The sequence below is a fragment of the Oncorhynchus gorbuscha genome, linkage group LG13 (assembly GCF_021184085.1).
Source record: "Oncorhynchus gorbuscha isolate QuinsamMale2020 ecotype Even-year linkage group LG13, OgorEven_v1.0, whole genome shotgun sequence".
Classification (NCBI taxonomy): domain Eukaryota; kingdom Metazoa; phylum Chordata; class Actinopteri; order Salmoniformes; family Salmonidae; genus Oncorhynchus; species Oncorhynchus gorbuscha.
In genome coordinates this window covers 74,631,068-74,874,860 of record NC_060185.1, presented here as the reverse complement: position 1 = coordinate 74,874,860, position 243,793 = coordinate 74,631,068, and the positions used below count along the sequence as shown (strand labels likewise).

Genomic DNA, 243,793 nt, shown 5'->3' with positions numbered 1-243,793 from the left:
TCCATGGAAAATAATTGCCCAGGCCTGTGCTTGCAACTTTGTGGCAACAGTTGGGGAAGGCCCTTCCCTGACACAGAATGGCAATGCCCCCGTGCACAAAGCGAGGTCCATACAGAAATGGTTTGATGAAATCGGTGTGGAAGAACTTGACTGGCCTACACAGAGCCCTGACATCAGCCCCATAGAACACCTTTAGAATGAATTGGAACGCCGACTGCGAGCCAGGCCTAATCGCCCAACATCAGTGCCGACCTCACTAATGCTCTCGTGGCTGAATGTAAGCAAGTCCCAGCAGCAATGTTCCAACATTTAGTGGAAAGCCTTACCATAAAAGTAGAAGCTGTTACAGCAGCAAAGGGGGGACCAACTCCATATTAATGCCCATGATTTTGAAAGGAGATGTTAGATGAGCAGGTGTCCACATAACTTTGGTCATATAGTGTTTATTTAACCCACTAAACTCAATTGTACACACACTCCTATTTCTGCACAGGGCCTGTTCTCAGGTCATAACTGACCTCTCATTTGTTATATCACTTCTTAGAACTATTATGAAACTATATCCACAGCATTTGAGGAATTCGATGCAAATGCATTTAAAGTTCAAATGGGCCATGCATGATATATGAAAGGACATGATCTGGCCTGTGAATGAACCCATTCAAACCACACATGCTAGACCATTTCTGTATGTGGTCTTTTAAGTGAACAGTATTCAATAGAGACAACATTATTTAAGGATTGCTATGATATTTTTGACTGACAAATACCTACAACTCATAAATGCTATTTTGTTTTTCCCTTCCGAGGGAGATCTACTCGTTCAGAGAAAAGCTGCAGGTGCCTCACAATTGAGTTTCCTTTAAATCCTTTAAATTCCTTTAAAGTACGGAAGATGATTCAATCGGTTGTGTTGTCCTGAAGATCTGACCAATTGTCTGATATACACCACATTGTTATCTACTGTATATAAACGTGAATCAAACTATTTTACTCTCCCGTCAGTACTCGATTACATCCAACAGTCTCATGAATCATTTGCATGTTCTATTTCACTGAAATTGTTTAGGATCACTGCAAGTAAGCTACTCTACCACACCTACACTGGTGTATTTTACATTCAGTTATACAGCAACATTGACAGTAAATTAGCAATCCTTAAAATTCTCAAACAAGGATTTGATTAGAAGGATGAAAACATCCCCAAGTTTTGTCTGAAGAGTTACATTTGACATTTTAGTCATATAGCAGACACTCTTATCCAGGGTGACTTACAATTAAGAGTTAAAGTATAGTTTATGTAAACCCGCTTAAGTAAATCATTCATATTTGGTTAAACCCATTGGCTCCACTATAAAATCTCCAAAGTTTTGACCAACTATTTGGAGATAACTTATCTAAAAGTACTCAAATATTGATAGCTGTACATGGGGAAATAAGAGAATAAAAAAGTTAATTCACCAAGGATGACACAGACACCAGTATTGGATACCACAGGTCTGGGATCCAGGTATTTCCTATCTTATGACATAGATTCAAACTTTTGATAACAAGTGTGAAGAAGATAATCCATCCCCTGAGCAAAAGCCATTACAATCCCCAAAGTCTAGCTCAGATAGCTGTGCTGCTAACTGAAATAGATTGGGAGAGGAGCCTTTCTCGCACTAGAGAATTCCAATGTGTTGTTAGCTCAACATCAATTTGGTGGTAATCTTGCCTCCAGTTAATGGCTGACCCTTTCTAATACCTTACGAAAATCATGATTTTATCTATTATAGTATAGTATTTTCAATCAATATGGCCAACATATTCACATGCACACCTCTGAGACATTCTGGTAGGTTATAGCAGTGGTTGAATGGGATTGGGCAAAAGGTTCACTACTTTAGGATTGGGGACACTGGGAATATAAAATATTTTAGTTAAACATAAACATTTTGGAAAAGCTATAGTTACTTTTTTGGGGTAGTTTCCCGTCTTCAAAATTCACACAGGTCCTTGTAGTTGCACATCCAACTCAGTAGACGGCAGTGGTCCATGTTTTGCAACGTTTGAATCAACGCATCGAATTTAGAGGAAGTAAAATCTCCGAGATTGAAGCTCGCAGTCAACCAGGAGTACTGTGAAAGTAGATAACATTTAGAATTGTGTAATTTTTTAGAAATGTCTAACGCAACACCAGTGACCAAGCCTTCAAACAAAGAAAACCCCCGTGTCTTCCTTGATGTAGACATCGGTGGTGAAAGAGGTTAAGATAGTTTCAATAAATGCGTTTAGTCGATAGGCTAATGGCTAGCTAGCAGAACCGGGTGATATTAGTTTCTAGAAAAAGCACATTCATTCAAGCTAGCTAGCTACCGTTATCGTGTTCTTAAATTGTTAATGTTACGCCACAGAAAAACTGCAGCGACCAATGTAGCCATGTTAAATAACAAATCTGCCATGTGCATGCTGTTTTAAACAAATAGATGCTTGTCTTGTTCGCTCATTTTACTATGTGAATGTACGTTAGTTAGCCTAGTAACTTTGTTACCGTTCATTCTCAATTATAACTTACCAGTACAACCAGTACATTGCATTTTAAGCACGTGCTGTTATGTCTTGCATGAATAGTCAACACACCAGTATCTACCCGAGTATCCATTTCAGGACTAAACGGCTTATTTTGATGAGTTAGTTACAACTAAGTAGAAAATTGCATTTATCAAGGCCAGCTATCCACACAGTCGTGACTTATTTTGTTTGTTGTCACCAGTTGGCCGAATCGTGTTCGAACTGTTTGCTGATGTTGTCCCCAAAACTGCTGAAAACTTTCGAGCACTCTGTACTGGTGAGAAGGGAACTGGCAAAACTACAGGGAAACCACTCCATTTCAAAGGATGTCCTTTCCACAGGAGTAAGTAAATATGTCTTTCCACTGTTTGTGTGGAACTCTGCCCCAAACACCCACAGTTTCAAATTCATAAGCGGTTTATAGCTATGTAACAGATCTGCAGTAGCCATGTAGCTACATTTCCCTTCTCATTTTGTTCTAAATTACTACCTTGAAACCTCTTTTACCGATGCATAGCTATTATAGATCACATCTATAATTCAGTAGTAAATCAATTTTTTAGCAACTTCAGAAAGTTAATGACCTCTTACTTGTATTTTACACTGTCAATCAATTTTAGTCATCAAGCAATTCATGATCCAGGGAGGTGATTTCTCCAACCAGAATGGCACTGGAGGAGAGAGCATCTATGGGGAGAAGTTTGAAGATGAGAACTTCTATTACAAGGTAAGGATTTTCATAACGGCATAACATAGCTGGGGCTAGTATAAATACCTGGCCCTAATCATAACATATACTAGTTTTCTTCGTCATCTCTAAATTAACATGTGGGTGTCGGTCTCCTCTCCAGCACGACAAAGGGGGCTTGCTGAGTATGGCCAATTCTGGACCCGCCACCAATGGCTCCCAGTTTTTCATCACCACTGTGCCTACTGCTCATCTAGACGGCAAACATGTGGTCTTTGGACAAGTCTTGAAGGGGATGGGGCTGGTGAAAACACTGGAGGCCATAGAGACCAACGAGGACACGCCTGTCAAGGTAAATCAGTGAACGCAACTGCCACATTAAGTAGGAGCTTGGTGTAATGTGTGTGATGACATTACATTACATTGACATTTAAGTCATTTAGCAGACGCTCTTATCCAGAGCGACTTACAAATTGGTGCATTCACCTTATGACATCGAGTGGAACAGTCACTTTACAATAGTGCATCTAAATCTTAAAGGGGGGGGGTGAGAAGGATTACTTATCCTATCCTAGGTATTCCTTAAAGAGGTGGGTTTTCAGGTGTCTCCGGAAGGTGGTGATTGACTCCGCTGTCCTGGCGTCGTGAGGGAGTTTGTTCCACCATTGGGGGGCCAGAGCAGCGAACAGTTTTGACTGGGCTGAGCGGGAGCTGTACTTCCTCAGTGGTAGGGAGGCGAGCAGGCCAGAGGTGGATGAACGCAGTGCCCTTGTTTGGGTGTAGGGCCTGATCAGAGCCTGGAGGTACTGAGGTGCCGTTCCCCTCACAGCTCCGTAGGCAAGCACCATGGTCTTGTAGCGGATGCGAGCTTCAACTGGAAGCCAGTGGAGAGAACGGAGGAGCGGGGTGACGTGAGAGAACTTGGGAAGGTTGAACACCAGACGGGCTGCGGCGTTCTGGATGAGTTGAAGGGGTTTAATGGCACAGGCAGGGAGCCCAGCCAACAGCGAGTTGCAGTAATCCAGACGGGAGATGACAAGTGCCTGGATTAGGACCTGCACCGCTTCCTGTGTGAGGCAGGGTCGTACTCTGCGGATGTTGTAGAGCATGAACCTACAGGAACGGGCCACCGCCTTGATGTTGGTTGAGAATGACAGGGTGTTGTCCAGGATCACGCCAAGGTTCTTAGCGCTCTGGGAGGAGGACACAATGGAGTTGTCAACCGTGATGGCGAGATCATGGAACGGGCAGTCCTTCCCCGGGAGGAAGAGCAGCTCCGTCTTGCCGAGGTTCAGCTTGAGGTGGTGATCCGTCATCCACACTGATATGTCTGCCAGACATGCAGAGATGCGATTCGCCACCTGGTCATCAGAAGGGGGAAAGGAGAAGATTATTGTGTGTCGTCTGCATAGCAATGATAGGAGAGACCATGTGAGGTTATGACAGAGCCAAGTGACTTGGTGTATAGCGAGAATAGGAGAGGGCCTAGAACAGAGCCCTGGGGGACACCAGTGGTGAGAGCGCGTGGTGAGGAGACAGATTTTCGCCACGCCACCTGGTAGGAGCGACCTGTCAGGTAGGACGCAATCCAAGCGTGGGCCGCGCCGGAGATGCCCAACTCGGAGAGGGTGGAGAGGAGGATCTGATGGTTCACAGTATCGAAGGCAGCCGATAGATCTAGAAGGATGAGAGCAGAGGAGAGAGAGTTAGCTTTAGCAGTGCGGAGCGCCTCCGTGATACAGAGGAGAGCAGTCTCAGTTGAATGACTAGTCTTGAAACCTGACTGATTTGGATCAAGAAGGTCATTCAGAGAGAGATAGCGGGAGAGCTGGCCAAGGACGGCACGTTCAAGAGTTTTGGAGAGAAAAGAAAGAAGGGATACTGGTCTGTAATTGTTGACATCGGAGGGATCGAGTGTAGGTTTTTTCAGAAGGGGTGCAACTCTCGCTCTCTTGAAGACGGAAGGGACGTAGCCAGCGGTCAGGGATGAGCGAGGTGAGGTAAGGGAGAAGGTCTCCGGAAATGGTCTGGAGAAGAGAGGAGGGGATAGGGTCAAGCGGGCAGGTTGTTGGGCGGCCGGCCGTCACAAGACGTGAGATTTCATCTGGAGAGAGAGGGGAGAAAGAGGTCAGAGCACAGGGTAGGGCAGTGTGAGCAGAACCAGCGGTGTCGTTTGACTTAGCAAACGAGGATCGGATCAAATCAAATCAAATCAAATTTTATTTGTCACATACACATGGTTAGCAGATGTTAATGCGAGTGTAGCGAAATGCTTGTGCTTCTAGTTCCGACAATGCAGTGATAACCAACAAGTAATCTAACTAACAATTCCAAAACTACTGTCTTATACACAGTGTAAGGGGATAAGGAACATGTACATAAGGATATATGAATGAGTGATGGTACAGAGCAGCATACAGTAGATGGTATCGAGTACAGTATATACATATGAGATGAGTGTGTAGACAAAGTAAACAAAGTGGCATAGTTAAAGTGGCTAGTGATACATGTGTTACATAAGGATGCAGTCGATGTTGTAGAGTACAGTATATACATATGCATATGAGATGAATAATGTAGGGTAAGTAACATTATATAAGGTAGCATTGTTTAAAGTGGCTAGTGATATATTTACATCATTTCCCATCAATTCCCATTATTAAAATGGCTGGAGTTGGGTCAGTGTCAATGACAGTGTGTTGGCAGCAGCCACTCAATGTTAGTGGTGGCTATTTAACAGTCTGATGGCCTTGAGATAGAAGCTGTTTTTCAGTCTCTCGGTCCCAGCTTTGATGCACCTGTACTGACCTCGCCTTCTGGATGATAGCGGGGTGAACAGGCAGTGGTTCGGGTGGTTGATGTCCTTGATGATCTTTATGGCCTTTCGACCTTCTTTTAGGTCGTCGACCTTCTTTTAAAAATGGTTGACGAAGTCATCTGCAGAGAGGGAGGAGGGGGGGTTCAGGAGGGAGGAGAAGGTGGCAAAGAGCTTCCTAGGGTTAGAGGCAGATGCTTGGAATTTAGAGTGGTAGAAAGTGGCTTTAGCAGCAGAGACAGAGGAGGAAAATGTAGAGAGGAGGGAGTGAAAGGATGCCAGGTCCGCAGGGAGGCGAGTTTTCCTCCATTTCCGCTCGGCTGCCCGGAGCCCTGTTCTGTGAGCTCGCAATGAGTCATCGAGCCACGGAGCGGGAGGGGAGGACCGAGCCGGCCTGGAGGATAGGGGACATAGAGAGTCAAAGGATGCAGAGAGGGAGGAGAGGAGGGTTGAGGAGGCAGAATCAGGAGATAGGTTGGAGAAGGTTTGAGAAGAGATGATAGGATGGAAGAGGAGAGAGTAGCGGGGGAGAGAGAGCGAAGGTTGGGACGGCGCGATACCATCCGAGTAGGGGCAGTGTGGGAGGTGTTGGATGAGAGCGAGAGGGAAAAGGATACAAGGTAGTGGTCGGAGACTTGGAGGGGAGTTGCAATGAGGTTAGTGGAAGAACAGCATCTAGTAAAGATGAGGTCGAGCGTATTGCCTGCCTTGTGAGTAGGGGGGGAAGGTGAGAGGGTGAGGTCAAAAGAGGAGAGGAGTGGAAAGAAGGAGGCAGAGAGGAATGAGTCAAAGGTAGACGTGGGGAGGTTAAAGTCGCCCAGAACTGTGAGAGGTGAGCCGTCCTCAGGAAAGGAGCTTATCAAGGCATCAAGCTCATTGATGAACTCTCCGAGGGAACCTGGAGGGCGATAAATGATAAGGATGTTAAGCTTGAAAGGGCTGGTAACTGTGACAGCATGGAATTCAAAGGAGGCGATAGACAGATGGGTAAGGGGAGAAAGAGAGAATGACCACTTGGGAGAGATGAGGATCCCGGTGCCACCACCCCGCTGACCAGAAGCTCTCGGGGTGTGCGAGAACACGTGGGCGGACGAAGAGAGAGCAGTAGGAGTAGCAGTGTTGTCTGTGGTGATCCATGTTTCCGTCAGTGCCAAGAAGTCGAGGGACTGGAGGGAGGCATAGGCTGAGATGAACTCTGCCTTGTTGGCCGCAGATCGGCAGTTCCAGAGGCTACCGGAGACCTGGAACTCCACGTGGGTCGTGCGCGTTGGGACCACCAGATTAGGGTGGCCGCGGCCACGTGGTGTGGAGCGTTTGTATGGTCTGTGCAGAGAGGAGAGAACAGGGATAGACAGACACATATTTGAAAGGCTACAGAAGAGGCTACGCTAATGCAAAGGAGATTGGAATGACAAGTGGACTACACTTCACGAATGTTCAGAAAGTTAAGCTTACGTAGCAAGAATGTTATTGACTAAAATGATTAAAATGATACAGTACTGCTGAAGTAGGCTAGCTGGCAGTGGGGGTGTGTTGTTGACACTACACTAATCAAGTCGTTCCTGTCATCAGAGGTTGTTTGGGGCATATTAAAACTGCAGCAAGCTGTGTGTTTTGTAGCCAGCAGGTAGATTACCTAGTATTTTTCTGTAAGGTGCGTGACACTTGTGAAATGCTCATCATGTATTAACAGTTTTGCTCTGATGTTTCTTTCCACATAGCCATGTGTAATTGCTGAGTGTGGTGAGCATAAAGATGGCGACAACTGGGGAGTAGCACCGAATGATTGCTCAGGGGACACCCATCCAGACTACCCAGAGGACTCCGATGTCGACTTAAAAGATGTTAGTAGGCCTGCCTTTTTTTTCTCTGAATGCTTCTCTTAAAATATTCAGATAATATTAGTAGTTCTTACTACTAAGTATTAATAAGCAAAGAATATGGTCTTAACCCTTATTCACCCTCAATCAGCATATGTGTATTGATTTAGTCTGTCAAATTAAAAAAGTGTATCGTGATTGTGAAAATGGCATAAAAGTCTCACACTTGTCTTTTTGGTTAGGTTGACAAAATCCTGTCTGCTGCTGAAGATATTAAGAATATTGGGAACAACTTCTTCAAGAACCAAGACTGGCAGTCTGCAATCAAGAAGTACTCCAAAGCTCTCAGGTGAAACATGGTCCCAGGCCCACTCTTCTCTTGCTGTGATTTGTGTGTGTACTAGGCCTGTCTGCTATTTCATGACATGCTTTTGAATGTGCGATGACCATAGAAGTTGGCCAAATGGCACAAACAGATCTGGGACTAGGCTAGCAAAGTGTGGACTAAATGGTGAAATGTCTCTTGCCAGGTATCTGGCACTTGGTGGAGACGAGCAGGAGATTGAGAAGGCCCAAACGAAGCTGGAGCCCACAGTGTTGAGCTGCATTCTCAACACAGCTGCCTGTAAACTGAAGTTGCAGCTCTGGCAGGAAGCCATGGAGAGTTGTGACGAGGTAAGTATTTTAGGCCAACCAAAATCCTAGAAGCAAGCCCTATCACGCTACCATAACTAGGCTACAATACGATTGTTTATTAATGGCAACGATTCAAAGGCCATTCGTGGTCAGTACTGTAAGTCTCTATGGAACTGATTGAGTGCAGCTTAGGATATGTATATTTGTAGGTCAATTTGTAGATAAACATTTAAAAGAAACACTGAAGTGCAGTTACTATTTAGTCTGATTGTGTGTGTTTGTTTTCAGGCACTGGAGTTGAACCAGAAAAACACTAAGGCCCTGTTCAGGAGGGCCCAGGCCTGGCAAGGACTGAAGGAGTACAGTAAAGCCATGGTAAAGAAAAACTTATCATACCAGACATATTTCTGTCTTTAAAATGTGTAGCCTTGGTGCCAGCCTAACTACAATGTGCTCTTTCTGAACTGGAACCCCTGCCACAGAACAATTTATTTGCACTAAAGGATGCCGTCAAGAGTTGGGCCGACTCGTTTCATAAATCAGTGAAGTTGACTTGTCACGGTGTCTGTTGACTCACTGAAATGTTTTTAACTTGTTCCATTAGAGTGATCTGAAGAAAGCTCAAGAAATTGCACCGGAGGATAAAGGTTTTTACTGCTTTTTTATTGTGACAATCAATCCAGGGGATCATGTCCTCACGTGTTCCTTTCTATATCCCAAAGGCTAACTATAGAACACATGGTCAATAGTGAGAGCAGTATATTTATCAAATTAAACTTTAGAAACCCCCTTTGACAGATGTGCAACATTAGATTTTTCGTTTCATCGTGATCGGTTGTTTTCCTTGCCTGACCAAGTGAATTTACTTTTTGCATCCTTTAACAGCAATCGGAAACGAGATGAAGAGAGTCCAGATAAAAGTGAAGGAGGAAAAGGAGAAAGAGAAGCAAATCTATTCCAAAATGTTTGCGTGAAGGTATCAGACAATAATTTGATATAGGCCTATCCTTAAAGTCCACTTGCCAATAGTTATTTAGTTTAGGCAGCTAGCTACAATACAGGTGCAAATTGAAAACCAGGACCATGTAATCATATTGTCTGTTTAATGAGTGGCACACAAGGGTAGATGAAAACGAAGTATAGATATGTAACAAAATGTCAGCAATTTTTTTTGAGGAAGTGTAAACCTGTCAGCATTTTGTCAAAGAGTATTTCACATTCTTTCATGTTTACTCTGAATAACTACTGTAATATCCCTTTTTATTTTTCTGAATGTTTAATATAAGCCATAAAGATGAAATGTGGTTGGTTAGTTGACTCTATTTCTAGAAATGTCCATACTCCACCTGTATACAATGCAATTAAATACTACCTGTATGTTCAATGAGAGAAGTATGGAGTAAGACACCGAGGCATGATAAATATTTTATTCACCTGCATACATCCTACCCACAGTATCTCATAGATCATATGCTGTTATTGCTAATGGCACCTGCAACTAGCTAATGAAATAACCCTCAATTTTGGCACTGATTTGAAGATATTTCGATCCATGTCAATGCAAGCTTCTTCTGCTTATGGCATACAAATATATAAAATACTTTTTAGTTGCATTCTGAAAACCATACATGAACCAAAGTCACCGTTTAATGCCCGTACTTTACAATGTTGACATTCAGTTCCATATCTATTCACACAGTATAGTAGATTCTAAAAGCTGTCTTGGCAGCAAGCCCTGAATGTGTTTTTGCAGACACCACACTTGAGGTTTCTGACCTCACTGCTACAATTGGTGCCTCGTGATATGTCTGAATGAAAAGGGAAATCACATTCCATTGTAGGCTGGTCCTCCGCTGCCTTCGGGCACCACCCAGTTGATGTTCTGGCTGGGGTCCTTGATGTCGCACGTCTTGCAGTGCACGCAGTTCTGAGCGTTGATCTGCAACCTCATACCCTCTCCAGTTTCGAGTGGAACGTACTCATATACACCTAGTGAAAGGGGGAATGTAGGGAGTTAAGATAAATCTAACTAATACTGTAAGTCTACTCACGTGGTGACTCATATTTGATTGTTATCAGGAAACAGGTTTGCAGAGGCCACTACATAGGTTAATGACTGATGTGAGAAAAGATAGCTATGCGGCCAGAATTACCGCAGGTGTGTGCAGTCCTCCCAGACAGTCAATATGTTTGTCACTATTCATTATCCATTAGATAATGAAATTACATTCCAATGATGGTACTACTTACAATGAACAAAAATATAAACGTAACATGTAAAGTGTGTTGGTCCCATGTTTCATGACCTGAAATAAAATATCCCAGAAATGTTCAATTTTGTTCAGTGTAAATGCATGGTACTGCACAGAACAAAAATGCAACAATTTTACATAGTTACAGTTAATTGTAATAAAGGTTAAATAAAAATGAATTTAACTAGGCAAGTCAATTAAGAACAAATTCTTACTTTCATTGACGGCCTAACCCGGTTGCCGCTGGGCCAATTGTGCGCCGCTCTAATGGACTCCCAAACATGACCGATTGTGATACAGCCTGGAATCAAACCAGGGTATGTAGTGACACCTCTAGCACAGAAATGCTGTGCCTTAGACCCCGCTGCGCCACTCGGGAGGCCCTAAACTAAGGCTTTCACATGACTGGGAATACATATGCATCTATTGATCACAGATACCTTTTTTTTTTAGTAGGGCCATGGATCAAAACCAGTCATTATCTGGTGACCACCATTAGCCTCATGCAGCGCGACATCTTCGCATTGAGTTGATCAGGCTGTGGAATGTTGTCCCACTTCTCTTCAATGGCTGTGTGAAGTTGCTGAATATTGTGTGGGGGGGGGCTGGAATACACTGTCATTCTTATTGATCCAGAGCATCCCAAGTGTGATCAATGGGTGACATATCTGGTGAGTATGCAGGCTATGGAAGAACTGGGACATTTTCAGCTTACAGGAAATGTGTGCAGATTCTTGCGACGTGGGGCCGTGCATTATGTTGAAGCGTGAGGTGATGGCAGAGATGAATAGCACAACAATGGGCCTCAGGTTCTCATCACGATAACTCTTATGCCTGCCCATACCATAACCCCACCACCACTGGGCACTCTGTCGACAACATTGACATAGGCAAACTGCTTGCCCACACGTCTGCCATCTGCCCCATACTGGGGTTCATACATGAAGAGCACACTTCTCCAGTGTGCCAGTGGCCATCGAAGGTGAGCATTTTCCCAATAAAGTCTGTTACGACACCATATTGCAATCAGGTCATGATCCTGGTGAGGACAACGAGCAAGCAAATTAACTTCCCTGAGACAGTTTCTGACAGTTTGTGCAGAAATTCTTTGGTTATCCGCTGTCCGGGTAGCTGGTCTCAGACCATCCTGTAGGTGGAGAAACCGGATGTGTAGGTCCTGGGCTGGCGAAGTTACACGTGGTTTGCAGTTGTGAGGCCGGTTGTATGTACTGCCAAATTCTCTAAAACGACATGGGAGGCAGCTTATGGTGGGAGAAATGAACATTACATTTTCTGGAAACATCTCTGGTAGACTTTCCTGCAGTCAGCATGCCAATTGCACGCTCTCTCAAAACTTGAGACATCTCGGGCATTGTGTTGTGTGACCAAACTGCACATTTTAAGAGTAGCCTTTTATTGTTCCCAGCACAAAATGCACCTGTGTAATGATCTTGCTGTTTAATCACCTTGATATGCCACACCCGTCAGGTGGATGGATCATCTTGGCAAAGGAGAAATGCTCACTAACAGGGATGTAAACAAATTTGCGAGAAATAAGCTTTTTGTGCATATGACAATTTTTGGGGGTCTTTTATTTCAGATCATGAAACAAACACTTTACATGTTGCGTTTATATTTTTGTTCAGTGTATTTAATGGGTGGTACTAAAACGTTTTAATAGTTACTTTCTTTATGGATGGGAAACCATGAAAGAGATGCAGAAATATAAATCCCAGGTTCTGGGTCAGTAATTTTGGCCAGACATCTGAAGAAGACTGATTTCTAACAGTGTTGTCTGCATATCAAATCAATCATACTGTATTTATTACAGCTCTGCCTCTGTAGCAGTATTGGGTTTGATATTAATTTCACAGAGAATAAACCTGGCTGTGCCGAACAATATCAATGTCGAGTCATATTGGTTGTGCAGGCAATGACAGCACTTGGAAGCAGCAATGGTGTGCACTCTGCTTGGGTTTACTTTATTGATAGAGGGTCAGGTCTTTCAGTGGACAGTCATAACAGAGAGGAAGAGGCGATGCGAGAGGTTTTAAATCTGTCCAGAAAAATAAGCCCACCAAGTAGGGTTGCACATTTTGGGGAATATTCAAAAAAGTGGAAACTTTGTGGGAATTGATGGGAATATATGCAAATTAATATTAATACCATTTAAATGAAGATGTTTTTTGCATTGGATATATTTACCATATGGAGACAAACAAAACTTTTACCTGATCATAAGTAGACAATTGCAAATGATTAAATCATTCCAATAGAAAAATTTAACTTTAATTAAATGAGTTGACTCTTCATTATGGGATGATATCACTGAGCAACAAAACAAAGGGAATATTGAATGATCCACAATGATCCATCGCATCTCCCAAAAACGTTTTCAGCATACATCTGTAAAATAATAGTCTAGAAACTAAAGCTTTGGTTGTCTTCCTCTCAGGCTTCCAGGTCTTCTTCCTGGACCTCCTCAATGTCCACCTCTTGAACATCAGACTGAGGCCTCATCTTCACTGTCACTTTCCAACCTTGTCGAGGATGGCTCGTTGTCAGGCTCAAAAAGCCTCAAATTTGCCCGGATGGCCACCAACCCTCGTATTGGTCAGCTTGTTGCGTGCTTTGGTGTGCGTGTTCCCAAACAAGGACCAGTTGCTCTCTGAGGCGGCTGATGTTGGTGGGATTTGGAGGATGATGGAGGCAACTTGGGAAAGAGCCTCAGATCCACAAAGTCCCTTCCACCAGGTGGCTGATGATATATGTTGGCACGACTGTCATATTGCATCTCCATCCCAAAGCCCTTGCTTGGAAGTATACTTTGCCAGTCTGCCAAGAATCTTGCCCTCATCCAGGCCAAGGTGGCAATACACAGTAGTGATGACACCATAGGCCTTGTTGATCTCTGCACCAGACAGGATGCTCTTGCCAGCATACATGGGGTCCAGCATGTACGCTGCGGAGTGTATGGGCTTCAGGCAGAAGCAGCGTAGCAGGGCAGAAATTTGACAAACTAAACTTGTTAGTAAGGTGGCATCTACAACTGTCCCGCGTTGAAAGTCACTGAGCTCTTCAGTAAGGCCATTCTACGCCAATGTTTGTCTATGTAGATTGCATGGCGTGTGCTTGATTCTATACATCTGTCATATACACCTGTCAGCAACGGGTGTGACTGAAATATCCAAATCCACTCATTTGTATCTCAAAACACCTGGAGGCACCACAGTAATATTACACAGAAATCTTCAGAGATGTGAAGCACGACTGCAATAGAAGACAAAGACAACCTGGCAGAGGTGGATTACTAGAAAATTACTGAAGTAAAAGTGAAAGTCACCCAGTAAAATACTACTCGATTAAAAATCTGAAAGTATTTGGTTTTAAATATACTTAATTGCTTAAATATACGTACGTATTAAAAGTATAAATAATTTCAAATTCCTTATATTAAGCAAACCAGACGGCACCATTTTCTTGTTTTCAAAATGCATGGATAGCCAGGGTCACACTCCAACACTCAGACATTATTTACAAAATATGTATGTGTGTTTTTTGAGTCTGCCAGAACATAAGGCAGTAGGGATAACCACGTGTTCTCTTGATAAGTGCATGAATTTGACAATTTTCCTGTTCTGATAAGCATTCAAAATGTAGAGTTATTTTGGGTGTCAGAGAAAATGTATGGAGTAAAAAGTACAATATTTTATTTAGGAATGTAGTGAAGTAAAAGTTGCCAAAAATATAAATAGTAAAGTGCAGACACCCCAAAAAACACAAGTAGTACTTTGAAGTATTTTTTACACTACTGCAACCTGGAACACAACCTTTAACATATTTCTCATACCTATCCAACCCTTTAAGGTCTAAGTGATGTTCCTATGGTGTATGGGCGAAGGATGGATGTGTAATTGTGCATCAGTGGTACCTGCTGGACAGAAGCGCTGCTCAGGCCCATCGTAGATGGCCAGGTTGTTGGCCACGGGGACACTGTCGTCCTTCAGGGTAAGGTGGGGGGGCTGGTCCCCCTCGTGGTTGGTGCCACTTAGAGCCACCGAGGAGAGCAGGTCGAAGCTCAGCTTGCCGTCGGGCTTGGGGTACTCGATGGCCGTGCACTCCTTAGCCGGTCTCAGCTGGGCCGAGTCCAGGCCTAGGGTAAAAGAGTTGGAAGTTATCCAACCTTACAGGGCAGACCAGATAAGCCTGTGAGCATGATTTTGCTGTTGCCTTGTGCAAAGACAAATTGGCTTAAACAGAAAGACTAGCATCCAGGAGAGGGCTACTTTTTATTCTTACATTTAAATATCTCTTTGCTTCTCAATTTTTGGGGAAAATTTGTTCAAGACTGTACTATTGTCTTTCTCTTTTGTCAACTACTCACTACATTTTATGCACTGCAGTGCTAGCTAGCTGTAGCTTATGCTTTCAGTACTAGATTCATTATCTAGCATATCTTAGCTTCTGGGACTGAGTAGCAGGCAGTTTACTCTGGGCACCTTATTCATCCAAGCTACTCAATACTGCCCCCAGCCATAAGTTAAAGAGTTGCTATATCACCATCTGATGAACGTATCATACAAAACAACCTCAATATGTTGTACCTGCATGTTTCAGTGTCCATGGCTCCTTCCCTCTGAGTATCCAATAGAAGACACCGGTGTAGACCATGCCCCCGTACAGCCCAAAGTAGTTGTGGAATGAGGGCCTGATGTTCCTTACTGAGTACAGCTCTTTCCAGATCCAAGACTTCTTTAAATTGTCCTCATATTCAGGTACATGAAGTCCTAGAGGACATCAGATAAACTAATTGTAAAGCAGAAGATGTTAGAATATCACCCACAAATTAAACTGCTCATTTACTTTGTGTAAAAATTCCATTCATGTACATACAAAAATTAAACTGGAAAGAAGCAAATAACATCATTGTTCTCCTATTGGCATTAGTGATAATAGTCTCGTCAACAAATTACACTCTTTAATAGTGTATTATGTACATATTTTATTGTGTAGAAATGTGCCTTATGTTTCACCTCAAGTAACGAGAGGTGTGTGTGCATTTAATCAAAGGAAAGAGTTTTGGTCTGGCTTAATCCTTAAGAGTCCCTGTGCGTCAATCTAATTACCACAATAACAAAATCCCCATCAAAATCTGTCTGTTTAAACTAGATGTGTTTTTTGGTATGGGCTGCATCTTAATCCACCGCATCCGCTTATGTGGGCCTTCCGCATCTGAGGTGGAAGGTGGCTGAGCTACAGTGGTGTTTGTCAGACCAGGAGATATCCCGAAAATCGGTCTTCTCATGAAAAGGTTTGCGGAGTCCAATTGCTTTGGCCTACAAAATAATATGATCACCATGGAAATATGACTCTCACAATGGTGTCCCCCCCCACCCCCAGCAATTAGGCTACCTGCAGTTTCAGATGCTAGGTCCTTGGCTGTGACTTTGGGGAAGATGGCCTCTGCGGCCAGCATGCCACTCTTCATGGCCGTGTGGGTGCCTTTAATCTTTGGTACGTTCATGAAGCCTGGACTGCATCCGATAAGCATCCCCCCAGGGAATGTCACTTTAGGTAGGCACTGGATGGAAGAACAGACAGGTAAGATTATAATCTTTAATGAACCCTCAGAACCAGTGGAAAACCTGACATCAGATTGATGCATTTCCCATTTTTGCTGCCAAGACACACAGTAGCCAGGTTCCCATTGACCCAGGTTTATTAAACACAAGCTTTGTCGCTAAAATGTTTGTTTTTTTAAATCCATTTTTTTTTAAATCTGTTTGACAGGGACGGATTTTTATTTTGTGAAACTTTCTTTATAATGGAAACTGATGACTGATTAATAATTTCAAGGTACATGGGGCACATGATGTCATCACATAACTATAAAGCTCCACTCCACATTGAATAGTAAATGCTACTGCTTGCTAAAAAAAAAAATCAACTATAAAAAGTGTTTATTTGCAGGATAAGGATTGTCTTGACTTTAGAGAATGCCTGTATTGCTTCACCTTGCATTTCTGGTTGGCTGGCAAGTTTCACCATCCAATTATTTCAGATCTGAAGGAGTGCAAGGTAGCACATGAGAATGATTTGAATATGGATGATATTAGTTAATTCTTGCATTCTATCCATGCTGACTTTTGGGGGCTATACCTGAGACATATAGGTAAGAGGGCATACAGGCTGTCCCCGATTTATTAATGCACATCTAAATTAATAATGGAAACACTTCAAGCACTTTTATGCAACACAAGATTGTTTTTTTGTGACTTCATTAAAGTCTAGCTGTTTTTATTGACACAAGACAGTCCAATGGAAACGCACCGTAGCAGAAAATTGTCACATCTACTTTCTATGCAAACTCTCTAAAAAAAAACTAGAAAAGAAAATGGACAAGTTAATGGAAACAGCTATCGTCACTGAAGCATGCACAGTGCCACACACTCACACACCTTTGAGTAGTTCATGAATAATATACACATGACACACACACCTGATAGCCTCCCTCATTGAGCGCCCTGGCTCCGTAAGCGATTCTGTTCCCTCCCTCCAGGGTCTTGGCAATGAATGGGTGGTGCTTCCATCGCTGGAACTCTCTGAAAGGGCTGAGGTATGGGTTGGTGTAGTCAAGCCCAATCTGGGAGTGGGGTAATACACAAGATTAGTTTTTGACCTCAATGTATGATCTACATAAAAGTTAACTATACACATCTTAAGTAGGGCTGTGCATATAAAGTGGCTATGTTGAGCGTAACAGTGATAACTTTAAACAGGTCCTATACGCTAGATTTAGAGTTATTTAGCAACTCTAGTTGTGAATTATACAAACCTTAGAATGTCTTAGAAATCAAAACATATATGGGCTGCATGGTGCGACTATAGGCTATTGATGATTTGAGAAAATCGCAAAAAAGCTTGCCCCGTTCCTTGCCTCAGGTTGCACATGCTGTTCTCTCATCAAGTGATCATATTTTCACCCTCCAGACTATTCTCAATGTAATTTTGTCTTTACTTATATGTAAAATTAGTTTTGATTTAGAATTGCCCATTATCAAATGGATAGGAACAGGTGCAGGGGCCAAAATACATCCGTAAGCACCCGGATAGCGAATGGAGGCCACTTTCCCAAGGTTAGTTTTTTAATCATGCCAGGTAACCAAGTGAAACATCGATAGTAACACGTTTTCACAATGAAACACATTTCATTAAACTGTTGACAGCCCCTCTTTCTGCGCACTCGAGAAAGGAATGAAGGAGAGCGAGGAGAGATGGAGATATTCTGTAGCTACTGTGGGGCAAAAAAGTATTTAGTCAGCCACCAATTGTGCAAGTTCTCCCACTTAAAAAGACGAGAGAGGCCTGTAATTTTCATCATAGGTACACGTCAACCATGACAGACAAAAAAATCCAGAAAATCACATTGTAGGATTTTTAATGAATTTATTTGCAAATTATGGTGGAAAATAAGTATTTGGTCAATAACAAAGGTTTATCTCAATACTTTGTTATATACCCTTTGTTGGCAATGACAGAGGTCAAACGTTTTCTGTAAGTCTTCACAAGGTTTTCACACACTGTTGCTGGTATTTTGGCCCATTCCTCCTTGTAGATCTCCTCTAGAGCAGTGATGTTTTGGGGCTGTTGCTGGGCAACACGGACTTTCAACTCCCTCCAAAGATATTCTATGGGGTTGAGATCTGGAGACTGGCTTGGCCACTCCAGGACCTTGAAATGCTTCTTACGAAGCCACTCCTTCGTTGCCCGGGCGGTGTGTTTGGGATCATTGTCATGCTGAAAGACCCAGCCACGTTTCATCTTCAATGCCCTTGCTGATGGAAGGAGGTTTTCACTCAAAATCTCACGATACATGGCCCCATTCATTCTTTCCTTTACACGGATCAGTCGTCCTGGTCCCTTTGCAGAAAAACAGCCCCAAAGCATGATGTTTCCACCCCCATGCTTCACAGTAGGTATGGTGTTCTTTGGATGCAACTCCGCATTCTTTGTCCTCCAAACACAACAAGTTGAGTTTTTACCAAAAAGTTATATTTTGGTTTCATCTGACCATATGACATTCTCCCAATCTTCTTCTGGATCATCCAAATGCTCTCTAGCAAACTTCAGACGGGCCTGGACATGTACTGGCTTAAGCAGGGGGACACGTCTGGCACTGCAGGATTTGAGTCCCTGGCGGCGTAGTGTGTTACTGATGGTAGGCATTGTTACTTTGGTCCCAGCTCTCTGCAGGTCATTCACTAGGTCCCCCCGTGTGGTTTTGGGATTTTTGCTCACCGTTCTTGTGATCATTTTGACCCCACAGGTGAGATCGTGCGTGGAGCCCCAGATCGAGGGAGATTATCAGTGGTCTTGTAGGTCTTCCATTTCCTAATAATTGCTTCCACAGTTGATTTCTTCAAACCAAGCTGCTTACCTATTGCAGATTCAGTCTTCCCAGCCTGGTGCAGGTCTACAATTTTGTTTCTGGTGTCCTTTGACAGCTCTTTGGTCTTGGCCATAGTGGAGTTTGGAGTGTGACTGTTTGAGGTTGTGGACAGGTGTTTTTTATACTGATAAGTTCAAACAGGTGCCATTAATACAGGTAACGAGTGGAGGACAGATGAGCCTATTAAAGAAGAAGTTACAGGTCTGTGAGAGGAGGAAATCTTGCTTGTTTGTAGGTTTTACATTTTACATTTAAGTCATTTAGCAGACACTCTTATCCAGAGCGACTTACAAATTGGTGCATTCACCTTATGACGTCCAGTGGAACAGCCACTTTACAATAGTGCATCTAAATCTTTTAAGGGAGGGGGGGGTGAGAAGGATTACTTTATCCTATCCTAGGTATTCCTTAAAGAGGTGGGGTTTCAGGTGTCTCTGGAAGGTGGTGACCAAATACTTATTTTCCACCATAATTTGCAAATATATATTTGTTCTCATTTTGTTTGTCATAGGTGAAGTGTACCTATGAAGAAAATTACAGGCGTCTCATATTTTTAAGTGGGAGAACTTGCACAATTGGTGGCTGACTAAATACTTTTTTGCCCCACTGTAAATGTAAAATGTATCAGCCTATGAATTATGAAAATATATTATTACTTGGCTATTCAACATCAAATTATGCCATTCATTATTATTATGCCTCCATTCGCCATTCAAATTAGAATATTGTTAAGTGACTGTCCCACTGGATGTCATAAGGTGAATGCACCAATTTGTAAGTCGCTCTGGATAAGAGCGTCTGCTAAATGACTTAAATGTAAATGTAAATCAAATACAAATTCACTATCATTGTAGGCTAACTCTGTAAGCCGCCCTGCACAATAAATTAACCAACAGCATCTCCTAGACCTACAGTATATATTCTCTCCCAGACCGATGCACAGAACGTTTGGAGCGTAACATAAGATAACCAGTCCATCCAGAACGCATACCATTACAGTCCACACTCAAATGCGATTAATATTTTTTTTTTTTTTACAAATTCTAGTAATTGTATTAGGCTTCACCAATTATGTGCCAAAGACATCTTAAATCTGTTTATATTTTGTATGCTTTTGCATAACATGCGATAGGCTACTACGCTACCGTATAACAGCACAATCGCTATTTTAATTCAAGTTTTTTTTGACAGTGATTACCGCTGTGAGTTTTCCTGGGTAAGTCTAAGAGCTTTGCACACTTGGATTGTACAATATTTGCACATTATTATTTAAAAAATTCTTTAAGCTCTGTCAAGTTGGTTGTTGATTATTGATGGACAACCATTTTCAAGAATTGCCATAAGATTAGTCTTGATAAGCAACTCTAATGTACACTGTATTTGGCCTTGTATTTTAGGTTTAGGGCTGTCCCCCCCAAAAATTATAATCTTGGTCAACCAAGAATGTGGGAGATCTGTCGACGTGCCTTTGAGCAGGGCGTTGACCCTGGATGCTTCGTTGTGTCGATCTGAATGGGAGTCTGTTGGATGACTGGTGTGGTGTAGTTGTTAAGCGGGCTTCACTACAAGTATATTGTATGTTTTTGGATAAAAAATAAATAAATTAAATAGTAAAACTTTTTTTCTTTTTTTGAAATAGTTGGTCAAAAGAACAGACAATTGGCTGAAAATTTTTAACGTATTTTTCCATATATTAGATACATCCTGTGTGTTTTAAACAAATCAACTATACGCACTGAGCTTGTCTGATGCCTGAAGCGAACTGTTTGATTAAATAATTAAGACACATAAATGACTAGAGGGATTCCAACTGCAACTGATTTGATTGTGCCGGCCCTGGCTCAGACATGTAAAGGGTATAGTACATTGACATACACTGATCTCAGTGGTAAAAAGGTTACTTCATTTAGAGTTCAGACCGTTTGAAAGTGTTAGCATGTCTAGTAGTTTGACTGTTGCCATTAAATGGCATCAAGGAACCAAAATGGCCACCATAACAGGGACTCACCACAACGCCCAAGGCCACCAGTGGCTCACCCTCGTTCAGGTGGTAGAGGAAGGAGCCGCCGTACGTGTTCCTGTTCAGGGGCCAGCCCACCGAATGCTCCACTCTGCCCGGTCTCCACTTCTTCTCATCAATCAGCCACACCTGGTCAAACAGAAAAATAACACCATTCATGGAAGTCGTTCTGCATAAAAGCATCTGTTAAATGACTCCAATGTAAAATGTAATCAATATGCCATTCTAATTTGGATCCACTTAGAAATAATAGCTACTCCAAATTATAATAAATGAATGGGCCCTTTCCATCTGTAATGGATGACTGGTTGAAAACAGAAAACCAATTATAGAGTATTTGTTTAATTCTGCCCAAATAAAAAGACACTTTGAGAAAGACACTTTGGGATTTGAGGGGGCAGGGAGTTACCTCTTTTAGGCCAATGGCGTAGGTCTGTGGTTCACAGTTCTCCCTGAGGTTGAACTGCCTGTAGAGCTGCTTGGCCAAGTGGCCATGGCAGCCCTCTCCGAACAGTGTCACTTTAGCATGGAGTTCCATCCCCCTCTCAAACACATCCTGCATAGGCAATGTAGAGGAGCATGTTATTCTGATACACCAGGGATGAGGCTACTTGTCATAAATACTCTATTCACTGCTGATTCTCCCTTGTTTTTCATCAAACTTGCCATTTTCACAGCCCAACTCTAAACTTCTAAAGTCATACTGTATGCTTCACATTGGTGAATAAGTGACTGTACTTCAGAAGTTTACCTTTGGCGAACCATCCTTAGCGATGCCCACGTCATTGGTGGCAATTCCTTTCACACTTCCATCTTCATGAAACAAAACCTAAAAAACACAATCAGAAATTAAACACTTTTGAAAGTAGAATACAAGCGAACACGATCAATGAAAGCCAGTCATGTCCAGTCAACACATCGCAGTGAAATCAGTTATCGATCTCTGGCATGAAAACGCCTCAAAATATCACGGCCAATATTTGGACAACGGCATCCAATTATGTAAATGTTTACAGAGAAAAATCTGACGTTCGAGAAAAGATCAATGTAGCTTGTCAACAGTAATTGTCAAACTTAAACTAGTAAGATGGCTTGTGTTTTCTTAAAATGTGAGAGAGGTAGAGAGTGGGCAGGGCTCACTCACCTCAGCAGCAGCGTAGCCGGGGTATATCTCCACTCCTAGTTCCTCAGCCTGCTCTCCCAACCAACGCACAAAGTGGCCCAGCCGCACAATGTAGTTCCCATGGTTGTTCATGGGCAGACCTATAGAAAAATCAAACAATTGTACCATAAAAGACTGAACAGTCAAAGCTGATACCATCATTTCTGTATGTTTATAACAGAGCTTACATGTGACAAGCTAGAGGTGTCATTTCATGTAAACATGCATGTGACTTTACCTGGCAACATTGGGACAGGGATTCTGTATTTCTTGGTTAGAAGGCTAAACACATCCTCTGTTACTGGTGTGTTCAAGGGTGCCTAAGGGAAGAGTACAAAAATAACGTCAACACTTTATCTTTAGTCTGTGTTGCTTGAAGACATTCCAGTGGGAAGTATCACAGTGTTGTCTGGGACTGTGATGTACTTTCATAGTTCTCTAAGAATTAAAAAAAGACCAAGAAAATGCCAGGTCCATATCCTGTGTGTATCCGTCGAACACAAGATGTCTGTGAATTGAGCATATGCTGCATATCCCTCACAGTCGTTCTAATAAAGAGCAGAGATGTGGACAATTTCAATTTAATCTCTCTCAGTGGAAAGAAACTCCTGCAGAGTAAACTCAGTGAGAAGATGCTTCTTTCCTCTGAATGACGTTGAAATTTTGTAACATTTACAACAGACCGACTGAAGCAGCCTCCAATTTTATTTTTTACTTTAGTTTCTTTAGTAAATATTTTCTTAACTCCATTTCTTAAACTGCATTGTTGGTTAAGAGCTTGTAAGTAAGCATTTCACAGTAAGGTCTAACTAAACCTGTTGTATTCAGCGCATGTGACAAATAAAATTTGATTTGTGAGGGCATTTCAGTTTTTCCCCTAAAAGCATTTAGCAGCAGTGCTCCGTCTGGGAAGAACCCCCCCAGAACACATTGCCCCCAGCAACTCTGCCACCGCTGCTGAAAAGAATTCTAGGGGAAACCCTGCATTTCATTTATAAATATCATTCTCTCAGTGGAACTAGGAGCTTAATTCAAGTCATGAATGTGTATGGTGAACTGACACCAACTCTGCAATAACTAATAGACTAAAATAAGGAAAATCCAAATATTAGAAGTTTTTGCTCAAAAATTATAATTTACCCAGAGTAGATGTCACCAGTCAAATAAGCTTGCCAGTTAGACCTAATGAATGATATCGTTGCCTGTCTCCATTACCTGAAGTAAGGAATACACACGCACACACAAGAAAGAAAAGCGAGTGGAGTTAAGGACAAGAATGAAGATGAGAGGAGAAAGTTAGAGACAAATTGAAAGTTAGAGACCCATTTATATGTAACAGTTAAAGCTAGAGACAGATAGCATACAGGTCCTACACACACACATTTGACTCCAAACAGAGACAGATGAGATGACACAACCAGGGCTCAAAACTACTTCTAACTAGTTGCTAGGGCAGCAGCAAATTTTTTTTAGCTGGTCACGTCACTTTTTGGTTCACAATTTGCTTGTAAATCTATACATTTTTTCAAGATTTATTCAAACAGCAATGGATATGCAGACCAGGTACTCAAAAAGTTAGGTTCGAAGTCGTGGTTGAATCTTTGCGATGCCCAATTCAGTAATCAGGCACTGTTTGAATGGACATTTCTAAAGGCTTTCCCAAAACCTTCCCAATTAAATGTTGACTAAAAAGTAAGCCTACCTACCTATGATTTGTATCAATTGGGGGACATTTGTTTTGCAATCTCATGTAGCCTACACTGTACAGTACAAAAACACCGCTAGTCAAACAATGGTCTCTTGCAAGGTGTGAAATTTAATTAAAGGGTAACTACACCCTCTAACTAAGATTTTTTGATTGTTCCCAGACCTCAAAAGTGGTCTCCTGATGTGGTTTAAGCATTGTTGTGGACTTAGAACATCCATTTTCTTTTTTCTTTTTTTGAGAGTGATAACCTAAAAACAAAAATGTGTATATCTCCGAAACCGGGGAAAATAAAACAACTGTAGAGTGACTGTTCAAATTAAAATTGCTAACAATAACAGCCTTAATGACATTTGCGCAAACAATCAATGTAAATATGATATTCTCAAGTTAAAATTAAATTCTGTATGGAGGGTAAGTAATTATAGGCTACTTGGTCAGCTTGCAAATTAATAATAGGCTACTTGGTTAGCATGCAAATTACAGATAATATTTAAATGATGCGCATCATCCACTTTCCCAGGCCAGTAGCTTTCAGCTGGCACTGGCCCAGTGTGCCACTAACACATTTACCAAAATGTCAAGCCCTGCAAGGGCATGCTAATTTAAAGATGGCTAGTCATTATTAGCCTGGTTCTATGTGGAATGCAGGTACATTATGGGACACAGGTCATTATCTGGGACACTGTAAAGTCCATGGAGAATAAGAGCACCTCCTCCCAGCTGCCCACTGCACTGAGGCTATAAAAAACTGTCACAACTGATAAATCCACGATAATTGAGAATTTCAATAAGCATTTTCCTACGGCTGGACATGCTTTCCACCTGGCTACCCCTACCCCGGTCAACAGCCCTGCACCCCCACAGAAACTTTCCCAAGCCTCCCCATTCCTCCTTCACCCAAATCCAGATAGCAGATGTTCTGAAAGAGCTGCAAAATCTGGACCCCTACAAATCTGACGGGCTAGACAATCTGGACCCTCTCTTTCTGAAATGATCCACCGCAATTGTTGCAACCCCTATTACTAGCCTGTTCAACCTCTCTTTCGTATCGTCTGAGATCCCCAAAGATTGGAAAGCTGCCGCGGTCATCCCACCCTTCTAAGGGGGAGACACTCTAGACCCAAACTGTTACAGACCTATATCTATCCTACCCTGCCTTTCTAAGGTAAAATCTTCGAAAGCCAAGTTAACAAACAGATCACCGACCATTTCGAATCCCACCGTACCTTACCCGCTATGCAATCTGGTTCCCGAGCCGGTCATGGGTGCACCTCAGCCACGCTCAAGGTCCTAAACAATATCATAACCGCCATTGATAAGAGACCATACTGTATTCATCGACCTGGCCAAGGCTTTCGACTCTGTCAATCATCGCATTCTTATCGGAAGACTCAACAACCTTGGTTTCTCAAATGACTGCCTCACCTGGTTCACCAACTACTTCTCAGACAGAGTTCAGTGTGTCAAATTGGAGAGCCTGTTGTCCGAACCTCTGGCAGTCTCTATGGAGGTGCCACAGGGTTCAATTCTCAGGCCTACTCTTCTCTGTATATATCAATGATGTCGCTCTTGCTGCTGGTGATTCTCTGATCCACCTCCACGCAGACGACACCGTTCTGTATACTTCTGGCCCTTCTTTGGACACTGTGTTAACTAACCTCCAGACGAGCTTCAATGCCATACAACTCTCCTTCTGTGGCCTCCAACTGCTCTTAAATGCAAGTAAAACTAAATGCATGCTCTGCAACCGATCGCTGCCCGCACCTGCCCGCCCATCCAGCATCACTACTCTGGATGGTTCTGAATTTGAATATGTGGACAACTACAAATACCTAGGTGTCTGGTTAGACTGTAAATGCTCGTTTTTTTTCTTATATCCTTTGCACCACAGTGTCTCTACTTGCACATTCATCTTCTGTACATCTATCACTCCAGTGTTTAATTGCAAAATTGTAATTATTTCACCACTATGGCCTATTTATTGCCTTACCTTCCTTATCTTACCTCATTTGCACACACTGTATATAGACTTTTCTATTGTGTTATTGACTGTATGTTTGCTTATTCCATGTGTAACTCTGTGTTGTTGTTTGTGTCGCACTGCTTTGCTTTATCTTGGCCAGGTCGCAGTTGTAAGTGAGAACTTGTTCTCAACAAGCCTACCTGGTTAAATAAAATAAAAAAATATGTATATTGAGCATTTAATACCTGAAGACTTGGTGCAACCAAATCATGTGTTGGTGCCATCAACTTAAAAAAGTTGGTCGCAACAGTGTCACCAGTGGAAAAAGTCTTAAGCCCTGCACACTAACATACCCCTCTCTCCTTCCAGTCTGAGAAGAGCTCGTTGAGGGCGCTGGGCTCCAGGCAGGCCCCGGAGAGAGTGTGTGCACCAATCTGAGAGGCCTTCTCCACCAGGCAGACACGCAGCTCCTTCTCCTGCTCATTGGCCAGCTGTTTTAGCCGGATGGCTGCCGACAGCCCTGCGGGACCCCCGCCCACTATCACGACATCAGCCTCATCGGCAAACCGCTCCATCTCCACACCTGGACACCACACACAAATAGGTGTGTCACCAACTGGGTTTGGAAATGTGTTAGCTCACTGAGCTACAACGACAGTCATGAGCTTGGGAGAGTTCACACAAGTCTTCAGGTCTCGGGCAAGGTTACACAAGCCTCTGTAAGACAAACTGGAATGAATAGCAGTATGTAGTACTTTCTAATGTCAAAAGTGGAAATGTGTAGTGCTGACATCAGAGTTGCAATAACTTAACTTACAATAGTATACACTGAAGGACAAATGTTGGTTTTAGGAAGACATAAGCCTAATACATTCCCCAGTCACTCACATATGAGATTATTTAAAAGTTAACATGTGATTAGGTGAGAAAAACAAAGGTGTTTGGGTGTTGCATAATGCAATACATTCCATTTCAGACAGTGTGCCATAGATGAGGTGAACCATAGATGAGGAGGATTACCCCCATACAGGTCTTTGTCCCTGGGGCAGATTGTGTAATGTGATGTTATGTACCTTCACATTGTGGGTCTTTGTCCCTGGGCCAGATTGTGTAGTGTGATGTTATGTACCTTCCCATCGTGGGTCTTTGTCCCTGGGGCAGAATGTGCAGTGTGATGTTATGTACCTTCCCATCGTGGGTCTTTGTCCCTGGGGCAGATTGTGCAGTGTGATGTTATGTACCTTCCCATCGTGGGTCTTTGTTCCTGGGGCAGATTGTGTAGTGTGATGTTATGTACCTTCCCATCGTGGGTCTTTGTCCCTGGGGCAGATTGTGTAGTGTGATGTTATGCGAGGCGTTACTGCGGACGAGCATTTCCATCTCCATGTGTAGAGCTGTGGAGGTGCATGATCTGCTTTCACCGTTTTCAACGCTCTTATACACCTCTGGGCTGCAAAGAACAAGGCAGATCCTTTCAGTCTTATCTTATGCACTGTACTAACAATCACATAGTCAAAAGTACACTCATGGTGGCCTGGGCAACACATGTCACTGGTTATGATGGATCACACAACTGAAGGAGAAGTAACAAATTATCATGAAGTCATCATGTGAGTGTTTATTGGGCTATACAGCAGAACTGTATAATGCACCGCAATTGAATGGGTCACTATTCTTCTGCCAAGCAGCTTATGATATATTTGTATGGGCATGTGCATTTGTCAATAGGCACTCTCTTTTCTGAGACTGGTATCAGCCAGATAAGTTATCACATATAGTAGTAACAAATCACTACGAAAGAAGAAAAAAAAGACCTAGCCCTCTACATGATCCTCAACAGACTCTTCGTCAATCATCTCCCTGACCACCTTCCTCTGATCAAGCCATAAACTGTCCCTCTGAATCTTTGGAGGATCCATGCCCTCAAAGTCTTGGCCTCTATTGGTTACAATAACTGTAGCAAGCTACAAAGTTAGCTAGCTAGCCAGCCAAGTTACTTTCAAAAGTGCATATATTTATATTATTATGAGAGTGGTTTCAAAACACACAATGTAAGAGGAAACGTAGCTACCAATTTATTTTTGTTATACACGTACTAAAATAATATTCTGACCCATATTCTGACCCAACGACAGTCGTTCATGTGCACATCTGATTTCAACTTTGCCCTACATTTGGTTTAGCTAGGTAGCTACAGTGCCAGAGTGGATATAGCTAACGTTAACTAGCTAGCGTTAAAATATTTCAACGCTAATGTCACCCATCTTACTATGAAAATCTTAGTGCATGCCACTCTCAAATTATAGCTAGGTAGTTTCGATAACTATCATTGACAGGTTAGTGGGACCAATGTGTCATAAGGCAAGAGAGAGAACATGGAAATTGACACGACGTGTGCATAGCGAGCTAACTTACCTTGAATTGAATATCTGCTAGCTGGAAACATCGTATGAATTAACATTAGTCAGCTAGTACTAGCTAGCTCACCAGTTAGCAGCGGTAGTCTTTGGGTACAGACGAAGTGCTCTCGCAGCTCAGCCACCCCAATGGTCGTGCAAGTCTGACTGGACCACAAATCTCTTCCAGGGACACGTTATAAAATTCGTCTCATAACGCATACATAACATACCGTTGAAATGATCAGTAACTGCGCAGAAGCTGCAATGTTCTGGCACGTTCATGTGAGTGAAAAGAGGCGGTACCTGCGTAAATGTAGATCTCACACTGACTGACTGACTGCCATACCAGGCAGTGATGCAACCAGTCAGGATGCTCTCGCTGGTGCAGCTGTAGAACCTTTTGTGGATCTGAGGACCCTTGCCAAATCTTTTCAGTCTCCTGAGTAGGTTTTGTCGTGCATACATCAAGACTGTCATATTGTGCTTGGACCATGTTAGTTTGTTGGTGATCTTGAAGCTTGAAGCTCTCAACCTGCTCCATTGCAGCACTGTTTATGAGAATGGGGGCATGCTCGGTCCTCTTTTTCCTGTAGTCCTTAATCATCTCCTTTGTCTTGATCACTTTGAGGAAGAGGTTGTTGTCCTGGCACCACACAGACAGGTCTCTGACTTCCTCACTATAGGCTGTCTCGTCGTTGTCGGTGATCAGGCCTACCACTGTTGTGTCATCGGCAAATGTAATGCAAGTTTCTTTGTTTTTACTCTTCTAGAAGCCAAATAGGATAAAATAACAATACATCTGTAAAATATTAAAATGATCAAGTTACCTCTAGAAAGCAAACAAATCATGTATATATGTTTTTATTTCCAAGGTTGATGCTGTGCAAATCTTAAACACATCTTATGTAAACAACAGTGTCTTGAAACCACCACCAGGGTCAAATGCACGAGACACATAACTCTCCACTAAAAACACATTCAGTAGTAGTGACATAATGTAGGCTACAAAGCCAGCGCTCACATCCAAACTATAGATTACATTCTCCTTGTCCTTCCATTATTGAAGTCTGAGCACATATGGGTTTATCATATGAAAGCAAGTTTCAATTCAGCAGATAAGCCTTTGTAAATATTTTGGTCACCATGTCATTCAGTTCATGAAAAATAGCAAGAATCAAACAATATGTCCACAAAATAATATCCACAAAATCATTGAATATAAAATATTTTAAGACCAATCAAAACTTTTTGGCTCTTCATTTTATTAAATACGATTACAACAAATAAAATAACAAATGATAACACACATATTGTAATGTGTGGGAGTGACTGAGTGCAAATAATGTTATGATTACTTCCTTCCAACGGAATGGCACATTACCACTGTTATCAGCAACTGTAAATGGAGACCTTTTAACAAACATTCTATCATGCCTTTGAGAAAATGCCTCCTGCGGTCATCAAATCAAAATCAAATCAAATTGTATTTGTCATATACACATATTTAGCAGATGGGTGTAGCGAAATGCTTATGTTCCTAACTCCACAGCGCAGTAGTGTCTAACAATCCACAACAATACACACACATCTAAAAGTAAAAGAATGGATTTAAGAAATACACAAATATTAGGACGAGCAATGTCGGAGTAGCATCGACTAGAATACAATAGAATACAGTATATACATATGAAATGAGTCAAACGGTATGTAAACATTATTAAAGTGACTAGTGTTCCATTATTAAAGTGACCAGTGATTCCATGTCTACGTACATAGAGCAGCAGCCTCTAAGGTGCAGAGTTGAGTAACTGGGTGGTAGCCAGCTAATGATGGCTATTTAGCAGTCTGATGGCCTTGAGAGAGAAGCTATTTTTCAGTCTCTCGGTCCCAGCTTTGATGCACCTGTACTGTCCTCGCCTTCTGGATAATAGCTGGCCATCAAAGATGGACGCAAACCCAAGATTGACTGCTCTTGGAACATGACATACTGTATCTTTGTGTTGCAATAGGAAATGCCATGAACAAGTCACCTCTGCTGTCTGCATAGCCTACCTGTACATTCAATTAAATAAACAACATGAATCTGTCAGCAGTTCACTGCTCCTCTCAGAGATGACGTCATAATTATTTCAAAGACAAAATGAAAACCATTCAAACATACAGTACCAGTCAAAGGTTTGGACACACCTACTCACTTAAAATCAGATACCACCTGGTGCTTCTCCCCTGACAAATAGATGTCTGACTCAGTAGCAGCAGTTGCCCTCTTTGTGAAGAAGCAAACATGAGTCACTGAGCCACTTTGTATCATGGACCATTACAGTAGTGAGTTCTTGTGCAGCTTGTTGCTTGCTCTTTGCATGCACATAGAGTACCAGTCAAAGGTTTGGACACACCTACCCATTCACAGATCTTTCTTTATTTTTACTATTTTCTACTTTTTAGAATAATAGTGAAGATATCGGAACTATGAAATAACACATATGGAACCATGTAGTAACGAAAAAGGTGTTAAACAAATCTAAATATATTTTATATTATAGTAGCCACCCTTTGCCTTGATGACAGCTTTGCATACTCTAGGCATTCTCTCAACTAGCTTCACCTGGAATGATTTTCCAACAGTCTTGAAGGAGTTCCCACATATGCTGAGCACTTGTTGGCTGCTTTTCCTTCACTCTGCAGTCCAACTCATCCCAAACCATCTCAATTTGGTTGAGATCGGGGGGTTGTGGAGGCCAGGTCATCTGATGCCGCACTCCATCACTCTCCTTCTTGGTCAAATAGCCCTTATACAGCGAACAGGTCATTGTCCTGTTGAAAAACAAATGATAGTCTCACTAAGCGCAAACCAGATGGGATGGCATATGGCTGCAGAATGTTGTGGTAGCGATGCTGTTTAAGTGTTCCTTGAATTCTAAATAAATCACTGACAGTGTCACCAGCAAATCACCCCCACACCATCACACCTCCTCTATGCTTCATGGTGGGAACTACACATGTGGAGATTATCCTTTCACCTATGCTGCGTCTCAAAAAGACAGCGATTGGAACCAAAAATCTCAAATTTGGACTAAAGGACAGATTTCCACCAGTCGAATGTCCATTGCTCATGTTTCTTGGCCCAAGCAAGTGTCTTCTTATTGGTGTCCTTTAGTAGTGGTTTCTTTGCAGCAATTTGATCATGAAGGCCTGATTCATGCAGTATCCTCTGAATAGTTGATGTTGAGATGTCTGTTACTTGAACTCTGTGGATAATATATTTGGGATGTAATTTCTTTGGCTGGTAACTCTAATGAACTTATCCTCTGCAGCAGTAGTAACTCTGGGTCTTCATTTCCTGTGGCAGTCCTCATGAGAACCAGTTTCATCCTAGTGCTTGATGGTTTTTGTGACAGCACTTGAACTTTCAAAGTTTTCCAGATTGACTGACCTTCATGTCTTAAAGTAATGATGGACTGTCATTTCGCTTTGCTTATTTGAGCTATTCTTGCCATAATATGGACTTAGCCCTATCTGTTAAAAGACCATCTTCTGTTTACCACCCATGCCTTGTCACAACACAACTGATTGGCTCAAACACATTAAGAAAGAAATTCCACAAATTAACTTTTAACAAGGAACACCTGTTAATTGAAATGTTTTCCAGGTGACTACTTCATGAAGATGGTTCAGAGAATGCCAAGAGTGTGAAAAGCTTTCATCAAGGCAAAGGGTGGCTACTTTGAAGAATTTTAAATATATGTTGGTTTGTTTAACACTTTTTTTGGTTACTACATGATTCCAATTGTGTTATTTCATAGTTTTGATGTCGACACTATTATTCTACAATGTAGAAATAAAGAAAACCCCTGGAATGAGTAGGTGTGTCCAAACTTTTGACTGGCGCTGTACATGACAAAACATTGCATTCCAGAACAGAGAATGGCAGTGATTAATTTATTATATACAACACTCTGTACAGTCTAGTCTGTACATGAAGAGTAATGGACTTTACATAAATGGATGCTTATGGGAATGATTGATGTTTTTTTCTTATAACCAAATAATCATAGAAGTGTGTCAATAATCACATGGAACTGAAAGCATGAACAAAGTCAAGGTCTAATCTTCAACAGAATAGAACGGCACATAGTCCAAAGTGTACCAATGAGCTCCTTTGATGTCTGTATAAATCACAGAGGAAAATTTTGATATACTCTACAACAACAACATGCTGTGAACATACCATTGCACATGAAACGTCGGCATAAAAAAAAGACCTGCGTGGGATTCAAGCCGTTCCTCCCTCTCTGCTGGGCAAATTGTTGAACCTGCAGGGCATTATTTGGGGTTTGTACTTTCCACAGCCAGTGGCTGAGACGTGCCTGATGTGCACGATATTGTGCAGGACATTTCCAAGGGATGTATCAGGTTGTCGCCGGGCGAAGTCAGAGTCTGGCTGTTCTCTTGGAGTGGCCACATCTCCTGCAACGTCAATGAGGGGTGGTGGGCTGGGTGGCTGCTCATTAGTGGTCTCCTCTGCCTGTAGTTGGCCCACACCTGGAGGATGGTCTCTTTGAATGGCCGTGTGGTCAAGGTGTACAGGATGGGGTTGAGGGCACTGTTGATGGGCAGGATGAAGATCACCACCCAGGAGCTGATGGTTCCTATTTGGGAAGAACGGAAATGGATATTCTGCAATCACATTCTCCTCGGTAGACATGCACATAGAGCCTACATTCAGTCACGGATGGTAGAAAATGTGCCAAACTAAACTAGCCAGTCTGGCCAAATTTCACAAGAAAGTTACCCAGGCTAGTTGAAATTATGTTTTACAAGCCAGGCTGGCTTGTGCCCTAAATCCTTAAGTTCCATTCCTGTGTATAAAGTTCATGCATGGGAAGTAGGGTGAGGTGCGGTGGGTTGTTGGGGTGAAAGAGAAGAGAATGATGGTTCGAGGATGTTCTGTGATGCTGGTCCCATTTGTAAACATGCTTTTAGTACAACCACACATTTACATTTAGAGTACCCATCAGTGTGCTATTCAATTTACAACCAGAAAATAGGATTAATTATGGAACTAATCTGAATGATGTAATGTTACAAACTCCCTGCTGGAGACTCACAGCAAACCATCTCAGAGTCCTCTCAGAGACACAAACACTAACTTTCTAACCTTTGCAGTAGGCACCCCTCCCCACTGGAACCTAGCAGGCCAGGCTATGATTTATAATGTCACAAACTGTCCTTTCACACCTAGGGCCTTGGCCACTGATTGGTTGACAGGGCAGTTGCTAGGGCAGTTGCTAGGGGGCCACACATCTGCTCCTCTTTCTGACTCTCCAGGTCACACACTTTTCAGTCTCTTTCAAGCCATCACAGAGAAGGCAGCAAGTTTATCTCTGTCCTGCACAACAACTGGACTCATTCATTTCTCTGGACATGAGGCATACCTCTGGGCATGTGAGATTGCATGCGTGTTTAAAGTTGTGTATTTGTCTATATTACTGCTAGTTGTTCAGCACTATATCAGCTTATATTACAGTACTTTTATTACTGCTTTATACTTTAATATTCTGTATCTGTGCATTCTTGCCCTGGTGTGTTCATTCGGTATGTGTATATTCATTGCCTCTGTTTCTCTTATTACAGAACCACTACCATTCTACATGTCCATTTCATTCCTGTGTGTGTCAATAAAGTATCCGTGTGTGTGTAACTCTGAGGTTGACTTTTTCCACTCTGACCGGGGTAGGTGCTAGCAGGTCACAGATGGTCCCAAATGGAAAGTTGCTCTCTTTCATGCAAGTATAATATCTGTAAAAGAGACCGATTGAAATACTTATCTTTGATGTAAGATGGCACTGCACAGTAGCCTACATATTGTATGTTTTATAGCCTACACATTGACCTTGTCTGTTTGATACAATGTTAGGGTTTCCAAATAAAATGTTTGAAATGATAAAAGTAGTCACAGATTATGACAGTACTGAAACTCCTACCTGGAATCTCCACCTGCAACAGCGATAGAATCTTGAGGACAAAGATGGGTATCCAGCAAAGGGAGTCTGTGATGACGATGGAAAAGAACCTCTTGGCTATGGTCACTTCGTTCTTGATATGGTTACTATATTTAGTCGTCTGTGTCCCTGTCCTCTGGATGTTGTAGAACATACTCCCATAAGACAATACGATTATAAGGAATGCTACCAGGTTCAGGCCTGTAGAGGAAATAACATTCATTGTGAGCTCCTTGTACTCATACAAAGTACATTTTTTTAAATACTTCAACTTTCAGAACATATCAAACAATTATTACAGGTAGCAGATAGTTAAAAAATACAAACAATATTTACCTGGCTTAAAGAGAAGGAATATACTATATATTGTTTACAGGAAACTAATTCAACAATTTTAGAGGAAGTTGTGTGAAAAAAGGACTGGGTGGGGTTGAAATACTTCTCCCATCGGCAAAGAAAAACTGAAAAGGGTTGGTGATATTAATTAACAGTAATTTTGATCTGAATGTAGAAATTGTCCAAACAGATCTGCAAGGTAGATGGACGATTTTAGACATGTTATTGGACCAGAAACAGATATGGCTCATTAATCTTTACGGACCAAATAATGATCCACGTGTCTTTGAAAATATATATAATAAATTATCAACCCTACAAGCAATACACGACTATTAATATGTTGGGAGATTATAATACTGTTTTAAATACCTCTAAGGAAATCACACTACAATCATCTTCATGGAAATCCCAAATGTCATGGATATATTGGACGTAGTGGATATATGGAGGCTTAAATATCCTCACCTAGTGAGATATACATGGCCAAAGCTCAATCAAGCTAGTGGTCCTGACTACTTTTTTTTTATGTCATTCTTGTTGGCACCAACAATTTTAAAAGTGTTGATAGGGGACAGAATGCGGTTGGACCATCAGATAATTGGCATATACAGTGGGGCAAAAAAGTATTCAGTCAGCCACCAATTGTGCAAGTTCTCCCACTTAAAAAGATGAGAGAGGCCTGTAATTTTCATCATAGGTACACTTCAACTATGACAGACAAAATGAGAAAAAAAATCCAGAAAATCACATTTTTAATGACTTTATTTGCAAATTATGGTGGAAAATAAGTATTTGGTCAATAACAAAAGTTTCTCAATACTTTGTTATATACCCTTTGTTGGCAATGACAGAGGTCAAACGTTTTCTGTAAGTCTTCACAAGGTTTTCACACACTGTTGCTGGTATTTTGGTCCATTCCTCCATGCAGATCTCCTCTAGAGCAGTGAAGTTTTGGGGCTGTTGCTGGGCAACACAGACTTTCAACTCCCTCCAAAGATTTTCTATGGGGTTGAGATCTGGAGACTGGCTAGGCCACTTCAGGACCTTGAAATACTTCTCCTTCGTTGCCCGAGCGGTGTGTTTGGGATCATTGTCATGCTGAAAGGCCCAGCCATGTTTCATCTTCAATGCCCTTGCTGATGGAAGGAGGTTTTCACTCAAAATCTCACGATACATGGCCCCATTCATTCTTTCCTTTACACGGATCAGTCGTCCTGGTCCCTTTGCAGAAAAACAGCCCCAAAGCATGATGTTTCCACCCCCATGCTTCACAGTAGGTATGGTGTTCTTTGGATGCAACTCCGCATTCTTTGTCCTCCAAACACGACGAGTTGAGGGTTTACCAAAAAGTTATTTTTTGGTTTCATCTGACCATATGACATTCTCCCAATCTTCTTCTGGATCATCCAAATGCTCTCTAGCAAATTTCAGACGGGCCTGGACATGTACTGGCTTAAGCAGGGGGACACGTCTGGCACTGCAGGATTTGCGTCCCTGGCGGCATAGTGTATTACTGATGGTAGGCTTTGTTACTTCGGTCCCAGCTCTCTGCAGGTCATTCACTAGGTCCCCCCCATGTGGTTCTGGGATTTTTGCTCACCGTTCTTGTGATAATTTTGACCCCACGGGGTGAGATCTTGCGTGGAGCCCCAGATCGAGGGAGATTATCAGTGGTCTTGTAGGTCTTCCATTTCCTAATAATTGCTCCCACAGTTGATTTCTTCAAACCAAGCTGCTTACCTATTGCTGATTCAGTCTTCCCAGCCTGGTGAAGGTCTACAATTTTGTTTCTGGTGTCCTTTGACAGCTCTTTGGTCTTGGCCATAGTGGAGTTTGGAGTGTGACTGTTTGAGGTTGTGGACAGGTGTCTTTTATACTGATAACAAGTTCAAACAGGTGTCATTAATACAGGTAATAAGTGGATGACAGAGGAGCCTCTTAAAGAAGAAGTTACAGGTCTGCGAGAGCCAGAAATCTTGCTTGTTTGTAGGTGATCAAATACTTATTTTCCACCATAATTTGCAAATAAATTCATTAAAAATCCTACAATGTAATTTTCTGGATTTTTTTTCTCCCTAATATTTTTAAGTGGGAGAACTTGCACAATTGGTGGCTGACTAAATACTTTTTTGCCCCACTGTACATTACTCTTACTGAATTTTCACATGGGCGAGGATATTGGAAATTTAATCAAAGCCCATTGGATGATAACTTGTATTTAACTATGACAGAGGAATGTTAACTGAATTTCTGACATAACACAGGTACAGAAGATCCCATTATTGTTTGGGACACTTAAATGTGCCTTTAGAGGCCACGCAATTCAGTACTCAGCTCTAAAAGCAAAAGCAATTTAGGTAAAAAAGGAGTCAATTTTAACAAATGATGTAGAAGGTCTAACAGAACGGATACAGTCAAATAGCAATACAAACTACCATAAAGGCTCACAATAAGTCAGAGGAAAAACTCAAATAAATGGAGGAACTTATTCAAGGTGAAGTGTAATGTATTATAAAAATCAAGCACACTGGATGGAATATGGGGAAAAAGGCACCAACTTTTTAAAAGATTTTCAACATAGAAATTCTAACAAACATTATTTTCAGAAACTTGTTACAAATGATGGAGTCACCAAATTATATTTTGAAAGAGGAAACAAAGTCCTTTAGCATATGCTTTCATTTCAGTCTCCTCCATCTCCTCTAAACGAAGCAAATTGTATGGATTTTTAAAATTAACAGAAAACTCCAGGGCTGGATGGCATACCAGTTAAGGTATACCAAACTTTTTTTTATATATACTCAGAGGACTGTTATTGGCATGTTTTAACCACTCCTATGTGAATGGTAGATTATCAGACACTCAACAAGAAGATCTGATTTTATTATTACGGAACAGGATACAAGTGAATATAATCATGCTGTCCATTTAAAAATATTGGAGGCCCCTTACACTTTTGTGATGCAAAAAATATATAGCACAAGAATTAAGGTATTGTCAGATACTATTCATTCTAATCAGACAGGTTTTTTACATGGACGATACATTGGAGATAATATAAGTCAAGTACTGGACACAATAGAATAGTATGAAAAATCTGGGAAACCAGGCCTGCTATTCATAGCTGACTTTGAAAAGGCTGAAACGTATGACTGGAGTTTATATATAAATGCCTGGAACTTTTATTTATTTAATTTAATAAAGGTTAAATAAAAACAATTGAGAATTTCTTTTAAAATGGGTGAAAGTCATGTAGAGTAACCCTAGGTATAAAATAGTAAATATTGGCTCCTTCTTAGAAAGTTTTAAACTGTCAAGAAGAGTAAAACAAGGTTGTCCACTATCGGCATATCTATTTATTATGGCCATCGAAATGTTAGCTATTAAAATCAAGATCCAACAATAATATCAAGAGGTTAGAAATCCAGGGCTTAAAAACAAAGGTGTAGAGAGCTCCCAAGTGGCACAGTGATCTAACTAGCTGTGCCACAAGAGGTCCTGGTTTGAGTCCAGGCTCTGTTGCAGCTGGCCATGACTGGGAGACCCATGGGGCCGGCGCACAATTGGCACCGTGTCGTCCGGGTTAGGGGAGGGTTTGGCCAGCAGGGATGTCCTTGTCCTATCGAGCTCTAGCAACTCCTGTGGCGGGCCGGGTTCATGCATTCTGACAGTCGCCAGGTGTTTCCTCCGACACATTGGTGTGGCTAGCTTCCGGCTTAAGCAGGTATTTTGTCAAGAAACAGCGTGGCTTGGTTGGGTCGTGTTTCGGAGGATGCACGGCTCTCAACCGTCGACTCTCCCGAGTCCGTACGGGAGCTACAGCAATGAGACAAGACTAACTACCAATTGGATATGACAAAATCGGAGAGAAAAATAGGTGCTTTTTTATATAAAAAAATATTAATTAAACATAGGTGTCATTGTACACTGATGATTCATGTTCTTTTAAATACACAATTTGGATCCCTCCAGCCTCAGAGAATCTAAATACCTTTTCTAACCTCCCTGGAGGTTACAACCAAATTATGATAAATGTACTATATTACATTTTGGATCACTAAAAAATGCAACTTTTACATTACCGTGCAGTAGTCAGAAAGCGAGTGTAGCTGGTGCATGAAGTCAGGTGCAGGAGACGTACTTTACTCAAAAAATAACGGCACAAGGTAAACCAATACACTTGACCAATAACCAAGGGTAAATATTACGCACGGGTGAACACAGCACCCATCGAAAAACCAGCCATCATAAACCGAACTAAACATAAAAATAATCACGCACAACAAACATGGGGGAAACAGAGGGTTAAATACCTGAACATGTAATTGGATAATGAAAACCAGGTGTGTAGAAAATAAAGACAAAACCAAATTAAAATGAAACATGGATCAGCGATGGCTAGAAGACCGGTGACGTCGCCCGCCGAACGCCGCCCGAACAAGGAGAGGGACCAACCTCGGAGGAAGTCGTGACAGTAGTTTACCAATAAAATGGTCTGATGATGATGTGGACATACTCGGTATACATATCCCGAAAGAAGTAAATGATCTCACTCCAATAAATGTTTATAGAAAGTTAGCAAAAATAGACAAGATCTTGCTACCATGGAAAGGAAAATACCTGTCTATTTGTAGAAAAATTACCCCGAATAACTATTTAGTCATATCCCAGTTTACCTATTTGCTTATGGTCTTGCCTACACATAGCGAACAGTTATTTAAATTATACGAGACAAACAATATTCCATTTTATTAGGAACTGCAAGCCAGACAAAATTAAACGGGCCTATTTATGTAATCGAAACAAAGATGGATCACCAGCTCAGAACTTCTAAGGAGCCACACTGAGAGAACAGCGGCTCTAACCAGGCTGCGGAGAACCTAGGTTCTCCAGAATGTAACGGCAAGCGCAGACTGTGGAACGTGAGTCCCCCACCTGAGCGAGATGGTAACGGCTACGAATATGAATTCTTGGGGTCAGAAATGATTAAATATTAAAGCATTAGACGTCTCACTACAGGCTTCATTCATACAAAAGTTTAACTTAAATCCGAACTGGTTCTCATGCAAATTAATAATACAACAAATATTGTGGTTAAACTCAAATATACTAATAGTTATATAAACATAATTTTTGGATTCAATAAAAATGTATAATCTTCGTAAATGCATGGAGTTATGTCACACATGCAGCTAACAAAAAAATGAAATGTCTGCTCTACCCAAAATTACAACCAACTAATTACAGCAAAAAATGGAAGAGGAAAGTGGAAGGGGAAAAATAGGGAACTGGTCTGTCAGCCCTGCATTAAAGATAATAATTGGTTAAAGAAAATTATGATAAATAAAAAAGTATACCAGTTTCATTTAATCACCAAACATGGACAGCTGTGCCATATAGATTGCAAAATAGTTGGTAAGAGATTTGAGGTACGGATGCCATGGCACATGGTTTATGAACTGATACGCAAAACGACGCCAGATTCAAAACTTTAATTCTTACACAAAAATCTTGCAACCAATAAAATGCTATATATATACAGGTGATACAACCTTCCCAGCTCTGCAGATTTTGCTGCAAAGAGACAGAATCATTAGATCATTTGTTTTGGTACTGTCCATATGTAGCTTGTTTTTGGTCACAGGTCCAGGAATTGCAACATTTACCTGGAGGTAACTCTGCAGAGGGCACTACTGGATGATCTGAGAAGTCATAGTCAATCGATCAATAATATAATAAATACTTTCAGGAAAAAAGTGTATTTTTAATTTACAATCTGTAGAAATGATGAGAATAGAAAGGTTCAGTACTTTTGTGAAACATCACAGCACAAGAGATAAATGGGAGGGGTTGAATGAAGGATGGGAAAAATAACAACTAATAACAACAAGATAGCTAATGTAAAACATACTGTGTCCGTAAAACGGATATAGGTTCAGAAATGTTGTGAAATAAATAGATGGGGAGAGAGAGGTTGAGGTTAGAGGAAGGACAGGAGTAAAAATAAACAAAATAGAACAACTGTAAAATAGACTGTGCCCATAAAATGTATATAGTATATCAGTTGGAAGAAGAAGCCTAAGCGTTTTTGTTCACTAGTTTACTACATTTTCGGGAGGGGTGGTAGGGTTAGAAAGTAATAAAGAAAAATATATTTAAAAAAATGTGTATATATACAGTTGAAGTTGGAAGTTTACATATGCCTTAGCCAATTTAAACTCAGTTTTTACAATTCCTGACATTTAATCCTTGTAAAAAAATGTTTTAGGTCAGTTAGGATCACCACTTTATTTTAAGAATGTGAAATGTCAGAATAATAGTAGAGAGAATGATTTATTTCAGCTTTTTTCTTTTCCATCACATTCCCAGTGGGTCAGAAGTTTACATACACTCAAATAGTATTTGGTAGCATTGCCTTTAAATTGTTTAACTTGGGACAAACATTTTGGGTAGCCTTCCACAAGCTTCCCACAATAAGTTAGGTGAATTTTGGCCCATTCCTCCTGGCAGAGCTGGTGTAACTGAGTCAGGTTTCTAGGCCTCCTTGCTCGCACACACTTTTTCAGTTCTGCCCACACATTTTCTATAGGATTGAGGTCAGGGTTTTGTGATGGCCACTCCAATAGCTTGACTTTATTGTCCTTAAGCTATTTTGCCACAACTTTGGAAGTATGCTTGGGGTCATTGTCCATTTGGAAGACCTATATGTGACCAAGCTTTAATTTCCTGACTGATGTCTTGAGATGTTGCTTCAATATATCCACATAATTTTCCTCCCTCATGAAGCCATCTATTTTGTGTAGTGCACCAGTCCCTCCTGCGGCAAAGTACCCCCACAACACGATGCTGCCACCCCCGTGCTTCACGGTTGGGATGGTGTTCTTCGGCTTGCAAGCCTCCCCCTTTTTCCTCCAAACATAACGATGGTCATTACGGCCAAACAGTTCTATTTTTGTCTCATCAGACAAGAGAGTACTTTCCAAAAAGTGCGATCTTTGTTCCCATATGCAGTTGTAAACCGTAGTCTAGCTTGTTTTATGATGGTTTGGGGGCAGTGGCTTCTTCCTTGCTGAGAGCATTTTAGATTATGTCGATATAGGACTCGTTTTACTGTGGATATAGATACTTTTGTACCTGTTTCCTCCAGCATCTTCACAAGGTCCTTTGCTGTTGTTCTGGGATTGATTTGCACTTTTCACACCAAAGTACATTCATCTCTAGGAGACAGAACACGTCTCCTTCCTGAGTGGTATGACGGCTGCGTGGTCCCATGGTGTTTATATTTGCATACTATTGTTTGTACAGATGAACATGGTACCTTCAGGCATTTGGAAATAGCTCCCAAGGATGAACCAGACTTGTGGAGGTCTACAATTTGTTTTCTGAGGTCTTGGCTGATTCCTTTTTCTTTTTATGTCAAGCAAAGAGGCACTGAGTTTGAAGGTTGGCCTTGAAATGCATCGACAGGTACACCTCCAATTGACTCAAATTATGTCATTTAGCCTATCAGAAGCTTCTAAAGTCATGACATCATTTTCTGGAATTTTCAAAGCTGTTTAAAGGCACAGTCAACTTAGTGTATGTAAACTTCTGATCCACTGGAATTGTGATACAGAGTTATAAGTGAAATAATCTTTCTGTAAACGGTTGTTGGAAATGTATTTGTGTCATGCGCAAAGTAGATGTCCTAACCGACTTGCCAAAACCATAGTTTGTTGTGTGTGTGTGTGTGTGTGTGTGTGTGTGTGTGTGTGTGTGTGTGTGTGTGTGTGTGTGTGTGTGTGTGTGTGTGTGTGTGTGTGTGTGTGTGTGTGTGTGTGTGTGTGTGTGTATGTGTGTATGTATGTATGTATGTATGTATGTATGTATGTATGTATGTATGTATGTATGTATGTATGTATGTATGTATGTATGTATGTATGTATGTATGTATGTATGTATGTATGTATGTATGTATGTATGTATGTATGTATGTATGTATGTATGTATGTATGTATGTATGTGTATATATGTACAGTCGTGGCCAAAAGTTTTGAGAATGACACAAATAATAATTTTCACAAAGTCTGCTGCCTCAGTTTGTATGATGGGAATTTGAATATACTCCAGAATGTTATGAGTGATCAGATGAATTGCAATTAATTGCAAAGCCCCTCTTTGCCATGCAAATTAACTGAATCCCCCACAAAACATTTACACTGCATTTCAGCCCTGCCAGAAAAGTACCAGCTGACATCATGTCAGTGATTCTCTCTTTCACACAGGTGTGAGTGTTGACGAGGACAAGGCTGGAGATCACTCTGTCATGCTGATTGAGTTCGAATAACCGACTGGAAGCTTCAAAAGGAGGGTGGTGCTTGGAATCATTGTTCTTTTATCAAACATGGTTACCTGCAAGGAAACACGTGTTGTCATCATTGCTTTGCACAAAAGGGCTTCACAGGCAAGGATATTGCTGCCAGTAAGATTGCACCTAAATCAACCATTTATCGGGTCATCAAGAACTTCAAGGAGAGTGGTTCAATTGTTGTGAAGACGGCTTCACGGCGCTCAAGAAAGTCCAGCAAACGCCAGGACCGTCTCCTAAAGTTGATTCAGGATCGGGGCACCACCAGTACAGAGCTTGCTCAGGAATGGCAGCAGGCAGGTGTGAGTGCATCTGCACGCACAGTGAGTAGAAGACTTTTGGAGGATGGCCTGGTGTCAAGAAGGGCAGCAAAGAAGCCACTTATCTCCTGGAAAAACATCAGGGACAGACGGATATTCTGCAAAAGGTACAGGGATTGGACTGCTGAGGACTGGGGTAAAGTCATTTTCTCTGATGAATCCCCTGTTTGGGGCATCTGGAAAAAAGCTGTCATGCCAACAGTAAAGCATCCTGAGACCATTCATGTGTGGGGATGCTTCTCAGCCAAGGGAGTGGGCTCACTCACAATTGTGCCCAAGAACACAGCCATGAATAAAGAATGGTACCAACACATCCTCCGAGAGCAACTTCTCCCCACCATCCAGGAACAGTTTGGTGATGAACAATGCCTTTTCCAGCATGATGGAGCACCTTGCCATAAGGCAAACATGATAACTAAGTGGCTCTGGGAACAAAACATTGATATTTTGTGTCCATGGCCAGGAAACTCCCCAGACCTTAATCCCATTGAGAACTTGTGGTCAATCCTCAAGAGGCGGGCGGACAAACAAAAACCCACAAATTCTGACAAACTCCAAGCATTGATTATGCAAGAATGAGGCGGATTGCAGAGGTCTTGAAAAAGAAAGGTCAACCCTGCAAATATTGACTCTGCATCAACTTCATGTAATTGTCAATAAAAAGCCTTTGACACTTATGAAATACTTTTAATTATACTTCAGTATTACATAGTTACTGACAAAAATATCTAAAGACACTGAAACAGCACATTTTGTGGAAATTAATATTTGCGTCCAGTACCAGTCAAAAGTCAAAAGTTTGGACACACCTACTCATTCAAGAATTATTCTATATTTGTACTATTTTCTACATTGTAGAATATTAGCAAAGACATCAAAATGTTGAAATAACACATATGGAATCACGTAGTAACCAAAAAAGTGTTAAACAAATCAAAATATTATTTATATCTGATATTCCACCCTTTGTATCCACACCCTTTGCCCTGATAGTAATTCAAAATAGTAAAAATAAAGAAAAAGCCTTGAATGAGTAGGTGTGTCCAAACTTTTGACTCAGAATTGTCACCCCCTGACCTTAGAGATCCTTATTATTCTCTATGCTTGGTTGGGTCAGGGTGTGACTCGGGTGGGAAAGTCTATGTTTTCTATTTCTTTGTTTTTGGCCGAGTGTGGTTCCCAATCAGAGGCAGCTGTCTATCGTTGTCTCTGATTGGGGATCATATATAAGTTGTCATTTTCCTTTTGTGTTTTGTGGGATCTTGTTTTCTGTTTTGTGTCTGTGCCTGACAGAACTGTCAGCTTTCGTTTTCACTTTTGTTATTTTGTTTGAGGTTTAAAAAAAAAGAAAAATAATTCATAATTTCCACGCTGCGCATTGGTCCACTCCTTTCGACGAGAGCCGTTTCAGGAATGTTTATATTTGCAAAAAATATATATGGGGGATTGGAAGTGATGCAGAAAATTACATTGGTGGATGCTACAATCTATCTGACATATTAAAGCTGATCTACCCCCTACATTTAAAAAATAAATAAATAAAACAATTATTACAGTTCGACACACATGGGACAAAGGCCTGTGTGACAACTTTCATGAGACAAAATCAATTTGTTTTAGGGGCCCAATGTGGTACTGCCTTTGTAACAGTTAACGAGATACATTGTAGAAAAGCACATATATAGAAACCTTCAGTGATTATGGAAATATGTCTTCTGTTCTCAACCCCATGAGAGTATGTACCCCTCATTGAGAGGCTGAAAGCGCAACAGTACCACCCACAGTGTAGCAACCCTAGAGCAATTCGCTCAAGGGAACAATGGATGTAAACATGGTAGTTGGGATTCTTACAACAGCAATCTTCTTGTTGCCAGTTCATTTACCAGACTTGGGATTTGAACCAGGCAGCAACCCTCTGGCTACTAGCATGCCTCTTTAAGCTCTGGGCTAATAAGTGAGCCTCATGATTTTAAAATGGAAGCTACGATTAATAAGCAGCACTTGGAAATATATAGAAATAGGCCTTCTTCCTGTCAGTGACATTGGAACAATGCTCATGTCAGAGTGACATTGGAACAATTCTAATTTCAAACTGAAATTGGAAATAGACAATACTCATTTCAGAATGAGATTTACATTTTGACCTTGACAGTGACATTAAGCTAGATAAGACACCCACCCAGGAAAATGACGATGGAGTACACCTGCGCCCCTGTCGTCTCGGGCTGCTCAGAGTGTAACGGAAAACACACGCCGTTGGTACCATAGAAGTTCCGGAACAATCCTTTGAAGACCAGGGGGAGGAAGGCGATGACGAAGCCAATAAACCAGATGCTGAGGAGAATGGAGACGGTGCGCCGGCGGCCCGGGGTTAGATACCGGAAGGGGTAGACGATACAAATGTACTTCTCCAGGGTGAGGTAGGTGAGCAGCAGGACGGAGACCTCAGTAGAGAGCATGGCGAGGGAGCCAATCACCTGACACTGGACGCTGTCCATCCAGGCCTGGGCGTGGCGGTTGTACTCGCCGCGGAACTTGAGGTCATAGGCGCCGATCATGAAGAGGTAGACACCCATCAGGCCATCGGCACCTGGGTGGTGGAAGTGAGTTGCAACAGTAATTACTATGATCCAATTGAACTCAGTGTATGGATTGATACTGCTGGATTTTTACAGTGAAACAGATCTCTAACTTCATAGTTCGGTTACCTGTGCACTACCATTCAATCTAGCTCCTTGATTAAAAGGACATCTCACTCCATAGTCAATCAATTCTCCTGTCATTTGGGAGTCATAAAGTGCAGAAAAGAGTTACTGTAGAGTTACATCAATGCAAACTTCCGTAATTTAATGGGCCAAGCTTTCAGTCACGGTAGTATGCCTTCAGAGCATCTACAAGTGGAATATAGGCACAGTTCAACTTCAAGACACTTCTGAGGTATGAATTTGATGGACAAATTGATTTCAGAGTGAATCTGTTCAGGATTTAGCAGTGTCATGTACAAACTGATGTTATAATCAGCAATGACAAACTTTTCTGGTAATATATTAACTTTATCGTACACAAACTTTGAAGTCTATTTGACTCGACTGAGATGTCCCTTTTTTCAGTAAGCCATTCATTAACATAGAGATGAAATATTTGTGCAACAAAATCAAACTAAAATTTTAATCGAACTGAAATTTCAGACGTAAATTAAATACATCATTTTGGTCCAAGATGAATTTATCTGGCTGGTGTTTGACTTTGGCCACGGTGATGCCAAAACAGACAACACATTTACCGCTCACACTTCCCCTCAGTAAATGACACTAGGCTCTGTCTATTACAACATTTAGTGACTCATTGTATAACATAGCGCCAGACCATGTAATTGCACATCCTTTGATATGAAAAGGTAGCAAATGTGCATGTCAAAAAGCATTTTTCATCTGACCCATTACAGTGTGTAGCATGGCGGATTTACAAACCCATTCTGATCTTCACAGGGATAAGTACTAAACATATACTGTCTATCTAGTTAAATTGAACAGAAAGTGTTTCTTACAGTGCAGGGCACAGAGACAGGGGCAAGTCAGGTAATCTAGCTATCCCACTGACTTCCAAGGGACTAAGACATGAATATGTCTCTCATTCCCTGCATCACGGTATCTGTAACAAATCTAGTTCAATTGAGCAAAAATGTGGGCCTGACTTGTAGCAAAGGCATAAAGACATGAAATGTAGCTATGTAATGTTGACTCCCTCTGACTCCTAGGGTAGTACAACATTAACATACTATGTACTAATGGTTCAGTGGTGGTCACTGCGATTGTCTACTGTTCAATAAATAAATAAACCTGCATATTAAAGCTAAAGACCCCAATTCAATCATTTGCGGATCAAGGAAACCTGCACTGAGAGTTCACTAAGAATGCTCACTCTGTATCTGTGATGTTCACATTTTAATCGACACACCCCGGAAGTTGTCCCTCTCTTGGACATTGTCATTGGATATTGGAGCGAATCCTCACCTTCCCTTAGGATACAGAGTAAACATTCTAAATTAAATTGAAACCTCACCTTCCCTTAGGATACAGAGTAAACATTGTAAATTAAATTGAAACCTCACCTTCCCTTATGATACAGAGTAAACATTCTGAATGAAGCTCAAACCTTCCCTTACGATACAAAGTACACATTCTGAATGAAGCTGAAACCTCACCTTCCCTTATGATACAGAGTAAACATTCTGAATGAAGCTCAAATCTCACCTTCCCTTACGATACTGCAGCTTCATTCAGAATGTTTACTCTGTATCGTAAGGGAAGGTGAGATTTGAGCTTCATTCAGAATGTTTACTCTGTAAGGTTTTCCTTTATCTGAAATCAATTGAATGGAGGCCTGAGTTGAAAGATCTGAAAGCTGTTTCTTACAACACAAGGAGATTATACACATGGCATGGAGCTTATTCTCCGATCGGATGTAGGAGCGCATGCAGATGACAAAGATGTTGCCGAAGCACGTGGTGGCCGACACCACCCAGACGAAGACCCTCAGGACGATGTTGGCCAAGAGGTCCTCGAAGGAGGAGATACCGTCCGTGTTGGGCTTGCAGCTGCGCACATGAGGGGCGTACCCACAGTACTGGAACTTCTTAAAGTAACTAAACACAACAGGAGAAAAATCAATGAACAGGATGAAAGAGGGAGACTGTCCAAAAACAATCCCTACCCCCTAGCATCTAGCCCCTAGTCTCTTACCCTAGCCTATAGCCTCTAGGCCACTCTCTAGCACCTAGTCTTTAGCCTCAACCCCTAGCCTCTAGGCAGTTTTTATTTTAATTTTATTATTATTATTATTATTATTATTATATATTTTTTTTACCCCTTTTTCGTGGTATCCAATTGTTGTAGTAGCTACTATCTTGTCTCTACAGCGCGCATCCAACCCGGAAGCCAGCCGCACCAATGTGTCGGAGGGTACACCGTGCACCTGGCAACCTTGGTTAGCGCGCACTGCGCCCGGCCCGCCACAGGAGTCGCTGGTGTGCGATGAGACAAGGACATCCCTACCGACCAAGCCCTCCCTAGCCCGGACGACGCTAGGCCAATTGTGCGTCGCCCCACGGACCTCCCGGTCGCGGCCGGTTACGACAGAGCCTCGGCGCGAACCCATGGACTCTGATGGCACAGCTGGAGCTGCAGTACAGCGCCCTTAACCACTGCGCCACCCGGGAGGCCAGTTCATGATCTTTAATAAATTGACAGGTATAAGCAACATGGGAGTTATCTCTACTTTGAGCTTTAATATGCTAGGTGGCATTTCTGCCACATTACTGACAACCACACATGTAGAATCTTAATTTGAGACAGTTTGCTACAGCAGAAAAATTATCCTGCAGCAACAGGAAATGTGAATTATTATGTGGATTATTGGACATTTTTGAAGGGGTTGATACATTTTCCACAACGGAAAATCAAGACTGAAATGTCAAGGTGGAAATCATAAACTTCAGAAGCCTTGCACTACAAGTTTTACATTTCCTGCATTGCAGGTAAGTTCTCATTTGACAGAGTGATCAAATTAAGATTCTACATCTGTAGCATGTCCTTTGTGATCTACACATGTGTAGAGTGTAGCGATTAGGGATGGTTTCAGGGCCCCTATCAGGATAGGGGATAGTGCCCATCCAAAGGTTGCACAGAAGCTGTCCAAAAAAGTATTTGATACAAAGTTGTGCTGCATATGGCAGGAGTATTTGGTTTTCAGTGAATCTCAGAATGGACCTGTATTTTGTGTTTTGGGATGACCTTGGCCTACACATACAGAGACGGAGCACTCGGATGCTTTCTCCGGTGAGATACAATCAGCCTCTTGTGAAATGAAGGAAAATTATGAAACACAGAGAGACAAAATATACATCATTATTATTTTATGTTTTAAAAAATTGTACTTGGTAAATTTTTCCCTCTGCATCCACTGTTTGCCACATTATTTGCAGTATTACTTTAGTGCCTTGATGCAAACAGGTTGCATGCTTTGGAAATATTTTTAGTCTGTACAGGCTTCCTTCTTTTCACTCTGTCAATTAGGTTAGTAATTGTTGAGGAACTACAATGTTGTTGATCCATCCTCAGTTTTCTGCTATCACAGGCATTAAACTCTGTAACTTTTTAAAAGTTACCATTGGCCTCATGTTTCCCTCCTCTCCAGCAACTGAGTTAGGAAGGACACCTGTATCTTTGTTGTGACTGGGTTTATTAATACACCATTCAAAATGGAATTAATACATTTACCATGCTCATAGGAATATTTAATGTATGCTTTTTAAAAATCATTGGAAAACCGAGGCATTGGAAAACCTCCCTGGTCTTTGTGGTTGAATCTGTGTTTGAAATTCACTGCTCGACTGATGGACTTCACAGATAATTGTGTGTGTGGTGTACAGAGATGAGGTAGTCATGTCCTATTCTCGCTATACACCAAGTCACTTGGCTCTGTCATAACCTCACATGGTCTCTCCTATCATTGCTATGCAGACGACACACAACTAATCTTCTCCTTTCCCTTCTGATGACCAGGTGGCGAATCGCATCTCTGCATGTCTGGCAGACATATCAGTGTGGATGACGGATCACCACCTCAAGCTGAACCTCGGCAAGACGGAGCTGCTCTTCCTCCCGGGGAAGGACTGCCCGTTCCATGATCTCGCCATCACGGTTGACAACTTGTGTCCTCCTCCCAGAGCGCTAAGAACCTTGGCGTGATCCTGGACAACACCCTGTCGTTCTCAACCAACATCAAGGCGGTGGCCCGTTCCTGTAGGTTCATGCTCTACAACATCCGCAGAGTACGACCCTGCCTCACACAGGAAGCGGCGCAGGTCCTAATCCAGGCACTTGTCATCTCCCGTCTGGATTACTGCAACTCGCTGTTGGCTGGGCTCCCTGCCTGTGCCATTAAACCCCTTCAACTCATCCAGAACGCCGCAGCCCGTCTGGTGTTCAACCTTCCCAAGTTCTCTCACGTCACCCCGCTCCTCCGTTCTCTCCACTGGCTTCCAGTTGAAGCTCGCATCCGCTACAAGACCATGGTGCTTGCCTACGGAGCTGTGAGGGGAACGGCACCTCAGTACCTCCAGGCTCTGATCAGGCCCTACACCCAAACAAGGGCACTGCGTTCATCCACCTCTGGCCTGCTCGCCTCCCTACCACTGAGGAAGTACAGCTCCCGCTCAGCCCAGTCAAAACTGTTCGCTGCTCTGGCCCCCCAATGGTGGAACAAACTCCCTCACGACGCCAGGACAGCGGAGTCAATCACCACCTTCCGGAGACACCTGAAACCCCACCTCTTTAAGGAATACCTAGGATAGGATAAGTAATCCCTCTCACCCCCCTTTAAGATTTAGATGCACTATTGTAAAGTGACTGTTCCACTGGATGTCATAAGGTGAATGCACCAATTTGTAAGTCGCTCTGGATAAGAGCGTCTGCTAAATGACTTAAATGTAAATGTAAATGTAATGTTAAACACTATTATTGCACACAGAGTGAGTCCATGAATCTTATTATGTGACTTGTTAAGTACATTTTTACTTCTGAACTTATTTAGGCTTGACATACAGTAACTAAGGGGTTGAATACATTTCAGCTTTCATTACATTAAAAAAAATAATTTTAAATTCAGGCTTTATAAACAAAATCCTGAAAGTCAATGGGTGTGAATACTTTCTGAAAGCACTGTATGTGATGTAATGCACAGTTGGGATCATACAGTTGGGAGTGGACATTCAAGCTCAGATAAGGGGCCAGATTGACTAAGAAATGTTTGCAATAGAAAGTACGTATGGGAGAGTACAGTACCAGTCAAAAGTTTGGACACACCTACTCATTCAAGGGGTTTTCTTTCTTTAATGTCTACATTGTAGAATAATAGTGAAAACATCAAAACGATTAAATAACACATATGGAATCATGTAACAACCAAAAATGTGTTAAACAAATCCAAAAATATTTAATATTTGAGATTCTTCAAAGTAGCCACCCTTTGCCTTGATGACAACTTTGCACACTCTTGGCATTCTCCCAACCAGCATCACCTGGAATGTTTTTCCAACAGTCTTGCAGGAGTTCCCACATATACTGAGCACTTGTTTGCTGTTTTTCCTTCGCTCTGATGTCCAACTCATCCCAAACCATCTCAATTGGTTTGAGGTTAGGTGATTATGGCGCCCAGGTCATCTGATGCAGCACTCTTATCACTCTCCTTCCTGGTCAAATAGCCCTTACACAGCCTCGAGGTGGGTTGGGTCACTGTGCTGTTGAAAAATAGTCCCACTAAGCGCAAACCAGATCGCTCCAGAATGCTGTGGTAGCCATGCTGGTTAAGTGTGGCTTGAATTGTAAATAAGTCACTGACAGTGTCACCAGCAAAGCACTCCCAAAACATCACACCTGCTCCTCCATGCTTCACGGTGGGAACCACACACGTGGAGATCATCCGTTCACCTACTCTGCATCTCACAAAGAAACACCTGTTGGAACCTAAAAAAATGCAAATTTGGACTCATCAGACCAATGGACAGATTTCCAACAGTCTAACGTCCATTGCTCATGTTTCTTGGCCCAGTCAAGTCTTCTTCTTATTGATGTCCTTTAGTCGTGGTTTATTTTCAGCAATTCGACCATGAAGGCCTGATTCACACAGTCTCCTCTGAACAGTTAATGTTGAGATGTGTCTTTTAATTGGACTCTGTGAAGCATTTATTTGGGTTGCAATCTGAGTCTGGTAACTCTAATTAACTTATCTTCTGCAGCAGAGGTAACTCTGGGTCTTCCTTTCCCGTGGCGGTCCTCACGAGAGCCAGTTTTATCATAGTGCTTGATGGTTTTTGCGACTGCATGTGAAGAAACATTTTCCAGATTGACTGACCTTCATGTCTTAAAGTAATGGATGGACTGTCGTTTCTCTTTGCTTATTTGAGCTGTTCTTGCCATAATATGGACTTTTACCAAATAGAGCTATCTTCTGTATACCACCCCTACCCTGTCACAACACAACTGATTGGCTCAAACGCATTAAGAAGGAAAGAAATTCCTTTAAATTAACTTTTAACAAAGCACACCTGTTCATTGAAATGCATTCCAGGTGCCTACCTCATGAAGCTGGTTGAGAGAATGCTAAGAGTGTGCAAAGCTGTCATCAAGTCTAAGGGTGGCTACTTTGAAGAATCTAAAATCTAAAATAGATTTAGATTTGTTTAACACTTTTTTGGTTACTACATGCTTCCATATTATTTCATAGTTTTGATGTCTTCACTGTTATTCTACAATGTAGAAAATAGTCAAATTAAGAAAAAACCTTGAATGAGTAGGTGTCCAAACGTTTGATTTGTTTTGTATGCATTTTCTATTTATTCCAGAAATAATGCTTTTTAAACAACTTACCACAACATTCATCACAAATCTGTCATACAAAAGTGTCCAAAGTTTAATTTGGGATTGATCTTCAAATACACATCCCAAATCTTTACGATGAAACAAAATGAACGAATTACTCACATATGGGTCAAGTGTTTGAGTGGTTCAAACATCCTTCGCTGTATGTTCCCTATCTCAATTCCCTCTATGCTCCTAAAAAACACAAACAAAAGTTGTTCCCCTTAGGAGCTTACATAGAAAAACAAACTAAACCAAATATTTGAATTTCAGAGGCCCTCTTTGCAACGCTCTTTCCACAAAATTGTTGGTCTTCCACAAAGTGCTTTTGATGATAAGCTTTGATATATTACCTACAATGCTATTTGTTTTCTTTCTTGATACGTGTGAATGAGGGAATTCCTGATGTGTGGGCCAGTAAGTGCACTCTGTTCCAATACGATAATACATTGAACACATAATACACAAATGACATGTTAAGTGCCACATAATTCTCTTGTATGATAGGGTGCAAATTGAAAAAGTGCATCATCAGGGGCTATGATTATATAGTGTATGTAATTGAAATTAGTTAAATAGATGGATGGATTTTTAGTTAGTCTGAAAGAGCCACAGAAAGGGATGTAGAGGGAGGATGTGCTAACTGTACACACAAGTTCTTGTGGTTGGAAAAATGTTATAAAAAATATATATATTATGTAGATTTCATTTCAATGGCCTCTTGCATATTTACAAGAACTATATATTTTTTTCTACACCTGATATTACTATTAATGGATCCCCTCTCAAGTGTGACATTCATTCACAAAGTGAGCAGTGAAAAACATACAGGCTACTTACAATGATTTCAATTTATGCAAGTTATCAATTGCGTTTTCGCCCTGTCCTGTCGTGTTTTTGCCGTGATTGTGTATCACCCTGTTCTGTCGTGTTTGTGCCTTCATCAGACGCTGCGTGTGAGCAGGTGTCTCAGTCGACTACGGCCTGCGCCTACCCGAAGCGACCTGCAGTCTGTGCTTCTCCAGTTGTTTTCCCTCTACAAAGTATTCCGTTTTGAACATTATTAAACTCTGCTTCTGTTAAGTCGCTTTTGGGTCCTCTTTTACCAGCATGACATCCCCTCTCAAGTGTGACATTCATTCACAAAGTGAGCAGTGAAAAACATCAATTTGCAGATCCGCGATAGGGTTATAGGAGATGTTTCTGTAAGAGCATCAATCATTAGACATAATATCCAACAATAACTATCGCACCATAGCTGTATGTGTATGTCTTTCAACGTTAGTGCAAGAAAAACGTTTAAAATATTAAAATAACGTTTGTGCATAGATTAGAGTGTGGATCTGACTCACAGCTGTAGTAAATCTCCCAGATGAACAAAGAGATTGGGAGGGATTGCCAGGAGTCTGTTGCTGGACAGATCTCTGTGGAGACAAAGTTATTTACTGGAAACAACATGTGAAACGTACATAAGGTTTACATGGCTTACATGACCACCTAATCACACATGCATGCTGTGTTCCCATTCATGTTAATGATACATTCCTGGAATCCATTAGTCTACTTGATAAGCATTGTGTTAAGCTAGATGCACCACATATTTCACCATGACTAACATGGTTATGTGTATGCGTATATTGGAGACACTCCAAGACTCCCCACTGTTCTGCAAATCCGGATACCAGTGGAAAAGCATGTTAGGATAAATACTAGGATTAACCAAAACGCATAAAATATAAATCATAATGAACAACTTCTTGGCTTGGGAACATGTTGTTTTCCTATTCGGGCACATTTTGGGTTGCAATACATTTCAGCCCTGTACTGCACTGTATATTTATAGTACAGTCTTTACTAATAATATGGTAGTATCTAAATTCTTCAAAAAGTCAGTGGAATAGATGAAGATGTGCAGTACCACTGCGTGTCTGGGGATGATAAAGGAAGATGTCATGCAATTTCATGTCTGAGGCAAACAAAACATAATAACTTACAATTCCCCAAGTTTTTGCAGAAATGAAAAAGCCTGTTCATGTATGTGACTGATTCTGTTACTCTGTAGGACGCTAGAAAGAGTTGAAGAAAGACGGTCAAAACAAGAATTATAAAACAGAGAAAGCAATTTTCTTACTTTATTCCCCTCATCTTCTCTGTTGGTTCTAAAAGCAATTAAACAAGAGTGTTGCTTTTGGGTCTAATATTTAGAACCCCTTGTGGAAACAAATTGCTGTTGATATTTGGGATTGTAATGGGTTATCGCCTACTGAGAAAGCCAAGGACACAGATGGGGGGGAAAAACAGAATTTATTCTGAAGATTGAATTGTATTAAGTCAAACTTACAGCACAGTCATCATGTTGCATGACCAGAATGTTACGTTTCCGACACTTTCGATTTGATTCCCCTCCATGTCCCTGGAGACACACAAGTGCACAAAAACATATTTAAAATTAATATCATGCCGATAACAAAGCTCTTTGATTTGCTGACTTCCAAACTTACAGCCAGTTAAGTCTTGGCATTTCCAGGCAGATGTCATCCAGCATTGTCAGAGCGTTGTTCAACAAAACCCTGTGAACCAATACAACAAACAAGAGCGGTCTGATTTTTGTGCCGATCAAAGAAAACAACACTCCGCCAATATACGTAAGCATATCAAATAGGCCCTTAAAAATACTGGGGCACTTCAATGAAGTGCATATGAAATAACTTCTTAGAGGGTAAAAGCAAAACAAGACCAACTCAAGAAGGTAGAGGTAGAAATGAAACTCACAGGAGTACCAAGGAGCGCAAGCCTGAAAAGGTTGTGGGGGATATCTGATGGATACTGTTGTTTTCAAGGATCCTACAACCAGAGGGTAAAGTTTATTTTCAGCTCTTTTATTAAGTGAAGTATTTGGCTGAGCATTGGTTCAGAGGAAACTGCAGCGATACAAGCTTTTTTTTGCTGAAGGCTGTCTAAAAATGTGATGTCTTTGTTCCATTTATGTTAGCAGTATGTCTATATTGGCACACAGGATATACAGAATGTGCCAGTAAGGAAAACCTACAACCACTCCAGTTTGTGTAGATCTTGGAACACCCCAGGCATCAGGATGGATATCTTGTTGTAGCTTAAATATCTGAGGCAGAGAATACTGATTTTAAATACGCACGGTTCTCTGAAACAATTTATAGGAATTATTTACCCTTTATTTCAACAACATTCATTCAACTTAAATCAACAACATTCATTATGAAGGACTTAGTTGTTTGATCAAGAACAAAGTTCAACATAACACTGTCAATTGCACGGATGGATGAATATAATGAACTCACAGTCTTGTTAGATTGTACAGTCCTCTGAATGCATTAGGGCTCACAGCTCGGATTCTGTTATGTTGTAGATATCTGAAGTAGTATGTTAGAAGTATGTTACAAACATTCATAGAATTTGTGTGTTGAGCAGAACAACTGCCACAATGGCTAACACGTTACAACAAGTTACAACATGTTACAACACGTTACAAAGAGTTACAACAGGTAACAACAATGTTACAACAAGTTACAGCATGTTACCACAAGTTATAACATGTTACAACAAGTTACAACAAGTTACAGCATGTTACAAGTTACAGCATGCTCCAACAAGTTACAACAAGTTACAGCATGTTACAAGTTACAGCATGCTACAACAAGTTACAACAAGTTACAGCATGTTACAAGTTACAGCATGCTACAACAAGTTACAACAAGTTACAGCATGTTACAAGTTACAGCATGCTACAACAAGTTACAACAAGTTACAACATATTACAACAAGTTACAACAAGTACAGAAGCATCACATTTCTAACATGAACTGCACTTTAGACGAAGTTTAGATCACAGGTTGATCAACGCACTCAAAATTGTGTTTTCTGTCAGGTGTCGAATTTAGCCTTTCCAATTTAGCTTGCAATACTGCTAAATAGAACAGACAGGCAATGTTTACAGTGCTGAGGAATCTTTTTGGCAAGCTGTCAAGCGAGATGAGGATTTTGGCATGGTTGTGAAAGCAGCTGACAGAAGATTTCCTCCATTGAAGTGCTTTTCAATAGAACTTACAGTTGAACCATAGCATCAACTGTCCTGCTATTTTATACATAAAAACTAAATAAAAATGGCTCGCTGTAGATTAGAACAACAAAATAAAAATACCAATTGGTACATACTTTCATGATATTTGGTTTGATAACATTTTTTTTATAAGAAAAAGAAAATTGCAAGCAACGCTTGAATGAAAGATTACCCAAACAATAATAGAAAGCTGACTTTATTCGATAGATAGTTCTTGGCAGTCTATGAGGTATGTGTTCAGTCTCCTCATCGCTCCACTACTTCCATGATGCCAATATGTTTCAGGCACCACAAGGTAGACTGAATGATGTGGTGAACAATTGTGAAAGTCCACTTTCCTCACAACCATCATCCAAAGGTGAGTCTTGATAAAACATCCTTTGTAAGCTTGTTTTGGCCATCAAAAGCATCAAAAGGGGACAAACAATGCTTAGAATTATGTCCATGTCTGTTACAGTGGACTTGACAGGTTGGTCTATCCGTGTGTGTTTTTGAAGTGCTAACACAATTATTTCTGAACGACTGTGTCACGCCTTGGTCATTGTATTTTGTGTTTTTGTTATATGTTTGGGTAGGCCAGGGTGTGACATGGGTTTATATGTTGTTTTCGTATTGGGGTTTGTAGTATTTGGGATCGCGGCTAATTAGAGGTGTTGTATAGGCTTGGCTGCCTGAGGCGATTCTCAATCAGAGTCAGGTGATCCTCGTTGTCTCTGATTGGGATCCGTAATTAGGGAGCCATAGTTTCGCTTTGTATTTCGTGGGTGTTTGTTCCTGTCTCTGTGTTGTAGTCACCAGATAGGCTGTAATTAGTTTCACGTTCCGTTCTGTTGTTTTTGTATTTAGTTTCAGTTATTTCATGTACCGCGATTCTTTCATTAAAGTCATGAGTAACCTACACGCTGCATTTCGATCCGACTCTCTTCTTTCAACAGATGAACGCCGTTACAGACTGAATGCTTCACTAGCAGTCTACAACTCAACCAAGTGACTTCTCTTGCCTGAATACATTTTTTAAAATAAATGTAATGACAACTTACAATTTCTGAAGACTCTGGTACTTATAGAATATGTCACCATTCAATATCCGGAGTCGGTTCCTTTGCAGTGACCTGTGAGATGTGAATAGTTCATAAGGTCGACTAGGTAAAATAAAAAATGTCATAAACATAATATTGTGCCACCAAACAATACTGTGTCAATTAAAAAAGGCCAAAACCTTTGATCCATTTTTATTACTATGTTCTCGGTCCAGTGTCTGATACACTTTGAATTAGTGAAATAAGCATTTTAATTGAAAATGAACAATGTGAAGGACGCTGCAGTAGTCTACAGCACCTTGATGAAAGCTGAGCCAATTGGAGAAGGAATAGCCGGCGATGATAAGCAATTGACATAATTGAATTATTCTGCATGCAAATTGGGCCTTCGAGGTTTACCCATCAAGCAAACAAACAACACATTGTTTTGTTGATGAATAGTCAAGTGTAACTGGATGTCCCCAATATAGAAGGATGAGAAACATAGGGCCCAAATGGGCCATTATCTAAACAATGTAGGGCCATTATGATAGGGAGACATACTATTGTGAGACTGAGAAAGGGCGAGCTCTATGTGATAATGTATAGTAATTGTTGTTATTATTTTGCATAATGATTGAATTGAAATGATGATGTTTATTATACATCATCTTGTTATAAATACATTTTGCAATAATCATATCCTTACCTTCAGTTTGTCTCACATTCCAGTAGGTTTTAGTAGGCTTCAGTATAGATATTCCAGTAGGCTTTAGTGGGCTTCAACAAAGAGATTCCAGTAGGCTTCAGTAGGTTTCAGTAAAGAGATTCCAATAGGCTTCAGTAGGTTTCAGTAAAGATATTCCAGTAGGCTTTACTATGCTTCAGTGGGCTTAAATAAAGAGATTCCAGTAGGTTTCGGTAGGCTTCAGTATGCTTTAGTAAGCTTCAGTAAAGAGATTCCAATAGGCTTTATTAGTCTTCAGTAAAGAGATTCCAGTGGCCTTCATTCAGCTTCAGTAAAGAGATTCCAGTAGGCTTTATTAGGCTTCAGTAAAGAGATTCCAGTAGGCTTCAGTAAAGAGATTCCAATAGGCTTTATTAGTCTTCAGTAAAGAGATTCCAGTGGCCTTCATTCAGCTTCAGTAAAGAGATTCCAGTAGGCTTTATTAGGCTTCGGTAAAGAGATTCCAGTAGGCTTCAGTAAAGAGATTCCAATAGGCTTTATTAGTCTTCAGTAAAGAGATTCCAGTGGCCTTCATTCAGCTTCAGTAAAGAGATTCCAGTGGCCTTCATTCAGCTTCAGTAAAGAGATTCCAGTAGGCTTTATTAGGCTTCAGTAAAGAGATTCCAGTAGACTTCAGTAAAGATATTCGAGTAGGCTTCAGTGGGCTTTAGTAGTCTTCAGTAAAGAGATTCCAGTAGGCTTTAGTCGGCTTCAGTAAAGATATTCGAGTAGGCTTCAGTGGGCTTTAGTAGTCTTCAGTAAAGAGATTCCAGTAGGCTTTAGTCGGCTTCAGTAAAGATATTCGAGTAGGCTTCAGTGGGCTTTAGACGGCTTCAGTAAAGATATTCCAGTAGGCTTCAGTAGAGATATTCCAGTAGCCTTCAGTAAGCTTCAGCAGGCTTCAGTAAAGAGATTCAAGTCTCATTTCCCTCTGTCAAAAAAACTGTTCCAGTACAGCAGAGAACAGCCCTAGGACTTAAACCAACCTCCACAAACAAACTTCCATCAAGACACTCATTAGCTAACTGAGCGAGACACTTTGTTTAAATCCTTTTTCCTTTCCAATTCACAGGAGAAACAGAAGAAAGTATGCACACTTCCAGTCAGATGCAAATGTCTCAACGAAGAAGGCTATCAGGTGTGTGTGTATGTGAGTGAGTGTCATTATGTGCATATTATTTATGAACTCCTCAAAGGTGTGTGTGTGTGTGTCAACTCACATCATGGTGACGTTAATGGACACTGCTGGGACATGGTGAAACTGGGCGCCGTCACAGTCCAGCTCCAGGTCTCTGCACTGGCACGGCTCTGGAACAGCCCCCAGCACTGGAGGAGGAAGAGAGAAGACAGAGGAAGAATATGTTATTGTCTAACGCCAGAGGAGGTTGGTGGCACCTTAATTGGGGAGGACTGGCTCGTAGTAATGGCTGGACCCAAAATTGGTGGAATTGTATCAAATACATCCAACACATGGTTTCCATGTGTTTGATGACATTCCATTCACTCAGTTCCAGCCATTATTATGAGTTGTCCTCCCCTCAGCAGCCTTCTGTGTCTGATGCACATCCACGAGTCATACTGGACCAAAAAAAAGATAGCAATGAAAATAAATTACAACAAGGAATTTGGACAACATTGTTGTTATAGGACTAGCGTTAAAGGGAAAATCCACTCATAAAAAAGAAACTATCTTTCTGTATTTTCTTAATTAGTCCACCCACTGTTGATACAGTCTCAAAATGCATAGGCAAGACATTAGACTTTCAAGTTTTTGACTGCTGACATACAAAACATTTTGGGATTGTATCAACAGTGAACTAATAAAAAAAAAAGATCCGAGAGACATAGGAGAGCATCAGGGACCAGTCTTAATCACTGCCTATGTACGTTAGAGACAAGTGACTTGTGCTTGCTTTGCAGTTTTGCTTACAGGGGGTCACACTGTTCTTACAAAGGCTAAAATCAGAGACCTTCTGCATCGCAAACGCGTGACCCCCTGCCAGACAACGTATTTGCCCATTACTCCACCGAAAAGGTACAGATTTGATAGCACTAGCGAAGACATTTCAAGATGTGGAATGAGGTTACGGCACAATCTCAACACCGTTACAAACGGCCACAGAGAAACAATGCGAAGCTGTAATCGATTGAATTGGGGCCTCATGTCAGAGGCTGACTCGGAGGTTCCAGGAATAGAGAGGATGACTGTGATTATGTTAGTAGTTTAGGTATTATTTGCCAAAGACAAGAAGTCCACGTTCCGGCAGGACATTTTTAAATTGATAAGGGACCATGTTTGATATAGGATACAGTAAAGTGGATATCATCAGAAAAAAATCCTATATATTTGAGGGGAATTATAATCAGGCATAAAGGAATGGGAATATTAAAATATCAAGGGTATTCAAATCACGTCTTCAAGTTCTGTAGTGTTGATTTCCTTTTTCATTACTAGTAGTTTTTTTGATCAGTGTCATAGAGTACACTTATATTGTGTCATGACTAAATTATGGGAAGAATGAAAATCAGCAGTCTAATATTGATGTACTGTTGAGGACACATTTGAATCATGTTCTGATGTTCAAAGAAAGAAACATCTGTAGGAACAATGACATCTAATGCAATGCATATCTAATGACTAAAATGAAGAGGAGGTTTGCATTTGACCTGAAGTGTGAAATCTCATATTCCTCACTCATTTCAAAAGTATTTTTGAAAGATGGGAAATTTGCAATTTGAAAATGTTCTTATCAGTGACCTCTGTCCTACTAACAATAAAGTTACTAATGGATTGAAACCCTGTAACTCTGTAACAAAGACATTTCAGAGAACATTGGATATAATCAAAGGATTATATGCACAGTCTTGGAAGAAAACAAACCTGTTTATTCAATCAGGAAACGCTTATTGCTTGTTATCTGATAGCATGTCAGTCGTGGTTAAAATTAAATTGCATTATTCCGAAACTAAATAAGGACATTTTAGGAATGTTCTAGCGAGGAGATGTCTGACTAATCCTCATCTGTTTAAAGCACTGTCTTAATGCCTCAGGGAGGCAGCACAAATGGACCATTCGAAACCGCTAGACTTCCATCTGGCCTGTATTATTCAGTTCCAGAACCACAAACTTAAATAAATAAAGACATCTGAATGTTAGAATTGGATATTAGGGACAACAGGCGAATTGGAGTGAAGCAGTTGCTATATCAAAACTTTGCTTCAGTCGGTACGTTTTGGCTACATTCAAAGTTAGTATAGTTCAGTAAGTTTTCGTCAACATGTAAAATTAGTATAGTTGTTCTACCTTTGACCTTACAGTACACAACAGGGTTTCAAACAACTAACTCACACATGTGGGAGGAGCACAGGGTCAGTTGAAGGGTCAGCTGCAGTGCCGCGGCTCTGGAGACACTAAGAGCACGTACCTTGGATCTGAAACCCTGGCCATCTAATTGCCAGTTCAACCCCCTCATGTTTTACTGCCCTGCCATCTAATTGCCAGTTCAACCCCCTCATGTTTTACTGCCCTGCCATCTACTTGCCAGTTCAACACCCTCATGTTTTACTGCCCTGCCATCTCCTTGACAGTTCAACCCCCTCATGCTTTACTGCCCTGTCATCTACTTGCCAGTTCAACCCCTAATGTTTTACTGCCCTGCCATCTCATTGACAGTTCAACCCCCTCATGCTTTACTGCCCTGCCATCTACTTGCCAGTTCAACCCCCTCATGTTTTACTGCCCTGCCATCTACTTGCCAGTTCAACACCCTCATGTTTTACTGCCCTGCCATCTACATGCCAGTTCAACCCCCTCATGTTTTACTGCCCTGCCATCTACATGCCAGTTCAATCCCCTCATGTTTTACTTCCCTGCCATCTCCTTGACAGTTCAACCCCCTCATGTTTTACTGCCCTGCCATCTAAATGCCAGTTCAACCCCCTCATGTTTTACTTCCCTGCCATCTCCTTGACAGTTCAACCCCCTCATGTTTTACTGCCCTGCCATCTAAATGCCAGTTCAACCCCCTCATGTTTTACTGCCCTGTCATCTACTTGCCAGTTCAACCCCCTCATGTTTTACTGCCCTGCCATCCAGATGCCAGTTCAACAACCTCATGTTTTACTGGCTTACCCCAGCCATACAGAGTGATTTCATTGAATTAGCTAAATATAACCCGAAGGCATTGCTCACCCATGGCTGTTTAACCATTCGCTAAAATATGCTATGTCAAATACATCATAAAGTATAGTAATATTATAAGTAGCTCATCATTAATTAATGCGTATCATGGATGTATTATGAATACTTTTATAATGGCTGTGTAATAAATATTTTTATCATGGTTGTGTAATAAATACTTTTATCATGGCTGTGTAATAAATACTTTTATCATGGTTGTGTAATAAATACTTTTATCAGGTTGTGTAATAAATACTTTTATCATGGCTGGAATAAATACTTTTATCATGGTTGTAATAAATACTTTTATCATGGACTGTAATAAATACTTTTATCATGGTTGTGTAATAAATACTTTTATCATGGCTGTGTAATAAATACTTTTATCATGGTTGTGTAATAAATACTTTTATCATGGTTGTGTAATAAATACTTTTATCATGGTTGTGTAATAAATACTTTTATCATGGTTGTGTAATAAATACTTTTATCATGGTTGTGTAATAAATACTTTTATCATGGTTGTGTAATAAATACTTTTATCATGGTTGTGTAATAAATACTTTTATCATGGCTGTGTAATAAATACTTTTATCATGGTTGTGTAATAAATACTTTATATACTCATGGTTTATGTAAATGACTAAAGTATTCTCTTGGATGAATTTCTGATGTACAGTACCAGTCAAAAGTTTGGACACACCTACTCATTCAAGGATTTTCTTTATTTTTAAAAACTTTTTTTCTAATAAATTGTAGAATAACAATGAAGACATCAAAACTATGAAATAACACATATGGAATCATGTAGGAACTCAAAAAGTGTTAAACAAATCAAAATATATTTTATATTTGAGATTCTTCAAAGTAGCCACCCTTTGCCTTGATGACAGCTTTGCACACTCTGTAAATACCAATTGGATATTGGGGAGAAAAAGGAGTAAAAAGTACCCGCTCCCCAAGCAAAAATGGCTGTGCAGTGTTACCATTCCCCAAATGACCAAGTTTTCCACAAATTGTGTGTAATTTGTTAACCTGCATGATTAAAATCTGTGTTCATATGTGTTAGAAATGGAGAGTTCCTGCAAAAACTAAGTCTCCACCCTCCAAAAGGAAAATCTCAGCTAAAGCACCCCCCCCCCCTTCTGATCTGTGTGGGCAGATGCAAAGAACTCAAGGTGAATCCGTTTAGGCATCGCCTTCGCCCAACCCTGATACGTTCAAATAACCAGTGACGAAAACCCACAAACCAGAACTAATGCATCTCATTATCTCATGCATCCCATTCAGTGCCAGCAGATTCTTCGGTCTACACACATAATCTGCCCACGGGAGATTAGGCATTGCTAAACCATGTTTTGAATTCTGTCGCTGTACATTTCAAAAGTGCTGAACAAATAGTAATATTGACTATGTCCATCTTAGCTTGCTAATTAATGTCTTCATCGAAATTACGGATTGCCTCTTTTGCGCTCATCATTCCCTTATGCCATAGTTTGTACATGTCAATTGTTATAGGCCTATTGCTTATATCGGCCTATCTCATTAGTATCTTATTCATAATTTTAGGCAATGTTGGAAGGATTTCATTGTTTTGCTTACTTTGTGTATTATAATTAGCGCATGTGCTTTTCTTGACGAGGAGGAGATACTATATAACGTTGTTTGGTCTGTAACCATGTTGACCAGTGACAATCTCTTCACATTCAAATATTTGTTTTCAACAAAAAGTTCAGTAATAGACACATGTAATTCCAGTTGATATTGTGATGTTTGTTATGTTTGCGCAATGCGCTGTCTGTGCGTCAGTGTATTGTATATATATCTCGCTCTCATCCAACACTTTCCACACTGCCCCTACTCGGATGGTATCGCGCCGTCCCAACCTTCGCTCTCTCTCCCCCGTTACTCTCTCCTCTTCCATCCTATCATCTCTTCCCTCTGCTCAAACCTTCTCCAACCTATCTCCTGATTCTGCCTCCTCAACCCTCCTCTCCTCCCTTTCTGCATCCTTTGACTCTCTATGTCCCCTATCTTCCAGGCCGGCTCGGTCCTCCCCTCCCGCTCCGTGGTTTGACGACTCATTGCGAGCTCACAGAACAGGGCTCCGGGCAGCCGAGCGGAAATGGAGGAAAACTCGCCTCCCTGCGGACCTGGCATCCTTTCGCTCCCTCCTCTCTACATTTTCCTCCTCTGTCTCTGCTGCTAAAGCCACTTTCTACCACTCTAAATTCCAAGCATCTGCCTCTAGCCCTAGGAAGCTCTTTGCCACCTTCTCCTCCCTCCTGAATCCTCCTCCCCCTCCCCCCCCCTCCTCCCTCTCTGCAGATGACTTCGTCAACCATTTTGAAAAGAAGGTCGACGACATCCGATCCTCGTTTGCTAAGTCAAACGACACCGCTGGTTCTGCTCACACTGCCCTACCCTGTGCTCTGACCTCTTTCTCCTCTCTCTCTCCAGATGAAATCTCGCGTCTTGTGACGGCCGGCCGCCCAACAACCTGCCCGCTCGACCCTATCCCCTCCTCTCTTCTCCAGACCATTTCCGGAGACCTTCTCCCTTACCTCACCTCGCTCATCAACTTATCCCTGACCGCTGGCTACGTCCCTTCCGTCTTCAAGAGAGCGTGAGTTGCACCCCTTCTGAAAAAACCTACACTCGATCCCTCTGATGTTAACAACTACAGACCAGTATCCCTTCTTTCTTTTCTCTCCAAAACTCTTGAACGTGCCGTCCTTGGTCAGCTCTCCCGCTATCTCTCTCAGAATGACCTTCTTGATCCAAATCAGTCAGGTTTCAAGACTAGTCATTCAACTGAGACTGCTCTTCTCTGTATCACGGAGGCGCTCCGCACCGCTAAAGCTAACTCTCTCTCCTCTGCTCTCATCCTTCTAGACCTATCGGCTGCTTTCGATACTGTGAACCATCAGATCCTCCTCTCCACCCTCTCCGAGTTGGGCATCTCCGGCGCGGCCCACGCTTGGATTGCGTCCTACCTGACAGGTCGCTCCTACCAGGTGGCGTGGCGAGAATCTGTCTCCTCACCACGCGCTCTCACCACTGGTGTCCCCCAGGGCTCTGTTCTAGGCCCTCTCCTATTCTCGCTATACACCAAGTCACTTGGCTCTGTCATAACCTCACATGGTCTCTCCTATCATTGCTATGCAGACGACACACAATTAATCTTCTCCTTTCCCCCTTCTGATGACCAGGTGGCGAATCGCATCTCTGCATGTCTGGCAGACATATCAGTGTGGATGACGGATCACCACCTCAAGCTGAACCTTCGGCAAGACGGAGCTGCTCTTCCTCCCGGGGAAGGACTGCCCGTTCCATGATCTCGCCATCACGGTTGACAACTCCATTGTGTCCTCCTCCCAGAGCGCTAAGAACCTTGGCGTGATCCTGGACAACACCCTGTCATTCTCAACTAACATCAAGGCGGTGGCCCGTTCCTGTAGGTTCATGCTCTACAACATCCGCAGAGTACGACCCTGCCTCACACAGGAAGCGGCGCAGGTCCAATCCAGGCACTTGTCATCTCCCGTCTGGATTACTGCAACTCGCTGTTGGCTGGGCTCCCTGCCTGTGCCATTAAACCCCTACAACTCATCCAGAACGCCGCAGCCCGTCTAGTGTTCAACCTTCCCAAGTTCTCTCACGTCACCCCGCTCCTCCGCTCTCTCCACTGGCTTCCAGTTGAAGCTCGCATCCGCTACAAGACCATGGTGCTTGCCTACGGAGCTGTGAGGGGAACGGCACCTCAGTACCTCCAGGCTCTGATCAGGCCCTACACCCAAATAAGGGCACTGCGTTCATCCACCTCTGGCCTGCTCGCCTCCCTACCACTGAGGAAGTACAGTTCCCGCTCAGCCCAGTCAAAACTGTTCGCTGCTCTGGCTCCCCAATGGTGGAACAAACTCCCTCACGACGCCAGGACAGCGGAGTCAATCACCACCTTCCGGAGACACCTGAAACCCCACCTCTTTAAGGAATACTTAGGATAGGATAAAGTAATCCTTCTCACCCCCCCTTAAAATATTTAGATGCACTATTGTAAAGTGGCTGTTCCACTGGATGTCATAAGGTGAATGCACCAATTTGTAAGTCGCTCTGGATAAGAGCGTCTGCTAAATGACTTAAATGTAAATGTAATGTATATACAAGTGGATTCTCATGATTGTATTTTCCTTCCTTTTTAGACCACATAGGCCTACTAAAATAATTTAAATGGTAAGCTAGCCGAGTCTCTCTCTCTCTCTCTATCTGTGTGGTGTATTTATGTGGTGACTTAAAGAAGAGTAAAGTTGAGGCCTCAACATCTTGCTGAATTTATCTTAACTAACATCTCTTTAAATTGATTTATTTTGTAAAAAAATGTACTTTTTCTCCCCAGATTTGTGATATCCAATTGGTAGTTACAGTCTTGTCCCATCACTGCAACTCCCGTACGTACTCAGGAGAGGCGAACATTGAGAGCCATGCGTCCTCCGAAACACGACCCTGCCAAGCCGCACTGCTTCTTGACACACTGCTCGCTTAACCTGGAAGCCAGCCGCACCAATGTGTCGGAGGAAACACCATACAACTGGCTACCGAAGTCAGAGGGCATGCACCCGGCCCGCCACAGGGAGTCGCTAGACCGCAATGGAACAAGGACATCCAGGCCAGCCAAACCCTCCCCTAACCAGGAAGAGGGTGGGCCAAATGTGTGAGGCCTCTAGTCTGTCCTGTCCTGTCGCGGCTGGCTGGGACGCAGCCTGGGATCGAACCCGGGTCTGTAGTGACTTAGAACGCTGCACCACTCGGGAGGAATCTATTTGAATTTCTGTCTGTGTCCATTTTTAAAGTGCTGAACGAATAGGCCTACCTCGTTGTGGCTCTTTTGCTTGCATTTGCTTATACTTAGAGCTAATTGTTAATGATATAAGAATAAACATCATGAATTCAATTTAACATAAATGTAGTAATGTTTGTGTATGGTTCAAAAGTCAAAACTCATTTTGGCGTTTGTTATTATTGAAGGAGAATGCAGCTCTTATCGACTTACACAAATCCACAAGGATTTGTTTAAGTTCCCTCCATGGTGCTGAAGGAAAGCTCTGCTGTTGGGACAGCTTTATGTAGGTCCTAACAGTGTGTGGGCACCGTTTGTTCCCATTATAGTGCAACTATTATGTATTGTTTAGTTTTGTGTGTTGTATAGTTGCTTTGCTGGAATGCATAAAAAATATGTTGAATTTGCCACACCAAGATTTACATACTAAAATCACCACTGACAACAGATTCTGGAGAAAATTTGCCACACCAAGATTTACATACTAAAATCACCACTGACAACAGATTCTGGGGAAAATTTGCAGAAGGGAAAGTCTATCAGTGTAGGCAGATTGATAAAACTATATTAAAGAACATGCTTTTAAATAACAATGAAATGTGAATGAAATGGATGTGGAGAGAGCAAATGGACTAGGATTGTGTTTTTCTGTCAAATACTTTTGAAGAGCACTAATTGTAGATGAGCACACCCCATATCATACACCGACTGTTATATGGACATCTGATGAAAGGCCTCATAAATGTGATTCTCTTATCGTCTATTAATAACGAAAACTCATTTCCGATGCCGTGACATTTTGCATTGTGCACTGATTGGCAACAACTAAAGACATAATTATGTCCCTATAAATGCTTTCACGTTGAAACATCCAGATAAGTAATATCCATCTTCATATCCATGCCCAAAAGTAATGAACATGGTTAGTTTGAGAAAAATATTAGATTTTGCGACCTATTGAAGGTAAAACAACTGAAGGAGTCATATTGCTCCAGACAGTGGAGGACTCCTTTCATTATTCATTTCTATCATATTTTATGACCATTTTGCTCTAATGGTCATTGAAAAAAAGACATATTTGACCATATCACTTCAAGACAATAACAATGAATAAACCTGTGTGTGGCCTTTCAAACCTGAGTGTGTAATAACCTTCTGTTGAATCTTCTGTTGAATCTGACAATTCATCTTGATGGTTGTACAGTCGTCTCAATTAAAACTGAAGGACCACAGCGTTACTCTGGACCCTGATCTATCTTTTGATTAACATATCAAGACAGTTTCAGGGACAGGATTTTTCCATCTACGTAACATTGCAAAAATCAGAAACTTTCTGTCCAAATGAATCCATGCTTTTGTTACATCTAGGTTAGACTACGGCAATGCTCTACTTTCCGGATACCCAGATAAATCACTAAATAAACTTCAGTTACTGCTAAATACAGCTGCTGGAATCCTGACTAGAACCCCAAAATTTGATCATATTACTCCAGTGCTAGCCTCCCTACACTGGCTTCCTGTTAAGGCAAGGGCTGATTTCAATGTTTTACTGCTAACCTACAAAGCACTACATGGGTTTGCTCCTACCTATCTTTCCGATTTGGTCCTGCCGTACGGTGTCACGTCCGTCTTAAGGAGGAGACCACGGCGCGCGTGGTAAGCGTACATTCTTAATTTATTAAAAGAATGAACACTGAAACAAACTAACAAAATAACAAACAACCCAACAAACTGTGAAGCTATACACATGAGTGCTAACAGGCAACTACACATAGACAAGAACCCACAAAATACCCAAGAGAATATGGCTACCTAAACATGGTCCCCAATCAGAGACAACGATAAACAGCTGCTTCTGATTGGGAACCAATTCAGGTCACCATAAACATACAAATACCGAGACTTACAAAACCCTCTAGATATACAAAACCCCCTAGACAATACAAAAGCTAACATACCCACCCTAGTCACACTCTGACCTAACCAAAATAATAAAGAAAACAAAGATGACTAAGGTCAGGGTGTGACATACGGTCACAATACCCAGGCCTCCTAATTATCCCTGGAATTTCTAAGCAAAGAGCTGAAGGCAGGGCTTTCTCCAATAAAGCTACATTTTTATGGAATGGTCTGCCTACCCATGTGAGACGCAAACTCGGTCTCGACCTTTAAGGTCATCTCTTCAGTAGATCATATGATTGAGTGTAGTCTGGCCCATGAGTGTGAAGGTGAACGGAAAGGAGCAACGAACCGCCCTTGCTGTCTCTGCCTGACCGGTTCCCCTCTCTCCACTGGGATTCTCTGCCTCTAACCCTATTACAGGGGCCAAGCCACTGGCTTACTGGTGCTCTTCCATGCCTTCCCTAGGAGGGGTGCGTCACTTGAGTGGGTTGTTTCGCTGACGTGGTCTTCCTGTCTGGTTTGGCGCCCCCAGTTGTGTTGTGCCGTGGCGGAGATCTTTGTGAGCTTTACTCGGCCTTGTCTCAGGATGGTAAGTTGGTTGTTGAAGATATCCCTCTAGTGGTGTGAGGGCTGTGCTTTGGCAAAATGGGTGGGGTTATATCCTGCCTGTTTGGCCCTGTCCGGTGACATCATCGGATGGAGCCACAGTGTCTCCTGACCTCTCCTGTCTCAGCCTCCAGTATTTATGCTGTAGTTGTTTATGTAGGGGGGCTAGGGTCAGTCTGTTATATCTGGTGTATTTCTCCTGTCTTATCCGGTGTCCTGTGTGAATTAAAGTATGCTCTCTCTAATTATCTCTTTCTTTCTCTCGGAGGAGGACCTGAGCCCTAGGACCATGCCTCAGGACTACCTGGCATGATGACTACCTGGCTGTGCTGCTGCTCCAGTTTCAACTCTTCTGCCTGCGGCTATGGAACCCTGACCAGTTCACAGGAAGTGCTACCTGTCCCAGACCTGTTGTTTTCAACTCTCTAGAGACAGCAGGAGCGGTAGAGATACTCTCAATGATCGGCTATGAAAAGCCAACTGACATTTACTCCCAAGATGCTGACCTGTTGCTACTGTGATTATTATTATTTGACCATGCTGGTCATTTATGAACATTTGAACATCTTGGCCATGTTCTGTTATAATCTCCACCTGGTACAGCCAGAAGAGGACTGGTCACCCCACATATGCTCTCTCTAATTCTCTCTTTCTTTCTCTCTCTCAGAGGACCTGAGCCCTAGGACCATGCCCCAGGACTACCTGACATGATGACTCCTTGCTGTCCCCAGTCCAGCTGACCGTGCTGCTGCTCCAGTTTCAACTGTTCTGCCTTATTATTATTTGACCATGCTGGTCATTTATGAACATTTGAACATCTTGGTCATGTTCTGTTATAATCTCCACCTGGCACAGCCAGAAGAGGACTGGCCACCCCATATAGCCTGGTTCCTCTCTAGGTTTCTTCCTAGGTTTTGGCCTTTCGAGGGAGTTTTTCCTAGCCACCGTGCTTCTACACCTGCATTGCTTGCTGTTTGGGGTTTTAGGCTGGGTTTATGTACAGCACTTTGAGATATCAGCTGATGTACGAAGGGCTATATATAAATACATTTGATTTGATTTGATTTGATTTGGTTAGTGGGGTTGTCTAGAAAAGTCTATGGTTGCCTGGAGTGGTTCTCAATCAGAGGCAGGTGTTTATTGTTGTCTCTGATTGGGAACCATATTTAGGCAGCCATATTCTTTGAGTGTTTCATGAGTGATTGTTCCTGTCTCTGTGTATGTTTGCACCAGATAGGGCTGTTTCGTTTTTTTCACGTTACGTTTATTGTTTTGTATTGTATCGTCATTATCTTTATTAAAGATGTATGAAGATAACCACGCTGTATTTTGGTCCTCCTCTCCTTCATCGGAAGAAAGCCTTAACAATTTGCTTGGTAGTATTCCTCTCAGGAAGTCTTCAAGAAATGTTCCTCTAGACTGCTGAATTGTGAAGTTATAAAACTGCCACAAAAATATGGATGGATATTTGTTTTATTCAAAGCTACTGATCCAGTAGGTAGGTTGTGATTCTGCACTAATATACTTGCTCATTGGTTCTTGAATACATTTTACCCAACTTACCTGTCATGAGCATAATGGATATTGGAACAAGGCAAGGCAGAGTACACTGAATAGCCCTTTCCTGCAGTCAAATGACCTAGTGGCCTCATGGGTGGAATGTGATTAATATTTTCACAATTATTAATAAAAAAAATATTAACAACAAAAATCTGGTGTTTCTATGTCAAACGGTTTTGTTATATTTCAGTCTTCTGTGATTGTAACGAGTGCGCTGCACTGCGAGTTGGGAAGCAAGTACAGGGAGCGAATATTTAATAAATAAATGGAACATAATACAAAACAAGAAACACGAACAGCACACATGAAACTGAAACAATAACACCTGGGGAAGGAACCAAAGGGAGTGACAGTAATAGGGCAGGTAATCAAGGAGGTGATGGAGTCCATGTGAGTGTCATGAGGCACTGATGCGTGTGACGATGGTGACAGGTGTGCGCAATAATCAGCAGCCTGTTGACCTAGAGGCCGGAGAGGGAGCACATGTGACAGTACCCACTCCTTGATGCGCGGCTCCAGCCGCAGGACGCCAACCAAAATTACGATCTTGGGGATCAGGAGTGGACCGGTCAGCTCTGCTGAAGAGCGGAAACCTGTCGATCCGGCTGAGGCATGGGAGCATGGCGGCCTAGAGCGCCGTAGAGAGCATACGTGACAGTACCACCTCCCCGGGAAGAAGCTCCAGCTGCAGGATGCCAACCAAAGGGACGATCCCGGGGATCAGGAGTGGACCGGTCGCCTCCGCTGAGGGACAGAAACCTGGCAAACCGGTTGAGCCGTGAGAGCCTAACGAACCGGTTGAAAACTCCCCAGGTGCGTCGGCCGAGTCATGGGAACCTGTCGAGCCAGCTGAGGCATGGGAACCTGTCGAGCCAGCTGAGGCATGGGAACCTGTCGAGCCAGCTGAGGCATGGGAACCTGTCGAGCCAGCTGAGGCATGGGAACCTGTCGAGCCAGCTGAGGCATGGGAGCCTATCGAGCCAGCTGAGGCATGGGAGCCTATCGAGCCAGCTGAGGCATGGGAGCCTATCGAGCCAGCTGAGGTATGGAAAGCTGTCGAGCCAGCTGAGGCAGGGGAACCGGTCGAGGCTTGGGAACCCGTCAAGCCAGCTGAGGCGTGAGAGTCTGACGAACCGGCTGAGGCCGACCTAGTAGCTCCAGTACTGACACCCGGACCCGACATCACCCTCAACACAAAAACAAAACAAACACTCCCTGATGCTTCCCTTTGGTGAGGCATTATTCTGTAAGGAGTGCGCTGAGAGTCGGGAAGCAAGTACAGGGAGTGAATATCTAATAAATAAATGGAACATAACACAAAACAAGACACACGAACAGCACACAGACATGAAACAGAAACAAAAACAATAACGCCTGGGGAAGGAACCAAAGGGAATGACATAAATAGGGCAGGTAATCAAGGAGGAGATGGAGTCCAGATGACTGTCATGAGGCGCTGATGCACGTGACGATGGTGACAGGTGTACGTGACGATGGTGACAGGTGTTTGTGACGATGGTGACAGGTGTACGCAATAATCAGCAGCCTGGTGACCTAGAGGCCGGAGAGGGAGCACATGTGACAGTGATGCACAGTACATGTCATAAATTTGGACACACCTACTCATTCAAGGGTTTTTCTTTATTTTGACTATTTTCTTCATTGTAGAATAATAGTGAAGACATCAAAACTATTAAATAACACATATGGAAGCATGTAGTAACCAAAAAAGTGTTAAACAACTCAAAATATATGTAATATTCTTCAAAGTAGCCACCCTTTGCCTTGATGACAGCTTTGCATACCCTTGGCATTCTCTCAACCAGCTTCATGAGGTAGTCACCTGGGATGCATTTTAATGAACATATATGCCTTAATTTGTGTAATTTAATTCCTTTGTAATGCATTTGAACCAATCAGTTGTGTTCTGACAAGATAGGGGTTGTGTACAGATGATAGCCCTATTTGGTAAAATACCAAGTCCATATTATGGCAAGAACAGCTCAAATAAGCAAAGAGAAATGACAGTCCATCATGAATGTCAGTCAATGCGGAAAATGTAAAGAACTTTAAACGTTTCTTTAAGTGCAGTTGCAAAAACCATCAAGCGCTATGATGAAACTGGTCTCATGAGGACCGTCACAGGAAAGGAAGACCCAGAGTTACCTCTGTCACAGAGTTAGAGTTACCAGCCTCAGAAATTGCATCCCAAATAAATGCTTCACAGAGTTCAAGTAACAGACACATCATAACATCAACTGTTCAGAGGAGACTGTGAATCAGGCCTTCGTGGTTGAATTGCTGCAAAAGAAACCAATAATAATGGACACCAATAAGAAGAGACTTGCTTGGGCTAAGAAACACGAGCAATCGACATTAGACCGGTGGAAATCTGTCCTTTGGTCTGATGAGTCCAAATTTCAGATATTTGGTCCCAATCGCTGTGTCTTTGTGAAACGCAGAAAAGGTGAATGGATGATCTCAGCATTGTGTGGTTTCCACAATGAAGCATGGAGGAGGAGGCGTGATGGTGTGGGGGTGCTTTGCTGGTGACACTGTTAGTGATTAATTTAGAATTCAAGGCACCCTTAACCAGCATGTCTACCACAGCATTCTGCAGCGATACGCCATCTCATCTGTTTTGCGCTTGTGGGACTATCATTTGTTTTTCAACAGGAGAATGACCCAACACACCTCCAGGCTGTTTAAGGGCTATTTGACCAAGAAGGAGAGTGCTGCATCAGATGACCTCAACCCAGTTGAGATGGTTTGGGATTTGGATCGCAGAGTGAAAGAAAAGCAGCCAACACGTGCTCAGCATATGCGGGAACTCATTCAAGACTGTTGGAAAAGCATCCCTGGTGAAGCTGGTTGAGAGAATGCCAAGAGTGTGAAAAGCTGTCAAAGGGTGGCTACTTTGAAGCATATAAAATATACAATATTTTGATTTGTTTAACACTTTTTTGATTACTAATGATTCTGTGTTATTTCATAGTTGTGGTGTCTTCACTATTCTTCTACAATGTAGAAAATAGTAAAAATAAAGAAAAACCCTTGAATGAGTAGGTGTGTCCAAAATTTTGACTGGTACTGTATATTAAGTGTAATATTGGGATGCAAACTCTAATATCTTTATCTGACATGGTACAGGTGTCTTTTTTTAAATGAACAGTCTTATCATGTGTTCTGCCAGTATATCTTCAACTTCTATGTCTACCTGTTCTGGTCCCTAACTCTGGCCTTCTATTTGTGTATATTTTTATAACATTGTTGATTTTGTTAAAGACTACCAGGAAACACTCTGTGTGACCCTGATTTAGCCCCATGCAGTAAAAGGATAACTTTCATATACTTACAGCATTTATCGGACTTCGTCCCGATGTCGATGATGGGCATCCCAAAATACTTGTCAAAAAGATGGGGCCATCCGTTGTTATCTCCTAGGAAACAAAATATCAACACATTATTATACTGATCAGAAATAATACAAACCCTACAGCAAACATCAATGTTGTACCATACCTTTATTAATAATTTAGACGTGCAGGCCAAGGTGTCAATTAATGCCTTCTACAAGACAGCAGGAATAAACTACTTTCAGCCTGGCATCAACTTGATATCCATAACCCAGCCAGTAGGCTTCAAGTTTTGACACTGTAGATTCTCCCTCAATAAGTCTGGGGCTTAGCCTTGATGTCAATCTGTTTCTACTCTCTTGCCAACTCCTTATGGAGCTGCCATGTTTGGCTTGACAATGACAGCAATGAAGTTGGCAGGAACATTAACAGATCTGGGGCCAGGCTTTCCAGGGCTCATTCGTTGAACCATGAGAAGATAAATAGATTGCCTATTTCGATAGATCAATCTGGAATGAAGTTTAGGTTTGCCGATATAAATACGACAAGCTTTTAGGTCAATCCATCTCAATAGATCTGTTTAAAAAAATTAGACACAGAAAGAAGTAATTATGTTTACAAGGAAAGTGTGTCATTTCTAACAGCTTCCTCATTACCAGTGCAAATGGATGTGCTGTTTTAGCTGCCTTCCAACCTAATGCAGCATCATCAATCACAAGTGTCACAGATTTCAAAAGTTGATTTTCTGCTTCAGTGATAACATTCAAGTTAGGGCCTTAAAGCTATGGGCTTTCTTTGGCTATTTGCTATGGGGATCAGTATGGTCTTTTAGTGAGTAACAACCTCCTCTGTAGCCTGGCTTCACGCACCAGTTTCATGCCCAAATGGATGTGACATACTTTGATAATACAACTCTTACATCCTACTCATATTAATTAGACCAATAGAACCGTTCCATGTAGTTTCTGAGTGAAATACCTTCCTCAACCCATATCACGTCGCATGGCTGAACTGCTGAGCTCTTCGCATGATTCAAATGGTAGCTACCCAGTAGAGTTTGCACTACGGAATCCCAATAGTCGACCTTTAAAATATCATCATGACATGGAGGCTGAATCTCATCATGTGTCAGGTGAAAGTGTACTGTTCAACAACAGTCGAAATCAATCAGCAAATGCATTTTTTAAGCCATATGTCAATAATTTGCGACGTGAGCAACTTTTTCCCTGTTTTGTTGAGCTAAACTTATTTTAAGGCTTTTAATAAGATCCAGTGTTTGTGGGCTTGGCTGCTATACGTTCAGTAACATTTTTAAATCAAGGTATACCATTCAACAACACATTTCTAAAACACATATATTCAAGTTATTATTTCCAACATGTGGAACTATTTAATTTTCTTTGTTGAGGTAAACTTATTTTAAGGTTTATAAAGAGATGCAATCCCAGTGTATTTGCTATTAGGTTCAATAAATTCCCTGTGGAGAGCACGGTCACAAATACATTCTAAAATTATGAAAATATCATGCAAGGCCACTTATACTCAATACTAACATCTGATTGGGATTTGCATACTCATATGGTGTATAGAGACACATTCACACACACTGGCAGTGCTGAAACAACATTAAACTCTACTGCTATGGAAACCTGTGTCACCTTTTCAAATAGTGTCAGACATCCTTTCAAAACCAAGTAATATTAAAGTTATGAGTGACTGTCATCAGAATGTTATGTTTTTCCTCATCTAAAGAGTTAATAAACTCAGTCTTATTCATTCCAAACTTTTAATTCAATATAGTCACATCAGTGACTTCCTGGCCCATGGCATAATAACAGCAAATCAATGCACTGTAAGGGGCTAAAAATTAATTAAGGGTTGATTTTGCAAACACAGGCACTTTTGGATGTTAAATGTTTTGAAAATGAAACCTCTTGAAAATGCTCTTTATCTATCTGAATATTTTCTTCACTCTGTCTGGAAACAAGATCTAATGGTGGCAGAGACCATACTTAAGAATATACAGATTTTTATCAATTTTCCCAAATGCCCAAGCAGAAATAACATTACCACCACATCATAAAATGTGCGATTTTAGATGAAAAGGGAATTACATAAATCATGACTAAGGTATTTTATATAACACTTCACATGATCTGTTTTTACTATTTGGAAGTTTTAAATCAAATCAAATCACATTTTATTTGTCACATACACATGGTTAGCAGATGTTAATGCGAGTGTAGCGAAATGCTTGTGCTTCTAGTTCCGACAATGCAGTAATAACCAACGAGTAATCTAGCTAACAATTCCAAAACTACTACCTTATACACACAAGTGTAAAGGGATAAAGAATATGTACATAAAGATATATGAATGAGTGATGGTACAGAGCGGCATAGGCAAGATGCAGTAGATGGTATCGAGTACAGTATATACATATGAGATGAGTATGTAAACAAAGTGGCATAGTTAAAGTGGCTAGTGATACATGTATTACATAAAGATGCAGTAGATTATATAGAGTACAGTATATACGTATACATATGAGATAAATAATGTAGGGTATGTAAACATTATATTAAGTAGCATTGTTTAAAGTGGCTAGTGATATATTTTACATCAATTCCCATCAATTCCCATTATTAAAGTGGCTGGAGTTGAGTCAGTGTGTTGGCAGCAGCCACTCAATGTTAGTGGTGGCTGTTTAACAGTCTGATGGCCTTGAGATAGAAGCTGTTTTTCAGTTACTCGGTCCCAGCTTTGAACAGGCAGTGGCTCGGGGTGAACAGGCAGTGGCTCGGGTGGTTGTTGTCCTTGATGATCTTTATGGCCTTCCTGTGACATCGGGTGGTGTAGGTTGCCTGGAGGGCAGGTAGTTTGCCCCCGGTGATGCGTTGTGCAGACCTCACTACCCTCTGGAGAACCTTACGGTTGTGGGCGGAACAGTTGCCGTACCAGGCGGTGATACAGCCCGACAGGATGCTCTCGATTGTGCATCTGTAGAAGTTTGTGAGTGCTTTTGGTGACAAGCCAAATTTCTTCAGCCTCCTGAGGTTGAAGAGGCGCTGCTTGGGTGGACCAATTCAGTTTGTCTGTGATGTGTACGCCGAGGAACTTAAAACTTACTACCCCTTACTACCCTCTCCTGTTTGTATTCGGACATGTTTCCGGTCAACTTGCCCTGATTAAAAGCAGTGGTTCACGCTTTCAGTTTCACACGAATGCTGCCATCAATCCACGGTTTCGTATTCGTCAATGTTGTTGTCTGACGCAATACGAAACATATCCTAGTCCACGTGATGGAAGCAGTCTTGGAGCGTGGAATCAGATTGGTCGGACCAGCTTTGAACAGACCTCAGCGCGGGAGCTTCTTGTTTTAGCTTCTGTCTGTATGCAGGGAGCAACAAAATGGAGTCGTGGTCAGCTTTTCTGAAAGGAGAGCGGGGGAGGGCCTTATTATATGCATCGCGGATGTTAGAATAACAATGATCCAGGGTTTTACCAGCCCTGGTTGCGCAATCGATATGCTGATACAATTTAGGGAGTCTTGTTTTCAGATTAGCCTTGTTAAAATCCCCAGCTGCAATGAATGCAGCCTCAGGATATATGGATTCCAGTTTGCAAAGAGTCAAATACATTTCGTTCAGAGCCATCGATGTGTCTGCTTGGGGGGGGGGGAATATATACGGCTGTGATTATAATCGAAGAGAATTCCCTTGGTAGATAATGCGGTCAACATTTGATTGTGAGGAATTCTAAGGTGAACAGAAGGACTTGAGTTCCTGTATGTGGTTTTGACCACACCACGTCTCGTTAACCATAAAGCATACGCCCCCGCCCCTCTTCTTACCAGAAAGATGTTTGTTTCTGTCGGCACGATGCGTGGAGAAACCAGCTGTCTGCACCGACTCCGATAGCGTCTCTCGAGTGAGCCAGGTTTCCGAGAAGCAAAGAACGTTACAGTCTCTGATGTCCCTCTGGAATGCTACCCTTGCTCGGATTCATCATTGTCAAGTCTAAATGTCTATATATGCCTTGATGATACTCAGAAACATGTATTTACCAAATCAAAATGTTAATATTTTAATTCCTAAAATAATGTATCTTAATAACATGCATATAAGGTTCACATATGGGAAAAATCATCAATATCAATTGTAATTTAATACAGACTTTCCTTAAAAATATGTACCGTGATGGAAATAACTTAACATTGTGGTAATGACAGTCTGTTGGAAATTACATTTCATATAAAACAACTAATGAAAAATAAAAATGTCTCACAGTTATACATGTTTAATGTATGAACTAATACATTTGGGAATAACATTTTTACAGTGTTTGGTCATAAATAGCAGGGATTATAGCATGCTATCTCCAGTTGAAGAGCTAGCATACAATTTATCCTAAATACGCATAATTAAAACATAATTTCTAAAATCTTACATCATTTAATGAAATTATAGCCTAATTGGTAATGACGTACAATAAAATATTATCTTCTCAAGTCGTATTTACCTTTATTTTTCTATCCTTTCCCAGCATAAACATGTGAATCTCCTCCATGACATCCATGTGCTCCAGTCACTATTTACATTCATGGTAACCATGAACACAAACTTTTGAAAAAACGTTATTATCATGTAATCCGCTTGTCGTTGTGGTAATGACCCAAAACTTAGACACGACTGTATTGTATTAAAAAAATGAACAAGTGGCTTATACACATCTAATATGTATATAGATTTATTTGAATATTTTCTAAAACTTTTTTTAAACAGATGCATTAAATATTTTCTAATTTTAAAGACCTTTGTAAGTGTAATACTGTACATAGTAGAATGTCAAAAGTATGGGTGTGAGACAGGACAATTTTAGTCTCTACTTAATGGAAGTGAAATAAAAACATCTAAATTCACATTTTATCTGAAAAATCTAGCCCTGAGACACAAAAAAGTCCCGTATTTGCAAGATCACCCTAAAATGAAAACTCATTGAGAAATGAAAGTCTTGAGGGTGTTTAAGGTGGAATATTAAATCACCACCGTTCTCCTTATAACTAATTTTAATAGCAAACGTAAATCAATGAACAAAGGTTAACATCTCTGAGGTTGTTCCCACACAGACAGTTTGTAGACACTGATCTTAGAAACTGATGCTGTATCCTTCTGCAGCCCATGTTATTTTAGACATTCCCCAACGTTTTCACCAAACAAGACAATCCATAACTTCTTTCGTGACCCCTGGTGTCTGAACGTATTTTGCCGTCTTGCTGATCTCACTCTTTTCCCTCTTGCCTTTGGAGAGAGCGTCCACGAACTGAGAACTTTGGAGCGGAAAGAAACCTAGAAATATTGAACATTGATAACTTACTGGAAACAAAGTTGTAAAGTATATCTTTACTACTACAGCATAATCAAGTGCTTAGATAATCCGAGTGAGCTGAACCAGAGGGTAATTGGATATTTTCCTTTGACGCTTATGAACAGAGAATCCAGGAGAGTTAGCTTTATGCTAGGTCAATTATATGCTTGTCTTGACGAATAACAAAGGTGTACATGATATTTACGATCTAAAACCAATATTGACATACGCATGTATGACTTTGAGAGTGATGATCATTTTCGATTTTTAGAATGTTTAGCATTTAGCATTTGCTGTCACTACATGTGCATTTTGTAACCCCCTTTTGATTCGACAGCACCAGCGCCACACACCATCTTCTGCAAACTACTTGGCCATTTACAGAGGCTCATCATCTACAGATTCTACGATCATCATTGTTGCCTCATCTCTATAGAGGGACATTTGACTGGTACATTGTGGAATGAACTGAACCGAGATAATTGAGTGAACTCACATTTCACTTTTATTGGGTACCCCATTTTTTATTTTTTATTACTGTATTGGACAAAACTTAATTGCTGAAAATGAATGGTCGCTGTTGATAATCTGTTGTTATGATACTCTGTTGTTGTGATCTTTGAACATAAAAGAGAACAAAAACAAAAGTCCTTGCATATTCTTCCTTTTTCTTTGCTTAATTAGATTCCATTGCTTTAGATAACAGTCTCCTTATAAATTCATGATGACAAATATTGTATTCACAAACAAGAAATGCAAGATATACACTATATATGGGGCAGAAGGTGGTTAGAGCGCTTGACTAGAAACTGAAAGGTTGCAAGATCGAATCCCCGAGCTGACAATGAACAAGGCAGTTAACTCACTGTTCCTAGGCCGTCTTTGAAAATAAGAATTTGTTCTTAAGTGTCTTGCCTATCTAAATAAAGGTAAAATAAGAAAATAAATATATACAAAAGTATGTGGACACCTGTTCAAATTAGTGGAGTTTCGTTATTTCAACCACACCCGTTGCTGATAGGTGTATAAAATTGAGCACACCGCCATACAATCTCCATAGACAAACATTGGCAGTAGAATAGTCTTACTGAAGAGCTCAGTGACTTTCAACATGGCACTGGCATAGGATGACAAGTTAGTTAGTCAGATTCCTGTCCCGGTCAAGTGTAAATGCTGTTATTGTGAAGTGGAAACGTCTTGGAGCAACAACAGGTCAGCTGCAAAGTGATAGGCCACACAAGCTCACAGAACGGGACGGCCGAGTGCTGAAGCATGCAGTTGCAACACTCACTACTGAGTTCCAAACTGCCTCTGGAAGCAACGTCAGAACAAGAACTGTTCATTGGGCGCTTCATGAAATGGGTTTCCATAGCCGAGCAGTCGCACACAAGCCTAAGATCACCATGCGCCAAGCATCAGCTGGAGTGGTGTCAAGCTCGCCTCCACTGGACTCCATAGCAGTGGAAATGCATTCTCTAGAGTCTAGAGCGATGAATCACGCTTCACCATCTGGCAGTCTGACGGACTAATCTGGATTTGACGGAAGCCAGGAGAACGCTACTTGCCTGAATGCATAGTGTCAACTGTAAAGTTTGGTGGAGGAGGAATAATGGTCTGGGGCAGTTTTTCATGGTTCGGGCTAGGCCCCTTAGTTCCAGTGAAGGGAAATCTTAACTCTACAGCATATAATGACATTCTGGACAATTGTGCTTCCAACTTTATGGCAATAGTTTGGGGAACGCCCCTTCCTGTTTCAGCATGAAATTGCCACGTGCACAAAGTGAGGTCCATACAGAAATGGTTTGTTGATATTGGTGTGGAAGAACATGACTGGCCTGCACAGAACCCTGACCTCAGAACCCTGTGGCTGAATGGAAGCATTACCTGCAGCATTGTTCCAACATCTAGTGGAACGCCTTCCCAGAAGAGTGGAGGCTGTTATAGTAGCAAAGGGGGGATGTTGATGGAATTTATATGAATGACTAGAATAGTCCACCCTGAAGCCATATAATCGTATGAAATTGATTAGAATTATGTATACCATAGTCTGTACAATATGTCTATAATAGTATCTTAAAAACAGACCAGAACGTTCTGTCTGAGCAAGATTCAGTGCCGACCTTGGCTGGGGCCACTGAGAGTACTTCCCAGGGTCTCCCTATCTTAAGGGAGGAGGGGGAGTAAGTCTCACAGAATCCCCTAATCTTTGTCGGCTGGGTAGCAGGAAATGTGTGTGCGTATGTTAGTGTGAATGTGTGTGCGTATGTTAGTGTGAATGGGTGTGCGTGTGAAGTCAGTATAAAATGAATTGTCTTGCACAACAGAGCAGTGCGCTCTCGTAAATAAACTTACTATCGTAGCTGGGCCTCCGTCTGATTCATTTCAACCAGTTTCTGACAAATTCTGGGTTTCAGGCTGAGTAGTTAATTGAATTGGGTTTATGAACGTTGAGAACATAATTCTCGTGACAGGGGACCAACTCTGTATTGTTGCTCATGATTACGGAATAAGATGTTGGACAAGCAGGTGTCCACATACTTTTGGTCATGTAGTGTATATATGAGGGCATAACAAGGTCCCCAGAAGAGTTAAAGATTCACTTCTCTTTGTAATTTCAAAGTTTCATCTGCATTCTGTTTTGGGTGAAATATGAATATGACTCACATCTTGAATGCACAGATTCTCTCACACACACACACACACACACACACACACACACACACACACACACACACACACACACACACACACACACACACACACACACACACACACACACACACACACACACACACACACACACACACACACACACACACACACACTACATTAGCTGCAGACAGACACCGAGGCACCCAACCCGACCCTAAATGATTTGGTTTGGGGCAGTCTTTCATCTTGTCAAAACAGTAGTTGGGCTCATCTTGGCCACAGCAAAAAGACACTTCCAAACTGTTTTGCTTTGAAAAATGTTTCTTCAATATTAATGTTGACGGGAGAGTATCATGAAAAATGTTTCTTCAATATTACTGATGACAGGAGAGTATCATGAAAAATGTTTCTTCAATATTAATGTTGACAATAGATTATGATAAAAAATGTTTCTTTAATATTAATGTTGACAGGAGATAATGATGAAAAATGTTTCTTTAATATTAATGTTGACAGGAGAGTATGATGAAAAATGTTTCTTCAATATTAATGTTGACAAGAGAGTATGATGAAAAATGTTTCTTTAATATTAATATTGACAAGAGAGTATGATGAAAAATGTTTCTTCAATATTAATGTTGACAGGAGAGTATGATGAAAAATGTTTCTTTAATATTAATGTTGACAGGAGAGTATGATGAAAAATGTTTCTTTAATATTAATGTTGACAGGAGAGTATGATGAAAAATGTTTATTTAATATTAATGTTGACAGGATAGTATGATGAAAAATGTTTATTTAATATTAATGTTGACAGGAGAGTGTTAATGTTAACATGCAGGGTTAGTAATTAACAGTGTCTAAAGACAGTGTGAATTTTTACCCGCTGTAAGTCTGACAATAGTAAGGATAATCGAACACATTTTATTCCCCTGACATTGTCCTTTATGGCGCCAGGCAAAGGCATTTGCATATTAAAAATCCACTACAAAAACCGCAATGTCCAATCCTTTTGAAGACTTTACAATTCTTCACAAATTTGTGACCAAATGATCTATTATTAAGTAGATATTCGTAGTTGTTACCCCCTAGTTATGAATCCTTCGAATGATGGGAGTAGTATGTTCTTCTTTTTCACATTGCATAGCTGTCTGTCGTCATTAATGCTTGACTTCAGACCTAGCCATTAGAAACAGATGGTCATGGAAATTCATATCTCAATGGACTGCATCAGATGCACTAGTCATTGGGACAAGTACCAACGGACGTGGTATGCTAAATAATGTTTGTTGGAGAATAATCTGATTATGTTTATTGGATCTTTATTCAATTAAGTTGCGCTTGTCATTATCAGTTGTCAAAGGGAGAGCGCTGGAATAATTGTGCCGTTATCCTAATCAACTTTATATTGCATCAATGGTCTGCTCTCCGCACAAACAGTGACGGTGTGATGGTGTTTTATTAAGTGTGCAGTGAGACAGCTGTATCATCTCTGTGGGTTGCCTGGAGTCTAAGAGATATGGTGGTGGCCAAAGCCCAACATGATTAACTGTTTTGAGGTCAGTAAAAGCTCAAACAATGCTGTTACCCTCAATGTGTCAGTCTCTTGCAAACAAACAAACACAGCACGCATGCACACAAACACATGCATGTGCACACTTTATCATACACACTCACACACACACTTTCGTGAACACTTACTCTCATACACACACACACACACACACACACAACCAACCTCACAACGGGGATGACTCATCTAATTTTCCCAAAACAGTTTGGACCAAAACCATCTATCTGTGTGGCACACATGGCCATCTACTAAGCCTCATGGTCCTCTGCACAGACGAGACGTTTCCCAATCTATCAAACAATACCACCATGCATAAAGAGAAAAACACATTTGTTTGTATGGTAACTGCAAAGAATGAAGCACACACCCACCAGACATGAATCATAATTATTAGTAGTTAGCAGCCTATGTACACCACTATTTGACATCATCATGATTATATGCACTCCACCTCCTTGAGAGACTCTCTGAACCAATAGGTGGCTAAGATGAGTGTTTGCCGCACAGAAGAAAGGGGGGATGAAAACAACTTTAAAGAAAGAAGATGAAGTTCAAGGGAAAAGTGTGATTCGGCTTTACAATTATTCAGGAGTATGTTGAGGCAGATATAGAGGGATGGCTCCCCTGCCTTTCCATTCACCACTTCCAGGAAGCCACAGCAGGAAGCACAGTGAATTGATTGAGAGTGAAATATACATCGACAAGGTCAATGCCATCTACGTTATAGCTCATCCTCTCTCATAAACATGTTAAAATAAATTAAAAACAAAGCTTCATTGTCTTGGTGGAAGGAAGACAGTTGCCAAAGAGCAGTATACTCTCCTTCTCCCTCTCCCATCCCTTCCTTCACTCACTGGAGGGCTTAAGGCTTGTCTTAAGCAGGGCTCAGAGCAACATCCACTTGGTCAAACCCACTCTCACCAGATGGTTATAAGTGTGGCAGAGTGGCAATAGAAGCTGGATCAGCCCAGGTGGTCAGCTTCTGAAACAGACATGGTTTGTTGAGTTTACTTATTATATACACTGAACAAAAATATAAACGCAACATGTAAAGTGTTGGTTCCATGTTTCATGTGCTGAATTAAAAATCCCAGAAATGTTCCATATGCACAAAAATCTTATTTCTCTAAAATGTTGTGCACAAATTTGTTTACTGCCCTGTTCGTGAGCATTTCTCATTTGCCAAGATAATCCATCCACCTGAAAGGTGTGACATATCAATAATCTGATTAAACAGCAATGAAAGGTTACTCTAAAGTGTGCAGTTTTGTCACACAACACAATACCACAGATGTCTGAAGTTTTGATTGGCATGCTGATTGCAGGAATGTGCACCAAAGCTGTTGTCGGATAATCAAATGTTAATTTCTCTACCATAAGCCACCTCCAATGTCATTTTAGAGAATTTGGAAGAACGTCCAAACGACCTCACAACCGCAGACCACGTGTAACCACGCTAGCCCAGGACCTCCATATCCGGCTTGTTCACCTGCAGGATGGTCTGAGACCATCCACCCGGACAGCTGATGAAACTGTGGGTTTGGACAACCAAAGAATTTCTGCACAAACTGTCAGAAACCGTCTCAGGGAAACTCATCTGCGTGCTCGTCTTCCACACTAGGTTCTTGACTTCACTGCAGTTCCGTGTTGTAATAGACTTCAGTGGGCAAATGTTCACCTTCGATAGCCACTGGCATGCTGGAGAAGTGTGCTCTTCATGAATGAATTCCAGTTTCAACTGTACCGGGAAGATTGCAGACAGTGTGTATGGCGCCGTGTGGGCGAGTGGTTTGCTGATGCCAACATTGTGAACAGAGTGCTCCACGTTGGTGGTGGGGTTATGGTATGGGCAGGCATAAGCTATGGACAATGAACACAATTGCATCATATCGATGGCAATTTCAATGCACAGAGATATCGTGATGAGATCCTAAGGCCCATTGTCGTGGCCCTTCATCCGCCACAATCACCTCATGTTTCAGCATCTTAATGCACAGCCCCATTTTTAAAGGATCTGTACAGAATTCCTGGAAGCTGAAAATGTCCCAATTCTTCCACGGCCTGATACTCATCAGACATGTCACCAATTGAGCATGTTTGGGATGCTCTGGATCGACGTGTAGGACAGCATGTTCCAGCTCCCACCAGCCATTGAAGAGGAGTGGGACAACATTCCACAGGCCACAATCAACAGCCTGATCAACTTTGTGTGATGTCTCAAGCTCCATGAGGCAAATCGTGGTCACACCAGATACTGATTGGTTTTCTGATCCACGCCCCTACCTTTTTTTAAGGTATCTGTGACCAACAGATGCATATCTGTATTACCAGTCATGTGAAATCCGTAGATTAGGGCCTAATTTATTTATATAAATGGACTGATTTGCTTATATGAACTGTAACTCAGTAAAATCTTTGAAATTGTTGCATTTATATTTTTGTTCAGTATATACTGCATCTCCAGGTGTTACAAACAATTGAGCCACCGCTTCCACAGCCAATTGGGATTCTGTAGAGATGTAACAACGTTACTTCTCTATATCCAATTGAAGATAGTGGGGAGTGAGGGGGCTTAGAATATGAAGAGGGGAGTTATCGAGGTGGATTTGAGAGCAGGTGGGTATGGTGCAGTGACAGCTGATCTAGATAGCAGTTTGTCGTACAAACAAGCAAACATGATTGCACCTCTATTTTTGAGAAAATAACAAGTTTGTTTACCCATACAATGGAGTAAGACCTAAGTGTTCAAAATGGTGTTGCACGTAAACACACTTGTGTGCAGATAAAAATATACTTATTTTGCTGAAACTCAAAGCGCAATCATTCTTGCAAACACTCACCTAGATCATTGTCACCATACAATTCCCATTCGGTCTCAAATCCACCTTTCCTACTCCTCCTACTCCAAAAATATAAATGATCCATGCAACCATTTAAAAGATTTTACTTAGTTACAGTTAATATAAGGAAATCACTCAATTTAAATAAATTCATTAGGCCCTAATCTATGGACTTCGCATGACTGGGAATACAGATTGCATTTGTTAGTTACAGTTACCTTAAAAAAAAGCAGGACCATGGATCATAAAACCAGTCAGTATCTGGTGTGATGACCATTTGCCTCTGGACACATATTCTGTCGATTGTGGCCTGTGGAATGTTGGTGGAATGTGGCCTGCAAAGTTGGTGGATATTGGTGGGAACTGGAACACGCTGTTGTACACATCGATCCAGAGCATCCCAAACATGCTCAATGTCTTGGGAGTATGCAGGCCATGGAAGAACTGGGATATTTTCAGCTACCAGGAATTGTGTACAGATCCTTGCGACATGGGGCTGTGCCTTATCATGCTGAAACATGACGTGATGGTGGCGGATGAATGGCACGACAATGGGCCTCAGGATCTTGTCAGGTATCTCTGTGCATTCAAATTGCCATCGATAAAATTCAATTGTGTTTGTTGTCTGTAGCTTATGCCTTCCCATACCATAAACTCACCACCACCATGGGGTACTCTGTTCTCAACGTTGACTTCAGTAAACCGCTTGTCCACATGACGCCATACATGTGGTCTGCAGTTGTGAGGCCGGTTGGACATACTGCCAAATTCTCAAAAATGATGTTGGAGGCGGCGTATGGTAGAGAAATGAACATTCAATTATCTCGCAACAGCTCTGGTGGACATTCCTGCAGTCAGCATGCCAATTGCACACTCCCTTAAAACTTGAGACATCTGTGGCATTTTAGAGTGGCCTTTAATTGTCCCCAGCGCAAGGTTTTAGAGTGGCCTTTTATTGTCCCAAGCACAAGGTGCACCTGTGTAATGATCACACTGTTTAATCTTGGCAAAGGATAAATGCTCACCAACAGGGATGTAAACAAATTTGTGCAAAACATTTTAGAAAAATACGTTTTGTGAACATTTCTGGGATATTTTACTTAAGTTCATGAAACATATGGGACCAACACTTTACGTGTTGCATTTATAATTTTGTTCAGTGTAATGTTTTGATATTGATATTGAGCGTCTGATCTATACTTTCTCATACACCTTAATTGTAGGCGTATGTCAGAAAAGGTGTACTCAAGTCAGAACTACAATATTGTACTCCGACAGGGACAGCATGAATAGAAACTGAACCAGGTACTTTTCATTTGGGGCCAATTCACCACCTGAGTAAGTGGAAACTCAAAACATATTAGCAACATTGCCAGGAAGCTGAGACCTTACTCTCTTCAGCTAACAACATGATACTTGTTTTCCAGCGATTTTATTTTGAAATATTGCACAATCAGAATGTATTTTTCTCTATATACAGTACCATTCAAAAGTTTGGACACACCTACTGGTTTTTCTTTATTTTTACTATTTTCTACATTGTAGAATAATAGTGAAGAGATCAAAACTATGAAATAACACATATGGAATCATGTAGTAACTAAAAAAAGTGTTAAACAAATCAAAATATATTTGAGATTTTAGATTCTTCATAAAAGCCTTGATGACAGCTTTCCACACTCTTCTCTCAACCAGCTTCATGAGGTAGTCACCTGGAATGCATTTAAATTAACAGGTGAGCCTTTCCTTCTTAACCTCTCTAGGGTATGTGGGATGCTAGCGTCCCATCTGACCAACATCCAGTGAGATTGCAGAGTGCCAAATTCAAATACAGAAATACTCATTATAAAAACTCAGAAAACAAAACATATTTTTACATAGGTTTAAAGATGAACTTCTTGTGAATCTAATCACGGTGTGAGATTTAAAAAATGCTTTACGGCGAAAGCATACCTTTACAGTGAAAGCATACCCAACTGGGGTATGAGAACATAGCCTAGTTGACAAATGATTACAAACAGTAACCAGACAAGTAGAAGAGTTACAAAAGTCAGAAATAGAGATAAAATGAATCACTTACCTTTGATGATCTTCATATGTTTGCACTCATAAGACATTCATTTACTCAATAAATGTTCCTTTTGTTCGATAAAGTGTCTTTATATCCAAAAACCTCAGTTTTGTTTGTGCGTTTTCTTCAGTAATCCACAGGCAGACAAAAAAATCAAAATTGATAGAAACATGTCAAACTATGTTTATATTCAATCCTCAGGTTGTTTTTAGCCCAAATGATCTATAATATTTCAACCGGACAATAATGTTGTCAATATAAAAGGTACACAAGAAATGCACTCTCTCTGGATTGAGCATGAAAAAGCTCTGTGACACGTCAGGGTTCACTCAAACAGGGTCCACTGAAACAATTTCTAAAGACTGTTGACATCTAGTGGAAGGCATAGGAACTGCAAATTGAGTCCTAAGTTAATGGATACTGTAATGGCATTGAATAGAAAACTACAAAACAGAAAAAACTCCTGAATGGATTTTTCTCAGATTTACGCCTGCCAAATCAGTTCTGTTATACTCACAGACACTATTTTAACAGTTTTGGAAACTTTAGAGGGTTTCCTATCCAAATCTACCAGATCTACTATATGCATATCGTATCTTCTGGGCCCGAGTAGCAGCTGTTTAATTTGGGCATGCTTTTCATCCAAAGTTCCGAATGCTGCCCCCTACACTAGAGAAGTTAAAGCATTTGAGCCAATCAGTTGTATGTGACAAGGTAGGGGTGGTATACAGAAGATAGCCTGATTTGGTAAAAGGGGGTGGAAAAAGTCAAGGGGTCTGAATACTTTCCGGATGCACTGTATTATAAGTGCGGTTGGCTCAGCTTGTGAACTTTTGCACATTCCCCTATTTCTCTAATTATTGCATCACCAGCCCCAAGGGATAGCTGGCCTTTATCTTTTCAGATGCTTTATTAAAGACTAACAGATCAGTCTCCAGCTGTGTCACCTGCTGTTTGAAGTTAAACAAGTAAAACCTCTTGAACTCTTTGCCAAAGTCGATGAAGAGTTGTCAAGATCCTAAACCCGGTTTAGTCATTGTACTGATTCATGACACCTCACAACTGTGAGTTATGTCCTGGACTCTGTAAACCCTCATTCATTGGACAGTGCCTTTCAATCAGAGCCCTTATTCTTACCCCCAAGATGTTTACACAGGCAGCCCAATTGGCAGGGCAATTCTGATATTTTTTTCACTAATTTGTGTTTTGATAATTCAGCACTTTGTCAATCATTTGGCATAAGATAATACTTGGGCTGCATGTGTAAACGCAGCCAAAGTGATTCTTCTGAGATGTTGATTAAGAAGATTTGGCAGACAAAGTTCAGATGGCTTTACTGTTTCACACATGCCAACAATCTTCATGTGATCCACCCACGGGTATTTAGTTGAGGTTGTTCTGATTCATCAAATCTTCTTGGGGCAATATAAACTCAGCAAAAAAAGAAACATCCTCTCACTATCAACTACGTTTTATTTTCAGCAAATTTAACATGTGCAAATATTTGTATGAACATAGCAAGATTTAACAACTGAGACATAAACTGAACAAGTTCCACAGACATTTGACTAACAGATATGGAATAATGTGTCCCTGAACTAAGGGGGGGGGGGGGTCAAAATCAAAAGTATCAGTCAGTATCTGGTGTGGCTACCAGCTGCATTAAGTACTGCAGTGCATCTCCTCCTCATGGACTGCACCAGATTTGCCAGTTCTTGCTGTGAGATGTTACCCCACTCTTCCACCGAGGCACCTGCAAGTTCCCAGACATTTATGGAGGGAATGGCCCTAGCCCTCACCCTCCGATCCAACAGGTCCCAGTCGTGCTCAATGGGATTGAGATCCGGGCTCTTCGCTGGCCATGGCAGAACCCTGACATCCCTGTCTTGCAGGAAATCACGCACAGAACGAGCAGTATGACTCGTGGCATTGTCATGCTGGAGGGTCATTGTCAGGATGAACCTGCAGGAAGTGTATCACATGAGGGAGGAGGATGTCTTCCCTGTAAAGCACAGCGTTGAGATTGCCTGCAATGACAACAAGCTCAGTCCGATGATCCAAATCGATCCCGCTTCAGAGTACAGGCCTCGGTGTAACGCTCATTCCTTTGACGATAAACGCGAATCCGACCATCCCCCCTGGTGAGACAAAACCGTGACTTGCTAGTGAAGAGCCCTTTTTGCCAGTCCTGTCTGGTCCAGCGACGGTGGGGCTGTACCCATAGGTGACGTTGTTGCCGATGATGTCTGGTGAGGCCCTGACTTACAACAGGCCTACAAGCCCTCAGTCCAGCCTCTCTTAGCCTATTGCAGACCGTCTGAGCACTGATGGAGGGACTGTGCATTCCTGGTGTTTCTCAGGCAGTTGTTGTTTTCCATCCTGTACCTGTCCCGCAGGTGTGATGTTTGGATGTACCGATATTGTGCAGGTGTTGTTACATGTGGTCTGCCACTGCGATGATGATCAGCTGTCCGTGCTGTCTCCCTGTAGCACTGTCTTAGGCATCTCACAGTACGGACATTGCAATATATTGCCTTGGCCACATCTGCAGCCCTCATGTCCCCTTGCAGCATGCCTAAGGCACGTTCACACAGATGAGAAGGGATTGTGGAGCTTAGCAATTTTCCACTGAGGACAAGGTTGGAAAGGGTGTCTGGCATGTTAATTAAGGGAAATGTAATTAACAACAAAACTGCTGCGATGCTCTGTGGCCCTTCTGGGGGGATTCAAACCCTCACAACCGTGGGTTGTGTTCAATATGGCATATTTTAAGATGTTTTGCATTAGAAAGTATTTCTTATTGGTTCTTATGAGTCCAGGTAGTCTCTCCCTGTTTCAGCCTGCTCTTTTCAGATTGGTGCACAATGAACAAGACTCTGCTGCAAACAACTGTGCCATCTGAACGCCAGGACATTTCAATGTGGTATGTATAAATCCCTGTCATAATCAATCTAACAAACAAATGTGTTTGTGTGCATGTGCATTCATGTGTGTGTAAGGGTTTCCAATCGGAAAATGTGGTGCCGGACAACATGACCAGGAAGATTTTAATTTACCGGCCATTTGAGAAGCGCACCTGATGCGAGCGGATCCATATCTGACAGAGATGAAAATCTCTGTTAGAAACTTATAAAGAGGGGAAATGTAAACATGCAACAACTAGGAAGGGTTTCTAATATGATTAGGATTGTGCCTTTGGCTTCTGGACAATGAAAGAAAGTTGATATCAAAACCAATAGAACAGGAGAGAAATGGTTTAGCGTTGAGTCCAATACCGATGTAAATGGAAATACATTTGTAAAAATTAAATAGTTACTCCTGTCTATACAGAAATAAATAAAATCATTCAAAATACTTCCCAGAAAGCAAGACAGAGGAATTGAGGATATTAGCTTATTTAAAAAAAATAGTTGTGGATTGTTTCAAAATTAGGTTGATGCCAATTTGGGAAGCCCGCAATTTGGGCTGCACTTGTGGCAATAGGCCTAGCTGATTATTGAGTTGTGGCTGTCAGTGAAAAGCATCTCAAATATGTGTGAAGATAATGTGTCTTTAGTATAATTTAAAATGTTGAGACAAGAAGAAGGGTAGGTGTGGCAAAGATATAGGCGAGTCTCTCTCCAGAATGGCTCAGCTGTCTCCTGTCAATTCTTGGGCATTCATGGTTTCATTGTGTGAATTGTTTTCCCTTTGCTTTTTTTCTTTGATCAATTCCCCATTACATATGTCACCAGTAGTAAATGCATCGTTAATCACTGTCATTTGGTTACATTCATTTCTGTTAATGCATGTTTTAATTACAGCAATTTACACTTCTCATTCTCGGAGTGGAAATGTTGCTTGCAGAGTTCACACTTTTGGTTTATTTTATAGCCATCATTTTTTTCATTGTCCTTTTTTTTAGTTCTCCATGTGAGCAATGTTTTTTCTGTCCTGATAGAGAGCAAGCACCTGAGCACGCATATTTATATATATATTTTTTATTTCACCTTTATTTAACCAGGTAGGCTAGAACAAGTTCTCATTTACAACTGCGACCAGGCCAAGATAAAGCAAAGCAGTGCGACACAAACAACAACACAGAGTTGCACATGGAATAAACAAGCGTACAGTAAATACCACAATATAAAAAACAAAGTCTATATACAGTGTGTGCAAATGGTGTGAGGAGGTAAGGCAATAAATAGGCCATAGTAGCGAAATAATTACAATTTAGCAGATTAACACTGGAGTGATAAATGAGCAGATGATGATGTGCAAGTAGAGATACTGGTGTGCAAAAGAACAGAAAAGTAAATAAAAACAATATGGGGATGAGGTAGGTGGATTGGGGGGGCTATTTACAGATGGACTATGTACAGCTGCAGCGATCGGTTAGCTGCTCAGATAGCTGATGTTTAAAGTTAGTGAGTAAGTCTCCAGCTTCACCGATTTTTGCAATTCGTTTAAGACACTGGCAGCAGAGAACTGGAAGGAAAGGCGGCCAAAGGAGGTGTTGGCTTTGGGGATGACCAGTGAGATATACCTGCTGGAGCACATGCTACGGGTGGGTGTTGTTATCATGGCCAGTGAGCTGAGATAAGGCGGAGCTTGACCTAGCATTGACTTATAGATGACCTGGAGCCAGTGGGTCTGGCGACGAATATGTATCGAGGGCCAGCCGACTAGAGCATACAGGTCGCAGTGGTGGGTGGTATTAGGGTCTTTGGTAACAAAACGGATGGCACTGTGATAGACTGCATCCAGTTAGCTGAGTAGAATAGCTGAGTAGAATATCGGAAGTTATTTTGTAGTTTTACTAGGATAAGTTTGGTGGCGTGAGTGAAGGAGGCTTTGTTGCGAAATAGAAAACGTGTTCTAGATTTGATTTTGGATTAGCCAGACACCCAGGTATTTGTAGTTGTTCACATATTATAGGTCAGAACCGTTCGGGGTAGTGATGCTTGTCGGGCAGGTGGGTGCGGGCAGCGAACGGTTGAAAAGCATGCATTTGGTTTTACTAGCGTTTAAGAGCAGTTGGAGGCCACTGAAGGAGTGTTGTATGGCATTGAAGCTCGTTTGGAGGATAGAAAACACAGTGTCCAAAGAAGGGCCAGATGTATACAGAAGGGTGTCGTCTGCGTAGAGGTGGATCAGGGAATCACCCGCAGCAAGAGCGACATCATTGATATATACAGAGAAAAGAGTCGGTCTGAGAATTGAACCCTGTGGTACCCCCATAGAGACTGCCAGAGGTCCAGGCGAGGCAGTCATTTGAGAAACCAAGACTATTGAGTCTGCCGATAACAATACAGTGATTGACGGAGTCGAAAGCCTTGGCCAGGTTGATGAAGATGGCTGCACAGTACTGTTGGCGCAGTACTAGCAAGTGCAAGCTAGCTAGCTAAATTGACATAAATGTTTAATGCTTTTTGATCTGTCCCCAAATTAATGTAATTGGTTCAGAATTCGTTTTGCTATTTTAACTTGCGTGTCGTGATCTCGTTTGGTGTGGGGGGACAAAATACTTTCATGCACGATGGCACACGATGGCACACGATGGCACACGATGGCGCACGCATGCAGTCGGTTTGGCTTCCATGTTCTACTCATTTTAACTTCAATATGGTTGAGTAACCTTCAACTAATTCTGTACTTTCTGACATTTCCAATCAAAAGTATTTTATTTGTGATCTTTTCCAGGTGAGGGAAAAGGTAGTTTTTAGACTCCATTTGTCTTTTTGTGCCATCAAAAGATATTTGTCATGTTTTGTCTTATATTGTCTTGTCATTATGCTTTCCCTTCTGTTCGTTTCCCCCTGCTGGTCTTATTAGGTTCGTTCCCTTTTTCTATCCCTCTCTCTCTCCCTCCCTCTCTCTCCTCTCTCTATCGTTCCGTTCCTGCTCCCAGCTGTTCCTCATTCTCCTACTCACTCATTTAGTCTTTCCACACCTGTTCCCTATCTTGTCCTCTGATTAGAGTCCCTATTTCTCCCCTTGTTTTCCGTTTCTGTCCTGTCGGATCCTTGTATATTGTTCGCCGTGCTGTGTCTTTGTCTCGCCCTGTCGTGTCTTGTTTCCCTCAGATGCTGCGTGTGAGCAGGTGTCTGAGTCTGCTACGGTCGGTGCCTTCCCGAGGCAACCTACAGTTTATGGTCGAGTCTCCAGTCTGTCCTCGTCACTACGAGTGGAATTAGTTTTTTATGTTTTGTTTTCTGCTCCGATTTGTCTAGGAGTATTGCCTATTTCCTTTACTGGAATAAAGACTCTGTTTTCGCCAAGTCGCTTTTGGGTCCTCATTCACCTGCATAACAATATTTCCCTAGAATGTACGATTGTATTCTTGTCACCTGTCAAACTCTTGATTTATTGCGTGACTAGCCAACTAAGCCATTGTACATTCCACACAGATAGATCCCCTCTAACCAAAATCATCTTTATTTCTTTCTTTTTCTCTTTCTTTCTTATCTTGGTCTGAATCTTGGTCTGATTGTGATATGAATCTTTTTTTCAAAGGAGACCTGGCCAAGAGACAGAAGCATTCAATACACAAACAACAAAAAAGAAATACCATAAGTCCTAATGATCTGACAGCAGACACCAAAACTTAATCTGCTAAAACAAGTACATCTCAGTAGAAGGTATTTGCTAAACCATGACAGAGCACTCCAGTTCGCTGACAATTCAAATATCACAAATATAAAATTGGTAGCCATGCATATAAATTAATATTGGGATTGCGTTCATAACATTTAACATGAATGTTTCATGAATCTTTATGATTTGTTGCAGTTTCTTTCAAAACTAACTTGCTAGCACATTGATCCAGCACCAGGGTCATTTCTGAATGTCTGGAGAGAGGATATTAACATACAAATGCTGTTTATTGCAATATTAAAAGTGATTTGAATGTTAATATATTTTTAAAAATTCTATGATGCAATTGAAATTCTGAATGAAATTCAGTTGGACTGTTTTCTTGCATGTATGAATTTTATTAGATGTACTTGAATAACAAAAAAAGATAAATACAGAATTGGGTGTCCTTGAATAACAAGAGCTATGGAGAAACAGTAAATGAGTACGTACTTGTTTTTGTTTGATTGTTTGTTTTTACATGTAAAGATATAATTACAGTATGTCACAGCTTTTGTTCACTATGTCATTGTGTATGCAAACCCATTTTGAAAAACAGAATACCCCTTAATCATTTCAAATGTGGCTGTCAATTCAGTGTTAACATTGGTATTGGACACACAGTTAACAATCACATTTTCTCTGCTGGGCTGGGCCAGGGCCTGTGGATTTTGAGCATTAGCTTGAAAGTTTAATTACAAAGTCAAAAGGGGGCAGCATTATGCATTTCTGCATGATTCCTCTCAGCACGGCCCATGGATGTTCACCAGATCTCCTGCTATTGATCTCCGTATTACACACTACGAAGCTGTGTAGCTGTCAATCACAACACATTCGCAATACATCATAAACACTAAATTCACTCTGGGCCTTCAGTGTTAACAAGTTTGCATTGAATAGCCTTCATTTTTCAAAACAAGAAGAGTTTCAGAAGAAAGTTCTTTATTTCTGGCCATTTTGAGCCTGTAATCGAACCGACAAATGCTGATGCTCCAGATACTCAACTAGTCTGTTAAAGATAAGGCTGACTACTGCCCCCTTTGGAGGAATTGCGTGCCCATAGTAAACAGAAAAAAAATCTGTCCAAAATTGCTAATATATGCATATAATAATTATAGTTGAATAGAAAACACTCTAAAGCTTCTAAAACCGTTCAAATTATGTCTGTATGTAAAGCAGAACTCTCAGGGCAGCCATTCTCCCAAACTCTCTCTTGTCATTTTGAAAGTTGGGCCAACTTTGACGTCATCGCCCCCACCCTTCCCAACTAGCTACGGATCTGGGAACAATTTATATCTCTTCAGCGCGATGTCTCTTTTCAGTGGGGCCTGTCATTGTGAGAATCGCGAGATCCCTCCACTTTTGGCGGGCTGAAACCTTCGGGTCACACGAAAATACATGTACTTTCATGCGCGCGTCGGGTCCAGAGCTCTCTTTCTTCCAGTATTGACCAAACGATGTCGGTTTGTCTGTTCGAGCTAAGGATTGTTTTGCACGTTCAGAACATGCTAAAGCTTGATTCTGCACTTAGTTTGACCAGTTTCGTCGACATATAATATGTAATTTTGAAGTTTTGATGCGCATCCACTAGAATTTTGGCTGCATTTCAGACGGAATTTGTCGTGTTTGATAGCCGAAAGACACAGACTTGAAAACCAAACGCAGTTTTTGGTAAGTATGACTCCTTCCACGGCTTATGATCGAAGAACATCAAAGGTAAGGGAATATTTATGTGGTTATATTTGTGTTTCTGTGGAGTCCAACATAGAGGAGACATAATGCTAATGTATGAGCGCCGTCTCATATTATAGCCTAGTGAACGAATTCTGTAACGTTAAAATGAAATGTAACACAGCGGTTGCATTAAGAAGAAGTGTATCTTTCTATCTACAGTGCCTTGCGAAAGTATTCGGCCCCCTTGAACTTTGCGACCTTTTGCCACATTTCAGGCTTCAAACATAAAGATATAAAACTGTATTTTTTTGTGAAGAATCAACAACAAGTGGGACACAATCATGAAGTGGAACGACATTTATTGGATATTTCAAACTTTTTTAACAAATCAAAAACTGAAAAATTGGGCGTGCAAAATTATTCAGCCCCCTTAAGTTAATACTTTGTAGCGCCACCTTTTGCTGCGATTACAGATGTAAGTTGCTTGGGGTATGTCTCTATCAGTTTTGCACATCGAGAGACTGAAATTTTGTCGCAATCCTCCTTGCAAAACAGCTCGAGCTCAGTGAGGTTGGATGGAGAGCATTTGTGAACAGCAGTTTTTAGTTCTTTCCACAGATTCTTGATTGGATTCAGGTCTGGAGTTTGTCTTGGACATTCTAACACCTGGATATGTTTATTTTTGAACCATTCCATTGTAGATTTTGCTTTATGTTTTGGATCATTGTCTTGTTGGAAGACAAATCTCCATCCCAGTCTCAGGTCTTTTGCAGACTCAGGTTTTCTTCCAGAATGGTCCTGTATTTGGCTCCATCCATCTTCCCATCAATTTTAACCATCTTCCCTGTCCCTGCTGAAGAAAAGTAGGCCCAAACCATGATGCTGCCACCACCATGTTTGACAGTGGGGATGGTGTGTTCAGGGTGTTGCTTTTACGCCAAACATAACGTTTTGCATTGTTGCCAAAATTTCAATTTTGGTTTCATCTGACCAGAGCACCTTCTGCCACATGTTTGGTGTGTCTCCCAGGTGGCTTGTGGCAAACTTTAAACAACACTTTTTATGGATATCTTTAAGAAATGGCTTTCTTCTTGCCACTCTTCCATAAAGGCCAGATTTGTGCAATATACGACTGATTGTTGTCCTATGGACAGAGTCTCCCACCTCAGCTGTAGATCTCTGCAGTTCATCCAGAGTGATCATGGGCCTCTTGGCTGCATCTCTGATCAGTCTCCTCCTTGTATGGGCTGAAAGTTTAGAGGGATGGCCAGGTCTTGGTAGATTTGCAGTGGTCTGATACTCCTTCCATTTCAATATTATCGCTTGCACAGTGCTCCTTGTGATGTTTAAAGCTTGGGAAATCTTGTTGTATCCAAATCCGGCTTTAAACTTCTTCACAACAGTATCTCGGACCTGCCTGGTGTGTTCCTTGTTCTTCATGATGCTCTCTGCGCTTTTAACGGACCTCTGAGACTATTACAGTGCAGGTGCATTTATACGGAGACTTGATTACACACAGGTGGATTGTATTTATCATCATTAGTCATTTAGGTCAACATTGGATCATTCAGAGATCCTCACTGAACTTCTGGAGAGAGTTTGCTGCACTGAAAGTAAAGGGGCTGAATAATTTTGCACGCCCAATTTTTCAGTATTTGATTTGTTAAAAAAGTTTGAAATATCCAATAAATGTCGTTCCACTTCATGATTGTGTCCCCCTTTTTGTTGATTCTTCACAAAAAATACAGTTTTATATCTTTATGTTTGAAGCCTGAAATGTGGCAAAAGGTCGCAAAGTTCAAGGGGGCCGAATACTTTCGCAAGACACTGTATATGTAGAACATGTATATTTAGTCAAAGTTTATGATGTGTATTGCTTGTTATCTGTCGTTATCTGGTGGAGCTATCATCATTTCTCCGGACATTTGAGTAGCATTTTTTCAACATGGCCGTCATTGTAAACAGAGATTTATGGATATAAAATGCATATTATTGAAAAAAACATAAATGTACTGTGTAACATGTCCTATTACTGTCATCTGATGAAGATTTTCAAAAGGTTAGTGAATTATTTTTCTTTTAATCCTGCGTTTGTTGATTGCATTTTTTGGCTATTCAAATGAGCTGTGTCTTTGGTGGTGGTTTGACATAAATATGTGCTATGTTTTCACCGTAAAACATTTTAGAAATCTGACTGGCTGGCTGGATGAACAAGGTGTTTATCTTTCATTTGAGCTATTGGACTTGTTAATGTGTGGAGTTTAAATATTTCTAAGACTATTTTTGCATTTCATGCACCAGCTGAACGTGGGAGGGGTCGTTCCCAAAAGGGAACCCTACACCGTCAACAGGCTAAAGAAGGACAGTTTTATTGGTTCTTTAACCTGTTACTCCTAACCCCTACTTTTTCGAACATTCTATTAAAAATCGCGAAACATTTCAGCGCCCTGCTGCTCATGCCAGGAATATAGTATATACATATGATTAGTATGTGTGGATAGAAAACACTCAAACGTTTATAAAACTGGTTAAACGACGGCTGTGACTATAACAGAACGTGCGTTTCATCGAAAAGCGCAGGAAAATCTGATCACTGAAAATGGAAATATATATCCATCCGCCACTTCAACCCATTGATAAAGGCGAACCACAATAAATGGGGATGAGGTTGCAACAGCTTCCACACGATGTCAACAGTCTTGTCATTTGCCTAGGCTTTGTTTCTTGGTCAAACGAAGAAGAGACAAGCCATTTCTTCCGGTCTCCGACCGGATATTTTGGTTGAGATTTACCCGGACATTATTTCCAGACGCACAGCTCAAGAATATACATCGCCTCGTGATCAAATTGGTCACTTATTAACGTGTACTAATACCTAAAGTTGCATTACAAAAGTATTTTGAAGTGTTTTGTGAAAGTTTATCATCAACTTTTTTAATTTTAAAAAATGACGTTACAAGACGCTATTTTTTTCCGTTTATCACACAGTCTTCATAGATCGATATCTAGGCTATATATGGACTGATTTAATTGAAAAAAAGACCCAATAGTGATTATGGGACATCTAGGAGTGCCAACAAAGAAGATGGTCAAAGGTAATGAATGTTTTATATTTTATTTGTGCGGTTTGTGTAGCGACGACTATGCTAATTATTTTGTTTACGTCCCCTGCGAGTCTTTTGGGGTGTTACATGCTTTTAGATAATAGCTTCTCATGCTTTCGCCGAAAAGCATTTTAAAAATATGACTTGTTGCCTGGATTCACAACGAGTGTAGCTTTAATTCAATACCCTGCATGTGTATTTTAATGAACGTTTGAGTTTTAACTAGTACTATTAGCATTTAGCGTAGCGCATTTGCATTTCCAGATGTCTAGATGGGACGCCTGCGTGTCAGGTAGGAGCAAGAGGTTAATTATAACAACAGTTTTCAGCTGTGCTAACATAAATTCAAACGGGTTTTCTAATGATCAATTAGCCTTTTAAATGATAAACTTGGATTAGCTAACACAACGTGCCATTGGAACACAGGAGTGATGGTTGCTAATGGGCCTCTGTACGCCTATTTAGATATTCCATTTGAAATCAATCTGCCGTTTCCAGCTACAATAGTCATTTACAACATTAACAAATGTCTACACTGTATTTCTGATCAATTTGATGTTATTTTAATGCCAAAACATTTGCTTTTCTTTAAAAAGAAGGACATTTCTAAGTGACCCCAAACTTTTGCACGGTAGTATAGCTTTTACCTTAACATGCAATCACTGAAAAGTCCATCACACACACACATTGTTATGCAGGTGAATGAGGACCCAAAAGCGACTTGGCGAAAACAGAGTCTTTAATCCAGTAAAGTAACTTTACAATCAAAAGGCATAATTCTACTCGTAATGACGAGAACAGACTGGAGACTTGATCAAGAACTGCAGGTTGCCTCGGGAAGGCACTTGAACGTAGCAGACTCAGACACCTGCTCACCACGCAGCATCTGAGGGAAACACGACACGACAGGGCGATACATAGACACAGCACGGTGAACAATAGACAAGGATCCGACAGGGCAGGAACGGAAAACAAGGAGAGAAATAGGGACTCTAATCAGGGAAAAGGATCGGGAACAGGTGTGGGAAGACTAAATGATTGATTAGGGGAATAGGAACAGCTGGGAGCAGGAACGGAACGATAGAGAGAAGAGAGAGAGGAAGGGAGAGAGAAAAAGGGGAACGAACCTAAAAAGACCAGCAGGGGGAAAATGAACAGAGGGAAAAGCAAAATGACAAGACAATCTAAGACAAAACATGACACACATGCTAAATTTGTCACTCGCAACTTTGAACATTATCTTAATGTCGGATATAAGTCTGCAGGGTTCTTAAGACACTTGCTGACATGGGGACTTAGGCATGGCTTTCTTCAACTCAATAGCATTAGTAACTCATTATTAAATTGATCTAGATTGCTTTGTGACACTGAAAATGGGCATACTTAGTTCCAGCATTTGGATCATATTAATCTGCCTTGCCAGGACTCAAAAAGTTGTCCCAAGTCTCTAACCAGCTAGAAAAGTTGAACGAGGTCAAACACATCAGGATGGAGACACACTTAGAGATAAGGGAACAGGGGGGGTCGTTTGTCACCTCAGTCACCCTCCCAGCCCCAAACTCTTGGTCCAGCTCCAGAGAAGGAGTCCCATGTCACCACCAGCACCCTTATCAACCAAGCTGAGAAAGCAAAAGCACAGCCAGAAACAATAAAGACCAATTGACACCTACTGAAACATACCAGGCAACCATCAAATAAATAATAAATTAATTAAAAATCCTACAATGTGATGTTCTGGATTTTTTTCTTCTCATTTTGTCTGTCATAGTTGAAGTGCACCTATGATGAAAATTACAGGCCTCTCTCATCTTTTTAAGTGGGAGAACTTGCACAATTGGTGGCTGACTAAATACTTTTTTGCCCCACTGTAATTCACTCCAGGCATCAACAACTGTTTGAGAAGCATGCAGCCTCTCGCTGCGTGACGTGATATTCCACCCAAATGCTGTATGCCATAGGCCCTCCAACCCTGTTCCTGCAGCTACCCAGTGCTTAATTTGGGAAACCAAATGAAATCTGTTCGGGAACATCGATAGTAACATGTTTTCACAATTAAACATATTTCAGTAGACTGTTGACAGCCTCTCTGTCTGCGCTCTCGAGAAAGGAATGAAGGAGAGAAAGAGATGGAAATGCACGGATATTCTGTAGCTGAAGGTAATGCGTCAGCGTATTAATTATGAAAATATATCAAAAATGCCCTATTAGTAATTGTAGGCTAACTGTAAGCCACCCTGCACAATCAAGGAACAAACAGCATCGCCTAGGGCTGTATGTTATCTCCCAGACTCATGCTTTGAAAGTTTGGAGCGTAGCATAAGGTAACCAGTCCACCCTGCATGCATAATAATACAGTCCACACTCAACGGGGATTACTTTTTAATTTTGCAGTATAGGCTAGTCCAATGTATGTACCAAAGACATCTGTTTATTTTTTACATGAATTTTTTTATATGCGGTAGACTATTCGGCTATATATTGTATAACGGAACAATAATGATTTTAATTCTGAATTTTTGGGGGTCTTGGACTTATATATATAGGCAGGCCTATTCGTATGCTGAAGCTCTAATATGTGTATGGGCATTTTGAATTAATCATCACCGTAGAAAGCGCTGTCCATTTCGTTGTGTTTGAAACAACATCCACTCAGTCTCAACCTGTTGTTGAACTTGAGTGATCACAGTGAGGTGAGTTTTAAAAGCATGATACTGTTTTGATGATAAGTGTTTGAAGTGATTTTTGATTGCATTTCGCATTGATATTAGAGTGGTTAGAGTGGCAACAGAGTGGTTGAGTACTACCAGTGCATGTCCAGAGTGCATAAAAGGAGATTACCATGACTCATGACTGCAGGTCTGGCAGTAACACCGTCACCACAACAGCCCTATGCCCACACACGAAACAGGCTTAGAATAAGACTTAATCTCAGAAGAAGAGCTATTGTAGCCTGAACAGTGCACTTAATATGCTAACATTCAATGAAAGAATGAGAAGAGAATTAGAGTACAGCTTCTGCAACTCAAGCAAAGAGCCAACAGAGAAAAACAACAAGCATAAGCACACCAACTCAGGACCAAAGGAGCAACTTGAAGGAGGAACCCCAACTCAACCAGGAAGGACACACAGCCATCTTCTTCCTTTGTTCTCTTCTGTGCAGCCTGAACAATCAAGAAGCCACAACAGACAACAGGATCTCCATGTCTTCACTTCTCATCTTTCATTCTATTTCCTAACTCTCATTATGTTTGTAAATATTTTGATTAGTGTTATTAAATGTTGATTGTATGAAGAAACTGTGTTTGTCTTATTATTCTGGTAATGAACTATAATTGATTTTCAAATAATTAATACCTTCAGATAAGTCTATTACTACTTGTAGTCTTCTAGGGCAGGGTTTCCCAACAACACTAACATTAACGGGGGGGGGGGGGGACTGGTTTCGCGAAACCCTGTTATAGAGTTATTACTCAAATAAGTCAGGTCTTCTTACAATACTATTTTTTTCAGTAACTGAACTGGTGTCCCATTAATAATGTCATAGTGTACACACAACCTTACACTATTACATTACTATGTCTGTCCCTCTGTTTTATGTCATATGTAACGGATGTGAAACGGCTAGCTTAGTTAGCGGTGCACGCTAAATAGCATTTCAATCGGTGACGTCACTTGCTCTAAGACCTTGAAGTAGTGGTTCCCCTTGCTCTGCAAGGGCTGCGGCTTTTGTGGAGCGATGGGTAACGATGCTAAAGTTATACTGTTACACATAGGTGTTCCCGCCTTGAAAATCACTCATTACAAAGATAAACAAAGACTATGAGCCTTACCTCCTGTTTCACGCTGTTGGTATAAACAGCTAAAACAAAAAACATTTGGTTGGCTTTCAGTTATAGCTTTTACTCCACAGCAGCAGGAGGTGATTGAGCTTGATGCACAGGGGCAGCTTGTACATGACCCAAAGCCTGTCTGATCTCACGTGGTATGAGACTGTAATCCATCATCAGGAAGACAAAAGGCTATTGTAAAGGACTAAAAAAATCAACTCCAAAATCTCCCAAAATCAGAAATTGTGGACGGCTGGGCATGGGGCTAGCAACGCCATCCCATAAAACCCTTGTGCTACAGAAACAGCAAAAAGTGACAATTCTACAACTGGATGTGAAGATCTTCCAGAGTCCCAGTCTTGTCTGACCGCCATCAGTAAAAGCCTATGGGGGAACTGGTAACATTAAGATGGGAGCACTGAACACAAAAGAAAAACTGTTCGTTGGCTTATGGAATGTTCAAACAATGTTTGAGTCCAGAAAGCTGGTACAGGTTACCAGCAAAATGAGGAGATACGAGCTATAGATCCTGGAGGTGAATGAAGCCAGGTGGAATAGCCAGGAGGATAGACAACATAGTGAAGGTGTCACCATCATCCTACAGAATGGTGTACAGAAAACTCTGATGGAATGGAAACCAATCAGCAGCAGAATGACAAAAGCCAGACTCAATGGACAACATACCAAACTAACAATAATCCAATGTTATGCTCCCACAAACAATGCCAAAGATGAATAAAAATATCTGTTCTATAACACCCTCTAATCTGGAGTAGAGAAGACGCCTGATCAAGACCTGCTCCTCGTCATTGTAGACCTGAATGCAGAGGTTGGTACCAAGAACACCAACTACGAGAGAACAATGGGGAAGCATGTCTGTGAAGAGAGGTTTGACAACAGTGAGATACTGTTAACATTCTGCGTCACAAATAACCTGGTGATAGGTGGCAGCCTGTTTCCCCACAAGAATATCCACAAGCTAAAATGTGTACTCTCCTAATGGAAGAGACAAGAACCAGCTTGACTACCTGATGATCAACACCAAGTGTAGAAGCTCGCATGAAGGGGGGCAGATGTCGCTAGTGATGTCCTCTATGGAAGGCTGAGGCAGTTGGGAGACCTGAGCCAACTCCTTGTGCTTACCATGGGGAGAAGCGTGGTACTGGTCAGGCATCGTGTTATGTGGTGGAGAGCACGGTGTCTCCAGTGCGTGTTCACAGCCCGGTGTGCTACATCCCAGCTCCCCGCATCTGCTGGGCAAGGGTCAGCATCCAGCCAGGAAGGATGGTGCCGGCTCAGCGCGCCTGGTCTCCAGTGCGTCTCTTGGGCCCAGGATATCCGGCTCTGCGCACTGTGTCTCTGGTGTGTCTGCACAGCCCAGTGCATCCTGTGCCAGCGCCCTGCATTTGCAGGGCAAAGATTACTATCCAGCCAGGACAGGTTGTGCAGGCTCTACGCTCGAGACCTCCACTGTGCCTCCACAGCCCAGTGTATCCGGTGCCTCCGCCAAGAACCAAGCCTCCAGTATGTCTCTGATGACCATGGCAAGAAGCCTCCAGTGATGATCCAAGGCAAGAAGCCTCCAGTGATGATCCATGGCAAGAAGCCTCCAGTGATGATCCATGGCAAGAAGCCTCCAGTGATGATCCATGGCACGAAGCCTCCAGTGATGATCCATGGCACGAAGCCTCCAGTGATGATCCATGGCACGAAGCCTCCAGTGAGGAGTCATGGCACGAAGCCTCTAACGACGGCCTCCAGTCCGGAGCCTCCAGCGACGGTCTCCAGTCCAGGGCCAGTAACGAGGGTCCACAGTCCTGGGCCAGCAACAAAGGTCCTTAGTCCTGGGCCCGCAACGAAGGTCCCCAGTACGGGGTTGGCGACGAGGGTCCCCAGTCCGGGGCCTGCAATGAAGGTCCCCAGTATGGGGTCGGCAACGAGGGTCCCCGCACCAGAGGCGCCACCAAAGTGGGGTGAGCCAGAGGTGGAGCTGGGTCTACGTCCCGCACCAGAGCTGCCACTGCGGATAGATGCCCACCAGGACCCTCCCCTATAGGTTCAGGTTTTGCGGCCAGAGTCCGCACCTTTGGGGGGAATGTACTGTCACGCCCTGACCGTAGAGATACTTTTTATGTCTCTATTTGGTTTGGTCAGGGTGTGATTTGGGTGGGCATTCTATGTTTTGTTTTCTATGTTTTTGTATTTATATGTTTTGGCCGGGTATGGTTCTCAATCAGGGACAGCTGTCTATCGTTGTCTCTGATTGGGAATCATACTTAGGCATCCTTTTTCCCTTCTGTCATTGTGGGAAGTTGTCTTTGTTAGGGTCACTATAGCCTGTGTAAGCTTCACGGTTGTTTTTGTTATTTCTTGTTTTGTTGGCGACATTTTTACAAATAAAATAAAATGTATGCTCACCACGTGTCAAAACGCCTGGAGTGGTGTGTGCGGAGTCAAATGCAGAGAGCAGAGAATACTGGGGAAATCGACTTTATTAGGTTTTCAAAGCGAATGCCCAAAACAACAGGCAAAATACGACACAAAATTGTCCAACCTAACACAGGGCACAAACAGACAGGAACACAACGCGCACAATCTGACTAACAGAAAAACAAGCCCGCACAAAAACAGGCGGGCCTAACAGGCTTAAATAGACTGAATCAACAACTAAAATAAGAGACAGGTGCAACAATAAGACCAAACAAACAGAAAAGGAAAAGGGGATCGGTGGCAGTTAGTAGACCGGCGACGACGAGCGCCGAGCGCTGCCCGGTAAGGAAGGGACGCCACCTTCGGTGGGAGTCGTGACACCACGCTGCACCTTGGTCTTCCTTGAACGACGGCCGTGACACTTCTATTCATAAAGATTGAATGGTTAATGGTCTGAATAAATAACTGCTATAGCCATCACGTGTTCACTCTACTTTCAAACTACCCGTTCTATTGTTCTATTGACTGCTCTATTTAACATTCGGCAAAAAAAGAGCTTGAGTCCCTCTTCGAATAGTTTATTGGTATAAGAAACATTACAAAATTGATGTCTAGTCTAGCTTTTCCTGCATGGGTCTCCATGCATTTTTTAAGGAGAGGCCAGAGGAGCACAGGTGCGTGGGTATTGCGCAAGAGATATAGACTACAAGTTAGAAGCTTATTATTCACAACCCATCATTAATTAGCTAAATATACACTATTGTTCAAAAGTTTGGAGTCACTTAGAAATGTCCTTGTTTTCCATGAAAACATACATGAAATGAGTTGCAAAATGAATAGGAAATATAGTCAAGATGTTGACAAGGTAATAAATAATGATTTTTAATTTAAATAATAGTGTCCTTCAAACTTTGCATTCGTCAAAGAATCCTCCATTTGCAGCAATTACAGCCTTGCAGAACTGAAGAGATTTCACCCCATGCTTCCTGAAGCATCTCCCACAAGTAGGATTGGCTTGACGGTCAAGCTGCTCCCACAACAGCTCAATAGGGTTGAGTGTGGTGGCCACTCCTTTGTCCATTGTCTGTGTTCTTTTGCCCATCTTAATCTATTTTTTATTGGCCAGTCTGAGATATGTTTTTTTCTTTGCAACTGTGCCTAGAAGGCCAGCATCCCGGAGGCGCCTCTTCACTGTTGACGTTGAGACTGGTGTTTTGCGGGTACTATTTAATGAAGCTGCCAGTTGAGGACTTGTGAGGCGTCTGTTTCTCAAACTAGACACTAATATACTTGTCTTCTTGCTCAGAACAAGAATAGACTGATGAGTTTCTGAAATAAGTTCTTTGTTTCTGATCATTTTGCACCTGTAATTGAACCCACAAACGCTGATGCTCCAGATACTCAACTAGTCTAACGAAGGTCCGTTTTATTGCTTCTTTAATCAGAACAACAGTTTTCAGCTGTGCTAACATAATTGCAAATGGGTTTTCTAGTGATCAATTAGCCTTTTAAAATTATAAACTTGGATTAGCTAACACAATGTGGCATTGGAACACAGGAGTGATGGTTGCTGAAAATGGGCCTCTGTACGCCTATTGTCACGCTCTGATCTTAGAGATCCTTTTTATGTCTCTATTTTGGTTTGGTCAGGGCGTGAGTTTGGGTGGGGATTCTGTTTTCTATTTCTGTGTGTTTGGCCGGGTGTGGTTCTCAATCAGAGGCAGCTGTCTTTCGTTGTCTCTGATTGAGAACCATACTTAGGTAGCCTTTTCCCACCTGTGTTTTGTGGGTAGTTATTTTCTGTTTTGTGTGTCGGCACCAGACAGAACTGTTTCGTTTGTTCCGCTTTGTTATTTTTTGTTCTAGTGTTCAGTTTTATTAAAAATCATCAACATGTACCACGCTGCACCTTGGTCCTCTTCTTCAAACAGCCGTTACACCTATGCAGACATTCCATTAAAAATCTGCCTTTTCCAGCGACAAAAGTCATTTACAACATTAACAATATCTACACTGTATGTCTGATCAATTTGATGTTATTTTAATGTACTTTTTTCTTTCTTCAAAAACAAGGACATTTCTAAGAGAACCCAAACTTCTGAACAGCAGTGTAAGTCTAATACTACATTGAATGTCTTACCTGAAAGAGGTAGGCTAGGACATCTATATATCAATCTAGAACAGGATTATCTATTTTGATGGAGAGAGAAAGACTGCAATAGAATGCTCGCATGTGCACTGATTTAAAGCAACGATATTCGAGTGATAGACTGTTTCAAAACTCTGCAGCTGCAATAAAAAGTATACAGGTATATATACTTGCAATGAAAAAACAAGGTGACCTCCGAAAGCCAGATGGAGATGGGTAAATTAGATTTATATTACTGTAGCTTAAGCTATGCTGCAGCAAATATAGGCCTACCTGTCACAAGTAACTGGAAGGTTGCAAGTTCAAACCCCCGAGCTGACAAGGTACAAATCTGTCGTTCTGCCCCTGAACAGGCAGTTAACCCACTGTTCCTAGGCCGTCATTGAAAATAAGAATTTGTTCTTAACTGACTTGCCTAGTTAAATAAAGGAAAAAAAATATATGTATATTATTGTGAACTGCGCTCCATACTGAGATATGCTGTCTGTCCCCACCCTGAGCGTTGATTCATCATGCAGAAGCCATAGTCATTTAATTTAACAGTAATTTAACTGTTCCATTTCAGTCCATGCTGTCCATATGTCACGACTTCTGCCGAAGTCATTGCCTCTCCTTGTTTGGGCGGTGCTCGGCGTTCGACGTCACCGGTCTTCTTGATCATTGATCCATTTTTCATTGGTTTTGTGTTTTCTTCCTGCACTCCTGGTTTCATTCCCATTCATTCCCTGTTGTGTATTTAACCCTCACTTTCCCCTCATGTCTTTGTCAGAGATTGTTTTATTGTCATTGTTGTTTATTTGTTGTGTTGGTGCGCGACGGGTCCTCGTACCCATGTTTGTTCATGTCTGTACTTTTAGTGTTATGGAGCATGTTCCGTGGACATTTATTAAAATACTCCATTTACACTCCATTTTGACTCTCCTGCGCCTGACTTCCCTGCCACCTATACACACGGAGCTGACACCATATGAATAATTAATTATAACTTACCGGTTTCCTACAGTTATTTATCCGGAGAAAAGGGCGTGGTTTTAAAAGTCAACAGAACTGACCTTCTCTACACTGACGATATTAATGTTATTTGTTCAATGATTTATTCTGCCTATTGCTTGAACATATAATACTTTTTTTTAAAGAACTGACCGTCTCACAGTCCTACAAAACATTTATCCTGGTGGGGCATTCCCCTCGGACCACTCCCCTTACCACCGCTGCAAAAAAATGTATCTTAGGGAATCACTGACTTCAGTATATTACTTACCATATACTGACATAGAGCCAGGATACAAGCCATTCTAAACAATGGCCAAATTTATAGTTAGGCTATTCATATTTGCCTACCTAGTAACATTTGCTGACACATTTCTACTTTGCTTCCGATTGATTGTGACACTTAATTATGTCTTGCAGGCACAACTACTGGCTTTTTGCCATCCTCTCGCTCTTACATCTGGTGTTCATGCATTTGGAGGGCAGTAAAATCCATGTGTGTATCATGTTCACAGTTTTCTCCTCTGCATGTAACACAATCCGTTTGTCCTCTTGGACAGACAGAGGAGACTTCGGACTTGATGCTATGCTTATCACATGGATCACCAACTTTTTAACTAATATCTCTTAGCAGGTACAAGTTGGCAACACACTCTCTGAGGTGCGCACTACTTCAGTTGGAACCCCACAGGGAAGTGTTCTTTCACCAATACTATACATACTGTATACTACTGCCGGAGCCAGTTCCCAGGGCGCCACCTGATCAAATATGCTGACGATACTGCTTTGGTCATTCTTCCCGAAGTGGATGAGACGGAGCATGGACCAGCCCTAAAGGATTTTACTGTCTGATGTGAGTCATCCCATCTAATATTAAATACATCAAAAGCTAAGGACAAGGTGATTGACTTTCGAAGGAACATTACTATGCACACACCATCACTGATAAAATGTGAGCCCATTGAAATAGTGGAGGAATACAATGTCGTGTCTTTGGCATCATTAAACTGAAGACTTATTTGTCAAATAACTCTAATTAGTATTACGCGATCAAACTGACTAATCATGTAACTGTAATTAACTAGGAAGTCGGGGCACCAAGGAAAATATTCAGAATAGAAAGTTATAATTTTCCTGATATAACTTTTCAGATATTTTAATATCTGATCAAATTAGCCTTCTGATGAATGACTTATTCTTTATTTTCCCTAACGTTAGTCTCATTCCAAACGTCGTAAATTGTTGGGTATCTGCACGAAACCAGTCTTCACTATGAGTCATCCATACATCAATTGTCTTAAATCCTTTATTTACTAACTAAGTAATTCACAGAAATGCATAAACAAACAGTAGATAGTTACAAGGAAATGATAGCGGATATGCTTTAGTGGGCTAAACCGGCATCGCGGCTTGGTGTACAAAAAGGAAAGTGGGGGTCAACTGCGATGATACACCATGAGAAACATGGTCTGGTGAAAACCCGGGTGGGGGTTTTATTCAAAAGAGTAGAAAAGGGCCTGTCCCAGGATGCCCGACCATAACTGTGCTCATGTGCGGTCCTCTGATTTAGTTAAACTCCAAAGGGAATTGGAGTTTCCTTCATTAAACAGTCCAAAATCACATTTCACAATAACACAAACAGTATCATCCTCAATCATTAATCTTATACAACAATTAGATGTAAGCCTCATATATGAGTCTATTATATAAACAGCGTTATGGTAATGTGGCTGTATTGTCTCCCATGAGTTTCACAAAATTGTACCAAACGGACCAGTTCGTAGCTGGATTCTTCACCGATCTTCTATACCTTCTCCAGAACATAAATGTTGTTCGGTTCTCCAGTTTATGTGAGGTGGAAGAAATTCCTTTGTACTCTCTATGAAACTTTACTCTCTCTCTATACTGTGGCCATGAGGAGATAATCTCCTCCAGGAATTTACAACCTCTCTCTGACCACAGCAGTCTGGGTGTAGGAGACGGGGGGTAGGGGGATGGTGCATAGAAAAGGGTTGGTGCAGAGGGATTGGTGCTCGGTGTACCCAAAGAGGGCAACGTCATGACAACAAATACCATGGGCTAGTCATTGACAACAAGCTGTCCTGGGATCAGTGTACTGACGCTATTTTTAAGATAGGCCAACAGAGAATGTATTTCCTATGGAAACTGCACTTTTTTTAATGCTGATCTAACCATCATGGTTCTATTTTATAAATCTTTCATTGAGAGCATTCTGTCCTACTGCTTGACCTGCTGGTTTGAGAATTTCAAGGTTGCAGAGAAAAATAGGTTGGGCAAGTTGGTCAGGACTTGCAGACAAATCATGGGGCAGCAACAGCAAGAACTTTCGAATAAAGTCGAATAAAATAGCGGTTGACTCTTCCCATCTACTCCACCCTGAATTTCAGTATCTTCCTTCTGGCTACCTATGGTTAAAAACAATACTGCCATGTACTTTTATTCAACAAAATGTTGGACTAATTGCACTTAGCACTTGCACTATGAAACTGCACTTACCCTGCCTATTTGTTTGTAAATATCCTTTGCTATTTATTTTACATTTTTGATGTGATATGTTTTATGACTGCTGCAAGATCAACAAATTGGATGCAGTCTATTACAGTGCCATCCGTTTTGTCACCAAATCCCCATATACCCACCACTGCAACCACTGCAACCTGTATGCTCTCGTTGGCTGGCCCTCGCTTCATACTCGTCGCCAAACCCACTGGCTCCAGGTCATCTACAAGTCTTTGCGAGGTAAAGCCCCGCATTATCTCTGTTCACCATAGCAGCACGCGCTCCAGCAGGTATATTTCACTGGTCACCCCCGAAAGGCGTGTGGCCGCCTTTCCTTCCAGTTCTCTACTGCCAATGACTGGAACGAACTGCAAAAATCGCTGAAGCTGGAGACTCTTATCTCCCTCACCAACTTCAAGCACCAGCTGTCAGAGCAGCTCACAGATCATTGCACCTGTGCATAGCCCATCTGTAAATAGCCCATCCAACTACCTCATCCCCATACTGTATTAATTTATTTAGCCCCTTTGCACCCCAGAATCTCTACTTGGACATTCATCTTCTGCACATCTATCACTCCAGTGTTTAATTTCTGTATCGTAATTACCTCGCCACTATGGCCTATTTTACTGCCTTACCTCCCTTATTGTCACAGTCATCATAAAGGAGACCAAGGCGAGCTTGGTAGGTGAACATAACTCTTTAATAAAAGAGAGAACACTGAACAGAACTCAACGAAACAACAAACCGAACCGTGAAGCAATATGGCTAGTGCAGAACAGGCAACTAAACATAGAATATAACCCACAAAACCAACATGGAAAATGGCAACCTAAATAGGATCCCCAATCAGAGAGAACGACAAACAGCAGCCTCTGATTGGGAACCAATTCAGGCCACCATAGACCTATATATACCTAGACAAACCAAAATCCCATAGATGTACAAAAAACCCTAGACAAGGAAAACACACATACCACCCTCATCACACCTTGACCTAACCAAAATAATAATAAAGAAAACTAAGATAACTAAGGTCAGGTTGTGACACTTATCTTACCTCATTTGCACACACTGTATATATATATTCCTACTGTATTATTGACTGTATGTTTGTTTATTCCATGTGCAACTCTGGGTTGCTGTATGTGTTGAACTGCTTTGCTTCATCTTGGCCAGGTTGCAGTTCTCAACTAGCCTACCCGGTTAAATAAAGGTGAAATATATATATATATTTTTAATGTAATAATCCTGAACTTTCCTTGATGGAAAAATTTACATCTGATGCACCGCCACACTTCATGATCAAATATCCAAATATCAAAGTCTGGAGAGCAAGGATCAAAGTGAGCAGTCAGAATACAATTACTTATAATAAATGAGTCAATAAATCAGGGGTGTCAAACTCAATTCGTGGAGGGCCGTGTGTCTGCTGGTCCAGGAGGGCCGTGTGTCTGCTGGTCCAGGAGGGCCGTGTGTCTGCTGGTCCAGGAGGGGCGTGTGTCTGCTGGTCCAGGAGGGCCGTGTGTCTGCTGGTCCAGGAGGGCCGTGTGTCTGCTGGTCCAGGAGGGCCGTGTGTCTGCTGGTCCAGGAGGGCCGTGTGTCTGCTGGTCCAGGAGGGCCGTGTGTCTGCTGGTCCAGGAGGGCCGTGTGTCTGCTGGTCCAGGAGGGCCGTGTGTCTGCTGGTCCAGGAGGGCCGTGTGTCTGCTGGTCCAGGAGGGCCGTGTGTCTGCTGGTCCAGGAGGGCCGTGTGTCTGCTGGTCCAGGAGGGCCGTGTGTCTGCTGGTCCAGGAGGGCCGTGTGTCTGCTGGTCCAGGAGGGCCGTGTGTCTGCTGGTCCAGGAGGGCCGTGTGTCTGCTGGTCCAGGAGGGCCGTGTGTCTGCTGGTCCAGGAGGGCCGTGTGTCTGCTGGTCCAGGAGGGCCGTGTGTCTGCTGGTCCAGGAGGGCCGTGTGTCTGCTGGTCCAGGAGGGCCGTGTGTCTGCTGGTCCAGGAGGGCCGTGTGTCTGCTGGTCCAGGAGGGCCGTGTGTCTGCTGGTCCTGGAGGGCCGTGTGTCTGCTGGTCCTGGAGGGCCGTGTGTCTGCTGGTCCTGGAGGGCCGTGTGTCTGCTGGTCCTGGAGGGCCGTGTGTCTGCTGGTTTTTGTTATTTCAATTCTATCGGAGTCTTGTTAAGACCTAGACAACCAGGTTATGGGAGTTCCCAACTAATCAGTGACCTTAATTGATCAATCAACCACAAAGGAGTTGTAAAATCCCCAGACACTCGGCCCTCCAGGACTGGAGTTTGACACATAAATTAATAAACTGACGACTCACCACAGTTCTCCTCGTCCGCTTCATTTCCACAGTCATCGATACCATTGCAGTGCATGAGCTGGGGCAGGCACATGCTCAGGTTGCCACAAGGGAAATATCCTAGGGGGCAGTTTGTCTTCTCCTCCGAGACGTTGAATGAAGTTCCTGCTGAAAATTCAAGAGCCATGTTTCAATTTCAAAGTCGGTGTTTCTCATTGATTGGGGAATGGGGAAACATATTATAAGTGGGGAATGGGAACACATATTATAAGTGGGGAATGGAAACACATTATAAGTGGAGAATGGGAACACATATTATAAGTGGGGAATGGGAGGGAACACATATTATAAGTGGGGAATGGGAGGGAACACATATTATAAGTGGGGAATGGGAACACATTATAAGTGGGGAATGGGAAACACATATTATAAGTGGGGAATGGGAACACATAAGTGGGGAATGGGAACACATAAGTGGGGAATGGGAACACATATTATAAGTAGGGAATGGGAACACATGTTATAAGTGGGGAATGGGAGGGAACACATATTATAAGTGGGGAATGGGAACACATATTATAAGTGGGGAATGGGAGGGAACACATATTATAAGTGGGGAATGGGAAGGAACACATATTATAAGTGGGGAATGGGAAACACATATTATAAGTGGGGAATGGGAACACATATTATAAGTGTGGAATGGGAACACATTATAAGTGGGGAATGGGAAACACATATTATAAGTAGGGAATGGGAACACATGTTATAAGTGGGGAATGGGAGGGAACACATATTATAAGTGGGGAATGGGAACACATATTATAAGTGGGGAATGGGAGGGAACACATATTATAAGTGGGGAATGGGAAACACATATTATAAGTGTGGAATGGGAACACATATCATAAGTGTGGAATGGGAACACATATTATAAGTGTGGAATGGGAACACATATTATAAGTGTGGAATGGGAACACATATCATAAGTGTGGAATGGGACCACATATTATAAGTGTGGAATGGGAACACATATTATAAGTGTGGAATGGGACCACATATTATAAGTGTGGAATGGGAACACATATCATAAGTGTGGAATGGGACCACATATTATAAGTGTGGAATGGGAACACATATCATAAGTGTGGAATGGGACCACATATTATAAGTGTGGAATGGGAACACATATCATAAGTGTGGAATGGGACCACATATTATAAGTGTGGAATGGGAACACATATTATAAGTGTGGAATGGGAACACATATTATAAGTGTGGAATGGGACCACATATTATAAGTGTGGAATGGGAACACATATTATAAGTGTGGAATGGGACCACATATTATAAGTGTGGAATGGGAACACATATCATAAGTGTGGAATGGGACCACATATTATAAGTGTGGAATGGGAACACATATTATAAGTGTGGAATGGGAACACATATCATAAGTGTGGAATGGGACCACATATCATAAGTGTGGAATGGGACCACATATTATAAGTGTGGAATGGGAACACATATCATAAGTGTGGAATGGGAACACATATCATAAGTGTGGAATGGGACCACATATTATAAGTGTGGAATGGGAACACATATTATAAGTGTGGAATGGGAACACATATCATAAGTGTGGAATGGGAACACATATCATAAGTGTGGAATGGGACCACATATTATAAGTGTGGAATGGGAACACATATCATAAGTGTGGAATGGGAACACATGTTATAAGTGTGGAATGGGAACACATATTATAAGTGTGGAATGGGAACACATATCATAAGTGTGGAATGGGAACACATATCATAAGTGTGGAATGGGAACACATGTTATAAGTGTGGAATGGGAACACATATCATAAGTGTGGAATGGGAACACATATCATAAGTGTGGAATGGGACCACATATTATAAGTGTGGAATGGGAACACATATCATAAGTGTGGAATGGGACCACATATTATAAGTGTGGAATGGGAACACATATTATAAGTGTGGAATGGGAACACATATTATAAGTGTGGAATGGGAACACATGTTATAAGTGTGGAATGGGAACACATATCATAAGTGTGGAATGGGAACACATATTATAAGTGTGGAATGGGAACACATGTTATAAGTGTGGAATGGGAACACATATTATAAGTGTGGAATGGGAACACATATTATAAGTGTGGAATGGGAACACATATTATAAGTGTGGAATGGGAACACATATCATAAGTGTGGAATGGGACCACATTATAACACCACATAAAATTAAAGGGCGGTTGCTAATTTTAAAGTTTGTGTATTTCCTGAGTGGAAACATAATATTATAAGAGCCCTCTAAAAATGATGAAAGTAAACATCTTTCAGTATCGTCCACCCAAGGGGAGCTAGCTCATCAGTCAGTAGGCTCTGGATGGGTTTGTCGAAAACACTTGAGCATTTTCCTATCAATGTTTCATTTAGCAGTCAATTCTGAAAATGTATGAAATACAAAATATTAACAGGGCTCCCATGGTGTTCAGTTCATAGAGATGATTTATTCTTAGTTCAGAGTGTTCATGTGCTCTCTGGAGTATAGGCTAGTTGCATAATGCAACAGGGGAACATATCCACCATCCTTTATCTGCTTCCATGATAATCAAACTAAATGGGTGCACTTTTACATGCAAAGACCCCCCACTGCCTTTTTGCTCCTGATATATACCCACACATCATACTGTATCTAGTCAGTTATATGTTCCTGATATATACCCACACATCATACTGTATCTAGTCAGTTATATGCTCCTGATATATACCCACACATCATACTGTATCTAGTCAGTTATATGCTCCTGATATATACCCACACATCATACTGTATCTAGTCAGTTATATGCTCCTGATATATACCCACACATCATACTGTATCTAGTCAGTTATATGCTCCTGATATATACCCACACATCATACTTTATCTAGTCAGTTATATGTTTCTGAAATATACCCACACATCATACTGTATCTAGTCAGTTATATGTTCCTGATATATACCCACACGTCATACTGTATCTAGTCAGTTATATGTTCCTGATATATACCCACACATCATACTGTATCTAGTCAGTTATATGTTCCTGATATATACCCACACATCATACTGTATCTAGTCAGTTATATGTTTCTGAAATATACCCACACATCATACTGTATCTAGTCAGTTATATGCTCCTGATATATACCCACACATCATACTGTATCTAGTCAGTTATATGTTTCTGAAATATACCCACACATCATACTGTATCTAGTCAGTTATATGTTCCTGAAATATACCCACACATCATACTGTATCTAGTCAGTTATATGTTTCTGATATATACCCACATCATACTGTATCTAGTCAGTTATATGTTTCTGATATATACCCACACATCATACTGTATCTAGTCAGTTATATGTTTCTGAAATATACCCACACATCATACTGTATCTAGTCAGTTATATGTTTCTGAAATATACCCACACATCATACTGTATCTAGTCAGTTATATGTTCCTGATATATACCCACACATCATACTGTATCTAGTCAGTTATATGTTTCTGATATATACCCACACATCATACTGTATCTAGTCAGTTATATGTTCCTGATATATACCCACACATCATACTGTATCTAGTCAGTTATATGTTCCTGATATATACCCACACATCATACTGTATCTAGTCAGTTATATGTTCCTGATATATACCCACACGTCATACTGTATCTAGTCAGTTATATGTTTCTGATATATACCCACACATCATACTGTATCTAGTCAGTTATATGTTCCTGATATATACCCACACGTCATACTGTATCTAGTCAGTTATATGTTTCTGATATATACCCACACATCATACTGTATCTAGTCAGCTATATGTTCCTGATATATACCCACACGTCATACTGTATCTAGTCAGTTATATGTTTCTGATATATACCCACACATCATACTGTATCTAGTCAGTTATATGTTCCTGATATATACCCACACGTCATACTGTATCTAGTCAGTTATATGTTTCTGATATATACCCACACATCATACTGTATCTAGTCAGTTATATGTTTCTGATATATACCCACACGTCATACTGTATCTAGTCAGTTATATGTTTCTGATATATACCCACACATCATACTGTATCTAGTCAGTTATATGTTCCTGATATATACCCACACGTCATACTGTATCTAGTCAGTTATATGTTTCTGATATATACCCACACATCATACTGTATCTAGTCAGTTATATGTTTCTGATATATACCCACACATCATACTGTATCTAGTCAGTTATATGTTTCTGATATATACCCACACATCATACTGTATCTAGTCAGTTATATGTTTCTGATATATACCCACACATCATACTGTATCTAGTCAGTTATATGTTTCTGATATATACCCACACATCATACTGTATCTAGTCAGTTATATGCTCCTGATATATACCCACACATCATAATGTATCTAGTAAGTTATATGTTTCTGAAATATACCCACACATCATACTGTATCTAGTCAGTTATATGTTCCTGAAATATACCCACACATCATACTGTATCTAGTCAGTTATATGTTTCTGATATATACCCACACATCATACTGTATCTAGTCAGTTATATGTTTCTGATATATACCCACACATCATACTGTATCTAGTCAGTTATATGTTTCTGATATATACCCACACATCATACTGTATCTAGTCAGTTATATGTTCCTGATATATACCCACACGTCATACTGTATCTAGTCAGTTATATGTTTCTGATATATACCCACACATCATACTGTATCTAGTCAGTTATATGTTTCTGAAATATACCCACACATCATACTGCATCTAGTCAGTTATATGTTCCTGATATATACCCACACGTCATACTGTATCTAGTCAGTTATATGTTTCTGATATATACCCACACATCATACTGTATCTAGTCAGTTATATGCTCCTGATATATACCCACACATCATACTGTATCTAGTCAGTTATATGTTTCTGAAATATACCCACACATCATACTGTATCTAGTCAGTTATATGCTCCTGATATATACCCACACATCATACTGTATCTAGTCAGTTATATGTTTCTGAAATATACCCACACAATATACTTTAGTCGGTTACATGTTTTTGAAATATACCCACACGTCTACAGTGCACCAGGAAAGTATTCAGACTTTTTCCACATTTTGTTACGTTACAGCCATATTCTAAAATAGATTAAATTGTCCCCTCAATCTACGCACAAGGAAAGTATTCAGACTTTTTCCACATTTTGTTACGTTACAGCCATATTCTAAAATAGATTAAATTGTCCCCTCAATCTACACACAATACCCCATAATGACGAACCAAACTGTTTTTATTTTATTTTAGCAAATGTATAATTTTTGTTGTTGTTGAAATATCACATTTACAAAAGTATTCAGACCCTTTACTCAGTACTTCATTGAAGCACGTTTGGCTGCAATTACAGCCTTGGGTCATCTTCAGTATGACGTTACAAGCTTGGCACACCAGAATTTGGGCAGTTTCTCCCATTCTTCTCTGCAGATCCTCTCAAGCTCGGTCAGGTTGGATGGGGAGCATCACTCCACAGCTAATTTCAGGTCTCTCCAGAGATGTTCGATTGAGTTCAAGTCCGGGCCTTGGCTGGCCCACTCAAGGACATTCAGAGAATTGTCCCAAAGCCACTCCTGCGTTGACTTGGCTGTGTGCTTGGGGTTGATGCCCTGTTGGAAGGTGAACTGTCGCCCCATTCTGAGATCCTGATCGCTCTGGAGCAGGTTTTCATCAATGATCTCTCTGCACTTTGATCTGTTCATCTTTCTCTCGATCCCGACTAGTCTCACAGTCCCTACCGATGAAAAACATCCCCCCACCACCACGTTTCACCATGGGGATGGTGCTAGGTTTCCTCCAGACGTGACGATTGGCTTTCTGGCCAAAGAGTTCAATCTTGGTTTCATCGGACTAGAGAATCTTGTGGCAAACTCCAAGTGGGCTGTCATGTGCCTTTTACTGAGGCGTGGCTTCCGTCTGGCCACTCTACCATAAAGGCCTAATTGGTAGAGTGGTGCAGAGATGGTTGTCCTTCTGGAAGGTTCTCCTTTCTCCACAGAGGAACTCTGGAGCTCTGTTAGAGTGACCATGTGTGCCTTTCCAAATCATGTCCAATCAACTGAATTTACCACAGGTGGACTCCAATCATGTTGTAGAAACATCTCACGGACAATCAATGGTAACATGATGCACCTGTGCTCAACTTCGAGTCTCATAGCAAAGGGTCTGACTATTAATGTAAATAATGTATTTCTATTTTTAATTTGCAAACATAAAACAAATGTTTTCCGCGTTGTCATTATGGGGTATTGTGTGTAGATTGATAAAAAAAAGTAATACATTTTAGAATAAGGCTGTAACGTAACAAAGTGTGAAACAAAAGAAGGGGTCTGAATACTTTCCAAATGCAGTGTATGTTTCTGAAATATACCCACACATCATCGTGTATGTAGTCCGTTATTTGTTTCTGAATAGCACAGCTCTGACTGCTTACTGAAGCATTTGTCAATGCAGGCTTGAATCTCAATTTCCACTCTTTTCCATGTTGATCCATATTCCACCAATGGACCAGGAGCAGTGTTGCTCCTTATGTCAAAACCATCTTAAATTCAAGTTGGTGGGATCATCCTAGATTCTATTGCTCCTTCTGCTGTACAACCAACCAACACCTAACTGCTTTACAAAAAGGCACTTACAACAACATAATGGGCATTTTACCTGGTTTTCCCCCTGTTTGTCACACAGAGAGCGTAACCAATGAATATTCCCAGCGGGAATTGGTTGTAATTAAGTGAGGCATGCTTGACACATGGTCATCATGGTTTACTGACCAGATAACAACCAAATATATGGTGCCATTCCCAGTTGTCTTGATGTCATCATGCTGGAATCATGAGAATGAAGACTACATGAACCCTAACACCTGATAGTGACATCTCAGTGCTTAGTGGGGTGACTAGGAGTCTTTGTAGATGTGCCATTGAGCAAGGCACTTAACCCTGAATGCTTCTGTTAAATGGAGGATAAGTAATCCCTCTCACCCCCCCCCTTTAAGATTTAGATGCACTATTGTAAAGTGACTATTCCACTGGATGTTATAAGGTGAATGCACCAATTTGTAAGTCGCTCTGGATAAGAGCGTCTGCTAAATGACTTAAATGGACTGAAATGTAAATGTATTGTAAAGATGGACATGGTAAGTAATGTGCAAATCTCAGGGCTTTGGCTAACCTCAGCCATGCACTTTCATCACAACAGAGACATGAGTGAGGGACCTAGGTTCACACTCGCTCTGAGAAATTCATATACCCACACATCATACTGTATCTAGTCAGTTATATGCTCCTGATATATACCCACACATCATACTGTATCTAGTCAGTTATATGCTCCTGATATATACCCACACATCATACTGTATCTAGTCAGTTATATGTTTCTGAAATATAGCCACACATCATACTGTATCTAGTCAGTTATATGCTCCTGATATATACCCACACATCATACTGTATCTAGTCAGTTATATGTTTCTGAAATATACCATCAAGACAACTGGGAATGGCACCATATTTTTGGTTATTATCTGGTCAGTAAACCATGATGACCATGTGTCAAGCATGCCTCACTTAATTACAACCAATTCCCGCTGGGAATATTCATTGGTTACGCTCTCTGTGTGACAAACGGGGGAAAACCAGGTAAAATGCCCATTAAGTGTAAGTGCCTCTTTTGTAAAGCAGTTAAGCAGAATCTAGGATGATCAAGCCAAATTGAATTTAAGATGTCTTAGAGGAGAACTGTGTTTGAGGAGAAGGATGGTTCCAAACATCCATCAGAGTTTATACACTAAGATAAAATCACAGGTAGGAAAACCAATCTACCGGTTGTAATCTGCAGCCACCAACATACTGAGGAGAACTGCAGTCCTCTTGGTGTCTCGTATCATTTCAGAAGAGATACATCAATTATCTTTCAGAAGTCATTGCTCATCCATCCTAATAAGAGTATGTTTCCTTAACAATTCTTGAATCCATGTCTCTAGAGGAACATCATTCTGGATACAGCCATGCATGATGCAACAAGGAAACTCATTCAAAGAGACTTGCAAAGCTGTTTATGTCTAACATCTGTTCCCACCATGGCAGGTGATGCAGATGAATTTGAGTTGAGCAAACACATTTTATATTGACAGAATTTTTGTCACAGCTGTCTTAAGTTGGAGCTATGTTTTTCTTTTGTTCAAGTAACACTTGGAACGAAAAGTTGAGTAAACAAAAAAACACTATGGAACCAGTTACTGTACTTAATAATAAATAGTTGAAACAACAACATTTGCAGGTGTTTTTATTTTTTTTTTTTTTTTTTTACAGTGCATAATGTTTCCATTTCAAGCAACGGAAATTGACATCAAATATCCATCCGCCTGTGAAGTCATAGTCCACATTTTCCAATATTTAAAGTAGTTCGATGCTGAGATGAGTCCACGTCCCATTCCATCTGTTGCATTGCAGTTCCAGAACAACCCCAAATCAAATCTGACGTTTGAATCAAAATAACATTTGACACACTTTGTTTTGGGAATGAAGTAGCACTTTACGTTAGTCTGCATGAGACACTTTGTTTTGGGAATGAAGTAGCACTTTACGTCAGTCTGCACGAGACACTTTGTTTTGGGAATGAAGTAGCACTTTACACTAGTCTGCATGGGACATTTTGTTTTGGGAATGAAGTAGACCTTTATGTTAGTCTGCATGGGACACTTTGTTTTGGGAATGAAGTAGAACTTTACACTAGTCTGCATGGGACATTTTGTTTTGGGAATGAAGTAGACCTTTACGTTAGTCTGCATGGGACACTTTGTTTTGGGAATGAAGTAGACCTTTACGTTAGTCTGCATGGGACACTTTGTTTTGGCGAATGAAGTAGACCTTTACGTTAGTCTGCATGGGACACTTTGTTTTGGGAATGAAGTAGCACTTTACACTAGTCTGCATGGGACATTTTGTTTTGGGAATGAAGTAGAACTCTACGTTAGTCTGCATGGGACACTTTGTTTTGGGAATGAAGTAGCACTTTACGTTAGTCTGCATGTGACACTTTGAAATACATATACCTTCAATGTAGCCTGTGTGCTCAATTACTTTTTCATGCCAAATTAATCTGAGTCAATACTAAGAATATCTCTTGATCTGTGTACAAAATCCATGCACATTAAAGATCAAATTTGAGGAAGAAAGTGCTATTGCAGTGTCCCAAATAACCCTGTGGCAAAGTTATTTTTGGTCAACTGATGTTAGACAGTCTCTCAGTCCATCTGTCAATGTGGACACTTTCCAGCACCGAGCCACAGAGCAAACTGTCACTAACATGGCTGACTTGTCAGTCAGGATACTGTAGGAGGTCTACCTTTTTTCACCCCAAATATTTGCATATAATTTTCATTCATTGGAGCTCATCTGATTTCATCAATTTGTGACACCTGTTGTGCTGTGCATTACAGGGTGGTCTAGCCTATCAGAGCCTGCCTGTCAGAATTGTTTGAAGATGGCCGTACTATGGATAATTTAGCTATTTATTTAGAATTTTAGGGCCCCTGTATGTATAAAATATATACAAAATTAATTCACAAAATAATGAATTTGGCCTTTACTGCTACAGACAGCAAAAAATAAACAATAAGAAAACAGGTTTTGAAGTGTTCGTCCTATATCTAGGAGATAAAGGATATCTCATGAAATATATATATTTTTTACACATATTTAACCCTTTTTTGTTGGCACAAAACTAATTCCATTCATTTTTTAAACCGGTTCCAGGTTACCTTCAATAACGAGGCTATATACAGGGGGTACCGGTACAGAGTCAATGTGTGGGGGTACAGGATGGTTGAGGTAATTTGTACATGTAGGTAGGGGCGAAGTGACTATGCATAGATAATAAACAGCAAGTTGTAGCAGCATTCTTATGGCTTGGGGGTAGAAGCTGTTAAGGAGCCTTTTGGTCCTCGACATGGCGCTCCGGTACCGCTTGCTGTGTGGTAGCAGAGAAAACAGTCTATGACTTGGGAGACTGTAAGTAGCCTAGGGCAGGGATCGTGAAACCCAACGTCTTCTGAGGAATTTGATTTTAGACAGGAAAGACTGTAAATTTACTAGGAATTCATCTCAAAGTGATTTTAATTCAGGAAATGTATTGCCAAGTATTTCCACTCGTAAATAGAGAAATACACTAGGTGTACAAAACATTAGGAACACCTTCCTAATATTGAGTTTCACTCCCTTTTACCCTCCGAAAAGCCTAAATTTACCGGGGCATGGACTCTACAAGGTGTCGAAGCATTCCACAGGGATGCTGGCCCATGATGACTTCAGTGCTTCCCACAGTGTCAAGTTGGCTGGATGTCCTTTGGGTGGTAGACTATTCTTGATGCACACGAGAAACTGTTGGGCATAAATAACACAGCAGCGGTGCACTTCTTGACACACTAAATCCGTTGTGCCTGGCACCTACTACCATACCGCATTCAAATGCACTTCAATCTTTTGTCTTGCCCATTCACCCTCTGAATGGCACAAACACAAACTATGTTTCAATTGTCTCAAGGCTAAAAAATCCTTCTTTAACCTGTCTCCTCCTAGATGAAGGGGAGTAGATTTAACAAGTGACATCAATACAGGACATAATACAACGTCATGGAAAGAGCAGGTGTTCCTAAAGTTTCGTACACTGAGTGTATGTGTTTGTGTACCCATGTCATCAAAGTTTGAAATTATTATGTTTTGACAAATACAATATCTGTTTGGGCTTCTTGCGTCAATTTGCAGAGTACAAATTATTTATAATTATGTTCCAGCCCCTGACCATCCACTCAAGAAAAAAATGGGCCCGTGGCTGAATCTAGTTGAAGACCCCTGGCCTAGGGTATGTGGTGACTGACAAGCACTTATAGCTGGATTACTCATTTCACTGATTGAAATTGATGCATGCAGGCTCAACAGATACTCAATGATCTTGATCATCACTTTTAAACAAGTTGTCATGGAAATACTGAATAAAGCAAATGTTCTCAGATGTGTTATACAATATATGCAATACGAATACAATATTTGAATCATTGATTTTACTAATCAATATTTGTTTGATATCTGCAAGTGGTGGGAATGTAATTTTAGAGTATGACTCTCAGGGCCAAATTCTTTGCAATGCTAATTTCAGAAAAGCCCAGGGCAAGATCCTGACATGTTATATTTAGTGTATGAGCCACAATATGTATCTCTATGGTATGAGCATCATAAAGGAGATGGTTTCTATATCATTCTCTACTGGCGTTCATTCCACATCATTGAAATAAGGTGAACAGTTATGTAAAAAGGTCCCATGACCTCAATGCTCTCTTGTAAACAAATGGTGGGAAAATACATTATTTATATGACTGAGAATAATATTCCTCAACCCCAAATGAGTCTCTCCAAACTGCATAAACAGCACCCCAGCAATGTAATGTCTCAATGTGAAACATTAGCAGCCAATAAAGCTGCAATGTGCAGAAATCGCTACTCCATTTCCTGGTTGCTAAATTCTATTAGTTTGCCTAATTTCAGGTTATTTGATAAATCAAGCAATTTATAGTGTATATCCGTCAAAGTCAACTCTCAACCTCAAAGCCAGTTTCACTGCATTTTTTCATTGTTGCACTCTAAACCGGAAGTGATTTAGACCTGGGACACCAGGTGGGTGCAATTAATTATCAGGTAGAAGAGAAAACCAGTAGGCTCCGGACATCATAGGTTAAGAGTTGAGTAAATAGCTGAGGAGGAAATGGAGTGTTTTCGGATTTACGTACAGACTAATACGAAATGCTCTGAGACCAGGTTGGGACTCAGGGGTAGACATAACATTAAGAATGTAAATCCAGGACATTCCAATTAGTCTGATATATTATGTTTTGTATGGTATCATATGTATTCATTTGTGTCCATGTCCATCTTCCATTTCATGTGATATCTTACGAATTACAATTCGTATATGTTACAAATTGCATTATGTACAATATGTCATGAATTTGACATTTGTTTAATATGTTTCAAATTAGCCAAAACGTATATGATGTTACAAATTCCAATTTGTTGTGGCTAATGTTTGCTAGGTGGTTAACACTAACGTTAGCTAGGCTAAGGGTTAGGGCTTAAGTTTAGGGTTAAGGTTAGGATTACGGTTAAAGGGTTAAGGTTATGGTTAGGTAGTTTCAAAGTTGCTAATCAGCTAAAATGCTAAAGTTTTCCGTGATGAGATTTGAACACGCAACATTTGGATTGTTAGGTGTTAATGTTGTATGCCTACCCATCCAACCTAAAAGTAACCTTCTGTCTTATGTAACCATACAAAACGTATCATATCATACTAATACGTGTCTATGTTACGCTTAGTCTATTAGACCAGGCTACAACGGCGAAGGCAATTAGATACCATAACGAAAATATTTTCATTTCGTGCCATTATAGAGCACATAAACGTAATTTCGTCTGTCAAGTGTCCGACAGTATTTTCGATAGCAAAGCTACAGTATAGGCTGCATTTAGCTGCATCTATTGCAATATAAACGTCTAAGACGTTCAGGCTAAGCAAACTTCCAGAAGACCTGTATCAAAAATAAATGCAAACAATGCCAGAATTGGAGGGGAAAACAGATAATATACAGGCTTAAACCATACATTAGCATAAATAAATATTGGTCAATTTCAGAGTTAACAAACTTATGTGCAACATATCATTAGGTTAAACTTACCTGTCACTCCATACATGAGAATCCAAGCGACATAAGCTTGCATATTGAACTGTAACCGCATTAAAAAAACGAGAAAACAGAAGTTTAAGTTTTCTTCCAAGCTTCCAACGCGTAAAAGCTGTAGTCTAAGAACTGCAGTTTCCAAGATGGGCTAGACTACTTAGTAGTTAAGTTTGTAAAGATGGTTAGCGGCTGTATGGTGCCAACAGTAGAGAAACCGATTCGAAACTGCTCCAGAGAATCTATTTCATCAACTGGCGCGCGGAAATCTCCACTGCCGCTCTGGAGCGCATGCGAACCGTTTGTCATCAACAGAGGGAAGGGGAGAGAGAGATACATACATACATACATACAGAAAGAGAGAGAAATACATACAGAGAGAGAGAGAGATGCATACAGAAAGAGTGATAGAGAGAGCGAGGGAGAGAGAAAGACATCGATAAATACAGAGAGATTAAGACAGAGAGAAAGAAAGATGGAGATATAGATATACATAGAAAGAGACAGAGAAAGAAAGACAGAAAGAGATGGATACATAGAGAGAGAGAAAGAGATACAGAGATAGAAAGACAGAGAGAGTGAGAGGCAGAAAGACAGAGAGATACATAGAGAGAGAAAGAAAGACAGAGATATGGCTAAATATATACAGTGGGGCAAAAAAGTATTTAGTCAGCCACCAATTGTGCATGTTCTCCCACTTAAAAATATGAGGAAATACTTATTTTCCACCATAATTTGCAAATAAATTCATTAAAAATCCTACAATGTGATTTTCTGGATTTTTTTTCTCATTTTGTCTGTCATAGTTGAAGTGTACCTATGATGAAAATTACAGGCCTCTCTCATCTTTTTAAGTGGGAGAACTTGCACAATTGGTGGCTGACTAAATACTTTTTCGCCCCACTTCATAGAGAGAGGGTGAGAAAGAAATACAGAGAGAAAGAAAGACAGTGTCACGCGGGACTAGGTGTGTGTGCAGGAATCCGACGCAGAGAGAGAGTAACGGAGTAAAGTGCTTTACTATTGCACACCAAATTGATAAGCCCAATAAAATACAGGGCGCAGGACACTATACCAGACAACCCAAAACCACAGGGTGTCCAGTATAGAAAACAAAATACACCACGACCTAATATTGACACACGTAACAAAAGACAATACTGCACAAAACAAGGGCGGGTCAAACTACTACATATAGGGAAGCTAATTAAACCAAAATACACACAGGTGAAACTAATAAGACAAAACCAACAGACAAACGAAAAGGGATCGGTAGCGGCGAGAAGGACGGTGACGACGACCGCAGGGGAGCCAACTTCGGCGGAAGTCGTGACAGACAGAGAGAAATGGATACAGAGAGAGAGAGAGAGAGAGAGAGAGAGAGAGAGAGAGAGAGAGAGAGAGAGAGAGAGAGAGAGAGAGAGAGAGAGACCATAGTTTGTGTCTGCGGGTAAAATTATGAAAATAGTTTCCAAAAATAAATATTTACCACTGAAGGGGAACATTTTTGAGTAGGCCTACCCTGTAAAAATAAATAAAAGTTTCTTATTAACAAGCACTATTGTGCCCAGTCGTGCTTTGCAGCATATGAAGAATTGGTTTATGTTTGTCGCAACCTGGAAAGCTGTTTGCTGGCAGATGAAAACATAATGGCAGATTTAGCAAAAAATTGCACCAGGTACAAAGCTGGTGCCTGGTTTTTACAGCAGGTGATAAAACACACAAATTGTTTTCATTTACACTTCTATACAATGCCGTTGTATTTAGCCTATTAATTTAGCCTATTTAAATAGCCTATTTGTTGAGAAAATAGCAAACTTTTCTCCTGATGCAAAAGTGTAATATTTAATATTTAAATTAATGCTGATTAGACAATACTACTAAAATAGCTTGGGGTCAGACACAATTCAATACATGTTTTGAGTTAGAACCAAACAATTATTTGGTTTAACATCAGAAAAACTGCTGAGCTATGGTTTTCAATTATGCAACTTCTTACACTTCATACTCCAACATTGATAAGATTGCTCCAGTTCATTTCAGAATCTTCCCACTGGGCACAAATTCAAAGTCTATTCCACGTTGGTTCAACAACATTTATTTGATAGGGACACAATGTTGATTCAACCAGTGCGTCCATTGTTTTCTTTCTAATGGAAACTTCTTGAGTGACATTTGGTGGTGCATGAATCACTGACAGCAAAATAATGTCCTGTAGCAAATTCTGACAGTCCAACACCTTACAAATTACACCAAGTGTTCCAAACATCTACGCACAAAAATGTATTTTTCTAAAATGTTGTGCACAAATTTGTTTACATTCCTGTTAATAAACATTCTCCTTTGTCAAGATAATCCATCCACCTAACAGGTGTGGCATATCAAGAAGCCGATTAAACAGCATGATCATTACACAGGTGTACCTTGTGCTGGGGACAATAAAAGGTTACTCTAAAATGTGCAGTTTTGTCACACAACACAATGCCACAGATGTCTGAAGTTTTGACTGAGCGGGCAATTGGCATGCTGATGTCCACCAGAGCTGTTGCCAGCAATTTTATGTTAATTTATCTACCAGAAGCCACCTCCAATGTAATTTTAGAGAATTTGGCACTACATCCAACTGGCCTCACAACCGCAGAACACGTGCAACCACGCCAGCCAAGGACCTCCACATCTGGCTTCTTCACCTGTGGGATCGTCTAAGACCAGCCACCTGGACAACTGATGAAACTAAGGATATTTCGATCTGTAATAAAGCCCTTTTTGTGGGGAAAAAGTCCTTGTGATTGGATGGGCCTTGCTCCCAGGTTGGTGGGCCTGGCTCCCCAGTGGGTGGGCCTATGCTATCCCAGGCCCACCAATGGTTGCGTCCTTGTCCAGTCATGTGAAATCCATAGATTAGGACCTAATTCATTTACTTCAGTTGACTGATTTCCTTATATGAACTGTAACTCAGTAAAATCTTTGAAATTGTTACATGTTGCGTTTATATCTTTGTTCAGTATACAGTTTACTGACAGTGCTAGCCTGAAGTGTGGAAGGCTGACTGTGAGTGAATGAGGGCTACGTATTTCACCTTCATCCTTGTCTTTATTCCCAACAAGGCCTTAGCCCATCACTAATACATCCCACCCTAACACATTAAGCCTGTACTGTATTGTAACTATAAGAGTGTTTTATTACCAAGTACTGAGGGCAGAGTTGAATAACCAAATAGAGTGGCCCATTAACATCCCAATTCCAAAGTAGGGCATGGAAATCCTCAGAACAATGTTTAATTAAATCAATGTACCGGGCTCACATAAGGAAGGAGGACTGGATTTGCTGCAATATTGTTGTCAATGGGGGTTTCTGTGGATGGACATTAACATACAACATGCCTTGGGGCATGTGTTCTGCTACAGCCTAGGGGTTTTGACAGGACAGAGTGATCCATGCCTGCTATCTGATATGCAGCTTGTGTGTCCATCTTGTGTGTCCAACACCCTCTCTCCAGCAGCTTTAAAGGTATCCGTGAAATGAGTCTCTCTGCTATGAATTTGCATGCAATTTCAAGTGTCCATTTCCATTTCGCTTGTCATTGTGTCAACATTTTCCGAGAAAATAGGAAAATAGGAACATTGGAGGTGACATGGAGTAAAGTGAGACCAGAAAGTGTCATAAAGATTGTGTGTGGTAACCAGAGCTATGAATGATTAAAGTAGTCAACATACCTGTTATTCAAGCCACAGAAACAAACAATGAAAGTGGTGTGGATGCAACATGTTTCAGGTTTCTCCTTCAGGCAGTGTAAACAGGTAAATGGGAGTTCTTGACGTAAGGAAATAAGAATCTTGAGGGTATTCACAGGGCAACTTACTGTACAATATATCCTGTGAGATAAAAACTTCAAAACATGTTTTTGAATTGGATTAAAAAGGATTCCCCATCTCCTATTCTATCAATTCCAAATTCAACCTCACCTCAACGAAGTCTGGGTGTTGTCTCGCTCAGCATCAAACGTAGGTCATTTAATGAGAGAAGTTACCTTTCACGCTCTCTCAAAAACACAATGAGACAGAATGTAATATGAAATACAAATTCATTCAGAGGAACATATTTGAACTGAAGGGGTTTGATATCAGTTGATAGAGGACATAACGGTTGGTCTTTGTGCTGTGATAATGGCATTCATGGCATTGTCACATGCCACACAGCACGGGCACTGCCAACCTCGCCAACACGATTGTCTTCTCCTTAGCTTGCCTCATTACTGATTGGAGTCGTATCTCTCTTTTCACAAAACTTACATCTGTACATCTATAAATCTGAGGTTACTCTGGAAAGATCTGCCTCTCTTCTGTAGCCCATATATTTCTCTGACCATAGCTGCCATACAATGAATGCCTATTATCATTTGGACTCCATATGGCTGCACTGCATTGAGCATATATGTATGGTTTCAAACGTAAATAACTTTATTAAACTAGAAAAGTTATTTACGTTTGAAACCATACTGTGCAACCATACTGTGAAACAATACTGTGAAACCAAACTGTGAAACCATACTGTTCAACCATACTGTTCAACCATACTGTGCAACCATACTGTCAAACCATACTGTCAAACCATAATATAAAGCATACTGTGAAACCATAATGTGCAACCATACTGTGCAACCATACTCTGAAACCATACGGTGCCTTTGTACTCAAATCAATACTGCATTCACTCTTTATATCGCTATATAGTTTTATTTTGACGCAAGCAGCATTTGAATTTTGAACCCACTTACCTGACCTGAATCTGTTAAGATGCCGACAACACAAAACAAGCAAGATGAGGTAGCATGTCTGTGCCAAAAGTCAGGGAATGAATGAATCTCATTGATAGCCCTTATAAATGTCAGGTTATTTAGTTACATTATCGAGACAGTCTTTATTTGGATTTTTCATTTGGTTGAATTATAAATATTTTGGGGTTTATGAATACCAGTTGACTAAATTACAATGTTAATTTGATTTTAGATTAGATTGACGTGTACAGTATTGTCCTACAAGAGGAACATCTTACCACAGCTCACACATTAGACACACAATCCACACAGGGACACCGTCCACACAGGAGCACAATCCCCACAGGAACACAGTCCACACAGGAACACAGTTCACAAGGGAACACAGTCCACACAGGAACACAGTCCACACAGGAACACAGTTCACAAGGGAACACAGTCCACACAGGAACACAGTCCACACAGGAACACAGTCCACACAGAAACACAGTCCACACAGGAACACAGTCCACACAGGGACACAAACAGTAGACAGTTAGTCCGCATAGGAACACAGCCCACACAGGAACACAATCCACACAGGAATAGTCCACACAGGAACACAGTCCACATAGGAACACAGTCCACACAGGAACACAGTCCAAACAGGAACACAGTCCACACAGGAACACAGTCCACATAGGAACACAGTCCACATAGGAACACAGTCCACACAGGAACACAGTCCACACAAATAGTCCACACAGGGACACAAACAGTAGACAGTTAGACAAATAGTATCCAATTTGCACATGTAAGAGGAAGAAGGAAGGGAGGAATCACCATTGTTGATAATAATAGCCCCTTGGATGAAACTCCTCTCGAAGCGTGGAGTTCAGCTTTTATTTAATTTGACCTGATGGGAGAAAGGGAAAGGGAAAGACAAAAGACAAAAACAAACAGCAGAGACCTTTCTTCTTGAAGGATGCTGCCCCTATCATCGTCAAGCCTAACTACAACTTTTTTAACCTGTCTCTCCTTTCTGGGGAGGTTCCCATTGCTTGGAAGGCAGCCACAGTTTGTCCTTTATTTAAAGGGGAGATCAAGCTGATCCTAACTGTTATAGGCCTAATTATATCTTGCCCTGTTTATAAAAAGTGTTGGAAAACTTGTCAATAATCAACTGACTGGCTTTCTTGTTGTCTATAGTATTCTCTCGGGTATGCAATCTGGTTTCCACTCAGGTTATGAATGTGTCACTGCAACCTTAAAGGTCCTCAATGATGTCACCATTGCCCTTAACTCTAAGCAATATGTTGCTGCTATTTTTATTGACTTGGCCAAAGCTTTTGATACGGTAGACCATTCTATTCTTGTGGGCCGGCTAAGGAGTATTGGTGTGTCTGAGGGGTCTTTGGCCTGGTTTGCTAACTACCGCTCTCAAAGAGTACAGTGTATAAAGTCAGAACATCTGCTGTCTCAGCCATTGCCTGTCACCTAGGGTGTACCCCAAGGCTCGATCATAGGCCCCACGATCTTCTCAATTTACATCAACAGCATAGCTCAGGCAGAAGGAAGCGCTGTCATCCATTTATATGCATATGATACAGTCTTATACTAAGCTGGCCCCTCCCCAAATGTTTGTGTTAAATGCTCTACAACAAAGCTTTCTTAGTGTCCAACAAGCTTTCTCTGCCTTAACCTTGTTCTGAACACTTCCAAAACAAAAGTAATGTGGTTTGGTAAAAGAATGCCCTTTCCCCACAGGTGTGATTACTACCTCGGAGGGTTTAGAGCTTGAGGTAGACACCTCATACAAGTACTTGGGAGTATGGCTAAAGCTGCAGGCTAAAGTTAAATCTAGACTTGATTTCCTCTATCGTAATCGCTCCTCTTTTACTCCAGCTGGCAAACTAACCCTGATTCAGATGACCATCCCACACATGCTAGATTACGGAGACGTAATTTATAGGTCGACAGGTAAGGGTGCCACCAATGCTCCTTATAGGACACATCACTGCACTCTATACTCTTCTGTAAACTGGTCATCTCTGTATACAACTCGTAAGATCCACTGGTTGATGCTTATTTATAAAACCTGTATCTAATCAAGATATATCAGTGTTTTATTTTAATGAATCTTTTACGAATGTTAGAATTTTTCTTCCAATTTGACATTCTAGAGTATTTTGTGTCGATCGTTGACAAAAAAAAATACAATGAAATCCCTTTTAATCCCACTTAGTAACACAACAAAGTGTGGACAAAGTTAAGGGGTGTGTAACGCACTTAGGCGTAGTGGGTGCGGAGTCAGGCGCAGGAAGCAGAAGGTACAGAACAATGTTATATTCTGGCACAGAGAAAAATGGTCACGCCAACACCGGGCGCACATACAAGACCGGCCCAAAACCAGGACCCAACCAGTCCGGAGGAAAAAGAAAGGGAAACGCACAACCACAAACACACACAGAGGACAAATAAGCCCGCACAAAGAGCAGGCGGGCCTTGCCGGCTTAAATAGCCCAAATAAAAACCTAAACAAGAAACAAGTGTAAACCAATAAGACAAAACCAACAGAAAAGGGAAAAGGGATCGGTGGCAGCTAGTAGACCGGTGACGACGAACGCTGAGCGCCGCCCGAACAGGAAGAGGAGCCACGTTCGGTGGGAGTCGTGACAGGGTGTGAATTTATTTATTTAATTTTATTTCACCTTTATTTAACCAGGTAGGCAAGTTGAGAACAAGTTCTCATTTACAATTGTGACCTGGCCAAGATAAAGCAAAGCAGTTCGACACATACAACAACACACAGTTACACATGGAGTAAAACAAACATACAGTCAATAATACAATAGAAATATAACTCTATTTACGATGTGAGCAAATGAGATGAGATAAGGGAGGTAAAGGCAAAAAAAGGCCATGGTGGCGAAGTAAATACAATGGTAGATTTGCAGTGGAATAAAGTGCAAAGTAGAAATACAAATAATGGGGTGCAAAGGAGCAAAATAAATAAATAAATACAGTAGGGGAAGGGGTAGTTGTTTGGGCTAAATTATAGATGGGCTATGTACAGGTGCAGTAATCTGTGAGCTGCTCTGACAGCTGGTGCTTAAAGCTAGTGAGGGAGATAAGTGTTTCCAGTTTCAGAGTTTTTATTGTAGTTTGTTCCAGTCATTGGCAGCAGAGAACTGGAAGAGAGGCGGCCAAAGGAAGAATTGGTTTTGGGGTGACCCGAGAGATATACCTGCTGGAGCGTGTGCTACAGGTGGGTGCTGCTATGGTGACCAGCGAGCTGAGATAAGGGAGATAACTGAGCTGAGATAACTTTACCTAGCAGGGTCTTATAGATGACCTGGAGCCAGTTGGTTTGGCGACGAGTATGAGGCGAGGCCCAGCCACGCGGACAGGTTGCAGTGGTGGGTAGTATATGGGGATTTGATAACAAAACGGATGGCACTGTGATAGACTGCATCCAATTTATTGAGTAGGGTATTGGAGGGTATTTTGTAAATGACACCGCCGAAGTCGAGGATCGGTAGGATGGTCAGTTTTACGAGGATATGTTTGGCAGCATGAGTGAAGGATGCTTTGATGTGAAATAGGAAGCCAATTCTAGATTTAACTTTGGATTGGAGATATTTGATGTGAGTCTGGAAGGAAAGTTTACAGTCTAACCAGACACCTAGGTATTTGTAGTTGTCCACATATTGTAAGTCAGAACCGTCCAGTGTAGTGATGCTGGACGGGCGGGCAAGAATACTTTCTGAAGCCGCTGTATCGGGCCTGAATATAAGCTCTACAATACAATACAGAACAAATGCACACATGCTTAAGGGTATGAGTGTTATTGGCACATGACTTGATTATTACTCAATGATCATCACCAATAGTCGCTCAGTAAACCTTCTGGATCTATATTTTCCAGTAAATGAATCTACCTCAAACATTATCAACAAGGGAATGCAGCAGCGTTTTCACCTTTTGATGATTAGTTTACTTTGGAATTCTCTCTCAAGGGCAGCAACTAACATAGAAGCATGGTGTGCACTACATACTTTCTTTCTGTGCGATAAAGATCCGCCTCTTCCCTCGAATATCGACACATAATTAATCATCTGAAAGGAAGCTCGCTCCATTGTTTGAGTGTGAGGGAAATGTTTATTATCATCAATAATTCATATACCTTCACTTCTTTTTCTAGCTATAGTACCGTATGCAGTATTTCAGGATGCCATGCTTCGTATTCTACAGGAGTAGTTCAAGCTTTCTGAGACATCTAAAGCCCTTTGAAATACCCTGTATCCACACAGATGAACCAAACTATAAGTATACCCCAGCCCAGACAGGCTAAGCCTTGACCCAGCAGGAATTGGTTGGAACTAAGTCACAATTTTGGAAACACCGTTCTGTAGTGTACTGCCAACACCAAACCACAGCACTGCCCGTCGAATAGGTGCAAACTGTGCAGTGCTGTTCATCAGTCACAATTTCAATACATTCTATTTGACTTGGTTATCTCCATACAGTACTCTGGTTCCATACATGCATTGATAGTCAAAAAACATAGTATTCATCAAGAGTACACTGTCCTCTTGCGCAAGAAGATTGACATCTCATTTTCAACATAGTGGAGCTTTGTTGTGGCATACTGCATAATTATCATGTCGAATGGGAAACAAGCTTTACTAAATTCTCACCCTTATAACATTATAACACGTTGTTGTGGAGTTTTCTGGAGAAAACTTGTGGGGATTTGTCAACTGGATGACTTTCTTAAGGTCTCTTTCTGACTTTTTCCAACAGGCCACGACAGCTGACATGTCACTGTTGACACATGTAAACACCGATGATGGATGAAAACACAGAACACTCTCTCTCACACAGACCTCTGTCTGTCTCTCTGTGTGCCCCCCTATCTCTCAGTTCAATTACATTCCAGCGGATTTATTGTTATGGGAAACATATGTTTACATTGCCAGTGCAAGTGAAATGGATAGACAAAAGTGAAATGAACAACTCTCTCTCTCCCTCTCTCTGCTCTTTGAAACTGCCCTTTCAGCTGGAGCTGGATGACAATCAAGCAGAATGTATGGAAACAGAGGACATGTCTGTCTGAAAGACATCAAAAAGCAGCTGAAAGCAGAGTGGGAGTGCCGTTTGGCTCTTCAAAATAAGTATAACAAAGGAAGTAATAACACAGTTCAGATTGGAAGGCTGGCACTCACAATGCTGGGTTCTGCCTGACTTTGTGACTCCACAGTCCTCACATATAAAGGTTGACACCCGTCCAGTGCTGTTGTCTGGTTCTTGAAACATAGCCACTTTTGAGGAGCATGGATGGTTCTTGGAACACAACCACTTTTGAGTAGCATGAAGGGTTCTTGGAACACAGCCACTTTTGAGGAGCAAGGATGGTTCTTGGAACATGATCACTAGTGTCCTTTGTTTTTTGTGTTTAGGATCATTGAGTAATTATTACTGGTTATGACACCAAATTATGTGAAAGAGGGTAAGCATTTTATTACTGACTAGTAATTTACTACTGACTGTAGCATTTTACCACTGACTGTAGCATTTTACCACTGACTGTAGTATTTTACCACTGACTGTAGCATTTTACCACTGACTGTAGTAATTTACTACTGACTGTAGCATTTTACCACTGACTGTAGCATTTTACCACTGACTGTAGCATTTTACCACTGACTGTAGTAATTTACTACTGACAATAGCATTTTACCACTGCTCATATTTACCCGAGAATAATTCCCATTCCATATATCACCATATCTCACCATATCGCACTGCCTTTGCAAAAGTGTCAACTTTATCTGTTGTGTGAAAAATTAAGTTGAGGTATTCACTACTCAGTTCTACAGTATGCGAGAGGCTTTAATGTTGTACTGGTATGTGAAAGCACAGTTATATTTTCCCAGACACTGTTGGTTTTCTTCTCGAGGCTTTTTCCTTGAACCTGCCAACACATCTCTCATCTTCAATTTCTAAAATATCTTAAATAATCAACTGATCTGTGACAGACACTGTGCCAAAGCTGCATAGAGATGTTATAAGAATGTTTCCCATTACTGATAGAAGCGGCATAGATTCAAAAAGAAGCTTGGCCACCATCTTGGATTTGATCAACCGACCCCTTTCAAGACTTTTCCACTTTAACATTCTCCGCAATATGAAAGCATGTTGTGTGAAACGGATTCTTTGTTGATGTTCACATCATGGATTGTGCTCAAGAGAAGTATATGTTCATGTTCTTCATGTTGTACAGTACCTATGGCCACTCGTATAACCAGCAATACACAACTGATTTTCTTCTTTCAACGATTGTAAGGTACAATGGGGTGTTTTTACACTCTATGATTTTGATTTCCCAATAGCGTTCTATGGTGAGAAGCCCAACTAATCGATTAGCCTATAACATTGCGAGCAACACATTTTCAAAGATGAGAAACATGCATCTCAGACAACAATCTCTGGGCGAGTCAACTCATGACCCTAACATGCACTCATTCAAATTGGCTATGCATGAACAACCTTGACTCATTGAGGGCCAGCGAAACCAGGCATGGAAGTTTAGTCTATCTGTGCATCCAATATGAAATCAATTGTGGTGGGGGAATGACTTGTTCCACACTGTCACACTGTCCAAGAACAACAGGATCCATTGTGCAATGGTGGCATCTTGGTTTATTGCCGTATGTGCAACACAAATAGTTTTCAAACATTGGCGAGTGTTGTAGCTTGTATCTCTGGTAAGTTATAAAGAATTGCCTTGTAAATAATGTGTACCTTAAGCTACGTAAGCATGACCACAAAATGGATCTCTGTAGGAGCGAGCAATTATTAACCTATTCACAGTAGCATATTTACTGTGAGGGTGTTTCGTGTTGGCGTTGTCCATTGAAGAATGCGAAAACATTATCATACAAATCAAAAGGGATGATATATATGTATCTTGATACATGCTCTGTATGTAAGGAAGCAAGGGAAGAGGTGTGTGTGTGTGTGTGTGTTTATGTGTCACATTCAAACATATTGCCTGTATGTGTTCTTTACCTTAAAGATTGCAATCATGGACATTATAAACATGGAAATATCTATAGGACACACGCATGGGGCGAGTGAAATAAACATATTTGCGTTTTCATCAACATATGACTCTGTAAAAAGACTGCTATTGTGAACAACTAATTTAACTTTGGATTGGGGAAGTCCTGTGGGTGGGGGACTGTTTGTCTTATTTGGTCTTTTCACTTGTTTTTCTGTCCTTGTGTGTCACGTATACTCCCTCTCTGGCCTCTAGGTCACCAGGCTGCTCTTATGGCGCACACCTGTCACCATCGTTACGCGCACTCACCTGGACTCCATCACCTCATTGATTACCTGCCCTCTATATGTCACTCCCTTTGGTTCCTTCCCCAGGCATTATTGTTTCTGTTTCTGTTTCCTGTCTGTGTGTCTCTCGTTTTGTATTATGTTCCGTTTATTTATTAAATATTTACTCCCTGTACTTGCTTCCCGACTCTCAGCGCACAACATTACAATGTGTACCAAAAAACTATGTGTAACAAAAAAATGTATTTCAAAAAACAAAAAACACAAAAAATAATAAGAGAACATTATCATACAAATAGAAAAATATGAAACATATTGGTACATGCTCTGTATGTAAAGAGGCAAGGGAAGAGGTGTGTGTGTGTTCACATTCAAATGCACTGCTAAAAAAAATAAAGGGAACACCAAAATAACACACATCCTAGATCTGAATGAATGAAATATTCTTATTAAATACTTTTTTCTTTACATAGTTGAATGTGCTGACAACAAAATCACACACAAATTATCAATGGAAATCAAATGTATCAACCCATGGAGGTCTGGATTTGGAGTCACACTCAAAATTAAAGTGGAAAACCACACTACAGGCTGAACCAACTTTGATGTAATGTTCTTAAAACAAGTCAAAATGAGGCTCAGTAGTGTGTGTGGCCACCACGTGCCTGTATGAACTCCCTACAACACCTGGGCATGCTCCTGATGAGGTGGCGGATGGTCTCCTGAGGGATCTCCTCCCAGACCTGGACTAAAGCATCCGCCAACTCTTGGACAGTCTGTGGTGCAATGTGGCATTGGTGGATGGAGCGAGACATGATGTCCCAGATGTGCTCAATTGGATTCAGGTCTGGGGAACGGGCGGGCCAGTCCATAGCATCAATGCCTTCCTCTTGCAGGAACTGCTGATACACTCCAGCCACATGAGGTCTAGCATTGTCTTGCATTAGGAGGAACCCAGGGCCAACCGTACCAGCCTATGTTCTCACAAGGGGTCTGAGGATCTCATCTCGATACATAATGGCAGTCAGGCTACCTCTGGCGAGGCCCCCCAAAGAAATGCCACCGCCAAACCGGTCATGCTGGAGGATGTTGCAGGCAGCAGAACGTTCTCCACAGCGTCTCCAGACTCTGTCACGTCTGTCACATGTGCTCAGTGTGAACCTGCTTTCATCTGTGAAGAGCACAGGGCGCCAGTGGCGAATTTGCCAATCTTGGTGTTCTCTGGCAAATGCCAAACGTCCTGCACGGTGTTGGGCTGTAAGCACAACCCCCACCTGCACAACCCCCACGTCGGGCCCTCATACCACCCTCATGCACATTTGTGGCCTGTTGGAGGTCATTTTGCAGGGCTCTGGCAGTGCTCCTCCTGCTCCTCTTTGCACAAAGGCGGAGGTAGCGGTCCTGCTGCTGGGTTGTTGCCCTCCTACGGCCTCCTCCACGTCTCCTGATGTACTGTCCTGTCTCCTGGTAGCGCCTCCATGCTCTGGACACTACGCTGACAGACACAGCAAACCTTCTTGACACAGCTCGCATTGATGTGCCATCCTGGATGAGCTGCACTACCTGAGCAACTTGTGTGGGTTTTAGACTCCGTCTCATGCTACCACTAGAGTGAAAGCACCGCCAGCATTCAAAAGTGACCAAAACATCAGCCAGGAAGCATAGGAACTGAGAAGTGGTCTGTGGTCACCACCTGCAAAACCACTCCTTTATTGGGGGTGTCTTGCTAATTGCCTATAATTTCCACCTGTTGTCTATTCCATTTGTCAATCAGTGTTGCTTCCTAAGTGGACAGTTTGATTTCACAGAAGTGTAATTGACTTGGAGTTACATTGTGTTGTTTAAGTGTTCCCTTTATTTTTTTGAGCAGTGTATATTGCCTCTGTGTTCATCATGTGAAATATTGCAAAAAAACAGATCACTGTGAGAAATCCGAAGGCAAAATCCTTCCAAATGGTAAATTAGACATTTCTAGGTGATGGAAATATAAATTGAACAACTAAAGTCAATGAGACCTTTAATGTCTTCCAAGTTAGAAAATACATCACTTTTTTTTGACAAGACCTTTTTCAAAGTCAATAGAATGAAGGAGGCAGGATGTGTGTGGAAGGCTAGGTATGTGAGGCAGGGAATGACTTACATGTGTCATTCATTTTCCTCTCATCTCTAGTACTGATCAAGAGAGTTTTGAATGTCTAGCAACATGGAGACTTACACGTAACTGACAAAATAAAGGAAACACGAACGTAAAGTGTCTTAATAGGGAGTTGGGCCACCACAAGCCAGAACAGCTTCAATGCCCGTTGGCATAGATTGTACAAGTGTCTGGAAATCTATGGGAGGGATGCGACACCATTCTTCCATGAGAAATTCCATTATTTGGTGTTTTGTTGATGGTGGTGGAAACACTGTCTCTGGCGTCGCTCCAGAATCTGCCTTAAGTCTTTAATTGGGTGTGAGATCTGGTGACTGAGACACACCCAGACCCACACACACACACAATTAAGATGTTTTTTTTACCCTGATCTTAACTTTTTGGGTAGACAATGTCTCCGCCAACATTTTCTATGACTGAAAACAACTTCTGGACATCAGAACAGCAATCACTAACCTCAATTTGGAAGACAATTTCTACTTCAACGAATCGGCAGCTCTGGACGTTCTGCACACTCTGGACCAGTTCCTAATCCCTGGGACTCATAAGAGGAAGCAACAGTGCAAGAGAAGCAGACGAGCCGGCATCCTGACGAGACTACGTTAGCGAGCAAATAAACTGCCTCTACCCTCCGTTCTATTGGCGAACATACAGTCACTAGAGAACAATCTGGATGAGCTCCTTTCGAGACTATCCTATTAACGGACCTGATGAACTGCAATATTCTATTTTTCCCGTAGGTGTGGTTGAAAAAGGACATGGATAATATACAGTACATCTCACTGGTTTTCCATGCATTGTCAATACTGGTCAGCAGCCTCGGGTAAGACGGAGGGTGGAGGGGTGTGTCTCTTTGTTAAAGACAAACTTCACCACTGGACATTATGAGTGACGAGAGGTGTTTCAGACATAATTATGCACCATAGCAGTATTTTGGGGGTTTTTGCACCAGGAGACTTCAACCAATGACATCATCATGCTGTCTGATCAAAAAATGAATAGAGTTGTGTTTTGTAGCAATTATTGTGGCCTTTATGTTTCACAGATTGCACGATCACGCATCTAGTAGATATGGTTTGTGATCAATTTGGCCATAACGGGGCTTGCTAGTACCAATACAAGTTGAGCAAGCTGGCTTTGTTGCTAAACCCAAAATGTACTGTAGCCAAACTGTAGCCAGCTAGCTAACCTCAGTGCATCTCATTAGAACTAGGAGAAAAACTGGATAAATGTTTTGATGATGAAGAGTAAGGAAATTACTTTGGCTTCATGACTTGTCTTTGAGTAACTATACCTGTGTGTTGTAGCTGGCTAGCTAATGTGTGTCTGTGAGATTTCTCATATTTTACACCATGTTTCTACAGTAAGAATACAGACACTACACAACAGTTGTCCAGGAATGTCTAATAGCATTTTGTCATTCTCTTACAGACAGTACCGCTTGGTGGCCTACAGATTGTTTTAGGAATTTGCTCTACGTGGGGAGAAGCTAGGTACAGGACACAAAATCCCCTTGCCTGCGTGTGTTAATATATAATAATAATAATAATAATAATAATAATATATGCCATTTAGCAGACGCTTTTATCCAAAGCGACTTACAGTCATGTGTGCATACATTCTACGTATGGGTGGCCCCGGGGATCGAACCCACTACCCTGGCGTTACAAGCACCATGCTCTACCAACTGAGCTACAGAGATGTGAAAGGTCCATAACAACATTCTCCCCTTGTATCAAAGGGAATCCGAACATCTCACTACACCCACTCCCCCCGAACACATCATATTAAAGTATTCAATTTGTAGAACTGTAGTATTGACTATAGGCATTAGTAGAATATTTTTAGACTTTTATATTAATATACTGTATGTGATTCATTGCCATAACTGTTCCTGCATACTGCTGTGTGAACTGACCTCAGTCTCAAGAGCAAATAAACTTTGTATTGAATAAAAGCCATATCTACTTATTTGCTACATTGACAGTCTAATCCACTGTTTAATACATCAATACACTAACCCCATGCATAATTTGTTTAAGATTTAAGATTATAGCTAGTTTATGCAAATACATTTCATGAACCTCCTCTTGTGTTGGGCAATGGCAGCTGGTCTGGCAGAACTTCATGAGGTCCATGCCAGCCCCGTGAAGTCTTTTCCTCTTTCGAGTCAGATGATGTTGAGCTTGATCTTTTTCCCAGCTGAAAGCTTTCATCCAATGGGTGTACACTACAGGGTCTGTACTTTTAATGCTGTTGTCAAGGTCGTCATCAGCAGCAGCAGGATTATTAATATGAGTACTTACATGTGCATGGTGTGCACTCTTTACTTTTCCCCAGTGGTCTTCAATGGGTTCCTCTCCTTACATTCTTTGCTTCTGACCTGAAAAGTGTTAGCAGCTATTGGTTTTTAAAAATTCACACAGGCTATGTTTTAATAGCCACACTAGCACACTATCTAGTAAGAAAGTCCTCCCAGAAATGTTCCAGCATCTAGTGAAAGCACTTCCAAGAAGAGTGGAGGCTGTTATAGCAGCAGAGCGGGGACCAACTCCATATTAGTGCCCATGATTTTGGAATGAGATGTTCGACAAGCAGCTGTCCACATACTTTTGGTCATGTAGTGTATTTCGCTCTGAGCTTTAGCCCCATATTTCAACAAAGGCTCCAAATTAATTAATGTGTCCGTGGGCTGTCTTCTAAAAGTCATGAGAAAAATCATCTGGCTAACATGTGTTACTCAAAACGGGCCAGGCTGATCGCCCATTCCGAGCATTGAACACTGAAACTCATTCATTGGTGGAAGGTGGGAATATTGAAAACTCACCCTCTGTAATAGATTTTTCTTCCCACCAGGGTTCTGTTATAATTGGATCAAATGTCAGACAGAACAAGTGAAAGGGTACAGGGTGCTGTCCAGAGTTAATTAAAGGTACTGTTCTCTGATGTTAGAGTTAATGTGCTGTGATGCGTCATTACTGGCCTACCACCTAAACATCATTCTCAGCACAGACCCAGGCATATTCTGGTATTGGTGCGGTTAATTAATTGGCTCATTTGCATTCTTACATTTCCACCTCAAGAAATCATGGCAGAGCTGGTTGACAAGCTGATCTAATTGGTGTGCGCACATACACTGTACAGGTAGGCCCAATGTGTAGACTAGATACCATTTGAAGGAGGTTAGAGCAGAGGTGTCACCTTGAGGGAGTTTTCGTTGTTAATGTACAGCTCAAGCCAATTATTGATGGTGTCATTAATAGTCCATGATAACCTTATAGATACAGATTCATTTTCAATACCAATTAGGAGAATTTCAAGCTATTGGATAACGATGTCCAGGTGATCAAATATTCAAGACTTATTGTTGTTGTTGCTCTTATACCAAAACCCTGTGGATGCATCCCCTGAAAAGGAAAGAAAAATGTGTTATAAACATTTTTTATAATTTCAGCCAGTAGTTTTGATAAGTAGTGCTCACAAGAAAAAATGGGTCCCGGAAAATTGTGCACAATTGTGTGCGTGGTCATCCATTTCGTATGATATGTTTTGTCCTGCAAAATGTTTTATCTTGCAATTCGTATGATATGTTACGAATTCAAAGTCATACAATATGTTACTAATTTTAAGTGCTTAAGAACCCATACAATCTCTTTAAGATCCTGTAGATAAATGCTAATGCTTTTCATTTTAGCTACAAAAGAGATTAGGCTCAACACAATCACTATTGTGGTCTAATCCTGCTGGGTAAAAACATCTTTGCATCCCTTATCTCCTAAAGCTTTGATCACCACAATACTATTGCTCACTCCCAGTATCCACACTTGAATAATACTTAGTGTGAACTAATTTACATTCAGCCACAAGAGCAATAGTGAGGTCAGGCACTGATGTTGTGCGACTAGGCCTGGCTCACAGTTGGCGTTTGAATTCATTTCAATGGGGTTGAGGACAGGGCTCTGTTCAGGCCAGTCAAGTTCTTCCACAGCGATCTCGACAAACCATTTATGCATGGACCTCGCTATGTGCATGTGGGCATTGTCATGCTGAATCAAGAAATGGCCTTCCGCAAACTGTTGCCACAATGTTGGAAGCACAGATTAGTCTAGAATGTCATTGTATGCTGAACTAATGGGCTTAGCCCAAACCATGAAAAACAGCCCCAGACAATTATTATTCATCCACCAAACTTTACAGTTGGCACTATGCATTGGGGCAGGTAGCGTTCTTTTGGCATCCACCAAACCCAGATTAGTCTGTCGGACTGCCAGATGGTGAAGCATGATTCGTCACTCCAGAGAGCGCGTTTCCAATGCTCTAGAGTCCAATGGTGGCGAGCTTTACACCACTCCAGCCGACACTTGACATTGTGCATGGTGATCTTAGGCTTGTTTGTGGCTTCTCGGCCATGAAAACCCATTTCATGAAGCTCCCAGCGAACAGTTCTTGTGCTGACGTTGCTTCCAGGGGCAGTATGGAACTCTGTAGTGAGTGTTGCTACCGAGGACAGACGATTTTATGTGCTACGCGCTTTAGCACTTAGTGGTCCCGTTCTGTGAGCTTGTGTGGCCTACCACTTAGCAGCTGAGCAGTTGTTGCTCTGAGATGTTTCCACTTCACAATAACAGTGGTGTCTCTCTATCACACATGAAGGATATTTTAAACAAACAAAAAGAGACCTACAAGCAGTTAGAACAACAAGAAAATAGCTTCAAGTGTTTTGTCCAAATACTCGTGGGTTCTACTAATAAAAGAATGGACGACCTGATTAGAGAGGTACAGGACCTGAAGAACAGTTTGCAGTTCCCCCAGGGTCAGCTTGATGAATTGAAACAGCAGAACGACAAGATGACAGAAATCTATAAGTCATTAAGAGAGGACATCAGTTCTGTGTGTGAATCCATGATAACAATGATAGTCTGACTTATGTATCTCGAGGGACAATCAAGGTGGAATAGCATGGTTGTGGATAGAATTGCCGAATCTGCACATGAGACCTGGACGGAGTCTGGGGACAAAGTGAGGGAAATTATCTCTGAGAAATTGAAGATGGACCACAGGAAGATTGAGGAGGAGCGTGCCCACTTCCGGGTTGGAGCGAGCGGTCGCATCCACACTTCGCTCCGCAGGTAGTATAACTTTTTCATTACATTTCATTATAGTACAACGGTTTGATTTGTCTAATCTTAGCAATTTCTTCTTAGCTAGCTACATAGCCGTCTTTGTATCAAAGATAATTGCGTAATTATCGTATTTCGTCGTCCTAACGTAGTCTACACTGCTATCTGCCCTGCAGCTAGCCAGCTAGCAAACGTCCACCGTCTACCGAATAGCAGCACTGTAGAAACTATTACACTCAACTGAACGACTTGATTAGTGTAGTGTTAGCTAGCTACATAGCTGTCTTTGCTGTCTTCGTATCCAAGATAATTGTGTAGTTTAGAGTGTGTAGTCTTAGAGTGATTATCTTAATTCACAGAGGTTAGCTAGCCAGCTATTTGTCGTCCTTAACGTAGGAGACACTGCTAGCTAGCCAACAGCTAGCCAACGTCTACCGAATAGAACTTCCGCACTCAACAACCCGGTCGCATTCCGCTTCGCTCCACAGGTAGTATCACATTTTCATTTCATTTCATTACAGTACAACGGTTTGATTCGTTTGATCGTAGCTAGCTACATAGCTAGCTACATAGCCGTCTTTGTATCAAAGATAATTGTGTAGTCTAGAGCGACTTTCTAGGTTAGCTAGCCAGCTATTGTCGTTCTTTTAACGCAACGTAACGTAATCAACACTGCTAGCTAGCCAGCTAGCCCCCGAATAGCAGCACTGTAGAAACTATTACACTCAACGGAACGACTTGATTAGTGTAGTGTCAACAACGCAGCCACTGCCAGCTAGCCTACAAAGTCAACAACGCAGCCACTGCCAGCTAGCCTACTTCAGCAGTACTGTATCATTTTAATCATTTTAGTCAATAAGATTCTTGCTACGTAAGCTTAACTTCCTGAACATTCGAGACGTGTAGTCCACTTGTCATTCCAATCTCCTTTGCATTAGCGTAGCCTCTTCTGTAGCCTGTCAACTATGTGTCTGTCTATCCCTGTTCTCTCCTCTCTGCACAGACCATACAAACGCTCCACACCGCGTGGCCGCGGCCACCCTAATCTGGTGGTCCCAGCACGCACGACCCACGTGGAGTTCCAGGTCTCCGGTAGCCTCTGGAACTGCCGATCTGCGGCCAACAAGGCAGAGTTCATCTCAGCCTATGCCTCCCTCCAGTCCCTCGACTTCTTGGCACTGACGGAAACATGGATCACCACAGATAACACCGCTACTCCCACTGCTCTCTCTTCGTCCGCCCACGTGTTCTCGCACACCCCAAGAGCTTCTGGTCAGCGGGGTGGTGGCACCGGGATCCTCATCTCTTCCAAGTGGTCATTCTCTCTTTCTCCCCTTACCCATCTGTCTATCACCTCCTTTGAATTCCATGCTGTCACAGTTACCAGCCCTTTCAAGCTTAACATCCTTATCATTTATCACCCTCCAGGTTCCCTCGGAGAGTTCATCAATGAGCTTGATGCCTTGATAAGCTCCTTTCCTGAGGACGGCTCACCTCTCACAGTTCTGGGCGACTTTAACCTCCCCACATCTACTTTTGACTCATTCCTCTCTGCCTCCTTCTTTCCACTCCTCTCCTCTTTTGACCTCACCCTCTCACCTTCCCCCCCCCTACTCACAAGGCAGGCAATACGCTCGACCTCATCTTTACTAGATGCTGTTCTTCCACTAACCTCATTGCAACTCCCCTCCAAGTCTCCGACCACTACCTTGTATCCTTTTCCCTCTCGCTCTCATCCAACACTTCCCACACTGCCCCTACTCGGATGGTATCGCGCCGTCCCAACCTTCGCTCTCTCTCCCCCCGCTACTCTCTCCTCTTCCATCCTATCATCTCTTCCCTCTGCTCAAACCTTCTCCAACCTATCTCCTGATTCTGCCTCCTCAACCCTCCTCTCCTCCCTTTCTGCATCCTTTGACTCTCTATGCCCCCTATCCTCCAGGCCGGCTCGGTCCTCCCCTCCCGCTCCGTTGCTCGACGACTCATTGCGAGCTCACAGAACAGGGCTCCGGGCAGCCGAGCGGAAATGGAGGAAAACTCGCCTCCCTGCGGACCTGGCATCCTTTCACTCCCTCCTCTCTACATTTTCCTCTTCTGTCTCCGCTGCTAAAGCCACTTTCTACCACTCTAAATTCCAAGCATCTGCCTCTAACCCTAGGAAGCTCTTTGCCACCTTCTCCTCCCTCCTGAATCCTCCTCCCACCCCCTCCTCCCTCTCTGCAGATGACTTCGTCAACCATTTTGAAAAGAAGGTCGACGACATCCGATCCTCATTTGCTAAGTCAAACGACACCGCTGGTTCTGCTCACACTGCCCTACCCTGTGCTCTGACCTCTTTCTCCCCTCTCTCTCCAGATGAAATCTTGCGTCTTGTGACGGCCGGCCGCCCAACAACCTGCCCGCTTGACCCTATCCCCTCCTCTCTTCTCCAGACCATTTCCGGAGACCTTCTCCCTTACCTCACCTCGCTCATCAACTCATCCCTGACTGCTGGCTACGTCCCTCCCGTCTTCAAGAGAGCGAGAGTTGCACCCCTTCTGAAAACACCTACACTCGATCCCTCCGATGTCAACAACTACAGACCAGTATCCCTTCTTTCTTTTCTCTCCAAAACTCTTGAACGTGCCGTCCTTGGCCAGCTCTCCCGCTATCTCTCTCAGAATGACCTTCTTGATCCAAATCAGTCAGGTTTCAAGACTAGTCATTCAACTGAGACTGCTCTTCTCTGTATCACGGAGGCGCTCCGCACTGCTAAAGCTAACTCTCTCTCCTCTGCTCTCATCCTTCTAGACCTATCCGCTGCCTTCGATACTGTGAACCATCAGATCCTCCTCTCCACCCTCTCCAAGTTGGGCATCTCCGGCGCGGCCCACGCTTGGATTGCGTCCTACCTGACAGGTCGCTCCTACCAGGTGGCGTGGTCGAGAATCTGTCTCCTCACCACGCGCTCTCACCACTGGTGTCCCCCAGGGCTCTGTTCTAGGCCCTCTCCTATTCTCGCTATACACCAAGTCACTTGGCTCCGTCATAACCTCACATGGTCTCTCCTATCATTGCTATGCAGACGACACACAATTAATCTTCTCCTTTCCCCCTTCTGATGACCAGGTGGCGAATCGCATCTCTGCATGTCTGGCAGACATATCAGTGTGGATGACGGATCACCACCTCAAACTGAACCTCGGCAAGACGGAGCTGCTCTTCCTCCCGGGGAAGGACTGCCCGTTCCATGATCTTGCCATCACGGTTGACAACTCCATTGTGTCCTCCTCCCAGAGCGCTAAGAACCTTGGCGTGATCCTGGACAACACCCTGTCGTTCTCAACTAACATCAAGGTGGTGGCCCGTTCCTGTAGGTTCATGCTCTACAACATCCGCAGAGTACAACCCTGCCTCACACAGGAAGCGGCGCAGGTCCTAATCCAGGCACTTATCATCTCCCGTCTGGATTACTGCAACTCGCTGTTGGCTGGGCTCCCTGCCTGTGCCATTAACCCTCTACAACTCATCCAGAACGCCGCAGCCCGTCTGGTGTTCAACCTTCCCAAGTTCTCTCACGTCACCCCGCTCCTCCGCTCTCTCCACTGGCTTCCAGTTGAAGCTCGCATCCGCTACAAGACCATGGTGCTTGCCTACGGAGCTGTGAGGGGAACGGCACCTCAGTACCTCCAGGCTCTGATCAGGCCCTACACCCAAACAAGGGCACTGCGTTCATCCACCTCTGGCCTGCTCGCCTCCCTACCACTGAGGAAGTACAGTTCCTGCTCAGCCCAGTCAAAACTGTTCGCTGCTCTGGCCCCCCAATGGTGGAACAAACTCCCTCACGACGCCAGGACAGCGGAGTCAATCACCACCTTCCGGTGACACCTGAAACCCCACCTCTTTAAGGAATACCTAGGATAGGATAAAGTAATCCTTCCCCCCCCCTTAAAAGATTTAGTTGCACTATTGTAAAGTGGCTGTTCCACTGGATGTCATAAGGTGAATGCACCAATTTGTAAGTCGCTCTGGATAAGAGCGTCTGCTAAATGACTTAAATGTAAATGTAATAAGATGTGTAGAATTGAATGAAGTTAGCTGTTCCCCCCATAAAAAGAAGCCCTTGCTCAGACCTTGCGAAACTGTGGTATGCCATTGAATGATTGTCTATAGAGAAATTAAAGCTTTACTCCACCGCTTCTCTCTTCTCTTCATAAGAATACAAATAAATTATATAGTCTCGGAAGGTTTTCTGATTTTCCTCTCAATTGAAGAAACACTTAGTTTGAAACAGATGCAGTTCAGTCAAGAGACACTTCTGCTGAGATTATCTCATATGAATAGAGATTGTTTTTATAGCTACTGTTTACAGGCCTCCTGGGCCATATAGAGCGTTCCTCATTGAGTTCCCTGAATTCCTATTAGACCTTGTAGTCATAGCAGATAATATTAAAATTTTTGGTGACTTTAATATTCACATGGAAAAGTCCACAGACCCACTCCAAAAGGCTTTCGGAGAAATCATCGACTGGGTTTTGTCCAACATTTCTCTGGATCAACTCGCTGTCACAGTCATACTCTGGACCTAGTTTTGTCCCATGGAATAAATGTTGTGGATCTTAATGTTTTTCCTCATAATCCTGGACTATCGGACCACCATTTTATTACGTTTGCAATTGCAACAAATAATTTGCTCAGACCCCAACCAAGGAGCATCAATGGTCGTGCTATAAATTCACAGACAACACAAAGATTTCTTGATGCCCTTCCAGACTCCCTCTGCTTACCCAAGGACGTCAGAGGACAAAAATAATTTAATCACCCGAGGAACTCAATTTAACCTTGCGCAATACCCTAGATGCAGTTGCACTCCTAAAAACAAAAAACATTTCTCATGAGAAACTAGCTCCCTGGTGTACAGAAAATACCCGAGCTCTGAAGCAAGCTTCCAGAAAATTGGAACGGAATTGGTGTCACACCAAACTGGAAGTCTTCCGACTAGCTTGGAAAGACAGTACCGTGCAGAATCGAAGAGCCCTTACTGCTGCTCGATCATCCTATTTTTCCAACTTATAACAAATAACAACAATACAAAATGTATTTTTGATACTGTCGCAAAGCTAACTAAAAAGCAGCATTCCCCAAGTGATGATGGCTTTCACTACAACAGTAATAAATTCATGAACTTCTTTGAGGAAAAGATCATGATTATTAGAAAGCAAATAACGGACTCCTCTTTAAATCTGCGTATTCCTTCAAAGCTCAGTTGTCCTGAGTCTGCACAACTCTTCCAGGACCTTGGATCAAGAGAGACAGTCAAGTGTTTTAGCCTCTTAGGGATAGGGCTGTCTACTGCCCCCGCTGGAGTAATTGCGTGCCCATGGTAAACATAATTATTTTTTGTCAAAAGTTGCTAATATATGCAAATAAAAAATATCATTGAATAGAAAACACTCTAAAGCTTTTAAAACCGTTTAAATTGTGTCTCTGTGTAAAGCATAACTCTCAAAATATGCATTCTCCCAAACTATCTCTTCTCATCAGAAAACTTATGCCACCTTGACGTCATCACAGACACCCTCCACAAACAGTTACCGCTCCCAGAACAGTCTCCACGTGTTCAGCGTGATCTCAGCTTTCAATGGGGCTTGTCATTGTGAGAATCGCCCGCTCCCGAGAGTTTGAGCATGCGGTATGCTCCCAGTCAATCAAAAACAGCTGTCACTTTTCTGTGCCCTTTGGTAAAGTGCTCTCTTTCTTCCAAGATCGATTGAACGGTGCCTGTGTTTCTGTTTGTTCTCAAAATTGCTGTACACCTTTATAACATGTTAAAGCTTGATTATGAAGTTAGTTTGACAAGTTAACTAGACATATAATATATAATTTCAACGTTTTGGTGCGTAACTACATCAATTTTGCGTAAATGTCGACCGAAATGTGGGTATTTTGAGAACCGAAAGATGTAGACTTGAAAACTAAATGCTGGTTTGGTAAGTATAATCCCTTCCAGGTCGTTTGGTGGAAGAACAACAAAGGTAAGGGAATATTTAATGTATTAATTTTGGGTTTCTGTCGACTCCAAGATAAAGGAGTCATGATGCTACTGTGGGAGCGCCGACTCCATATTATAGTCTAGTGAATGCAAAATGTAACGTTAAAATTACATGTAACAATGCAATTGCATTTAGAAGAAGTGTATCTTGCTATACATATGTAAAACATGCATATTTAGTCAAAGTTTATGATGTGTATTCCTTGTTAGCTGACGTTATCTGCTGGGGCTATCGTCATTTCTCAGGACATTTGGGTAGCATTTTTTGAACGATGCATCATTGTAAACAGAGATTTATGGATATATATAGCATATTATTGAAAAAAAATGAATGTACTGTGTAACATGTTATATTACTGTCATCTGATGAAGATTTCAAAAGGTTAGTGAAATGATTTTTCTTTTAATCCTGCGTTTGTTGATTGCATATTTTTTCCTACTTGGCTATGCTAATGAGCTATGTCTGCGGTGGTGGTTTGACATAAATATGTGCTATGTTTTCGCTGTAAAACATTTTAGAAATCTGACTTGCTGGCTAGATAAACAACTTTATCTTTCATTTGAGCTATTTTACTTGTTAATGTGTGGAGGTTAAATATTTTTAGGAATATTTCTTGCGTTCCCTGCGCCACATTCCAGCTGGTGGGGTGGGGGCGCGTGTCCAAATGGGAACTGGTGTCTCTAACAGGTTAGTACTATATCTCTTGACACAAAGATGAAAATAATCATGGTGTCATGTTTTGTCATTGATTATCATGTCTTGTCTCTGTGCTTCCCTTCTATTCGTTTCCCTCTGCTGGTCTTATTAGGTTCTTTCCCTCTTTCTATCCCTCTCTCTCCCCCTCCCTCTCTCCCTCTCTCTCTCTCTCTCTCTATCGTTCCGTTCCTGCTCCCAGCTGTTCCTCATTCTCCTAACTACCTCATTTACTCTTTTCACACCTGTCCCCTATTTCTCCCTCTGTTTTCCGCTTCTGTCCTTGTCGGATCCTTGTTTGATGTTCGCAGTTCTGTGTCCTTGTTCCGCCCTGTCGTGTTTTTACCTTCTTCAGATGCTGCGTGTGAGCAGGTGTCAATGTCAGCTACGGCCGGTGCCTTCCTGAAGCGACCTGCAGTCTGTGGTCGCGTCTCCAGTCGTTCCTCTCTACTGACGAGTGGATTTCAGTTTTCCTGTTTTTGCATTTACCTAGATAATATCCAGGATTATCGCTTTTGTTTAAAACTGGAATAAAGACTGTTTCCGTTAAGTCGCTTTTGGGTCCTCATTCACCTGCATAACACATGGCCTCTAAAACTTCAAACTGCATACTGGACCCTATTCCAACTAAACTACTCAAAGAGCTGCTTCCTGTGCTTGGACCTACTATGTTGAACATAATAAACGGCTCTCTGTCCACCGGACGTGTACCAAAGTCACTAAAAGTGGCAGTAATAAAGCCTCTCTTGAAAAAGCCAAACCTTGACCCAGAAAATCTAAAAAACTATCGGCCTATACTGAATCTTTCATTCCTCTCAAATATTTTAGAAAAGGCTGTTGCGCAGCAACTCACTGTCTTCCTGAAGACAAACAATGTATACGAAATGCTTCAGTCTGGTTTTGGACCCCATCATAGCACTGAGGCTGCACTTGTGAAGGTGGTAAATGACCTTTTAATGGCATCAGACCGAGGCTCTGCTTATGTCCTCGTGCTCCTAGACCTTAGTGCTGCTTTTGACACCATCGATCACCACATTCTTTTGGAGAGATTGGAAACCCAAATTGGTCTACACGGACAAATTCTGGCCTGGTTTAGATCTTATATGTCGGAAAGATATCAGTTTGTGTCTGTGAATGGTTTGTCCTCTGACAAATCAACTGTAAATTTCGGTGTTCCTCAAGGTTCGGTTTTAGGACCACTATTGTTTTCACTATATATTTTACCTCTTGGGGATGTCATTCGAAAACATAATGCCCTCGCTAGAAGCCTGTGTTTCAGAAATAAGGAAGTGGATGGCTGCAAACTTTCTACTTTTAAACTCGGACAAAACAGAAATGCTTGTTCTATGTCCCAAGAAACAAAGAGACATTCTGTTGAATCTGACAATTAATCTTAATGGTTGTACAGTTGTCTCAAATAAAACTGTGAAGGACCTCGGCTTTACTCTTGACCCTGATCTCTCTTTTGACGAACATATCAAGACTGTTTCAAGGACAGATTCTTTCCATCTACGTAACATTGCAAAAATGATGCAGAAAAATTAATCCATGCTTTTGTTACTTCTAGGTTGGACTACTACAATGCTCTACTGTCCGGCTACCTGGATAAAGCACTAAATAAACTTCAGTTAGTGCTAAATACGGCTGCTAGAATCCTGACTAGAACCCAAAAATGTGATCATATTACTCCAGTGATAGCCCTCAAACACTGGCTTCCTGTCAAGGCAAGGGCTGATTTAAAGGTTTTACTACTAACCTACTTAGCATTGCATGGGCTTGCTCCTACCTATCTCTCTGATTTGGTCCTACCGTACATACCTACACGTACGCTACGGTCGCAAGACAGGTCTCCTAATTGTCCCTAGAATTTCTAAGCAGGCAGGCAGGGCTTTCTCCTATAGAGCTCCATTTTTTATGGAATGGTCTGCTTACTCATGTGAGAGACGCAAACTCTGTCTCAACCTTTAAGTCTTTACTGAAGACTCATCTCTTCAGTGGGTCATATGATTGAGTGTAGTCTGGCCAAGGAGTGTCAAGGTGAACGGAAAGGCTCTGGAACAACGAACCGCCCTTGCTGTCTCTGCCTGGCTGGTTCCCCTCTTTCCACTGGGATTCTCTGCCTCTAACCCCATTACAGGGGCTGAGTCACTAGCTTACTGGTGCTCTTTCATGCCGTCCCTAGGAGGGGTGCGTCACTTGAGTGGGTTGAGTCACTGATGTGATCTTCCTGTCTGGGTTGGCGCCCCCCCCCTTGGGTTGTGCTGTGGCGGCGATCTTTGTGGGCTATACTCGGCCTTGTCTCAGGATGGTAAGTTGGTGGTTGAAGATATCCCTCTAGTGGTGTGGAGCTGTGCTTTGGCAAAGTGAGTGGGATAATATCCTTCCTGTTTGGCCCTGTCCCCATCATTGGATGGGGCCACAGTGTCTCCTGACCCCTCATGTCTCAGCCTCCAGTATTTATGCTGCAGTAGTTTGTGTGTCGGGGGGCTCGGGTCAGTTTGTTATATCTGGAGTACTTCTACTGTCTTATTGGGTGTACTGTGTGAATTTAGGTATGTTCTCTCTAATTCTCTCTTTCTTTCTCTCTTTCTTTCTTTCTCTCTCTCTGAGGACCTGAGCCCTAGGACCATGCCTCAGGACTACCTGGCATGAGGACTCTACCTTGCTGTCCTCAGTCCACCTGGCCATGCTGCTGCTCCAGTTTCAACTGTTCTGCCTGCGGCTATGGAATCCTGACCTGTTCACCGGACGTGCTACCTGTCCCAGACCTGCTGTTTTCAACTCTCTAGAGACAGCAGGAGTGGTAGAGATACTTTTAATGATCAGCTATGAAAAGCCAACTGACATTTACTCCTGAGGTGCTGACTTGCTGCACCCTCGACAACTACTGTAATTATTATTATTTGACCATGCTGGTCATTTATGAACATTTGAACATCTTGGCCATGTTCTGTTATAATCTCCACCCGGCACAGCCAGAAAAGGACTGGCCACCCCTCATAGCCTGGTTCCTCTCTAAAAGTGTCTCCCCCTTTTCCCTTCCAGTTCTCTGCTGTCAATGGGAACGAATTGCAAAAATCGCTGAAGCTGGAGACTCATATCTCCCTCACTAAATTTAAGCACCAGCTGTCAGAGCAGCTCACAGATCACTGCACCTTAACATTGCCCATCTGTAAATAGTCCATCCAACTACCTCATTCCCATACTGTTATTTATTATTGCTCCTTTGCTCCCCAGTATCTCTACTTGCGTATTCATCTTCTGCACATCTATCACTCCAGTGTTTAATTGCTAAATTGTAATTATTTCACCACTGTGGCCTATTTATTGCCTTACTTCCCTTATCTTACCTAATTTGCACACACTTTTTCTATTGTTATTGACTGTACGTTTGTTTATTCCATGTGTAATTCTGTGTTGTTGTTTGTGTCGCACTGCTTTGCTTTATCTTGGCCAGGTCGCAGTTGTAAATGAGAACTTGTTTTCAACTAGCCTACCTGGTTAAATAAAGGTGAAATATATATGTTTTTAAATATATATATATTATCACCAAATGTTGTGTTAGATATTTTAATCAACTTTTTCTTGTCAACATTACAAGTTTTGAACTTCTATTTGCGGACTGTTGGCTTCATTTTGCAACCTTTATTTAACTATGCAAGTCAGTTAAGAACAAATTCTTATTTTCAATGACAGCCTAGAAACAGTGGGTTAACTGCCTGTTCAGGGGCAGAACAACAGATTTGTACCTTGTCAGCTCGGGGATTTGAACTTGCAACCTTCTGGTTACTAGCCCAACGCTCGAACCACTAGGCTACCCTGCCACCAGTTTACCTGAGCTCATCCAACTTGTTTTTCAGTATGGATTATTTTGACTATAACAAATACTCAGATGAAACACATTGTGCTATTTATCACAGAATACTTTGTGTCAAAGTTTAACAAGGACTCTCTCCTCCTCACCAGTGTCATGATCAAATATCAAGATTCTCACATACAGTATGTCATTTGGTCATTTTGCTGCCACAGAATGAATTGTGAGCAAGGCCTCAAAAAAGCTTTATATACCAGAGCTGCGTAAAAAGTTCTATGTATTATTGAAACAATGTTGCGATTGTTTGTGAGAATGCTAACAGCTGTGGTTCCCATGGGGGAAAGATTCCCGTGGGGGTTGCCACAGGAAGCCAAGAAGACGAGTGAGGTGTGTGTGTGTGTGTGTGGTATGTGTGTGTGCTCAAACATAGATGCATGTGGGGGTCTGGGAGAGGAACTGTGTCCATCTGATGAATGGGCATGTGCCTGAACTCAATTTTATACGCTAATTCGAGTCTCACCCGTTCAATTGTGATCAGGGAGTACAGGAGGGGGCTGAGCACCCACCACTGTGGGGCCACCATGTTGAGGATCAACGTGGCGGAGGTGACTAAGCCTACCTTCATCCCTTAGGGTCGGCCTTTGATGGTGAGATTTGACAAATTAGGAAAACAAAAGGACTTGAGTTCCTGTGCGTTACTACAATCAGACAATAAGTTGGTAATCATGAAACAAACCTCTCCGCCTTTCATTTTCAGAGAGATTTCTTTCTCCCTGTCCACGTGATGGACTGAGAACACCGCTGGCTAAATGGACCCAGACAATATATCCTGAGTCTGACTAGGGGCCCACTCCGTCTACCTCTTCTCCAGCGTCAACGTTTTGATGTAGCCCCCGAAATAGAGCTACCTCGTGAAATTCAAACAAAGGAACCATGCCAGGGAAGTCACATTTCTAATTGATTTTCTGGTGAGTGACCACTGATCTAATATTCAGAAGTTATTTGGATATTAGAAACATTCTGAGCAAATAATGGATTAAATAATACTGAAAAACTACAACATACTGCAAAGTTGGCTAACTTGTCCAGTGTTACTTTGTAGACATTTACAGAGTTTGCATAGAAAATAGCCTAGATTTGACAGTTACCTGCGTTTCCATTGAACTGTCTTGTGTTGATAAAAACAGCTGGACATAATGACATCACATCTAAATAAAACACCTTTTTCGCATTAACTTACAGTGTCGAATAAAAATGAAGTCGTTGATGTCTTTCCATTACCCATTTAGGCAAATTGCGCATTAATAAATTGGCAACATCCTGTATGCCCTCCCACCTATTTGTTTCATGTCTCAGGTAGCCTGCAAAATTAACTAGGAAGTCGGGGCACCAAGGAAAATATTCAGATTACAAAGTTATCACTTCCTAAAATAACTTTTCAGATATTTTATATCTGATCAAATAGTCTTCTGATTAATGAATTTTTACTTTACCTCACGTTAGTCTCATTCCAAATGTCGTAAATAGCTGGTTGTCTGCACAAACCCAGTCTTCACTATGAGTCATCCATACATCAATTGTCTTAAATAACTGATTTATTAACTAACTAAACAATCACAGAAATGCATGAACAAACAGTAGATAGTTACAAGGAATGATAGGAGAATGTGCCTTAGTGGACTTAACCGGCGTTGTGGCTTGTTGGACAAAACGGGGAGTGGGGGTCAGCTGAGAAGTCACTACAGAGTTGATAATTATAACAATTGAAATGCTAATCCTTTGCACATGAACGTTCACTCATTCGGGAACAACTGCAATCAATATATATATTTACGCTCAGTGTGTCGTTTTGATCGCTGTTGAAAAGTTTGTTTCTTTTGTAGAATTGTTCGTCTCTCTCTCTGTCGTGGTTATAGTGGATAGTTCAGAGTGACATTCATTCATGTTGTTGTAGAATGGATGTTTCGGCGGTGGTCCTTATTTGCATTCAATGATACCGAATTCCTAGCTGCAGACTAGTAATTAATGTCAAAGACTTGTTCTTATTATGTCGGTATCGATAGTCTAGGAGTTTAACCACGTGGTATGGTTAAAAGATTCAGCAATGGTCTGCAACCTTTGTACTCCCGTGATTGAGAGAATCATGGTCTACTTGAGAATTTCTCAAAGTTGGGTTTTATTCTGAATTGCAGAAAAGGGTCTGTCCCAGGATGCCTGACCCTAACTGGTCTCGGGGGCAGTCTTCTGATTTAGTTCAACTCAAAAGGGAATTGGAGTTTCCTTCATTAAACAGTCCAAAATCACATTACACAATTTCACAAACAGTATCATCCTCACTCATTTATCTTATACAACAATTAGATGTAAACCTCATATCTGAGGCTATTATATAAACAGCATTATGGTAATGTGGCCACACTGTCTCCCATGAGCTTCTCCAAGTTGTAACAAAAGGACCAGTTCGTAGCTGGATTCTTCACCAATCTTTTATACCTTCTCCAGAACATGCAATTTGTTCGGGCCTCAAGTTCTGTGAGCTGGAAGAAATTCCTTTGTTCTCTATGAAACTTCACTCTCTCTCTATACTGTGTGGCCATGAGGCAGGGTCTTCTCCTCAGGAATTTACGACCTCTCTCTGACCACAGCAGCCTAGTTGAAGGAGGCAAGTGGGAGGCAGGGAGAGGGGGATGGGGCTTGCTCTACCCAAAGAGGGCAAAGTCATGACAACTGTACCTTCAAAATGATTCAGCAATTATAATTTATTTGAAAAACAGTTTCCATCATTTGTCGCAATAAACCTCTCCGCTGTCGAACTAATAAAAATGTTGTCGGACTTTAGAAGATTTCTCTTATATCTTCCGTTTTCATTACACGTAGCTATTTTTTTTGCGATGTTGCTTATGTCTAAATAAACCTGGGTCAATGAAAATCTTCCTACTCAGACTTGGAAGGCCTGAAAGCAGTCTAAAGCTGTAGGCTGCCATATCTGAGTCTGACACTGACAGCAAAATGTTCTATGAACACACACATTGATAGGAGGGTCATCAATTAGTCAAAGACTTTGACATCGGGCTTCTGCTGTTCATGGAAAGCTGTAACCAGCTGTATTGGAAGTGTTATAATTTGGTTATGCTATCAATCGCATATTCAAACTTTATATGAAACAAGGTACTTGTGCTAATGTTCCTTCAAAAGTCATCAAACAGTCTGTAGGAATACAATTTTTTCATATAGGAAATGGGGAGGAAAGTAATTGATTTATGTGACAATACATTGTCTATCTATCTGTCTATGATTAAGATCTATTAGAGAGATAGGAATACCAGAGGGTTTTATTCAGAATGGCAGAAGAGGGCTGTCCCAGGATGTCTGACCCTAACTGGGCTCAGGGGCTGTCCTCTGATTTAGTTCAAATCAAAAGGGAATTGTATTTTTCTTCATTAAACAGTCCAGAATCATATTACACCATTATACAAACAGTATCTTCCTCACTCATTCATCTTATACAAAAATTAGATGAAAACCTCATATCTGAGACTATTATATGAACAGCATTATGGTAATGAGGCCACACCGTCTCTCTTGAGCTTCCCAAGTGGTGACAAACGGACCAGTTCGTAGCTGGATTCTTCACCGATCTTTTACACTTTCTCTGGAACATGAAATTTGTTCATACCTCAAGTTCTGTGAGGTGGAAGGATTTCCTTTGTCTCAATGAAAAAAAACGACCCTCCATAACTGTGTGACCATGAGGCAAGGTGAAACTCTTCCTATAAAAATATTGTTTTTATAATGAAACAGAATATCTAATATTCGAATCATTTACATTTACATTTAAGTCATTTAGCAGACGCTCTTATCCAGAGCGACTTAAAAATTGGTGCATTCACCTTATGACATCCAGTGGAACACCCACTTTACAATAGTGCATCTAAATCTTAAAGGGGGGGGGTGAGAAGGATTACTTTATCCTATCCTAGGTATTCCTTAAAGAGGTGGGGTTTCAGGTGTCTCCGGAAGGTGGTGATTGACTCCGCTGTCCTGGCGTCGTGAGGGAGTTTGTTCCACCATTGGGGGGCCAGAGCAGCGAACAGTTTTGACTGGGCTGAATCACGGTATAAAAACAAATGAGCTGGTTCTACTATTTTTTGGCCAATTTCTGGTGTTTGTAGTGGGTCGAGCATAACACGACAACCCTATTACCCATAGATAGACAGGCTAGAAATTTTTTCACAATAAAAACATTTGGGGTGAAGCATGCATTCAATTGCCCCTAATTGTTGCACACAGCACACTTACATCATTCCCCTTGTCCTGTTACTTTATTTGGCACTTAATAGGCACCTATTTATTTCATTAAGTTGAGCATGTGCTCTTTATAACAGAATGTTAAAATTAAGTGAAATCAAAAGTACTTTTTCACCACAACTCTAACCCTCAAAAGGCACATAATTGGTGGAATGACCCAAATACTCTTTATACAACACCCCCCCCCCCACCTCCTTGAATCTCACACACGTCACACCCTGATCTATTTCATCTGTCTTGTGTCATGTTTTGTCTTATATTGTCTTGTCATTATGCTTTCCCTTCTGTTCGTTTCCCCCTGCTGGTCTTATTAGGTTCGTTCCCTTTTTCTATCCCTCTCTCTCTCCCTCCCTCTCTCTCTTCTCTCTATCTTCCGTTCCTGCTCCCAGCTGTTCCTATTCCCCTACTCAATCATCTAGTCTTTTCACACCTGTTCCTTATCTTGCCCTCTGATTAGAGTCCCTATTTCTCCCCTTGTTTTCCGTTTCTGTCCTGTCGGATCCTTGTATATTGTTCGCCGTGCTGTGTCTTTGTCTCGCCCTGTCGTGTCTTGTTTCCCTCAGATGCTGCGTGTGAGCAGGTGTCTGAGTCTGCTACGGTCGGTGCCTTCCCGAGGCAACCTACAGTTTATGGTCGAGTCTCCAGTCTGTCCTCGTCACTACGAGTGGAATTAAGTTTTTTATGTTTTGTTTTCTGCTCTGATTGTCCAGGAGTATTGCCTATTTCCTTTACTGGAATAAAGACTCTGTTTTCGCCAAGTCGCTTTTGGGTCCTCATTCACCTGCATAACATCTTGTGCTTTTCTCCATCCCCCTCCAGGTGCTGCCCATTTTCCCCTTTATCCCCTGTGCATTTATACCTGTGGTTTCTGTTTGTCTGTTGCCAGTTTGTCTTGTCAAGCCTACCAGCAGGGTATCCCCCTGTATGCCTGTTTCTCGTTAATTCCTGTTTTCTAGTTCTTCCGGTTTTTGACCATTCAGCCTTGCCTGCCTGCTGTTATGTACCTCTTGACACTGTCCTGGCTTACTGACCTCTGCCTGCCCTTGATCTGTCATTTGCCTGCCCCCTGTTTTGTAAATAAACATTTGTTATTTCAAACTGTCTGCATCTGGGTCTTATCCTGAGGTCTGATAGCATGTAACTTATGATTTTGTAACTATTGTGAGCATGGATCATGGGAACAATCAGAATTAAATTGTGGTATCAACATCATTTAGTGAACAGATTACTGCAGGACATCCTTGGAGACAATTGAACTTCTTAGGCCATCCTAATATGGACACCGTACCACCATGGCCCTTTGTGATTGATGTGCATCTCTGGAGAAAGGAATTGCTTTTCTGCAAATCAAAGATACAATTGAATACATGCACATTGCATGAGGAGACGACTCCCCACCTATTGTCAACTCATCAGTACGAACAACAGCCAATTTTCTTTTTGCCTCCTGACCTATCCTAGATATGGATATGAAAGAATATGAATATGTACATCTCCGACTATGGCCGTCCATGGGCTGATCATACATGCTGCATTCTATAACATCTTGTTAGTAGAGGGTCTTGTTATCTGACAGAGTAATCCAATACCCCCTGACATGCATATGAGAGTTGACAGAAGTTGCTGTTTATTTTAAGTCTTGAGCATATCCATGTTATTAGACAGGTCCCACTCCACATCCAACCAGCCAACCCTCTTGTTGATATCCACCAGCTGTCTCTTTGATTAGATATATGAGAGAGGCCCTCGTCCTATCCTTTCTTCTTCTCGTTCCTCCACACTCTCCCTTTCCTTGCCTCTTCATTTGACTGGAAACCCTTAGCACCATTTTCTCTTGAGAGTTGACGAACGCCTGAAGTGGAATTGGCTACATACACTTAAGGACTCAACATGTTCAAAGAGAAAAGGAGTGAAAAAAACTCAGTTCTTAGCTGGTGGTAGAGCGACAGAGAGAGAGGAGTAAACTTGTGAGGTCTTTATATGGGGTCTGCAACTTTGATCCCTGGTTTCTATGGGTTATCCTCTTATGTTTTGGTCCTTAGCCTTTAAAGGGGTCATCTGTGATTGGTATATACATTTGAGAGTGGTTACATTTCTCTAGCCCATCACAAAAATGTGGTGGGGTGTCAGCTTTGTTAAAAAAAAATCCCAGATTGACTCTTTAATTGGCGAATAAAGTACATAGTTACATGATGTATTCATCTGTTTTTATTTTTAGGTCCCTGTAACCATGCAGTAATACAGAATAGATCACAGTTGTGTAGCATGAAGAACAACATTTTAAATGGAAAGGTTAACAAATCCAAATGTGTCAGGGAAATAATTGTCTGATAAAGCTACGCCCACTCAAAATAACTATTTGAAATTGGTGAAAGTTGGAATCTTAATCAGCACAGAAACATGTTGGAAGACCTTTTGTGTTTAACTTTATACATTTTGAGCAATTATCTTTTTAGAACAATTGTAATGATCACAAATGCACAAATATATGAATCCGGTTTAATGTAAACTGTATTGCGTGGAACACGGAGAAAGTTGGCTTGCTGCGATTTCCTTTCTGTTGGCCAATTCTAAACCCTGGGATGGGAGAATTTGTATTGTGAGAGCCTTGACGAATCCTTTTGTTCTGTTAAAGGCTTAGCCTATACAATACTCCAACCTCTCAAATCTTTCCCACACATAAAAAGGATAGATGGTAAGATTCCAGCAAAATGTTCAATACAGAAAACTAGACCATTGTACTATGTATTGTACTTTAAATATCCAAAGACTCATTCAATCTATTAAATTAGAATATCTTTGATTAAATATATGTGGAGCTCTGTGTTGTCTGTTCACACTGCTATGCTTTATCTTGGCCAGGTCGCAGTTGTAAATGAGAACTTGTTCTCAACTAGCCTACCTGGTTAAATAAAGGTGAAATAAAAATTTATTTAATTTAATTTAAAATAGTTCTGGGACACTGTAAAGTCCATGGAGAATAAGAACACCTCCTCCCAGCTGCCCACTGCACTGAAGATAGGAAACACTGTCACCACCGATAAATCCACTATAATCGATAATTTCAACAAGCATTTTTCTACGGCTGGCCATGCTTTCCACCTGGCTACCCCTACCCCGGTCAACAGTACTGCACCCCCCACAGCAACTCGCCCAAGCCTTCCCCATTTCTCCTTCTCGCAAATCCAGTCAGTTGATGTTCTGAAAGAGGTTCAAAATCTGGACCCCTACAAATCAGCCGGGCTCGACAATCTGGACCCTGTCTTTCTAAAATTATCTCCCGAAATTGTTGCCACCCCTATTACTAGCCTGTTAATCTCTCTTTCGTGTCATCGGAGAATCCCAAAGATCGGAAAGTATCTGCGGTCATCCTCCTCTTCAAAGGGGGGGACACTCTTGACCCAAATTGCTACAGACCTATATCTATCCTACTCTTCGAAAGCCAAGTCAACAAACAGATTACTGACCATTTCGAATCCCACCATACCTTCTCCGCTATGCAATCTGGTTTCAGAGCTGGTCATGGGTGCACCTCAGCCACGCTCAAGGTCCTAAACGATATCTTAACCGCCACCGATAAAAAACAATACTGTGCAGCCGTATTCATTGACCTGGCCAAGGCTTTCGACTCAGTCAATCACCACATCCTCATCAGCCGACTCGACAGCCTTGGTTTCTCAAATGATTGCCGCGCCTGGTTCACCAACTACTTTTCTGATAGAGTGCAGTGTGTCAAATCGGGGGGTCTGTTGTCCAGGCCTCTGGCAGTCTCTATAGGGGTGCCACAGGGTTCAATTCTTGGACCGACTCTCTTCTCTTCTCCGACTCGCTCCTGCTGCTGGTGAGTCTCTGATCAACCTCTACGCAGACAATGCCTTTCTGTATAATTCTGGCCCTTCTTTGGACACTGTATTAACAATCCTCCAGGTGAGCTGCAATGCCATACACCTCTCCTTCTGAGGCCTCCAATTGCTCTTAAATACAAGTAAAACTAAAGAAATCCTACAGTGTGATATTCTGGATTTTTTTTCTCATTTTGTCTGTCATAGTTGAAGTGTACCTATGATGATAATTACAGGCCTCTCATCTTTTTAAGTTGGAGAACTTGCACAATTGGTGGCTGACTAAATACTTTTTTGCCCCACTGTACATCAAACATCTCGAATCCAAAGTTAAATCTAGTATTGGCTTCCTATTTTGCAGCAAAGCATCCTTCACTCATGCTGCCAAACATACCCTTGTAAAACTGACCATCCTACCAATCCTTGACTTCGGTGATGTCATTTACAAAATAGCCTCCAATACCCTACTCAATAAATTGGATGCAGTCTATCACAGTGCCATCCATTTTGTCACCAAAGCCCCATATACTACCCACCACTGCAACTTGTACGGTCTCTTTGGCTGGGCCTCGCTTCATACTCGTCGCCAAACCCACTGGCTCCTGGTCATCTACAAGACCCTGCTAGGTAAAGTCCCCCCTTATCTCAGCTCGCCGGTCACCATACAGCACCCACCCGTAGCACGCGCTCCAGCAGGTATATCTCTCTGGTCACCCCCAAAACCAATTCTTCCTTTGGCTGCCTCTCCTTCCAGTTCTCTGCTGCCAATGACTGGAATGAACTACAAAAATCTCTGAAACTGGAAACACTTATCTCCCTCACTAGCTTTAAGCACCAGCTGTCAGAGCAGCTCACAGATTACTACACATGTACATAGCCCATCTATAATGTAGCCCAAACAACAACGTCTTTCCCTACTGTATTTATTGATTTATTAGGCTCCTTTGCTCTCCATTATTTCTATCTCTACTTTGCACATTCTTTCACTGCAAATCAACCATTCCGGTGTTTTACTTGCTATATTGTATTTACTTTGCCACCATGACCTTTTTTTTGCCTTCACCTCCCTTATCTCACCTCACTTGCTCACATTGTATATAGACTTATTTTTCTACTGTATTATTGACTGTATGTTTGATTTACTCCATGTGTAACTCTGTGTTGTTGTATGTGTTGAACTGCTTTGCTTTATCTTGGCCAGGTCGCAATTGTAAATGAGAACTTGTTCTCAACTTGCCTACCAGGTTAAATAAAGGTTAAATAAATAAAAATACATGTAAAAAAAGCTTTTCTGATTGGAAGCCATTCTGACAGTGAAAGTGAGGTGAATGTCTCTGATTATCAAGTGTCAGGTAATAATTTTGAAATTACCAAAATGGAGCGCTGTGTGACAGTATGGTCCTTTATTTTCATTGACGAAACCAGTAGGTGTGTGTATTGCTGTGAAAACCCCTATGGCAACTGAAGTACACTGAAATAAGGACTAGCAGACAGACATTGAGGTGCCCTGTCAAGACTAGCAATTTTAGTTACCGACTGAGCTCAGTTGCTTGTAATAGAAATGTTGTTCGGTGTACTAACAATTATGTTGGTCATGACATTACCTCATAAAATTATTTTATGACAATGTTGACAGAATGTGGAAAACGCTACAGGATGGAAGAAAGGTACTAGGCCAAAGCAGGTAGCCTCGTCACAGATCTGTTTGTGGTCTTGGAAACTCCTATGGTCATTGTCATGCATGGCAGAATCAACAGACCTGGGACCAGGCAACAACAAATAAAACATTATTCAGAAAACAAAATACTTGGGTGATAATAATAAGCATAACTCAAACGCTCTTCTTAATCTTGCCTTCATGAGGTTGCAGCATCTGAAGAATTCAACTGAGACTGCTATTCATTGTGAATGCGTCATCAATATACCACGATCAAATGCAAGAGGAATTCTAATGGGAAATTGAGCTGGTGCAATGAGAATCACTTAGTTCATTCTCAATGTCGGTATGCGTTAGAACGCATATAGATCACATACTGTATTTACAGAGAAAATAATTGCTCCAATGTTGTTTTCTATTGTCAGTGTTGAAAGCAATCAATTGATTACTTAAAATGACTCACAACAATTCCAACTAGATGTACCAAACTACTGCCATGAAAGTTGTGAAGGAGAAAATTACAAGTTCTGTATTAAGGATAACTCATATCACCCACTCTCCAAGAACTCAATATTGTCATGCTCTCTCAATGCCAGAAAATCCCAAATCCAATCAACTGACTCAATGCACATTGAATAATTCCATTCATTAAATCGCATTGAACTTGGTGACTCATAGCAGAAGTTTACTGTTTCAAAATCCCTCATCCATAAACGGAAGGCCTTAATCTTCCGTACAAACTGCATTTTATTTGATACACCATGTGGATATAATGGCTTAAACAAAATAACCAACAAAGACTCCAAGCAGGAACCCAGCAGCTTCATCATGGAAAGATAATGGAGGTGGATACCACACAACACACATAATCCCAACACATAACAACACTGAGCTACAATCAATAGGACAGAAAGCAGAGAGGACCAAGAGACAGATTGAAACACTTAGCTTTCCAACAATCAATATTGTAAGGATCTCCGAGCATGAGGCAAAGCCATCACACAAACATGACTCAGATGGAGAGGCACGTTGAAAGTCATGTGCTCCAAAGGTGTCCAAGAGTTACTTAAGACAAGTAGGTTAAGTTTGGTTCTGTAGTTAGCAGCATACATTGTATGGCAGTCACGTCACCTATTCTCGTAAGCTACCTTCTACCTTCTCTCAAGAGAAAGAAACGAGTTTAGGAAGCAGTAAAATTAGGCTACAGCTAACCAGAACATCTAGAATCATGCTCTCTGATTGGAAATCTCAATGCAATCAATCTGTTTGTTTCCTCATGACTTTGAGAGCACTGAATTGTTGGGATTTATTGAATTACATTTCTCTTTTTGAATAAGTATTAGATAGCTCTAAGCTGCTTTTATTCAATTTCTACGGAAAACACAAACCTTATTCTGACATGAATTGACCAAGAATAGTAAAATAACAAAATGAAAACAAATGAACCATCGGGGTGGCAGGGTAGCCTAGTGGTTCGAGTGTTGGACTAGTAACCGGAAGGTTGCAAGTTCAAACCCCTGAGCTGACAAGGTACAAATCTGTCATTCTGCCCCTGAACAGGCAGTTAACCCACTGTTCCTAGGCTGTCATTGAAAATAAGAATTTGTTCTTAACTGACTTGCCTGGTTAAATAAAGGAGAGAAAAAAAAGCTTCTAGGGCATTATTTTACACTCATAGGGTGTGTTCATAAATTACCTCTGGAGTGCCAGAGTGCGCACTGGGCTTTCTGGAGTGTTGTCAGATTGTCCATTTGTAAATTCAGTGTTTCGTTCTCATGTGCGTTCAGAGCACACAGGAGTAGGGTTGATCAGAGTGTTCCTCACAACAGCAGTCAAGCACCCAAGTTAACTGGCTCAAGTTTGCTAGCTTGCTACAGTAGCTACTTCCAGACACGAATAAGAGAACTCACTCTGACCATTTTTCTCACCCTAGCGGAGCTGGTTAGGCTGTTTTCATGTTATCTAAAGCGTTGGTGACTGTAACTGTGCTGCTGCCATCAATTGAATTATTTATGTTTTTGCAAATGATGAACAGCATTCTTAAATAGGTATTCCTCTTGTCCAAATGGGTTAGGTCTGTGTGCAGTGCGATTGCGTTGTCTGTGGACCCATTGGGGCGGTAAGCAAATTGGAGTGGGTCTATGGTGTCAGGTAGGGTGGAGATGATATGGTCCTTGACTAGTCTCTCAAAGCACTTCATGATGACGGAAGTGAGTGCTACGGGGTGATAGTCATTTAGCTCAGTTACCTTCGCTTTCTTGGGAACAGGAACAATGGTGGCCCTCTTGAAGCATGTGGGAACAGCAGACTGGGATAAGGATTGATTGAATATGTCTGTAAACACACCAGCCAGCTGGTTTGCGCATGCTCTGAGGACATGGCTGGGGATGCCGTCTGGGCCTGCAGCCTTGGGAGAGTTATAGGGATATATTCTGTATTACACCCCTACCTTGTCACAACACAACTGATTGGCCCAAACACATTGAGAAGGAAAGAAATTCCACAAATTCACATTTAACAAGGCACACCTGTTAATTGAAATGCATTCCAGGTGAATACTTCATGTAGCTAGTTGAGAAAATGCCAAGATTGTGCAAAGCTGTTATCAAGGTAAAGGGTGGCTACTGAAGAATCTCAAATATAAAATATATTTGGATTTGTTTAACACTTTTTAAAATGGTATTTAACACTGTAAGTTGACTGAGAACACATTCTCATTTACAGCGACAACCTGGGGAATAGTTACAGGGGAGAGGAATTAGCCGAATGTAAACTGGGGATGATTAGGTAGCCATGATGGTATGTAGGCCAGATTGAGAATTTAGCCAGGACACCGGGTTTAACACCCCTACTCTTACGATAAGTGCCATGGGATCTTTAGTGACCACAGAGTCAGGACACCCGTTTAACGTTCCATCCAAAAGACGTCACCCTACACAGGGCAACGTCCCCAATCACTGCCCTGGGGGATTGGGATATTTTTTTAGACCAGAGGTATGGGTACCTCCTACACCACTTCCAGCAGGATCTGGTCTTCCATCCAAGGACTGACCAGGACCAACCCTGCTTAGCTTCAGAAGCAAGCCAGCAGTGGGATGCAGGGTGATATTTTTTTGGTTCCTACTTGACTCCATATGTGTCAGTTCTTAGTTTTGATATCTTCACTATTATTTGACAATCTAGAATATCGTAAAAATATAGAAAAATCCTTGAATGAGTAGGTGTGTCCAAACCTTTGACTGGTACTATATTTCTTTTTTTATTGCAGCTGCAGAGTTTTAAAACAGCCTATCACTCGAATATCGTTGCTTTTTATCAGTGCATGCGTGAGCACTCTCTTGCAATCTTTCTCTCTCTCCATCAACTCCATTCAAGCCTTCCTCTTTCAGGTTATAAATGCAATGCAGTATTAGCCTTATATTTGGCTAATTAATGGTGGGTTATGCATAACTAGCTTCTAAATTATAGCCACTGTCTCTTGCACAACACCCACGCTGGCCTCCGCTGGTCTCTCCTTAAAAAACTCTCCTTAGCTCTTGGAGTCTCATGCAAGAAAATCTAGACTGGAATAACTTGCTGGACATCATATTTTTGAAGCATTTCTTATAAGAATAGATTATTTGAAGAGGTATGCAAGCTCTTGTTTGCTGAATGTTAAATACAGCAGGCAATATAAATCACGGGTAGTTTGAAAGAAGAGCGAATGCGCGATGGCAGTAGGCTATATCAGTTATTTATTCAGAACCCATAACCATTCAATCTTAGTGAAGAGAAGTAAAAGCCTTCTGAATATCATTTTAGTCCTGTAATATTCAGATATGTCATTAGAATGTTGAAGATAAGGACAACGAAACATATTTAATTTATCTGTTGAAAGCGAGCAATGAATGAAGCAACAGCAGAGAGAGAAAGAGCCTATTAGGCTACTAACACTAGGGGAAATATTATGAAAAGTATACAGTATATGTGTCAGCCTACTAATTATACTAGAGGCCCTATTACATTTCAAAATTTTGCTTGCCTATACTTGTAACTTTGTAGGCCGCATGTCGATGCACCAGAATCATATGTTCTCTTCTGCTTTATCATGGTTTGAACGATGTGCGTAATTCCAGTCCATATAATACAGTTGATACAACACAGTACAATAATACAGTTCACACTCAAAAAGATTAGCCTACTGGAGCTAGTTTCATTTATTTACCCAAGAGAGCATACTGTATAGCTAGCTACATCCATTGGCTTTTATGTTTTTCTGTTGTGCGTAATGTACAGTAGCTTATATCATTAATGTATTGGATAATGTTCTATAATGTAGGGCTCATAAAGTATATTTAATGTATGGCTTAACAGGCCCAGCTAGCACCAGGCTTGGATTTTCAATCAAAGCTGTAATCTAATCCAGACATTGGCCTATTTATATGGTTAATGATGCTTCTCGGGATGGAACATTTGTAAAATACTGGGAAAATATTCAATACTAATTTGGAACACCTTCCTAATATTATAGCCTCAATTCGTCAGGACATGGACTCTACAAGGTGTTGAAAGCGTTCTAGTGGATCTCTGCTCCGAATAGCTTGTTCCATCTCATCCCACAGATGCACAATTTGATTGAGATCGGGTGACTGGGCATGCTACTGTAGTAAGCTGAATTCACTGTCATGTCCGTGGAACCATTCCTGGACAATCCTAGCCTTGTGGCATGGGGAATTATCCTGTTGAAAAAATAATAATTTGCAGAATGATACACTACTGGTTCAGATATCCCTTTGCATTCAAATGTTGCGCAACTTTTTTTGTATTTTAACCACTGTTTCTCCCCAATTTTTTCGATCTTGCTTCATTGCTGCAACTCCCCAACAGGCTTGGGAGGCAAAGGTCGGGTCATGCGTCCTCCGAAACATGACCCACCTAACCACGTTCTTTATGAGCCTGCAGGCACCCGGCCTGCCACAAGGAGTTGCTAGAGCGCAATGAGCTAACTAAAGCCTGGGCGATGTGGAACTTCTCCATACACTAGTACTCCCATCAGTATGAACCAGCAGGAACAGGGATTCATCAGACGAGACAATGTTTTTCCAATTCTCCAGTGTCCAGTGTTTTCGTTCCTTAGCCCACAGCAATTGCAGTTGCAGTTTTTTTTTGCTGAAAGTAGTGGGACTTTTTAAGGTCATCGGCTAGCATACCCCATTCGTGTCAAGGTAAAACGAGGTGTGCATTCTTTTATTGGTGACCCTTTTTCAACCACTGGCCTGCCGTTGGCTGGATGTTCTTTGGGTGGTGGACCATTCTTGATACACACAGGAAGCTTTTGAGTGTGAAAAACCCAGCAGCTTTGCAATTCTTCACACACACAAAACATGTGTGCTCCTAGCACCTACTTCCATATCCCGTTCATAGGCACTTAAATATTTTGCCTTGCCCAATAACCCTCTGAATGGCACACACACTGTTGCCGCTACCATCTATTATGACCGAAAATAACTTCTAGACATTAGGACTGCAATTACTCACCACAGACTAGAAAAGTCCTTTTTTTCCTTTCATGACTCTGACAAGCTGGACGCGAAGGATATACTGCTTCCTCTGGAACAAGCCCTGATCCCCGTGATCAGCGTGAAGAGGAGGTGGAGAATCAGTGGACAAAGGTCGATCTGCCTTAGAATTCGTAGGCGATCGGAGAAAAACCCACTTCCCTCTATTCTGCTAGCAAATGTGCAATCTTTGGAGAAGCAAATCGATGATTTACGTGGAAGATTAAACCACCAACGGGACATTAAAAATATTAACATCTTATGCTTCACGGAGTCGTGACTGAACGACGACAATATCAACATACAGCTGGCTGGTTATACGGTGTACCGGCAGGATAGAACAGTGGCATCTGGTAAGACAATGGTCTATGTATTTTTGTAAACAACAGCTGGTGCATGATATCTAAGGAAGTCTCGAGCTATTGCTTGCCTGATGTAGAGAATCTCATGATAGGCTGTAGTCCCACTACCTACCGAGAGAGTTTTCATCTATATTCTTTGTAGCTGTTTACATACCACCACAGTCAGAGGCTGGCACTAAGACAGCATTGAATGAGCTGTATTCCACCATAAGCAAACAAGAAAATGCTCCCCCAGAGGCGGCGCTCCTAGTAGCTGGGGACTTTATTGCAGGGAAACTTAAATCCGTTCAACCAAATTTCTATCAGCATGATACATTTGCAACCAAAGGAAAAATAACTCAAGACCACCTTACCTCCACACCCAGAGATGCATACAAAGCTCTCCCTCACCCTCCATTTGGCAAATCTGACCATAATTCTATTCCCTTGATTCCTGCTAACTAGCAAAAATTAATAGCAGGAGCATCAGTGACTAGATCCATAAAAAAGTGGTAAGGGGAAGCAGATGCTAAGCTACAGGACTGTTTTGCTAGCACAGACTGGAATGTGTTCTGGGATTCCTCTGATGGCATTGAGGAGTACACCACATCAGTCATTGACTTCATCAATAAGTGCATCGATGACATCATCCCCACAGTGACTGTACGTACATACCCCAACCAGAAGCCATGGATTACAGGCATCATCTGCACTGAGCTAAAGGCTAAAGCTGCCGCTTTCAAGGAGCGGGACTCTAACCCAGAAGCTTATAAGAAATCTCGCTATGCCCTCCGACAAACCATCAAACAGGTAAAGCGTCAATACAGGACTAAGATCGAATCGTACTACACACTGAAACTTGACGGATTTGGCATGGCTTGCAAACCATTACAGACTACAAAGGGAAGCACAGCCAAGAGATGCCCAGTGACACAAGCCTACCAGATGAGCTAAACTACTTCTATGCTCTAGTCGAGGTAAATAACACTGAAACATGCATGAGAGCACTAGCTGTTCCGGAAGACTGTGTGATTGCGCTCTCCGCAGCTGATGTGAGTAAGACTTTTAAACAGTTCAACATTCACAAGTCCGCAGGGCCAGATGGATTACCAGTACAAGTACCGCGAGCATGTGCTGACCAACTGACAGGTGTCTTCACTGACATTTTCAACCTCTCCCTGTTCGAGTCTGTAATACCAAAATGTTTGAAGCAGATCACCATAGTTTCTGTGCCCAAGAACACTAAGGTAACCTGTCGAAATGACTAGACGCGTAGCCCTAACGAGCGTAGGTAACAACACATCCGCCACGCTGATCCTCAACACGGGGGACCTTCAGGGTTGTGTGCTCATTACCCTCCTGTACTCCCTGTTCACTCATGACTGCACGGCCAGGCACGACCAACACCATCATTACATTTTCTGATGACACAACAGTGGTAGGCCTGATCACAGACAACAACGAGACAGCCTATAGGGAGGAGGTCAGAGACCTGGCCGTGTGGTGCCAGGACAACAACATCTCTCTCAATGTGATCAAGACAAAGGTGATGATTGTGGACTACAGGAAAGAGAGGATTGAGCATGCCACCATTCTCCTCGATGGGGCTGCAATGGAGCAGGTTGAGAGCATCAAGATCCTTGGTGTCCACATCACCAACAAACTAACATGGTCCATCCACACCAAGACAGTTGTGAAGAGGGCACGACAAAACCTTTCCCCCCTCAGGTGACTGAAAAGATTTGGCATCACATCCTCAAAAGGTTCTACAGCTGCACCATCGAGAGTATCCTGATGGGTTGCATCACTGCCTGGCAAGGCACTACAGAGGGTAGTGCGAACGGCTCAGTACATCACTGGGGCCAAGTTTCCTACCATCCAGGACCTCTATACCAGGCGGTGTCAGAGGAAGGCCCTAAAAATTGTCAAAGACTCCAGTCACCCTACTCATAGACTGTTCTCTCTACTACAGCACTGCAAGCGGTACCGGAGCGCCAAGTCTAGGTACAAGAGGCTTCTAAACAGCTTTTACCCCCAAGCCATAAGACACCTGCACATCTAGTCAAATGACATACATACTACCTCAACTAACCGATGCCCCCACACATTGACTCTGTATCGGTACCCCCCTGTATGTAGTCTTGCTGTTGTTATTTTACTGCTGCTCTTTAATTACTTGTTACTTTCATCTCTTATTCTTATCCATATTTTTTAAAACTGCATTGTTAGTTAAGGGCTTGTAAGTAAGCATTTCACTGGAAGGTCTACTACACCTGTTGTATTCGGCGCATGTGACTAATACATTTTTATTTGACACAGTCCACGTCTCAATTGTCTCAAGGCTTAAAAATGATTATTTAACCTGTCTCCTCCCCTTAATCTACACTGATTGAAATGGGTTTAACAAGTGACATCAATTAGGGATCATAGCTTTCACCTGGATTCACCTTGTCACTCTACGTCATGAAAAGAGTACTGTGCGCTCAGTTTAAAGTGCACTTTTGAAACCTGTTATTTAAAGGACATTCTTTTATAGAAACAGTTCAAACAAGCATTGACATGATTAGGTTAATGTTAAGTTGATGATTTAGTTCAAAAGTCAAAAAGTTGAACATGATTAGCCTAAGTTCTAAAATGTACAAGTGGACAACAGCAGCAGGATGTGATTATGAAAATGTGTAAAAAAGCAAACTGGGAACATTGTGTTCAAGGTTATGTCCCTATTTAAAATATGTTGCTATTTTAAACTTCTGTTGACCTTCTGAAATGCAATCACTCGATATTACCACAAAGAAGAATGAACATGTCATTTAATGATGGCGGCTTCAAACACATTCCGGTTTTATCTCCACTTGCAGCTGGTTAGCTACAAAGGCTTCCAAAATATTGCTTTGCTACTTATTTCCACACATTTCATTTCTCCATATCGCCTCAAGTACATGGCCTCACTGAGGCCTGACCCAGAAATCTAATTCAAACACTAAAACACTAATGGGAATACATACAGTGTGTTGTTATAAATGAGTTTGAGAAAGAAAACATACACATATTGCAGATACACACCCATACACCAACACACACATCTACACAGGTATTTATCAACCTGGCCATATATAATGAGTGTACAAAACATTAAGAACACCTTCCGAATATTGAGTTACACCCCCTTTTGCCTCCAGAACAGCCGTAATTCGTCGGACATGGACTCTACAAGGTTTTGAATGGGTTGCACTGGGATGCTGGCCTATGTTGACTCCAATGCTTCCCACAGTGGTGCCAAGTTGGCTGTATGTCCTTTGGGTGGTGGACCATTCTTGATACACATGGGAAACTGTTGAGTGCGAAAAACCAGCAGCGTTGCAGTTCTTGACACACTCAAACCAGTGAGCCTACTTCCATACCCTGTTCAAAGACACTTAAAACTTTTGTCCTGCCCATTCACACTCTGAATGGAACACATGCAAAATCCATGTCTCAATTGTCTCAAGTCTTAAAAAATCAATAAGGGATCATAGCTTTCACCTGGATTCACCTGGTCAGTCTATGTCAAGGAAAGAGCAGGTGTCAATGTTTTGTACACTCAGTGAACATGCATAAAACAGTGTCACTGACCACGTTTCCATCCATAGTTTTTACGTGATTAAAGTCATACCAAATATAATTACGACAGCTGTGATGGATCAGAAAGTGTCGGTACGATTGTTTAAATGCCGACAGGTAATTTGTTCGTTCAACATGGTGTTATATTTTTGTGAAATTAATTATGTGAGAAATGGCAGTTGAAATGCTAAAATATTTGTATAATAACCATCATATTGAAGTAAACTTGGAGCGATGTGATGATATGGTGTGTGGTCCTCCCACTACGACTCAGGAAACAATGCAGTTCTTAGGCTGCAGAGTACAAACCAAATAAGTTATGATGAACTTCACAGGGTGGTGAAAGTACACGGTGATGAAGTTCATGCTCCTTTCCAATAAATATTGAGGGTCTTATTCTGGTGACATGAATACTTGACTTCCGTTTGAAACATTTTAATATTCTTGCTCACAGTATCTGCGAGCTGACAGCTAGAGCAGGGGTTCTCAACTTTTTGGAGTCGGGGACCCCTTTTGTGATAGCAAATTCATCAGGGACCCCCTAATAACTCAATTATGATAAAATATAGCATAAAAGGGATTTTACTATGAGTTCGGCAGTGCATGGCCGGATTAACCAAGTCTCAGGTCCTGGGAAGGAACATTTTATAGGCATTGGAGATACATTTTTTAAAGCAAATTTCATGTAATTCTACACATTTTGCCATTAGACAGAGAGAAAATACTGCAGTTTTAAAGCTTAAATTACAGTGCATTTATGTAAAAAAAAATGTAAATAGTGTTAAATTGAACATTTGTTAATTGGTGGAGTACAGTACTGTGGATATCAAAACCCCTACGAGATCCCAGGCCCATGCTGCCCAGGGTTAAATAGCGACTGTGCCTAAAAAACAACTCATCCCTTTGAAAACACCCAATGTGGCATCGATATGAGTCAGAATAATGTATTCTAGTGTCCAAAATGTAATAATAGTATAATTTTGGTCATAAAGTCAGTCTGGCATAAAACGGAGTTTGGAACCTTGAGTTGTCACAATGAGTAAATTAAGGTTGGTTTTGGATTACAATTATGTCAACAATTCATGCCCCCTTTTTGCCAAGCTCCACATGCAAATCGCCGCTCCGCTTCCCTTCATTGAATGAGGCTCCTTTGTTTCATTGTCCTCAACATGTTTAAAGGATCCTGGCCGTTTATATGGATTTAACGACAGTCACTGTTGTTTGCGTGCCCTCCTGAAGGACCCTAGTACCCTACCATGCAGAATAGGTGGTTGGAGTTCATTGGTCCCCAGTAGTGGTAATTACACCACTAGCTAGACCATAGAGTGCTGGTTTTTGTAGCTTGTTATGTATGTTTTGACAATCATTACCACTATCATCAGCTGACATTAGTTAGCTAGTTACCTAACTATCTATCTAGCTACCTACCTACCTACACCTTGGTCATGACTCTCAGTTCCATTGCATTGCACATACTGTAAGAGTCAGTGGACGAAGGAGTCTTCTGTACTGTGGAGTTTTGTTAAAAGCCCTGACGCTGGGTCTGAACATGAACACGCATCACTTGCGGTACGGTTTTGGAAGCATAAGGACCTTATCTTTCATATCAGCGACAAATAATATTACAAAAAAAGTTTAAATTGATACATGTTTATAGGGTTATAGTGTTCCCACACATCCATATCTCAGCGCATGTTTACGGAAAACAGACAGTGGACTACCTGTGCTAATTAACTGCATCTCCGAACACCTGTGTGTAAATGGAAGACGGACGCCACAAACGTGCTTAAATATTTGAAACAGTGTACAGTAAGTACAGTTTTATTTTGATGTGTAATGAAAGTGCAGGGATGTACTGTATGTTTCTAGAACCGTACAGCAACCAAGAATCTATTCACTTTTAGATGGAATATTTGGCTGTTTTGGCTGCTAGAGCCAATTTACCTTTAAACAGAACAGTAAGGTCCTTGGACTATAAGGATTCATTTTAGGCTCCTTTAGTCTAGCTAAAATTAGCCTACCTCAATACAACTCGGATTTTAACAAGATAACATTTCAAAAGAAGGCAAATAATTAGTAGGAAAACATTTTGTAACGATTGTGGTGTTGACTTTAGATGCAGTGTTACTTTAGCCAGCTAACTAAGATTGAGGAGGCCTACCGAGTGGTCGCAGAGGTCTAAGGCACTGCATCTGCTAGCTGTGGCACTAGAGAACCTAGTTTGAGTCCAGGCTTTGTTGCAGCCAGCCGCAACCGGGAGACCCATGGAGCAGCGCACAATTGGCCCAGTGTTGTTTGGGTTAGGCGAGGATTTGGCCGGGAGGGATGTTCCTGTTCCATCATGCACTAGCAACTTCTGTGGCGGGCCAGGCACAATGCACTCTGACACGGTCGCCAGGTGTACGGCACTTTCTCTGATACATTGGTTCGGCTGGCTTAAGCGGGCGTTGTGTCAAGAAGCAGCTTGGCTGGGTTATGTTTTGGAGGACGCACAGCTCTCGACCTTCGCCTCTCCCGAGAGTTGCAGCGATGGAAAAGGACTGTTATTACCAATTGGATACCACGAAAAAGGGGGTAAAATAATAAAAGAAAAAAAATAAGATTAAGGGGACCACTGCATTTTAGCTAGCAAACATTAGCATTGATAGCTATTTTGAAAAGCTTTGCTAGTAACAGTAATTGAAACATTTCCATCTTTCTAAAGTAAATTTTATGACATCATATGGCAAAGTTGTCGTACAAATGATTTGCCAACTTTAGCGATGTCATCGCGATGTCACCATGACCACTATAAATTTGTGTAATTTAGACGTAACCTCCAAGGTGCAACCCATGTCTAGGGCACAAATAAATATTGGATGCAGCTATGATGGAATTAACTAACTCATGTCTGACTACAACAGCATACTAACTACCTGTCATTGTTGATGAGGCCAGGTCACTATCAGTGGCGGCAGGTGGCCTAGAGGTTAGACTGTTGGGCCAGTAACCGAAAGGTTGCTGGATTGAATCCCCGTGCTGACAAGGTAAAAATATGTTGTTCCCCGGTAGGACATCATTTTAAGTAATATTTTTTTCTTAACTGACTTGCCTAGTTAAATAAAGGTTAAATATAAAAAAACATATGTTTTTTAATAGCAGCAACAAGCCCAAAGTAAAACATGTCACGGTTGGTTGCATAGTTTAACGACGTCACAGGCCTGAATTTAATCCAATCTGGAGCCAGTCAGCCTAAACATACATTTAGGTTCCAAATGAGATTACTTTATTTCTCAAGCTATGTTCATAATTGAGGGATGATCATGCCAATGGCTGAGCCTGTTTTTACTGCTAGACAAAGTGCACAGTGGGGGTGCCAGACTGATCCCCTGGTCATGAACAGATGCCAGGACCTACCAGAAGAATCAAAGGCGCGTATCATAACATCTCCAGCAATGTAATTGCAATGGTTTAGTGACATCCAAAAATAATTTCATTCACTGTTCACTTGCCATTTTTATAGCTTGTCAGACAACATCTCATGCGACACAAGTACCTTTATGACACCTCCTCTGTTCTTGTCAGAGTCCCCCTAGACTCCTATGAAAAGGACACCCCATCATGAGGCCTCTGATAGTGACCTGGCTTCATCAACAATGACAGGTAATGTGTGATATGTGAAAGGTTTTATAAAGAAAAATACCTGGCTTGATAAAATAGTAGGCTAATTCCCCAGCCAAGCAGATACAACTAGTAGAGTCGTTTTGGTAGTGAAGTGCATTAGCAAAAAGCTTTGTCCTTTCTTTATAACAAAATGCAATTTACCCTTTGGCTGTCTGTTATATGAACCTGTCACAGGCCCTCCTAGTCAACACCACCTCATAAGATAGCCTGCTGCAAATTAAATCAAACGAAATCAAATTGTATTGGTCCCATACACATATTGAGCAGATGTTATTGCGGGTGTAGCGAAATGCTTGTGTTCCTAGCTCCAACAGTGCAGTAGTATCTAACAATTCACAACAACACACACAAATATAAAAGTTTTAAAAAATGAATGAAGAAATATAGGAATATTAGGAAGAGCAATATCGGAGTGGCAATGATTAAAATACAGTAGAATAAAAAACAGTATATACATGTGAAATGAGCAAAGCAGTATGTAAACACTATTAAAGTGACTAGTGTTCCATTATTAAAGTAACCAGTGATTCCATGTCTGTGTACATGGGGCAGCAGCCTCTAACTTGCAGGGTTGAGTAACCGGGTGGCAGCCGGTCACTTCGCTGTGAGCATTAAGTTGAATGGAACAGGTGTCTTTTATACTGATAACAAGGTCAAACAGGTGCCATTAATATAGGTAACGAGTGGAGGACAGAGGAGCCTCTTAAAGAAGAAGTTACAGATCTGTGAGAGCCAGAAATCTTGCTTGTTTGTAGGTGACCAAATACTTATTTCCACCATAATTTGCAAATAAATTCATTAAAAATCCTACAATGTAATTTTCTGAAAATGAGGGTTTGGAAGGAACAAACAGAGTATCCCATCTACCACACAATGATGTTACTACAACGCATTCAATTTACCAGCAGAGACATTATTTAAAGTCCTAACACGGCCTTCCATCTACCACCAACCTACTGAAGCGCAGCCCAATTTTTCAGTTTTTGATTTGTTAAAAAAGTTTGAAATATCCAATAAATGTCGTTCCACTTCATGATTGTGTCCCACTTGTTGTTGATTCTTCACAAAAAAATACAGTTTTATATCTTTATGTTTGAAGCCTGAAATGTGGCAAAAGGTCGCAAAGTTCAAGGGGCCGAATACTTTCACAAGGCACTGTATGTATCAGCTGGGAATGACAATGGAAGGTGAAAGACAAGTGTAATATTTGCACATTGTTATATTGGCAGAACACTGCTTCTATGGTATTATGTAAAGGGTAATTTATTCTATATGGATCTTTTACTACATTTGAAAATAAATACTTAATTTAGAATATCTACAGTGCCATCAAAATGTATTCACAACCCTTGATTTAAAGCCTTACTTTAAAATTAATTAAATTGAGATGTTGTGTCACTGGCCTACACACAATACCACATAATGTCAAAGTGGAATTATGTTTATAGAAATATTTACACATTTATTAAAAATAAAAAGTTGAGTCAATAAGTATTCAACCCCTTTGTTATGACAAGCCCAAATAAGTTCAGGAGTAAAAATGTGCTTAACAAGTCACATAATAAGTTGCATGGACTCACTCTGCGTGCAATAATAGTGTTGAACATTATTTTTTAATGACTACCTTATCTCTGTACACCACACATATAATTATCTGTAAGTATCTCAGTTGAGCAATGAATTTCAATCTCAGATTAAACCACAAAGACCAGGGAGGTTTTCCAATGCCTCGCAAAGAAGGATATCTATTGGTAGATGGGTTGAAAAAAAGCAGATGTTGAATATCCCTTTGAGCATGGTGAATTTATTAATTACACTTTTGATGGTGTATCAATACACCAAGTCACTACAAAGATACAGGCATCCTTCCTAACTCAGTTGCGGGAGAGGAAGGAAACTGCTCAGGGATTTCACCATGAAGCCAATGATTTTAAAACAGTTAGAGTTTAATGGCTGCGATAGGAGAAAACGGAGGATGGATCAACAACATTGTGGTTACTCCACAATACTAACGACAGAATGAAAAGAAGAAAACATATTCCAAAACATGCATAAAGTAAAACTGCACATTTCTTAAAATAAAAATGTACTGTCATGAAATGTCATGAATACAAAATGTTATGTTTGGGGCAAATCCAATACATTACTGAATTACCGCTCTTCATATCTTCAAGCATGGTTGTGTTAGGGGTATGCTTGTCATCGGCAAGGACCTGGGAGTTTTTTTGGAGGAAACAATTTAACGGAATAGAGCTAAGCACAGGTAAATATCGTACAATCCTGGTGTGCAAAGCTCTTCAAGACTTGCCCAGAAAGCCTCACAGCTGTAATCTTTAAAACAAATAGATTTTAATGTATTGACTCAGGGTGTGAATACTTATGTAAATGAGATATTTATTTTCACTTAATCATTATGGGGTATTATGTGTCAATGGGTGAGAAATTATTATTATTATTTTTACATTTTGAATTCCAGCTGTCAGACATCAAAATGTGGAATAAGTCAAGGGGTATAAATACTGGCCCTGTACATCACTTCTGTAATTGTATTATTGTCATATTACTCTGTAGGCTATTGACGTATTCAAAGCTTCCTCTGGCATCTCACCATACCTCTGCCTGTAGTTACTGAACTTTATTTTCTTGTGATTGAGTGGGGGTAACAGATGGGTTCTGACAGATGGGTGTCTTCGTGGTGACAAGGACAAACCCAAGAAACACCCACATCAAACCACAATCCCAAGACAACTCACGTTTGGCTAAAGGAGCAAACCCAACTTTTTTTGCGAAATCAGCAGGCGCCGTTCCCCTTTAAGAACATTATTTGTAGATCAATAATATTACATTGTGTTGTTTTCTACGCTTTAAACTTATCCCACGGTTCCCTTGGCCAAAATGCATTAAATCTGTGGTTGTTAATTATAGCATATGTCAATATTTTGAGATCAGGCTGCGAACCCTGCAATACCTCCGTGGCCAGTTTGAGAACCCATGGCTAGAGACCAGGTGCCGAGACCAGAGTAGGCACAAGTGCTATTTACCGCAACAGTTTGTGTGACAAAACTATCGGTAGAGTTGAAAATGCAATAGAAACACATTGAACTTTAGATTTTCATTCGGTACATGAACATGAACATTTAAGCGAAAAATATAATTTTGTGAGCACTACGTCATCACTCACCGACATTTAATCTGTAACAAGTCAGACAGTGGAAACACACCACTGGTGGGAAAATGCGCATATTGTCAAATTTTCTCATGAAAATCTGTCGCCTATTGGATGAAAACCTGAATAAAATATTCAGTCTACAGTATGTTCCTCGTTGATATAGAAAACCCATCTTTCCATACAATTAATGGTGAAGTATGAGTGGTCAGTTCAAGCAATTTCTCTGCTTTCTTATTCTTTCTTACGTCATTGTACTATTCCAGGTACCTTCAAATATATTTACAGCTTATCGTCCATGATAAACTGCGGTCATTGTCAGAAAAAACTTTGAGGAGAAAAAAACAGACATGTTTTAAAAGGGGATGACATCTTCCTAACTAATTTGACCCATTTCCAAGAACTTTGAACACAATCATATGATTTACCAAAAATAAATATGTGATTAACAACTAATAGTTAGATTAAATATACATGTACAGTATAACCCCAAGCCACCTGGCATAGAGCTAAACCAGAGGAATGCAACACATGCCCACCTACCTTGTATTGCCTCTCAAAACTGAACTGACAGTTACATACGGTGTTATGCAACTAATGTCACTGCCAATCCGTACATCCACACACGTAAATGACACATTGGTTGTTCTAACCCCTATATTTATTTCCAATGGTAACTTTGTAAGTGCTGCCAGGACATGTACTTGTCAATGCTTCAGGTAACACCCTCCGGTATACCTTGTTAAGGGTATTGATTGAACACAGTTGTAAGCCCTACACTGTGTCTTGTCAACAACTATTATGTATAGGGACATCTATGTTATATCTCCCCCTGAGGCCCTCCAATATGATACACTGCATGTGTTGATGTAGAAGTTGGAGGTGAGGGGTCATTATGTTGCCATGCTATGATACTCTCACCTTGCATGTATTATAACTAGCTACCATCAGTGTTCCAGTCTTGTACTGTATATACTATAACTAGCTACCATCAGTGTTCCAGTCTTGTACTGTATATACTATAACTAGCTACCATCACTGTTCCAGTCTTGTACTGTATATACTATAACTAGCTACCATCACTGTTCCAGTCTTGTACTGTATATACTATAACTAGCTACCATCACTGTTCCAGTCTTGTACTGTATATACTATAACTAGCTACCATCACTGTTCCAGTCTTGTACTGTATATACTATAACTAGCTACCATCACTGTTCCAGTCTTGTACTGTATATACTATAACTAGCTACCATCTGTTCCAGTCTTGTACTGTATATACTATAACCAGCTACCATCACTGTTCCAGTCTTGTACTGTATATACTATAACTAGCTACCATCACTGTTCCAGTCTTGTACTGTATATACTATAACTAGCTACCATCACTGTTCCAGTCTTGTACTGTATATACTATAACTAGCTACCATCACTGTTCCAGTCTTGTACTGTATATACTATAACTAGCTACCATCACTGTTCCAGTCTTGTACTGTATATACTATAACTAGCTACCATCACTGTTCCAGTCTTGTACTGTATATACTATAACTAGCTACCATCACTTTTCCAGTCTTGTACTGTATGTACTATAACTAGCTACCATCACTGTTCCAGTCTTGTACTGTATATACTATAACTAGCTACCATCACTGTTCCAGTCTTGTACTGTATATACTATAACTAGCTACCATCACTGTTCCAGTCTTGTACTGTATATACTATAACTAGCTACCATCACTGTTCCAGTCTTGTACTGTATGTACTATAACTAGCTACCATCACTGTTCCAGTCTTGTACTGTATATACTATAACTAGCTACCATCACTGTTCCAGTCTTGTACTGTATATACTATAACTAGCTACCATCACTGTTCCAGTCTTGTACTGTATATACTATAACTAGCTACCATCACTGTTCCAGTCTTGTACTGTATATACTATAACTAGCTACCATCACTGTTCCAGTCTTGTACTGTATGTACTATAACTAGCTACCATCACTGTTCCAGTCTTGTACTGTATATACTATAACTAGCTACCATCACTGTTCCAGTCTTGTACTGTATATACTATAACTAGCTACCATCACTGTTCCAGTCTTGTACTGTATATACTATAACTAGCTACCATCACTGTTCCAGTCTTGTACTGTGTGTACTATAACTAGCTACCATCACTGTTCCAGTCTTGTACTGTATATACTATAACTAGCTACCATCACTGTTCCAGTCTTGTACTGTATATACTATAACTAGCTACCATCACTGTTGGCGGCTTTCCTTTAAAGGATACTATGTGGATTGGACCACATTGGCTCCTCTCTTCATCTCATTACCCACCCCTATGGACCCCATATTGCCATGTTGCTGGAGTACAAACAGATCCATGTGTCACGGTATTCGTCATCTGAGGAAGAGGAATCGAACCAAAGCGCAGCGTGGTAAGTGTTCATGCTTTTTAATGAAACTGAACACTAACAAAAATAACAAAGAGAATAACCGAGACCGAAACAGTCCTGTAAGGTGCAAAACACTAAACAGAAATTAACTACCCACAAAAAGCATGTGGGAAAAAGCTACCTAAGTATGGTTCCCAATCAGAGACAATGATAGACAGCTGTCCCCGATTGAGAACCATACCCGGCCAAAACAAAGAAATACAAAAAAACAAAGAACATAGAATGCACATCCAAATCAAAACCCTGACCAAACCAAAATAAAGACTTAAAAAGCTCTATGGTCAGAGCGTGACAGTACCCCAAACCCCCCCAAAGGTGCGGACTCCGGCCGCAAAACTTGAACCTATAGGGGAGGGTCTGGGTGGGCATTTCTCCGCGGTGGCGGCTCTGGTGGGACGTAGACCGCTCCACCTCTGGCTTGGCCCACTTGGTTGCGCCTCTTGAGCGGGGACCCTCATAACGGGCCCCGGACTGGGCACCCTCGTTGTGGGCCCCGGACTGGAGAGCGTCGCTGGAAGCTCCGGACTGGAGGGCGACTCTGGAGGGAGGACTGCCACAGGCTGCCCACCAGGCTGGGGAAACCTGCAGGAGGCCTGGTGCATAGAGGTGGCACCGGATGAACCGGGCTGTGGGGTAGCACTTGAGCTCTGGTGCACAGCCTTGGCACCACTCCTCCAGGCTGAATGCCCACTTTAGCCCGGCCCCTCCAGAGTGCAGGCACAGGTCGAACCGGGCTGTGAGTGAGCACTAGAGATCTGGTGCTTACCACTCGCACCTCTCCATTAGGCTCAATGCCCACTTTAGCCCTGCACGGGCGGAGCGCAGGCATAGTACGAACTGAACCGTTCCAGCACTGGAGCACTGGAGACACCGTGCGCTTTTACGCAAAACATGGTGCCTGACGAGTACCACGCTGCTTCCGGTAAGCACGGGAGTTGGCTCAGGTCTATCGGCTGACTCCGCCAAAAAAGCTCCAGCCCTTTCACTCCTTCTAATACAATACACCTCTTCTCTCCCCATTTATAGGTACAGTCCCCCCCAGCACCCTCCATTCCAGAGTATCCTCCCCAAGCTAGTGGCTCTTCTTTTAGCGGTTGCATAATTTGTCCTGTTGGGTCATTGTAGTTGCAACTCAAGTTGAGTGGTTCAGTTTTCTTGTTTGTGTTCAGGTTCACCTTCCTTATTTCGCCCTTGCTACGCAGATCTAAAATATTTGCAGTTTTTAGTATGATAACTAATCAACACCCTGCTTACTACAATTTTAGATAGCTGGCCACGGGACTAATTTACCAACATTTCTGGACTGACATGGGCGAATTGAAGTTTAGAAGATTTTAGATTCTTCAAAGTAGTCAGCCTTTGCCTTGATGACAGCTTTGCACACTCTTGGCATTCTCTCAACCAGCTTCACCTGGAATGATTTTCCAACCGTCCTGAAGGAGTTCCCACATATGCTGAGCACATGTTGGTTGCTTTTCCCTTCACTCTGCAGTCCAACTCATCCCAAACCATCCCAATTGGATTGAAGTCGGGTGATTGTGGAGGCCAGGTCACCTGATGCAGCACTCCATCACTCTCCTTCATCAAATAGCCCTTACACAGCCTGGAGATGTGTCGTTTTATTGTCCTTTTGAAAAACAAATCACAGTCCCACTAAGCGCAAACCAGAAGGGATGGTATATTGCTGTAGAATGCTGTGGTAGCCATGCTCGTTAAGCATGCCTTGAATTCTGAAAAATCACAGACCAGCAAAGTACCGTCACACCTCCTCCTCCATGCTTTACGGTGGGAACCACATATGCAGAGATAATCCGTTTACCTACTCTGCGTCTCACACGGCGGTTGGAACCAAAAATCTCAAATCTCATTTTTCTTTGCTTATTTGAGCTGTTCTTGACATAATATGGACTTGGTATTTTACCAAATAGGGCTATCTTCTGTATACCACCCCTACCTTGTCACAACACAACTAATTGGCTCAAACGCATTAAGAAGGAAAGAAATTCCAGTTAATTGAAATGCATTCCAAGTAACTACCTCATGAAGCTGGTTGAGAGAATGCCAAGAGTGTGCAAAGCTGTCAAGGCAAAGGGTGGCTGCTTTTAAGAATCTGAAATATATTTTGATTTGTTTAACACTTTTTCAGTTACTACATGATTCCATATGTGTTGTTTCATAGTTTTGATGCCTTCACTATTATTCTACAATGTAGGAAATAGTACAAATTAAGAAAAACCCTTTGAATGAGTAGTTGTGTCCAAACTTTTGACTGGTACTGTATATACTGAACAAAAATATAAACACAACATGCAACAATGTCATCGCTATTACTGAGTTACAGTTCATATAAGCAAATCAGTCAATTGTAATAAATTCATTAGGCCCTAATCTATGGATTTCAAATGACTGGGCAGGGGAGGGCATATGGCCACCCACTGGGGAGCAAGGCCCAGCCGATGAGAATGAGATTTTCCCCACAAAAGTGCTTTATTAAGGACAGAAATAATCCTCAGTTTCATCAGCTGTCTGGGTGGCTGGTCTCAGATGATCCTGCATATGAATAAACTGGATGTAGAAGTCCTGGGCTGGCATGGTTACACGTGGTCTGCGTTTGGACGTACTGGCAAATTCTCTTAGCATGCTAGTTGGACGCTCCCTCAAAACTTGAGACATCTGTGGCATTGTATTGTGTGAAAAAACTGCACATTTTAGAGTGAACTTTTTGTTCCTAAGGAACATTTCTGGAATCTTTTATTTGAGCTCAAGAAACATGGAACCAACAGTTTACATGTTGTGTTTATACTGTATTTTTGTTCATTATATTTTATTTGTATATATTTTATTTTTGTGAAATTGGTCTGCAGGCTTAGAAAAAGGGTGGCCACGGGCCGCATCCGCCAGTTTCCCATCCCTGGTATAGGGAGAAAAACGTGAAACAAAATCTTGCTCAATTTGGTCAGATGCTCGATTAGTGTGTCCACCGCGAGAGATGAGGCCAAAACTAGTCTGCTATAAGGAGAGTTTAGAGATTTGCCTCAAGTTGGAACTTACTCAAAGCCAATCCATGTAAATCATTTCATGTGCATAATTTGATGTAAATCATCAACAATTGAAAAGAGAAAATGGCTTGTATGAGTCTTAAATATCCTGGAAGTACTTGCTGAATTAAATGATATCATTATATGCAATAACAAATCACATGTTTGTTGTTGTCAGTAGCCATAAAGTATTTTAATAAGATATTCAATGAATGGTAAACCTGGTGCTGGTTTGTTTGAAATACATGCATACAGCCCTATTGACCTTGCTGTATTGGGCCTGGGATATGAGAAAATGATTTGCACTCTTTTGAAATGTTATGTACAGGAAATTATGTACATTGCTTGTATACTTACTATTGGAAATACTTGACTATAAAATACCACCACATGTCCTTACGCCAGACATCTTTCTCCATAGAAATACTTGAAGTAAAGCTGTCGATGATATCCAACATTTGTTGGTCTCAAGGGACCAATCTAAACAGGAGATATGAATCCCAACTCCAATTTCACACAAATATCCCCCACTGACTTCAATGCATGATTTTGAGAGTGCATCTGAAGGGTATCAGCCAAACTGCCTAACAGCTAACTGCAGCCCAGCATGCATTGGAAGAGGTCCTGAGATGGGAGATGGAGAGATCAAGGTCTCTTAGGAATGCAAGCCAGCCATGATGCAATCCTATGTGACCATGGCTCCAGCGAGGCTGGCTCATCAGGCAGTATTCCAATGAGTTGCCATTGGAATGGCAAGGCATTACACAGAATACATGAATTAGCCAGAGTTTGGTCTTCCCATACAGAGGGAGAGATTACTCGCTTACTAGATTTCCAGTAAGAAAAACAACAGAATTGTTCACTACTGAATAATTTCAAGAGTGTCAAGATTTGGGCTCATTGGGCTCATTTGAATTGAAATGTGTTCCAATTACTAAGTTGACATTAATAGGAATCATGTGCCTAGCTGGCTGGGAATTGAGTTGAAGTCAGACGTTTACATACACCGTAGCCAAATACACTTCAACTCAGTTTTTCCTGACATTTAATCCAAGGAAAAATTAAGTTTCAGGTCAGTTAGGATCACTACTTTATTTTAAGAATGTCAGAATAATAGCAGAGAGAATGATTGATTTCAGCTTTTCTTTCTTTCATCACATTCCCCGTGGGTCAGAAGTTTTCATACACTCATTTAGTATTTGGTAGCATTGCCTTTAAATTGCTTAACTTGGGTCAAACGTTTCGGGTAGCCTTCCACAAGCTTCCCACAATAAGTTGGGTGAATTTTCTCCCACTCCCCCTGATAGAGCTGGTGTAACTGAGTCAGGTTTGTAGGCCTCCTTGCTCGCACACGCCTTTTCAGTTCTGCCCACAAATGTTTGATTGAGGTCAGGACTTTGTGATGTCCACTCCAATACCTTGACTTTGTTGTACTTAAGCCATTTTGCCACAACTTTAGAAGTATGCTTGTGGTCATTGTCCATTCTGAAGACCCATTTGCGACCAAGCTTTAATTTCCTGACTGATGTCTTGAGATGTTGCTTCAATATATCCACATAATTTTCCAGCCTCATGATGCCATCTATTTTGTGAAGTGCACCAGTCCCTCCTGCAGCAAAACACCCCCACAACATGATGCTGCCACCCCCGTGCTTCATGGTTGGGATGGTGTTCTTCAGGCCTGCAAGCCTCCGCCTTTTTCCTCCAAACATAACGATGGTCATTATGGCCAAAACGTTCTGTTTTTGTTTCATCAGACGAGAGGACATTTCTCCAAAAAGTACGATCTTTGTTCCCATGTGCAGATTCAAACCGTAGTCTGGCTTTTTTATAGCGGTTTTGGAGCGGTGGCTTCTTCCTTGCTGAGCGGCCTTTCAGGTTATGTTGATATAGGACTCGATTTACTGTGGATGTAGGTACTTTTGTACCTGTTTCCTCCAGCATCTTCACAAGGTCCTTTGCTGTTGTTCTGGGATTGATCTACACTTTTCTCACCAAAGTACATTCATCTCTAGGAGACTTCCTAGAGTAGGAGATTTCCTTCATGAGCGGTATGACGGCTGCGTGGTCCTATGGTGTTTATACTTGCGTACTATTGTTTGTATAGATGAATGTGGTACCTTCAGGCATTTGGAAATTGCTCCCAAGGATGAACCAGACTTGTGGAGGTTTACAATGTTTTTCTGAGGTCTTGGATGATTTCTTTTGATTTTCCCATGATGTCCAGCAAAGAGGCTCTGAGTTTGAAGGTAGGCCTTGAAATACATCCACAGGTCCACCTCCAATTGACTCAAATGATGTCAATTAGCCTATCAGAAGCTTCTACAGCCATGACATCGTTTTCTGGAATTTACCAAGTTGTTCTAAAGCACATTAAATTTAGTATACAATGAATTATAAATTAAGTAATCTGTCTGTAAACAATTGTTGGAAAAATTACGTGTCATGCACAAAGTAGATAACCAACTTGCCAAAACTATAGTTTGTTAACAAGAAATGTGTGGAGTGGTTGAAAAAATTGTTTTAATGACTCCAACCTATGTTTATGTATTCTTCCAACTTCAACTGTAAATGGGATATTATGTAGGTTGATTTGAGCTGTTTCTTTCAAACTCTGTTTCAAATTTCATCTGAAAACTGGGAGGTTTGGGGATGTATGGCTCTTCTGGAGGTGGATAAGACAACTTGAAAATATGCTAAGATCTCAGAAAGCTCTCTGCATGCTGCAAGTGGAATAGGTGAACTGATCTTCAAAGAGCTTCTCTCTCCAAAGTGGAGAAGTATCCTGGCTTTTGCCCACATAAAATACATATACAGTATGAAATAGATTTGGAAGAAATGAAGGAATAGTGTGATCTATAACATCTTTGGCCATCAAAAGAAGGAATCAAGTCACAGATGGACCCAAGATCATCATTCACCCCCAAAATCTGAGGGGGCACAAAGTACGTGAGGATGGCTGGGGGGGTGGTCCAGAAAGGGGCTAGTCCTGAATTTGGAGAATTGTGCAACCCCTGGAAATCTAGAGCCATAATCATTATTCTTGATTACATGTAAAAAGCAGGTTTATTTTTCTGCATATCTAAGCTTATCTCTTGAGCTGACTGTAACATGCTTCTCTGCATCTCTGCTAAAATCTGGGTAAAAGATTGAAAGGAATGTGAGTCTTATTCATAACATTAAGTTATTGCTTGCTTTTCTAAAGTCTACCAACCTTGCCAGCAGGCATGCCAGCTAAATTAGTTAGACAATCCAGCTACTCCAACTTGATTGATAGCCTGAAATGTCTTATGAGTTATGAAGTTGGGAGAATGGGAACCTATCATGGCTACCTAAAGCCATCTACATAAAATTGCTTGGTGGCTAATAGTATTACAGAGAAAATAAATACATCATTATTTTAAATATTCTCCCAGACTCATCTAATACTTTAAGCTCTGTCTAATGGAAAGATTCTCCACAAATTACCTTCAAGAAACTCTTGATGTCTCGTTCTGACCTTAGTTCCTTTGTTTTGTCTTTGTTTTAGTATGGTCAGGGTGTGAGTTGGGTGGGTGTCTATGTTAGTTTTTCTATGATTTTCTATTTCTGTGTTTTGCCTGGTATGGTTCCCAATCAGAGGCAACTGTCAATCGTTGTCCCTGATTGAGAACCATATTTAGGTAGCCTGTTTTCAATTGTGTTTTGTGGGTGGTTGTTTTCAGTCTTTGTGTGTCTACACCAGACAGAACTGTTCTGGTTGTTTCGTTCAGTGTTCAGTTTACTTTATTAAATATCATGAACACTTACCACGCTGCACTTTAGTCCTCACCTTCTTCCACAGACGGCTGTGACACTTGATTTTTGCCCACTGTGAAGTTTCATCAAAGGAAACTAATTTCAAGAGGGAAACATTCTCTACTTTGTGGGCCATTACCTGTGGCGAGTAAGAATGCCATTACCTGTGACGAGTAAGAATGCCATTACCTGTGGTGAGTAAGAATGCCATTACCTGTGGTGAGTAAGAATGCCATTACCTGTGGTGAGTAAGAATGCCATTACCTGTGGTGAGTAAGAATGCCATTACTTGTGGTGAGTAAGAATGCCATTACTTACGGTGAGGATGAAACACTTACTGTTGATGTCACATATTGCAGAAAATAACAGCCACCCACTCCACGTGGAAGTCTGTTATTTTCTTGTTATTGCATCAAGGTCTTAGGTTACATAAACTAAGGAAATAGTGCAGTATTAAAGCAATCATGTGTCTCCAAGGCAACCTTCCCCTTGGGGACAATAAAGGACATATCTGAAACTTTTTTCAGACCATCGCCTCATTAAGATAAAAACAACTTCAATTTCCTGTTTCAACAATAACCGCCCCCAAAACCCATCAGTTTTGACAACTTCCAACAAAACAAATGAGTTGTCATCCCAAGAAATCCATGTCTCTAGTCGTATTCATTGGATATATTGTTTACCAGGTGCTGTCTGTTCATTTCATATCTGTAACTGTCAAAAGGCTTAATGCGGTGCCTTCTGAAAGTAATCAAACCCCTTGACTTATTCCACATTTTGTTGCGTTAGAGACTTTTTTTTTACCTATCTACACACACTACCCAATAATGACTGAATGTTAAATATACTGTACAAAATTATAAATGCAATATGTAAAGTGCTGGTCCCATGTTTCATGAGTTGAAATAAAAGATCCCAGCAAAAAAAAAAAAAAAAAACGTATTTCTGTCTGTAATAATATCCTTTTGTGGCGAAAAACTCATTCTGCTTGGCTGGGCCAGGCTCTCCAGTGGGTGGGCCTATGCCTTCCCAGGACCACACATACCACCATGGCTGCGCCCCGTCCAGTCATGTGAAATCCATAGATTAACGCCAAATACATTTATTTAAATTGACTGATTCCCTTACATTTTTCAAAGTTACAGTTCATGTATGAAATAGTTTTTGCATTTATATTTTTGTTCAGTATGAAGTCATGTACACTATATATACAAAAGTATATGGACACCCCTTCAAAATGGTGTATTTGGCTACTTCAGCCATCAGCAAAGGGGTGACCATGAGATGTTCGATGAGGTGTCCACATTGTTTTGGTAATGTAGTGTAAGATCACCATGAGCAATGCCAAGCGTTGGCTGGAGTGGTGTAAAGCTCGCTGCCATTGGACTCTGTAGTGTTGGAAACGCATTCCCCATCTGGCAGTCCGACAGACGAATCTGGGTTTGACGGAAGCCAGAAAAACGCTACCCCATTAGATAGTGCCAACTGTAAAATATGGAGGAGGAATAATGGTCTGGGGTTGTTTTTTATGGTTCGGGCAAAGCCCCTAAGTTCCAGTCAAGGGAAATCTTAACACTACAGCATCCAATGACATTCTAGACGGTTCTGTGCTTTCAACTTTTTGGCAAAGATCATTTCCTGTTTCAGCATGACAATGCCCTGATACAAAGTGAGGTCCATACAGAAATGCTTTGTCGAGATCGATGTGGAAGATCTTGACTGGCCTGCACAGAGCCCTGACCTCAACTCAACCAACACCTTTGGGATTAATTTCAACGCTGACTGTGAACCAGGCCTAATCAGCCAACATCGGTGCCCAATCTCACGAATGCTCTTGTGGCTGAATGGAAGCAAGCTCCCGCAGCAATGTTCCAACATCTAGTGGAAAGCCTTTCCAGAAGAGTGGAGGCTGTTATAGCAGCAAGGGGAAATCCACTCCATATTAATGCCCATGATTTTGGAATGAGATGTTCGACAGGCAGGTATCCACATAGCTTTGGTGATGTAGTGTATTTATTTATAATTTATACAGGTGACTCCATCGTCCAGATGGTTCTGATGTTTTAACAATGAGTTTGTAAATGAGTGGGTCAGTAAGCAACAACAATGGGACATTTAACAAGATGTGAGACCCAGTTCATAGCATGGAACTGGTAATAGGGTGAAAGAGTATAAAATCTGAACTCTATGATGTCCCTGCTATCAAATGTTGATGCTGTTGCACTTTTTCAATATATTATGGATCTTTTGATCCGTATAACCCACCTTTCATTTGAAACAAGGTAGCCATTTCAGTTCAAAGACCCTGGATCTGAATACAAGCCTTGTCTGAAGTTTACCTTGAGACTGTCCTCCTTTTGACTTTGGGCAGTCTGCGCATTGATGATGATGATTATGAAGGCGGACTTTGAGGTTTTTTTAAATCAGTGAACAAAGTGCTTTATGGCACAGGATATCTAGGCAACTGAAGAGCAGAGAGACTTAATAGAGGGGATGGAGGGAGAGAGATGATGGGATGATACAATCATGTGGTTGCCATCTTTCAATGGTGGCATCTCTGCAAAAATACACACGAAATAGTACATCAATCAGAACATCCTTAACATCCTCAGTATAAATTGGATGTATTGTCACATATGTACATGAAAGAGTGGACAGAATTGTTTGATGTCAGGCTCTTTCATCAAGTCCAATCTTTTTTGATATCCGAGAGACCAGCGTCTCAGAGTAGGAGTGCTGATCTAGGACCAGTTTTTCCTTTCAGATCATAATGAATAAGATTACATGGACAGGGGGGACCTGATCCTACATCACCACTCCTACTCTGTGACGCTTTGTGAATGTGGGACTGGTATCCTTTTGAGCCTGCCAAAGCACTCATTTAGCAAACACCCTGACTTGCCCTAAAATTGCTGCCTTAAAATGAACATTTAAATGAATTGTCCCATAGTTTGAGTTTATTGTGTTTTTAAATGAATAACACCATTTTGACAGGAATTCATTTTTTACATCTGAATGCTCTTGGCCAAGGTGCGAGGATGCATAGCAAGGCTATTCTATTAAAGTACAGTCCTTTTTCCCAATTTCATGCCTCAAGCTCAACGTAGAAATAAAATAAGCTGAACGCATATATGAAATATAGAAGGTTGCCTTTACAAGTTCGACAAGAAAAGCGGTCCGTAGAAGTATTTGAACAGTTACGTCATGTCCATTATGAGAAGGGATGACATTTTTGAGTGCAGATCCTTTATACGAAATCTTATTTTAGTTTTGTGCCTGTTTGGAGTGCAGGGATTTGAAGAACCTGAGAGGGGATAAAATGCCATGGATGCAGTGGCTGTTCTAGCTTGTCTGGCTCCCTGGGCGAACCCCTCCTTCAGAGCCATTCTGCACTAACTGTCATTTTTATTCAGACATTTTGGAACACAAATAAATAATTGTAACATTTAACTGTATAAATATAAAATATATACAACAATTAGACTCATAAATATCAAAAAGAAGTAACAAAGACTAATAGAAACAAATGTGTTGATTTGGCACTCGAGCATCAATACATTACCCATCCCACAACACTGTCAACCAAGAGTCAATACATTACCCATCCCACAACACTGTCAACCAAGAGTTAATACATTACCCATCCCACAACACTGTCAACCAAGAGTCAATACATTACCCATCCCACAACACTGTCAACCAAGAGTTAATACATTACCCATCCCACAACACTGTCAACCAAGAGTCAATACATTACCCATCCCACAACACTGTCAACCAAGAGACAATACATTACCCATCCCACAACACTGTCAACCAAGAGTCAATACATTACCCATCCCACAACACTGTCAACCAAGAGTCAATACATTACCCATCCCACAACACTGTCAACCAAGAGTCAATACATTACCCATCCCACAACACTGTCAACCAAGAGTCAATACATTACCCATCCCACAATGTCACCAAGAGTCAATTGAAATCAATAAAATACATTACCCATCCCACAACACTGTCAACCAAGAGACAATACATTACCCATCCCACAACACTGTCAACCAAGAGTCAATACATTACCCATCCCACAACACTGTCAACCAAGAGAAAGACTAAACCAATTCACCTTGGTGGTGTGTGCAAACAGGATTTATATTATTCTTAACGATTTCCCACAAACCAGAAAGCAATGCAACAATATATGTCTGTGAAACTATGTATTCACAGTATTCTGAATGAATTGTGGTTTATTTGGTAGCATTTCGTAGTGTGACTGATTTTACTAATTGCAATTACTAAGTACTGTACAAAGTTAGAGGTGTGCTATTGGGCTTCCAGTGGGGAGACCTGAGGTCAACCTACCCCCGCCCCCCTCCCCATCTCATACTTCTGAGTGGGAGACCTTTCCAGGCAGTAGCCTGCCTAGCTCACCAACTAGAATCAGGGTGCCCACTCCGACAAGGTTACTTGACCCACAGTACCACACGGTGCCATGATATCATTGACGTGACGTGCAAATGTCACCATTAAAAAAATAAAAAATAAACTTGGTGTGGGTGCCCATGTCGCTGTCGGCAAGATGCCGCACTGGGCGACTGCCCATGTCGCCTATACCTAAATCCGCGACTGCATGGATGTATCATTACATTCTACTGTAGCATCATTATATTCTACAGTATCATCATTATGTACTACAGAAGTATCATCATGTCCTACCAGTGGAGGCTGCTGACAGCTCATAATCATGTCTGGAATGGAGTAAATGGATGGTATCAAACACATGATGGTTTTTATGTGTTTGTTACCATTCCATTCACTCCATTTCAGACGTAACACTTTTCCAGCCATAAGACGCCGTTCCAGCCATTATCATGAGCCATCCTGAATTATTGGGCTATATGAAAGGCAAAAGACTTGCTGCTTTTAATCAAGTTTAATCAAGAGTCCTTGGTCAATTGTGTTACAATGATGTGTTATGCTCTTGATCAGTGGTATGGTATTAAGCTACACTATATTTAAAGGATTTGGTTATTTCAGCCACACCTGTTGCTGACAGGTATTTAAAATCGAGCACACAGCCATGCAATCTCCATAAATAAACTTTGGCAGAAGAATGGCCTCACTGAAGAGCTCAGTGACTTTCAACATGGTACCATCGTAGGATGCCACCTTTCCAAGAAGTCAGTTTGTCAAATTTCTCCCCAGCTAGAGCTGCCCCGGTCAACTTTAAGTGCTGTTATTGTGAAGTGGTACGCCACACCACTATGAGCAACAACGTCTCAGCTGCGAAGTGGTAGGCCACACAAGCTCACAGAATGTGACCGCCGAGAATAGTCTGTCCTTGGTTGCAACACTCACTACCGAGTTCCAAACTCTTGAAGCATTGTCAGCACAAGAAATGTTAGTTGGGAGCGTCATGGAATGGGTTTCCGTGGCCGAGCAGCCTCACCACTCGCCGCCATTGGACTCTGGAGCAGTGGAAACACGTTTTCTGGAGTGATGAATCACGCTTCAAGATTTGGCAGTCCAACGGACAAATCTGGGTTTGGCAGATGTCAGGAGAACTCTACCTGCCCCAATGCATAGTGACAACTGTAAAGTCTGGTGGAGGAGGAATAATGGTCTGGGGCTGTTTTTCATGGTTCGGGCTAGGCCCTTTAGTCCCCAATGCTTTTGTGGCTAATTGGAAGCAAGTCCCCACAGCAATGCTCCAACATCTAGTGGACATCCTTCCCAGAAGAGTGGAGGCTGTTATAGCAGCAAAGGGGGGACCATGAGATGTTTGACAAGGATGTGTCCACATAGTTTTGGTAATGTAGTGTACTACTGCTATTCTTTTTATTCAGCACTTCAAAAATAACAGTTCTGAAATGTGTCTTGTGTTTTTGGTATTGGATTAAATGGTAGTTAAAAATACTAAATGGTGAGCCTATCATTCATTATCTTATATATATTTTTATGGATCTTCCATATCTATCCCCATCACTAACTTTCAATGTCCACACAAACATAATACAACTATCTAGGTGCTGTTTTTTCAAACCATTTACCACACTGCTGAATTTCCTATTTATTGTTGAACAATCATTCAGCCAAAACAAGAAAATATCTTGTGGCCTACCACTTCGCGGCTGATATGGAAATGTGTAGTGCACGTTTCGATTCACGGGTGTTTGGCTTGCTTGTATGACACCAAAGCGGTATTTATTATAATCCTCAACGTCTCATCTTTCAAAATGCTGAGTCCTCTTAATTTACAGCATTTCCCTCACTCAGACAACAAAAAAATGGCAAAAGTTGACAAATAGTGGGAGGGATGAGGACAACTTCTTGTCGCGCCCAGTGTTCAAGTTTAGAATGTCTGTCAATTCAAAGCCATACAGAACTGTGAAGCACAAATCCTGAGCTCTGACATTTAAATCATGTTACTGTCCAGCCACTGTGTTCCAGTTGAACCATTGCCCAAATCGGCCATTTTCAACCTGTATACGGTTACGAGTATAAAGGGTTACCAGTTTAGATAGTAGTATGTTATAATGTAGTAGTACAGTCCTAAGTTTCAGTAGTTTGTGTCAGAGTCTTGATGCAGAAGTTTCAGTGTCTTGCTGTTTTTTGTTCTATGTTGCTCTGTCTATATGCTACGTCTTGCTTGTCGTATGTTGCTCTATGTCTTGCCTGTCCTATGTTGCGCTGCGTGTGCTCACTGATCAATGATTTAATACATTTAATAACCTACCCAGGGACTGGGGTTGAAAATTAGCCGGCTGGCTAAAGCCGGCACTTTTACTAAAACGTTGCTTAATGTGCATTGTCCCTGTAAAAATAAAATCAACTCAACAGTAGATTAGGAACTGATCTGATTCCATGCCATACAATTAAATTACTTCTTATTGACATTCAAATTAAAATCAAATGTATTTATATAGCCCTTCTTACATCAGCTGATATATCAAAGTGCTGTACAGAAACCCAGCCTAAAACCCCAAACAGCAAGCAATGCAGGTGTAGAAGCACGGTGGCAAGAAAAAATCCCTAGAAAGGCCAGAACCTAGGAAGAAACCAACCCCTCTTACACTGCTGGTACTCTCTGTTTATCATATATGCATAGCCACTTTAACTATACATTCATGTACATACTACCTAAATTGGCCCAACCAACCAGTGCTCCCGCACATTGGCTAACCGGGCTACATCTGCCAAACCCATTGTGTCCCACCACCTGCCAACCCCTCTTTTTACGCTTCTGCTACTCTCTGTTCATCATATATGTATCGTCACTTTAACGATACCTACATGAACATACTACCTCAATAAGCCTGACTAACAGGTGTCTGTATGTAGCCTTGCTACTCTTTTTCCAAATGTCTTTTTACTGTTTTATTTCTTACACACACACACACACACTTTTTTCCCCCGCACCATTGGTTAGAGCCTGTAAGTAAGCATTTCACTGTAAGGTCTACACCTGTTGTATTTGGTGCACGTGACAAACTTTGACTTGATTTGATTAGAGAGGAACCAGGCTATGAGGGGTAGCACGTCCGGTGAACAGGTCAGGGTTCCATATCCGCATGTAGAACAGTTGCAACTGGAGCAGCAGCACGGCCAGGTGGACTGGGGACAGCAAATAGTCATCATGCCAGGTAGTCCTGAGGCATGGTCCTAGGGCTCAGGTACTCAGAGAGAGAGAAAGGGAGAATTAGAGAGAGCATACTTCTCACAGGACACCGGATAAGAAAGGAGAAATACTTCAGATATAACAGACTGACCCTAGCCCCCCAACTACTGCAGCATAAATGCATACGGTTACGAGTATAGGCACTACATAATTATGGTTCAGTTATCAGTTTTGAGTAGTTTGATTAAGTGATAGTTAATTGTATTGTTAACATGACAAGAAAATCAAAAGTAAAGTGAACATTGCATTTTAAAAAGCAGTTTTGAAACATGATCAATTTTGATGACCTGTTTTAATTTTGTGCTTAGAGTTCTGAAAATGTACCACATACTTGTGAAAAATTGCAAAAAAAATGATTGTAAAAAAAAAAACTAACTTGAAGACTTTGAAGTCCGGACAACTGCTTGTTGACTCCCTATTGGTACAGATGTGAATTCATAAGTTGAGACCCTTCATGAAGGTTTGTGAGAGATTTGTGCCTACAGGAACAGTTATGGAATGTGTATATATATATGTATGTTTGTGTCGTTTAAAATAAATGATAAACTGATATCATAACAAGCCTTGCTCATATCAATATGAAAAAAAATAAACATTTAAATAGCGAAATCAGTGCCTAAACTGTACATATTGAGAAGTAATTGTATTGATCGTAACATGCTTGTATGCTTAGCGTTTTTTGCTTGAGTGCTTTTTTTATTTTAAAACAACAGTACTGAATGGGGAATTGTAGCAAATACAGAACTGTATGTTTGAATTAACGATGATATATAGAAATATATAGAAATTAAATATCACGATATGCCTCGCTCATATCGATATTGAAAGATATCAAAAACTTACTGAAATAGCAATTAGTGCCCACTAATATCTAGGATGTAAAATATCATCCTTAATCCTAGAAAACAAATGTCTAGCATCAGTGAATATAACATTTGTGTGTGTGAGAGATCGTTCTTGATCTTAAAAAGCTAATCCAATAATAAAATCTGATACATTCACAGTACTCAAAGGCCCCCATTTACAAAGGATCTAGAGAGTTGCCGGGTGACAGTGAATCAACAATGTTTATGCAGTTGAAAAGTATAGACGCTACCTTTCAAAAGTCTGGGGTCACTTAGAAATGTCCTTGTTTTTGAAAGAAAAGCAAACATTTTGTCCATTAAAATAACATAGAATATATCAGAAATACAGTGTAGACATTGTTAATGTTGTAAATGACTATTGTAGCTGGAAACGACAGATTTTTAATGGAATACCTACATAGGCGTACAGAGGCAAACTGGCTCTAACCAGAATAGAAAGAGGAGTGGGAGGCCCCAGTGCACAACTGAGCAAGAGGACAAGTACATTAGTGTCTACTTTGAGAAACCGACGCCTCACAAGTCCTCAACTGGAAACCTGCAAAGCACCAGTCTCAACAGTAAAGAGGGGACTCCAGGATGCTGGCTTTCTAGGCAGAGTTGCAAAGAAAAAGCAGTATCTCACATTGGCCAATAAAAATAAAAGATTAAGATGGGCAAAAGAACACAGACACTGAACAGAGAAACCCTGTCACCAGCACAAGTATTTATACTCTCCTATTAGGCTGAATCTCCTCCTTTCACATTTCGACAGCCAATACATCGTTGTTGCTAGTCAGGAAGTTAAGTGATGTGTGTATTATAACTGTTCCTTCTCTGTACCTGACCTCAGCCCACATTCCTCACTAATTCACAGCTATCCAAACTGATCAGTGACCCCACAATATACATTCCTCATACATGTAATCATTAACTTCTAGTATAGCAAGTATTTCAAACAAGAACCCAAAAATATAATGTAGGTATAAGCTGGAAGTTAAAGCCTAAGAGTTCTTGTCCATTAGTATGCTCCAATTATGGGAAAGATGGTAGGGTTAGGGGAACATTTTATACATGTGTGTATGTATGTATGTATATATGTATGTATGTATGTATGTATATATGTATATATATATATATGTGTGTGTGTGTGTACTCAGACCGCTTCACTTTTTCCACATTTTGTTACATTAGACTTATTTTAAAATAGATTAAATCATTCCCCCCCCCCCTCATTAATCTACAGACAGTACCCCATAATGACAAAGTAAAAACAGGTTCATAGAAATAGCAAATTAAATAAATACACATTTACATAAGTATTCAGACCCTTCTTCTTGGGTATGACGCTACAAGCTTGGCACAACTGTATTTGGGGAGTTTCTCCTATTCTTCTCAGCAGATAATCTCAAACTCTGTCAGGTTGGTCGGGGAGCGTCGCTGCACAGCTATTTTCAGGTCTCTCCAGAGATGTTCGATTGGGTTCAAGTCCGGGCTCTGTCTGGGCCACTCAAGGACATTCAGAGACTTGTCCCAAAGCCACTCCTGCTTTGTCTTGGTTGTGTGCTTAGGGTCGTTGTCCTGCTGGAAGGTGAACCTTCATCCCAGTCTGAGGTCCTGAGCACTCTGGAGCAAAGTTTTCATTAAGGATCTCTCTGTACTTTGCTCCATTCATCTTTCCCTCAAACCTGACTCGTCTCCCAGTCCCTGCCGCTGAAAAACATCTCAGAGCTCTATTGTTTTTTTGTTGTTTACCTTTAACTAGGCAAGTCAGTTAAGAACAAATTTTTATTTTCAATAACGGCCTAGGAAGAGTGAGTTAACTGCCTTGTTCAGGGGCCGAGCGGCAGATTTTTACCTTGTCAGCTCGGGGATTCGATCTTGCAACCTTTCGGAAAACTCATGGCTTGGTTTATGCTCTGACATGCACGTTCAACTGTGGGACCTTATATAGACAGGTGTGTGCCTTTCCAAATCATGGCCATTCAATGTAATTTACCACAGATGGACTCCAATCAAGTTGTAGAAAGATCTCAAGGATGATCAATGAAAACAGATGTCGCATAGCAAATGGTCTGAATACTTATGTAAATAAGGTATCGGTTTTTGAAAATGTCTAAATAGTCTAAAAATGTTGCTTTGTCATTATGGGGTATTGTGTGTGTAGATTGATGGGTAAAAGTATGCAATATATTTTAGAATAAGGCTGTAACATAACAATGTGTAGGGGTCTGAATACTTTCTGAATGCATTGTATTTGATATATAATATATTTACAAAAAAATGTATGGAGGATTGGAAATAATGCAGAAAATAACATTGATGGAAGCCACAAGTTATCTGCCATATTAAAGGTTATCTACCCTGCTAAAAAAATATTATGCAGATTCAACCTGTGCAATGGCTTCTGGGGGTGATCTACTGTATCCCGTCCAAATGTACACTTCACATTTCCATATAAAACTCATGTCAGTATGTTTGATATACTCAGTCAATTGAAAATGTGATTAGTTTTGAACCATGAGCCAATTTGATTATCTGATTGGATATTTGTGCTAAGACTTGTAATAATTTTCCAGACTTGTTAAAAAAGTACCAACGTTATTGGGGAAGAAAACCTTTAACTTCCAAGGCTCTGTGAAGTCCAGACAACTAGTAGTGAATTCCCCACTGGGCCAGGTGTGAATGCTCTGGGAAGCCTACATCTATCCCCAACCAGTTTGATTACAATGTTGGATTTCAACCCAGACCCCCAAAACACATCCCATTAAAAACAGTTTCAACAAGCCCCCCAACAAAAACCCTACCCTCCACACCAAAACTGTGTGATATTCACATCATAGTGTGAAGTCCCGTCCCCTCACAAATCACAGTATTTGTTTGACAGTTTAAGCCTGATACGAACTACTTATGTGAAATCAGCAGAGGTATATTTTCTGGATGACCTAAATATTGACTGGCTTTCATCAAGCTGTCCACTCAAGAAAAAGTGCCTGCAACCTGGTTTGCTTTATTGGTCAACCTACCAGGGTATTTACAAACATAACAAGAATGAAATCATCCACATGTTTCGATGGCAGCATCATGCTGTGGGGATGTTTTTCAGCGGCAGAGATTGGGAGACTAGTCAGGATCAAAGGAAAGATGAATGGAGCAAAGTACAGAGAGATCCTTGATGAGAACCTGCTACAGAGTGCTCAGGACCTCTGAGTGTGGCAACAGTTCACCTTCCAACAGGACAACGACCCCAAGCACACAGCCGTACAAGTATCTGAATGTCCTTAAGTAGCCCAGCCAGAGCTGGACTTGAACATCTCTGGAGAGACCTGAAAATAGCTGTCCAGAGACTCACGACGTCCAACCTGAGAGCTTGAGATGATCTGCAGAAAATAATGTTAGAAACTCTCCAAATACAGGTGTGCCAAGCTTGTAGCGTCATACCGAAGAAGGCAGCAATTACATACTTTAGTCAAAGGTGCTTCAACAAAGTACTAAGTAAAGGGTCTGAATATGTATGTAAATGTATATTATTTATAAAAAGATGTTTTTAAATATTTCTAACCGGTTTTTACTTTGTCACTATGGGGTATTGTGTGTAGTTTGAAAAAACAATTGAATCCATTTTAGAATAAGGCTGTAACATATATCAAAATGTGGAAAAGAATCCAGGGGTCTGAATACTTTCCGAATGCACTGTATGTGCAGGGACACCAAATGCAAATTCTGAGCAATTAGACTATCCCAAAGAACTTGAGCCAACATTGTAATATAATATATAATAATATATGACATTTAGCAGACGCTTTTATCCAAAGCGACTTACAGTCATGTGTGCATACATTCTACGTATGGGTGGTCCCGGGGATCGAACCCACTACCCTGGCGTTACAAGCGCCATGCTCTACCAACTGAGCTACAGAAGGACATTGTCCTTCCCTTTCATATTAAAAACAATCCAGTCAATAATAAGCCATCTGCAAATAAAGTTAATTAATTCAATATCACAACACTTCTGTTTGGACTCCAGTAAGTACATGGCCACTATACTGTAATGTACTGTACATTATTCTATATCCTGACACCCCACTATACAGTAGCCACAGGTTATTTCAGGATCTACTCTTTTTCCCCAGTGGTAAAAGCATCAAACAATGTCTGTTGTCCTGATGTACACATCTCACAATTATCCGGGAGGTTTTGAAAGTAGAGAGTCATGCAAGTTCTTTTCAAACTCATTACTAATAAGTTACAATTTACATAATGAATACATAGAGGGGACTTTAATCCTAGGATTAAAGCTGAGGAACAATAAGATTTCCCTGGGGTCCTAGTCAAAAGTAGCCTGGAGATGGCTGCTATAGCTACACAGGTTCTAAAGTGTGTTATTCTCTGATTCATCACAGTCTAACAAAAGTACAAAAAAGCTCCATTGTCATATACCCCTAAAAGTCATTAGTATTCATCAAGTACTGTTCTTTTACATTTGAATAAAAAGCACATTGTAGATTCAGAAGCAAAGAGCGGAATAAAAGCACGATTCACCTTCTATTCAAGGGTAACTTTAACTAAATATTTTTAGGTTTGTTCTCATCTCCATGTATTAAGCTTCAACAGAGAAATGATCAGATTCAGTCCCCCAAGTTGTACTTCAAACTACACTGAACAAAAATATAAAATGCAACAATTTCAAAGATTTTACTGAATTACAGTTCCTAGAAGAAAATCCGTCAGTTGAAATAAATAAATTTGGCCCTAATTTATGGATTTCACTTGACTGAGCAGGGGTACGGCCATTGGTGGGCCTATGAGATCACAGGCCCATCCACTTGAGAGCCACGACCAGCCAATCAGAATCCCCCTCAGATGTTCCCGCAGGTGAAGAAGCTGAATGTGGAGGTCCTGGGCTGAGGTTGTGACGCCGGTTGGACTAACTGCCAAATACTCTAAAACGATGTTAGAGGTGGTAGAGAAATAAACAAATTATCTGGCAATAGCTCTGTTGGACATTCCTGCCGTCATCATGCCAATTGATAAGCTCCCTCAACTTGAGACATCTATTGTGTTGTGTGACAAACTGCATGTTTTAGAGTGTCCGTTTATTGTCACGAGCACAAAGTGGCACCTGTGTAATGATCATGCTGTATAATCAGCTTCTTGATATGCCACACCTGTCAGGTGGATGGATTATCTTGGCAAAGAAGAAATGCTCACTAACAGTGATGTAAACAAATGTGAACAAAATGAGAGAAATAAGCTATTTGTGTGTATGGAAAGCAGTCTTTAATGAACTTTTCAGGAACTAATTATACTGTAGATTAGTATATAATTAGGGTTACTGCTTTCTCCACCAGTTTCCCTTAACCTTAAGTGAAGTGCTCAAAAACTGGTGTGTTCCAAGTATTAGGATTTTAATATTTTAAGTTCATAGTTTTTCATATTTCATAAAAATATTTCGCTCAAATTCAGAGCAAAGTGCCACAGACAACACCACAAATTGATATCAGCACTGTATAAACACTGTGGAAGTTATAAATACATCTTCCCTGTCAACATATTCTGAATGCAATTGAATGAATCTATTGAGAGTTATTTAAAACATGACAACCGAAGAGCGAGTAGCAGCAACAGCTGAACCCTAATTGAACAGGTGCTCTATTAGACGCACGGACAAAAGTGAAGGACTATCACAGATATACTTCACCATCCAGGGCTCTGTTCAGAGGGTATATTATTATTATTATTATTATTATTATTATTAACATGGTAAGTTAGTTAAGAACAAATTCTTATTTACAATGATTGCCTTCCAGAAGGCAAAAGGCCTCCTGCGAGGATGGAGGCTGGGATTAAAAATGCTAAATAAATACAAATATAGGACAAAACGCACATTACAACAAGAAACATCACAACACCACATAAAGAGAGACAGATAGAAATATATGTTCTAGAACCGATATGTTTGCCTGAGGAAAAATAATAGGGGACTGTGAATTGGCTCTGTCCTTTCAAATCGGTAACATTCAGAACATTTCACCTCACAAATACACCCCAGGCCTCCTCCAGGAGGGCCATTCCTGTATAATGTTGCCACCTAGTGGTGTATTGAGTGTTCCACTATACCTTGGAGAAGGCCATCAGCAGTGATCCAGTCAGGACAACAGAGGACGCTACTATGAAGATGAAGCAGTTTACCAGGCCCTGAAAAGACACAAGCATTAGTTAACACCACAAATATCTGATGGTATGTCTGACCAAAAACAGTGTCAAATTGGGCTGGCTCCCAAACTGGATAACCCTGGGATAAATCGTTTTTTTAAATTTAACTGAATTGATACTTCTTTGCTCGCTTTGAGGACAACATAGTGCCACTGACACGACCTGCTACCAAAACCTGTGGGCTCTCCTTCACTGCAGCCAACGTGAGTAAAACACGTGTTAACCCTTGCAAGGCTGCCGGCCCAGACGGCATCCCCATCCGTGTCCTCAGAGCATGCGCAAACCAGCTGGCTGGTGTGTTCACGGACATATACAATCAATATACCAGTCTGCTGTTCCCACATGCTTCAAGAGGGCCCCCATTGTTCCTGTTCCCAAGAAAGCGAAGGTAACTGAGCTAAATGACTATTGCCCCGTAGCACTCACTTCCGTCATCATGAAGTGCATTGAGAGACTAGTCAAGGACCATATCACCTCCACCCTACCTGACACCATAGACCCACTCCAATTTGCTTACCGCCCCAATAGGTCCACAGACGACGCAATCGCAATCAGACTGCACACTGCCCTAACCCATCTGGACAAGAAGAATACCTATGTAAGAATGCTGTTCATCGACTACAACTCAGCATTTAACACCATAGTACCCTCCAAACCCGTCATTAAGCTCGAGACCCTGGGTCTCGACCCCGCCGTGTGCAACTGGGTCCTGGACTTCCTGACGGGCCGCCCCCAGGTGGTGAGGGTAGGTAACAACATCTTCACCCCGCTGATCCTCAACACTTGGGACCCACAAGGTTGCGTTCTCAGCCCTCTCCAGTAATTTCTGTTCACCCATGACAGTTTGGCCATGCACGCCACCAACTCAATCAAGTTTGCAGACGACACTACAGTGGTAAGCTTGATTACCAACAACGACGAGACGGCCTACAGGGAGGTGAGAGCCCTCGGAGTGTGGTGTCAGGAAAATAACCTCACGCTCAACGTCAACAAAACAGAGGAGATGATTGTGGACTTCAGCAAACAGCAGAGGGAGCAGCGCCTATTTACATTGATGGGACAGTAGTGGAAAAGGTGGAAAGTTTAAAGTTCCTCGGCGTAAACATCTTGGACAAACTGAAATGGTCCACCCACACAGACAGCGTGGTGAAGAAGGCGCAACAGCGCCTCTTCAACCTCAGGAGGCTGAAGAAATTTGGCTTGTCACCAAAAACACTCACAAACTTTCACAGATGCACAATCGAGAGCATCCTGTCGGGCTGAATCACCGCCTGGTACGGCAACTGCTCTGCCCACAACCGTAAGGCTCTCTAGAGGGTAGTGAGGTCTGCACAACGCAACACCGGAGGCAAACTACCTGCCCTCCAGGACACCTACACCACCCGATGTCGCAGGAAGGCCAAAAAGATCATCAAGGACAACAGCCACTCGAGGCACTGCCTGTTCACCCCATTATCATCCAGAAGGCGAGGTCAGTACAGGTGCATCAAAGACCAAGAGACTGAAAAACAGCTTCTATCTCAAGGCCATCAGACTGCTAAACAGCCATCACTAACATTGAGTGGATGCTGCCAACATACTGATGTAAATGTATCACTAGCCACTTTTAACAATGCCACTTCATATAATGTTTACATACATTACTCATCTCATATGGATATACTGTACTCTATACCATCTACTGCATCTTGCCTATGCCGTTCGGCCATCGCTCATTCATATATTTTTATGTACATATTCTTATTCATTCCTTTACCCTTGTGTGCTAAGTCATCCATGTCCTATGACAGGGTTCTCCAACTGGTGGCCCACGGCTTTGGCCCGCAGGTGGTTTTATTTGTTCCCTCAAGTTCTGAGCAAAACATAAGACTGTAAAAACACCAGGAAATCAGCTGGAAGTGATTTTAATTTAGGGAATATGTTCCCATGTATTCCCAACCATAATAGCGAGACATGAAATGCCTTGAGAAAGTATTTACACCCCTTGACTTTTTCCATGTTGTGTTACACAACACCCAATAATGTCAAAGTGGAATCATGTAAAAAAATAAATAATAATAAAATATTAACTTGTTATGGCTGGGGGCAGTATTGAGTAGCCTGGATGAATAAGGTGCCCAGAGTAAACTGTCTGCTACTCAGGCCATGTTGCTAATATATGCATATTGGATAGAAAACACTTGGAAGTTTCTAAAACTGTTTGAATGATGTCTGTGAGTATAACAGAACTCATACGGCAGGCAAAAACCTGAGAAAAATCCAACCAGGGAGTGGGAAATCTGAGGTTTGTAGTTTTTCAACTCATTCCCTATTGAATGCACCGTGTCTATGGGGTCAAATTGCACTTCCTAAGGCTTCCACTAGATGTCAACAGTCTTTATAACCTTGTTTGATGCTTCTACTGTGAGGTGGGGGCGAATGAGAGGGGAATGAGTCAGAGGTCTGCCAGAGAGCCACGAGCTGACCACGCGCGTTCACGTGAGAGTTAGCTTGAGTTCCATTGCATTTCTGAAGACAAAGGAATTCTCCGTTGGAACATTATTGAAGATTCATGTTAAAAATATCCTAAAGATTGATTCTATACATCGTTTGACATGTTTCTACGGACTGTAACGGAACTTTTTGACTAAACGCGCGAACAAAAAGGAGGTATTTGGTCATAAATTATGGACATTATCGAACAAAACAAACATTTACTGTGGAACTGGGATTCCTGGGAGTGCATTCTGATGATCATCAAAGGGAAGTGAATATTTATAATTCTATTTCTGACTTCTGTTGACTACACAACATGGCGGATATCTGTTTGGGTTGTTTTGGTCTCTGAGCGCTGTACTCAGATTATAGCATGGTTTGCTTTTTCGGTAAAGCTTTTTTGAAATCTGACACAGCGGTTGTATTAAGGAGAAGTGTATCTATATTTCCGTGCATAATAGTTGTATCTTTTAACAATGTTTATTATGAGTATTTCTGTAAATTGATGTGGCTCTCTGCAAAATCCCCAACTTTGTATACTGAGATTTTTTTATATAAATATGAACTTTATCGAACAAAACATGCATGTCTTGTGTAACATGAAGTCCTATGAGTGTCATCTGATGAAAACCTTACATAATCGTTTGGTTTGCTTTCGTCATAATGCCTTTTTGAAATCGGACACTGTGGTTGGATTAACAAGAAGTGCATTTCGCTACACTCGCATTAACATCTGCTAACCATGTGTATGTGACAAATAAAATTTGATTTGATTTGAAGTGTATCTTTAAAATGGTGTAAAATACTTGTATGTTTGAGGAATTTTAATTATGGGATTTCTGTTGTTTTGAATTTTGGCGCCTTGCACTTTCACTGGCTGTTGTCATATCGATCTCGTTAGCGGGATCTCAGCCCAAAGAGGTTTTTAAGAGCTGAAATGTCTTGAGTCAAAAATAATTTAACCCCTTTGTTATGGCAAGCCTAAATAAGTTCAGGAGTAAAAATGTGCAAGTCACATAATATGTGTGCAATAGTGTTTAACATGACTTTTAAATGCAGGGCCGGTCCTGGCCGTTCTGCCACCCTAGGTGAGACAACAACAAAAAATGTCTCCAAAAGAAGTGGGTCGGTGCTAACTGGGGTGTAGCCTACCATGTCGGCCCCACAGTGGAATTTTAGGAATTCCCATCCATGTGGTAGACCCATCGTTTGTAAAACAAGCCGTTGCATTGACTTTATTCGTCCTGATTCCTGTGACTAATCAATTTGGCTATTTAAACTCTAAATATCAGCTACTCAACATCTGGAGGAGTTATCCTGAGCCTATTTGCAATGTGTTTACACAGTGGGAAATGCAGAAGTATTTTACTTTTTTGCTATGAACAGCTTGTAAAACATTGGCTAATACAAGCTTGAAACCACAATTTAGCCCACATGGGATGAAACTCCTGGACAGCAGTTGTTAGTAGCTTGATTGTCCATTCCATATTGTCCATTTTACTTTGACCTTAGGACATATGGTTTGTTAATTTGTCATCGCATGTTTCATATGATTGCGAGCCATTTAGGTTAGTTTATTTGATCAGAGAAATCTGCATGATGTAGCCTAAAAGTTTCAGTCTCATTATATTGCCATACATTTTAATCTCCAACCTTTAGGCTGCAGAAAAGGCCACATACTTTTCTACCATATCCTATATCTGCTACATGGTTTATGTTAATTATTGTTTTGATGGAATGCTGGTGGAGTGGCAAAGTGAAGCATCTCTCCAACAGCACCCTAGAGTCGCACTGGGAATGGACAAGAAATATTGTGTGACCCTGCCTTTGACAAAGTGGGCACTGCTTATCATAGGGCGGCATAAGCGCTAACCTAAAAAAGTCCATATGCCACTGGTTGAGAGAAATTGTCATTATTTTTGGCCAAAATTAGTCAGTTGGTCAGTTTAGCTCAGAAAAAGCTGTAGGAGGGCGCCTAATCCTACCTAATGAGGGGGCCGACCATGTTTGAATGACTGCCTTATCTCTGTACCCCACACATACAATTATCTGAAGGTCCCTCAGTAGAGCAGTGAATATAAAACACAGATTCAACCACAAAGACCAGGGAGGTTTTCCAATGCCTCGCAAAGAAGGACAAAAAAAGTAGACATAGGATATTCCTTTGAGCATGGTGAAGTTATTCATTACACTTTGGATGGTGTATCACTACACCCAGTCACTACAAAAATACAGGCATCCTTCCTAACCCAGTTGCCGGAGAGGAAGGAAACAACCCAGGGATTTAACCATGAGTTCAGTGGTGACTTTAGCTACTCCACAATTTGAACCTAAATGACAGAGTGAAAAGAAGGAAGCATGCATCCTGTTTACAACAAGGCACTGAAGTAATACTTCAAGAAATGTGGCAAAGCAATTCACTTTTTGTGCGGAATACAAAGTGTTATGTGTCCGGCAAATCTAATACAACACATTACTAAGTACCACATTACTGGGGATTTTTTCAGGATAAAAAAGAAAATGGAATGGAGCTAAGCACAGGCAAAATCCTAGAGGAAAACATGGTTCAATCTGCTTTCCACCAGACACTGGGAGATGAGTTCAGCTTTCAGCAGGACAATAACCCGAAACAAGGCCAAATCTACACAGGAGTTGCTTTCCAAGAAGACACTGACTATTCCTGAGTGGCAGAGTTACAGTTTTGATTGAAATATGCTTGGAAATCTATGGCAAGACCTGAAAAGTATTGTCTAGCAATGATCAACCATCAATTTGACAAATCTAAGAATTTTGAAAATAATTACAATTGGAAAATGTTGCATAATCCAGGTATGGAAAGCTCTAAAGACTCACACAAAGTATTGACTCGGGTGTGAATACTTAGGTCAATTAGATTTCTGTATTTGAGTTTCAATAGATTTGCAAGAGTTTCAAAAAACCTGTTTTCACTTTGTCATTATGGGGTATTGAGTGTAGATCAGTGAGAGAAAAAAAGTAATGTAATCCATTTTGAATTCAGGCTGTAACAACAAAATGTGGAGTAAGTCAATGGGTATGAATGCTTTCTGAAGGCACTGTATACAAGGTTTGAAATGATTATGTTTAGGTCAAATGTTACATCTGTTTGGGCTTCTTGCGGTCATTTTGCAATCTAAAATGTATTTGGAATTATATTCCGGGCCCCTGGACCATCCGCTCAAGAAAAGAAAAAGAAAAGCGAAAGCATGAAACTTGCAGAAGCGCAGGTAATGGTCCAGAGTCTTGCACATAGTGTCCATATTTCTGAAACTCCCACTCCCAGTTGTCTAGGGGGCACGCCTGCCTGGTCTTCAACCAACGGGAGATGCAGTGGAAATGGAATGCATGATTGCAGACTCCCCAGGCTACGGTGGACTCCTCTGACGTGGCAGAGGCCTGGTACTCTATGCATAGATACATCATGTGATTGCTACAGATGGCACAGTTGTCCACCACAATGTCCCGGGCCCAAAGTGCTACTTCATTTCACTTCAAAACGTTTCTTGCTTGCTCCACTATTCATGGTGCTTGGGGTATCAACATCCATTACTGCTGCCATTCTATCCATGCTGGCTTTCATGGGCTACCTCAAACATGAAATATACAGGCGGTCGCTAATTTATTGAAGGGAAATTTGCCTAAATGGATAATGGAACCCTTCAACCACTACATTTTTGTTGTTGGTGTGACGTCATTACATCCAGCTGTTTCCATCGACACAAGTCACATTTTGAATGAAAAAATGCACACAAGCAGACAATTGTCACATCTATTTTCTATATGTTGACAAAATAATACCAATCACTGGACAAGTGAATGGAAACATAGCTAGTGATAAGTTCAATGGACATCAAGCAATATGCATTGTTGATGTTAGGACTGCAGATCTAGGATTGGACTTTTAGATGATAAAGAATACAATTACATGGACAGGAGGGGACCTGAGTCTAGATCAGCAATCCTACTATTTATGAATATAGGGTCTGGCTCCCTCGTGTGCTTAGGGTCAAAATTTCAGTCAGAGATATTTTGCATATTTTAACAAGATGATTGATATACATTTTAACACGTACAAATGCTCGACTACAGGAAATCCTGCTTGGTCACAGAGATTGTTGCTAGTCTACATAATTTAAGTATATCTAATCTGCTCAAACCAACACTTCCTGGCAAGTGTGATGATGCTGATGGACTGTTTCCTGTTTTTACATTCTGCCCTACCTTGCACATCCCAAGGAATGTTTCCTTTTCCCTTCTGTCTTATTGTTCTGCAGCACTGACATCACAATAGAGTAGGTATTTCTGACCTTCTATATTGTTATCCTAGTACCACTGACCAGGTTCAACAGTTTTTCCGTATACTAGACAATACGCTCGACCAGACAAACAGACACACACACACATTTTATCACATCGCTGTGTAAAACTACACCAGCAGATGTCGTCTGAGGGATGTTACTTTTACACACATTCAAACCACTGACCAATGCAATATTATATGCTGTTAATATAGGTGATATGGATTGTTTGGGCTATTATTGTCATACATGTATGATAGTGGGGGCTATATGCTTCATTTATTCCAGTCCTGACATGATTATGTTATCTGTTTTGACAGTTGTCCCTACTGGTTCTCTATAGCAACAAAGCCACCCTTCCTCTGTTGCGATGACACATTGACCTAAACAAGGATTACCACATCCCCTCTCATCGCGTTCTGATTTTGGACATCACTTTTTGTCAGTTGAAAATTACTTTCGGAAGTTATGCGCCGCCAGCGCCGCCGCTGTCCTTATCCTTATTTGAGCTCCGGGCAAAGACAAACAGATAGCCTAACCATGTCGGATCACGAGTTCTAATGGAGACGTTAATACGTCCTGGAGACATCAAAAAGTCTCTCATTCTTTGGTCGTGTTCGTCTTTTCTGAGGATATCTAACTGCGTTCGGAGGTATCCCCCGTCGAAAAGGAATTTGATCATCGTGGGTGCATGTTGTGTGTACCTGTTTTTCGTGGTTTCCCAGGTTGGACATTCGTTGCTGCACCAGGATAGACGATTGGGCAGACACGGGTACAAGAAGAGTTTGGTACTATACTCTCTGAGGTTCGATGATGATAGCCCGTCGGAAACAGCCGACTCACCAACCGGTGCTAACGACGACTCTTTATTACCCTCAGTGGTTCCAACGCGGTCCAATGTGGTGTACATAACACTAAAGTCAAGGCGCATTAAACCATCTATTATGAGGGGAACAGTGAGACCGAAACTAAGGAGAAAAGCGAGGAGAACCAAACCCAATGAGGGATTTACGCAAAATAAAATTGGCACATTGAAGAGGGAGGAATGGAGACAAAAGCGCACTAACCGAACCGACATAACTTGGAAACAAATTAACACCATAAATCATGCAACACGAGATGTAAGCTCGAATTTAAAGATGCAAACAGAACCTCACGTCAGTTCTATCCGAATATACAGTGAGAGGGCACCGCCGTGGTTCAGCAAAGAGGACATTAGTGCCATGCGCTTTCTTGCTGATGGTAAAGTTTCGCGTATTCATGAAGTGTCCAATAAGGAATTTAGCCCCCTCTTGCTGTTTGAAAGCACATCATATTTGTCATTGATCCATTCTGACAAACAGAACGATTTCAAGGACCATAAAGTGTGTATAGGACAATGTGGAGTTATCAAAAGTCCAGTGGACACGAGCGAGGTTTTCGCTTTCCATTTGGATAGGGTCTTGGGACTGAACCGGAGCGTTGCCGCTGTCAGCAGGAAGTTTCCGTTTGTACAAGGTAGGCCCATTTTCCACCGACTAGGGTTGAAAAGCTACCGGAATTTTTCCAATGTTACCGTCACCTTCAGTAATTTTGGTTATTAACAGAATCTATGGTAATTTGTACTTGAATAACAAAAAGTATGAATGTATTATGTGTCCTTATTGTCCATGGATTTGTTGTAGATAGACCATATGGTTCAAGAGAAAATAGTTGAATTATTGAAAAAAGCATCTACTCAACAATGGCATAATTTCCGATTAACTGTGCAACTCTTTCAACTATTGACTGTGTTGACAACTGCCACTAGTTTGAAGTCAAAACATGACGACAAAATACATATTGACTTAGTAAAATAAACAAGTATAAAAGGAAATCTCATGCTTAACCCTCATATTAAACACCAATTGAATTCACTAAGTTTATGGTTTAGATTTAGGATAATGTTTTACGGATTTGTGATTCTCTTTAAAAAAAAACATATTTATTTCATATTTTACATGTGATATGGCTAATGAGAGGGCCAGAGATTATAGACACCTGTAATAATCTGAAGTACTCAAAAGGGCCACTAGATGTTTTGTGATAGAATATTTTACATTCTGTCCCTGCAGCAGTGAAGCATCGCTTACCCCTGTTTAAAGATTTTGTGACCTGGGATTCCCCTCATTCAGCCAGGCAGGTGCTGCCATGAATGTAGACAGTATGGAGAAAGTGTGGCTCGATTGCACACTGATGATGGATGGAAAGCTAGCAAGTTATTTATCTCCAGAGCCTAATAAGGTGGCTAATCCGAGCCTGGAGCTTCTGAATAAACAGTGCCGATTTTTCGGTGGATCAGCAGAAAAAAAGTGTTACCAGGCTGAGGGTGTGGTGGCTCAGTTGTTGAATGTGGTCATGATACTGCAGATGCATCATACTGATTTGCTGCAGGAGCTAAATAATATCGTGGAGGTGGGGAAGCCGGTTTCAGAGCTTCTCTACGAAATCTGCATTGCGGCTAATTTTGTGCTGCGTCTGTCCTGGCTGTATGGAAAAGTATGGTGCCAATGGTAGTGGCTCAGCGCCACCTCTGCTTGACATTGTCCCAGATTCCTGATTGCCCCAGGCCAGTGGTGGCTTCGAGGTTGGTTTCTGACCGTCTTGGTTCTTCTGGGCAGTGGTGGATGTCTTGGCACAATCACCGCGTTGGGTTTAAGGATAGCGGGGTGAAAGCAGACTATTCTGCGGCGCAGGGGAAGAAGCAGCCCTCATGACCCTAGCTGGATGCTGGGGGAGGGGGCATGTTCTTGGGGCCCTGCTCCCCAAGTGTTTACTGTGGCAATACTGCTCCCAATGGGGGCAAGTTACTGTTTGCCGAAATTCCCGATCCCGGTGTGGGGCAGGTATTAGAACAGCGGTACCACATTGCTTCTACCCAAAGTTTCTCTGTGTTCAGGGGTATAGAGAGCGTGGGCATAATTAACACAGTTCCCACATTCAGACTCACGGTTGTCAAGGTTGGTGGATATGGAAACGAGCGTGACAGAAAAAAACTAATTATCCCAGTCTTCAGGGTGGCAGCATTCTGCCCCTTCAGAAGATAATGTGGGGAGACGGTCAGCATGCTCCGTCAAGTGGCAGGTATGTGCAGTTTCACCATGGGTGATGAGGGGGTACGGTCTGCAATTTGCTGTGCGTCCTCTTCCTTTTGGTGGCATCACTACGTCAATGGTCCTCGAGGTGCTAGTGCTTGTCTTGAGAGGAGATTTACTCTTTCCTTCAAAAGCAGGCTATTTGGGTGGCCCCCGTGTCAGACGTACACAGGGGACACCCGTGTACTAGTGCTTCTTAGTTCCCAAGAGGGATGGAAAGTTGCATCCCATCCTGGACTTGCATGTTTTAAACAAGCACCTCAAGGTTTGCAAGTTCAAAATGGTCAGACTTCGCCGGCTATTGCAGTCAGTGCGTCCCAGCGATTGGTTCAGGTCCATGGATCTGAAGGAATGCGTATTTTCATGTAGCTATACATTCTCCCCACAGGAAGTGTTGGAGGTTTCATTTAGATGGTGTGACCTATGAGTTTCTGGTGCTGCCTTCGGGCTCTCCCCATTACCCATACCTTTTCTATGGTGGTGGAAGCGGCTTTGACTGCACCCCTCGGTGTTGCCCAGATTTGGGACCGGTTCAGCAGGGCTTATCAAATCAAATCAAATCAAATTTTATTTGTCACATACACATGGTTAGCAGATGTTAATGCGAGTGTAGCGAAATGCTTGTGCTTCTAGTTCCGACAATGCAGTGATAACCAACAAGTAATCTAACTAACAATTCCAAAACTACTGTCTTATACACAGTGTAAGGGGATAAGGAACATGTACATAAGGATATATGAATGAGTGATGGTACAGAGCAGCATACAGTAGATGGTATCGAGTACAGTATATACATATGAGATGAGTGTGTAGACAAAGTAAACAAAGTGGCATAGTTAAAGTGGCTAGTGATACATGTGTTACATAAGGATGCAGTCGATGATGTAGAGTACAGTATATACATATGCATATGAGATGAATAATGTAGGGTAAGTAACATTATATAAGGTAGCATTGTTTAAAGTGGCTAGTGATATATTTACATCATTTCCCATCAATTCCCATTATTAAAATGGCTGGAGTTGGGTCAGTGTCAATGACAGTGTGTTGGCAGCAGCCACTCAGTGTTAGTGGTGGCTGTTTAACAGTCTGATGGCCTTGAGATAGAAGCTGTTTTTCAGTCGCTCGGTCCCAGCTTTGATGCACCTGTACTGACCTCGCCTTCTGGATGATAGCGGGGTGAACAGGCAGTGGTTCGGGTGGTTGATGTCCTTGATGATCTTTATGGCCTTCCTGTAACAACGGGTGGTGTAGGTGTCCTGGAGGGCAGGTAGTTTGCCCCCGGTGATGCGTTGTGCAGTCCTCACTACCCTCTGGAGAGCCTTACGGTTGAGGGCGGAGCAGTTGCCGTACCAGGCGGTGATACAGCCCGCCAGGATGCTCTCGATTGTGCATCTGTAGAAGTTTGTGAGTGCTTTTGGTGACAAGCCGAATTTCTTCAGCCTCCTGAGGTTGAATAGGCGCTGCTGCGCCTTCTTCACAACGCTGTCAGTGTGAGTGGACCAATTCAGTTTGTCTGTGATGTGTATGCCGAGGAACTTAAAACTAGCTACCCTCTCCACTACTGTTCCATCGATGTGGATAGGGGGTGTTCCCTCTGCTGTTTCCTGAAGTCCACAATCATCTCCTTAGTTTTGTTGACGTTGAGTGTGAGGTTATTTTCCTGACACCACACTCCGAGGGCCCTCACCTCCTCCCTGTAGGCCGTCTCGTCGTTGTTGGTAATCAAGCCTACCACTGTTGTGTCGTCCGCAAACTTGATGATTGAGTTGGAGGCGTGCGTGGCCACGCAGTCGTGGGTGAACAGGGAGTACAGGAGAGGGCTCAGAACGCACCCTTGTGGGGCCCCCGTGTTGAGGATCAGCGGGGAGGAGATGTTGTTGCCTACCCTCACCACCTGGGGGCGGCCCGTCAGGAAGTCCAGTACCCAGTTGCACAGGGCGGGGTCGAGACCCAGGGTCTCGAGCTTGATGACGAGCTTGGAGGGTACTATGGTGTTGAATGCCGAGCTGTAGTCGATGAACAGCATTCTCACATAGGTATTCCTCTTGTCCAGGTGGGTTAGGGCAGTGTGCAGTGTGGTTGAGATTGCATCGTCTGTGGACCTATTTGTAGGTCTTTACGAATTGTGAGAAAACATGCATTGTTGTCTGCCTTGGGGTGTGGCAGCGTGTAAAGTGTGCATTATCAGGGTTACCACAGTTTCTTGTGGATTTCAGCCTTGGTCTACCGTGACATCGTACAGTTTCCAGGTTCCTGCCGTGGTTCATAGACTCTATGCAGCATGCATGTGCCAAGTCACAACAGGTGTTCTGTTGTTTTGGACTCGCGGTTCCTTGTCTGAGTTCTGACATTTCAGGCTCGCAAGGTAAGTATTGTTCTTGGAACAGTGGGGTCTATGGATATGGACTGCAGTGGCAGCGTGTCAGTGTGCATAGCCAAGTTGCAGCAGGTTATGGTTCCCTATATAGGGCTCTGACAGTTCAGGCCTCATGAGGCTCTGACAGTTCAGGCTTCTCGGGTAAGTATTAAGGAAAAAGGTGGCTTCTGTATCCCTTTATTGGATCTGGTGGAACCTGTGTGCTTGGGTAACCGTGGGCCTCCTAGTTTGGTACTCTCTGACCCGGCTTGGGGCGTGATTGCATGTCCCCATAGTATGTTATACCAAGTGACAGATTGAAAGGTAACGTACAGTTATGAAAATAACTACTGTTCCCTGAAGGAGGGAACCAGGTATAATATATTTTGGCCTCGCACCATCTTGGCTTGTTGAAGAGAAGTACTGAATTGAGGAAATTAATGTGGCCCCAGGAAGGCGGAGCTTCTGAGGGCGGGCTCGCCATCCATTGGCCCTTTTGGCGTGATTTCAGTTTTCTTCAGGTGAATATGATTGGTGATTGACTTCCCATATTATGTTATTCCTCATTCCCTCCTTCATGGAACAGTAGTTTTATTCATCACTGTACGTTTTATGTCACATGCACCAGTACAGTGAAATGCTTAACTTGCAAGATCTACCCAAGAATGCAGCATTCAATATTAAAATATAATAGTTTTATTTGTATTTTGTTTTACGACTAGACTAATTTACTCGTGAATGTTAAGGTGACATTTTAATAGCATGTAGGCTACGTCACATCAATCTCTTCCCAAATCAGCATTCCAGGAATGTTGTAGCCAATGTAATATTATAAGGCCAAGCATATTTGTGAGCAGAAGTATCAGCCCTGGAGCTATGAAGCCTGCGAGTGCTAGCTCCTTTAGCCAGCAGAGCATGCAGCTGTCTGAGTCCTCATAAGTCTGTGGGAGAGATTGAGAAACAGAGGTGTAAATGCAGAACGCCGTGGGCCAACACAGACATTGCACATACGGCCCATGTTCGAAGCCCGGTAGGTCACACTAACATTACCTCTGGATCCCCCTCATCCCACAGATGGCCAGCCTTGCCCCGTGGTGCTGTGGGATGGTTCTCTCTCTCCAGGGGACAATGCACAGGGCCAGTCCACTGTGAGGATGACATGGGGGGAGTACCAGAGCTCCCTCAAACAGAGGTGCTGGAACAGGAACGTCACGCCCAAGCCTAACTCTGGCTGCTCCAGCATTCACCATTATGAGTGGAGCAAACTAGCCCTGTTTGATTTCCTGTTGCAGGTACTGTACGATCACACGTGTTTGGTCTTTCAAATGAACTACAGTGTTAAATGTCTTCAGAAGGAAGCTTGTCAAACTAGGACACTGTTGGATTGAGATTATTGACAATGGCATCACTCTTTTGAGGAAATAGCTGAGGTAAATAATGTTTGTCTCTTCAGATATACAGCCGATTGGACCGGAACTGCTGTGGGTTCAGGCCTCGTCAGGAGGACGTGTGTGTGGAGCAGGGCCACCACCTGGAATGTGGGGACATGGACAGTTTGACGCTGGCCAACATCATCCACAGGGGTCACGACCCCAGGCACTTGGTCTTCACTGAAAACAAGGGCTTTTTCGACCGCGACGAGGACAACTTGGACTACAGACTACTGGAGGGAATCAAGGAGTGAGTCCACGTTAAAATACAGTACCAGTCAAAAGTTTGGATACACCTACTCATTCAAGTGTTTTTCTTTATTTGTACTATTTTCAACATTGTAGAATAATAGTGAAGACATCAAAACTATGACATAACAGATATAGAATCATGTAACCAAAGAAAAGTGTTAAACAAATCAAAATATTTAGATTCTTCAAAGTAGCCACCATTGTCTTTATGACAGCTTTACACACTCCTGCCATTCTCTCAACCAGCTTCACCTGGAATGCTTTTCCAACAGTCTTGAAGGATTTCCCACATACGCTGAGCACTTGTTGGTTGCATTTTCTTCACTCTGTGGTCCAACTCATCATAAACCATCTAAATTGGGTTGAGGTCAGGTGATTGTGAAAGCCAGGTCATCTGTTGTAGCACTCCATTACTCTCCTTCTTGGTCAAATATCCCTTACACAGCCTAATGGTGTGTCAGGACAATGTCCTTTTGAAAAACAAATGTTAGTCTCACTAAGCGCAAACCAGATGGGATGGCATATCGCTGCAGAATGCTGTGGTAGCCATGCTGGTTATGTGTGCCTAGAATTCTAAATAAATCACTGACAGTGTCACCAGAAAAGCACCATCACACCACCTCCTCCATGTTTCACAGTGGGAACCACATATGTAGAGATCATCCGTTCACCTACAGTGGTTTTAACCAAAAATCTCAAATTTGGACTCATCAGACCAAAGGACAGATTTCCAATCATGTCCATTGCTCGTGTTTCTTGGCCTAAGCAAGTCTTCTTATTATTGGTGTCCTTATAATAGTGATTTCTTTGCAGCAGTTCTCCCGAGTGGCGCAGGGGTCTCAGCTACTGTATCAGAGGCATCACCACAGTCTCTGGTTAGATTCCAGACTGTGTCACATCCGGCCATGATTGGGAGTCCCATAGAGCAGCGCACAATTGGCCTGGGTAGGCCATCATTGTAAATAACAATTAGTTCTTTACTGACTTGCCTAGTTAAATAAGGTTCACGTAGTCTCTACTGGACAGTTTATGTTGATGTGTCTGTTACTTGAATTCTGTGAAGCATTTATTAGGGCTGCAATTTCTGAGGCTGGTAACTAATGAACGTATCCTCTGCAGCAGAGGTAACACTGGTCTTCCTTTCCTGTGGCAGTCCTCATGAGAGCCAGTTTCATCGTAGTGGTTGATGGTTTTTGCGACTGCACTTGAAGAAATGTTCAATGTTCTTAATTTTCTGGATTGATCTACCTTCATGTCTTAAAGTAATGATGGACTGTCATTTCTTTGCTTATTTGAGCGTTTCTTGACATAATATGGACTTGTTATTTTACCAAATAGGGCTATCTTCTGTATACCACCCATACCTTGTCACAACACAATGCTCAAAAGCATTAAGAAGGAAAGAAATTCCAAATGTTATTTTAACAAGGCACACCTTTTAATTGAAATGCATTCCAGGTGACTACCTCATGAAGCTGGTTGAGAGAATGCCAAGATTGTGCAAAGCTGTCATCAAGGCAAATGGTGGCTATTTGAATAATCTCAAATTTGTTAAACACTTTTTTGGTTACTACATGATTCCATGTGTTATTTCATAGTTTTGATGTGTTCGCTATTAGTCTACAATGTAGAATAAAGAAAAACCCTTGAATGAGTAGGTGTGTCCAAACTTTTGACTGGTACTGTATATAGACAGCATAGTGAATTGATAATAACAATACAGTTATTGTTCTGAATAGTACTATGGTACTATATAGTACACAAAGAAAAGTATTTGCAAGCAATATTTCTGTACAGTGTGCAGAATTTTTTTATTCTCAGCTTTCAATCAGCAACTATCTACAATGTACCCCCTGCATACAATTTGTGGTTGATTCAGCTCTTAGTATAGAGATTCCTCCCTGTTGACTTCACACTGTGGGAAAATACTAACACACATTCTAACACGTAATCGCCAAGTGCATGCCTTTGATAGGAAGTCTATTATACCCACCCATAGGCTTGGTGACACACCCAGGGACATTCCCTGTGTTCCATCTTCATTTTGTGATGAATAAAGTTCTGGCACTGACAGTGGTCACCTCTCCTCTTATATGGCTTGTAGTGATCTTCTTCAAAGCAGAGGCTTTCAACTGGATTTCACATTAGTTAAAGATTAGAAGGCTCCGGCCTGGATAATGTACTCTAGGCATGGGCAGAATTAGATTATATTACCTTGAATTACATTATGCCATTGTACTCCCAAATATTCATAAATTCTACATTTTTTAATTAAGGAATACATTCTTTCTATGCCTTTGCATATAAATGTACAGTATGTGCATATGGATCAAACAGTTGTGGTCATAGTTTGTTAAACAGTTACTGACTATCCAAATAAAGTGCTACCATCTAACCAAATAGTGTTGCCAACTATCCAAGTAAATTAAATGACCAACTTCTTCTCCACCCAGGCTTCCAGAACAGGCAGTGGCCGTGTTGATGAGCCAGAAGCTGAGGGAGAAGCTCCTCCAGTCACTGTTCCTGGATCAGCTGTACTGGGAGAGCCAGGGAGGACGGCAGGGCATCGAGAAGCTCATCGACGTCATTGAGAGACGGGCCCAGGTTCTCCTAACATACATCAATTCCCACGGCATCAAAGTGGTGCCCATGAATGTATGACATCACAGGGTTTGGAAAAGGAGAGAAGATGGAGAGTAGATATAGACAGGGAGTTTGATCTTCCACAAAGACCAAGCCATTTGTCATTTTTTAAGTTCCCTTTCTGAAAGCCAAAAAAACAACTTCCATTCCTCAAATCAAAATATTTGCCAGTGAAAGAACTACCAGGGTCTCGAGGGTTTTCACTCCAACAGGACGTACTGTATTGGCTGATTTGGTATCAAGCCAGAATCTCACAGCTCTGAATTGTCAAGCTGAAACATTACTCTTAGTATTCATTATACAAAATGGCTACAGTTCTGTATTCAATAGCCCAACAGTCTTACTGTAGTCCTTTGCTTTGTTATTATAATATTTAATGTTACTCATCTACAGTATAACTGTAATACAGTAAACAATTATTTGTAGCATTTCTTATTCATGTACCATAGTGCTCCACTGACTTCACCTTACAGTAGCCTACAACTCTTTGATGGTTTAACATCTGTCTAACTTGCCACAAGTCAAATTAGTTAGAAATTGTTTTGATATTATACAAGGTGTTTCATTTGTACCGCTTAAGATGTTAGTCCTCCAACATTACCAATTGTATTGTTTATATTTATTTTAATAATATTTCAAATGTTGATTTAAAAAATACATGAAAATAAATGTACTTTTACTTGAAACACATGACTTTGACCCAGAAACAAATTAGCATAAAACATATACAGTAGGCTGCCCCCTCTCTGGTCTTTCAACCATGACATCATCAGCCTTAAAAGTGTCAGACAAGTCAAGGACAGAAATAGTTGGTGCCTATGAAACATGAGCCAAAGCACTGTGTCTGTTTTGCAAGGCTGGTATAAACAGGGTCTTGCGATTGAGCCTATATAGACTATGAAGCTTTGTGGGGTCATTTTCCATGTCAGTGCCAGGAGTAAGAGCGGTTGTTGTTTTAACTCCTTTGAACCCTCATTAACACAGCCCTCATTAACACAGCCCTCAGTGTGTGTTTTTCATGGAGGGCCCCACTCTTTCCCAGTTAGTTTCAATGAGTCTAAGCCAGTTCTTCCAGGCTCACACGCATACATACAGTGGGGCAAAAAAGTATTTAGTCAGCCACCAATTGTGCAAGTTCTCCCACTTAAAAAGATGAGGCCTGTAATTGTCAACATAGGTACACTTAAAATATGACAGATAAAATGAGGAAAGAAAATCCAGAAAAATCACATTGTAGGATTTTTAATGAATTTATTTGCAAATTATGGTGGAAAATAAGTATTTGGTCACCTACAAACAAGCAAGATTTCTGGCTCTCACAGACCTGTAACTTCTTATTTAAGAGGCTCCTCTGTCCTCCACTTGTTATCAGTATAAAAGACACCTGTCCACAACCTCAAACAGTCACACTCCAAACTCCACTATGGCCAAGATCAAAGAGCTGTCAAAGGACACCAGAAACAAAATTGTAGACCTGCACCAGGCTGGGAAGACTGAATCTGCAATAGGTAAGCAGCTTGGTTTGAAGAAATAAACTGTGGGAGCAATTATTAGGAAATGGAAGACATACAAGACCACTGATAATCTCCCTCGATCTGGGGCTCCACGCAAGATCTCACCCCGTGGGGTCAAAATGATCACAGGAACGGTGAGCAAAAATGACAGAACCACACGGGGGGACCTAGTGAATGACCTGCAGAGAGCTGGGACCAAAGTAACAAAGCTTACCATCAGTAATACACTACGCCGCCAGGGACTCAAATCCCGCAGTGCCAGACGTGTCCCCCTGCTTAAGCCAGTACATATCCAGGCCCGTCTGAAGTTTGCTAGAGAGCATTTGGATGATCCAGAAGAAGATTGACATTCTCCCATATGGTCAGATGAAACCAAAATAGAACCTTTTGGTAAAACCTCAACTCGTCGTGTTTGGAGGACAAAGAATGCTGAGTTGCATCCAAAGAACATCATACCTACTGTGAAGCATGGTGGTGGAAACATCATGCTTTGGGGCTGTTTTTCTGCAAAGGGACCAGGACGACTGATCCGTGTAAAGGAAAGAATAAATGGGGCCTGTATATCGTGAGATTTTGAGTGAAAACCTCCTTCCATCAGCAAGGGCATTGATGATGAAACATAGCTGGGTCTTTCAGCATGACAATGATCCCAAACACACCGCCCGGGCAATGAAGGAGTGGCTTCATAAGAAGCATTTCAAGGTCCTGGAGTGGCCTAGCCATTCTCCAGATCTCAACCCCATAGACAATCTTTGGAGGGAGTTGAAAGTCCGTGTTGCCCAGCAACAGCCCCAAAACATCACTGCTCTAGAGGAGATCTGCATGGAGGAATGGGCCAAAATACCAGCAACAGTGTGAAAACCTTGTGAAGACTTACAGAAAACATTTGACCTCTGTCATTGCCAACAAAGGGTATATAACAAAGTATTGAGAAACTTTTGTTATTGACCAAATACTTATTTTCCACCATAATTTGCAAATAAATATATTTAAAATCCTACAATGTGATTTTCTCTTTTTTTTCCCCCTCATTTTGTCTGTCATAGTTGAAGTGGACCTATGATGAAAATTACAGGCCTCTCTCATCTTTAAGTGGGAGAACTTGCACAATTGGTGGCTGACTAAATACTTTTTTGCCCCACTGTATGTGTTTTTAGAGAGGTCCAACCAACTTTATGATAGAGGATGTCGTGGTGAGTGTCAAAACTGTCCTAAGTTATAAAACAAAGTGCGCTATGATAAATTGTGTCCAAGGGCTTGAAAACACTTATCTGCATTAATGTATTTAATATCTCCATAATCTATAACAGGAATAAATGTAGACTAAATTATCTGTTTTCTACTATTTAATGAAAGGCAAGCCCTATTCCTACAGAAGAAGCTTTAACTTTGTTCTTAATTTCTTAACCAACTCGTCAACATGCTTTTTAAAAAGATAGCTTTTAGTTAATCCAGATGCCCAGATATTTATAGGCTGGGACACGAGCAATGGGGGCACAATCTAACGTACTCATGCACAAATAATCAGTTACATGATTTGGAAAATAACATGTACATGTACTAGGTTTTACCAGCAATTAGTACCAACTTCAGGTCAACAAGGCTTTCTACAAGGTAGTAAAAACAGATTGAAGAGTCAGCAGAGCCTGAGCTGCCGTAGGGGCAGTACTGTATACAACAGTGTCATCTGCATACAGATTAACGTTACAGTTTTGTACAGATAGACCAATGCTGTTAATATAAATAGTGAAAAGAACTGGACCAAGAATCGAACCCTGTGGGACACCTTTTGTTATGTCTAGATATCCTGATTTAACGCCGTCAGTAAGTACACACTGTGGTCTGTCGTTTAAATAATTATATCAGCTACAAGCAGCCTGATCTAAAGTGTGGAGCATTTCTGAGTAAGTAAGATGTGATCCACGGTGTCGAAAGCCTTGGACAGGTCAATGAAGAGGGCAGCACAGCATTTCTTCATATCAAACCATTTATGACATCATTTAAAAGCATAGTAGTAGCAGAGATGGTACTAAGTAGCAGAGATTGTACTATGACCTGGTCTGAAATCCTGACTGATTTACATTCAGAAAATATGTAGCAGTTTACAGGGATCTAACCTGAGTATTGATCAATGATTCCAGGATTTTTGCTAGGCAAGAGAGTTTGGATATGGGAAGATAATTATTTTGATCACTCGGGTCCCCACCTTTGTCAAGGAAGCACATGGGCAGCCTTCCAATCTCTAGGGATAGTATTCAATATAATTGTGAAGCTAAAAATATGTGTTATTGCTTCCGAAATCAATGGAGCAGACAGCTGTAATAAGCAGTGATGACGCATATCAGCCCAGTAGATGTTTTAACATCAAACATAAGTAGTTGTTCCAATACATCAGAAGTAGACAGTTGTTCCAGAGAGTACAAGGATTCACTGGGGGTTGTCTGGCCCTCTATCAAGATGACTAGAGGATGGGAGAAGGATGAGCAGTTTACTGACACCCGGGTCTATTAAACCAAGATTTCCTTCAAATAAAAAAACAATGCACATAAAATCTTGTTTTTTCAAGAACGATGTCAGAGTTCAATATAACTTGCTTGGATCGGGAAGGAGAAGAATTTCCACACTATAACGCCTTAACTGTTTTCCAAAATGTAGATTAATCACCAGCAGAGTCAGCGATAGAAGTTTTGAAAAAGCTGAAAAGCTGCCAGTCCACAACAGCATCAGTTAGTCTAGCTTTGGCCCAGGCATGGTTTCTTGTTCTAAAAAAGTACTTGTTCTGAAAGTACTGTAGTTTAATTGTACTTAATTGTCTATAGCGTTTAAAGGAGTGTGTTTATTTGCCAGTGATATAGAAACAGATGAGAAATGCTCAAGAGCTAACTCAGTCATGCATAAACGCTTGGGGAGAAAAGTTTAAAAAATGTCTCTTCCTAATAATACGAGGATCAGAATTATGCTGTCTGGAATTTCTAATACAGGCTATAGGGCAATGATACCTAAGGTCACTTGCAAACACACCAACAGAATTGTACTTATGAGGGTTATTTGTGTGAATGAAATCTAATAATGAGGATCTATCTAGATTTTTCACTTTTACCCGAGTGGGTTTTGTGATTATCTGGGTTAAATTAAGATCAAGACAAATGTTCTTAAAGTTATCTGAGATGGGTATCAGCCAGTCTAGGTTAAAATAACCTAAGACCACCAGTTCAGATGATAGCTGAGCATTGAATTTTTTTTTATGATACACTCCAGCAACAAATACATGCACATTTTGTCTTATGGTCACATCTAAAACCAGGGGTATAGTGATATTAAGAGCACAAAGATTCTACAAAAGCGGATTTCACATTGCCACCCTCAACCTTTTCTCTGCCTATCACATCAAAAATGTTGTAATTAGAAATGTCAATATCCACGATAGAATCATTTAACCATGTCTCTGATAAAACAAGAATGTCTGTGTTCGTGTCATGCATCCAGATATTGATAAAGTCCATCTTTGACATCATACTTCGCACATTTAAATGTAACAAACCCAGCCCTTTACAAGACTTAAAAACAGCAGAGGTGTCCATATTTACCCTAACCGGGTCGTTATAAACTTGATCATTAGGTGAGTCAGGAGATTTCATAGGAATAGAAATTAACTTATCAAAGCTTGCCCCGATGGGCCTGCAGCTGCATCTATTTGGTGGCTGTTTAAAACCTATTGAAATTAAGATGGGTAATGTAGATTACCTTGACTAGAGTATTCAACGTCAGAAACAGTTGGATCTGTGAGAAACAGTTGGGGGATCTGTAGAGCATGGCGCTTGGTGGTTGGGGATAACATGGGTGACTGTAAGATGCTGCTAAATGGCATATATTATTATTATTATATTATATCCCAGTCAGTTTCTCAGAGCAGCCTTAAAATAAGCCACGGGATAGTTTGGCTGAATTCCATTCCTTTGTTATCAATAAAGACAACATTGACAGAGTTACAGTAACTCTTTAGCCAGTTCTGAAGTGATAGCAACCAACTGAATCTACCGTATCCATGTCTCATCGTGGGTATGTGACCCGATATAATGGGACGCTTGTTTAGGTATTGCAGTATTGCAATTAGTTCCAGTGTCCGTACGCCCTGAGGAAGACAGCAGGGACAGTGGCTCAAAAAAAATGATTTGAGAGTTTGTCACGACTCTACCGGAAAAAAATGGAATGCTGGGGTGCAGGTCTTCCTCCTCCTGGATCCAATCACACTCCATTCACGCCCGTCAGGGGTAGAGTTGATAGCATCCAACTTTTGGCTAGGTTCAGAAGCCCGTAGGGTGGGGAAATGCTAAAGATCCATAAAAGTTCCATTACAGTTGTGTCATTGAAAAGAGGCATCAACAAATGCGGTTAAACGTGAGGCGTCCTTATTCAAACTTAGACGCTCGTCTAGAGGTTTCATTTCCTCAAGTAAAGTAAGGATCCTCTTCTTGACAGCATTTAGTTTGTGGCATTTGACACAGGTGAAGTTTTCAGAAACATCCTTAAATCAAATCAAATCAAATGTCACATGCACCGAATACAACAGGTTTAGACCTTACAGTGAAATGCTTACTTACAAGCCCTTAATTAACCAACAATGCAGTTTTAAAAAAATACCTACAAAAAATAAGAATAAGAATAAGATAAAAGTAATAAAAAGAGCAGCAGTAAAATAACAATAGCGAGGCTATAAACGAGGTACCGGTGCAGAGACAATGTGCGGGGGCACAGGTTAGTCCAGGTAATTGACGTAATATGTACATGTAGGTAGAGTTAAAGTGACTATGCATCGATAATAACACAGAGTAGCAGTAGCGTAAAAGAGGGGGGCAATGCAAATAGTCTGGTTAGCCACTTAATTAGATGTTCAGGACTCGTATGGCTTGGGTGTAGAAGCTGTTTAGAAGCCTCTTGGACCTAGACTTGGCGCTCTGGTACCGCTTGTCGTGTGGAGCAGAGAGAATTGTCTATAACTAGGGTGGCTGGATATTTGACTGATTTAATGGCCTTATGGTCGGCAATAGAGTCAAAGGAGTTTTCACTGCTTTCTGTAGAAGCGAGAGAACACACTTTCCTCAATTCAGCCATTTCCTTGCTAGCCAAATAGGCTACTAATGAATAACTTCACCATGCTCAAAGGGATATTCAATGTCTGCTTTTTTTCATTTTTACTCATCTACCAGTAGGTGCCCTTCTTTGCGAGACATTGGAAAACCTCCCTGTTCTTTGTGGTTGAAATTCACAGCTAAACTGAGGGACCTTAAAAAGTAATTGAATGTGTGGGGTACAGAGATGAGGTAGTCATTCAAAAATCAAGATAAACACTATTATTGCACACAGAGTGAGTCCATGCAACTTATTATGTGACTTGTGAAGCACAGTTCTACTCCTGAAGTTATTTAGGTCATAACAAAGGGGTTGAATACTTGACTCAATACATTTCAGCTTTTTGTTTTTAATGAATTTGTAAAAACTTTGAAAAACATAATTTCACATTGATTTTATGTGTGTTGTGTAGGCCAGTGACACACAATCTAAATGGAATGCATTTTAAATTCAGGCTGTAACACAACAACATTTGGAAAAAGTTAAAGGGTGTGAGTACTTTCTGAAGGTCCACTTTTTCATACTAAAATAATGCAGAAACACACACATACAGACAGACATAGATAGACAGCCTGTGCATGTGAGCATGGGCCCGTGTCGAGTCAATAAAAGGGAGGAGGAAATACCTGCATGTTTATTCATGCCCCTTCATGTGAGTAATTCTAATGGCCTACAGCTAGCGGTCTAAGACACTGCAGCTCAGTGCAAGAGGTGCCACTACAGTCCCTGGTTCGAATCCAGACTGGTAGCAGGATTAATAATAAACAATATAGCAGTTGGCCCCATTACTGACTTTTCTTTCTTGCCTCTCTATATCCCCCTTGCCTCAAGTTCACACTCAAATGTGCTGAATTGGCATGACTGTTAAGGGTCCAATAGGGTTGCCAATTATTTCTCTCTCTCTCTCCCTCACTCTCCCTCTCTCTCTGGTAGAGCATTATTTGGGAGAGCACAGTTCATGTGAGTTCCAGACAGCTGGGCTCAACCAGCACAGACTTTACATCCAAACAGAGAGGTTCTTTCTTTTCTCTGTATTCAGCTCAGTACTGATAATCACTGCATTAAACCATGATGTCAATTTTCCCCATTCACAGCTCTCTCTGCTCAGCCAATGACACTCACCGAACCCACGGGGGAAAAAAGCCATTTTGTGTTTCAGTGTAAGCCCGATGGATAGTTTTATCCTATACTTTAATAGATTGGGATTGTTTTTCCAAAACCAGCATCGTCCTTAGGTAAATGTTGTTAAGTTCTCATTAAGGGGCAGAATACGAACCTGCAATGTATGCTTGTATGGAGTATAATTATCCTCATGATTATGATAAATTGAACCATGGTGTTGTGTGTATTCAGCTTATTTTTGTATTGAGATATACCATGGGAAACTGCATCTGATTAACTTCCGAAGTTAGTGACACTGCATATGTTTCAGGAGTTAAATGACGATGCCATAAAATACAAAATGTGCACTAATTGTTCCATCCCTGTGGTTTGGAACACTAGCTGCCTACTCAGGCAGTGACCTAGTTAATCATTCTTCAACCATGTAGAATCATCGTGCTAGCTGGAATTTTGCACCGCCTTGACTTTCCTTTCAACGCCAAAACAGTTTAGAGTGCCTTGACAACATCACACCTGGGTGGCAGACAGACAGCACATGAAAAGTGGGGCGACCTCAATGGAGAGATGGAGAGATAAAAGGCCAACATAGATGGGACTCTCGTTCTTCTTTAAAATACAGAAAGGTAGACACAACAGAATGTCCTCCCCACTTGCTTCCCATCAGCTAGAGGAAGCGGTGTTCTTGATAAGGACTCCCGTCCACTTGTGAGGGAAATAATAAGAATGTCAACAAGTGTCAAAGACAATGTTGCATTAAATTCCTGCTCATTCCAGAGGCCTTTACCTTTGAAATAATATATAGACCCGGAATTTGAATCCTCGATAATGTATCTTTGTGATGTTATACTCTGTTATGCTCTATTTCGTGGAGTTTGGCGTGAAGATATGGTTTCTGCATGTACACACAGCTCTGGCTCTGGGCATAGAGCCAGGTTCTTTTCGTTTATTTTTTCACTTTGTCAAGGCCACAGCTGTCTTGTCTGAAAGGGATGTGTCCTCCTAACATTTAACTCTTCCCTCACTGCTCTGGCCAGATAGTCCAACTTTAGTGTAGGGGTGGGGTAAGTGAGTGGGGTAAGTTGAGACATTTTTTAAACATTCAGCATCACTCTGTCAAGGTAAATATAATATTCATTCTAACAAATATATATCTACATATATTTCAGGATGTTGTGTATCCCTGGGAATAATCAGAATGAACGTAAACACTACAGTTTTGGAAATATAGCATTCTTTGGATAAGCTGTCTCTTGGCACAACTTACCCTGGGTATGGGGTAAATTTTGCGGAGGGACAGGGTATGTTGATCCACCAACACATTTCAGTACTGAATATAATTTTTATTTCTCAAACACAATAACTTGGTCTTTTAATAATATTTTAACACAGTCTTAACAACTAAACAAACACTTTGTTCTTTTAAAAACCATTTTAACATAGGCCAGGTCTGGTGTTACCTCATATCCCAGCAATAATGCCTTGTATTACGCCTGGGAAGAAACACTTCAATTTGCCATTGGCTCAACTTACTCCAAGGCAAACATTTTAGCCCACACAGCTACAAGAAGGGACTCTCATGCTAGGTTCAGGACCTCATACTGGAGCTTATAGAGACCCAAATGGATGTATAGAACAATCGTAAAATGAGATATTTCAGTTTAGATACAAACATCATGAAACATCATGAAACCTCTAACACAAATACATTTTACTTTGTGAAAAAAACCTAACTTGCTTACCACTTTTGTCCCATGTGGTTTCTTCCTTCACAGACTCCATGAAATGATGACCTCTCAAATTATTCATTTTGTGTATGGTTTACCTAGAAACAAGGGATGGCTCAACTTACCCCATTCTCCCCTACCATAGCATAAACTGAAATTAAGTAGAGACAATCATGTTCACTTTGTGACTGAACTTGACCCATAATTAAATTTCCAATTGTAGACACAAAGAGGTATGCCTATAGGCCTAAGGCTTTCTGTCAGGTTAGAATGCAAGCAAATGAAAAGGTTTAGCCAGAGGCGTTCTGTGCACAGCCGAAGTCAATAATCTTATAAAGCCGATTTAATGAAAGCTTTGGGTCGCTAACTAAACACTTTGCCTGAGAACCTTTCTGAAACAACAAACAGGGATTTCCAGCACAGGATTTAGATGGGAGTGATACAGAAATTTGGCACATATCTTATGATCACTGGACCTCCGAAAGGCCTGTTGCACCGTACTCGTTCTCTTCTGTCTTTCTGTCGCGCACACACACATTTACATTTGAGTAATTTAGCAGATACTCGTATCCAGAGTGTCATACAGTAGTGAGTGCATACATTCCATACTATTTGAACTTGCAACCTTTCGGTTACTAGTCCAACGCTCTAACCACTAGGCTACCCTGCCGCCCCTGAAATGGCAGACGAAACCCTGATCTCAAACCACAAGTACAGCTCTCAGGAGCTGAATGATTATCCTAACATCAACAGTCATTCTAAGAAGTAAGGAGAGAAAAAGCTCAGATTGCTTTTTTTCTCTTTGTGTTCGTCTTTTGCTATACTGACACAGTGGATAGATAGAGGATTATTACAGCACCATTTGAAATCTAATGATTTCTCCATGGAAAAATATCTGCTAAAATTCTCACCCCCAGGAAATCAAACGAATGGGAAAAAGGGGGCATAATGAGAGCAAAACAAGAGCTCTTGGATCCATTTGGTCTGGCAGTCTGCAGCTTATGACCAGGCCAACGACAGACATTTTGTTAAACTGACAACATACTCTACTATTAGCACTAAGGGGACACACGTGCAGAGAAACCGCAGGACGAGGACTAAATAGAATGCTAAAGACAGTGTTAAAAACAGCTTCAGTTCCTCCTGGGTCAAATCATTCCTACAATCTTACAAATAAAAGGTCCTTAAAATGGTTCTTCGTTGGCTTGTAAAAGGTTATTTTTGTGGAAAATATAGTTCTTAAGAATGTGAAGTTTCCTGACCCCTGTATTGGTGTGTTGAGATACGATTCTGTCATTTAGCATCAAATATTTTCTGTGTTAGGCTACATCATGGTCTGAATTATAATGTTAAGAGGTAGTCCTATAATAGGCTAATGTAATTGATGGCTTCACTTTGGCCAGGCTATTCCATCTGCATGTGTAGCACATGGGGATGTGTGAAACTTACTCCTCAGCCTGAAGCGTCTGTGGCACTTCGGGAGGGTGGTTACATGCACTAGTAAGGCAGAGGTCCTGGATTCAAGCCTCATTGGAGGAAGTGATACTTTCGAAGCAAGCAACGTGATGTCTTTTAAACATATTAAATGTTTAGGCTAGGGGTACTCCAATATTATTACATTTTTGTGTGAGTATGCTAGTGCTTTCTCGTTTCACCACAATGGGAAGGAGAAAGTATTCTCACACACGTATCACTCGAGTCCAACATGTTGCGGAAAAAGTTCAGAATCACACAATTTCATGTGCACAACATTTAAATTCCTCTATCACTATACTGAGAGCCTGCCATTTCTAAAAGGACATATTTTGGTGTTTTTGGACAACAACGAGGATGAGGAAGTCTATTGCGAGTGCGGTACGTTTCTCAATACAAATTCTTTTTTTAAGTGTCTGGACCCTTCTATAACATGCCATTTACATCAACAATAGAGATTTGATTTAAAAAAATTGTGAACCAATTATTTAATAAACGAGCAAAAATATTGCATAATAAAGAGGTTTTAAGAACAGTGACTGAATAAAAGCCACCACCAACATAAGCATATAATGCCTCTGTTATTTTGCAATCATTTGCTTTAAATTATATTGAAAGATTGCGTGAGGTCATACACATCAACCTTTTCTCCATGTCCTCCTCCTGCTCCTCTTCCTCCTTGACTTTCTATATTTGTCCTGCAATCAAGTGGAATAGCCTAGCCTGCTAACCCGACTGTAGAGGGGAGTGCAGGCCCACTAGATTTCGGTGGCCATCCTTCCACCAAATCCAGATAATATAATATAATACCACAGAGCTTCTAAACCCAGTTGCCCAACATCGGGATACTTCTGGGAACGCTTCACAAAGCAGACTCGACAGACAAGCCTGGGATTTGGGAATCCAATGAGATGTGATCCCCCCCCCCCTTAATTCTTCCTTAGTACTAATTCTTCAGACTATTACTGTACTGGCATTGTATCCCTGTGGAATACTTAGTAAACAGGGATTTGAATCCACTCCACCGCATCTCAGTGCTAGAGGCGTCACTACAGAACCTGGTTTGATTCCAGGCTCGATTCCAGGCTGTATCACAACTGGCTGTGATTGGGAGTCCCATAGGGCGGCGCACAATTGACCCGTGCGTCATCCGGGTTAGGGTTTGGCCAGGGTAGGCTGTCATTGTAAATAAGAATTTGTTCTTACCTGGCATGCCTAGTTAAATAAAAAATAAAGAGAAAAACTGCTGATGTACAACCAAATGTCAAAATTGCACCTTACAACTATTCTAACTCTCATCAGTAAGTTGAGAACCCGACTGAGTTCAACATCAATAATAACGGATTTTTAAAAATGGGTCAAGGGCCCATTTTATGCCCATGCTCGGCCCGGTTAGTAGCCATTGACGGCAGTAGCTATTTTAGCATGACAGTCCTGAAGTTAAGGGAAGAGTGAGGTCATGTATTGTACATTCAATGTGTCTATTTAGGAGCCTTGACCTTGGCTAGCTCTCGTTGGTAGAGAAATGGACCATATATCAAACTCAAGAGACAGCTGCTAGGCTAGCTAGCTGCCACAGCCTATTAAAATGTGCGAAGGGACTGCTACTGAGTGACAAATGTAGTCAAAATGTCAGTGGGAGAATAAAACAAAGTTGTAGAGGGGGAGCACAGTGAGGCATACATGAGTATTGAGGGATGGAGATTGAGGGAGACAATGGAGATATTGTTTCCTAAATTAGTAACACGAGTTGGAATGTAAGGAAGCTTGCTATGACATAGATTTTCTTTCCCTTGTGTGTTCACTAGAGCGGAATCAAGTTTGTCATAAAAGTACTTTTATCTTCAGATAGAGTATAGAGTGATGAAGTGCAAATTCCTTTTATGGGTTACTTTTTAACCCAAATATACAGTTGTGTAACTTTTTGGCCTTGGAGATATTGACTATGTAGTATGTCACTAGCGGAGCTGGTAAAACAATATTAAGTTTTGTTTCACCATATATTGTGCTAAAGATGGTTGTTCAAGCGAAGTTGGGGGTGTCCAGGCCTCTCTGTAAACCCATTTCAATCCAGGAATAATTGATATTAAATTAAACCATTGAGAACATACTAAGCAATAGCTACAAAAATACATTGTGTTTTTGATTGTGCTTGTCTGGGTAAGAAAGAACACTTACATTTGGACCATTTTGTTAATGCCTTAACCATACACGCCAACAGTTAATTCCAATGCACTTCTCAACCTCCTTAACTACTAGCTAATGTCTGGTGGACAAATAGGGAAAGAACCTGGCACCACAGCAAACCAGGGCAACACTCCAAACAAAATGTTCCATGGCGAATGTAGCTCTTCCTATAACAGGAATCCAAACAGGAATGGCCTGGTCAGGCCCAACATGCAGCCAGAATGGGCAGAGAGGAAATGACTAGAGACAAGAAAGGGCAGGGTGGGTAACTAATGTCCATGTCTGGACACAGGCACCATCTGAGCGACACGGTTAGTACATTATAACGTGGCATTTTCAGTTTATGTTCTGTTACCCTCATTGAGTTTTTGGATCTTAAAAATAGCCGTCTCCTAGTTTCCTATGATGATGTGGCGCCACATTACAGCTGTTGATGAGGCGCTGGACTTTAAATATCTGCTCTTAGCCAACCACAAAGCTTAAATTAGCCTCTTGGCCTCTGGAGATTAATCAATATCGCTCTCTGGTGTCTTGGCATTCCACTGAACATATGGACACTATTTGAAGGATGACGCCATACTGTATAGCTGCTGTCTTGCGAGCTCTGACCCAACTTTGCTATTTTGTCATTCTTTTGGCGTTCATCTTTACTTTTTGACACAAAATGTATCCACCACCATTTCTGATGCTGTTCAAAGGTTTTTGTCAATCTTCTCAACATCAGATTGCCAGTTACTAACCCCAATTCCGGCTTCAACTTCAACTCAACTTCCAAACCTATTTTTGGGCTATTCAAGAGGAAATGCAAATGAATAGGCAGGAGAGCGGGAGACCTGGTGAGATTAATTAAGGTGAAGAGAAAACTGGCCACCACTTCCCTTCCCTTCATTCTATTTGCCAATGTACAGTCACTTGATAATAAGATGAATGACTTCCGATCACGGATTCGCTATCAACGGGACTCTTGTAACTGCAATGTTCTCTGCTTTTCTGAAACATAGCTTTCAGACAAGATACCCCCCATAGCCATCCAACTCAATAGATTCAATATTCACAGAGCAGACAAGACATTGGAGTCAGGGAAATAGGGGTGTGCTGGCTCTAGTTGAATACCTGATGGTCAAATGCCAACCCTTCTACCTCCCAAGAGTGTTCAGCTGTTATTGTTGCTGCAGTATATATTCCTCCTCAGGACAAGAAAAACACCAAGCTGGCACTGAACAAATTGTAAGAGGCTATAAACAAGCAGGAAACCATAAACCTGGAGGCTGCTTTCCTTCTTGCGTCATTAAGACAAGTAATGCCCAACTTCCATCAATGTGTTTTCTTTGCCACTAGGGGCGATACAGTCCTAGACCAGTTCCTCTACCCCAGCGTTTCCCAAACTCAATCCTCGGGACCCAAGAAGTGCCCATTTAGGTTTTTCCCTAACAGTACACAACTGATTCAAATGATCAAAGCTTGATGATTAGTTGAATCAGCTGTCTAGTGCCAGGGCAGACCACCTTGGGGTCCTGAGGACAGAGTTTGAGAAACCCTGCTCTTCCCACAAGCAAGCATACAAGGCCCTCCCGCACCCCCATTACTCCTGCATCCTTTCTACGACCAGAAGATAAACAGGTAGTACTCAATACGTTCTCCATTGAGGAATGGTTTTACGAATCGGAGGCTAGTGTAACGGATGTGAAATGGCTAGCTTAGTTAGCGGTGGTGCGCGCTAAATAGCATTTCAATCGGTGACGTCACCTGCTCTGAGACCTTGAAGTAGTAGTTCCTCTTGCTCTGCAAGGGCCGTGGCTTTTGTGGAGTGACTGTTGTTAATGTGTGCAGATGGTCCCTGGTTCGCGCCCGGGTATGGGCGAGGGGACGGTCTAAAGTTATACGGTTACACTATGCTACAAGACTGCTTTTCTAGCACTGACTGGAATACGTCCCGAGACTCCACCGATAGCATTAATGAGCTAACCACCCCCGTCACCGGCTTCATTAGGGAATGATTCGCCGACGTTGTCTCCACAATGAAGGTTTTCTGCTTTCCCAATCAAAAGCCCTGGATTAACACTGAGGTTTGTGCTAAGCTAAAGGACAGGGCTACCACACACAGGGCTATTGCAGGCAACCCCGAGGCTACAGCTGAGGACAGGAACAAGTACAAGAAGTCCCGCTATGACCACGACAGTCATCAAACGAGCAAAAGGACACTATAGGAACAAGGTGGAATCCTACTACACAGGCTTACTTCGTGTTCTTCTTATTTTTACTTTTTGTTCTACCTGACAATTTCTTTCTATTACAAGCAAGAAAAGCATTTCACTGTGCTTGTTGGCGTGTCAATAAAAACTTGAAACTAATTCGTCCAATGCTAAGAGTACAGGTTTGTGAACTGTTGTTCTCTAATGACCTGTTACTATTATACACCATTAGACATGTCAAAATGTATTATTCTTAGCAGTAACCATTTGATTTGAACATGGTGAGTTTTAGCTAGAAGGGATACACATTGTCTGAATTGACCAGAATTTACTTTTCGTGGCAGCCAGCAAGAGAGAGTGCGAGAGAGAGAGTGCGAGAGAGAGTGCGAGAGAGAGAGTGCGAGAGAGAGAGTGAGAGAGAGAGTGAGAGAGAGAGAGAGAGAGAGAGAGAGAGAGAAAAAGCGAGAGAGAGAGAGAGAGAGAGAGAGAAAAAGCGAGAGAGAGAGAGGGTGCGAGAGAGAGAGTGAGAGAGAGGGTGCCAGAGAGAGAGTGAGAGAGAGGGTGCCAGAGAGAGAGAGAGAGAACATGATGAAAGGGAGAACTCTGCTGTCATCTTGTGTTCTGTTGGAGGACTTGTCTTCTCCCATTTACTCTGGTCTATGTCCTCACCAAGACTTTGTCTGCATCTCAAAAGTCTCAAGTGGCTGTCTCTCCTCATATTTCCCTCACTGATAATTGGAAAATGCCCCGTAGTTGTCTACCACATCGCTTTAACCTATCCTGTGTCTTCACATTCATTCAGAGGGAGAGAAGTCGAAGTTACTGATTTGGATTGAAAGACATTGTTAATTTGACGTGTTCTTGGCCAAACATATCCCCAAGGCAGGAAAGCACACACACAACATATTCTGACACAAAATCATTGTCAGCATTTCCCAACAACAGCATGTTATACATAGAGGAAAATCCAAGGACCGCTGTGTGTTGAAAGAGAGAATGTATTTTACATTAAATAAAATATGTTTTTCAGCTAGCTACTCTTATCTGGTCTAAATCATCACAGTGATGGAGCATTTTGCACTTGTGGGATTGTTTCCATGGTGACCACCTAGATGTGGGAAGTCGTGCTTCGATTTGAACACTCACGCAGTCAAGAATTTTCCTGCATGGAGAATAACACTCACTATGAATCCACACTGAATATGTTGACACACAACAAAACACATAGCCTATCTCACAGTAAGCCTCTTTTCACACATATTCTAAATACCAAAAACACCCAACAAGACAAAATGAATTAGAATTCTCCCTCAAACAAGAACTAATTTGTATGAACAAATATGAGAAACAGAGACCTACTCAATGTATGTACAGCAGTGTATATCAATCTTTGAAAAACAGGGGACATGCATTCAATGAATGTCTGAAATCAATAGAGTTCCATCCTATAGTGTAAACCTATGCAGTTTTGTGGCACTTCATAATTGCTAGCCTATTGGGAGGTGAGGGACTGGCGGCCTCCACATGTGATACGCTCATATCTCCCAGGACTGACTCCTTTTGTGCCATAAACTGACAGTGACAGACTGACAAAAACTGAATCCTTCAATTCACGTTTCTAGACCGACCTCGATCTCTGAGCTTTTCTTCATTCTTTCCCTCTGTAGAATTGGGGAGAAAAATGGATGCATTCAGTTGGTGCACTTTCATATCACCTTTGCTAAGATAGGACTCAGTGGAATGATTTGAATGAGACATGTTATCTCATATTTTCCATTAAAGTGTTTAGTTCTCGTGGTCTGGGGTGTTTGAGTGGTCTAAGCCACTGTGTTCAGTTCTGTATAGGTACACTACAATATTGTATGTTTCAGAGCTGCATATTATATTCTCAATAGGTTCTCAAATGTTTGTTTCAGTCCAACACAGAACTTCCGTTGTGATTTATTGAAATAAAGGCAACATTTGATACGTGGCATCATCTTTCTTTATTTTTGGATCAGTAGAAATGACCGTCTTTGATGATAATATGGAGTGACATACAATGGTTGAAGTTTTATTTAACTACGGTTTTACTCAGTCAAATTTATGCAGAACTTGGTTTTGAATTGATGACCTTGTAGCGTCAGATGGCTGTCTTGAAAAGTGCATCCTGTCACAAGAACTGAATTAATGAGACGGGACAGTCAGCCAGCGCCGTCATTACTGTTCGATTTCAGTCCTGACTTAGCATATTTGGTCATTTTCACAGTAGTACAATGCCAGGCAAAGATTGTATGATTGACTTGGAAAATAACTGATATTGACCATCCTTTATTGTTAGCTTAGCTTGTTATCAGGCTTATATTTTAGACTTAACCTAATCTGGGTTAATATCATTGTTAGTTAGGAACCTATCGCCTTTTACAAAGACCAAGTCTGGAATTTGATGGACAAATGTATGTGTCAGTTACATTACCCATGGAGAAATTGACAGAAACATCACCTATTGAGGGCCACACTTGAAAACAATGCTCCAGACAGCCTTCCATTTTGACCCAATCACCAGGGTGACATTCATGCAAATGTCTCTCACTAATCTCAAAGTTGGCCTCTGAATAAAGAGTAGCCCTCAAAGTAGCACTCTTAAAGTAGCCCTCTGAATAAAATATTATTAATAACTGAAATCATTGGAGTGCAGATTCAATGGCCCCCAAAATACAAAAGATCAAGTGAAAACAGTGGCTATAGTAATTTTACCTTGTCTATCAAAGCCCCCCCACCACCAACACCACCACCTCCCCCTCCAAACCCAGCCAACCTGTTTCCCTTGGTACCTTCCTTAGAGTCAAGTGGCAGAATTCTGATGAACGAGCTGACATTTGGACAGGACAATGCCAATGGCTAAGCCCCTCCCCTCCTTCGAGGGGAGAGTAGAGAATAATAACATTCAGCTCTCCGATAGAGGGTCATTTTTTTGCCATAATGTGGTGTATTGAACATGACACTCAGCATAGCATAGACCCAGGATTTTGAGGTAAAGAACATCCATCAGGGAAATGTCAATCCAAGATTGCTTACTCCCACGGTTCCCAATGCCAGGTGATATCATGTTGTGTTTGCATGTTCCAGATTCAGCTGTTGGCTGAGTATGTTGAATGGATGAGGATTTGATTCCATCCATATAGGCACACCATTGCTTCCTTATCATTACGACACAGGGAAAAGAGCATTGCCTCTCTTTTTGAAGCATTAAAACATCACAAAAAAGTTGAAGCTCAAACAGTTCCAGATGTAGGATCTTAATTTGACCAGTATTGTCACAGCAAAAGAATCCTGCAGCAACAGGATTTGAACGTTTATTCCATAATGTTGCTTGATCAGTGGTTAGGATATTAGATGGCCAAAAGTAAGCTACATGAAAAGTGCAACACTGTTAATATAACCTGTGTTAGTGTGGGTTTTCAGTGAATTTATGTAAATCACAAAGATCATCTGCATTTCCTGTGGTGCAGGAAAATTCTCAGAAACAAAAGAGTGATCAAATTAAGATCCTGCATCATTTGTATGAGAAATTGTCACCCATTATTTTATTACTGTATGTGAGAAAAATAAATTGCTGTCTGCATGATGTCATTATGACATCAATTTGA

General features: G+C 41.5%; 4 protein-coding genes and 1 pseudogene across 7 annotated transcripts; 2 read left to right on the top strand and 3 right to left on the bottom strand.

Annotated features, from left to right (window-relative positions):
* Window positions 1-2,067: 2,067 nt before the first annotated feature.
* Window positions 2,068-9,896, top strand: LOC123993518 (peptidyl-prolyl cis-trans isomerase D-like). The gene is made up of 10 exons (XM_046295736.1): window positions 2,068-2,248; window positions 2,756-2,896; window positions 3,174-3,280; window positions 3,405-3,593; window positions 7,778-7,900; window positions 8,119-8,225; window positions 8,407-8,551; window positions 8,801-8,887; window positions 9,117-9,159; window positions 9,398-9,896. The coding sequence occupies exons 1-10, from the start codon at window positions 2,164-2,166 to the stop codon at window positions 9,484-9,486; spliced, it is 1,116 nt and encodes a 371-aa protein (XP_046151692.1). The 5' UTR covers window positions 2,068-2,163; the 3' UTR covers window positions 9,487-9,896.
* Window positions 9,602-28,712, bottom strand: LOC123993517 (electron transfer flavoprotein-ubiquinone oxidoreductase, mitochondrial-like). Of its 4 annotated transcripts, none has more exons than XM_046295732.1 (13): window positions 28,482-28,712; window positions 27,364-27,516; window positions 26,420-26,649; window positions 22,634-22,715; window positions 22,378-22,496; window positions 21,985-22,062; window positions 21,643-21,789; window positions 21,222-21,362; window positions 17,264-17,407; window positions 16,177-16,345; window positions 15,369-15,551; window positions 14,696-14,917; window positions 9,602-10,501 (listed from the first exon to the last, which is right to left on the bottom strand). In XM_046295732.1, the coding sequence occupies exons 1-13, from the start codon at window positions 28,525-28,527 to the stop codon at window positions 10,338-10,340; spliced, it is 1,878 nt and encodes a 625-aa protein (XP_046151688.1). In that variant the 5' UTR covers window positions 28,528-28,712; the 3' UTR covers window positions 9,602-10,337. The 4 variants fall into 4 exon arrangements, with proteins under 4 accessions (XP_046151688.1, XP_046151691.1, XP_046151690.1 ...); XM_046295735.1 differs by having other exon boundaries at window positions 28,554-28,709; XM_046295734.1 differs by lacking the exon at window positions 28,482-28,712 and having other exon boundaries at window positions 27,252-27,378.
* A 3,627-nt stretch (window positions 28,713-32,339) lies between these two features.
* Window positions 32,340-128,507, bottom strand: LOC123993516 (relaxin receptor 1-like). The gene is made up of 19 exons (XM_046295731.1): window positions 128,185-128,507; window positions 115,303-115,449; window positions 75,176-75,259; window positions 59,955-60,060; window positions 58,029-58,100; window positions 56,210-56,281; window positions 55,942-56,013; window positions 55,665-55,736; window positions 55,394-55,462; window positions 55,234-55,305; window positions 54,887-54,958; window positions 54,245-54,316; window positions 54,056-54,095; window positions 53,733-53,773; window positions 53,016-53,087; window positions 47,889-48,118; window positions 45,653-46,063; window positions 34,450-34,668; window positions 32,340-33,114 (listed from the first exon to the last, which is right to left on the bottom strand). The coding sequence occupies exons 1-19, from the start codon at window positions 128,243-128,245 to the stop codon at window positions 32,789-32,791; spliced, it is 2,310 nt and encodes a 769-aa protein (XP_046151687.1). The 5' UTR covers window positions 128,246-128,507; the 3' UTR covers window positions 32,340-32,788.
* Window positions 128,508-208,132: 79,625 nt separating this feature from the next.
* LOC123992365 lies at window positions 208,133-214,295 on the bottom strand (annotated as a pseudogene).
* Window positions 214,296-215,374: 1,079 nt separating this feature from the next.
* Window positions 215,375-225,512, top strand: gask1b (golgi associated kinase 1B). Its single transcript, XM_046295730.1, has 4 exons — window positions 215,375-216,522; window positions 221,572-221,789; window positions 221,951-222,177; window positions 224,633-225,512. The coding sequence occupies exons 1-4, from the start codon at window positions 215,586-215,588 to the stop codon at window positions 224,838-224,840; spliced, it is 1,590 nt and encodes a 529-aa protein (XP_046151686.1). The 5' UTR covers window positions 215,375-215,585; the 3' UTR covers window positions 224,841-225,512.
* Window positions 225,513-243,793: the final 18,281 nt, after the last annotated feature.

Excerpts from the sequence above, each read along its gene's own strand:
- LOC123993517 (XM_046295732.1), bottom strand. The coding sequence starts at position 28,527 with ATGTTAATTCATACGATGTTTCCAGCTAGCAGATATTCAATTCAAG. Across the intron at positions 22,716-26,419 it reads CAGACTGGAAGGAGAGAGGG|GCACCCTTGAACACACCAGT; the intron begins GTATGTTAGTGT and ends CTCTTCCCTTAG. Across the intron at positions 16,346-17,263 it reads TCAATGAGGGAGGCTATCAG|TGCCTACCTAAAGTGACATT; the intron begins GTGTGTGTGTCA and ends TCTTCCATCCAG.
- gask1b (XM_046295730.1), top strand. The coding sequence starts at position 215,586 with ATGGAGACGTTAATACGTCCTGGAGACATCAAAAAGTCTCTCATTCTT. Across the intron at positions 221,790-221,950 it reads TGTTTGATTTCCTGTTGCAG|ATATACAGCCGATTGGACCG; the intron begins GTACTGTACGAT and ends TTGTCTCTTCAG. Across the intron at positions 222,178-224,632 it reads CTACTGGAGGGAATCAAGGA|GCTTCCAGAACAGGCAGTGG; the intron begins GTGAGTCCACGT and ends TTCTCCACCCAG.
- LOC123993516 (XM_046295731.1), bottom strand. The coding sequence starts at position 128,245 with ATGCGGTTACAGTTCAATATGCAAGCTTATGTCGCTTGGATTCTCATG. Across the intron at positions 55,737-55,941 it reads CTACACAAACTGGAGTGGTT|GATCCTTGAAAACAACAGTA; the intron begins GTAGGTTTTCCT and ends CTCTGGTTGTAG. Across the intron at positions 54,317-54,886 it reads CTGCAAAAACTTGGGGAATT|AGATCTGTCCAGCAACAGAC; the intron begins GTAAGTTATTAT and ends TTGTCTCCACAG.
- LOC123993518 (XM_046295736.1), top strand. The coding sequence starts at position 2,164 with ATGTCTAACGCAACACCAGTGACCAAGCCTTCAAACAAAGAAAACCCC. Across the intron at positions 3,594-7,777 it reads ACGAGGACACGCCTGTCAAG|CCATGTGTAATTGCTGAGTG; the intron begins GTAAATCAGTGA and ends CTTTCCACATAG. Across the intron at positions 7,901-8,118 it reads CCGATGTCGACTTAAAAGAT|GTTGACAAAATCCTGTCTGC; the intron begins GTTAGTAGGCCT and ends CTTTTTGGTTAG.